Here is a 220451-nt window from a genome sequence, read left to right on the forward strand (position 1 = left end):
TCGCTGGTGGTGTCGGTGCTGTCGCTGGTGGTGTCGGTGGTGTCGGTGCTGTCGCTGGTGGTGTCGGTGGTGTCGGTGGTGTCGGTGCTGTTGCCGGTGGTGTCGGTGCTGTCGCTGGTGGTGTCGGTGGTGTCGGTGCTGTCGCTGGTGGTGTCGGTGGTGGTGTCGGTGCTGTCGCTGGTGGTGTCGGTGGTGGTGGTGTCGCCGTCTTTCCAAACCCAGGAGACGATTGCGAAAGATTTCACGCGTTGAAACATCGCACAGTCCGGAGTGGGGAGCGCTGGGGTAAGGCTGGGATTGTTTCCACGTAACTTTCTGTGGTTGTTGCACATCAACAAACTGAATACCATCTCTTTCTCTCTCTCTCTCTCTCTCTGTCCCTCTCTGTCTCTCTGTGTTTAATAATCTACACAATCTGAACTGCATTATTGCACAGGGACTGGATTGACACTAAATGGCTGGTCTGGACCCCGGGGGCAGGTCAAACAACCAGAGACTGATATAATAATATATAATAATGCTGTTAAATATATATATATTATATATATAGAAAGCCTTGCCTCGCTATTGTGGATTTAGCTGTCTGTGGTTGTGGTGTTTGTGGTATATTGTGGCTCAGTTATGAATGTAAACCATTGGCACAATTTTCAGACAAACCATCAACGCAGTGTAAGTATATATACATATATATTTTAAAAAAACACATAAATCATTTGCAAGATCATTGATTCAATGGTATAAAATATTGTCAAGTGTCTGAGAGCATATGATACACACACACACACACACACACAGTGAGATGTGGTATTAAAGGGCGCTATTGTTCCTGTTTCACAGATTCCTGAGGGGGGAAAAAAAGCCCAACTCCCTGAACTTGTCTGGTCCCAGGGATTAGTTCCTAACGCATTTGACTTGAGGGGGATATGCTTCAGAGTGTCAGCCTTGCACCTGTCTCCTCGGCAAAGGCATGGGCTTCAGGAGGTGATGCTGCACGTTGCCAGGGGTGGAAGGTTTGGGCTGATCAGGGCATGTGGAAGAGGCACTGACTGTGCCATGGCCCCCCAGCTCTGAGAGAGGAGGAGAGAGTGAGAGAGTGAGTGTGTGAGAGAGAGAGAGAGAGTGAGTGTGTGAGAGAGTGAGTGTGTGAGAGAGTGAGTGAGTGTGTGAGAGAGTGGCTGGAGAGTGAGTCAAGCCTGGTCCCCCAGGCTCTCTGCCTGGCCAGTCCCCACGTTTGATGTGATCTGATTGAATCTGGACCTGAGCTGAGCTGAGCTGAGCTGACCTGGCCTCTCCTCTCCTCTCCTCGCCTGGATGCAGTGATGGGTTGCTTCTGCGCTGCACAGGAAGAATTTTATTGCGAAGTTTTGCTTTTGGATGAGACCAAGCTGACACTGACCACCCAGCAGCAAGGGATAAAAGTGAGTCAATACCGTGCTACTCAAACCATCTCAGCACTTGTCGGTATACTCTGACACACTAATGCATCCCAGTTTGCTTATTTATAACATGCTGAGTTCATCTTTGTAATCATTTTGGTTTGCCATATGAATTCGTTTAATTTTATTCATGCCTATATATATATATATATCCAACGTGTATGTTTGAGATGAGTTTGAATGTAATATTAAGGCAGCATTGCTGAAAGGGACAACATTTAAATCCTGTTTGTACTGTAATAGATATCATGAAGTAGGAGTCAGCACTGCTTTCAGTTTTTTTCTTGATGTGATCATTGGAAAATATGGATTTCGATTGAAACGTTTATTTTTTTGTTAAAGACACAAGAGTTTACATCTAAAGTTCACCACTTACAGTCTTTTTTTCTCTCGATTTCGTCAGCAACCAGCATTGCCCAGTGCTCCATGACTATTGGGTTGATTTATTCATTTTATTCATCTCTTTTCACCTACCATCCCCCCCTCCCCCATCTGCTGTTTTATTGGATGGATGTGCAGTGTACATCCTGACAGCACTGAATACATCTCAATCGCTTCATTTTCTGACGATCAATATTTCCACAAGAACATTATTGGATTATAATTATATCACCATAGGTCTGTTTGCAGTGGACTCATGTTGGGGAACACACACACTGTAAGACTTCCCTCCTCTGAACTCCAATGCCATTAATAGTCACACACACACACACACAACTGGTTTCCCTGGCAATGGGCTACATGCAGATATGTCAGGATCAGAACTAGTATGAATGCAGAGTAACTGGGTGCCTGGTCTGATACTGGATTAAGCTTGTTGATTTCTTGTTAGCACAAGATACCAGTGTGGTGACCTGAAGTCACCATGGTGATGGGTCTGCACTCCATTTCTCTGCTATTAGATTTCAAAGATCCGCAGTTGTGTAAAGCGCAAACCCAAACCAAAACCAGAGTGAGCGGATTAGAGTCGTTAAGCATGGTGATGGTAATATGTTACTGGTTAGTACCACTATTGTGGTGTTGCTATTCATGAATGTTAGGAATCATAATATAATAATAATCCTTGCATTTGATATAGTGCCTTATGATATCTTCGAGGCATTTCAAAGTGCTTCACAGAATATACTGTAAAGTGAATCGACTGTATATTTTGTGAATGGAATGTGGCAGCCAATTGCACACAGCAATGTCCCACAAACAGTCGTGGATTGAGTGACCACATTTTTATAATTTTAATTTTTTTTAAAAGGATTATTACCTCCGGAAAAGCGATCTCACAAGCCATCCGGTGAGTGAGTGTGAACAGGCAGTTGTGTACTTGCCAAGTGCCGCACAATTGTAATCTTGGGGTCCTCACACTCAGTGAAAACAATACTGTTGGCACAATGCAGCATTTTAATGCAATGGATAATACAGTTTAATCAGATTCTGGAGGCACAATTTAGATTCTAGATTAAATTGTTTCAGATTTACTCTGTAAATTAGAAAATGCCCATCAGTGTTAGAGATGCAAGAAATTGCAAAAGATTGTTTATTGATTTAAAGCTACAGTGCCCCGCCTGGATAGCTGTGGGCAATATCCATGCATTATATCATTACAGAACATCCCCCCACTTACATGGACAGGGAATTAATGTTCCCTATCTAGATAAATCAGTCACAAGGTTAACGAATAACGACACAAAATCTGGGTGACTTTCCAAATAGTCTTTCTTTCTCTCTCTTAAAGAAGTGACTATCCTTCTTGAAGGGAGGTAAGTGGGCTCTCCCTGTAGCTGAACTGGCTCCAAGGTAACATGCTTGGCAATAGAATGTCCTAATCGAGCCAACCCTCGGTACTAATCTCGGCAGTCCAACTCCTGAACCAGGTGGGTGTGCAGTGTTCCAAATGCTGCTGTTAACAGACCAGTTCAGCCCGGAGGGGAAGACTTGTTAATGGAAGCAGAGATTTTGCCCACTCAGCTGCTATTAACCCTAATAATAATAATAATAATCCTTGCATTTGATATAGCGCTTTTCACGTCGGGAGGACGTCCCAAAGCGCTTCACAGAACACACTGTAAAGTGAATTGACTATATTTGTGGGCGAACGCGGCAGCCAATTGTGCACAGCAATGTCCCACAAACAGTCGTAGATTGAAAATGACCAATTTATTATTGTTTTTTTTTATGGAGGGATTATTATTAGGCTCTGTGTGGAGTAAGGAAACTTGTCCAAGGTTTCGCCCTGCCTGGAATTGAACTCAGTTCTCTCGCTTGCAAAGCGAGTGCTCTAACCACTGAGCTACAGGACTCCACTGCAAGATAATGGCTTACGAGGTAGGGTGGTCCTAGCTGAACAAGCAGCAGGAAAGCTTGCCAGATAATGATATCAATGGCAAACTATGCAGTTTTAGTTGGTTACACTCTAGCAGTGCCCCAACGCCCACTGTGGGATCCTTAAGATGTGACTCTTGCCAAACTAATATCCCAGAGTTAGGTAAGGTAGATGCATCCTTTCAGGGAACGATTGTGCATTCCATTCAAGACATAAGGAAATCTCTATGTCTCGGTGGCATAGATCTGTGTAACTCTCAATGTATCTCGGATACTCTTAAGCATGGTAATGGGTTTCCAGACAACTGGTTGACCAAAACGAAATCCTGAAGAAGGTCCAGTCTGTGTTCACCATCTTCATTTGAATGCATGACTGAGGTTAGGAACTTTTGGGGAGTCAACAAACCAAAATTCTACTGTGCTCCAGCACAATAGTAGGAACAGCATTTTGTACCCTATATACATTAAAGATAAATTTAGTTGATAGCCCACATTATTTTTAACAGTATCAATAAATAGTGACGAGTAAAATTACACTAGCAAATTAAAAAAAACTTAAAACACAAACTTATTTCTGTTTGATTAGATCCATAGTCTCAAATTTATTTTAGTTAAGAAAATAATCCTGCCCTGAGAAACATATTTGATTCCTTATATAAAAAATACATGACTTTGATGTCTTCCTAATACTGAGATGTGAGCTGTTCAAATGGTCTTGATCTGAAACAACCATCCTAGCAGTTATTGTAAAGCTATTACTATTCATGTTAAGGCAATCTCTTTTAGAGATCTACCACTATCTTATGACTTTAGGACAATAAATCTTTTCTAATTTCAATATTTAGTAAGAGTGGTTTCTTTACAGCTTGAACTCATCTTTACAGCACAGTCCTGCTGGACGATTAGAAAACAACAACAACATTACATTTGTGTAGCATCTTTCACGTCGGGAGGAGGACGTCCCAAGGCGCTAGGGAGTCAGTGTTTTGGACAGTAATTAGGATGACAAATGATCTGGAGTGTGTTACATGTATTGAGAAGATACTAATGACTCTTGCATTTGACATAATGCCTTTGACCTAAGGAGGATGTCTCAAAGACCTTCATAAGATTTACTGTAAAGTGATTGTGTATTTGGAGGCCTGAATGTTGAATCCTATCAATCTCTCTTATGCATACCACCTCACAACACAGCAACATGGTATCATCAGCAAATGTCATAATATTGCAATAAGTACTCTTCTCTGTGTTATTTATAAATAGCATGAGCAGTGAGAGAGCCAAAAAGGATCCCTGTTGAACTCGCCACCCCAAACTGGATATGTTCTATTTGTTGGCACCTTCTTCTTTCTATTGTTAATTAGTTAATTGGTTAATTCCTGAGCATTCCTCTTAAGACTCACATTGTGAAAAAATATCAGATGTATTTTGAAAACCTAACTGGATCGCTCTGGTCTACTGTTTAGTTTCCTCTGGATAGAATTCGAGTGGACTAGTGAGGCATGACTTATTGCTTCTCAATCACACTGATTATTGATGCCTCAGAGTTCTTTAGATGGACACCAGTAGTATTCGTAAAAAGCTCTGGAACCTTGTCACCACCTTTTATGTCTTTCATCAATATTTGGTTGCAGTTGCAGTTCCTTTATTTACAAAATTCCTAAAAATAATTGCCACACCCATGGCTAGTTCCGGTCTCATTTCCTTGAGGATTTTATGCTGTCAGCGTACTTCAGATATTCGAGGGTTTCTTGTTTACATGCTGCCCTGATTTGTGCATGTGTTATAGATTCCTAAGTTAAAATAACTGGATTGAGAATTTATCTATAGTCTTCTTTTCCTTGAGTGGTGTAATCTGAAAAATTATTTAACACCTCTGCCATCTGCTGATCATCTATAATGTTTCTACTCCATTTATCCCTTTGAGGATTTTTGTCCATGGTTTACAAATAACTTTGAATCTCTAAAGCTCCTATCTATTGCCATCCCATCTCTTGTAATACTCATTTAGCTATTCTCACTACATTGTGTTTCCTTGTATCTTTTAAAGTATTTCTGTTTGGCCTATAGATTTATTTTGACCTTTTTTATTCAACCGCTGTGTTCTCAAGCTTACTCTATTTTTCTTTATTTCTCACAGAAATTTATATCCTTTCCAGTGCATCGCAAATGCTCTTAAAAGCATTTTTTCCCCCTGTTTTTTATTTTAATTCCACTTCCCACATTATTCTCCCTGGAACTCTCTCGTGACACCAACACATGTTCTTCTGAATCCTTGCACAAGCCCATTGTTACTTTTGATATTACAATACTGTATAAAAATGGACTTTACAATGATAACTAGAACTCAAGAGTTCAATTTCCCTAGGAATTGGATTACTAAATACTAAATCAATGTAACTTCACTAGTTAAATTAATAATCCTGCGTGGTTCTCTGATACGGTCTATCAATAGCTTGTATTTAACCTGTTCCTTTCTTTCCATTCTTTATGTGACCATTTTACCTCTCGACACTGACATTCTCTAGCTTTGTGTTTCTTTTTAAAGTTAATTTTATTGCTACAAATTTGGGAACTCTTCAGTAACTCTTCCCTTCCTGACCCTCTGACTGTTCTCTCACTGGTAAGTGGCTGGTGACATCTTGACAATCCAGTGCTAAATCAAGATGACTATTGGAGCTTTCACTGAGAGGTGCAGAGCCAGTTTGATGCTGTAGTTTGGTGGTGCGATACAAATACACAATTATTTAAAAAAAACTCTTTTTAACCATCATTTTGTGATTTTAGTGCCTTTAGTCCAGGAATGTTGCAGACATGAAGCAACGGCAATCTTTTACACTTTTAGAGACCAAATCAATTGGTTCCAGTAAACCTGTTACTTGATGAACATAGAGCATAGAACAAGTTCCATATTCCCTGAATGTGAAAGCAATTTTATTCACGTGGTTACAGCATTAGGTACTCAAGTGGAATTGTTCTGTTGCTCAGTTGCTCAGTTCATGGAGAATGTTGGCATTGGTGTCTGGAAGGGGAGGGGAGAAAAGGAGAGGAAGTGGAGCTGCTCGTGGAGGATTAAGACCTGAATTATTAGAGAACTGAACGAGTGATGTGAGAACTGTGGAAATGCCACTATATTTTAGTGGCAGTACTGGGACAACTTTCCTGTTCGTTTCTCAGGCATCGCGCCCAAAGTCTGATAACTTTTAATAGTATTGGAGAATGGGATGTCTCCGCCCCATAGCTTGTTCCAGCAATGACTGATGGAGCTAATATAAACTTGTAACTAAGTGGCTTGTAGCTGATATGAAAATACACATACAAAACAAATACTGTGCTGACGGCTGAATTTACTGTAAAAAAGTAATTCCCAGGGCTACAACTTTCCCCTTGTCAAACAAACTCTTAAGTGTGCTACTGCTGTTGTAAATCTATTCTATTCTATGCTTCCTGGCAGTAATAATGCACATTGTGGTACTAAAACTGTAAGAATGGCATTTATTTCAGTATAGTGGCCAATTGTGTATTTCTTTGTTATAGCTAAATATTCCTATCTATTATTCACTGTAAGGCTTACTGGTGAATCATATTGTGGCTGAGATTGAGATATTTATATGAATGTAATATTAGTTGCCATTAGAGAGCTTTCAGGATGCCAGGCAGAGACTTGTCCGGAGAGGCAGCAGAACGGACATGACATGATGTAAAAGTATCCTTCATGTTGGGTGTAAATACTTTATGTCACACGGTTAGTCATTTTTTACTTTGAAATTTTAAAGAATTTAGTTAGAATTTAGTTTGTGTTGTGTTGTTTCCACTTACAATCTGACCATAACCCACTGACCGTAACATATCTTCTGTTCAATTGGAGTCTTGAACAATAATCTCAGGACATGACCTGCAGAAATGTCTCTCCATGAGAGCCTGAGAGACCCATTTTTTGTGGTTATTGACTGTAAATGTGATACAGCGACAAAACTTTAGAAATATTTTATTTAGGCCCATTCTCAGTCCGAATGTTTGGGCTGGATTTTGTAAACAGATTGATTATTCCACATTGGTGCTCGAGCATGAAATAATTCAAGTATGCCCATTTGTTCTTTTCTCTTTCCGCCAAGTTCTTCCCCTTCTGCAAGCCTTTGACTTTGTTTTCGTACAGGAATAATGGTATCATAGATGCCAGTCTGTATGTTTCAGTGCTTTACCCACTGGACCATTAGAGTGAGGCTTTGTCCCACGCATTTTATGATGATAATAATAATCATAATAATAATAATCCTTGCATTTGATGTAGCACCTTATCATGTCTTCAGGGCGTCTCAAAGTATTTCAGAGAATATACTGTAAAGTTAATTGACTATATATAGCCCAATGTCCTAATAAATAATCTTCCATTCTACAATACAGAATGAGCACCAACATCCCCAGTAAATATGAGCTTGTCTCAAGTTCTACATTCTTAAGTTTGAAAATATTGTCAGATGGATTTAAAGAATCGTGACACTATCAAAAAGCAGGGAACGTGGGTTGATACTTTGATCCTGAGTTAAAACTAGGGAGGATTCTCATTTCCCATTTATAATCTCACACCATCACTTGCCTTGATGTTAGTAGCATGTAGTGAAATACAAATGTGTAAATGTTGTAAACCATTCAATGTGGATCTATGTCTTATTGCACAAAGCACAGAATATGATTATATGTTTCTAGGAACATTCTCATCTTTTACATTTAATTAATTTGCTACATTATTGACTGCATTTTGAAATGTTATTAATTTGGTTTCTCGATTCATGGCTGATTGTGGGACATTGCTGTGTGCAAATTGGCAAACACATCAACCTACAAAAATACACTGTCACTACCCATGATGATATACCCTGTGAAGCACTTTGAGACATTGTCCCAATGTAAAAAGACATTATATCCAATGTAAGAATTTTCACTATTACTAAAAAAATCATATTATTCATTCATTGATGTCTTGAAAGAGGCAGGTTAGGTATGGATGAGAATTAATGGAGAAGTGGGCAAGAAATGGAGCTGCAACTGAGACCAATTCTGCAGAGGTAGATTCTGTCTTGTGTTTAGCATTGATTAAAAATAACAACAATTCAAATGTAAAAAGTATGAAGTGTGAATCTAGGATGTTTGACCGTCATAAATTTTGACAGCTGTGCAGAACGCTCATAATTCATTTACATGTACATAAAAGGCAGGCAGGGCGAAACCTTGGGCAAGTTTCCTTACTTGCTTACTCCACACGCCTAATAATAATCCCTACAAAAAACAAAACAATAATAAATTGGTCATTTTTAATCCACGACTGTTTGTGGGACACTGCTGTGTGCAATTGGCTGCCGCGTTCGCCCACAAATATATAGTCAATTCACTTTACAGTATATTCTGTGAAGCGCTTTGGGACATCTAGAAGACATCAAAAGCGCTATATCAAATGCAAGGATTATTATTATTATAAAGACTGAGTACAGCTAGCCCTGAAATGCTTTTGCTCAGTTAGCCCACGATTTTAAGATTGTGGATGTTTTTAATCATATAATAAATGAGTGACCTTAATTATGGGCATGACATTGATTGAATGAGCATTCCACAAGGTTCTAGGTCAGATACCAAAATTTTAACATCTCTATAATGTTAAAGATCAGAACAAGTTTGTCAGAGCATCTTGTAGTGCTTCCAAGCTTAGTCACACATTCCATATGAAACCATCACATTATTTAGCAAAAACGTATCAGAATTTTCCTAACACTCAAATTGATTTCTCATCCTTGCATTTGGTATTTGCATTTTCTTGACTTCTCTAATCTTTTATTTGATTAAAGTCTCCAGGGATCTGTTTTATTTTCAATTTTCCTTTATCTATCATGCTTCCTAGCGTGAATATGTAGAATTCTTAGTCAGATTCAAGTACTCTTAAGCATGGTGATGAGGTTTCCTTATGTGCCAGAAACCTGGCTAACCGCAAACATTTTTTCCCCTGAATGAGCTGCAAAGGTTTGTGTTAGTATAATGCCTTGATGGATCTGGTGTGTGATAGGAGGTTTAATAATAATGTTGTTGCCAAAGTCTTTTGTTAACCAGCGCCTTGGGACATCCTCCTGACGTGAAAGGCGCTCTATAAATGGAATCTTGTTGTTGTTGTGAACCGATATATGTCTCAACAGCCCACATGATATCTGCTCGGCACCAATGTGATCTAACCCTGGAGTGGAGCAATTGGCTACCAAACAGATATAACTTATGACTCAGAGTAAATGACTCCTGTTATAAATTCGCAGAATTTAGATCCCATTTAGACTCCAGTATTTACATGAAAATAGCTCAAAATAAAACTTATTAGGATATGCCACTGGCACGGTGCTAAAGATGGCTTGCTTAATAATGAACACGGAATACAACATTTAAATCTAGTTCATACCTTGTTTCATCCACAAATATACAGTCAATTCACTTTCCAGTATATTCTGTGAAGCACTTTGAGACGTCTAGAAGACATGAAAAGCACTATATCAAATGCAAGGATTATTATTATTATTATTATTATTATTATTATTATACCTGTTGTTGGAGTAATGTGGACAATTAATATGATCATGCTATAGCTTTAATGGAAGTCATCTGGTAATAACATGTCTGTGTTATTCTTGGCTGACCAGAGAAAGTGCTGCAGTTTGAAAGATCTCTGGGATAGTCTTTCATGCTGAGTCAGTTTTGTAAAGAACAAAAGTGTCATTGTAGAATTGTATAGTGCCTCTCTTTAGCTGAGTTAGTCTTCTTGTGAGTCTGTACAATCGGTATATGTAGCTTGAAACAGGGAGCATTGGATTGCTGACGCCTCCTACTCTGACAATAGTGTTAATTCTGTGATGGAAAAGTAACCAGTACTGGGGCTGGAATTCATTAATCTCTGAATGAAACCAATGAGTGTTATAGAACCTCCCTTGTGCATGAATAATTAAGTATGCCTTGGGGATGAGAATATAATGAATTCTGCAAGGACCCAGTAAGTCAGTGTATTCTAGCCTTGACAATCCAAAACACAAAACAAAGCCCCACTGTTACAACATATTGGCATAGTGGTTTCATATTGCAGAAATATTTACTTGTTACATGTTTGTACTACTACACTAGAGGTTCTCTGTTTGCATCACTGCAACTGAGGAGAGAAAGAGGTAGCCACCTCTAACTTGAGGGACCGACAGTGACTGCTGGTAAAACACAATGTACAATGTATGCACTACATAGTGTGGGGGAAGGATATCCCCCCTCTGCATTGTTGTAGGAATAAAAGAGTTTGTAGATGGTATATTGTTGGTTGGCTATTTACCTTTCCTCCTGACGCACACAATGTTCAGGACTTGTTTTTAAAAAATCCTAGAGTATCTTGGTTTTGTGCCAGTCAGAAAACAACCCTTCTCTGTCCTCTGTTTTCCAGCAGTCATTGTGGCCTTTTTTCTCTCCAAACATTTATGATCCCCCCAACCCCCATCTTCTGCGTGCAGTGGTGCTGTTGGATTGAACATGTTCCCTTGTGTCATTAATCTCTGGCAGCGCTGCTCGTAGTACAAAAGACTGTCAGAAGATCAGGTTGCTCATTCTTTTTTTATTTTTAATGATAATGGGAGCAGATGGGTGTTTCTAGTGCCTTCTCGCTACAGGAACACTGCCATATTTTATCAAATTGATGCCATAAAGTGTTGTTCATTGTCTGTTTTTCATGTTTATTTCTTACTGAAGAGAAGGGATGTCTTCCGTTTTCCCCTGCAGTGTGCACGTATGGGACCTTCATTTGATTTTAATTGTTTGCGTGTACTATAGTAAATAGCTTGATCTTTGTTTTGGCTTTAAAGCCTACATGTTCTGCTTTTTGTTCAATTCAACCTTCAGCTACAGATTTAAACTGACACGGCACTAATTGTACCCAGGACACTTGCATCTCCCCCATCTCCCCCACTTCGCCTGACTCCATTGGCTCCCTATCCTTCAGAGGATCCAGTTCAAGATCCTGGTCCTCACGTACAAAGCCCTCCATAGCCTCGCCCCACCCTACCTCTGTGACCTCCTAACCCCCTACCAACCCGCCCGCTCCCTCTGCTCATCCGGCTCCGGCCTGCTCCACATCCCCCGACCCACCCGCCCCACCATTGGCGGGAGAGCCTTCAGCCACTCTGCCCCCAACCTCTGTAATTCCATCCCCCAGTCACTCTGCCTCGCCCCCTCCTTAGCCTCCTTCAAGTCCTGCCTCAAAACCCTCCTCTTCGACTATGCCATCGGCCACCCCCCCTCACCTACCCTCCCTTCTTCCCCCCCTCCCGACCCCAGCTCGGGTCTGAAATGCTGTCACTGTCCAGTGCCTTGGGACGTCCTCCCAAAATGAAAGGTGCTATACAAATGTAATCTTGTTGTTGTTGCAAGATGGTTAAAAAGAAACCAATGGATAAAAGGAAGTCAAGCCTTGAAATGTTGTGAAAATTGTTTTAAGACAGAAAAGTTAATGGCAGAATAAATTACTACTGTATTAATGCGTGTGCTCAGCCCACAAGAGATGCTGCTGTGTTTGCCTGGTTGTTGAAAGGGATTTGACCATTGCTTTCAATAGAGGTGAATGGATTGCATGAAATATTTGTAACATGGAATGAGAATAAAGAGCAAACCCATTCTGGCTATGTATATGTTACAAAATATTAATATAATGCATCCCTGTACGTGCTCCTGTGAACAGAACAATGGAAGCACAGCAGGAAGGATACAGTGTGCATGGTAAAAATGTGTTTGGTTGTGAACTTGCACTCTATTGTTTTTTAATGGGTGGAGAAGTTATCAATGTGAACAGAGAGGCCTCTCTGGCGGCACTTATAGCCAAAGTAGAAAAATAACCGTGCTCTACATATTGCATGCGGGAAGTGTTGATCTGTCCGTAGTCCCAAAACAACACTAATCGTTTTTTTAGAATTATTTGTAACATATATCCTTTCAGATTCTTTCCATACTTTCAGATGTTTTTTGGCTTGATGTGTAGCTCTGCTTTGCTTCTTCAGATTGTCTGTTATGAAAAGCACCGTGAGCACTGTGTCAGTTTTTCCTCTTTTAGGAGAAAGTCCTTTCCTCTGCTTGGCATATCTCAATAGCAGAATTGGAGAAAGAATAGATTTTGAATCTGGTTTCTAATAATTCACTGAAGGTTTCCAATAAATATGAAGCTGTTAACAACAAAGCTAATCACAATAGAATAAAAATAAGGATATAATAATCCTTACACTTGATAAAGCGCATTTCATGTCAAGAAGATGTCTCAAAGCGCTTAACAGGATATACTATAAGTGTAATGACTTTGTATTTTATAGTAGATTTTGTAGGGATTCCCAGATTTCCATTTCTCATGGACTTCACCATAAAACCTTTGTCATAAAATTTACTTTTTTGAAGGAATTTTTGAAAATTCTTAAATTCAGTCATAATTTGGAAGAAGTGCAAGAAACTGGCTTCAGAATGAAGACTCGAATTAAGAATTCTCTGATATTTTGAATCATCTTAAATTTTAAGATAATGATCTTAAGGCTGAGACCATGAGAAATATTACTTCTTTGCATCTTGCATTTACCTGGTTTCTGAAGGCATATACTGCGGCACGGCAGCTTTTATAAATGCAAAACTTTGCTGATTATAACATTTCAACCATGTGTTAAACTCTTCCTCTGCAATGTTGGTTTTTTGACCCTGGCTAAGACCATAAGAATCAATACATATGATCTTTATGGGAGTTTGCACTCTCTTCAGGACTCACTTATCAACTTGCTCATGTGGTCTGTAGGAACCTGTTCTATTTCAATAATTCCTGAAATCCAAATCCATTTGAAAAGTTGTTTGTATTTTGCTAAATTGCTGGTGGTATCTATCACATTTCACCACTGTATTTCTATCAATTTGAATAAGCTGTTTACTTTCTCTTGCTGTAACAGTTCCTGTTTTATATGCAGATGTAAAACGCAAACATCTTTCTAAGCTATGTTTTGACAGCAAAACTAATTTGTTAAAATTACAGGGATAACAGGGAACAGAACTGTATACTTTTCCATAAAGGTAATTATTTCATTGATGCTCTGAAATCATTATTTAAACAATATTTTGAATTTTCGTTTAGCAACAGAACCAAAGTGGTGTCATGATTATTGGCTAATGAATCATTTCTGAATACAGATGTTTATTAGTGGGAATTCCCTTAAGCTGAGAATACTAGGTTAATGTATGTTTGCTGACCATTGTTAGGAAACAGGCCATTTGGCCCAACTAGTCCGTGCCGGTGTTTGTACTCTATATGAGCCCCTAACTACCCTATTCCCTTCTCCTATTCTCCCTTTATTGAGTGTGTAATGTAACTGATCTAAACCTAGATTTGAATGTAATAAATTTAGCCCAATCATTCCATAAACTGATGCATTTATGGTTGCAGCCAACAGAGGAACGAGGTTATACTGTATATAATAATAATCCTTGCATTTAATATATCGCTTTATCACGTCTTCAAGATGTCTCAAAGCGCTTCACAGAATATACTATAAAGTGAATTGATGGTATATTTTGTGGGTGAAACGCGGCAGCCGATTGCGCACAGCAGTGTCTCACAAACAGTCGTGGATTAAGCGACCAATTTATTATTTCAAAAATGTTTTTTTTATTTTTTTGATTCATGGAAGCAGGCACTTCAACAACAATGGTTGTGAATCTTCTTCCTGATCAATGTGTGGCAGCCGAGGACCAAAACCATTGCTGTTGTTTTATCTATTCTGTCCATTCTTATGCCTTCTTGGTTATTCTCTTTGATTTTTTTTGTCAAACAGAAAACTTTTTTCCTGCATTATACTTTCCATTTGCAGTGTTTGCACTGAAATATGGTCACATAGCAGGTGGCATTCAAATGAACACTTTGCAGTTTGCAGGGAAGGCAAAGACATAAGAACCCAATAGAATGAACTCAGTTGGAATGGATAAGGAAAATAATTAGTTTGCATTAAATGTTACAAAAGAATGGTTTTATAAACCAAGCCTGACTCATCAGCAAGACCTGGATGGACAAACAAGTCATGGGGAGCTGGGGATCTTCCCACTCAGCTCCTGCTAACCCTGCAAGTCAAAGCCCTAATGGGTAGGATTCCCAGTTAGTGATCCTCATTGTAAGCTATCCGGTTTTAGTGGTTAAATTCCAACAGTACTCCAACACACAGTCATGGGTTCCCAAACCTTGGCTCTTGTCAAGCTAATACTCTCCGGAATTAGATAAGCAGGATGTGTCCCTCGAGGGGGAGAGTGCATATTCTATTCAAGACACAGAGAAATGTCCATGTGTAGGTGGCACACATGTGGAATTTTCAGCCTGGTTTGGATACTGGTCTGAATATATCAGACACCTGGCCAATCAAACTAACCCCAGATAAAAACACGTCTCTTACGTATGTCTCTTGTGCTTGAGCCAATTGAAGGCCTAACATTTCCATGGTCTTAGCTTTAAGACCACTATCTTAATATATAAGGCCATGGGTTTCGTTTCTATAGCTCCTTCTGTTCTTAAATTCAGCATTAATTTTTATAAAGAACTGATGGAAAATGGCGTCAAAATAAAGATTGAACCTGAACAAAGCATTAATGATGAGAAATAATTTGAGATGTTGCTGCCTGACAGATACACGTTGTTGTTGTGGTTTACAGGGCATATTGAATTGCTGTATTTTCCATATAAAATGTTTGTTTTCTCTTGAGGGTGTAGGTGGGATTTGTGCCTTTTGCACGACACCCTGGTCTTTGTCTGCCGAGCTGCAAAATATTCTATAACAGTCAACAAGTAAAAAGAGAGGATCAATAATTGATTCAGTGCCCTATTACATCTGCTTAGGAATTCACAGATAGCCAGCGAACATATCTCTGTTAAGACTACAGTAAACAACAATTTTCAATTATGTATCACCTTTCACCTCGGGAGGAAGCAAAGATGATACATAGCTGCAATCTTTAACTGTTCAGTGTCTTGGGACTTTCTCCCGATGTGAAAGGTGCTATACAAATGTAATTTGTTGTTCTTGTTGCTGTACTTTTATCCGATTTGTAGGTACTTGATTGTTTATTATTTAAATTAATTGAGCTTTTTAAGATTGTTCTGCTTCATGAGTCCCACCATTGGTACGCAGGGTTTCAACTTTTCTGCCCTCAGTCACTTGGAACTCCCTCCACCTTGACCTCTCCCTCCCCACCTTTAAACCCCACGTTAGCACCTATCTCTTTGACCATGCTTTTGGTCGTCTTCTCCCCCCAAAACCCCCATCTTAAGTGAAGCCTTTTGAGATGTCCTCCCAATGTTAAAGATGATACATGAATGTAAATTGTTGTTTACTCTGGGCTCAACAGAGATATGTTTGCTGGCTATCTATGATTTCCAATGAGAATGTTACATTATTTTACTGAATATTTGTTTGTGATTTTCTTTAATTATTCTGCAGATTCTGTTTTCCAGACAAATTGGATGAATTCATATTGTAGGTATGGATATGTTCAAATTTTAGAAAACACAAAGTAATCTGGTTCTATAATATCATACGTTGAGGCAAATGCTGGTTAGGATAATTTTCCTGTGTTGCCTTAATTAAATGCGGAGAATAACCTGAGGGACAGAGAGACAAGATTCTTCTTTTGAATGTCTTAAGCTGCTGAATTTTGAAGGGCATAGAGTCTACAGTATGCTATTTGTTGGAAACCAAAACAATTTATGGTGTTAACTGGGAATCAATACATCTTAACATTTTGAATGTTTCCTGTGTGCACATGCATAAAGCAAATGAATGAGTGGCAGATTCTGAAGAAATTAACCAGGTGAATATACAGATCAATGCAGAGCTGTCTGAACAGACTATAGTTAGCTAGTAGCTAAAGCAGAATCCTGCCATTCTCTCATTATAGTATTATTTTCTTTAGTGTCTTTAAAAAAACACAGGAGCAATGTTTGGTTGTGAAATTGTACTTTAAATGGCTTTTAAACTGAATAGGTTACATTGGAATTTAGGTCACATGTGTGCAAAGAGAATGAAATCTAGGATCCTCTGGAGACTTAATGGAGAAGTGATATATAGAGGTATATATATATAGGTTTATACACCAAAGGGTGGAGGGGGTGGGCGGGGAGTTGGAGGGTTGAGGGAAGTAGACAATATTCAGGCGACTGAGAATTGTTCTGTATGTGGAGACCAGGGTGAATTTTGAAACTGATTTGGAGCAGTATTTCAAAGCAATGGACATCACAGACAGGAAGAGGAAGGAACTTGCATTTTTATATCAACAACTTGTATTTATATAGTACCTTCACACAGGATAGTGTCTTGGAGGACTTAACAGTGGCGTAGTTTGACGTCAAGCCGGGGAGAAAGGGGAAAATGAATGCATGAAGTCTTCAGGTATGACTTAAAGGGCAAAGAAAGGGCAAGGCGGAGGGTTTGACACAGAGAGTTTCCAGAGGGTCTGGGCATAGTGACTAAAGGCACAGCCACTGATGGTGGAGTCAAGGGACATCCAGAAGGCCTGGCTGAGTGAAGGGAACGGATAGAGGAATGGAATATGAGCAGGTCAGAGAGGTAGGGAGGTGGCAGGGCATAAAGACACTTGATGGGAATCACCTTCTGAAGGGACTTGAGACATTTCGATGTTATAGTCCCTTGTATGTCAGATCATCTTAAAACGCTTTACAGTAAATTATGTATTGACTGTTTTTTATATGCAATGCAAAGAAACAGTAGTGTTCATGGCGGTACTTGGTGCCATAATATATAATGATTGAGTGGAGCTGCTGGCATTAGAGAAAGCAGGTAGGTAAGGTGGATCGGAAGTTCTTGTTAAAACACAAATAAGTTATTATTTGGCCAAACGTTATTTGATTGTTGAGATGGATTATTATATTTATATGATATGTAGATACATATCAAGATCCTGGATAGTCTAAGGTTTGCATCCGAGCTGGGATTGGGGGCCGACGGAGTAAGATGGCCACAAATGCAGTGAAGAAAGGTCTTCAGATGGACCTTGAAGGAGGTGAAGGAAGGCACAAGTGGAAAGGACTCCAGGATGGAGTTCCAGAGATTGGGGATCGAACTCCTGAAACCACTGGTGGTGGGGCGGATGGGTTGGTGGACGAGAAGCAGGCCTGCTGAGTGGAGAGAGGGACTGGGTTGATAGGGTTTAGGATGTCGCAAAGGTAGGGTGGGGCAAGACCATGGAGGGATTTAAAGGTTAGAATGAGGAAACTTGATCTACTGAGGGATGGAGCTGGGTGAGGATGGGATGATAGGCTCGCGGAGCTCAATGAGGGAAATATAGCCAGAACAGCATGGTACAAGTCAGGCTTAAGTATGCACTGATCAGACCACATACAGGCTACAATCTGCATCATTTACTACTTTATACAAATTGACCTCCTTTACTTTTGGCACTGTAAAAAAATAGATTTCTCTAATCTTTTTTCACAGCTCATCCCTTTGATATTTGGATTCAGCGCTGCAGCCCCCTTCTATATGTTTCCTGGTGCTGATGCATATTTTTGTGGTATGGTGACTAAACTGTAGCCTGTGTGTGGGCTGATCAGTGCATCCTAAATCCTGAATATAATGAGACTTGTATTATACTCTTCTGGCTATAATTCCTGGCATGATAATAACAAATTGTTTCACTGCATTATATGGACATTGAAAATGATGCATCTGGTATAACTCCCAGGTCCTCCTCTAAGGGATTCATGCAGTGATTTTAAATGAGATTGCTTAATAAAGATTCCAATCCAATGGTATCCAAATCCAAATTCCAGTAACAGGAATTACAGTGAAATCTGTTTTCAGCAGTCAGTCAGGGGACTGGGCCAAAGTGACCTTTATGTAAGGGTTGGCCTCTGAGAAAGGGTTGGTTGACTCCTTGCCTGGGCATGAATTTTGAAAAAATAAGTTCCGCAGGCCAAACATTTCTGTGGTCCTGTGTATAGATTCCTGCCAGAATAGCGCATTGACCAACGCTCGGTTATCAGTGAGAGGGGAAGCTGTGGGCATCACACGGGTTGCTCATTGGTAACTGCAGCAACAACAAGATTACATTTGTATAGCGCCTTTCGGGAGGACATCCCAAGGCCTGGACAGTGTACAGTGTACAGCATTTCAGATATGGGATATGGGGGGGAGAAGGGAGGGGAAGGCAGGTAGCCGATGGCATGGTCGAAGAGGAAGGTCTTGAGGCGGGACTTGAAGGAAGCTAAGGAGGGGGCGAGGCAGAGTGATTGGGGGATGGAGTTCCAGAGGTTGGGGGCGGAGTGGCTGAAGGCTCTCCCGCCAATGGTGGGGCGGGTGGGTCGGGGGACGTGGAGCAGGCCAGAGCCGGCTGAGAGGAGGGAGTGGGCGGGTGAATAGGGGGTTAGGAGGTCGCAGAGGTAGGGTGGGGGGAGGCTGTGGAGGGCATTGTATGTGAGGACCAGGATCTTGAACTGGATCCTCTGAAGGATAGGGAGTCAATGGAGTCGGGCGAGAGTGGGGGAGATGAGGAGTTTGGTGCGAGAGAGGACACGGGCTGCAGAGTTCTGGATTATCTACAGCCTGTGGAAGGAGGAGTTGGGAAGGCCGACAAGCAGGGGCTTTACATAGTCGAGCCTGGATGTGATGAAGGCCACAAATATACAGTCAATTCACTTTACAGTGTGTTCTGTGAAGCGCTTTGGGACGTCCTCCGGACGTGAAAAGCGCTATATCATATGCAAGGATTATTATTATTATTATTATTATAAGGCAACTGCACTAGGAATCTAGCAGGAATTTACTCATCGGATCACAGAAATTGGTAATTCATGACCAGAAAGTATATTAAATTCACTTAGAATTGGCCACTGAAAAAGGTATCTGTACACCAACAGGGATAGAAATGAGTGGCCACTGGTTTGTTAGACAGGTGGTTGCTGAATAGAGGTAGTTTATTGTGGAAAATCAGTTGGGACTGTTCCAGGGTGGTTGGTGGCAGCAGATAGGTTGCTGAATAGAGGTGATTGCTTTAACAGGTTTGATTGTACATCACGTAGTCTTTTGGGATCTTTAATCCAATGTAATCTATTTATGGTCTTACTGAGAAATCCTCTTTGAAATAGTCATGTTTTAGTATATTCGTATCACATATATTTTCTTTCCAAGGCATTTGCTTTACATTTTTCTGAATTAAATTAAACTGAGTTGAATTTATAGATATATTTAAGTCATTATAAGCACACATCATCTAAACAATTACACTTAGTACCCTGCCTGTGTTAGCCTGGGTCAGTTGGTAACACTCACGTCTCAGAGTTAGAAGGTTGTCCACACACATTGGGACTTTGAACCCACAGTCTAGGCAGTCACTCCAGTGCAGTGGGGGTTTAGTTGGGGGTCCGTTGCATTGATGGAGGTGCTGTCTTTTAGATAATATATTAAACCGAGATCTGTGTTTGTTCGGGTGGATGTTAAAGAACCCATGAACTATTAAGAAAAGGGAATTTCTCCTGGTAACCTGGTCAACATCCTGCAGATAAATTGCTCATTCACTTCCTAGCTGGTTGTGGGACATTGCTGAGTGCAAATTGGCTGTACCATTCATCAATAGTAACATACAAATTATAATTTCATTTGCTTATAATATGCAGCCGCTACACTTCACAGTAATGAATATATTTGGGAACCTGAGCTCACAAGCATGTGTGTGAAAAGTAAATTTCATTCAAATCAAACAGAATGGTAATAATAATAATGCTTGCACTTCATATAGTGACTTATAACATTGTCATGACGTTTCAAAGTGCTTCGCAGGATATACTGTAAAATGGATTGAATGTGCGCAGTTGCGCACAGCAAAGTCCCACAATCAGCCATGGAGTGACTGACCAACATTTAGTGGGGATTGTTGGCCAAATTAAATTAAATTAAAGTACGTTTGTTCCCTTCTCAGGCCCAGCTTCTGGTTCCTCTCAGCTCCAACTGTTGGCTCTTCTCAGGCCTTATTCTTCATTACTCTAAATCTCAGACCTTTAAGTCTTCTTGACTGATTATCTACTGTGTTTCCCAGCTGCTTTGTTTAGCCAGAAAGAGTGGGAATAGGACTATTCCCATTGGGATTAATTTGCACTGAGAGGTTGGACTCGATTCCATTGAGTAAATAACATTAAAGTAATCAGTGGCAGCTTTCAATAAAACATTATACTGTAGGAGCCCGACTAGCTGGGTAGCAAAGTATGAACTGAATACTCGTGTAAAGCAACAGCAATAGCAGACTTGCACCAGGACACCTGAGCCCAAAATCCTCATGGTCATACTGTCCAAAAAATTCAAGATGATGCATGATTTAGAAAATTATTGTTCTTTGAACAATGATTAGACAAGCTATGCCTCTTCAGTCTTGAGAGAAGATATTCAGCAGTGTTTATTACAACATTTTAAATGGGATTGAAAAAATACACCCAGAACAATTCTTTAGCACGCATTNAAAAATAGCAGAAAAAGGACATGGGTTTAGAATTGCAATGGACAATTTCAGGACAAATACCAGGAAGTTTTTCTTTACACAGAGGGTAATTAACGAGTGGAATAGGTTGCTAGGAATGGTGGTTGAGTCCAGGACACATTTAAAAAGCAGTTTGATGCTGTTCTGGGAACATAGTGGAATAGATGTCCTGTAGTGATGAGATCAGATATATCATACACATTTAAAATGCACCCTCTTCTATGTGAATTGCCTAAGAATTGTCCAGTTTCCTTTGGCAGAGAAAAGCTAATCCTGCATAATGCTTGAATCTGTATAGCAGTGGGAATAACTCCCTCAAAGTAAATCATGCTCGGTTTTTAGCTGCACACAGAAACACAGGAATTTCACAATAAATTCGTAATAAGAAGGAGTTGATCAACACAGTATAGTACTGTACATTGTGATAAACCTTTTGAATTCCAAAACATTCAAATTAGTATGGATTGATTTATGGTAAAAGTTCTCATTTTTATTTATTTTCCTCCTCCTTGAAGGTAAGCACCTGTACATTCCTTGGACATGAATTCAGGCAGCTGAATTACTTCCAATCTGCAATTTACAGTTGAATTAAATTACTAATTATAAATCACCCAAGTAAGTCAAACTCACAATCGTTTACCCTTATCACAAAACAGCAGTGGCCAGGGAGGCGGGAAGGATGCAGTAACATTCCAATATATGTGGAATATGTATACACGATATGCACGCTGACGTTAGCCAGCACTACCTCTCTGCTTCCATCCTTGATTCCAGAATTATTGCTACTTTAACCAACTGCCTGTCTGTTCGGAATGAGTCTTAACTTCTTTCAAGGGAATGTCAACAGAACTGAAGCTATTTCTCACACCAGCGCCTTCTTTCCTCTGACTCTGGCTCTAACTCTATCAAGCTCTTTATTCCAGCTAACTGAGATAGTATGCAACTGTGGAATTTTACCACCTATAAAATAATAATATTACATAATAATAATAATTATTGAAAGCTGCATTGAGGAAAACTCCTATGGAGTAAAGTGTATGGAGAAGCACTGCAATACAGTAAGGTTTATGGAGAAACATTCCTTTCTCCTAATTAGGCTCATTGGCTTCAAGTCTAAAAGACTAAAGGTTTCTCCAGTCAACACTTAAACAGTAAAAGGCCTTTTTGACAGTGGACCATTTATTTCCACACAGCACTGATCTACACCAGGATTTGGGAATGTGCAGAATAAATGAACTCTTCCTCACATCAGAGCTGGGTTAGCATACCTTGCATGCTTTTCCTGACCCCTTGTTAATAGTTTACTATGGTGTGGCACTTTTCAAAGTGATGGCATTTCTTATTCTTTCTTGAGCCAGGATCTGTTTTGAATTGAAAAACATCTGTGCTTGTGTGTGTGGGGAGGGGGGGGGGGGGGAGTGGGCGGGTTGAATTTGAAGATCAAAGTGAATTAAATCATACCTCTCATTTTATCAGTCAAAACCAATGCATATTCTTTGTTTATGTCCTTGTGCATCCTTAAAAAACCCTATCCTTAAAAAACCCTCCCTAGAACCATCACTGCTCTCAAACTACCGCCCTATCTCCAACCTCCCTTTCCTCTCCAAGATCCTGGAACGAGTTGTTGCTCCTTCCTCTCCCGCCACTCCCTTCACGAACCCCTCCAATGAGGTTCCTGTGCCGCCCACACAACAGAAATATCCCTGGTCAACGTGACAAATAATATTCTGTCCATCTGCGACCAGGCTCCCTCTGCCTCCTCGTCTTCCTTGACCTCTCTGCTGCTTTCGACACAGTTGACCATTCTATCCTCATCCACCGCCTCTCCTCTCAAATCAACCTTCACGGTTCTGTCCTTGACTGGTTCAGATCGTACCTCTCACACCGCCTCCACTTCATCTCCACAAATGGTTTCTCCTCTAGCCCCCAACCCTCTCGTTCCTCAGGGCTCTGTCCTTGGTCCCCTCCTCTTCAACATCTATATGCTCCCTCTTGGTGACATCATCTGCAGACATGGGGTCAACTTCCAAATGTGTGCGGATGACACCCAACTCTACCTCTCTGCCTCCACCCTTGACTCAGGACTACTGCTGTCCTGACAGAATGTCTGTCAGACATCAAATCCTGGAAGAGAGCTAACTTTTTTCAGTTGAACGTCAACAAGACCGAGGCTCTCCTGATTGGCTACTGTCAGCGCCTCCATACCTCAGGCGCTGACAACATCACCATCCATGGTTGCACACTCCACCTTACTAATCCAGTCCGGAACCTTGGGGTCTTGTTTGACCTTCAACTATCCTTTCTACCCCACATCTGCGCCATGACCCACTCTGTCTTCCCCCGCCTCCCCAACATCGCTCGGCTCCTACACTGTCTCACACCGAAGGTCGCCGAAACCCTCACACACGCATTCAAGGCTTGACTAGCTAACTCCTTGATTGCTGGCCTCCCCAACTGCTCCCTCCAGAGGCTGCAGATCATCCAGAACTCTGCAGCCCATGTCCTCTCCCGCACCAGGCACCATGACCCTATCACCTCCCCATCCTCGCCCGACTCTAAAGGCTTCCCATCACACAGAGGATACAGTTCAAGATCCTGGTCCTCACCTTCAAAGTCCTCTATGTTCTTGGTCCCCCTACTTCTGTGACCTCCTAAGCCCCTACCGTCCTGCCCGCTCCCTCTGCTCAGCAGGCTCCAGCCCGCTTCACGTCTCCCGCCTCGCCTGCCCCACCATTGGCGGGCGGGCCTTCTGCCACTCTTCCCCAAACCTCTGGAACTCCATCTTGCAGTGCCTCCACCTCGCCCCCTCCCTTGCCTTCTTCAAGACCCATCTTAAGACCTTCCTCTTCTACCATGCTTTCGATCACCCTGCTTCCCCTCCTGCCCTCTACCCTCCCCAATCCCAAACCCCAACTCGGGTCTGAAACACTGACTGTCCAGCGCCTTGGGACGTCCTCCCAACATGAAAGGCGCTATACAAATGTCATTTTGTTGTCGCTGTTGTGCATACTCTGTCCTGTCATACTGTTTTGCCTTTCCGTTGCTTTTTCTGTGTTCTGCCTTTATTCTTGTACTTTTCTGACTCAGAAGTGCTTTGAGACATCTCGAAGATGTGATAAGGCACTATATCAAATGCAAGGATTATTATTATGATGGCTTAACAGATTTCTAACTCTCAGTGTGTAGGCTCAAGTACGAAGAATGGGCAAATGGTGTACTGGTGAGCAGTCACTGTCAGAGGTTGTACTTTGAGATGCACGAACCATAGTAGAAAAAGAGGATATCAGTTTAGAGTTATAAAAGGCAATGTCAGGACAGATATCAGATGCTTTTGTTTACTAAGAGACTAATTAATGACTGGTGAAAGTTGCCAGGAAGGGTGTTTGAGGCCAGGTCACTGGACTCATTTAAAAAGTAGCTTGATGCTGTGATAGGGTGGGGTGGGGCAGGGTTCTGGAGGGATGAGATCAGATGAACCGAATGGCCTTCTTCATCCAAACCAATCCTGTGCTCTTGTGAAACCAAACTCTGGATCAGTTAACCATCTCATGAGATGAGGAATAATGTGTAAGTTTGGAAGTAAACACAAAATGGTGTATGATGAACAATGGAAGGGACAAGATAATTAATAGACTGTTATAATGATACTAATCAGAGGCAAATGCAGCAGCTAATTTGCACTCAGCAATGTTCCACGAATGGTCATAAAGTGAAACATAATTATACGCAATTGGCATGATTACAGTAAACCTCACATTAGTTGTATTAGTTGGGGACATACGTTCAATATGACTTATGTAAAGTATGAGTTATGCCAAACTTGCAGAGAATATAAACTCTTGACCGGGCAGATGTATAATTTAGGCGATTATACGATTTAAACAGGTCAGACTTATGGTTTTACTGTTTTTAAAAATATATATTTACAATAACTCTGCAAATTGGTTAACATTGGGTATTCCAATTCCCAAAGAAAACAGAGATAGAATGCTTTTATCAACTGATCCCATTCTTCTGTGCAGTTTGTATAAAGCTCATCGGAAATGTCTCAGTTTCCGAAAAATGGTCATTGACAAGAGGAGATACCACAAGCTGCGTAAATCTCCACTGTAACTAAAACAAGGATCAGTATAACCCTGGGGATATTTTAGTATAAGTGCTTTTTAAACTGATTTTTTTTCAGGTTTATAGAGAACGTATTGTGTGAAAAATGTTGGTAAGCAATTTTGGCCTCTTTTTGTTTTACTTCGAAGTTCTTTGTTTTTGGAAGAACGTGTGTGTTGTTGTACTTAACGGTGATCATCTACATACCGGCTGTGGTGGAAACTGGTTTTATTAGAAAGGAAAAAAAGAGTAAACTCTCTTTCAATAGGAAGAGTTCAGGGCAGGTCACAGCAGTTTTGCAACAAAGAATGTGTTCAAAGTGTGCATACAAAGTCCCCTTTATAAAAGTTTTAGCTGTTCAGCGATTAGCCAGAATTCAATCTGTATTCACTGGGCCTGCAACCAATCAGAGCAGCGTTCAAGATCAGATATGTAACATTTGTTACTTACATGAATGATTTATCCATAAGAGAAGATTACCTGCAAAGTGTGCTGGCTGATCTGTTCTCTTAGTTGATGGGAGGTAGGGTGGGGGAGGGGATAAACCTCCATGGACCAGTGCTAGTCATGTGTAATTTGCTCATTTTCTTTATCTTGTAATAAACATAAAGTAAAAGACCACTTTAGATGTTGGGGTAATCTCTGTTCTGTCAGCCTGGAGATTACACTGGCACAGCTAATAAAATAGCACTTTTAGTGCCAGTGGCTATAGCTGCCAGCATTGTGTGCACTGTCTGTCTATTGCGTACAAGCTAACAGATGAGAAAGGAATGGACAGTGGCAAATGGTAGGTGGCTGGTTTATTTCAGACGCCAGAGACAAGAGGCTGTGGATTTTTTTGAAATATCTTTCCCCCCGCGCGTCACAATTGGTAAAGTAAAAAAAACGGAACCATAGAGGCCCACGCAGGTTTAATCCTTGGTCCATGATGAAATAGTTGATCTTGAAATTACTGAGATTAGAGTTTCATCATTTGGATTTGGGGCGAGGAAGAGGGGAAAATCAGGCAGGATTCTTGCTACTGATTGCTATCTAGCGACTCATGCTGGGATGTACACAGGTGAGAAAAGGGTCGAGTTTGGCCTCTCCAAAGAAGTAGCTTCCCGATATTTGTTACACGGTGCCATAGATCAAGATTTAATTAAAATAATCTTTGAATTTGATGCAGCGCCTTTTCCTATAGTCCTGTGTGTATTGATTAAAGCACTTGCCCTGCATGTGAGAGAACCCAGGTTCGATTCTTGGACAGGGCAATACCTTAGGCAAATTTCCTTACTCCACAAGCCTCTATTTACCCAGCAGTAAGTAAGAACCCAGGTGTTATTCAATTGGCAGATTGCTTTGCGGGGTAATAATCACTCAAAAATGTGGTCACTCAATCCATGACTGTGGGATACTGCTGTAGGCAATTAGCTGCCGCATTTCGCCCACAAAATACACAGTCAATCCACTTTAGAATATATTCTGTGAAGCGCTTTGAGATGTCTTAATGACGTCGTAAGGCCCTATATCACATGCAAGTATTATTATTATCCCGTTGTTGAAGTGTTTCACGAGAATTATTGTGAAGTGTATTGACTGTGTATTTGAGGGCAACTGTGGCAGGCAGTTTGTGCCCAGCAATGTTCCACAAACAATTACCATAAATTTTGGTGAATTACCAATTTTGTTTGGGGATAGTTGGCCAGGAATCTTTCCAAATAGTGCTGTGGGATGTTAAACGTCCATCTACACAGGCAGAGGCAGGATCTTAGTTTAATGTCTTATCTGAAAGGCAACAGCTCTGACAATCCAGCTCCCCCCAACACTGAAATTGCATGTCAGGCTCTACTGTGAGTTTGAAAGTTCCCCACAACCTTCTAACTCAGAGGTGAGAGTGTTAAGCCAGTCTGATACCTACCATGTGAGTGAAGGTACCACAAGGTTGTCAACCTCAGAGTGTATTGGTGTCTTCAGGGGAGGAAATTAAAAAATTTAATGGGTAAAAATGCTATATTGAACACTTGACAATTTTATTTAAATTTGTCTTCCAAAAACAAAATAAATTCAGTGTACGCAAGCTATTTAATTAATTACGACATGTTGAGGAGATAACATTTCTTTAAACAGGTTGGAAAATGTGGCCAAATTTCATACTACAAAAACAGTTAAAGGCGTTACCTTTTCACGTTGTAATGTACCCCCTGCTTTCAAAATTCAAGCAGGGCTGGTGGAAATTACTCACATTAGCTGAAGTAGGGTTTGTTGATCATTTAGGTTAATGTGGATACATTTTCGATTAAGTGTCTGGCTGGGGCTGACTGACTCTGCTTTGCATGACTACTGTCATAATTGATCGGTGAGTGTTTGTCTTTCTGATTAATTAATTGTTCTAACAGCAGCAATCCCAACTTGGTAAAAGATAAGATAACAACATTGTGTTATGTAGGACTCCCTTCTTATTACTTTGGATGACTATCTTACAGGGGTAACAGCTGAGTGGGAAGAATCCCTGCCTTAGGTTGGCTGGTCTGTCATCAGCAGTGCCCTGGAATACTGTAGCTCAGGAATTGGGCTACTGAATGTTAGCCTGTCTCAGCAAATTGGCTGCCTCATTTACTCATAACACAGTCACTGTCCTTTACAGTATATCCTGTGAAGCTATTCTCTTGACACGAAAGGCGTGATACCAAATGTAAGGATTATTATTTTTTACTGAGAGGATTTACTTGATTTTTCTGACATTCTGTAGCCAAATATGTCACTGGAACCAGTTCAGCTCCCAGGAGATCCTCCTTACCTCCCTTCCCCAAGAAGATAGTCCCTAGTTGATTATTTGACATCTGACAAGCACAGGTTTAAGCCCTCACTACGTGGTTAGCGAGGACAGAAACCGGAACACCCTGCAAGCTTCCTAGTGGAAACCACAGCTCAGCATTAAATAACAACAACAAGAAAATTACATTTGTAAAGAGCCTTTCATGTCAGGAGGACGTCGGACAGACGGAGTTATGGACCCGAGCTGCAGTCGGGGTGGGGGACTGTGGAGGTCAAGGGGGGAAGCAAACAGATTGAAAGCATGATCGAAGACTCTTGAGACGGGTCTTGAAAGTGGCAAGGGAGGGGACAAGACGGAGGGATGGAGTTCCAGACGGTGGGGGCAAAGTGGCGGAAGGTCCGCCCGCCAATGGTGGGGCGAGTGAAGCAGGAGATGTGAAGCAGGCCGGAGCCCGCTGAGCGAAGGGAGTGAACAGGATGGTAGGAGGTTAGGAAGTCACAGACGTAGAGGGGGAGCAAGACGGTGGAGGGCTTTGAAGGTGAGGACCAGGATCTTGAACTGTATCCTCTGTGTGATGGGAAGCCAGTGGAGTCGGGCGAGGACGGGGGTGATAGGGCCGCGGAGCTTAGAGCGGGAGAGGGCAGGAGCTGCAGAGTTCTGGATGATCTGCAGCCTATGGAGGGAGGAGTTGGGAAGGCAGACAAGCAAGGAGTTTGCGTAGTCAAGCCTGGATGTAATGAAATTGTGTATGAGGGTTTCAGCAGCCTGCAGTGTGAGACAGAGGCGGAGCCGGACGATATTGCGGAGGTGGGGGAAGGCAGAGCGGGTCATGGCGCAGAAAGGATAGTTGAGGGTCAAACAAGACCCCAAGGTTCTGGACTGGCTTAGCAAGATGGAGTGTGCAACCATGGATGGTAAATAAATGAGAGCATTGCTACTATCATTCTGACCACAGCTCAAACACACATCCCTTCCCATTCAGTGATGGTTCCAATTGAAGGTGTGGGGCTTGAGCAGCATCTTCTTAAATCTGTGTAATGATTAAAGTGGATTCCAAGCTCTGGATATAGGAATGTGTATTCACAAACCCGGACTCCCAGTAACACTTTCTAATAGCTGTGGTCCCAAGCCTGTGGTGGGAGGACCTTTATAGGACAGCTTGCAACATGCCAGCCACCTGAATGTTCTCAAGGTCCAAGTCCACTGCCGTGTACCAGCTTCCTCAGCACCAGGTGCTCAATCCAAGTCCTCGTGTGAGGGATCTTGGCAAATAGACAGGCCTGTTCTGAAGCTGCCTCCGCCTCGATGGTGCTTAGCGACAAGTCAGCGTAGGTCTGAGCCCTCCCTCCCTGCAGCTGCTTCCTGTGTTTCCCACAAATCTACCTCAGTCCTCACCTCCTTGTCTAAACAGTTTTCCATTATGGTTCCGAGCTCCTGAGAATGCATTGGACGGATGTTGACTAGCCAATTTTTAAAGTCCAGGAAAAGGTACTAATATACAAATTCTTTCTTGTTGTTACACTGACTAGGTTTATGCTACGTATTAATATTTTGTTCTGATTTAAATTATTGATCTAGTATTTTTAAGTGACATTTCACACAAAGTATATGTAGCAGGTTTTCACTGGGTTTGTTATTGCATATTGTCTATTGCTGTTTTACGACTCTCTATACTTCAATTGTTGCATGGTGTATTGTACCACTTGCTGGATGTGGGGAGGTATTGAATGGGGTGCCCCAGGGGCTTATATTGGGACCTTTCCTGTTCCCAGTGAACATTAATGACCCAGATTTATCAAATCAGTGCAAAGTAATTACATTTTCATATTACACTGAGCTAGCAGAAATCTGTAGAATAAGAGGAGACAGCCACGATCATACAAATGGCCTGCCAAATGAGATTCACTAGCAAATGAAATTCAATGCAGATAAATGCAGGTCACTGCAAAAAGGAAGTAAAAATAGGAGACACATCCATTTCAAGGATAGGATACAACTTGTCGAGGAGGAAGTTAAAAGAAACCCTGGGGTGTTATCTTGCTTAATGCTCACCACATCCTAAGCAATGTGAAACAGCAATAAACAAGGCAAAACAAATGCTGAGATACATTGCCAATCAATTGAGTTCAGATTCTCAAAATGATTGCTGAAGCTGTACAGTGTTCTGGTTAGGTCATTGTGTCATATCAGGACAGTGTTGCTGCAACAGAAAGGGAATCTGTAGGCAAAGGAGAAGAATGTTGTTGATCTTTATTATCCTGGTCTGAATGAGTCAATTGCACAATGGGCAACAACAACAACTTGCATTTATATAGCGCCCTTCACTCAGGGTAGCATCTTGGATCGCTGGTGAAGGCAGCGATGTTACCACTCAGTCACTGGGGAAGCAGAATACAATGATTATCTCACAGGGTTATTGGATCTGCTTTGCTTGTGGGATAAATTCTGTTGTCAACAATTGGAGCTGTGAATATGAGGTCAAACTTACTGTGATTAATAAAAGTAACAATCATTTTTGCCAAGTCTTTACAACTGGATTTCCTATTATAAAGATTTAATGGAAACTATCACAATTTTTTAGCAATGAGAATACGTTAGATCCTTGTGTATAGTCAAACTGGGCAATAAAACCCATAAGTGACAAACTTGGCCATTAATAGTAGTGGCGGCTGCTGTTCCATCTGCTGCTTTGTTTAGAGCAGAAAGGAAAGTGTTCATGTTTATTAGGGTGATTGATTGGATGCCTGGTACAGTGTTTATCTGTCTGGGACTTTAAAGCCTTGCCCGTGCAAAACTGTGCAGGTCAATAACCAAACAACTAAGAGCATCCACAAAGAAAATCAATATTACACAAGACAGCATTTAAATATGTGAATAAATTAATTCAGAGCATTGAATGGAGGAGTCTTTCAGCACAAAGCTAAGCTCTCTTCACTGTGCGGTTCAAATATTCCAGCTTCCCCTTGATGCTATGAGATCAGGGATTCAAGCTTTCACCTCAGTTTACTGACATATTGTAATAACTGCAGTGTACTGCATATTTAGTACAGTTAATTTGGAGCTTTCTGCTGTTTGTAGTTTGAAAGGGAAATGTGTTGAAAGCAAGAGTTGTATTGGTGCCTCGTTCAACAGATGGGTATCTCCAGCCTTATTGATTTAACTGGCTGTTTCACAGCCGTGGCTTTTAACAATATAATGTGCCAATGACAGAAGCCATTCAATTCTCCTTCCATTACCTTGCTCTTTCTTTCATTGAGTTTCTGCTGGCTGCATGTGTGCAAAAAGCTCCTGAAATTCTAGCTTGCCTCTCAAGTTGAGAGACTTCAGGGACAATGCACTTTACAAGCCATGGCTGCCCGATTAGCATTTCTAGTGCTGATCGAGAATTTTAGTTATTTCTCACATTGTCTTGCCTTTGAGACCTTCCAGTGGTTAACGAAAAGAAACATACAGAGCAAGCCAATAGGACAAATACAACATTTATTGAACTTTAACTGCCTCATACAGGAATGTACATGAATACTGTTGTTGCTAGTTTTTTTTATATAGGATAAAGCCTTCCCCACCCTCTTTCCTTGGCCATGTCACATACAGTCTGCAATACAGTGGATGTGTGGATGACCAGGTCCCAGATTTTGTCAACGCTGATAAAAGACAGGCACTGTAGTTAGGAAATGCTCATCCACCAGAACTCTACTTCTTATCAAAAGAAAAGATTCAGGATTATTAGATTTGAAGATCGATTGTATCGAAGGAATTTGTGAGAAATTGGATGGAAAGGTTAGACTGATGGTCTACTCCTGCCCCAAATTCTTATGAATGGGACAATAACTGCGATATTTCTGAACATATTCAATGTGTTATGCATAGAGTTTGATAAATAACACCAATTTCCAGTTGATAACTGTAGATTGACTGTGGATATGTTTCTCCTCCCTGCACCACCTGAATTCAGCACAGTGGTTGTATTTAAATTCTGGTCCAAACACTCGTCACTGCTGTTGCTGAAGCCACGAGTGGCCTTCACTGTTGTTGCTGCCCACGAAGCTTGGCATTTCAGTGCCAGTTCACAGAACGTCCGCTTAACACAATCAGAAGCTAAGGCTTATGTTACCCAATACTAACATTCACTGTATTTATTGTTGCTCATAACCTGCTCAGCAAAATCGAAGGTGACTGATTATGCTTGATCTTAGGTCCCTCAATGGGCTAGCATTAAAGACACTGAAAAATTGTACCGGAGCATTCATCTTCCTGCACTATGGACAATTTCCAGACAGCTAGCCTGATCCTTGAGTAGAGTTACAAGATTATAGAGGGTAGTGCAGTGGAGTTCATTTGTGCTGTGCTTTGCTGTAGGAGACAATGATAGGACATGGTTTTCAACTCGTGTTTCACCATCTCTGCTAGAGACTGTCAAGAGCCCGGAAACCAGGTTCTTTCCCACAAAGCAGAACGTCAGGTCAGCAGCCGGATCATTCTAATCCATTCTCTCCACATACCAGAGGCCAGTTTAAGGCCGTTGTGTTTATCCTGGGATCAGATTAGCTGTCTGCTGTTTTAGTGGCCCACTGTTCAGGGAGACCAACGCTGGGAAGTGCAAGTGTAATAGGAAATGGTAGAAATCAATAATTATAAAATGTAAGAGCACTATTTATTTTTGCTTGCAGGCTCCTCAGTAACCAATAGATAGCTCGTGTCAGGCTCTCAGCACAGCACCTGTCATCCCCTTGGTTACTGCTGAGCAGTTGCATTGTTGCTGGTCACTGGGTAGCTTCTCTTGAGTAACTATAACAATTACTCAGTCCTGGACCTGCCCCAGTGGGATTGCATTGTCCCTTTGGAAAGGAGAATCCTTTCTGAATATAGATCAGAATAGACAGGAGATTACTGTGTAACAAAACCTGCAGCACATTATCATCACAAGAGAAGGCCTTGATGTTCCTGTTTGTCCTCAACGTCTTTCTGGCCTGCTCTAAACTTGGTAGTTCACAGAGACTTTTTTTAAAACAAATGGTGAAGGGTTGAGGCAGGACAGCACCAAGGTTGAAAACATTAGGAGAGAGGACAAGAGATATGCAAGAGACTACAGCTATGAGACTGAGAAGAAAGGGTGAAAGGAAAGAAAGAGGCTCTAGCGTTCAGTTGTTGGAATCAGCAGTATGTATAAGAGGTAATGGCTGTGCTACTCCAGGCAATCTGAAATCTATCATCTATTGCAGCGAGATACAAAATGTGAGCCATTTTGCGAGAAGGAACTTGGTATCCGTGGAATCATACCCCAGAATTTAGGGGAAAAAGATTCAAACGCCTTCAGGAAAGGAGGAGTGAGGAAAACTTAAGTGAAAACAAATGTGGAAAAAGAAGGTGTAGGTATTCAGAGCTACCACAGAGGCAGTGCTCCTTTTAATACTCAGCAAGTACAAAAGGCAGATGCCCAGGTCCATGGCAACGATACGGTATATTTCAGATCCCAGTGTGTCTCCGAGAATTATCAGAAAGTGTTTTGCAATTTGCTTTCCCGAGAGTGAAAGGGAATGGGAATTCGAGAGGGTGAACTTTCTATTCAATGACCTGTCCTTAGTAATAGAAGAAGAAAAAATATGTTTGGAGTTTATTTTTAGCTGAGGTGAGGAATCCCTGGGCAGCCTGGTTGGCTCGGGTGATCTATGTTCCAGGGAGCAGTCAGGCATATATCTGAGCGAGAGGCATCATTTGGTTCACCGGCTTGGATCAGGGCAGGAGCTGATGTACAGCTGTCCGACTCTGGGAAACCCATCACAAGGAAAATACAGCAATGCTCAGCAGATTTAGCTCTTGCCAGGGTGTGTGCTCATTCGGGGGGGATCAGTTACCAAGCACCAACACTTTCTTTAAGTTAAACAGAGCCACTCTGGGATACATCCAGTTCCTTTTCAGGACACTTTGAGATGCTTGCAGTATCCTGATAGCTGAAGAGGCGGTCCCTGGGTCCTCACTACACGTACAATAATTGTAATACTTTTTTTTACTAATGTCTATGGGAGTTTTTTGAATAGAAACTACTCACCCACCTGCTTGTGAACTCTCTCAAAGATCGAGTAGGCAAATACATATGTCACTGCCCAATCAGTTATAAATAGCAGTAGATTGTTCTGTGCTGAATTCTCTTATCCTAAAGGGCAGAAATTTGGAAGCTACAACTTAATTCCTGTAAACCATTCCTGCTCCTCATAGCTATCCAGTGAAACCTACAGGAAAAGGTTTGGATGTCTGGTGAAAAGAGGAATTTCCCTGATGGTCGAGCAGCCTCTCCATGCAATGGCTAGGCTCACGCATCAACATGATGCCATTTCATCGGCGCCTCCCATCACTCCCAATTCTGCCAGTCATCCTCCCACCCCACTCTGTCAGCCTTTCTACCCCTCTCTGGAACTCCATCTCTTTTCCTTGCCCCTTCCCTCGTCTCCTTCAAAGTCCGTCTCACAGATCTTCCTCTTTGACCCTATCTTCAGTCATCTTCACCCCCTGCATCACAGTCACCCCCCTCTTCTTGTCTCCCCACCCCCCGGTCCCATCCTCTCCCTTCCCGAACCCAACCTCCAGCTCGGGTGTAAACCCTTGGCTGGTTAGTGCTTTGGAGTGTACTCCCGACGTGACAGGTTCCAATATAAATGCAATTTCTTGTTGTCAATTGCCTCCCCTCCACTGTGTCTGTTCCTCCCACTCAATCCATTAGCCCCACTCCTCGCTGTGCCCTAATATCAAGTTGTCTAACAGTAACAGACTATATCCCAGTATCAAAGTGTGAAACACAGAAAAACAACCTGAAGCACTTCATTATCTGATAACAAAATGAATAAAAATCTGCGCTCAAAGCAAGTTCACAACCTCAGAGCTTTTTTAAAAAAACTGCCATTGCCCTTCATCTGTGGGAAACCAGGAACTGCATCTATCTGAGGCTCATTCAATTCACATTTCACACTATGTCCTGTTGTCTCCCCGCCCCCTCCCTCAGCCCAGGAGGCAGACAGGCTTCATTAAGCGAGCATTAGGCGAATGGGACTAGCTGGAGGCGTGGTAAAGTGCTCTGGTGCACCTGCTCTCAGAACACTCCAGAGCGAGAGCAGTCTCTCTCTCTCTCCCTTCGCCTTCCCAGATCCTCAGCAAACACATTCCTCTCTCCCCAGGCTTTGTGCTTAGTCGCTGATGCTGCAGTGTCAAGTGAGGCTGATTGTAAAATCAGATTGGTTCTCACAGGTCGCTTGCGAAGCCTTTTTATTTGCACAATTAGACGAGTCAGCAGGATTCTAACATGTTGTTGGCTGCCAGACCAGAGAGTGATGGGTACCCAGCCACAAGCTGTAGCAGAAGTACTTACTGGGCAAGGGAAATGAGTTTGAGAGATACGAGGCCTGTTTTCATCCATCCTGGGAGAAGGGTGTGTTGTAATTATGTAGAACTCTGCTACAGATAGAGCTCCCTAGTGTGTTTCACATTACTTTTTAAGACTCCTTCTGGCATACCACCAGCTTTCCCCACTCCAACACTTCTGCCTCTTTGCTTCCAGCCAGTCACCAATTTTTGCTAGAAATTGTCAACAAGATATTTTTCCCCCCTCCTTAGTCTGGGGGAAATGAAGCTAATTTTAATGCTCCCACAGTTGCCCTGGTTGAGATCAGTGAATTTATTAAAAAAGGAAGAAGTTAAATTTGTACATCCTGTATACACCAAACTCTCAAAGTGCTCCATTGTAGTGACGGATTGTAATTTAGCATGAAAACACAGCATCCATTCTGCACACAGCGACGTGCCACAAGCAGTCATGAGGTGAATAATAATAATAATCCTTGCATTTGATACAGTGCCTTATTACGTCGTTGAGACGCCTCAAAGCGCTTCACAGAATATACTGTAAAGTGAATTGATGGTATAGATTTTGTGGACGAAATGGGTGAATGGCCCATTAACTGTGGGATCGATCCTTTCAGTTTAGGGATGGTCGATACAAATCAGCCAGTGTACTGAGCCAGTGAGGAATCTTTTTTTAAAACAAATTTTGCTAATATGTTTACTCATGAAGCCAATTTTTTTAAAGTAAAAAGGCGATTTGTTATTGCTTTATATCTTTAAAAGGAATAGAATGGATTTAACTGCAAATGGTGCAATTTTGCTGACAGCTGTAATTTCTAAAGTGCTCTCTGAAAGCAATTTCCTGCACAAACTGTGCAATAACTGCAGAGATACAGTGGCACTAGTCACACATCAGCAGGATTGTAGGGGTATAATGAGAGATTAGTGACATAGGCATTTCAAAGTTTAGAATAATCCCATTTGAATCTAATGATTAAAAGGGTGTTTAGCAGTATACCTACAAGGTAATGTCTGCATGGCAGGCTTTTTGCTGAATTAAAATTCTGGCATTAAATGAAGCATAAAGATACAAAGTATTTCATGACTTCTCAGAAGGGTGCATTAACTACACATTTGCTGTTATCTTTTAGTGGTATTATCTTTTCAGACATCTTGAAGGTTTGAAGCAGGCCAGGATTTTGATTTAGATCACTGCAAATAACAATCAAGGGCTTTTCAAATAGGTGTGCAGATAATAAAAGATGAAAGGGAAGCATTGGTCCATTGGAAAAAGTGAGAGGCTGGAATTAGGTGTCAGTCTGGCTCAGTTGGTAGCATTCTCACCCATAAATTAGAAGATTGTGGGTTCAAGCCCCACATCAGGACTTGGAACCATGACAGGAGAATGCTTTATTGTCGGAGGTGCTGTCCTTCAGAATGAGACATTAAACTGAGATCCCATCTGCCTGTTCAGATGGACGATAAAGATGGTGCTGTTCAAAAAGAGATGGAGGTTTCTCCTGGTGTCCTTGCCAACAATCCCCCAGATAGAATTGGTAATTTGCCTCATGGCTATTTGTGAGACATTGCTTTGCATAAATTGCCTGCCTTGTTTGCCCACAAAATACACACAGTCACACCATTTACATTATATCTTGTGAAGTGCTTTGAGACATCTCAATAATGTGATTAGGTGCTATATCAAGTGCAAGGATTTTATGATTATTTGAAGACACAGAAATTGCAATTAATAAACAGTTACTTCACATTCATGTTTACTGAGGTAAAAGGAGAGAGCTGCCTGAGTCAGAGATCCTATTTTCAGGAATGGAAGAAGAGAAATTTGACTGATGAGGTTCTATAAAAAGACACCAAAATGATCGAAGCTTTACCCTTTTTTTGAAAATTCATTAAATTCAGGAGAGACAGAGGATTAGAAAGATATAACTTTCTAATTTTAAGGGTCAAGAAAAATTCCTGTAACTGCAACAATCTTCTAAATGATTTTAAGATTGAATAGATGAGCACTTGTAAAAGTGTATGTTAAGTGGCAGTCAATGTGGATTGCAGGTTCCTGTGGAGTAGGATCCTCTTGACATAGTTGGTGTTTTTCTTGTACCTCATAGAGTGCCTCAGAGGTCAGAGCCAGGAACATACATATTTGCATTGAACATGCAAAATTTGGAAGTGGAGAAAAAAAGTAAGTTACCTAAGTTTGTCAAAGTGAGGTAATTGCAATAGCAGGGAACAGGCTGACCAAATAGCTTGGCTGACAAATACTGTAGCAAATAGCATCTGTGTGGACGAATGCACAATGATAAGATTGAGGAGGCAGAATAAACAGAGGAAATATAAAGTAAACAATGTTCGTTTGCAGGAGAAGGATTGGGGTACCAGTGGATATGCTGCTGAAACTATCAGCTCATCTTGGGGCAGCAGTTAAGAAAGTGAATGCAATCTTAAGATTTGTAGCTAAACAATGGAGCATAATTTTCAAGAAGTGATATTGTAGTACAAGAAATTGCACAGAGCACTGATCTTACTTCACCTGAGCACTGGGTACAATTTTGGCTGCTGTATTATCTTGTCATTGGATGCATTACAATGAAGGGCAATTAGCTTGAAAGTTGGAAATAAGAACCTGGGTTATGAGGAGAGATTTCATAAACTGGGAATGCACCTTCACACAAAATAAGCAAAGACTCCAAAGAGAACTTAATTGAAATATTCTAGATTCTATAGGATGACAATAAATGGAACTTTAATAGTTTGCTTAACATGGCCAAAAATAATCTAGACAAGGGTATATGGACTCAAAGGAACAACAACGCTGGTTAGAGTCCCGGAGCGCTTGACAGTGGCAGAGTCTGACCCCGAGCCAGGGGGAGAGGGAGTGGGGAGGTAACCATAAGCATGATCAAAAATGAAGGTCTTTAGTTGGGATTTGAAAGTGGGGAGGAAGGGGGCAAAGAAAGATTAGCAGGCAGATCAGAATTATTTTATGTTCCGATTATATGTTAAATAAATGTTATAAAAATAATATCCTCCTCCTAGGGAGCAGTGGAGAAACTCAAAAAAGTACTCGTTGGAAATAACCCTTAAATGTAACTTATCGCATGATCTCTGCAATTGAATTGTATAAAATAGAAGATTTTCCAGAGATTAATTTATTTTGTGGTTAATGGATTTCCTTTGTAAGGTATTGCTGCTTTTGCTGTTTTGTTATCTCACTTTCTTGTCTTTATTATGTGGCTAATTTACTTTTTCGGAAATGTGTTGCGGGATATTCTGCATGAGGTTAGGTTAAACTAACTTTGGAGTAGCAGTCACATATTTGAGTAATAGCCATCAGTTCTCACCCTGAGAAATTCTAGTGTAACCAGTCTTCAAATTGTGTGCAATTAATAATAATAATAATCCTTGCATTTGATAAAGCGACTTACCAAGTCTTCGAGGCATCTCAATGCGCTTCACACAAAATACTGTAAAGTGAACAGACTGTATCTTTTTGTGGATAAAACACAGTGCACAGCAGTATCCCACAAACAGTCATGGATGCCCAAATTATTATTATTATTTTTGGAAGGGACTATCACCCCTAGAAAAATTCAACCTGGTTTAATAAGACCCTTTTGAGATGATCCTTGAGTTGCATGAAGTGAAGGAGAAAGTGTGATCACAACAGTAACTTGTCTCCTTTGTATCCAGGCCCTGCTGTTCCAATTGGATTTCGTAAATGGTATCAAGGACTTTTAAATGGTTATTATTAGGCTGGATAATGAAATAAAAATTACTGTTTCAGAAAAGAGAATGGGTCTTTTGGTTTAAAAAACATTGTCTCGTCTTTCATTCCAAGCTGACTTGATTGAGCAGAAATAAAGGGCTCCCAGAATAAGGGGAATTTTTTTATATTTGAAGATCAGGTATTATTCTAGAGATGATTTTATAAAAGTTAATAAACTTCTAACTGCCTGAATTCACACTGTTTACTGCACACCAATCTTGGTCCTGTTAGAGAATCTTATTTTTGAAAACAAGTCAGAGCCAGACAATTTGCTTTAAAAGGATACATATTTGAAGATGGAGGATTGATTTCTTTTTAGCAAGTTCAAGGAAAATGTTAGGGCTGTAAAGAAGACCTGGAGCTTTAAAAGCTTTGATTGCTGTAGTTCAAAAGGTACAAATGTTAACTTCAAAGCTCTGTTTCAGCCTTTTCTCATTCCCCAGGCCTTGCCCTGACTTCTTCCAACTATATTCTTTTCTCCCCATCTTCCAGCTGTCGTTCCGGTTCCACTAGCCAGCACGTTTATCAGTCAATTAAATCTTCATCCCATTGTGTCCTGTGGAGTATTCAATGCTTTAATGTTAACAGAACAGGACTTTATTTCAGTCCTGAAAACGTAGGCCACCAACTCAGCCATTCTGCCTGGCCAATGTCAGAAGGTTGTAGATTCGAGCCTGACAATGGGACGTTGAACATATAGTGTTGGTTGAAAGTTCTATGCAGTGCTGGGGAGTGATTAGAGGTGCAGTCCCTTGAATGTTAAACCGAGGTCCGGTCCGCTTGTTCAACTGGACGTTAGAGATCCTATGGAACTACTCAAAAAGAGAGGGAGTTTCTCCTGGTGTCCTGGTCAACAATCCTCCAAACACAATTGGCAGTTCTCTTCATGGCTGCTTGTCGACATTAATATGTGCAAATTGGCTGCTGTGTTTGTCAATAAAATAAACAATCACTAAACTTTACAGTAAAATCCTATGAAGAGCCTTTGTGACATCTCAATAAGATGATAAGGTGCTATATAAAATGTAAAGATTATTAATAGACACAGCTCACAAAGTGCAGGCCTGAAAATCATTTGGATCATTGTGTCATCCAAATCATCATTAAGTTACCAGTGGCAGTTAAAGCAGTTAAACCTATTCAGAATTAAAGAGCTTGGGGAGAAAATAAAATTGGCACCAAGTACTTGATGAACTTGGAAGAGTGTGCTTCATTTGTGTTATATGAAGTTGGAACTAAGGTAATTCAAATTAATTTCATACTCTGGTAATACTGGACACAAGCCAAATTACAGGCTATGTGAGACAAAGAGCTTTCTGAGATGCAATGATGCATGTAATTCTTAAATGGATTTGTAAACGCCTAAAAACCAAGCCACCATGAGAGGGAAATCCTTTGCAGGAATTCTATAGTCTCACCTGCAAACTGGAGAACCTTTCACAAGACAGAGGCATAGATTATGTGCTGTATATGTAAGCAGGTGATCTGTATTAGACTATGAGCATTTAACCAGAGAGGTTAAAAACTAAGTAAGAATAGAGATTAGAATTTTTGCCTCTACAACTTAGTAGTGGATATAAAAATAATCCTTGCATTTGATATAGTGCCTTATCACGTCTTTGAGACGTTTCAAAGTGCTTCACAAAATATAATGTAAAATGAATTGACTATATTTTGTGGGCGAAACACAGCAGCCAATTGTGTACAGCAGTGTCCCACAAACAATTGTGGATTGAAGTGACCAAATTATTCTTCTTATTATTTATTTTTTGAAGGATTTATTACCCCTGGATAAGCAATCTGCCAATCGACTGACAACCAGGTAGCTACTTACTGTTAGGTAAAGAGAAATGTGTGGAATAATATACTTGCCCAACATTTCGCCCTGCTGGGAATCAAACCCAGGTTTCTCGCTTACAAGCGAGTGTTCTAACCACTGAGCTACAGGTCTCCACGTGACGAACAATCTTCCAATCAAAAAGTGTTTGCGATGTGTTAAATTAGTTGGATGAGTTTGAGAGCAGGATTGGAGGTTATAGGAAATGAGAAAATACACCTTGGGACCACAATAGTGAAAACTGACACACCATTGCCATACTAGTAGAGACGAGTTCTGCATTGTTAGAGGTACTGTCCTTCGAATGGTACATTAAACCAAAATCCTGTCTGTCTGATCATTAGGTAAATGAAAATTGGCTGCTGTGTTGTCTTACAAAACAGTCACTACACTTGACAGTAATTATTGGGAAGTGTTTTAAGACATTTTGATATAAGACTCAATAAAAATATAAGTTCTTTCTTTCATATTTTCTGTGTGGAGAATTGGTGTCCAGGAATATGCTCATTAATTAAAAGGAACATTTTACACGATTAAAACAGGTGTGGATAAGAGGATCCTTCAGCACGTTTCATCTTGTCCTTCCCCAATACCAAGACCAGTGTTCTGCCCACAATCACCCTTCCTGCTAACCCACTCCATCCTGTTGATTATCCATAACAACAGCAGCAAATTAAATTTCACATTTGTATTTCATGTTGGGAGGACAGTCAGGAATTTAGACCTGAGCTGGGGTTGGGATCAGAAAGGGTGGAGGCTAAGGAGGGTAGGGGTAGGAGGGTGACCGCAGAAAAGGAGGGTCTTGAGATGGGCCTTGAAGGAGACAAGGGAGTGGGTAAGGTGAAGGGATTGTAGGATGAAGTTCCAAAGGATGGGGAGAGAAAGGCTGAAGGCTCAATCGCCAATGGTGGGGCGGGCTGGGTGGGGGATGTGGAGCCCGCTAAGCGGAGGGAGCGGTCAGGTCTATATGGAATTAGCAGGTCATAGATTAGAAAGGAGCAAGGCCGTGCAGGACTTTGACGGCAAGGACGCGGATTTAGAACTGTATCCTCTGGGGGATGGGGAGCCTGTAAAGCCAGGCGAGGATGGGGGATGGTGTGCGAAAAGAATCCACTGTGAAAAGAAATGCTTCCTAGTGTTTTTCCTAAAATTGGCTTTCACAACCATGAAGCTGTGATGTCTTACCCGGCTTGCTGCCTTGGTGTATCGATTGATTTAGGTTCACTTCCTCTATCCTATTTAGAACCTTTTGTAACTCTATAAGATCTCTTCTGAGGTGCCTCTTTTCAAGTCTGAATGGCCTTAGCTTATCTAATCGTTCCTCACAGCAAATCCCTCTAACATTGGAGATCAACCACAAAATAGATCAATCTCAGAGATGTGAGTGTATGACCTGAAACTGAGGTTGACAGATTGATTGACTCATTGAAATGGAGATTGAAACACTGCAAGTTCAGCTACAATAATGACTACAGTTTTAACATTAATTCAGAGAGCTTCTAATTCTGGGAATGTAGCATGTTCTCAGTTTGGTGTCGGCATGATCTGAAGCTGACCGCATACTGTGCAGGAAGCGTTATTATCCTGTGATTGTTCCTTGCAGCTGAACTGGAAGGAAAACTGTTAACAGAGAATTTCAAGATTGAACCTGTGGGCAGAGGTTAAGGAGGAAATGTTCAGGTGGCAGCACATTAATTTGTCTGTTTGCTAGGAGTGGAAGATGCCATTTTGGGGTTGAAATTTGAAATTTAGTTGAATTTCTGACAATCCCATTCATGTATTTATTCATAATATCTGATCAAGAAATGTCGCTGCAAAGTCATGAAATCTACATATTAACAATTATTAGATAGTGGAGCTAACTAGAGAAACAGTGTGTTTGAAGACAGGTTTGTGTTGACTGGATCTACCCCAGAATTTAAACATCCTGGAATTAGGATGGGCAAAATAAGCCCTTGCAAGGTAAAAGGGAAAAGAATACTTGTTCTCAGAAGTAGAACAGTACACTCATAATACAATGTTTTTGTCCATTATAAATGGTTACAGCAGTAAATCAATGACTTTTACATGCATTGCCAAAGACTACAATTAACTGTTAGTACAATTGCATCATTATCTGACCTGGAAAGAGCATCTCTGGGAATTTATTCTTTTTGTGAATAGTGAATGCGTATTTTTGAAATGGTATAATGTAAACCACATGCCTCATTGCTATGTTAATGAATAGAGGACCCACAAGATAAAAGGGAATCACCTGGGGCAGATAATTCCACAAGCTTTTCAACTACCAAACGTCCCATTGCACTGCCAAGTTGTGGCACAGGTGTGTCTCAAAGAAGAAATGGGAAAGAATAAACAACGTGACAATGCACCAACCATGGCTGTAGGGGTTTAGCTTTCTTCTGACAAGTAATAAATCTACCTTTTATAAATTGTGCACGAGTACTTTTGGGTATTAGAGTTGAGAGCTTAATTTCCATCATGTGTCTGCACTGAGGTCAATAGGTCAAGTGGCTCGCTTCCCAGGAGTAGGTATTTGAATTTAGATGAATGTATATCTTATTTTCTTGCTGACAGAAATCTTTTCCACTGGCACATGATTCAATGTTTGTCATGTGCTTAGCAGTGGGTAGAATTCTCCAGAAAATCCAGCCTCATCACTTAATCTTCCATAACTTAGAGAATTTAATTATCTCCACAAAAAGTACAACAACAATTATATATTTATATATTGCTTTTCAGGTTAGGAGAACATCCCAAGGCACTGAAAGTATCATGGTTCATATGAAGAAGATCCTTTGGCCAATTTGATCTCATTCTTCAAAAATACGCGCCCTACCAACTTCCAGTTTCCACTGATCTCTTATATTCCAGTGTTTCCTGATGGATAAATGATTAAAGTACTGAGACTTTCACTATAAGCAGAATGTTAGTCATTCATCTCATTGGCAGTTTGCGGAACAAGGCTATTAAATGAATCACAATGCTGGTATTTTTTCACTATAAATGGAGTTTCACGTACCTAAATATACCAGTTTGTTGTTTTGTACTTAATCTGGAAGTGCTGCATGGTCGCAGTTGATGATAGCTGTTAAGAGGCAACCCCTGGTCTGTAAGTGAATGATGATGACACCTAAACAGTTTTGTCATCACTTTCAGTCTAGCCATTGCACAGTTGATGTGAGAGCATCCTGTGGTCTTCCTCTACTCCCCCTCCCCCCCCCTCCCCTCACCCCCCCCCCCCCCCCCCCACACACACACACACACACACATACCCGGCCAGTTCACTAAATGCTAAAGAGTAATCTGCATGAATTAAAGTAAAAGGAAAAATGTCCCAGGTTGAATCTTCCTGACTTCGGGCACTATCGTTGGCCTCCAGTAACTTTATTTTGCTACAAGTTCATTTTCATGTGGGCTCCAGCAGTGGGCAGATACTTGTGAAACATTCTGATTGTGTGAGAGGAAAACCAGATTGGGAACGATAATTGTAAAAGTAAATTGTGTAACTGTACCTGGAGCAACATGCCATTAACACTTGGGTGCTGCTCTTCATAGCATCACATCCCCATTCTAAACAAGGCTTGAAATAGCTGGAATTCAGATAGCCTACGCACACCTAAATCACACCCAGAGTGAGCAAGTTATGACAATATCAGCCAAGACTGACTGTGATAATTTTCTTTCCACAGTAAATGTTAATTAAATCACTTCCATTTGAAATGAGCAACAAGAACATTGTTGCTCTCATGTGGGCTACAAACCAGATTAGACTCTGTGCTGAAGATAATATTTGAGAATGCTAACTCATAAAGACAAGTTATTGCAGAATTTCAAACAGTGCACATAGAATAGAATCATAGAGTTATACAGCACAGAAGGCCATTCGGCCCATCGTGTCTGTGTCGGCTCTTTGAAACGCACTACCCAAATCAATCCCACTCCCCCGATCTCTTCCTATAGCCCTGCAAACATAGAGAATCATAAAATTATACATCTTTCAGGCTATAAATTTCTAGTGCCTGAAGGAAGATCTTTTGTTGCTGTAGTAGCATACACGATTGATTGAGACATCTAATTTCCCTGTTAATCATTAATGATTCTCTGGATTGACATTAGCATGCAAAGCTTTTGAGTCCTGTTTGTAGGACTGGAGTAAATTGGGTGTGGAGCCAAACTCAGATGTAATTGGAAATGTGAACCAGACCCATCATTCATATTGAAACAGAAGAGAGTGACAGGGTATTGCTCCAGAGGTGGTTTCCTGCTGCCATCATTCAGGTACCATAAGCATTTAAAACTGTGAATCTTAGGCTTTAATATATGCGGATGACACCCAACTCTATCTCTCTGCCTCCATCCTTGACTCCAGGACCACTGCTGTCCTGACAGAATGTCTGTCAGACATTAAGTCCTGGATGAGAGCTAACTTTCTACAGTCGAACGTCAACAAGACCGAGACTCTCCTGATTGGCTCCCGTCAGCGCCTCCACACCTCAGGCGCTGACAGTATCACCATCCATGGTGCACACTCCACCTTACTAATCCAGTCCGGAACCTTGGGGTCTTGTTTGACCCTCAGCTATCCTTTCTACCCCACATCTGCACCATGACACACTCTGTCTTCCCCCACCTCCGCAACATCACCCGGCTCCGACACTGTCTCACACCACAGGCCGCCAAAACCCTCATGCACTCCTTCATTATATCGAGGCTCGACTCTGCAAACTCACTGCTTTTCGGCCTCCCCAGCTCCTCCCTCCACAGGCTGCAGACCATCCAGAACTCTGCAGCCCATGTTCTCTCCCGCACCAGGCTCCACGACCCTATCACCCCCATCTTCGCCCGACTCCACTGGCTTCCCATCACACAGAGGATACAGTTCAAGATCCTGATCCTCACCTTCAAAGCTCTCCACTGTCTTTCTCCCCCCTACTTCTCCGACCTCCTTCGTTCCCTCCGCTCAGCGGGCTCTGGCCTGCTTCACGACCCCCGCCCCGTCTCGCTCGTCCCACTGTCGGCGGGCGAGCCTTCCTCCATTCTGCACCCACCTTCTGGAATTCCATCCCGCAGTACCTCCATCTCGCCCCCTCCCTCGCCATCTTCAAGACCCACCCCAAGACTCTCTTATTCGACTGTGCTTTCGATCTCCCTGCCTCCCCGCTGCTCTCCACTCTCCCCCACCACCCAACCCTCAGCTCGGGCCCGTAACTAAGTCTGGCCAGCGCCTTGGGATGTCCTCCTGATGTGAAGGGCGCTATACAAAAGTAATTTTGTAGTTGTTGTTTAATGACAATTCAGGTAAAATAATAAGAGTGACAATGATAGAGAAATAATTGGACCAATTTCTAAAATTCTCCACAGAGTGAAAATTTAAGCTGTGTGATCAAACGTTGCATAAGATGGAGCACTATTAAATGGGAGGATATTTGATAACCTTCCACTCTGTGTTTCCCTCCTCTTCCTGTGGAACGTGCTTGCTCTGTGGAGTCCTGTAGCTCAGTGGTTAGAGCACTCGCTTTGCAAGTGAGAGACCTGAGTTCAATTCCAGGCAGGGCGAAACCTTGGGCAAGTTTCCTTACTCCACACGCCTAATAATAATCCCTCCAAAAAACCAAAAACAATAATTAAATTGGTCATTTTCAATCTACGACTGTTTGTGGGACATTGCTGTGCGCAATTGGCTGCCGCGTTCGCCCACAAATATACAGTCAATTCACTTTACAGTGTGTTCTGTGAAGCGCTTTGGGACGTCCTCCTGAGGTGAAAAGCGCTATATCAAATGCAAGGATTATTATTATTATTATTATTATTATTGCTTAAAGTAACTGCCCACCCCTTGTGGAGAACTTAATTCAAATAATGTAACGATACCAACATTGGCAAGAATTAATTAGAATTTTAACTAAAACTCATTGCAACAACAACAACTAGATTTCATTTATAGAGCGCCTTTCACGTCGGGAGGACGTCCCAAGGCGCTGGACAGTTGGGTCGGGACCCGCACAGGGGGGAAATGGTCAGGGTGAGGGAAGGGAAGGAGGGAGGAGGGGGTAGAGAGTCGAGAGGGGAGCTGAAGGCACGGTCGAAGAGAAAGGTCTTGAGACCGGCCTTGAAGGAGGAAAGGGAGGAGGCGGCGAAGGTACTGGGGGATAGAGTTCCAGAGCTATGGGGCTGAGAGGCTGAAGGCTCGGCCACCGTTGGTAGGGCGGTTAGAGCGGGGGATGTGGAGCAGACCGGAGCCAGAGGAACGGAGGGTACGGGCAGGTAGAAAGGGGGATAGTAGGTCGGAGAGGTAGGAGGGAGCAAGGCCGTGAATGGCCTTGTAGGTGAGGATGAGGATCTTGAATTCGATCCTCTGGGGGATGGTGAGCCAGTGGAGGCGAGCGAGGGTGGGAGTGATGTGGTCGCGAAGCCTGGTGCGGGACAGTACACGAGCTGCAGAGTTCTGAATGACCTGCAGCTTGTGGAGGGAGGTGCCGGGAAGGCCGGCGAGGAGAGAGTTCCCGTAGTCCAGCCTTGAGGTGATAAAGGCGTAGACCAGTGTTTCAGCAGCGTGAGGGGTGAGGTAGTTCTGTAATCTGGCGATGTTTCGGAGGTGATGGAAGGCGGTGCCAGTTGTGCTGTGGATGTGAGGAAGAAAGCACAGCTCAGGGTCGAACAGAACCCCGAGGTTCCTGACCGGCTTTGAGAGGTGGAGAGTGCAGCCTTGGATGCTGATGCTGTCAGCGCCTGAGGTGCGGAGGCGCTGACGTGAGCCAATCAGGAGGGCCTCAGTTTTGCGCACGTTGAGCTGAAGAAAGTTGTCTCTCGTCCAGGACTCGATGTCGGACAGGCAGCTGTCAGGACATCGGTGGTCGTGGAGTTGAGGGTAGAAGAGAAAAGGTAGAGTTGGGTGTCATCCGCATACATGTGGAAGTTAACCCCATGTCTGCGGATGATGTCCCCAGGGGGAGCATGTAGAGGGTGAAGAGGAGGGGACCGAGGACAGAGCCCTGAGGGACACCACACGAGACAGTGTGGGTTCTGGAGGAAAAAACGTTTGTGGAAACAAAATGAAGACGGTGGGAGAGGTATGACCTAAACCACTCAAGGACAGGGCCTTGAAGGTTGAGGTGGGAGGACAAGTGGTGGAGGAGAATAGCGTGGTCGATCGTATCGAATGCGGCCGATAGGTCGAGGAGGACGAGGAGGCAGATGGAGCCCTGGTCGCAGATGGTCAAGATGTCATTAGTGACCTTGACCAGGGCGGTTACAGTGGAACATCACAAAGCACTTCACAAGTAATTACTGTCATGTAGTGACTGTTCTTTGTAGGTGAGTGCAGTCGTTTGTGTTACCAAAGTCTTCAAACAGGCTTGAGATGTATGATCAGTTTATCTGGAAGATTGTTGGCCAGGTCACTGGAAGAGACTCCTTTCTCTTTTCGAGTCATTGGATCTTTCGCATCTAATGATCCCGGTAGATGGGATCTCATTCACCTCACGGCTGTTTATGGACCTTGGAGTGTACACATTGGCTGCCATATTTGTCTACTAAAACAGTCACTACATCTGACAACAGTTACGATGAAAGTGCTTTAAGTTGTTTGAACGTTATAGGCACTATAAAAATAAAGTTCTTCTTTCAAATATCAAAGATATAAGATAAACTGTGATCTTAAGGAAAGTATTACAAACTTTGCTGTGTGACAAAAATCTAAAAGTATTTGTCTGGAGTGTCGTCTACCCATATTTAAGTGCTTTTAAGTTTAAAAAGGTATTTAGAAAAAAAACTCATCTCTTTTGGTTGTTAGGATTCTGTCTGTAATTTATTTTTGGCAAACATCCAAAAATATATGTTCAGAAATGTCTGGGAATGCAGCTGCCTATCAATGAGTCAGTCTCGGACAGGTTTGATGTCTTCTGAAAAGTATTAATCTGGTAATATTTGAGTATTCCTTTGTGCATGCTTTGAGGTCCACCAGTAAATGAAAAACATATCTCACAAGCAGATAACAAAGTTCTTTTGTAAAGTGGCATAAGAGCGTCAGCTGTCTCAGTTGGCATAAGAAGGGTATGGATTCAAGCCACACTTCCCCACTTGGAATTTGTAGTCCAGGTTGTCACTCCAATGCAGTTGCATCGTCAGAGGTACAGTCCTTCGGAGGAGATGTTAAACTGTGATCTGCCTTTTCAGGTGGAAGTTAAAGATCCTATGGTACTACTCAAAAAGAGAAGGGAGTTTCTCCTGGTGTCCGAGGAAACAATCACCAAGCAAAAATTGGAAATGGCTGTTTCCTGCCACATTCATCTGTGAATGTGATCAAATACCTCCTAACCCCATATCAGCCTGTCCGTTCCCTCCATCCTCCACCCCCAGCCCACCTCACCCTTGCCCTCCAACTCTCCTGATCCCAACTCCTAGCTCGGATCCAAAAATCCTGAGTGGCCAACACCCTGGGACGGCTTTCCAATGTGAAGGACTCTATACAAGTGTAATTTGATGTTGTTGTAAATATAGATAAATACACACTTCGTAGTAAATCCTGTAAAACTCTTTGAAACGTCCTTCTGATGTGAAAGATGTCATACCAAATGGAAGAATTATTATTATCCCTATAAACGAAGAGCAGGCAGCATGTTGGGATTTATAACTAGGTACTGGGATCCTGACTGCAATCACTGCAGCAGTTACTAATAAAATATAATCTAAAGCAAACTGAATCCAATTTTTAACTCTATTCTCTCAAGCCAATCGGGTTGCAGTATTTCATTTGTTTGAAGATGGTGTCGAAATCTAAAGCCTTGATATCTGCTTGCCATTAGAAAGCAGCACTTTTATGTTTAAAGGAAAGTACTAAGGAAAATTTCAAAATAAGGTATTAGGGTTACAAAAAAAGGAAGATTTATATAGCAGTAAGCGATTGGCAATGTAATAACCTTCAATGGTACAAACCTTTCAGTAAGATTCTCTCACTGACATTTTTCACACCATTTGAATGTTTTGCCCCAAATCTATTATAAAGGAGGATTTCTCATGACTATCAATGAACAGTGTGTAATCCTGTCCATATATCAGCCTCTGAGGAGTGCATGTGAAGATTTGCATTTTGTTTTATATTTATTGTTGCAGACAGTTACATTTTCCCCTTTTTATATTGTCTCTTTATCCACCTGGTCGTCAGCAAGGCAGAAGAGAAAAATCTCAACACATTCAAGAGGGAATTCAGTAGCTATTTGGCAAAAAATTCAATTTGATGGGAATACGAGAGAAGTGTAGCTTTTACTTTAGGAACTGAGGTACTATATCGGCGGTGAGATGCAAGAATGCAAGATATGAGACTTGTTATAGCTGCAATCAGAATGGCAATCCCTCAGCAATTAGGTGAGGAGTTTCTGCTTGAATTATATGTTAAATGTAAAAGCTGCCACAGGAAGAGCAGAGCTGTTGAACTGCAGTAAATGGTTGCTTCCTTTATGAAAGGATAACCTTCTCAGAGCCAAAAAGAGAAAACCATTATGTCTCTTCAACAAAATGGCTTTATGTTGAGCGCCACATATTGTATTGCAAATTCCAGAGGTTTGTGTGAAAGTTAAAAATCTTTAATGTGACCGAAGCAACGCTGGTCAGAAAAGAAAGAGAAAACTAAGAGCTCTCTGGAATTAAAGATTTTCATTTTACAGCTAGGGTTGATTTACTTGTTAAGATAAGCATTACCTTTTGCATACTTAGTCTTGTCAAGTTTAAACAGCCACCTTGCATTATGCACCATGGAATGCTTGGATGTACTTTCAACCAGTATTTGCCTTTTAACTCGAGTAGGTGTCTCCTCACTGTCTGTGTCTGCTGTAGAACATCCAGGCACTCACACTGGCTCTCTGCAAGACAGGCTGATATTAATGGCTGATGTTGTCTTGGTGAAAACATGTCTGGTAATTTTTCTTCACTTGTTTACAATAACAAGATCTGGCCAAGATGCATCTTCACTTGTTATATCGTTGTGATATAAATAGGACAATTATTGCAACTGTTCTTGGCACTTTGGGATGTTATCCTGCATGAGGGAGGCTATATCAATGCAAGTTGTTGTTCTTCTTTCCTCTCTCTTTACAAATCTAAAAAAAATTATAAATTCTGCATGGGCCTAGATTTGCTTTAAATCACACAGACTAAGCTGACACACCAATGTAGTGCTGAGGGTGTTGTATTGCCGGAGGTGCCATCCTTCAGATGAGAGTTTAAACTGAGGTCCTGTCTGCTTGTTCGAGTGGACATTAGAGATCCTACGGCACTATTCGAAAAGAGAATGGAGTTTCTCCCGGTGTCCTGGCCAACAACCCCCCAAGTAATATTGGTCATTCATCTCCATGGCTGTGCTGTAACTGGCTACCGTGTTTCGCCCACGAAATACACATACAATCTACTTTACTGCATATCCTGGAAATGCTTTGAGATGTCTCGACGACATGAGGACGTAACATTTCAGAGCATGCAGAATTTTGCAAATTATTCAATTCAGTTTAAACTGTAAGTCTATTTTCAATTAACACAGAAAAACAGCTTCAAAATTAAAAACTATTTTAGCAATTTGACAAATTTTGCACGCTCTAAAATATTATGTTGATAAAGTAAATCTAGACCTAGGTGGAATTTCAACAACAGCAACAACTTGCATTTATATAGCACTCTTCATGCAGAGCAGCTTCTTGGAGTGCTTGTGAATACAAAACATTTTTTGAAGCCAGTGTACCTTTAAATCTATTCTCATGGTAAGACGGGAATTGGAGACTAGTAATAGGGTCAGATCATTGCTCTGGTACTTTTTCCAGAGGTGCTTTAAGGAGATTTTTAAAGAGCTCTTCGGATTTTGCAGGTGGCTGCACAGCTGGTGTGAATGGTTTGCTGTCTCTAGGCTGTGGTTTCAGAAAGCATATCTTCACACAATGAGCTGTGAGACTGTGGAATGCACTGCCTCAAGATCATAGCTTCAGAATGGAACAAGATATTTAAAATGGAGATGGATAGATTGTGGAAAATAAGGGTATTATAAGGAGTATGGAGTAAAAACGGAGAGGCGGGATTAAATGATTTGCTATGATCTTGTAAAACAGTGGAACAGGCTTGACTCAACATGATGACCATCCTCCTTGTGTTCCTTTGATCATATATTTACTGCTAAAATATTCTCTTCCACCCGGTGATGGCAACGCTAACCTTTATGGTGGGCCAACAGAATACATTTTTTTGATTGAATATTTCTTGATTCAGGCCATAAATTCACATCCCCACTCAATCCCAAAAATTTATGCCATAAATCAAGAAATATTCGATCAAGAAGGAGCTGAACACACATTAGTGATTGAACACAGACTGACCTAAATTCGTACGAATGTTCAAGAGGCGGGAGGGAGGTACTTCCTGACAGCCCTACAGGCCACAGATTGGCAACTATTAGTCTGAAACACCAGGGGAGGAGGGAAGGAGAAGAAGGAGTGGTTTAGTTGCAAAACGTACCACCTGGTGTGCAATTGATGAAGGTCCCAGGTTCAAAATTAATTGTGCTGAGAAAGCAAATATTTGCTGGGATGGTGATGGGTGTTTGTAATTGGCATTGGTGCTGTTGGGATAAAACAATGAAAGTTCCTGCTCCTGATGCCTTCTCAGGGGAAATGTGTAAAGATTGAGCGAAGGCACCATTGGATTTGATTGTGATCTATCTCCTGCCCTCTCATGATTGAATAGCCTACTGACCCTCTTTGTCGTTCTCATGTCTGATTAAAAATCACCTGGGTGAAGTGTAGGAAGGACTTCAGCACCTGTAAAACTTTAGATAAAGTATAGGTACAGACAATTTTGGAGTCCATAGGATGGACATGGGTTCAGGGGAGGGGGATGTGAATGTTCTCTGTGGATGTTGACTGGCTTGGGTTGAATAATAGGGGTCTGGAATTGGATAGGTAACAACAGATCCTATCCAATTGTGTGTTCAGCTGAGATCGATAGATTTTTAAAAACTGAAGGGCTATGCGGATAGGGCGGGGCAATGGAATTAGGTTAGTAGATCAGCCATGATCTTATTAAATGGCAGGGCAGGCTTGAAGGGCTGAATGGCCTACTCCTGCTCCTATTTCTTATGTTAACAAGTATATTCTGATGTTCTTCTTTTACATTATGGTGCTGGAGCGAGCTGAAGCACAGGCACTGGGTATTTGAGTATTTGTGCAGCTTTTACAGTTGTGAATCCGAGGGGTGGGGGTTGAATTTTCATTTTGCAAACATGTAGCAATGTTTAGCCCATAAAATATACAATCAATTCACTTTACGGTAAAGCCTGTGAAACGCTTTGCAACAACTCGAAGACATGATAAGGCGCTATGTCAAATACAAGGATTATTATTATGTATGTTGTCATATCCTTTGGGAAGGGAGTATTGATCAATAACAAACTAATGATGACAGAGGCCATAAAACAGGCCTGAATATCAGGTGACTTTGGTTTTCTCGACTGTTCCACTGTTATTCAGCTAGTGGTGATCTGTGAAAAAGAGCTATTGTAAAGGCTCTGGACCTGCCTTCACTGGCAAACTCTCAAGGAAAAGGAGACATCAATAGACAGAGGTGGGGTGCATATTACAGGAGATTGCAAATGTGGAAGGAATGAGTTTGATGAACTGAATGCTCTGCCCTTGTTTGCTACTTTGTGAGGTGTGTATGACTCATGCCTTCAGGAGAGGAAACAATAAAATTGGAGGAGTGAGAGGGGAGCTAAATTACACTTTTCCAGAGTTCAGTATTTCAGTGCTATCTGTTACTTTTCTGTAAACTAGCGTTTAGTGTGTTCCTTCTCTGGACCAAGCATGACATTCCCCCTTTTCTTGTTGACACTGGTGTATTTACAGTCAAAGAGCACTTGAATAAAATGTCCTGAAACCATTAAACCCCCTCCTCAGCCCTGACATTAGGCATTCTCATTTGAACAGATCATTTACCTTTTAATTGCTGCCTCCCTGGGCAGTGAGGCCTGCAACACATGGTGTCTGCTTGCACATTAAAACCCAAGGTGGTTCCATGCAATATCTTCATTTTTAAAACTGCAAAATAAAAGATACATTTTTACTTGTACGGTGTAATTGTACTGTTCAGAGCACTCTTAATTTTTGGCTCTACCTGTAAAACAATTTTTCTTTTACTCTCAGTAATAATCCTTACATTCGATATTACGTTAGAGGACATCTCGCAGTGCTTCAGGGGATTCAGTGTGAGGTTTAGTGACGGTGTATTTTGTAGGCAAACACTGCAGCCAGTTTGCACGCTGCAATGCTCCTCAAAGAACCAAATAGTTCACAGTAAATGAGCTGTAAATTTTATCTGGAGGGTTGTTGGTCAGGACACTGTGATAAACTGCCTTTTCTTTTCAAATAGCCCCTTGGGATCTTAAACGCCTATCTGCATAGGCAGACGGAATCTCGGGTTATAGTCTCCTTTGAAGGTCACCACCTCCAACATTGCTGCGCCCCCCAGCACTGCACTGGAGTGCTAACATATACTAAGAGCTCAAAGTCACAAGGTGTGGTTTTGAACCCCCAATCTTCTGACTCAGAGGCGAGAGTGATACCAACTGATCCAAGCTGCCACCAATCAAAGATTCAGAAATGTGCAGCTATATTTGTTAGTCTGATTCACACAGTCTGCAAATAATAGCAATGGCGAAATGCATTTAACACTGGCACCCATCCTGATATAGCCATGACCCTGCCTTTGGATCCAGCTTTAATGGTAGTTTTCCACCACTGACACTGAACAAGGAATTAGATTTGTAATGTTGCTAATTACTTATTCCAGCCGTTGCTTGGGTGGAAATACCTTCATACCGACCCGGCTGTCTAGCCCATTCATTCATCCATTCATGTAGTCATCTCCTTTCTGTAAACAATACAATAAGTGTTGTCTCTCAGTCCAGCCTGGGGTTCTATCGTTGGCAGAAAGAACTCCAGCCCGTACTCCACTAATAGGAGGTTGCGCAAGTTCAATTGCCACTAATATCGTGCCTATAGTGTCGAAACATCTCAATGCACTTCCAACCTGATAGCTGAAATGTATAGGGACTGGTGTATTTATAAGCAAAGGTGGTGGCCAATTTAAGTACAACATGATCACACAATTAACCATGAAGTTAAAAAAACATTAAAACATACTCCTTTGTTTTGTAGGATCCCAGTTGTTAGTCAATTGGCGGATCACTTTTCCGGAGGTAATAATCCCTTTACAAAAATAATAATAATTTGGTCATTCAATCCACGACTGTTTGTGGAACATTGCTGGGTGCAATCAGGCTGAAGGAGTGTCAACACGTCAATTACTTTTACAGTATATTCCATGAAGTGTTTTGAGACGTCTCAACAAAGTGATAAGGTGCATATCAAATGCAAGGATTATTATTATTAAATGAATGAACAATTTATCTGGAGGATTGTTGGCCAGGACATAGGGAGAGACTTCATTCTCTTTTCAAGCAGCAACATAGGTCCTTTAACAATCATCTAATTAGGCAGATAGGACATTGGTTTATCACCTCATCCATAATCGGGACTTGAACCCACAATCATCTGATCCAGAGGTGAGAGCACTGTAATCTGAGTCAATTTGACAGACAACCCTTTCTTGTAGGTGTGCAGGGTTGCCAGTTACAGGGGGAAGAGCACACTCACTTCATTTCATTATCCTATAGAACCATCAGGAAACATTGCTCCATTACACTTGATATCAGAATTGTGGAAGAGTATTTGCTGGAATCATACAGAACTTCAAACCGAAACTCAGTGATGACATTGACAGTTTCGCAGTAAACAAGGATCCATGGTAATAAGAATCAGACTTAGGTTCACTTTTTTTTGCATGTTTTAAGAAGAAATGGTGTTTTGTTATGAAAGATATATTAAAAAAAATTTATGGTATATATTTCAAAATATTTGCCTCCCATCACCTCTACACTCTTAGACAATAGGAGTGATAATTCGGGAAGGAACGTGCAAGACAGACTGAAGGAGTGTCAACACGTCGTGAGCCCTGAATAGCCATTTCTCATGTCTGGATAGCGCAAGCAGCTGGACCAATTTGTTCCTAGTTAGGAAATCTTGAATAATATCTTATCTGTTTGCTTTATAACTGGCTGTCTTGTCTATAAGGAAGGAACCCTGGTCAATGGGGATCTGTTACCATTTTTTTCCCTCAAAGTAATGTTCAAAATTGGAAACACCAAACACTCACAGAAACAGTGACTGAGAGGTTTCAGGTAGGTCCTCACTAATTACATGAGAGATCTGGTGATTTTTTTGTTCCCGGATGGAAGGTGTTTGCATCCAATGCTGGATTTTTTTTTACATCTGTCCAAAGAACAAAAAAAGGATGCATAATATTAAAAAAAATAATATTTAGAAATTTGAAAGGAGAACTGGCCAAATTGGTACATGCTGTGATTCATGTTGTTTAACCAAGGCTGGAAATAATGGAAAATATTGCACAGCTTTTAAGTTTTAGGTTTAACAATGTGGCTTGTACAGGGGAATCCTTTTTTTAGTGCCCTTTAATGGTTACACTGGTTACTGGTTACTTATAGGATAAACTGTGGACTCAGGTTAACCAGAAACACAGTGGACATGGCTTCTGGTGATGTCTAGCTTCCCATGCTTAAAAATGGTTGGGTTGTCACTGACATCACCTACTGCGTGCTATGCACAGAAAGTGTTGTGCATGATGCATGTAGCAGGAAGTGATATTAGCATTGCTTCCTGCACATAATACATATTTGCCCAAAGATAGCGGTGTTGGTGGTGACCTGATGTTAGCCATTTTTCTGCACTTTGTTTTTAACGTGGCTGCTTAGACATTGGATGCAGCCAACAAGGTTTCCCTGTATATTGGAGGCCTATAAAAAAAAGGATGCTTTTTCTTCAGTCATATAAGATGTCCACTGAATTTCAAATACAGTAAAACTCATGTACGTCTTTATAATTTGTATGATCGCCTTATAATAATAATAATACTTGCATTTGAATTAGAGCTTTTCACGTCTTCTAGACATCTCAAAGCACTTCACAGATAAAGTGAATTGACTGTATTTTTTGTGGGCGAAATGTGGCAGCCAATTGCGCACAGCAGGGTCCCACAAACAGCCATGGTTTGAAGTGACCAATTTATTATTGTGTTTTTTTTTCTTGAGGGATTATTTCAGGCGTGTGGAGTAAGGAAACTTGCCCAAGGTTTCACCCTGCTGGGAACTGAACCCAGGTCTCTCGCATGCAAAGCGAGTGCTCTAACTATTGAGCTACAGGACTCCACCGCCTAAGTTGTACATTCACCTGAGTCCCATTTTGTTTCGTATCAAATCCACTTAGATGTTTTTGCGCTACTTGTATTAATCACCTCCTAACTCGTAATGACACTCTCCTACCCGCCATTACTCCCACAAGTTATATAAAATATTATTATCCTGACTAAATAGGACTTATGTGAGTTTTACTCTATTACTATCAAAATTTGTTTTAAAAAAAACTTGATCATGTTGGCTTAAAAATGCATTGAATATGTTGTCTTAAACCTTGATTTATGAGGCCATGCACTCCTTAATGAGACTTAACAAGACAACAGGACTCTGATCTAACTTTACAAGCCTGTTCCAAGATTTCATCCCATTTTGGTTCAACATTCAGAAAAGCCACTTTGCCAGCAGCTGTGAAACACAAAAGAACATTTAACTTGGGGGTACTCAGTGGAATGAAAATTTTCTGCATTTGTCTGATTTTATCAGTAAAAAATTCCATAGTGCACTTTCCCTACAATCTTTCAAACTATCTTAATGTTGTTCCTGTATCAGAAATGTGCTGCCTCTTTCAAAACTGAACGGAAGCTATGGAGCTGCAGATGGTTTGAAATGTAATACCTATTGTATGTGACAGCAGAGACTTCAGAGAGGCCAAAGAATTTATAACCCTAAGGGAATCGAGGAAGAGCTAGAGACAGAAATTGTTCTGTTAGTTTTTCAAAGGCAACAAATTAAAACAGCAATTTTGAGGATGATGAGAAATGTTTTCTTTACATTTTTTCAGAGCAGACCAGTTTTATGTTCAGAACATAAACAAAATAGTTGCTAACCAGGTAAAAAAAAGATTTTCAGTGTTCGTTTGATCTGATCATGTCCTTACAGTACATCAGCACGATCACATTCATGATCCAATTAGGCAGGTTAAGCTTGAGGTGCATAAGATGTGTGTCCGAATATTTCTCCTTTACGGATCAGCTTGGAGCCCATGGGTATGCAGCAGCAAGGTTTCCTGCAGCCAATGTGCATGATCTAAGACCAAGCTTGTGGAGTCCTGTAGCTCAGTGGTTAGAGCACTCGCTTTGCAAGCGAGAGACCTGAGTTCAATTCCAGGCAGAGGGCGAAACCTTGGGTAAGTTTCCTTACTCCACACAGAGCCTAATAATAATCCCTCCAAAAAATCAAAACAATAACAAATTGGTCATTTTCAATCTACGACTGTTTGTGGGACATTGCTGTGCGCAATTGGCTGCCACGTTCGCCCACAAATACACAGTCAATTCACTTTACAGTGTGTTCTGTGAAGCGCTTTGGGACGTCCTCCCAACGTGAAAGCGCTATATCAAATGCAAGGATTATTATTATTATTATTATTATTAAGCTGTAAGGTGGATTTTAGGTAAAAACAAAAAAAAGCTTCAGTGAGGCTTTACCCCAACCTATTACTGAACTGATACTCCACACCCTGGAGATATAGTCATCCTCAAGGCCACCTCACATCTTTCCCAAAGGCCCTTAGGCAGGCACCTGGATTAATCAGTTAGTTCCAGCAAACCAGGCAGTCAGCATTGACTTTGGTCGTCCATTACTTCAAGGTGCATGTTATAATAATAATAATAATCCTTGCATTTGATATAGTGCTTTTCACGTCGGGAGGACGTCCCAAAGCGCTTCACAGAACACACTGTAAAGTGAATTGACTGTATATTTGTGGGCAAATGCGGCAGCCAATTGCGCACAGCAATGTCCCACAAACAGTGGTAGATTGAAAATGACCAATTTATTATTGTTTTTGCTTTTGGAGGGATTATTATTAGGCTCTGTGTGGAGTAAGGAAACTTGCCCAAGGTTTCGCCCTCTGCCTGGAATTGAACTCAGGTCTCTCACTTGCAAAGCGAGTGCTCTAACCACTGAGCTACAGGACTTCACAAGCTATAAGCTGTCCTGCAAAGTTCTTATCAGCCTGTTGAAGATAAGATAATTTGTCAAAAGACTTAAGGAAACTTTGAGGCTAAGGAAAACAGCTGCTTAAAAACATTATGTGGCTTGCAGGTTTGTGAATACTATATGTGCTCTTATATCCGGGATTTGGTGATTGTTCTGGGACACAGAGTTAAGCAATTATTGGTGAAGCTTTGCACCTTCATTTGTGGCATACTTCAGAATGTGTCCTGGCTGTGCTCTGGAGGATGATGGCAATATATTTGCACTTTATGTAAAGTTATGTGGGACTTCGCAACTCTTCCCTCCACAAGCTTCAGACCATCCAGAATTCTGCAGCTCATGTCCTCCTCTGCACTAAGGTCTGCAAGGCTATTATCCTCCATCCGCGTCCGGTTCCACTGGCTCCCCATTCCCCAGAAGATAGAGTTCAAAATCGTCTTCTCTTTTAAATTCCTTCACGTTACTGTCTTGTCCCGCCCTTCCTCCGTGACCTTCTAAAACCCACAGGCTCCCTCTGGTAGGCACTGTCTGTTTCACTCGCCCTGCCTTGTCTGCTTGCCCCACAATTAGCAGTTGGGCTTTCACCCTTTCTGCCCCATCTCTGTTTCTGGAGTCCCTTCCCTCATCTCCTTTAAAGTCTGTCTCAAGACCTTGCTTTTTGACCATGCCTTCGGTCATCTTCCCCCACTGTCCCAAATCCAACCCCCAGCTTGAATGCAAATCTTCGACTGTTCAGCTCCTTGGGACATCTTCCTGATGTGAAAGACGCTATTTAAATACAATTTGGTGGTGGTGTTGCTGCAACTAAGTTGCTGTCTGTAATGCTCAAGAACAGTTTCAGGTTACCAGTTATTCATCCAGCAAGAGTTCAAACCTTTGATGACTAACCTGTGACTAAACTCTTAAGGGAGCAAAGTTACTGTTTTTAAGAAGAGAGTATTTTCAACCTTATTGTGGGTTTTTGAAAAGTAGGTCAAGCCTAGCAAGGTTATTGGGATTCTTTGAGGATGCGGTGGAGCTAATGAATGAGTGTAAAGTAGTGAACTTTAAACAGCCTGATTTTAAGAAAGCATTTGGTAAATCCCTCAAAAGAGATAGAGTACTACTGTATACAGAGATAAGGTGACAGCTCATGTGTCCAATATGACTTGTACAATGGCTTATGAATTGGGTAGTTAAATGGCTACAACAACAACAACAACAACAACAAGATTCCATTTATAGAGCGCCTTTCACGTCAGGAGGACGTCCCAAGGCGCTGCACAGTTGGGTCATGACCCGAGCAGGGGGGAAATGGTCAGGGTGAGGGGAGGGAAGGGAGGGAGAGAGGAGGGGGAAATGGTCAGGGTGAGGGGAGGGAAGGGAGGGAGCGAGGAGGAGGAAGAGAGTCGAGAGGGGAGCTGAAGGCACGGTCAAAGAGAAAGGTTTTGAGACCGGCCTTGAAGGAGGAAAGGGAGGAAGCAAGGCGAAGGCACTGGGGGATGGAGTTCCAGAGCCTCGGGGCTGAGAGGCTGAAGGCCCGACCACCGATAGTAGGGCGGTTGGGGCGGGGGACGTGGAGCAGACCGGAGCCAGAGGAACGGAGGGTACGGGCAGGTAGGTAGGGGGATAGTAGGTTGGAGAGGTAGGAGGGAGCAAGGCCGTGAATGGCCTTGTAGGTGAGGATGAGGATCTTGAAATCAATCCTCTGGGGGATGGGGAGCCAGTGGAGGCGAGCGAGGGTAGGAGTGATGTGGTCCCGAAGCCTGGTGCGGGACAGTACACGAGCTGCAGAGTTCTGAATGACCTGCAGCTTGTGGAGGGAGGTGGCGGGAAGGCCGGCGAGGAGAGAGTTCCCATAGTCCAGCCTTGAGGTGACAAAGGCGTGAACCAGGGTTTCAGCAGCGTGAGGGGTGAGGTAGTGCCGTAATCTGGCGATATTCCGGAGGTGATGGAAGGCGGTGCCAGTTGTGGTGCGGATGTGAGGGAGAAAGGACAGCTCAGGGTCGAACAAAACGCCGAGGTTCCTGACTGGCTTTGAGAGGTGGAGAGTGCAGCCTTGGATGCTGATGGTGTCAGCGCCTGAGGTGCGGAGGCGCTGACGTGAGCCAATCAGGAGGGCCTCGGTTTTTCGCACGTTGAGCTGAAGAAAGTTGTCTCTCGTCCAGGACTCGATGTCGGACAGGCAGGCTGTCAGGACATCGGTGGTCGTGGAGTTGAGAGTAGAGGAGGAAAGGTAGAGTTGGGTGTCATCCGCATACATGTGGAAGTTAACCCCATGTTTGCGGATGATGTCACCGAGGGGGAGCATATAGAGGGTGAAGAGGAGGGGACCGAGGACAGAGCCCTGAGGGACACCACATGAGACAGTACGGGGGGTGGAGGAGAAGCCATTCGTTGAGACGAAGTGAAGACGGTGGGAAAGGTAAGAGCTAAACCATTCAAGGACAGTGCCTTGAAGGTTGAGGTGGGAGGACAAGCGGTGGAGTAGGATAGCGTGGTCGACCGTATCGAATGCTGCCGATAGGTCGAGGAGGACGAGGAGACAGAGGGAGCCCTGGTCACAGATAGTCAGGATATCATTGGTGACCTTGACCAGGGCAGTTTCTGTGCTATGAGCAGCACGGAAACCTGACTGAAGGGGTTCAAAAAGAGAATGGGTGGAGAGGAAAGAGCGCAGTTGGGAGGCGACAACTCTTTCCAAGACCTTGGAGAGAAAGGGGAGGTTGGAGATGGGCCGGTAGCTTGATAGCTGCGACGCATCAAGGGAGGGTTTTTTCAGGGTGGGCGTGATGATGGCAGTTTTTAATGGAATGGGGACAGAGCCAGAGGAGAGGGACAGGTTTATGATGTCAGTGATGTGTGGGGCAAGAAAATGGAGCTGGGAGATAAGGAGTGGAGTGGGGATGGGGTCAAGGGAGCAGGTGGTTGGTTTTAGGGATAGGATGAGTTCAGTGACAGAGGGTGGGGAAACGGGTACGAAGGTGTGTAGGGGAGGATGGGTAGGAGTCGGAGTGTGGGAGGGAAGGGGTGGGTGGTGGGTGGAAGTTGGAGGGGAAGTGACCGCGGAGCGGATTCCCTTGATCTTGGATTCAAGGAAATCCAGCATCTCCTCGCAGTGAAGGTTGGAGGAGATGACCTGCGCGGGGTGGCGGGGGGGACGGAGGAGTCGGGATGTGGTGGAAAACAGTAGCCTGGGGTTGTTCTTCGCCTCCAGGATTATCCTGGAGTAGAAGGACGACTTGGCCGAGGCTAGAGTGGAGCGGTAAATTTTGAGGAGGTCCAGCCAGATTTGTCGGTGGACCGTTAAGCCGGATTTGACAAAGGTGCGCTCAGCAGCCCGCACCTGGCATTTCAGTGAGCGGAGGTGGGTGGTGTACCAGGGGGAGGAGCGGGAGTAGGAGACAGTGCGGGAAGTGATGGGGGCAAGAGTATCGAGTGTGGAGGAGAGGATATTGTGGAGGAGGGAGAGAGGAGAAGAGGGGTCGGTGAGGGTTGAAGGCCAGAGGGAGAGGAGTTCAGAGGACTCCAAGGCATCGGTTAGGGATTGTGGGGGTAACTTCTTCCAAGGGCGGTAGAAGATGGTGGTGGGTCTGGTGGAGGTGGGGAGGGGGGTGGAGGTGGTGAAGGAGATGAAGTAGTGGTCGGAGATGGCCTTGTCGGTAATAGTGACATCCGAGACACTGAGGCCCCGGGTGATCACCAAATCGAGTGGGTGGCCGTGACTGTGAGTGGGGGAGTTTATGTGTAGGGAAAGGTTGAGTGAGGAGAGCAGGGAAGAGAAGTCTGTGGAGATGGAGCAGGAGGGGGTGAAGTGTAGGTTAAAGTCGCCCAGGATGATGAGGCGATCAGAGGAGAGGCAAAGAGATGTGAGGAGTGTTGAAATGTCAGAGATGAAGGTGGGAGAGGTTTTAGGGGGCCGGTAGAGGAGGAGGATTTTAAGGGAGAGGAATGAGGGGTGGGAGAGGGTGAGGTGCTCGAAGGAGGGGAAAGAGCCAGAGGAGTAGGGGGATAGGGCAAGTGGTGTCCTTGAGATAAGGGCAACACCACCGCCACGGCGGTTGGGGCGGGGGATGTGGTGGGAGGTGTAGCCGGGTGGCGTGGCCTCCGTGAGGGGGAAGGTGTCGCCTGGGGTGAGCCACGTTTCTGTCAAGGCCATGATATCAACGTTCTCATCAAGGATGAGATCGTTGATGACCAGGGCCTTGTTGCAGAGGGAGCGGACATTTTGCAGTCCGATGTGGAGGGAGCGGTTGACAGAAGGGTGTGTGGGAGGGGAGGGGGGTCCAGGTTGTGAGGCAGGGGTGGGGGAATGGGGATGAGGGAGGAGAGGTTGACTCCCCGGGTCTGTGTCCGGGGTGGCTGGCGAGAGTGGTGGGGAATGGGGCAGTCGGTGTGGCTGCTGCTGGACAGCCAACGCCGAGTGCCGCGGTGAGCCCGGCGGAGGATTCCCAGGCTGGAACAGAGGGAGGTTGTGGGAGGGTCAAGTGGGGATAGCATTGTAGGTAATCATAATTGGGTACCAGTGACCACTGAAATCTGGGACAAATAGCTCTGTGGGACTCTGGCTGTTTGTGACATTTATTGATCACCCCAACAGAGGTCTTGTCAGTCTTATATGTAATCTTATAGAGCCGCATGAGTTGTGTGAGAAAACAATGTTCTGAGGAGCATTGAAAGATCCACAGACACCGAGCACCAGGGAGATGGATGGCAAATAACATTTAATATTGAGATAGATAGCGGAGTATGAATTAAGATTAAAACCAACAGCAACAGATCACACAGTGAAACCTATGAGTTTCATTGAACAATGAGATGTGCTGCTACAGCTTACTGTTCTCTAGCAGACAACTCATAAATCTCGTCAGCATGGCTCTCAGTGCACATAAGACTGGTGTTTACCAGTCAGGGCTCTGAACCATTGTGTTCTGTCTGGGAGTTGACTCTTATCTTCAAGGAGGAGCTTTCTCACTTAATTTCCCAACGTCAGATTCTGTCTATTTATCACATTATTATCTGCGGGGAGAGGTGGGGGGGTGGAGTAACCCATTATTTACTGGAATCAATATTCAATCTGCTCAGTCTCTATATTTTTTGATGAGTTTTTTTATTTATGCTTCGGATTTTATTTAAAAGAACATAAGATGAATCGAGAACAAATCTAAGAAAGTATAATAATAATATTTCATCTTTCATTTGGTATTATTGATACTTGATAAATCATAGCACTGGGGACTTCTGTATTAATTGTGTTGAGTCCTGATCACTGTACAATAATATAGAGATTGGAAAAAGCTTGAACTGCAATTTGTTACCACTGCTTAAAACAAAATTAATGAAATGCATGTTTTTAAATAGCAAAGGCATTCAGTGGATATGGTGAACTGGTGCAAGAGAACTCTGACCTGTGCTTATAGCTGAGGAACTAGTAAACCAGAAGAAAATTGAGGTATGATTGCTCTATTCCACAATTAGTGAGTTTCAAAGGCTGCACTGTCTTTGGGGTGAAGTGTTTTTAGAAGGGTTTTGAAAGCAGTATTGGAGGTTGCAAGAGGGAGGGATTAATGGATGGAGCTGGGGCAAAGAGGTGGAAAGGAGCAGGAGCCAGGTGGTGGTGTGGCTGTGTTAAATCTTCCCAGCACTTTTACAGGAAACTAGTGTTTTTTTAATTAACCATAGATTGTTGCCTGAGGCAGCGAATGTGAACTTGATTGAAACATTGAAAAAAGGAATGAACAGATTCACAATTCTATGAGTCACGGAATTATATATGCTTTGTTATATGTGTAAGAGAATACCCCAGGCCCCGGGTCCCAAGACTCCTCATCCTCGGTCCTGTGTGGTTCCACGGATACTGGTTTCATTCCGTAGCTTTTCCAAGTAGCCAGTGAGCCTTGGCAGTGAGTGTCAACAAGCCACTCAACTGTAGAGTCAGCTGAGCCTGACTGTCCTCACCCGGTGGCCACACAATACTGTGTGGTGTTAAAGAGAGCAGAGCAGAAATCCTGGCTGTTTTTACTCTCTTTAACCAGGGAAGACCAAAACCAGCTTAACCTACCATCAACCAGAACCATCTTAACCTTGCCATACAGCCCAGTTGAGACCAGCAAACTCAGCTTGGAATGAGATTCAAACCAGCGATTCCCAGTAGTAAGCTGCACCTTTATCGCTACAATGTCAGCGTTGCCTGGTCAGTGAGTTCAAAGGTTTAACTTGGGTCGTCAAACCACAACCTTCTGACTCAGAGCCAGGCTGAAACCCCAGAATAATAAAGTGTTCCTTCATAATAAAGTACACACACAATACTGCTCACGCCAGGATTCTTAACCTTCAAAGAAATTCACATAGAATGACATGGAATGCTGCAGGACAGGACAGGTGATTTGGTCCAAATAGTCTGCCCCCGAGTCTGTACCACTCCTAATCCCCTCACCTATACCCCTGCATTCTCTTCTCCTTCATGTATACAAGTTTTCCATTTAAATGTGTTGATGAAATCAAGATGGAATTGAAATGAATGAGGTTCAATTGATTTTTCATTTGTTTTGTAAATTTAAGAGAGATTCCTAAAGTGCAGAATATTTTTTGACCAGGGCAAACCCGGGAACTTGCATCTTACACTGCAGAAACTATAAAGACTATCAGGATTCCCAGATTATCGACCTGTTAATATTGTAGGAAAAGTAATTGAAATAATTTTGAGTTAAGTCAGTGGTTGAAAACTCATCAAAATCCAGTGAGGATTGGGAAGTGGAGATCATGCATATCTAACCTGTTAGAGATTTTCAAAGGTATTACTGAAGTGATAAACAGAGGTAATGAGTTTGACAAATAGATAAACAAGTGTTTTGTGCTTGATGTTTCAAAAAGCTTTTGACACATTTCTATATGGACACTAAATAGATAAGATAAGGAATCATAGATGGGTGATGAAGATTGGAGATGGGTAGAAAATTACCCACAAAAAGGAATTTCCAAAGCTGGAACATGCTTATAAGCGTGGCTCTCCATGGGACATTTGGTATTTTAATGGATATCAATGACTTGAAGCAGGAAATTGTGAGAAAGTCTGCAGATAATCTTGGACCAGTGGGTAGATCAAATAATGAAGATCAGTATAACAAACAGCAACTTTGGACCTAAGGTTGCCAAACCTTTCCATCTCTGGCAGGTTTTTCTCCCCTCATGCCTGAGTCTATTATAGACTAATCGATAGAGATTGAATGCCAACGTTTAGTCAACATCTCTATTATTTATTATTAGTATTATTGTAGCATGCGACCAACAGGATGGTAGAAGGTGAACTAGATGGACCTTGATCTTTTTTCATCCAGCAATTCCTTTGAAACCAGATTCAGACTGATTTGGATTCTTTGGACAGCTGGGCCATTGGTCGGCAGTGGCATTTCAGGGTAGCTAGTGTAAAATTACAAATAAAGAATTAAGTAATCAGAAAAAAAGAGTATGTATTAAATGGCACAGCAGTAAGCTAATCTGGAAAAAAAGCAGATTGTTAAAATTGGTCCATTTATTGGCAAGGAGAATTATTGTAGATAAACCATCAGTTCAGGTGTTACATGAGTGTAAGAGAGTGCACATTGACATTAAAGAAACACTAGGTTCCTGTAAAAGTGCTGGGAAGATTAAACACATCCACACCACCACCTGGCTCCTGCTCCTTTCCACCTCTTTGCCCCGGCTCTGTCTATTAATCCCTCCCCCTGCACCCTCCAATACCCGTTTCAAAACCCTTCTAAAAACACTTCACCCCAAAGACAGTGCAGCCTTTGAAACTCTAATTGTGGAATAGAGCAATCAGGCAAGAATCATCAGCTTGGAACACAGGTAACTGCATAGCAGACAAACTGAGAATCATGGTATTTTTTGTAGTTACTGCAGTGCAAGAGGCCACAGATTCTATTAATTTAAATACGCAACTAGATTGAATCAGTTCTCGATGCAATATTGCAGGGATTACTGTGAAGAAAAAATAAAGAACAGAGTACAGAGGTAAAAAATAAGCTAGTGAGTCTGTTGCGAGTATGAGACATTATCACAGTTCACGAGTTCAAATACCATAATGCATTTTGCCCACATGGGATTTAAGGAGCAGGTAAGAGCAAACTGATAGCTCACACATGAGAGGAGAAGCAAATCCTGGGATCCTTCTCATGTCAATGTGTGCTCTCTTACCCTCATGTAACTCCAAAGAATATATGCTAGCAAGAACCCAACATTGTGTTTGGAGTGGATAAGAGAGTCCTGTAGCTCAGTGGTTAGAGCACTCGCTTTGCAAGCAAGAGACCTGAGTTCAATTCCAGGCAGAGGGCGAAACCTTGGGCAAGTTTCTTTACTCCACACAGAGCCTAATAATAATCCCTCCAAAACCAAAAACAATAATAAATTGGTCATTTTCAATCTACGACTGTTTGTGGGACATTGCTGTGCGCAATTGGCTGCCGCGTTCGCCCACAAATATACAGTCAATTCACTTTACAGTGTGTTCTGTGAAGCGCTTTGGGACGTCCTCCCGACATGAAAAGCGCTATATCAAATGCAAGGATTATTATTATTATTATTAAGGGCTAGTAGTGCAGGCTGTACTAGGATATTACCTGTTGAATCCCGGCAGTTAGAGGATGGATAATTTATTTTTGATCTGTTGATGGGGAGAATAAAGATACTGAAGAACGTATCTATGCAGTGCTGTGCTTAGAAAGCCTATTAGGGCTTTGGCTGCCAGGGTTGAAGATGTGTTAGCATCCAAATCTCTTTGATCGGAACTGGCTGAGTAACCATCAACAGTGCATTGGATTACCGTATAGTATGATTCTTGGGGCTGTTTCTGCCCCATGGAGACCCCACTCATTCCCTCCTCTCTCACAAACATGATTATTATTACACATGATACTCATCATATTCACCTCAAATGGTGAACAATTGAATGGACTCTTTTGGATTTCAATCCAGACCCTTGTTGGCTCTAAATCTGGGGAGCTAGAGTGGATATCAGAACAAAAGCTGGAAAGGTCAGAGGAAAAGAAAGAGGATGATCCTCACCGTCGATAATAACTATTGGCATCTCTGTGGATGGTTGCCATTTTAATGAAGTGTTTTCTCATTACCTTGGATAGATGCCTCCAAGGAAAATAATCTTCACACAATGAGTTTCTGCTCTAAGTTACAGCAGCATGGAGAAAGGATAGTGATATCATGTTTGCTGGATCTTTAAAATCTCATTCTTTCATTTTGCTGGTATATTATTTTCTGCCTATTGTGATCTTAACACTTCCATAAAGATCTTCATATTTGTTAAGCCCCATATATATGACGGCTGGTTATTAGGAGAAAACAGTTTGACATTTTCATTGTCATAATTTGAATATTCCTGCTGGGTTAATGGTAACTCAGTAGCATTAACCATCTGCTGTAACTATCAGCAAGAGAGACACTAACAAAATTGACATCCATTTCAGCTGTCTGTTCAGGTGGATGTTAAGGATCCCATGACATTACTTGAAAAGAGAAGGGAGCTTCTCCCAGTGTCCTAGCCAATAAAGCCCCCAAATAAAATTGGTCACTCACTCCATGGCTGTTTGTGGGACATTGCTGTGTGCAACTGGCTGCTGCATTTTGCCCATAATTACACAGTTAACCCACTTTACAGTACATCATGTGAAGCGCTTTCAGACATCTAAACAATGTGATAAGGCACTATATCAGATCGTGGCCTACTATAGTTTAGTGTTTAGAGCACTTGCCTCGCAAGTGAGAGGACCTGGGTTTGATTCCCGGGCAGAACAAAACCTTCAGCAAGTTTCCTTACACTCCTCTGTTCACCTAACAGTAAGTAGGAACCCGGTTGTTAGTCGATTGGTGAATCGCTTTTCCGGGGGTAATAATCCCTTCAAGAAAAAAAAATAATTTGGTCACTCGTTCCACGACTGTTTGTCAGACTCTGCTGTGCGCAATTGGCTGCTGCATTTCGCCAACAAATATACAGTCAATTCGCTTTACAGTATATTCTATGAAGCACTTTGAAAAGTCTCAAAGAAGTAATAAGGGCTATATGAATTGCAAGGATTATTATTATTACAGAAGATTTAAATGTAAAAAGGAGTCTTTGTCCAGATTAAATAAAACATTAATCTCTTTATAAGCAGTGTGAAGTAAACTGCACTGATATGCAACACTTTAATACTTTTGCTAAACCTTTTCCTATGATTCTTTCCTACAGAAGTCTACCAAGGGATCTGTTGTCCTGGAATATGTATTCAGACATGTAAACTTGATGGAGACAGATTACTTTGGCTTGCGTTATTGTGACAGGAGTCATCAAACGGTGAGCAAAACTACAGAAGGGGTGGAGTTGTTCAGTCGAAAGAGAGCTATATGTCTGAACTAAATATAAAAATGTTGATGGATTTGTTCACAAACAGCAAGTATCAAATTCTAGAAATTTTGCAGCAGAGAAAAGACCATTCAGCCAATTATTTATGTGCTCCTCTATCTATTCTAATACCATTGTTATATTTTCTCCACTCTTTAATATTATTTTCCCCTCAATATTTATCCAATTACCTTTTAAATGCTGTTGTTGATTCAGTTTCAATTGCCATTTGTGGTTTGTCATTCCATCTTATATACTCCATGCAAAAATAAATGAATCCTTCCCTTTTTATCATCTGGTGAAAATCCTTGACTTATCTTCAACTGTTGAAAGTTAGATACCATGTTTGAAAAAAATCCGATATTGTATTTTAATATTTTCTTTAATAAGAAGATTGCATTATTTTGTGTGCTGAATTAAGATCTGTTCCAATGAATAATTTTTCATTATTCAGCAAGTAGGATAATGATTGCCCTGCAGTGAAGTGTGAGTGGGATGTGAATCTTACCCTTGTCTAGTAGAGTCCTGCAGCTCAGTGGTTAGAGCACTCACCTCGCAAGCAAGAGACCTGGGTTCTACTGCCGGCAGGGCAAAATGTTGGGCAAGTTTCCTTACTCCATACACCTCTGTTTATCTTAGCAGTAAGTAGGAAACCGGTTGTTAGTCGATTGGTGGATCGCTTTCTGGGGGTAATAATCCCTCAACAAAAAAAAATAATAATTTGGTCACTCAATTCATGACTGTTTGTGGGACTCTGAAGGCCCTATCGCAAATGCAAGGATTATTATTGTTCTCTCCTGTTCATACCTGCAAATTGACTGATCTCAGCAGAGCAGGTCCTGGCATAAAGAGACAGGGATGGGCATCAAAGCAGGAAAATCCTGACACTCCCATCTCCTTTCCATTCTGTTTCCTGTGGCTGATCTTGGAACGGGATGGAGAGGGAGGGGTATGGGGCGGGGGAGACGTATGTCAGACTTTTCTGGCTGCAGGCAATATGTGCTGGCAAGAAACCGACAAAGAAAATGGAAAAACTCAAAACAGGATTGAACATGAATGTGTGTCCTCCAGGAGAGGGAGTGATCAATTACGCAACACCCTGGGGCGATAGAATGGTTGAATGATTATTCACACCCAACTCCACAGGGTGCATTTCTGATGGAAACTGGTGGGGCAATTCTCTAGCACTGGTGGGGGCAGTGCTGGGCTAGTGAGTGCTCTAGCACTGATGCGGACATTGGTGGGCGAAGCTCAGGATGGAATTGCAGGTGCATAGAAGCATTTCCATCAGTCCACCTGTCTGTTTGAGGCAGACTGAATGAGAAAGACATATTTCTTCAAATGCTGAGGCACAAAGTCAAGTTCAAAGACTGAAGCAAAATTCAAATTGTTTCAATGTATTTCCAACACAGTGTGTCCCTACTGTATAGCAACAGTGAAACAATTACATATGCAAACTCTCATACATGCCACAGTGTGAAAGCTTCATACACAACAGAAAGGTTCAGGATTTGCTCTGTGTTGAGTTAGCTAATCTCAGCCGCCACATTAGAAGGGGAACTTCAAGTGGGTTCTGTGTCCTACGTTTTGGTGGGAGGGGGTTGGGGTGGGGAAGGAATCGGCCAGGGGGCACGTTCCTGATTCGTATCCAGTGATACTTGCTGGAAAGAGTGCATTTGGAAACAATAGGAGAGAACAATAGCAGAGGACTGGAGGGTTCAAATGTTACTCCCCTGTACAACAAGAGGCAGAAGGATAAACCCGGGAACTACAGGCCAGTCAGCCTAACATCAGTAATGGGGAAACTTCTTGAGACTATAATCCGGGACAAAATAAATTTTCACTTAGAAAAATATGGATTAATAAAGAACAGCCAACACGGATTTGTTAAAGGCAAATCATGTCTAACAAACCTGATAGAGGTTTTTGATGAAGTAACAGAGAGGGTGGATGAAGGTAGTGCAGTTGATGCAGTTTATATGGATTTTCAAAAGACATTTGATAAAGTGCCACATAAGAGACTTGTCAGCAAAATAGAAGCCCACGGTATTAAATGGATACAGACTGGCTGAGAGACAGAAAGCAGAGAGTGGTCGTGAACGGGTGGAAGAATGAGGAGAGGCAATATAAGCTCAATGGTACAACCTGAAAGAGGGTGAAGGAACAGAGAGACCCGATGTTTCATATAAGCAATCTTTGAAGGTGGCAGGACAGGTAGATAAAGCTGTTAAAAAAGCATACGGGATACTAGGCTTTATAAATAGGGTCATAGCATACAAAAGTCAGGAAGTTATGATGAACCGTCATAAAACACTAGTTAGGCCTCAGCTGGAGTACTGTGTTCAGTTCTGGCACCACACGTTAGGAAGGACGTCAAGGCATTGGAGAGGGTACAGAGGAGATTTACCAGGATGGTACCAGGAATAAGGGACTTCAGTTATCAGGAGAGGCTAGAGAAGCTAGGATTATTCTCTTTGGAGCAGATAAGGTTAAGAGGAGACTTAATAGAAATTTCAAAATTCAATAGGGTGGACAAGGAAAACTATTTCCACTGGTGGGTGGGTTCGGTGACCTGAGGACATAGATTTAAAATAGTTGTTAAAAGAAATAGAGGGGAGGTGAGGAGAAATTCTTTCACACAGCAAGTTGTTTGGATCTGGAATGCATTGCCTGAAAAGTGGTGGAAGCCAATTCGATAACAGCTTTTAAGAGAGAAGTAGATAATAATTTGGGGAGGACAAGTTTACAGGGCTATGGGGAGAGAGCGATGGAATGGGATTGATTTGGATAGCTCTTTTCAAAGAGGTGGCACAGACACGATGGGCTGAATGGCCTCCTTCTGTGCTGTATGATTCTATGAATGGGATTCGGTTGTGATATCATCCGTAGTTGTATGTTATGAAAGCACTTGCTACCAAGGAACACACATGTGTTGGCTGAAGTACTGGAGAACACCGGAAGCCAGTAGAAAGAGAAAGGTGTCAAACAAGGTCAGGAGGAGAAATTTAAGACAGCGGCCTTACATCTGAGTCTGTGAGAGATTTTGGGGCTTCAAGACTAGAAAAAGAGATTAAATTAGCATTTTACCTTNAAAAAAATGNAAAAAGGACCACCAAAAAAAGGAATTTAATTTAATAGGAAAATATAATCTTAATTTAAGATGCAGGTGAATCAAAGGACATGATATACCATTTTTGCAATTGACAAAAATCAGCCCGTGCTCACAAAATATGATTCAGAATTTGTTATTTACACTGCTGTAAAAATCAACCTGAAATGAAAGGACAAAGTTTCTACTATTACTGACTTTGTTTATTTTGAACAGTACTGGCTGGATGGCACCAAAACCCTTGCCGAACACAAGGACCTCATAAACAGTAAGTAAAGTCTCTGCTGGCCCTTTTGCACATCAGCCTGCTGCCTTGTAAGGCTAACTACAGAATGCCTCGGCCCTGATTCGTGACGTCCAGGACAATATAAAGAGGTGTGACCCAGTGATGAGCACAGGGCAGAGGCTATATTGAAAGCTGATATTTTCTAGACTTGGGGAGGGAAAATTGAAAGGCAATCACTCTACTCTTCATCCAGGAGTTGTTGTTTCTAATAGAGATATTAGAAATAAGATATCCTTTGAATGAGGAAGATTGTCAGGGTATCTAGAAGAACGATAAATGGGGTGGAAGAGCTAAACTCTAATATTTGATTGTTTCACACAGTGAGATATGTGTTTGCTGTTAGCCTTTGCATGACTGAGGAGAAAGGAAAAGGATCATACATTACCGAGGGATGTTTTAAGAGAAAAATACATCACAGATGCACGAAACTCACCCTACAGCAGGAGTCTAAAAATGCTCTTGCAGCATTATCCCTGCATGGCCACTAGCAAATGTATCTACAACATGAATAATAATACTTGCATTTAACTATAGATGGTGTAATTTGCAAAATGTTGTGACTTGCATATTGATGGGAACATTTGCACACAGCAGTGCCCCATAAACAGCCATGAGGTGAATGACCAATTATATCTGGAGGAGAAGCTACCTTTTTGAATTATGGAGATATTCGTAGTGTAGTGATCTGCAGATATTAGAAATAATTTCATTTAATGTTTAGGTAATTGTTCATTTAATGCATAGATTTTCAAACTGCTTAACTGTGAAGCAAGTTATTTTAGTCTTTTCATTGCATCTCACATGACAGTCTATTTCCTTGCAGCTGGCCCACCCTACACATTATATTTTGGTGTAAAGTTCTATACAGAAGATCCTTGTAAACTTAAAGAAGAGATAACAAGGTAATGAAACAAAAAAAAATTTTTGGACTGTGCCTATAAGTGAAATATATTGTTGGCTTTATCTTACAAACTGGTTTAAATTTTAGAGATTTCTAACTATCAAATATTCATTGCTCAGATAATAATAAAATATTCTAAACCTTGCTTTTGATTTAATGCCTATTATGTCAAAGTCTCAAGAAAGTACTGTCAAATAACAGCAGATTCCAATGCTTAACCAGTATTATGGCGTTTTCTAGCTTTGACTAGACAAGAGTTTGTGTTGCATTTTCCTTGCAAGCACAATATTTTCAATTGAGTGGGTGTAAGAGAATGAGAACGTTCCTTCTGTATAAATCTGTAGAGCAGCATGTTACAAACTTAAAAGATATAGAGAAAATAACAAATGTGTGTTTCCTTCTGAGTGTGAGGAAGGGAGCTGTCACTTGCAATAAATCTATTTCTGCCCTTTTTTCCTCTTCTTTTTCTTGTGCATGTGACATATGCATTGGCCAGTCTACCAGATGGTTTCTTTTATGAAAGAGAAAGTTATTATGGATTTGAGTGTGTAGCTTCATTTGGGGAGCTAGTGCTAACATAAGCTCAATGGGCTGAATAGCCTCATTCTGTGCTGTCTTTTCTAAAATTCTGAAATATATGAAGCCTTAAATATCCACCTATACAATGTGGCAGCCATTTTGTAGCCACTGAGAGATTTTCATGCAATGATTTTTTTAAAAGCTGCTTCAGGCACTCAGAATCCCAATTTGACTACAGCTTCAGACAATTCCAAAGACTGAGATTCCTTCCTTAACTATTTACATTCCAAAAAAAGTCACACTCAACGTTTTGGCTGTTGAATGACAGTGAAAGGGAAATGAGGCATTTTTGCCTTGACGAGGAAGAGAACAAGTTTGCAGGGCTTTTCTTTGACAGACTGAATGAGTTGGATACAATCCATGGTGTCGATTGTATATTATCTGTGAAAAGAATGGGCTTCATAAGCTCAATAGTCTTTTCTTGTTCCATGTTCTCTATGGTTTCTAATAGTGTAAAACGGCACATTGGGGTATGTTATGCAAGTTGGGTAAACCATGTGTTCAGGGAAAATTACAGGTGCCCGTAATTACATAATTAACAACTAATAAAACATTTATACATAGTTTACATAACTGGTACAATAGACTGCATTGCATTCAATTCACAAACTATCTGATTCTTTTCAGGTGGTTTCAATTTAATTTAAAAAATGTAAAGTGTAAAAATACATACAGGGAATTGTGCTCCACTTCAGTTGTGTTGCAGTCAATAACTGCTCAGTCATTTAGAAATCTCTATTATACATTGGTTCTGCTGCTGCTATTGCATGAGATTTCTACTATTATGGGTTGAATTAGGTTGGTATGATGGAGTCTTTCTTTAATTAACCCCATGAATAGGAGGGAACATACAACACAGCCAGTACGATTCAGTACTGTATATTTATTCCTCCAGTGCCGTTCCTCTGGCTCCGGTCTGCTCCACATCCCCCGCCCCAACCGCCCTACCATCGGTGGCCGGGTCTTCAGCCTCTCAGCCCCCAGGCTCTGGAACTCTATCCCCCAGTGCCTTTGCCTTGCCTCCTCCCTTTCCTCCTTCAAGGCCGGTCTCAAGACCTTTCTCTTTGACCGTGCCTTCAGCTCCCCTCTCGACTCTCTACCCTCTCCTCGCTCCCTCCCTTCCCTCCCCTCACCCTGACCATTTCCCCCTTGCTTGGGTCCTGACCCAACTGTACAGCGCCTTGGGACGTCCTCCCGACGTGAAAGGCGCTCAATAAATGGAATCTTGTTGTTGTTGTTGTTGTTAAAAACATGCCTAGACTTTTGACTGAATGCATTTCTTGTGTTGAAATTGAATAGCTGATTGAAGTATGTAGAAAACAATGCATGTTTTTGTAAACTGAGTCCTTATCGGTGCCTTGGTCTTAACTTGGTACTCTTCAAATCACAGTCTATTGAAAAACCATAGCTAGTGTACTCTGCAAGTCAAATAAAGCAAATGTAATAACTTTGTACAAACTTTTCTCTGTTTAGATACCAGTTTTACCTACAGGTCAAACAGGATGTCCTCCAAGGCCGTCTGCCGTGCCCAATCAACATTGCTGCACAGTTGGGTGCATACGCTATTCAGTGTAAGTACATGTTGTGATATTGCATATGGCTAATGAGCTTTTTCAATTATATGATACATGAACAAAGACTGTAAAATAGCTAATCCAGCAACACATGCATGGATGTAATATGAGAAATTAAATTTATTACAGCTAGGCAGTGTTGGCTTTCTAGCACATGATGGTGAACGGATAAGATGTCAATTAAATTGTTTTATATTAAGTCTGAACTTAAGGCCTGTTGAAATAACTGAGATATGTATGACTTGTCCCTTTTTAATAAAACAGTTGGTCATTTGCATCTTTTCCTCCTTTGTGCTCATATGCAACTCCACATCAAAGGGTTGCAATCCCCATAAGTGCAGTATTCCAGGAACTGCTAGAAAGTGTAGCTGCAGCAAGACGTGACTATGCACAACATCATTGATTTGAGATGATTATGCTTTTAAGAGGCTATGGACCTTCAGCGGCCAAAGAGTGTTAGAGGATGGCTTGTACCCATTCGTTGGTTTGCTGAATAACATTTTTGAGCTTTGTTTCTGGGCAGGACATTTTGAAAATGGGTGACAAAATGAGAATATCTTAACTAAATCAAACCTCACTTGCTGGGGATTGTTATTGTGTTTCAGTGGCCAGGATTCTGTTGTATGTCCTATTGTCAAAGGGACTATTTACTAAGTGATACTCAAACAGCAAATTGCTTTTTTATAAAGGAAATAATTGCACAGGAATGAGTGGATGATCACGGATGATAGTGATAGGCTCACGATGAATTGTCAAATTCTCCAGACAACTCTGGAGAACACAACACATTACAAAGACTGCAGATACTGACATGGTTAACTTAGAGAAGGGAAAGATCTTATTAAGCTTCTAAGAGCATAGATAAACTGTTATAATATGTTTGATATAAGCAAATATTTCCTTGAAGATTAAGCTGATCAACAGTTTAGATTCAATTACTTTACACTGAGAGTGCTGAATGTATGGAACAGATTGCTCAAGGACATAATGGAAGGGAATAGTGGAGGGAGATAGTGTATGTAAATTTAATAAGATTAAATTTTTTTTTGGCAAAAGATGTGATTTGAAGGGTGTGATAGTTAGAGTATCGTATGGTATTCTTTGAACTTTGGATCCTTGTAGGAGTACCAGACATATTTTTCTGGTCCTATTTTTGTATATAACACTGCCCTTCATATAAAAACTGGAAGAATTATGTTCAACATGAAGTACCAATAAATAGCATTAGCCGCCACCATGATTTGTGGAGCTAAATGTTTTCATATTGTTAAAGCAATGTGAACTCCCAAATGCATTGGGCAGTAAAGTGAAAAATTATTGATTGAATTAATTGAACATGTGGAAGCGAAACATTTGCTAATTGATTTTTTTTCTTCCTATTTAGCTGAGATTGGCGACTACGATCCTTATAAGCACATGGCAGGTTATGTATCTGAATATCGCTTTGTTCCTGATCAGAAGGAGGACCTTGAAAAGGCAATTGAACAAAATCATAAAGCATTAACGTAAGAGCTCTTTGCTTCTCTCAGGAAACAATGTAGACTACAGGAAGTATTAGCTAATTTTATAATGCTTACAGGATGTCTCTGTAAATCTGCCTGGAAGTAAATGCTATGTCAATCTTATTAAGTGGGGTTGATTATATTAATTGCCTAAAAACTTACAATATGACAAGCTCGAAGTCTCTTTCTCTGGCTGAAAATCTATGCTGCTATGAATTGCAGCACTCCAATGTTTCAGATTATAAGGGTAAAGCCCACATTCACGAGCAGCTCGTGCTGTGCTGTTGTTCTTACCACCACTACTGCAACAACAGCAACACAAAATTACATTTGTAATGTGCCTTTTACGTCGGGAGCACGTCCCAAGGTACTGGACAGTCGGGTATTTGGAGTTGCAGACAGACAGGCAGCTGATCGCATTTTACACTACAGTATAATTAGTGCTGGAAAGAGATTTTAGTGTGTTAAGTATGTTGCCTGTTGCTTTGTGTGTGGTAGGCATGCAGCGTTGGAATGAGAAAAAAACATTTGATCCATCAAGCCTGTTCCTTCTAGTTCTTCTGAAAGTGCCATTCATCCTGTCATATGCATTTGATCTCCTGAGCAAATATTCTGCAAAGTCTGTCGCTAATCAAAGACCAATGCTGCAGTTCCTTGACTGCTTGTCTTTCCCGACACACCTTTTCCATGATCTTGGGGACAGCTCTGTTGTATAGTAGGGAAATTAATGATGCGCTTTGGTGCTGGTTCAGTAAATAATCATATTCACGCTGTAAATATGTTCACATAATGACATTTCACTGGCTGATTTTTGCTGAATTTATCTAGGTGGGGGGGTTGGGTGTCAATATCTTCTCNCCCCCCCCACCCTGCACTGCCTCCCTAATTTTCCCTTTTCGACAGAAAAAATAGACCCTGGGAAAACAACAAAACCAAGGTTTCATTTTTGCGGATAAAAAACAGCTGAATGATCTGTAGTTAAATGCCATTTAAAATCTTGCAGCTTATTGAATTTCACAGGTCTCTGTCACAGGAAGTAGTTTGACGTAGAAAACTATTCTCTCAGAGTTCCCTGTTGTTTTGTGTGATAGCTTTGTGCTTCCCTCCCGCTGAGGCTGAGTTCTGCTGGTGATAGGAAATTGTTGCTGCTAGATGAACTATAAAGTAAACTACCCTCAGCAATCCAGCTCACTTGCACAGCACACTGCTCCCACACCAAGTCACAAGCATCTCGGCTATTACTTAGCTCTACATACAAGTGCAATGCATTGCCTTCATGTTTATAATAATAATCTTTGCATTTAATATAACGTTTTATCATGTTATATTAATAACGTGATAATTATAAAATAACGGTCAGCACAGCTATATTCTGTGCTTATGTACATATTTTTACCTCGTGAAAAATGTTATTTCTCTTAAATAGAAAATGAACTGCAGCTTGACGTCACCAGCTATTTACCCTGAATGCCAGTGAAATGTCATTATGCGACCATATTTACAGCATGAATATGATTATGTACTGAGACATTTCAAAGCGATTCCCAGAATATACTGTATGTTTTCTGGGCAAAATGAATCCACATTGGAGCTGTGTCATGCACTCAAACATCTGTGTCTCATTCATGTTGCTTTCCAAGCAATTTGCTGTCTAAACATGTCCTAAACTGATGGGGTTGGGTAAAAAAAACCTCCTCCAGAAAGTGATAGTGTAACTGGTGCCTCATCGGCAGAAAGTGTGTCATAAACTGTGTCTGCAGCAGGAGCCCCATTTAGTCATGCTGACTGTTGTGACCTTAGTCCTTCTTAGGTCAGAGCAAAGTATGATGTTAATGGAGTACCTTCCTCGAGATGCAGTTTAGGCTGTGAAATACTCCTTCCCCAGGCAGTGAGTTGCTAGTAATACTGTCCAGTATCCTGGGGGAAGCTTTTTCAACCCTCTTGTCTATTTAAAAGAGCAGCATGACATTTCTGTTTACTAACGTTTTACAAAGAATAGACACAGATTCTTTTCGGCTGCAAGTGGGACCAGCAATTTTTGTGTACAGAAAGCACGTTTCTTGAAGAGATTACCTGTGTCTGGAAACACGTCTAACTCTCACCAACAGGAAATGTATGGTTAAGCAAATATTCCATTGTGGTTTATTATTTGTTATAAGATATTCCTACAATGTTACATAGCTGTACAGACACACCCCATCCTGTGCCTCACCTTTATCTGCAACTGTAAACTGAGATCATAAAATGCGAACATAGGGAAATAAACTGCGTTTCAATGCGATATGTTTTGTTTTGATGGTAGGTAGTCCAGGGTATCTGTAGCCCATGGACTACCCATGGACATGTTTTCTCAGTAACAAAAGCCTTCCAGCAGAAAGAGTTTGAATCAAAATTGATTCAGAGCCCAGGATTTCTCATCAGTGACTCCTTTTAAAAATGGTATTTGTATAGCTGCATCTGTTGTTCATATAAATAAATCTTTACTGGGTTTGCATCAAGCTCAATTTGCAGGCTTGAACTTGTATCAGTATATATTCACCAACCAGCTGCAAAAAACAATAATTCTTCTCAACAAAAAGCACCTTTGCCTTTTCACAGCCATGAGTGTGCATGTTTTGATTGTATCTTTGAATACAAGCATAATATTAATGTGATAGGACGCTGCAGAAAGAAGGTTGTCCTCTCAATGTGCGCTTTCAGAGTACTATTGGCAAAGAGCTGGGAATAGGCATCCACCTGACCTCTAGATTGGAGAAGGAACAAGATGTGCTGAAACCTAATAAAGGGAGGAGAGAAACATTTTTTTTAATAAAGAGGAATCTCTACTCAATAAGGAGAAAATAGCTTTTCTCAATCCATTTTAGTGTACTCCAAAATAGACATAGTGGTTATTGCACTGCTGGGATGGAGGGAGTGGAGGGGAAGGGAGCAAGGATTGAATAGTGGAGATGTGGGGAGTGAATATTCTGGAGACTTTGCTTAATTGATTTTGAGGATTAGAAACAATCCGTGCAGCACATTTCCCAGGAGTTAGAGTAGGTAGCTTGGATTCCACAATAGAGTGTGTTTTGGAAGGGATTGGTTTGATGGCCGAATAGCCTTTTCTCTTTCTACTGCCCAATCTCCAATCCTCTCCAGTGCCAACTGCGAAGTGCTGCTAGACTTCCTTGAAACCAAAGTCAAGGAGATCCGCTCAGCTTCCTTTCCCTTTCCGTCTACTACCCCTCCCCATCTCCCTCTCACACCCTGGCCCCTACCCATCCCTCCCTCCACACCTTCGAACCTGTCTCCCACTCCTCTCTCACCATCACTATAACCCGCATGAAACCAACCACCTCCTACCTCAACCCCATCCCTGCCTCTCCTTACCTCCCAGTTCCACCTCCTTGTCTCTCTATTCACAGACATCATAAACTTCTCCCTGTCCTCTGGCACCATTCCCACCCCTTTACAAATGGCCGTCATCACTCCTATCCTTAAAAAAACATCCCTAGACCCATCCCTGCTCTCAAACTACCGCCCCATCTCTAACCTCCCTTTCCTTTCCAAAGTCCTGGAAGGAATCGTTGCTTCCCAGCTTAGCTTGTTCCTCTCCTGCCACTCCCTTCACAAACCCCTGCCATCAGGTTTCCGTGCCGCCCACAGCACAGAAACAGTTTAGGTCAAAGTGACAAATGACATTCTCGCCATCTGCGAACAGGGCTCCTCATCCTTCTTGACCTCTCTGCTGCCTTTGATACCATTGACCACTCTATCCTCCTCCACCACTACCCTCACCTCAACCTTCATGGTTCTGTCCTTGAATGATTCAAATCCTACCTCTCACACGGTCTCCACTTCATCTCCACAAAACGGTTTCTCTTCTAGCTCCTGCACCACTTCCGTGTGGCATTCCTCAGGGCTCTGTCCTTGATCCCCTCCTCTTCAATATGCTCATTTTTGGTGACATCATCTGCAGACATGGGATCAACTTCCACATGTATGCGGATGACACCCAACTGTATCTCTCTGCCTCCACCCTTGACTCCAGGACCACTTCGGTCCTGACAGAATGTCGGTCAGACATCAAGTCCTGGATGAAAGCCTTCAGTTGCACGTCAACAAGACCGAGGCTCTCCTGATTGGCTCCCATCAGCGCCTCCTCACCTCAGGCGCTGACAGCATCACCATCGATGGTTGCACACTCCACCTTACTAAGCCAGTCCGGAACCTTGGGGTCTTGTTTGACCCTCAACTTTCCTTTCTTCCCCTCCGTCTGCGCCATGACCCGCTCTGCCTTCCCCCACCTCCTCAACATCTTCAGGCTCCGCCACTGTCTCACTCCGCAGGCAGCCGAAACTCTCATACACGCTTTCATTACATCCAGCCCTCACGAAGCAAATTCGCTGCTTGTCGGCCTCCCCAACTACTCCCTCCGTAGGTTGCAGATCATCCAGAGCTCTGCAGCCCATGTCCTCTCCCTCACCAGGCTCAGTGACCCTCTCACCACCAGGTTCACTCGACTCCACTGGCTTGGATACAGTTCAAGATCCTGGTCCTCACCTTCAAAGCCCTCCATGGCCTTGCCCCCCCCTATCTCTATGACCACCTAACCCCCTACCATCCTGCCCGCTCCCAACCTGCTTCACGTCCCCTGCCTCACCCACCCCACCATTGGCAGGCGAGCCTTCAGCCCACTCTGTGCTCACCCTCTGGAACTCCATCCCGCAGTTCCTCCGCCTTGCCCCCTCCCTTCCTTCCTTCAAGACCCATCTCAAGATCCTCCTCTTCGACTGTGCCTTTAATCACCCTCATTCTTCCCTTGCTCTCCACCCTCCACGATTGGGTCCAAAACACTGACTGTCCAGCGCCTTGGGACGTCCTCCCGATGTGAAAGGCACTATGCAAATGTAATTTTGTTGTTGTACTATTTCGTGTCTTCTCAGCTAAACAACATACACATGGTTTTGCCACTCATCTGCGGTCAAAGACAGTCATTAGGTTGCTATCATATCATACTCTGAGATATCTTCTGCAGTATTTATGAAGTCCGATGCTCTGGTGCAGCTTATATTACAAAACAGTTTGAATTGCTTGAAAATACTGCTGGATCAGCATAATGCTTCCTGACCCTAAACTCTGAAATCACCTTGGAATTTTGACTGAACAGGGTTTTGCAACTATAATTACCAGTAACATGATTCCTGTATCACACGTTGTCAGACATGTTCGTTGTGATAGATGAAACATCAATGGCTTTGCTTCAGGGACTGAAGTGTAATACTCGCTGAAAATGTAATGCACTAAATTAATTCTTTCAGATTTGTCCATTTCTTGCAAAAAAAGTTATATACACATTCCACCTGCTCCGTCAGGTTATTTTTGTTGAACAATCTTTTTGCTGTGCTAGGTAATTCTAAGTATGAAAAGTTATAATAAAATGCATGGGACAGTATCTGACTTTACTCACAGTGCTGGTGGTTGAAATCAGTTGTCCTATTAATATTGGTAAACATGGAGTTGGCTGATTAGCATTGATCAGTTCCAAATTAAGCCTCTCAGATGTTGGATTCAGCTATTACAAAGAGTTAGTATCAGTTTTGGTATGAAAGAACCACTGACCTTGGTTTACACTTTGAATTCCTTCTTGCTTTGGTTATTTACCTAGTCTGTCCTAACAGGCAAAAGCCAGCCTCGAACAGTACAATAGTAGAGCACTCTCCTCGCAAGCAAGTGACCTGGGTTCGATTCCTGGCAAGGCGAAATGTTGGGCAAATTTACTCCACACGCCTCTGTTTACCTAGCAGTAAGTAGGAACTCGGTTATTAGTCGATTGGTGTATTGTTTTTCCAGGGGTAATAATTCCTTTAAAAAATAATAAATTGGTCACTTCAATCCATGACTGTTTGGGCGACACTCCTGTGCTGCGTTTCACCCACAAGATATACACTTTATAGTGTATTCTGTGAAGCGCTTTGAGATGTCTCAAAGACGTGATAAGGCACTATATCAAATGTAAGGGTCTTGGTGACCTGCGGAGTGAGACAGTGACGGAGCCAGGCTATGTTGCAATGGTGGGGAAGGTAGAGCAGGTCATGGTATGGACGTGGGGAGGAAAGGATAGTTGAGGGTCAAACAAGATGCCAAGAATCTGGACTGGCCCAGTGAGGTGGAGTATACGTTAACTTGATATTTAACAGGCTGATAGATAGTATTTGTTACAGTTGATTAATTATTTGTGTAATTTATGGTTGTAATTCATTGTTATTTGTCAAAATCACTTGAGAACTATTTCCTAGGAGTTTGGGATTCTGAACAAACCATAATGAAAATATCATTGAGAGTTTTCTTAACCGTGTCCCATTCAAGCTTTCTGTTAATTTTCAATATAAGAGGAAGTAGCACAAACAAGTTCAGCCTAAGTCACAGAGGTATTCGAAAATAAGCCTCTGATTGACTGAAGGTTCCCAGTTTGCATCAATTAAAGATCAATCTGGGAGTACTTATTGCTGTGAAACAAATTCAATTAGCAAGAAATACTTAGAGATAAGCTCTTGCAATACATTAGTGACAATCGATTACAGAGGCCACCCAATAAACTGTGAGGGGGTATTGAGCCATATGGTGGAGATACAAATTAAGAGTGTAGAACCGACTAATATGGATTTTTTGAAACTATGGCTTCTGCCTCAATCACCACTCCTGGCAGGGTATTCCATAACCTAACTACTCTCAGTGAAAAAGTACTCCTCACCTGCCTATTTGCTCATTTGCTAACAATAGATGATTTACTCTTAGCACTCAGGGCGTTGTGAATTTCATTCAGGATTATGGAATTTTTACTTGAAAGAATAGTGAGTGACGCAGTAATGTCAGTCAGTGACACTAATGTCAGTCAGTGACACTGTTATGTCAGTCAGTGATTAGATTGTCCACGTTTACAGTAATATAGGTTGCTTACACCTGGAGTACTTTGGTATTGTAATTCGTAATGCAATTCCATATTCCTTAAGTGAAATTGCAGAACAGAAGGGGGCCATTCTTCCCATCCAGTTTATTCTGTACTACCTCCTCCTCCATTTAATCTAATTTCTCTAATGCCAATTCCCTGCACTTCCTCCATACCATTTTATATTCTGTGTTTCAAATATATACCTAAACCCTTTTGCACTATTGCTGTGGTCTCAGCCTCATTGAAGAGTTAAGGGAAAGCATTCCAAGTTCTGACAGTTTGTGGGTGAAACATATCCTCTTATCTCCCCCTTGACTCCCTCAGTTACAATCCTGATCTTACGGCCCCATGTTACTGATTTATTACCCAACTAGCGGGAATAATTTTTCACTGTCTAACCTTTCAAAACCTCTCAGCACTTTAAATACCTCTGTTAGTTCCTTTCTTATCCTTCTCCATTCCAGTCAAAACAATATTTGTTTTTCAAACCAATCTTAAGAAATATAACTCCTCATCTCTGCTTATATTGCTGTGAACCTATCTTAATAATACAATACATTTTGTGGAGTCCTGTAGCTCAGTGGTTAGAGCACTCGCTTTGCAAGCGAGAGACCTGAGATCAATAACAGGCAGGGTGAAACCTTGGGCAAGTTTCCTTACTCCACACGCCTAATAATAATCCCTCCAAAAACCAAAAACAATAATAAATTGGTCATTTTCAATCTACGACTGTTTGTGGGACATTGCTGTGCGCAATTGGCTGCCGTGTTCGCCCACAAATATACAGTCAATTCCCTTTACAGTGTGTTCTGTGAAGCGCTTTGGGACGTCCTCCCGACGTGAAAAGCGCTATATCAAATGCAAGGATTATTATTATTATTATTTATATAGCGGCTTTCCTGTCAGGAGAATGTCTCAAAGCGCTTTACACTACTGGCTCGGCACCTGTGCTGGGGACAGTAGCCCAGCGAGGTGGGGAGAGGAAAGATGACTGAAAGCACAGTCAAAGAGTAAGTCTTCATGTGGGGAGAGTGGTAGGAGAGAAGAAGCGAGTGAGAGTAATGAAGGATCAGACGGGCATGGTCAGCCCTCTGGCATGGATGGAGCCAGGGGAGACAATAATCCTCGCATTTGACATAGCACCTTTCATGTTTTATTTCAAAGCACTTCACAGAATTAACAATAAAGTCCAGTGACTGTGCATTTTGTAGGCAAAACACAGCATCCAATTTGTGCACAGCAACATCCTAAAACAGCCATGAAGTGAGCATTGTACCTTTTTCAGTAGCTTTGATGTCCCTTTCCTCGTGGGACATCCAGAACTGCATGCAGTACTCCAACTCTAGCCATTTGCGTATGGTAGTCAGTAAGTTGGTTATTCAAACCTGAAGTTATTTAGTAGTGCTAGTCGATGTTTAGATTTGTTGAATGAATTATTCACAAATACAGTAGCTCACTGCAATCTGATATGCATATGCACATCTTCTTTGTGTCTTGTTACTAATAAAGAAATTATATGAATGAATATTTCTGTAACAGTAACCTGTCCTTTTCACTGTGACTATTGATATATGAGTACCCAACAGCATTTCAGCTTGGCTCAGTTGGTAGCACATTCGCTGTTGAGCAAGAAGGTTGTGCATACAGGCCCCACCTCAGGAATTGAAAGTCAATCTAGGATGGCACTTCAGTTAAGTAGTGGGAGAAAACTGCATTGTTGGAGGTGCCATCTTTCAGATGAGATGTTAAAGTGGGCAAGAGAAGTGGGTCTCTCACAGTGTCCAATAATCCCCCAGGTAAAATCATAAAATGACCCATGGTTATGTAGAAATTGTCTGCCATGTTCACCTACAAAATACACTGTGAAAGATTCATAGATACACAGACATAGAAACAGGATAAGGCTATTCAGCCCCTCAAGCCTGTTCCACCATTTTATAAGATTATGGCCAGTTACTCGCCCTTGCCCCATATCCCTTATTGGAGCCACTATTCACTTAATAGTAAAGCTTTGAGAAGTCTTCCTGACTTGAAAGGCATGATATAAAAAATACAAGAATTAAAGGCTCGGTGGGCTGAATGTCCTCCACCAATGAATTTCTATAAGTTTCTCTATTTGTTATTTCTTGAATCAGTCAGTTACTTTGAAATGCGTGTCATTGCAAAAAATACCACCAGCTAACCACCAGGATATATGTTTCAAATTACAACTTGCAGAGACATACTGTACAAAAGTGAAGTGAATTATTAAACACTAACATGTTTAAACTCCTATATTATCCTCAGCTAAAAGTGAATTATGTTGAGAAATCTTCATTGCGCCCTTTGCTTTTGCACATTACTTAATGATCTATAGCCCTTTCTACTGAATATTTAAAATGCTTTATTGTACTTTGAGATGTGTAAAGCACAGCACCAGTATTATTATATGCCACAATTCCTGAAATGTGATCATGTTCTCACATATTTCATGGACTAACTTGGCAGGTAAATGAGATCTTGCCTTAAATCAACATTATGTTGACAGATGGATTCCTTGGAAATAGAATATACAGGGTTAATTGCAGGGCTTTGTTCTACACATCAATAAAAGCTTTCTACCGGCAATATATTTTAAGTTTGCATAACAAGAGTACAGTACTGATATTTAATACATTGAACAGTACTTTGTTCTAGGCAGGATAGATTAGGGACAAAGGAAATAGTTCAGGCTGTACGCAGCTTCACCTGCATTTGCTCAGTTGAATGACCTAACTTGTTTTTCCACATTATTCCCTTTAATATTGTGTTGTTAAAATCTATGTGAATTGTGCGCACTGCCATGTACAGCGCTGAAGTTAATGCTCCATTTTCTTTGTTGCCTATTAAACCTATTCTCGCAGCTCTCTGAGCTTAAAAACGTCAGAGGCCAAAATTGTCATCTAGTCTTAGCCTGTAAAACCAAGTATTTTTGTCCTAAAATTTATCAACGTGCAAAATTGTAGAAAATTCTTAAGTTCAATTTTAGTTTGGAAGCCAGTTTTCTGCAGTTCTGAAACGAAAAAGAACCAGCTTCCACATTAAAACTGAATTGAAGGATGTTTGATCAATTTGCTTATTCTTAAATTTTAAGGCAAAATGGTCCTGCATCTAAAACTAGATGAAATATTGGGTATCAGGAGAATCCAAATCTTACCTCAATTTCTGGGGTATTTAGGGATTTAGGGATCTTTGACTGTGAGATTTAGATTCCTTCACAATTTCCCAATGTACAGCCTTGAGAATTATAAGGCATCAACATCGGTCTATGCACTTATCTCAACAGGAAAAACTTCTCATATACGAATGGGGCAACTTCCGTGACATTTGAATGCTCTTATGATGTCATAGAAACTTGCTGCGTTGACTTGCAGTGCATTACAATACAGTTATTTTTTATACAGTTCTTAAAGAGGTTTAAAACTTTACTTTTATTGTTAGAAACTCTTTCAATGTCTATCGCTGTCTATGGGTTTTTGCCCCGTCTGTGGTTGTCCTATTCCCTTCAACTGGCGGAGACTGGGCTGTGTTGCCATCTGTGATTGAGGAGCCAGGTGGGAGGAGGGGTCAGTCGTGCTCTGCTCCAAAGCTGAAAATGTCGGTTACACAATGCTTTATTTAACAATTGAAAGTATTCCCAGCGAGGGCCGGCAAGTTCAAATGACAGTCGAAGCTTCCCATTATTTCAAAGTGTAAACTACCATTACCGTGCCTTTGGCTGGAGGACATGTGTTGAGGCTGAAGTTGATGTTTACAGCTGAGTGGAACTCCAGCCCTCAATCACTTGTGTTTTGGAAATTCAATATAATGGCAACACATTTACTTCATTATGCTGGTTGTGTTGACACGTTGTGAATTCAAGGTATCAATTCAGCCCCCTTCTTATCATCCACAATATGTTAGTATAATATGGCCAGGTTGATTTCCACGGGTACATAAAGGATATGTTTTTTGAATCCCATTTTAAGGGAAAAGTAGTCCTAATGAGCAGAGTGAGCAGAGTGGTAAAGTCATTAAGGAGATTACCTAGTTGCAATTACTATTAAACATAATTTCCATTCAAAACACTGAAATACAGTGTCCCATTTTCAGTTGATTCCCAGTTTATACAATACTTCAATGCAATTTTTTGAAGCATAAGTTTTAAAAAATATTACAATTGAAGTGGGTGGAAAGGGTTGCTATGAAGGCGTGAAAATTGCAATTTTCGTAGCAGATTGAATGTAATGTTTTCACCCATAATTATTACATCCAATCAGTTTGGTTTAGATACTCTTAAGTATGGTAATGGGTTTCCACACTTGTCAGACACCTGGCTGCCAAAAACAAATTATTTAGAAGCACCTGAATTTGCAATCTATTCCGAAGAGCTGGTATGAATCCATTTCCCCTGACTTCAGCAAAATATTGATTTATCCGCACATCTCCACCATTCAGCCTTGGCCTCCTTGTCTCCACAACATAACCCTCCTCACCCATTGCCCACTGCCACCCATCTCCAGCAGCTCACTGGCCATTGTTTCCAGTGAAGAATTTGCTCATCTCACTCTGGCACCTGGAAGCTTCATTGTACATCTCAAGCAGTTATTTATCCAGCTCTTTTTTTCGTTTGAAGGAGTAAATTAATGCAGCATTAACTGTACTTTCGGCAGTCTGTTCCACACATCTGCAACTCTGGAGAATTTATTTTCATAATCATTTGAATATAACGTGTCTGAAATTGAAGCGAATAATAAGACATTTTTTTTCTCTCTTTTGCCTTCCCAGCTTTGTTTCTTTGATGAATATCTGATCAGACATTAGTCAGGCACCTTATTAATTAAGCAATGTGCGTTTCTGTGGTTACACTCTGACATTAGTATTAGTTCTGATGTGAGTTTGTTCGAGCAGCTTAGACTTGCTAGGGTAACATTTCTCCTTTGCTTTCTCCCAGGGGTCAAGTTCCTGCTGAGGCAGAACTGAATTACTTACAAGTTGCCAAATTATTAGAGATGTATGGAGTTGATCTCCATCCTGTTTTTGTAAGTATGGCATTCACAAATGAGGGTAAAGTAGATGCTATTCCATTAAAAATATATACAATTTTCTCCTCTCCTCAAAGTGCTAACTCACAGTGTATGGTGTGATACCTTGGATGCTGTAAATCCTCTGACTTTTTACCCAAGTTTCCATCTTTATGCGTGAGCCTATAAATGTCAGCAAACTAGTCATCTTCAGGCATGTCATGATAATAATAATCCTTGCATTTGACATAGCGCCTTTCACGCTGGGGGACATCTCAAAGCTCTTCACATGATTTATTGTAAAGAATAGTGACTATTTTTTCAGTGAACACCTACAAAATACAGAGTCCAACTCTGATTTTGTCACACTTACTCTTTGCACTCCAGTTATTTCAAGGCCTACTATAATCCCTACTATAATTTGGTAATTTCATAGAATCATAGAATCATGCAGCACAGGAGGAGGCCATTTGGCACATTGTGCCGGATCTTTGAAAAGAGCTATCCAATTCAATCCCACTCTCCTGCTCTCTCAGCATAGCCCTGCAAACTTGTCCTCCCCAAATAATTATCTACTTCTCTCTAAAAAGCTGTTATCGAATCGACTTCCACCACCCTTTCAGGCAATGCATTCCAATTGCGAACAACTCACTGTGTGAAAACATTTTGCCTCCTCTCCCCTCTGTTTCCTTTTAACAACTATTTTAAATCGATGCTCTCGGGTTACCGACCGATCCACCAGTGGAAATAGTTTCTCCTTGTTCACCCTATCGAATTCCCTCACAATTTTGAAAACTTCTATTAAGTCTCCTCTTAACCTTCTCTGTTCCAAGGAGAATAATCCTAGCTTCTCTAGTCTCTCTTGATAACTGAAGTCCCTCATTCCTGGTACCATCCTGGTAAATCTCCTTTGTACCCTTTCCAATGTCTTGACATCTTTCCTAAAGTGTGGCCAGAACTGAACACAATACTCTAGCTGAGGCCTAACCAGTGTTTTATAAAGATTTATCATAACTTCCTGACTTTTGTATTCTATGCCCCTATTTATAAAGTCTAGTATTCTGTATGTTTTTTTAACAGCTTTACCTACCTGTCCTGCCACCTTCAAAGATTTGCTTATATGAACCCCAGGTATCTCTGTTCCTTCACCCTCTTTAAGATTGTACCATCAGCTTATATTGCCGCTCCTCATTCTTCCACCCCGTTCACCACCACTCTCTGCTTTCTGTCTCTCAGCCAGTCTGTATCCATTTAATACCATGGGCTTCTATTTTGCTGACAAGTCTCTTATGTGGCACTACTGACATTAGGCTGATTGGCCTGTAGCTCTCAGGTTTATCCTTCTGCCCCTTTTTGTATAGTGGAGTAACATTTGCAACCCTCCAGTCCTCTGGCAGCACCCCGGTGTCCAAGGAAGATTGAAAGATCGTGGCCAGAGCCTCCGTTACTTCCACCCTTATTTCCCTCAGTAACCTAGACCAGGTGCCTTATCTACCTTGAGCATCGACAACCTTTTTAGTACCTCCTCTCCGTTTATTCTTATCTTATCCAATTTCTCTACCCTCTCCTACAATACTGTGGCGTTGGCTGCATCCTCTTCTTTTGTGAAGACAGATGCAAAGTACTCATTCAGGATGTCAGCCATGCCCTCTGCCTCCACAAGAAGATTTCCCCTTTGGTCCCTAATTGGACCCACCCTGTGTCTAACTATTTATTCTTTATATGCTTATAAAATACCTTAGGGTTCCTTTTTATGTTACCCATTAATCTTTTCTCATACAATCTCTTTGCCTCCCTTATTTCCTTTTTGTGTTCTCCTCTGTACTTTCTATATTCTATTGGATTATCTTCTATATTTTGGACCTGACATTTATCATAAGCCTCTTTTTTCTGTTTTATTTTAATCCCGTTTAATTTATTTCATGACAAGTGGTCCTAGCCAGTGAAAAGGAAAACCTTGGCTAAAACGAAACACAATACACCCCCAGAATAATGCAGTTCTTCATAGCATGGATTTGATTATAGCACAATTGCAAGAGCCTATGTACTGTGTGTAGTCATTGCCAGCTGCTCACTGCACAGGAAGTGACATCAGCAGAGATCCGATGACCTAGAAGGCAGCCATTTTATCTTCTTGCGAACTAAAAATGGCCATCGTCTGAGTTATTAGGTCACTGCTAATGTCACTTCCTGCTTTGTACATGCACAGTTCATAGGAAAACATCAGCTGCGACCTAATGATCCAGAAGCCTGCTTCATTCCCCATCCCTACCCACTCAACCATCAGCCACCGTGCTTTTAGCCTATCTGCCCCACTTTCCATCCACATCTATTCCATCCTGGATTCCTCCAACTCTCTTCCACCCTCAGTTTATTCAAGATCAATCTCAAGACTTATCTCTTTGATTGCATGTTTGGTCATCTTGCCCCTCCCCAACGCCTTATAATAATAATCCTTGCATTTGATATAGGGCCTTATCACGTCTTTGAGTCGTCTCAAAGCGCTTCATAGAATATACTGTAAAGTGAATTGACTGTATATTTTTGGGTGAAACATGGCAGCCAATTGCCAGTCATGGATTAGTGATCACATGCTTTTAAAAATTCTTACCCTCAGTTTGGATGCAAAGCCAGGATTGTTAAGCGCTTTGGGATGTCCTCCCAACTTGAACGATGCTATATAAATATAACGTTATATTCTTGCGTATTGTAAGTCAGTCTTTCAAGGTGCAGAATCTGGGCGGCACGAAAGGGGTAAGTTGACTGACTAACACCATAACACCACCGGTGATGTATTGCTTTATTATGTGGTTTTAGCTGGTCAGACTCCAGCAGTATCCCAACACACACTCTGGAGTCCCCAAATCTCGGCTCTTGCCAGCCTGCACCCAATACTTTCTGGAATTAGGTAAGCAGGATGCATCCCTCCAGGGAATGAGTGTGCATTCCAGTCCAATAAATATCTCTGGAATTTCCATGTGTAGTTGGGATGCATGGAATTTTCAGTTTGGTTGGGATACTCTTTAGCATGGTGATGGGTTTCGACATGTGTCAGACACCTGGATGACAAAAAAAATCCCTTTACTGCAAAGTGTATTAACTGTGTATTTGTCGGGAATCAGTTCAGAAAACTGTTCTTTCTGTAGAAATAATAGATATTATTGAAGGTTATAAATATGAAACAATTGAGAAGTATTTTAACACCTGAACTCCAAGCCTTATGTGAATAAAGCCTCTCATTAAATTCCAGGGTGAAAACCAGACTGAGTATTTTTTAGGATTAACACCAATTGGAGTTGTTGTCTACAAGAACAAAGTCCAGGTTGGAAAGTATTTCTGGTACGTGAGTCCAGCTGTAATTGTAAATAACTGTACCTTATTTTGGTGTTTTTATTTTTGTTTGTTTTCACTTGATAATGACAGGACACTGACTGCTTCATTGCAGGCCAAGAATCACCAAGGTGAATTTCAGAGAAACACAGTTTGAGCTAAGAGTGCTGGGCAAGGATGTAAGTACAACAACATCTTGCAGTCATATAGCACCTGTAATGTATTGTTAAGTCTCAAAGCACTTTACAGAGATGTGGAGGAAATCCAAACAATATGAGAAGTGGAGGAAGGGGATAGGAGGGAGTGGACCATCATGCAGTCAAAGAGGTAAGATTATAGAATGGATTGAAAGTGGAGCGGAAGGGTGTGAGGCACAGGGATTTTGGTGGAGGGTTTTAGAGAACATGGGCATTGTGGCTAAAAGTATTGTAGTAATGTGGCTTTTTTCCCTTCACCAGCTATTCTTAAGTGGGTTTAATATTTAGGTTGTGCTCACTGTGGGCAATAGTGTGTAAAGAGGAATTCTTTAATTAATACCAAAAATCTATAATCCTTTGCATTTGATGTTACATAATCAAGGATATCTACCTATAATTCCCTCTGTACACATTTGTTTACACAAGCTGCAAATTAGACCCAATTGTCCTTCTATGTTGGGATTGCATGGTTAGTTGCAAATTATGAGCAATTTCTGTGCTGTTGAATGCGAACCGGTGGGTGAAATTTCTAAAAGAAACTTCATTCCAAACCCCAAGAGAAAGAGTAGCGCTTCATCCCAACTGCTCTGACCAGTTTCAAAACCCTCCTCCCTCTCCAATCCCAAGGGTTGAAACAATTATGCCTTAACCCAGTGCACCGCCCAGTCCCAATGCACACACAGCTTTCATGTTAAACCAGAATTATTTATTAAGTCAAAGACGTCCAGGAAACTACACCATGTAATTGGCAGAATGCTAAACATCCAAGACAGATTGAGGATAACATCCCTTGATGAGCTCTCATTGCTGTGAGTAAACAAACCTGGGCCCCAGTGGATCAAACTCTGTGTTGGAACTCTGTGTGTGTGTGAGAGAGAGAGAGAGAGAGAAAGAAGTGCAGATCAGTTCCATGATTTAAGATAAAATTACAAAGGTGAGAATTAATCATTATGGGGCGATATTTCATTAACATTCAGTCCCTCTGCCTATCATTTTTTGAGGGGTCAATTGGGTGCCTGATGCACGTGGAAGCTCGACACCATGCTTAAGAGTACCAGACCAAACCACTGAGAGTCCCAAATGTACAGAAATTTCCATTTATCTGATATGAAGTGCACATTCTTATCTTAGTGGGATACAGATTTATCCTGGGGAGTTCAGGAACAGGTTGGCAAGAGCCAAAGTTTGAGGACTCCAGTTATACATTGGGGTACTGCTTTATTTAACATAACAACATGTAGGAGCAGGAGTAGGCCATTCGGCCCTTCGAGCCTACCCCACCATTCAATCATGGCTGATCTTCTAATCTAACTCCAGCTAATAACCTAACCCTGCCTTATCCCCATATCCCTTAATCCCTTTTGCAATAAGAAATCTATCTATCTCAGTCTTGAATATGTTCAAGGACTGAGCATCAACAGCCCTTTGGGGTAGTGAGTTCCATACATTCACCACCCTTTGAGTGAAGAAGTTCTTCCTCAACTCAGTGCGAAAGGGCTGGCCTCTGATTTTAAGGTTGTTTCTCCAACCAAGGGAAACAATCGCCCACTATCTACTCTATCATGCCTTTTGATGATCTTATAGGTTTCTATATTCTTCTATATTCTAGAGAATATATGCCCAAATTGGTCAGCCTATCCTCGCAACTCATCCCCTTCATCCCTGGTACTAACTTAGTAAATCTACGCTGCACCCCCTCCAAGGCAAGTACGTCCTTCCTTAAATGAGACCAAAACTGGACACAGTATTCCAGGTGTGGTCTCACTAGGGCTCTATAGAGTTGCAGCAAGACTTCCCTACTCTTATACTCTAATCCTTTCATAATGAATGCTAACACACCATTCACCTTCCTAATTGCTGCTGCCCCTGCAGACTAACCTTCTGTGATTGGTGTACAAGGACACCCAAGTCCCTCTGGACGCTAACACATTCTAATCTCTCCCCTTCTTAAAAAAAAACCCGCTCTACTGTTTTTGCTACCGAGGTGGATGACTTCACACTTCCCTACATTATACTTCATCTGCCACCTCCCTACCCAATCACCTAACCTATCTATGTCTCGCTGCATTTTTTTAATGTCGTCCTCTGTGTTGACACTTCCTCCTAGTTTTGTGTCATCCGCAAATTTAGATATATTAACTTCGATGTCCTCATCTAGATCGTTGATGTAGATGGTAAATAGCTGAGGCCCAAGGACTGATCCTTGTGGCACTCCACTAGTCACATCCCGCCAATCTGAAAAGGACCCGTTTATCCCTACTCTTTGTTTCCTACCCGTTAACCATTCCCCAATCCACGTTAATATGCTCCCCCCAATTCCATGGGCCCTTATCTTTTGGACTAACCTTTTATGCGGCACCTTATCGAATGCCTTCTGGAAGTCCAAATAGACCACATCCACTGATTCACCCTTATCTAGTTTACTGGAAATATCCTCAAAAAACTCTATGAGATTTGTCAAACATGACTTCCCTTTTGTAAAGCCATGTTGACTTGGCCTAATTATATTGTGCTCCCCTAAATACTGCACTACCACATCCTTAATCAATGATTCTAAAATGTTTCCTATCACTGATGTGAGACTAACTGGCCTATAGTTCCCCATCTTTTCCTTTCCACCTTTTTTAAATAGTGGTGTGACATTTGCGATCTTCCAATCCATCGGGACTGTTCCAGAATCCAAGGAATTTTGGAAGATCAAACACAAGGCCTCCACTATCTCATAAGCTACATCTTTTAAAACCCTGGGATGCAAGCCATCCAGACCAGGGGATTTGTCACTTTTCAGTGCTAACAGTTTCCCTAGCACCAATTCTCTACTAATGAAAATTTCCGAAGTTGCTCCCTGTCCTTATCCCCTTGGTGCATCTCTATTGTAATTTAACCAGCTAAAACCACAGAGCTTACCATTGCAGAGTGCTGGTAAGCTTCCTGTTGCTTTAAGCACTCTGAGACGCCATCCGGCGTGGAGGGCGCTATATAAATCAAAGTTGTTGTTGTTGCTTGTCAAGCCAGGACCATCTTACCTATTAAAAGATTTGGCTTGTAGGGTTAACAAGAGCCGAACTTGCAAATTGCTATCCCTCAGTACCAATCCTTTGATTATGTGTGTGGTGTGTTGGGGTTGAAAAGGGCAATTTCAAGACAGACCAGGAAGCCATTTTTTTAAATGAGAGGATAATTAACGATTGGAACAGATTGACAAGAATGATGACTGAGGCCAGGTTACTGAACAAACCTTGATGCTGTGATGGAAAGACAATAGTGCAGATATTCTGGAAGGATAAAATCAGATGGGCCAAAAGGCCTTCTTCATCTGAACCTCTCTCTTGTAATCTTGTGATCTTGTGCTGGTATTCTTATCCAAGCTCCCAAATTAGCCAGGCTGGATTTAATTCTTACAACTCTAATTTTATTTAACAATTTAACAAGTCAAGTTTAATTCTTGCACATGTGTCCCCTTGACTTGTAAGTTAATGTCCTGAATGTTTATCACATTGTCCTATCTATTGTACAAGTACCTCCTTTTGTTAGATACATTTGTCCAGTATGTTTTACATGTATGTAGCCTTGAGCTGTATGTTATGTATATATGTCCTGTATGTACTTCATAGTTGTCAAGTTGACAAATGTTCTACATTCATGTCACCCTGATAAGCAGAATCTGGCATCTCTTTCTGTGGTTAGATTCACTGTAATTTGATCTGCATACAGTATATGGATTTCATTCCACATAAGTGAGAGAATTGCATGGTTTAGTCTGACTCTTTCTCTCATTGTTCAGGTTCGTTTCAATATTTGTAACCACATTCTCAAAAAAACTTTTTTTTAAATAAAAATTTGGGAAGAAAGATAGTTCAAAGCAGTAAATGTGATGTTTTTAGACCCATTTTACTTACTGCTGTTCAATATGCTTCCCGTTGCCTGGATCACACCAGCCCGGATAGTATAACAAGGAGTGTTCTCAGTCTCTCAGACAGAAGCAGAAGGAAAGACGATTGTCACAGAATCAATGAATCCCCTTCAGGGAGCTATTAAAGTAGCAGAAGACGTAATTAAAGAGCTTTGTCCAGCAATCTAGACCAGGCCCTATATTGTTCCCAGCTCACTTCAAACAATCAACTCGAATCACATTTAAAAAAAAAGTTTTTAATGTTACTACAGCTTGTTGTAAAGATGGCAGATGATGTGTGCATTGTGAGTAGGTTTTTCTAACTCTTTACTTGGTAAAAGCTCCAATAGGTATTGACTCATTAATTTCATAACCTCAAGGAAAACTGTTCACAAGTCAGTGTATGCCTGTTTTCTTTATTTCCCCCCCAAAATAACCACTTTAATTAACATAATCATTCGCCACAGAAACACTGGCTGCCTTTGGAGCAGGAACCTGCATTCTTCTGATACACAAAGCTCATCTCACCCCTGGGAAGATCTCTTTCTGAGTGATGTGGTGGCACAGCCTTACCAGAGAATAATGCCCAATATAAGCTGTTCAGACAGCAGCAAGAAACACAAGCCCCCAGTTGAAGCACTGACGTTACCCTCACATCACTTGTGTTATTGGATACTTGGTTTCCAACAAGTCTCTATTTTGTGCTGGTTTTGATCTCATCATGTTTCATATGTGATGTCTCCATAGATGTGGGGCTCTCATTGCAGGAGTCCTTGTAGGAGTCCTGTAGCTCAGTGGTTAGAGCACTCGCCTCGTAAGCGAGAGACCTGGGTTCGATTCCCGGCAAGGTTAAACCTTGAGCAAGTTTCTTTACTCCACACACCTGATAATAATCCCTCAAGAGAAAAAACAATAATAAAAATCGGTCGCTTCAATCCACAACTGTTTGTGGGACACTGCTGTTTGCAATTGGCACTGTGTGCGTTTCGCCCACAAATATACAGTCAATTCACTTTAGAGTCTATTTTGTGAAGCGCTTTGAGATGTCTAGAAGACGTGAAAAGCACTATATCAAAATGCAAGGATTATTATTATATCACCTGTGTATAGCAATGTGATTCCTTGGTGCCCGTAAGGAATGAGCCTGAAGTGGAATAAAGGACAAAAGCGGTGTCTGGTTGTCAGCCTCTGTGCTCCCATACCTTCATTGTGTCTCAGGCTCAGTTCTGTACGGGCTGTAGAACTTAGCGAGCAGGAGTATGAGGCATTACATCATCAGTGTAATGCAATGTTCTCACTCCCTGGTGGGCATTGGTCTTAATCCAGGTGACTTGAATGTGTTGAGTCACACTGTGCAGACGAGTCAAAGCAAACAAGGCTGCTCAGTTAAGTTTTTGATCTTGATAGCAGAGCTGTTTTTGACAATTATAAACTCAGGCAGGTGTTAGATTGAAACAAGTCCAATTTTACATACAACAACAACAACAACAACAAGATTCCATTTATAGAGCGCCTTTCACGTCAGGAGGACGTCCCAAGGCGCTGCACAGTTGGGTCATGACCCGAGCAGGGGGGAAATGGTCAGGGTGAGGGGAGGGAAGGGAGGGAGAGAGGAGGGGGGAAATGGTCAGGGTGAGGGGAGGGAAGGGAGGGAGCGAGGAGGAGGAAGAGAGTCGAGAGGGGAGCTGAAGGCACATACAACACCAATGCAAAATATTTGCACTTGTCATAAGAAACCTTTACAATACAACAAAATAGCACAACACTGTCAATGTACAATACTCCTTGGGTGTGTTTTGGTTCGTGACAGTGCACAGGAAAAAGCACAGGAAATATTTCAATGTTGCAAAACAATTCACAGGGAAGGACTTTTTGGCAAACTCCCAGTCTTGTTTAAAGAGCCCTGCCTTTGCAAACCGCTTGGGAATGTCTCAATGCATGCAGGTTTCTTTCTGAACAAAGAGAAACTTGGGTTTTAAAAGTCAATGAGTTATTACTGTTTAATGGGTTATAAATTGAAAGAAAATGCATTGCATTTGAAATTTGCATTATCCATCTCTGTATTTTGGCCTGTGCTTTGATGCTTAAATTTATCTATCAAATGCTTTCAGCACATTTACATTTTATTTTTCTAGGTAGGTTCATGTCATTGTTTCAAGAGCAGTCAGGCTACACATTACTGCATCATTTAGCTGCAAGATACCGGCCATTGAGATGCCTATCCAGATTGTTTCAGACTGCAGCTTGCTCTCTCAGCACGGCTTCTGAAAGAAATGCCTGTAGCAAGACATAACTATCCTTCGGCTTCAATATTCCCATGTCAGCCAAGAGCTCCTTTTTGCCTGTCAGAATTAGTTTTGCTATGTTGCAAGCAAAGTAATACTAAAACTTATCCCCTGTGATGGTGAAATACCCTGTGGGTATTGAAACTTAAAGTTTTACCAGGTTTATTGCTGCACTCTCATACTCCCATCAAGCCATTATTTCAATGACTGAAACAACATGCAGGCTATGGAGTAAATGTTTACAAAATAAATATTGATAGTCGTCACCTTTGCATTTCATGTTGCTCTTTTCATGTCAGAAGAGCATTTCTCAAATCACTTCACAGGATTCTACTGCAAAGTGTAGTGATTATGTATTTTAAAGTCGAACATGGTAGCCAAATTGCACACTGCCACAAACAGCCATGAAGTGAATGACCAATTTTATCTGGAGGATTCATAGAATCATAGATGCCTGAGATGCCTGAGATACAGCAAATAAGGAGCCATTCAGCTCATCGTGTCTGAGTTATCCAAATCAATCCCACTCCCCTGCTCTCTCCCCATAGCCCTGCACATTTGTCCTCCCCAAATAATTATCTGCTTCTCTTAAAAGGTGTCATCGAATCAGCTTCCACCATCCTTTCAGGCAATTCATTCCAGATCTGAACAACTCACTGTGTGAAAAAATTTCTCCTCTCCCCTCTGTTTCTTTTAACAACTATTTTAAATCAGTGTCTTCGGGTTACCGACCCACCCACCAGTGGAAATAGTTGCTCCTTGTTCACCCTTTCGAATCCCCTCAGAATTTTGAAAACATCTATTATGTCTCCTCTTAACCTTCTCTGCTCAAAGGAGAATAATCCTAGCTTCTCTAGCCTCTCTTGATAACTGAAGTCCCTCATTCCTGGGAACATCCTGGTAAATCTCCTTTGCACCCCCTCCAATGCCTTGACATCCTTCCTGAAGTGTGGTGCCCAGAACTGAACACAATAGCTGAGGCCTAACCAGTGTTTTATAACCTTAGATTTACTAATGCGATGTTTCTGCAACTGAGAGTTTTCTAAAAAAAAGTCTGCTGTTTTTGATCCAGGTAAATGACCTGTACTTAGGTATAGTGTTCATCATAACTTCCTGACTTTTATATTCTGTGGCCCTATTTATAAAGCCTAGTATCCCGGATGCTTTTTAACAGCTTTATCTACCTGTCCGGCCACCTTCAAAAATTTGCTTATATGAACCCCAGGTCTCTCTGTTCCTTCACCCCCTTTAAGATTGTACCATCAGCTTATAGTGCCTCTCCTCATTCTTCCTCCCAAAATACATCACTTCGCATTTCTCCACATTAAACTTAATTTGCCACATGTCTACCCATTTTATCAATCTGTCTATGTCCATTTGTAGTCTGCTACTATCCTCCTCACTATTTACTACTTTTCCTAGCTTAATATCATCTGCAAACTTGGAAATTGTACTCCCTATACCCAAGTACAGGTCATTTACCTGGATCAAAAACAGCAGACTTTTTTTTTAGAAAACTCTCAGTTGCAGAAACATTGCATTAGTAAATCTAAGGTTATGGCGTATTAAATGCCGTTGTGCCAGGCTTAGGACCTATTGGAGCTTGGTACTCATTTTCTGGTGCACTACTGTTATTAGGCATTCCCCTGCAGTAGGAATAGATAGAGTCTTTATTCTGGAATGATGAGATCACATTGGCCGAAAGGCCTTCATTGTCCAAACCTTTCATGTCAATCTGTTGAATTGCAGTGAGATGACTGCTCAATGTCAACACTGCGGGAAAGGACAAAAGGAGGTATTTGCACTTTATTTCAGTATCTGGACCATGAATCAAGTCTACAAATGCCCCCAAACCCTCCCCACCAACGCCCCCGCTCACATTGGCCTCCAAAATGTCCGCTCCCCCTCTTACAGTCCACGACCTCAACCTGGACATCCTCAGGCTCACGTAAACCTGGCTCTCCCCAGTCCCACTCATTGACGCCTTCCCGCCTGGTTACTTCTCACCATCCGCCCTCACCAATGCGGCAACAGGTGGCCCTCATCTCCCAAACCTTCCTTGGTCTATCCCCTTACTGCTCTGGCTACTTCTGCTTTTTTAAGCATCTCAATCTCCACCAGCCCTCCTCTCTCTCCTACAAAATCCTCCTAGTTTACTGCCCCCGCAAACCTCATGGCTCCTTCCTCACTGATATCTCCTCTGCCTCTCATCCCTGTCCCTCTGCCCTGAACACCTGTTCATAATGGGCGATTTCAACCTTCATCTCAATTCCCACACTCCATCTCCTCTGACTTTGCTGCCCTCCTCTCCATCCTAAACCTCACCGTCAATGTAGACTCCCCAATCTACAACTGTGGCCACCCCTTCGATCTCGTCATCACCCATGGCCTTGACATCTCTGATCTGACCATCACAACCAAGGGCATCTCAGACCACTTCCTCATCTCCCGCTCCTCTCCCTCCACCATCTTTTACCGCCTATGGAAAAAGCTCCCCCCACCCCAGTCCCTCACAAACGCTCTCTCATCCTCGGACCTTCTCTCCCTCTGACCTTCCACCCACAGTGATCCAGACGCAGCTGTCAAGCTGCTGAACAATCACCTCTCCTCAACTTTCAATTCCCTCGTCCCCCTGAAAAACACGTCTGTCTCCAAGCCTACCTGCTCCCGCTGGAATAACAATCACCTCTGCTCCCTCAAATACTAAACCCAGTTGCTCGAACACAGATGGCATAAAATTGGCCTCAGTGTTCACCGCCAACTGTGACTTGAACATCTCCGTACCTACCGGCGTTCCCTCTCAATCCAAAACCATCTTCTATTTGCAGGTCATTCTCGAGGCCAAAAACAACCTCAAAATCCTGTTCTCCACAACCCACCACCTCTTCCAGTCCCCTCTCAAGCACCCTTGATCCTCACCTCCGTTGCCAAGTACAAAGAGGTCCTGAACTATAGGTACCATCTGCCTGGTTGCCTGCTCCTCCCCCCTCTCCTCCTACCACAGATCCTACCTCAGCCCCCCGTCTACACTAATTTCCGTCCCTTTCCCACACCATCACCCGATGAAGCCCACAACCTGCTAGATGGAACTAGATACAGCCTTTTGATCCATCTAACTTGACCCTTTCAGTCTAACACAACCATTCCTTCATGACCTCTTCACCATTTCCTTTCATTCATTGCTGCTTGAAGCTCCTTGAACCTGAAACTTCTGGTCAACCATGAAAAGCTTCACATTATCCTCCACACCTGCTCCTCTGCCACAGGCTGGCAGCCTTCCAGCATTCTGTCCATCAATTTATGCAGCTTCTTTTTCTATTAATATCCCTATAATCCCTATCATACCCCTGGAGGCATCAGCTTGCTCAGTTAGTACTCTCACTTCAGGGGCAGAACGTCGTGGGATCTTAAGTTCAAGCTGATATTCTAGTACAGTGCTGAGGGAGTGCTGCATTATCACAGGTGCCATCATTCAGATAAGATGTTAAACTTAGGTCCCATCTGCCACACAGGACATTAAAGATCCCTGGTATAATTCAAAATGAGAAGAGAATTTCTCTCTTGTCCTGGCCAACAATCCAGATACATTAGTCACAATTCAGGGCTGGTTGTGGGAATTGTTGGGCTACTAGGGGTTTTAGGAGGAAATTCTTCACCCTGAGTGTGGGGAGAATGTGGAACTCATTGCCGGAATCTGTAGTTGAAGCAAAAAGCATCATTGTATTTAAGAGACAACTTGATGCATACATAAGCAAGAAGGGAATGGGGGAACATAGCAAAGGGGAATAGAAGGGGTGGAGGCTCATAAAAACATGAGTTAACACTTTTTATTTGATACTTATAATCCTTTTTAGTTAATTGTGTGAATTCATTGTTAATTTTGCTCCTAAAGTATGTTTACAAATGCTGCTGTTTAAACCAATTCATGCAAATGCAATTGTAGCTTATTAATTGTTTCCGTAGCAGTGCGCAGAGGAATGCAATATTCTCCTTTTCTTTGATCTCTTTGAAGGGTTCATTCACATTCCTGCATGTAATCTCTCCTAGCTCCGCTCAAGCTAATACACCACCAGTAACATTCCGCTGGGACCATCCCAATGTGGTCACTCTCCACTGTGTACTTTTATCTGTACTTTATGAACTGCAAACAACTTATTTCTCAAAGCCTACAATTCTCTTTCAATCCCTGGATGTAGGCTGCTCACCCCTGTCAGTCAAATGATACAGTTCTCCATTGAGAAGAAAGTCTGCTTGCCTATTTGGTGCACACATACATACCCTGTTTCAAACACTCCTTTTGCTTTAATCCCATCAATAATTCAACAGATGCAAACCACACAACGTTCCTGGTCTTACATTATGCACCTATGAAAAATCACATTTCTTTCAGCTGTTTAGGGTTAGTTCATTCAACTCCTAATTCAGTAGCAATCTTCCTCCTCCTGCCACCCCGTCACTGCACCATTTTTCCTGCATGTGGTCTGTGAGGTGTGAAGAGACACTGTTCCCTGCTGCTTTCTTGGTATTAGTGCTGTTGTGATTTGAAATGTTCCTGTGCTTTTTCTAAAAAAAGAGATGACTGATTTGAGCATCAAACAAACAGTTGTGATCCAGTCGTCAGTAAAGGCTGAACAATTCAAACAAACCAAATAGTCTGTTTGCTTCTTTAGTTAATCAAGAACTCTGGAACTCTTTGGTGCAGTTCCTCTGTAGCTCAGTTTTGTGTACAACAACAACAACAAAATTACATTTGGACAGCGCCTTTCACATTGGGAGGACGCTCCGTGTAACGTATAATGTTATTTGAATTACGTGGAATTAAGGAAGGGAAGGAAATGATTTTCAGGCAACATTTGTAACAGGATCAGAAATCTCAACAATGTGATAAGGCGCGATATTCAAATGCAAGGATTCTTCTCATTATTATAAGTACTTCTTCACAAAAAGTTGTGAGAATGTGGATGTACTGCTCCAGAAAGCCGCAAATGCAAAATCGACTGCTGTGTTTACAAGGAAGATACACAGATGAAATTAATTGTGAAATTAATATAGAATTGATTGATTTGTTTAAAAGGGGGATAGATAGATGCTTCAGAAGAAAAGGGTATTCAAGGATATTGAGGGAAACAGGAAAATTACATAAAATCTACAAATAGCTCCCATAAATTAATGAAATAGCAGAGCAGATTTGACAGGATAACTAGCCAACTATTCAGGATTGGGGCTCTTATTTTATTTTCAACTAATACTTTTGCAGAGTGTAATTTGCGTCTGCTGATTGTTTAGTGTAAGTTGTCTGTAGAGAATGAATTGACATCTTGAAAGAAAGACATGCCTACTTGTAAATAGAGGGGGAATGAGGGGAAGGGGCTGTATGATGATATATAGATGATAATGTCTTTTGCATGATTCACTGCTCATGCAATTTAGCATTACTTTAGACATTTGTTTCAAATGCTAAGCCTAGGGGTGGGGGTGGGGAAGGTCGGACTACAACAACAAAAACAACTGGCATTCTGGAATATGTTGTATTCGAGAGGGCAGACGTCGGGAGACATGTTTTTCCAGTATAGCTGCAAAACACACCACAGCAATGACACAACTTCCTGACTCAGCACCATTTACAAGAATTTCCAAGGTTGCAGACTGTATAAACCATATTACAACACTTCACTCACTTCAATCTGCTCTTGGGCTATCTTTCAAGCTGTACATCACAACAAGTGCTTCACCTGCAGCTGCTGCAGATTAGAAAATCTCTGTTTATGGTACTGTAAATGTGCCAGAAATGCAGAACTAATGTGGAATATTTGCAAACTGGATTCATTGTGTTAATTTCAGCTTTTGGTTTCTGATATATCCAGTGAATCGCAAAATCCAAGTCGACAAAGTCCCAAAACAGATGACAAACAAGACATGATTTGCCAATGGTTCAGGGGAAATGTCTTAAAACTGGAGGTTGCAATTAATATAACAGATATGGTTTGTAAATATTGCAAATGAAGCCTGCATGTTCATTCCTACAGACGAAAGAAACGCGGCAGCCAATTTCACACAGCAGTGGCCCACAAACAGTCATGGATTGAGTGACCAAATTATTATTGTTTTTTTTCTTGAAGGCTTATTATCCAGTGTGTGGAGTAAGTAAACTTGCCCAAAGTTACTCCCCCCCGGGAATCAAACCCTCGTTTCCGAGGTTACTGAGCTACAGGACTCCTTGTATAGCCTGTGAAGCGTTTTGAGAGGTCCTTCCAACATGAAAGTGCTAATCCAAATATAAGGATTATTATTATATTGGATCACCAGCTTTCCTGATCACCCTACCCATATTTTTGGCTATCAATTCCTGTGAATTATAAAATCTGCTGCCATTTATCTATCAATAGTGTGAGTCCTTCATCCTTCTACAGTTCAGGGTGACTGTCTACTTTCTGTAGGTAGTTATATCACTTTGGATGGCCTGTAAAACAATACGTAAACCATTAGATTGATACTCTGGACATTTGTATGATGCAGCAGCTCTTTCGGAACTGAGTCAGACATTTCTTTCCTTTTGCTTCAAAACAGTTGTGCCACCTTTAGTCATTAAGTTCTATTTGCATCAGGGCATTTCTGTTTGAGTTTACGTGCAAAGGGTTGAATGTAATGTAGGAAGTTGTCTTCAAATATCTGATTTGTAGCATAGCTCATTAATCATTACATATATGGCAAACAAACTGCAGACACTGGGATTAAACACCAGCTCAAAATACCTATGGATCCACAATCTCTCAGTCGAATTTCTCGGTCTGATGAGCTTCACGGTGACCTATGTGAATTCCTTTGTGCAGGGGTTTCTATTGGCACAGTCAGTTAGGGGTTCATCTCCTAGACTTTTTGCTATTTACTCGTGATCCCTGCAATGTTTTGAATAAGAAACAAAATATTTCTATGAGCATAGCCCGAATATTTTCCAAGTGTTATTTCATGAGTTATTCGGCCCTGTTATACTTCACCATTATTTATTTTGAAGAGTTCAAACACTGCTACCTAGGAACACATAAACCACAGCATTGTAACAGGGAGACATTGTAACATTTATACCCTGTACATTTGAGTGATGAGGGGAGGGAGGAGAGGAGGGGAATGACCATTATTAACCCCAGAAATAAGGTGGTCAAAAACAGTTAACATTAAGGCTTTTGTAAATACATGAGAAAAAGAAAAGTCGTTTTTGACAACAAGCAGAGATTTGACATGACAGAAGGTTTCGTTGCTGTCAGACAAGAATGCTCATTTTGTACATTGATTTACAGTGCAGAGTCTGGGCTTGTTCTAGGCCTCTGGCTTTCGGCATTGTTCTTCGACTTGCGATAATTAAAGCAACAATTTGATTGGGAAGATAAATACAGCAGTGCAGACTTTAATTCATTTTCCCCTTGAAGTTTACAAAACCTGACCAGGAAGATAAAGTCTCTGAGAGGCCAGTGTGTCTGGGTGATCAGTCACCATGCTGTCAATGGACAAAACCCTACAGAATACTGCATTACTAGGTTACAATTTTGAGGTAAGGTTACAGTGAACTTTGGTGCTTGACTTCTGCACTCGCTAATTTTGGAAAGACCTGAAGCCAAATACTTAAACATCAATTTTACTTAATCATTGGTTTCTTGGGTTTATGATCATTGCATTTTGCGATTCACAAGCATTGGTCCAAAGTATCTAAAGGAAGATTTGGCCTATAAAACATACAGTTACTGTAATTTAAATTGTATAAGGCGCTTTGAGATGTCCTACCAATGTAAACGATTATTATTTTATTATTAAATAGAGGTTATTTCACAGCGTATATGCCTGGGGGAGGTGGATAACGGTAAAATAATTGTGGTACACGAGCGAAAATTTAAAGCTTAAAAAGTACGAGAAGCCTAAAAGTAATATTTTATGTATGTGGGAACTGTATGTCTGATACACCCCACTTACCACATGAAATGTTACACAGTGTGGCTGTGCTTTTTCAGGATACCTTTCAATCCAGCACACTGAACCATTGCATTTTTCAATGAGTGCAAGACATCACCCAGCAACGGCTTTGTTTTGGGAGCAGCCACTGTGGCAAAACCTTGAATACCCCAAACTCCCCTTTATTCAAAATCAGCAAAGTACAACAATCTCCCTCGCACATCAGTGTTGTGCAGTAACACTTCACTGCGTTATCTGGGAGGAGAACTCCCATCCCCAGGCTGGAATTTCCGATATTCCAAACAATTTAGACTTTCTATTGTGCTAATGAATGAAAGGCCTAAGTATTTCCTTTTTAACAAAAAACTATTGTAGGCTTGCTTGCATTGTAAAATCATAATTTTTTTGTCTCATTAGACAAATAGAAATATACAACAACAACTTGGATTTATATAGCTCCCTCCACGCCGGACAGCATCTCAGAGCGCTTCACAGTAACGGATCCCGGGGCCGAGCGGGGGGAGGGGAGGAAGGTGACCAAAGGCGCAAGACAAATAGAAATATAACCTTGACAGTAGCAAAACGTGGCAAATTTAACAAAACTATCCAGACTTTATGCGACACTGCCATGTTGTGTTAATTGTTACAGTAAATATATAATTGAGATTGAGGCATGGTGTAGTGATGGAAGTAATAGTAAGTGAACTAGGGGACCCCAGAGCGTGCTTTGGGCTACTCCTGGAATTTAACCATGCGGTTTTAACTTCCCTCCAAGAAAGGAGTACACATTCCATTCCAGACACAGGGAAATTTCCACGTGTAGGTGGCAATACATATGTGGAACTCTGTCTGGTTTGGATCCTTTGCACTTAAACATGGTGATGGGTTTCCGCATGTGCTAGACGCCCAGTTGACCAAAAAAATAACATTTGAAAATAGCAATACAATGAGCTATGGAAGTGGTGAGGTAGGACGGGGTTGGGGGTGAGCTTGATTCCCTGTATTGTTGAGTTCCCTAGATCATTCAGCTGCTATGGTGATTTATCAATTGAGTACTTTGTAAAAAAGGAGTCCTGTAGCTCAGTGATTATTGCACTTGCCTTCCAGGTGAGAGACCTGGGTTCGATTCCCGGCAGGGCAAAACCTTGGACAAGTTTCCTTACTGCACTGGCCTGATAATAATCCCTTTAAAAACAGAGGCATTAGGGGATATGGGGATCGGGCAGGTAATTAGAGTTAGGTCTGAAGATCAGCCATGATCTTATCGAATGGCAGGGCAGGCTCGAGGGGCCGAATGGCCTACTCCTGCTCCTAATTCTTATGTTCTTATGTTCTAAGAAAAAAAACACAATAATAATTTGGTCACTCAATCCACGACTGTTTGTGGGACACTGCTGTGCGCAATTGGCTGTATGTTGTGGACATTTCGTCCACCAATATGCAGTCAATTCACTTTACAGTATATTCTGTGAAGCGCTTTCAAAGACGTGAAAAGCACAATATCAAATGCAAGAATTATAAGGATTGTAAATGAATATCAAGCTGCTCTCTTGCGCCTTATAGTGGTCAGAAAAAATTGTGGTTTAAAGAGGGGAGCAGACTCGCTTACCTTTGTGAGTGCACCTGGTCCTGGCTGCGAGAGTTGAGACATCGGGGAGAAAACAGAAATTTGATTACAATCCCTCTCCTCTATCTTCTGCTCTTTTTTAAACAGAAAGATAACTAAAATGTTATTTTACAGCTATTGAAAAAAATCTGAAGTCATCACTTCAAATATACCGTATTGTCATAAGTATAGATTGTGTTTCGGAAATGTTAATTACATTTTTGACGTAATATGTTAATGATTTGGTGGACTGTTATCAATATAGTTTCATGTTGCTTAGGTGTCAACCTGGTTCAGTTGGTAACTCCCTCGCCTTTGAGTCAGAGGTACGAGTTCAAAACCCACATCAGGACTTTGAGTTCATAATCTAGGCTGACATTTTGATGCTAGGCTGAGGAGCTCTGCAATGTCAGGGGCGATGTCATTAGCACATTAAACCGAGGTCCCATCCACTTAGTTCAGTTGGACGTTAAAGATTCCATGGCACTATTCGAAAAAAGAAGGTAATTTCTTCCTGTTTCCTGGCCAATTTCCCAGNAAAAAATTGGTTAATCACCTCATGGCATTTTACAGGACATTGCTGTGTGCAAATTAACTGTTGTGCTCATCACCACAGTCACTAAACTTCACAGTAATCAACAACAAATTGCATTTATATAGTGCCTTTCATGTCAGGTAAAATCCTGTGGAGCATTTCAACAATGTGATAAGACGTTCTATCACATTTAAAAAATCTTTATTTATATGATTAGCTCTGCATTCTCAACTCAATAACTACTTTAACATCAGATCACAATGGTGTCCAACAGTGGATCGACATAATATCAATAATTATTGTTTAATTGCTATAATAAGTAAAACATTTTATCTACTCTGCACTCTTTCATATCCAGTTCTCTTCATATCCAGTATTGGGCAACAATTGCTTGTTAATTGGTGCTGAATTTTAGTAGTATTTCCAACCCCTTGACCCAAAAGTTATTCATATTATGAATTTGAATCTCAAGAAGAAGTGATAGTTTAAAGCTTTTCGTGAAAAGTAAGAGTGGAACCGAAGGTTGATATAAAACTTATAGTGTCACGTATTTTAATTTACTGATTGGGTCAACAGTGCTCAGTTTAATGAGTCACTCACCTGTGGCTGTTTGCAGGATGTTGCTGATTTCAATAGCAGTCACAAAAACAGTGACAATACAGTACTTGGCAGTAATTGCTTTTTGAAGCAGTTTGAGATGTTTCAATATGGCAAGGCAAAGCAAATGTAAACTCTTCCTTTCTTTCCCACCCATGTACTCTGAGAGGATTGTGAGCAAGTCAAGGTTTTACTTCAGAGGGAAATAAGGGACAATTTGAACATTCTTTCAGTTATATCTGCCAAAATGCATTGTCAGAAATCCACAACAGGTTACTTTTTAATGGGAAAATGAAGTGTGATAAGGAGAGAACTGAAGGGAGGGGAGAAAAGTATTTGCTGGAAAGGTAAATCTCCTTTGATTCACTAACCGCAAGCCTCCCATTACTTGTGATTGCCAGTACACTACAAAGGTATATTTTGTTCTATTATTAACCCATCCTGTCATCTCTCACTCTATAGTAATTCGACCTTAATCTCTCCCCATCTCATCTCTTTCTTTTCGATAAGAGAAGGGGGCTTCTTCCGGTGTCTTGGCCAACAATCCCTCAGATAAACATGGTCATTCACTTCACGAATCTTTGTGGGACAATGTTGTGCACAAATTAGCTGCCATGTTTGCCTATAAAATACTGAGACACTACAATTTACAGAAGCACTTTGACAAGATGAGGTGCTACATCAGATGCACAAATTATAATTCCTTGAACTCAACCTGCCCATCCCATTGTAGGCAGGTGTCTAGTGACACTGGGTAATTCCCTACTGGGGGGCAGTGAGTTGCTTTCGTATGCCTCTTGGCAATCAATCAAACACAGCTTTGGCTTTGATTTGGGAGCAGGCTGCAGACACTATCCTCCAGACATAAGCACACGTTGTATTGTCTGGGAGGATTAAAGGTATATTTTCCTAGATCAAATAGAAGGAGAACTATACTGCTTAGCAGTATAAGACACTTTAGTTTAAATACTTAACCAAAAATAAACCTGCCAACTCGCAGGAAACAGCACCCAAAATAAAGGCAAGATGCTGGACTTAAATTTGCTGTTTTCTACCAGAAACTTCACAAGCTCACAAGCCTGGTTCTGATTAAAAACGCCATTTGGCTCATCTGATCTTATCCTTCACCTCAAGACTAATGTCAAACATCACGGCCCATGTCACATCACAATCTACGTCAAGCATCATGATCTGCGTCACATCACGACCTCCGTCACATCTCTGTGTCCCATCCCGACCATTATCACCTCACAGCCTGTATCATGTCAACCTGCAGGAATTTTGATCTGAACTAAGATTACATCAAAGGGGAATTTGCATGGATTGCTGATGTATGCAGTAGAACCTGATTATAAGTTGTTTGCTGCTTTGCTTGTACGTTTGCATTATGTACCTACTGTCGGCTTGGCCCTGTGGACTGCTGGCTTCCCACTCGCTAAGCATGCCATTTTTTAGTGCTTGGAAAAGCCGCCAATCATGTGATCAGTGATGTTGTGGGAGCTGACCAGCGATCGTGTCCTGTTATAGCAAGTTATAGCACTGGGTGGGAATTTATGGAGCCCAACTACTGGATTATAACAGCATTCCACTGTATATTTGCTTTCCTTATTGGGGAATCCCATTATAAACCACTGCATATTAGAGGGTTTTTGGGGGGACGGAGAGGCCAATGTTGCATTTGGTGAAAGGAGTTTGCAGAAAAAAAGACTTTGTTCAAGTTCATTACCCAGGTCTTTTGATGGCCTTCAACGTAGTATTGTTTCCAAAAAAAGCTTCCTTCCATTCCAGATATTGCTTCAGTAAAACAAGCAATTACATTTCAGTGAAGCAAGGTCTGCCTTTCCTTTGGTCACATTTCCTACTTTTGCCCAAACAAAGACATTTCCATAGGTCAGTTGACTCTCACGGGTTATCCTGGTCTATTTAATTGTTACAAAGCCACTATGAGAAGAATTTCCAAAGATGAACCCCATAGGAGGAAAACTGAACCTCTCTGATTACACAGCCAACATTAGATGGTGTTGAACAAACAAAGATCAGCTATTTGTTTTAGTTAAGGTGTTTCCTTTTTTATGCGTCAGGAAACAAGAGGAGCCACCAGAAAAATCACAGCTCAATTGTTTCATGGCAGATCCATCATTTTTATGAATGTGTGGCCAAACCTTTAATCCGAATCAGTTTGCAAGTGCTCGTCGAGACAATCTGAATTGTGTCAACGTTTCACTAACAAAATATACAGTCACTTCACTTTACGTCCTGTGAAGTGCTTTGAGATTTCTTGATGACCTAACAAGATGCTGTATCAAATGCAAGGATTATTATTATCATTATAATCAATCATTGCATCATTTATATGTAATGCCACCGGGATTCCATTGTAGTATAAAGGTTGAGGTCAGAGTACACACAGACTTTCCAAGCACTAAAATATGGCAAGTTCGGCAAGTGATGTTGACGATGATCTGGAAGTCAGACATTTTTGGAGAGGGGGAGTCAGACAGCTTTCTGCACGCACACCCTAGCCATGTTGATGACAGTTTGCAACAAGAATATCCCAGGGTTTCATTTTTTTTTAGATTAGACATGATTTATGTTTTTCCATTTCTTTCAAAACTGCCCCCATTTTTATAATTATAACCCTTTGGATTTAATATGAGCCTTATTATTACTATCGAAACATCTCAAAGCACTTTGAAGGATTTACTACAAAGTGTACAGTGACTGTGTATTTATGGGCGAACACGGCAGCCAATTTGAATGCAGCAATATCCCACAAACAGCCCTGAAGTGAATAACCAATTTTATCTGGAAGATTCATTGCCCAGGACACCAGAGAAAATTCCCTTCTCAGGAAAAAACTTCTCACAAGATAATCTCTTTACAGGAAATGGTGGGTGGGTAGGTGGGTGTGAGGATCGCTTTGCCGTCTATGGGGTATTTGTGTGCCGTCTAATGAAAGAAAGGATTTCTTGGTTGTTCCAAATGCCTTTTCTCACTCCATGCGTTAATTGGTTTGAGAAGCCATGTTCTGGAGGAGTATCAGTGTTCTAGTCCTTAGTGCATAGAACCTTGTAAGAAAACATGTGTACCGTAGAAGTCATGAATATCCATGTTAACTGTTTAGAAAATGTGAATATCTGAGATTAACAGCCAGTCAACTGATAATCCAATTGCTACTTTAATTATTTATTAATACAATTTGAATGTGCCTTATTTTCTGAAGATTGCCCCTCCCCATTTCTTCAGGAAATTGTACAGCGAAAATGAAACAGGTGAAATTGAATTCTGCCTTGATATTTATTTTTTCTTTTGCCTTTGAATTTGTAGTGTACTGAAACATCCTACTTCTTTGAGCTGCCCAACAAAGCAGCCTGCAAACATTTATGGAGGTGCTGTGTGGAATACCACACATTTTTCAGGTACGTGCCACAATATTGTGTTACTCTCAGGATTAAAGAACACTAAAGGGGACCTTGTTTCCTGTGGGAATCCTTGAACACCAGATGACAATAGGTAGGTGCTCATTTATACCAAATTGTAGGCTTCAAAAATGGTATAAAAATGGGCAACACAACACAGCCCTGAATTTGAATTGCTGGAAGCGTCTGCATTTGCATAGTGTAAAACTCTCTGATTGTAACATTTTATATACAACATAAAAAAGAAATATAGTCCTGTGGCAGCTGAGCTCCACCCAGAGACCACGTTTTCAGATCCAACCTTCATCATTTTTATTTCAGCAAAGTCATTTACCAATGTAATGAGCGAGGTTATGGGAAGTGTAACATCAATTTATTTGCCTTTCTCACTCTGATTAAATCACTGCTGAATGGACTCCTTGGAGATTACCATTTTTGCAGAGGCTTTAGGGTTGTTTTGCTGCACTGTCTTTTTTCAATAAAAAGAACAGGCTCCTTCAGGACATCACATTAAGTAACATGCTGCCGGGATACAATTTTATAATTGCAATACTGATGCTAATTGTATTCCTGTGCATCATATTCCAGTGTCTGTCTTCTATTCATCATTGTGACACAGTTGCACATCCCATCATTTCATGCATAATAATCAATTTTAATATAGTTTTAACATTCACAAACCTTGGAGCCTGCACTATCTGCTTGAAACACTGCAGACAGGTGTGTCATACCCATTCTTAGCAATCCAGAGCTAAATTAAGCTACAATGCAATGCTAGTCTAGACTTGTGTCTCCTGAAGGATTTTCACAGGGATCTGTTCCTAACCTGGAAAATCAGGAGAGGTGGAATGATTCAGTGGAGGAATTCTAACTCTCTCATACTTGGTTAACTTTTATTTATCTACCACTTTGTTTTAAATCAGCAATTTTTTTAATATAAAGTTTTTTTTGTTGTAAATGATCAAACTGCAGTTGTGTCCACTGGTATAAGTATTGCCTGGAATGGTCATTCGTTTATTCTTCTCTTTCTTTCTCTCCTTTACCCCTCTTCTGAACACAATGACTCATGTTGGAGTGTGATTTCACCTGCAGAATTGCTCCCTGTGAACCTTGTCCAACTTGTCTTTTATCACGTGAAAGGATTGAGCATCACAATGAGTGTCTGTTTGACTATAGATGCATCCACAGCTGAAATTCATCCTTGTCCCCACTTGATCCTTAACTTAAACTGCATATGATGGAATACTGCTGCTCATAGTTTGGGAATACTGCAAAATGTTTCTTTGCTATGTTCTTTAAGTACTTCCCCTTTTTCATTATGTTCAATCAGGCTGCCCGAAGCTGATGAGTATTCCAATCCTATGTCACGGAAACTGAGCAAGCTGGGGTCTCTTGGTTACAAACATCGGTACAGGTAATCGAATCTCACTGAATAAATGCTTTGCTCAGGGTAAAAACATTATGTTGAGGGAAATTCCTCAGCTGAATTAATTGCCTGTCTTGGTACATTAAAAGGGAGAGACTGGCAGAGGCGTTAGTAAATGCACACTCTGAATCTTGCGGTGGTTTTGATTTATAATAATTGCCTACTGCTTGGGTTTTATTGCTCAAGCTTGCGAGACATTAAAAATAGCATATCACTGCTGCTGGAATAATTCTCTCTCATTTATAATGGATCAGTTCAATCCCTTTTAATGTATACTAAATCTAGTAATAATATTCTGTAGCTGCCTTTTAATCACGCACTGTCTAATAAACTTCCTGTTCTTCTGCCTCCGATAATCTTTGATTATTCAGGCTAAATTCAATAATGTATCTCTTAGAGCTGGATGGGTATTGAAAAGATCAATCCCTTAGGGCTGCAGCCGCTGACAAAACTCAAACACATGCCACTGTGGTTTTTGAAAGGACCTCGGAACATTTCCCTTCTGGACCTGGTAGACCTAGTTTTGCAGTGACAAATAAATGAGGAACAAAGTTCGATTTGATTTTAAAGCACATTTGTACATGGGCTGTTTTAGAAGTGGAAAAGCTAGGTATTTTTTGTAAATTATATTGTTTAATGTTGTAAAACAAGGGCTATAGAACTATAGAAATATACAGCACAGAAGAAGGTCAACCCATCGTGTCTGTGCTGGCTCTTTCAAAGAGTAATCTTTTCAGTCCTATTTACCTGCCATACACCTATAAATTATTTATTTTAGCTATGTACCCAGTTCCCTTTCTCTATTATCTTGTCTTGAAGATCTGGCAGGGCATTCCACATCCTAACATTTCTTGATGTAAAACAAATTCCACCTAATCTTCCCCCTTTCCTCCTTCGTTAACTTTCTTAAATTGATGCCCTCTGGGCACTGACTCACTGACCAATTTCTATCTACTCTATCAATTTTAATAATTTTAAAGGCCTGCATTACGTCTCCCCTCAACCTTCTCTGTAGTCTCTGATCATGGGTCAAACCCTCATCCCTGGTATAAACCTAGCAAATCCTTGGCATCTTTTTAATTGGCATGACCAAAACTGAATGCAGTGTTCTAACTGCGGTCTAACTAACTAAAAGCAATCATGTACTTTTCCAGCCCTCTCCCCCAAAATACATACATGGCCCTTTGCAAATCTATTCCATTCAAGACAGTGATATTGCCAGATTACCAGCGTGCCTCACTGTAGGAGCTGAGAAAGTGTGGGTGTGAAGATGCCGGGAAGAATTAGAACGTTATTTTTCTTTCACATTATGAAATGAATACTTCCATATCTCACATCATGTCTGAACAGTGGCAGGACTGCGTTTCAAGTGAACCGAGACCAGTCCGTCGAGCTTCCGCGGCCTGACCAGAATGTACAGAGAACACGTAGTAAGACATACCCCAAGCGGACACATCCGTCTCAGCAATCAGGTAAGATGCACAGTGTGGTGACCTGACCAACAATCCTCTAAATAAAATTGGTCATTCAGTTCAGCTTCGCTGCACTTTCACATTCACATCACTTCATGACAGTTTGTGGGACATTGCTGTGTGTAAATATAATCTTTACAGGAAATCCTGGAAAGAGCTTTGAGTCCTCTCGACAGAGTGATAATGCGCTACATTCATTGCAAGGATTATTTATTATTGTTGATTAGAGAAACAGTCCCATTTCATGTCTAGTTAACAGTAGCCCAGTTATTTTAAAAATATGTTTTGTTTAATTCTACTATTTAATCCAAGTGTGATTTAAGAAATATATTAGTGGTATCCCCAAAATGTGATCACAGAATCAGACTGCTTAAGACAAAATGGGACAAATGTGGTGCCTCTCCTGGTTGAAAAAGAATTGTTGGAATGTTTGAGGAGATATTTGAGGCATTTCCTTTTTCCAATCAAAAAGAATTATCAAAGGAGCAATTGTAAAATATCACAGATGTTATTGAGATAGTTACAGAATCAAGTCTGTAAAGTCTGTAAAGTGCAGTGCTGGATATAAAGTGATATGCAATGATGGTATATAAAGGAATGTGTGGCGGTGTGTAAAGGGATGTGTGGTAGTGTGTAAAGGGATGTGTGGCAGTGTGTAAAGGGTTGTGTGGCGGTGTGTAAAGGGTTGTGTGGTAGTGTATAAAGGGATGTGTGGCAGTGTGTAAAGGGTTGTGTGGCAGTGTGTAAAGGGATGTGTGGCGGTGTGTAAAGGGATGTGTGGCGGTCTGTAAAGGTTATGTGTGGCGGTGTGTAAAGGGATGTGTGGCGGTCTGTAAAGGTTATGTGTGGTAGGTGTGTAAAGGGATGTGGTAGATGTGTAAAGGGATGTGTGGTAGGTGCGTAAAGGGATGTGTGGTAAGTATGTAAAGGGATGTGTAAAGGGATGTGTTCAATTCAAGTTGAATTCAAGATCCTCATCCTCACCTACAAGGCCATTCACGGCCTTGCTCCCTCCTACCTCTCCGACCTACTATCCCTCTACCTACCTGCCCATACCCTCCGTTCCTCTGGCTCCGGTCTGCTCCACATCCCCCGCCCCAACCGCCCTACCATCGGTGGCCGGGCCTTCAGCCTCTCAGCCCCGAGGCTCTGGAACTCCATCCCCCAGTGCCTTCGCCGCCTCCTCCCTTTCCTCCTTCAAGGCCGGTCTCAAGACCTTTCTCTTTGACCGTGCCTTCAGCTCCCCTCTCGACTCTCTACCCCCTCCTCGCTCCCTCCCTTCCCTCCCCTCACCCTAACCATTTCCCCCCTGCTCGGGTCCCGATCCAACTGTCCAGCACCTTGGCACGTCCTCCCGACATGAAAGGCGCTCTATAAATGAAATCTTGTTGTTGTTGATGTTGTGTGGTAGGTGTGTAAAGGGATGTGTGGTAGTGATATGGAAGGGATGTGTGCTGTGAAAGGTATGTGAGAATGTTGGTGTGTGAGGTTGGTATGTATTGGTGTGTATACAGTTCCCAATTGATATGTGTATTTCAAGATGTGATATGTGTTTATCATTATGTTCTCACGTTAAAAACTTCCATTACCAGAATATCAATTTCTTTTTCAAGTTATTAAACCTTTTTGCTGGTGTGAGCATGCCTTCGGGGGCGTTTTTCTTGTGCCTTTTCACTGGTAGAGGTAGAATCTGGCATCTGATTTGAGACTCTTCAATGCATTTGCAAAGCTTTTCTTATTGGTTTATAATTGCTGTGAGTAACTTATACTTCGGATAATACCAACCTGGCAAAATACCCCTACTTGTCACATCTCACGTGGAGTTGTGACTGAATAGAGATGTTTCAAAAACGTTGATTCTCTTGCTTGTGATTCTAAAATGGTTGCAATATATTGTACATTCAATTTTCAGCTGTTCTACAAATATAATGAACAGTAAAAGTTGCCTATCATACTATTTATTAACAGACAAGGTCCTAAATGCTGCTGAGCTCTTGTAGTCTAACCTTGAATAGCCTCTGCACCCCCTGGTGTTTTCTTTCAGTAAATTTAAATTGTAGGTCTCATTGAGTTTCCTCACTGGGATTCTCTCTCTCCCTTTGGTTTTAGTCACTTCAAAAAATACCTTTTAAAAATAGTAAGAATATTGCAAATCTCAAGAAGAGTAGTAGTTTTGCAATGGATTTGTGCCACTCTCCACCTATGAATAAAGACAACCTGTTCTCTGCATCATTTTATATCTGGCCCGCTTCAGATACTTTAGCTCAAAGTAGTTGAAACTGGCATCCATCCCAGTGTGTCAATGTGCATTATATTGCTCTATGGTACAGATCATATACAGTCAATTAACCTTACAGTATATTTTGTGAAGCTCTTTGAGAAGTCTCAACGATGTGATAAGGCGCTATATTAAATGCAAGGATTATTATTAACTTTATTATTATCATCTTGGCCCACTGTCCTGGCCAACAATCACCCCCAAATAAAAATTAGACGTTCATTTTGTGGCTGTTTGTGGAACATTGCTACTGCATTCACCTACAAATTCACAGTCACTACACTTTACAGTCCTGTGAAGCCTTTGACGTGAAAGGCACTGTATACCAAATGCAAGGATTATTATTATCTTGCCTCCATCCTCAAGGTGCTGCATTGCTGTGACATGCCAAAGTAGCACCAGCTCATTGTTCTTTTAAATGTTGTGGATTCATAAATGTAAACCAGCCACAGTTCTCTTTAGCGTGGTCTTAAAGGGAAGAGTGGTCTCGAACAGTTACATTGTGCAGTTACAGTTCAAAATTAGGTATTAATTGGCTCTCTAATAGGAAAGAGAGGTTAGAAATCAGTGGTTTGAATTGAGCAGGTTTAACTGGTGGAGTCTCAAGGGATTCATTCTGGCATCTCTGCTGTTACAAGTTAATGACTTCAACAAAGCATTTCTAAGAATAGCATCCAGCAGGTGTGGGACGAGGCTTGTTTTCAAAGAGATCTGAAGATGCTCAGTGGTTTGGCAGTTGTACCTTATACTGAGAAAATCCATCTTAACCATGTTGATTCCAAAATAACAAATACACATACAGTATATTTAAAGGGGGCTTTGTTAAAGAAAATGTTTGATTAAACGCTAAAATTGTTGTATTGTGCGACAGTAATTGTTATATTTTAGAGTGGACCCGAAGTGAAGTCTTGGAGAGATTGTTTGAAGCAATGGTGAATATTACACTTTGCTTTGGTTACTTTGCTTTGCAGAAAGAGATGGTTTGGAAATGCTTCCAAGAAGGGTAACACTGATGTTAAATCTGCAGAGCTGCTCATTGGGCTAAATCTGTTTTTGTTGCCTGGGGAAAAAGAAAACTAAGGAGAGAAAGAAGCTTTTAAGATGATGGAGGAAATCAGTTAGTAAGGTGCATTTGGACCACTTTATTATGTGGAATCAAGAGAAGAAAACAAGGGGACATAATTATAAGCCTCAAACTGATATACGTATCAGAATTAGTTTCACTGTTGAAGAGAGTGTCAAGCGGAGTGATGATAAATGCCTATTATGAAGCATTGAGCAATTTCTCATGTAGTATTGAGCTGATAACATGTAACATCAGACACTTACTCATTACATTGGTGGGCTCCTGATTAGCTGTATCACACTGGGCACAAATACAATACAATACAAAATTAAAATGGTACAGCACCTTTCATGTCAAGAGGACATCCCAAGGTGCTGGACAGTCAGAGATTTGGAGCCGAGCTAGGGGTCAGGATTGGGGAGGGTGGAGGGCAGGGAGCGTAGGAGGGTAGCCGATGGCTCGGTCGAAGAGGAGGGTTTTGAGACGCACCTTGAAGATGGCAAGGGAGGAGCGAGATGAAGAGAATGTGGGATAGAGTGCCCAAAGAGTGGGGGCAGAAAGGCTAAAGGGTCGGCCACCGATAGTAGGGTGGCCCGGGCTGGGGATGTGGAGCAGGCCAGAGTCTGCTAAGTGGAGGAAGCGGACAGGTTGACATGGGGTTAGCAGGTCACAGAGGTAGGAGGGAGCAAGGCCATGGAGGGCCTTGTAGGGATGGACGAGAATTTTGAATTCTATCCTCTGGCGGATGGGGAGCCAGTGGAGCCGGCTGAGGGTGGGTGCGATGGGGTCACAGAGCCTGGTGCGGGAGAGGACACGAGCTGCAGAGCTCTGGATGATCTGCAACTTGTGGAGGGAGGAGTTGAGAAGGCGACAAGCAGGGAGTTGGCAGAGTCGAGCATAGACTTGATGAATACGTGGTTGAGGGTTTCGACGGCCTGAGGGGTGAGGAAGCGGAGCTGAGCAATGTTGCGGAGGTTGGGGAAGGCAGAGGGGATCATAGCACAGATGGGGGGTAGAAAGGGTAATTGAAAGTCAAACAAGATGCCAAAGTTCTGGACTGGCTTTGTAAGGTGGAGTGTTCATCTCTGGATGGTGATACTGTCAGCGCCTGAGGTGTGGAGGCACTGACTGGAGCCAATCAGGAGAGCCTTGTTGACGTTGAACTGTAGAAAGTTAGCTCTCATCCAGGACTCGATGTCTGACAGACGTTCTGTCAGGACAGCAGTGGTCCTGGAGTCGTGGGTGGAGGCAGAGAGATATAGTTGGGTAAAGGAAATTATTCTGATGGTAGCTAGTTCAGAGTAGCTTTGACACTTGGGATCAGGGTTTTCAGCTACACTTGTTGTGTGGGCAAGAAATTAAATAATGTAGATTGAAAGAAAGAAGGCTCAAACTGTTCTCTGTCCCACCCTTACAACAAAACAAAGAGGATAATTTTTTTTGGGTCAGACAGTGGTCTGACAAGTTAACAAGAATCAAGGCTTAGGGACCCCAGAGTGTGCGTTGGGATACTGCTGGAGGTTAACCAGCTAAAACTGTGTAGCTTGCCATTGAGACCACTGTCTGGAAAGCTTCCCACTGCATCTTCAGCTAGGATCACTCAACCTACTAGGACTTTGAATTGCAGGAGGCTTAACAGGAGCAAAATGGGTAGAAGTTCAGTGTCAAGCAAACAGGGAGATGGAAACCTTCTTGAGTGAGTTCTATACATGGATCCAATGGACAGTGAATCGGATGATCCTAGCTGCATTCTGAGATTGCTATCATTTTCTTAACTTCTTGTCACAAAATAACCAAATGTTCCATAATTTGGAGTTGTTTGGGAAAGTGATAGGGTGGATATTCTGGAATTCTGAGGAGTACAAATGAGCTGAAGGGCCTTCCACATCTGAACCTCTTTGGTGATCCTGAATGTAATGCTTCTACTGGTTGACAGAATGCAGTTATGTCTGTCTCCTGAAACCTGGACATCACTTCCAAGGCAGGAGTCTGGTGTGGTAGTGCCATGTGTGGGTAATTTGACACACTTTGCGATCATTCCATTCTCTACTGTCCCCAAAGAACTGTTGTGCTGAACAGAGGGTTGTTATAGTCTGTAATAATTGGGTGGAATGCCTTATGTGCATAAATTCATGGCTGTTTTACTTAATCAGAATTAAGTAAAACTTCTGGGACCAATTTGCTCCATCAGCCATTCCAAGGTTTGTGCTAAGCATTAATGATGATATTTTTATTCAAATCTACAGTTACAGTTTTAATAATTACAGCTAGTGGGAGTTAAGACACTTTAATAACCAGGCCTTTATTGCAGGTATTGCTGGGTACTGCTCTACTAGCTTTTATGACTTAAACGTATATTTTCATTTTGATGTTTTATGACGAGTCCAAAGCATTTAAGTACAGTGATGCAGTCCTTATGCCATTTCTTTAGCCCTGTTTCAGCGCTTTGGGACGTGAAAGGCGCTCTATAAATGTAATTTTGTTGTTGTTGTGGATGGATGCTAAGATTGTACGGTTAGGAGCAGTGTAACAAGGAGGGTAAGCCTGAGGTTAGTGAGAGTATCTCAAGGAGACAGATACCCTTTCATCTATTTCATTGTAACCTTATAAATTACATTTTTTTAAAAATAAACCTGCTAATTTTTCTCCTTCAATTTTCCTGCTTCCTCCTTTTGAGATAAGTTCCTGAAATTCTTTACAAAAGTTATGTCTACATTCCTAAGCAATTTACAGGTAATATTAAAAGGGTTACGTTTTTATTCGAATCTTCTCCAGGGTGTACTTTCAGGGCAAAGTGAGCTTGCCTCCCTATTAAAGGCCAGCGGTGATGGACACGAGTCTGACAGCAGCTGCCACTGATTCCCTCTGGTCTGGGTCGATGGGTGTGGGTGGGTGTGTAGGCGTGTGGAGCTTGCTTGGTGGTAAATTTCACTTGCTTCTCATTTCCTTTTCCTGTTCATTTATTTAGTGTTGTAAATGTAAATGAGTACTCCGAGTACATTTCACCAATGTTATGAATATCTTAATGTTTTTTTTGGTTGGGAGGAAAGTAAATCAGACGGGAAAATGGACTCTCTCGAAGCAGGCTCTTTGGCTCTTTAGCTGAAAATGAGATTTGACCATCCAGCCTAGGACTGTGCACAAGTCAGTCACTGCTGGCAGATTATATGAGTTTTGGTTTATGATGCCCGATTCTCATTAATGGTGAATTGTTTGGATGTATTTGATGGTTACTGTAGGAGGAGGCACACTATCAGAAGAGGATGCCAAAGAGAGTCGAGGGGCAGGAATCCTGGTTAGCTTTCCCCTCCCTAACCCTTCATCCTCACCTACAAGGCAATTCACGGCCTTGCTCCCTCCTACCTCTCTGACCTACAATCCCCCTCTACCTGCCCGTACCCTCCGTTCCTCTGGCTCCGGTCTGCTCCACATCCCCCGCCCCAACCGCCCTACCATCGGTGGTCGAGCCTTCAGCCTCTCAGCCCCCAGGCTCTGGAACTCCATCCCCCAGTGCCTTTGCCGCCTCCTCCCTTTCCTCCTTTAAGGCCGGTCTCAAGACCTTTCTCTTCGACCGTGTCTTCAGCTCCCCTCTCAACTCTCTACCCCCTCCTCGCTCCCTCCCTTCCCTCCCCTCACCCTGACCATTTCCCCCTTGCTCGGGTCCTGACCCAACTGTACAGCGCCTTGGGACGTCCTCCCGACGTGAAAGGCGCTCAATAAATGGAATCTTGTTGTTGTTGTTGAAAGCCAGAGCAGATATAACCTTCTCAAGCAGCCTGACCTGAGATTGGCAAACTGAGCACAGCACAGCGAGCTCCAGGTCTATAAGCTGCAGTTCTATCCATTTTACCGTTGGGGTTGCCTCCTTAAACTTGCTCTTATTTAGAATCCGGTTTACAAATTAAGATGGAATTGAAGAATTTTCCAAAATTTATACAGTTTCGAATTTTAAGCCTAAATTTCCGGCAGATGGCAATGGGAATTTTGAGTTTTTTTTCACTCCCTGGTCCAGGGTCACTGAGGTCAAATGTAACGTTCCAAGTGCTGCCTCAGAGTTGGAGTCAAACCTGAGGCCTGGTTACTATGGTTTAGTTTGACTCTAAGCAGACATTTTACCAACTAAAACATTGGGGCATTATGTACGTTTCTCAATTAACAGATGTGTAATGTTGATCTATGGATCTGATTCTTACCACAGGTCCAAACAGTGTCGGCCACAGTAACATAAAAGCAGAGCAGGTGGAATGTGATGGTACCACCAAGATTATCGCTCCCTCACCAGTGAAAAGGTAAATATTTATTTTGATCAGTGAATCCACGAGTGTTTGTGGGACACTGCTGTGTGCAACTGGCTGCTGCATTTTGCCTACAAAATAGCCAATCCACTTAACAATATATATTCTGTGAAGCACTTTGCAACATCTCAACAATGTTTTAAGGCGCTGTATCAAATGCAAGGATTATGATTATTATTTTTGGTGGAAAAATCTCTCTTAAATTCCCAAGGTTGCTCATATTTTTTCCTGCAAGTTTCTTTTTTCCTCTCCTTTTGCAGTTTCATGTACGGTCCTCATATAAATAGGCACAGCAATGTTTAGCAACAAACAGGAAGTGAATAGGGGATTTTATCTGAAGGATTATTGATCAGGACACCCTTCTGATTCTGAGTCAAGAATGCTACTAACTGAGCCAGACTGGCACCTGCCTGTTTGCAGGAAGTACTGGTAATACCATTTCCTGCAGGTGCACAACTTGCTGAAAGTAACATCAGCAGCAACATCGTGAATCAGTAGATGGCCATTTTGTAACGCTTCACTTATAATATGTGCTCTGAGCTATTGGACCCAGAGGATCTTATTATAAGGTCCCCCTGTATAATGAATGATATGCTAAGTGTATCTTTGCAAGTGAGAACAATGAATGCAGCCTACAATTTTGGTGATTGTGTTATATATCACTAAGGATGCTCAGAGGGAGGTAGTGCTCTGCACTCTGATGAATGAGAGTCTGATGGCAGGCAGTTCGGCTACTTTTATTGCACACCAGTAATGTTGGCACTTTTAACTGAAGTATTTGCATCCAAATATTGATTGATGTCATGCAGGTGCACTTAGAAACACCATAAATCCACAGCTTGTTTCCACTGAGTGTTTTTTTTCTCTCCACTATCACAACAAATAAAATGGTCCTGGTTTATGCCAGGTCCATGACTCCAAGACACTTCAAACATCCAATTCCATTCTTTGCTTGACTTTGCTCACTGCAGTGTGGTTTAATGCCAGGCTAAAAGTAATTCTAAAACAAAAACAGCTTCTTATCCTTGTGTTTTAAAAAAATTGCTTCTAATCCTTGCATTTAACTCGGGACGTTTTGCTCACAAAATATACAATTAATTCACTTTAAAGTATATCCTGTGAAGCATTTTGAGACGTCTCAAAAACGTCATAAGGCGCTATATCAAATGCAAGGATTATTATTATTATTAACGTGTGCCACAGTTAACCCCAGAATCCCTAGACAGTGTGGTCCAGGGATCCAGCCAGGGTTCTCACGTCTATCCACTAATCACTGATGGAAAATGTGTGGCTGTGTGGACAGGATCATCCTTGAATTAGGGCGTAGCACAGGAACATTTTTAGATAGCTCGTGGTCAAATAATTGTCTCTAGACTCACATCAAGAACAGCCACTTGGGCGAGGGAGTGGAGGTTGCTGGTGCCTCTGACCAGACCGCAACACAAGGCACTGCCTTCAGCAGTGTGATGGATAGGAAAAGAACATAGGAAGAAAAAGCAGGGGTAAGCATATTGATATCCTGAAGAAGTGCAAACTGTTGGCAAAGTCTTCAAAGGTGAAGTATCTTCTCAATGTGACTTGTGGACTGCGTATTTTCTTGGCGCGTGGATTCTAACTGTAACCCAAGCAACTACAGACCTATCAGCAGTCAACCCAGGCTTGAAGTACTTCTCACACAGTGCTCCAGGGCAACTCCCAAAAATGTCAGGCAGCTTTAGCTACTACGTTTTATGTATGTATGAGGCTTCCCATTAAAATGCTGAGATTATTTCTAAATCTAAAATAATTAATAAAATTCAGAATTCATGCAGCACATTTAATGATATGAGTGCGAAGCACTTGAGTAGCTATGGAACAGAAACGAATCTTAACATATTACACAGAAAAATAAAGATTTTGTACAAAAAGTGAAAGATATACTTCTAAACGGTTGTAAAAAAATGATAGTTTATCAAAGCTGCTGCATGATGTAAAGGGCAGACATCAATGTCAGTACAATCACAAGTACTGGGATACTGCAATTAGATGTAAGTTTTAAATTATTGCCAAGCAGAAAACCTCTGCTAACACCATTAACCCCAGCTCATCTCACACAACACAGCATTAGATCACTTGGATTATGCAGTGCTATTCATCACATGATGAGAACTTTCAGCACCAGTTCTCTACCCAGCAGTCTGCTCCTGAGGATGTGAGCACCACTTCCACAGACCATAGACTGAATGAACAACAACAACAACAACTTGCACTTACGTAGCACCCTCTACGCAGTATAGAGTCTAAGAGCACTTAGAGAGCTCGAGCTTAGAATCAGAGCGTCTCTCAGGAACCCTGCCTCCCATTGCTGCAATGGAAATATTGGGAGTCTCCAAGATAGTCATACCCGGTATCTCTTGGAAAACAATTTGCATTTATATAGCGCTCTTCACGCAGGGTTGAGTCTCGGAGCGTTTAAAAGTGGTGGAGCCTGATGATGAACCGGGAGGAGGGAGGACGTGACCATGAGCAGCGGTTGAAAGTCTTCAGGCATGATTGAAAAAGGAGAAGGAGGAAGCAAGGCAGAGGAGGGGAAAAGTTAACCTGGATTCCTTTCAGTCTCAGGAGAGAGGAAAGGAATCCAGGTTAACTTTTCCCCTTCTGCCCTGATCAGGCGACATGGCTCAAACTGAAGGCCAAACCTGGGACCTTTCTTGCTGTTTGTGGATCAATATGACAACACATTGTTCATTGACTTGCTAAAGCTCATTTGTAAATTAATATTGGCAATAGTGCATCAGTATGCAGAATTAATGTCACTGCATCTATTACTAAAATCAATGAAACACTTTGGGGGTAATATTGTTTTGTTTAAAATGCTGATGGTGCAAAGACTCCCTCTAGCAGTGTCTATAAATTATTGCAGCCTCCAGTTCATAATGGCCTTCCCCTGTATTGTTATTTTTTAAAAATCAAAAATGAAACATATTTTAGCACTTGAATGTGATTGTACAATATGTAGGCTTTCCAGGCGGTCCATTTCTAACAATAATTTAATTGTAAATCATATTTCGGGCTTTGAGAGGCATTTATTATTAACATTATTCGCATTCATTATTATTAACCAAGAATTCGATGAACATTAGACTCACTGACCATCTATATTTCTTTCATACATTCATTATTGTGATAAAAACATAAACACTAAATTACCATATTTCTACTGTCACATAGTACATCGCTGTGTCTAGACCTGTTGAATAAGTGATTTTAATAATATGCTGTTGCATACATGAGGGAGAAAGGAATACAATGCAACACAAATTTACATTTACATCGGGAGGATGGTCCAAGGCGCTGAATGGAGTTTATGGCACCAGAATCAACGACAGCAAAACAGAAATGAAGAGCTGCAAGTAAACCACATTACTGTATAACAATTACATAAATTTACAGGACATTCAGCTCAGTTACAATATGCCTGTCTCTGTCCCCCGTACGAGCCTCCATACATCCTAATCCCTCCCTAGCCTCCCGTTAAATCTTTTTGATGGAGTGAATAGACAACTCCCCATTGACAATGCAGCCATTGCATGTCACTCAGGCCACCACTGAGACATTTGCATCTCACCTTCTTACACAAAATAGGTTAACAATGCTGATCAGCTGAAGGATAACCTTAATATTTGCGTTAGTCTTTATATTTGCAAAACACAAATGGTATATAGTACACCATGTTTCAGAACACACTTTACTTACCTCTGCATGAGCCAGTTTGATTGGATGTCGAATTTGTCTAGTCTTCATTTATAAAGAATTAGTTTAACACATCTACGATTTCCAACTCCTCCCAGAACTGGTCATGTCTTCAATACCCCACTTATTTCACACGTAACTGTAAAATAAACATCAACCCACTACAAGTAATTTCCCCCCACTTTGTTTTGCATCATTAACACCTCTTTCACCCATTATCCCCTCTCCTTTACACCATTTTCTCCTTTGTCTTCCTTGTCCTGCCTCCCCCCTCTCTGTTCGTCCTTGAAAGCCTCTCCCTCCCAACATGCCCCATTGCTGACAAAGGGTTGTGGACCCGAAACATTGACTCACTTTCCTCTCTCCATAGATGCTGCTTTACCTGCTGAGTGTTCTCAGCGACTTCTGTTTTTGTTTCAGATTTCCAGCATCTGCAGTATTTTGCATTTTGTTTCTTATTTTGCCCTCTCACCAATTCTATTCGTTTTAGTTATCCTTTTTTTAAGTTTTTAAAATATTAATTTATTTTGCTTTCTTTATTCAGCCACCACCATTTTAGCCACATATTTTCTTATACAGATTTTACTGGTTTCCTTTGTGTATTCCTTGGGAAAATGTTACCCCTTCAAGATTGTTTTATTCACCCAGGCTCTGTTAGCTCACAAGTTGCCAATGAGTTTACTCCTCAGCAGCACTCTCTGGCTTGAGGCAGGTTTTGTGTCAGGGATGAATCTGGATGACCTGGGAGCCTAGACCTCTTACTGGTTACAAAACCAGCGGATTACACCCAGTTTCCAGCGAATAAATGAACGCTCTGAAAACAAAGTTATTCCCAAACAGGGAGACAGAGTCGTTCAGTTAGGCTGCTGTACATGAAATCTTATCTAGTATCTGCCCTAGATCTCTGCTTCACACATTGTGTTGAGAAACAATCACTGATGAATTCTGAAACAGTTTATACTTTACCCCTCCTTTCAGGGCATTGGGTTGCATGGAATTCTCAGTTTGGTTTGGATACTCTTAAGCATGGTGAGTTTCTGCACGTGTCAGACATGTGGAAACTAAAAAAAAATTTCAGCTGACTGAAAAAAACATTTCAGGTCACTCCTGGTGTGCACACCCCATATTTATCATGATTGTTCGTTTAATTGCTGAAGCAGCACTTAGTCTATCCGATTACTGTCAGCAGGTGGTTGATAGCAGTTCCCAGTTGGTGCTTTGTTGCCTTTATCAGCATATAATTTTATTTCTGCTGCAATGTTTTATTTCTGCTGTTTTGCGCACTTTGTTTTACTCTTTACTGGCCTGAGGTTTACTGCTGAAACTCTGGTCCACGCCTTTATCACCTCAAGGCTGGACTATGGGAACTCTCTCCTCGCCGGCCTTCCCGGCACCTCCCTCCACAAGCTGCAGGTCATTCAGAACTCTGCAGCTCGTGTACGTCCCGCACCAGGCTTCGCGACCACATCACTCCCACCCTCGCTCGCCTCCACTGGCTCCCCATCCCTCAGAGGATCGAATTCAAGATCCTCATCCTCACCTACAAGGCCATTCACGGCCTTGCTCCCTTCTACCTCTCCAACCTACTATCCCCCTATCTACCTGCCTGTACCCTCCATTCCTCTGGCTCCGGTCTGCTCCACATCCCCGCCCCAACCGCCCTACCATCGGTGGTCGGGCCTTCAGCCTCTCAGCCCTGGGCTCTGGAACTCCATCCCCCAGTGCCTTCGCCGCCTCCTCCCTTTCCTCCTTCAAGGCCGGTCTCAAGACCTTTCTCTTTGACTGTGCCTTCAGCTCCCCTCTCGACTCTCTACCCCCTCCTCGCCCCCTCCCTTCCCTCCCCTCACCCTGACCATTTCCCCTCTCCTCGCTCCCTCCCATTCTCCCCCCCCAAAGCTCGGGTCCTGACCTAACTCTCCAGCGCTTTGGGACGTCCTCCCGACATGAAAGGCGCTCTATAAATGGAATCTTGTTGTTGTTGAGGTTCACCAATCACTATTCTGCAAATTTTAGAAGTCAATATTTGCAAAAGAGATTCACAATTAAAGCATCAAAACCAGTTTGCAAATACTGTATTGCATTCAAAACCTCAACATCAGTATTTGAATTCAGTATCTGCACTATTATTTCTAGACTTTTCAGATTTGTGCAAAATGACTTAATTTTGTCATGCAGTAGCTACTCATCCCTAATTGACAATTTTATTCTATTTGCATTTCTCTTTTTGCCCTGAACCACAGAATCTCTTCCTGTTGCTTGATTAGCAATAACTGTAATAACTAATTATGAACAACATTTATTTACATTTAAATAGCGCCTTTCATGTCAGGAGGACGTCTCAAAAGGGTTTCACATCACTGACTGGGGGCTGTGAGTGAGGGGGGAGCTGGGGAGGGGCGCAAGGTGGCCAAAAGTTTGGTCAAAAAGATAGGTCTTGAGGCAGGTTTGGAGGGAGAGAGGGATGTAATGATGGATGGATGGATGTCCAGGGAACAGAGGCAGAATGTCTGAAAACTCAACCACCGATGAAGGAGTCGATCGAACAGGGAACGTGAAGCAGGTCAGTGTTTTCTGAAGGGATGGAACAGCTGGGGCAGCTCCATTTGCATATTCTCCCAAATAATAATAAAAATCCTTGCATTTGATATCGCGCCTTATCATGTCTTCGAGACATCAAGTCCTTCTCTAAATTTACTGTAAAATGAATTGACTGTATATTTTGTGGGCGAAACGGCAATTGCCCACAACAGTGTCCCACAAGCAGTCGTGAATTAAGTGACCAAATTATTATTTATTTATTTATTGAAGGGATTATTATCCCCGGAAAAGTGATCCTTCAATCGACTGACCTGTCCCTTTCCTCTCTGCTCCTTGTAAATACACTTTCTCATTGTACTCCACTTGACTCTGAGCCCTTCTCTTGGGCTCTACATAACTGAGCACAGTAGATCTGTTGCCACAGGTCAAGAGGTTAAGCAAGCTGATTTACAAGTTCCTTCCATCTCTACTTAGCTCTAAGGTAACAAAACCGGAATGTAGTCCAGAGGCACGACAACAGAGAAGCAACGCTCCGTGGGAAGAAAACGGTCCCCAAAGGTAGGAAAAGCTTTCATTAACACTTTCCAGTATGTTAACCCTCCGTGGAGCAAACCTTCATCTGCTTAGTCCAGCCATCAATTAAATTACTCGTTGGTTTCTTAACCACTAATTTCAATGAGTCAGCAGAATCGTACTACAAGCTTTAACTATTACAATAATGTTTCTCCCCTTTCCTGGCATCGCTACAGTTTTTTCTTCTATAAGTGCAGCTCCTGGGCACCAAATTTGACCCAGAAAGAGCTGCCCAGCACCCACATTTCAGCCACGTTTGACCAACCAAGATACTTGTTTGCCCACCGCACCTTCAAAAGGGCATGAATGTGTTGAAGAGAGTTGAAAGACAAGTGAGGATGATCCAAGGGTTTAGAGCTCTGATTTATGAGGTGAGGCTTATAGATGTGAATGTGATCTGATTGGAGAAAAGACAAGCGAGGGAGGATGTGGTCCAGCACCTTATAATGTGAGAGGCACAGCTGATACAGACGTAAAGCAGGCTGTTTGACTTAGACTGCTCTAGCACACTAAAGGAAATACATTTAACATTAACAAGTCTCAAACAAGGATGTTTAGAGCAGTGGGATACAGTATGTGGAACAGACTTTCAAGAAACAGCAGTTGGTATTTTGTCAATTAACTCCTCCAAATAAACAGTATTGAAAAATAACAGAGTCATATGAACAAATACTGCACAGGACGCAATGATTTCTGGGCTGTTGGAGGGAGGGGTGAAGAGGTAGGGATGGATCCATATTTGGGAGTTTTAATTGAATTACCTTTGGGGATCAGAGAGTTCTGTGCTAGGGGATGTCAAACTCATTCAGCTGTCAGGGCCAGGTAAGTTGGATTACACCAGGGTTGGATTTGAACCCAGTTCTTTATGATTGATTGACAGGTAGTGATTAAAACTGGAGCATTTGTCAGTGTATTGTATGGACAATGCTTCTTCATTGCTCACCTGACTTGTTACTGCCCTCTCTCCCCTCTTTCAAGTCCCGCCTGAAAACTTTCCTGTTCGACCGTGCTTATGGCCACCTTCCCCCTCCCCCTGGCTTGGAGTCAGGTTCCGCCACTGTTAAGCTCTCTGAGACGCTACCCTGCTTGGAGGACGCTATATAAGTGCAAGTTGTTGTTGTTTTACTGAAATAGTTTAGCTGGTTTAATCCCAAAGCTCTTGAAACACATTAAATTGCACAGTTGTCTGGGCCCGATCCTGGTCAACCACAAAACATTGTTTTGCAATCAACGGGACAAATCAGGTCTGAGATCTGGATTCAGGTCAGATCTTGACACAAAGCCACAGCTCAAAATGTTGTGGTAGCGCTGTGGGATTAACAACAATTGAGGGATATTGACAAAGATATCCTATTGTTTGGCAAGCCTCCTCATCATCCTTTCTTTTCTCTTCATCCTCCATCTGTCTTTTCTTTTCCTCTGCTTTACTTTCTTTACCTTATTTACTTTCTTTATGTTGCATTTGCAAAAGTAACTTCTCGGCAGTCCCCCCAAATTTCTCCAGATGCTGAGAAGCATTCCCTTGCTTACTTTTCTTTAAACTTTCCTCGTGCCTGCATTCACTTTCAGTCACCCAGTCATTAAATGCGGATATGTGAGCCTGCATATCATGCCTACATTCCCACAGCGCCTTGTGCAACTCACTCTGTACCCGAGACATGTTTGGCTTCAAAATTCTAAAAGTTCCTGCCACAGGTTTTACGCAAACCTTTCTTACCTACTTTTCATTCACAACAGTATTATTTTCTTTCAGTGGGATGTACATTTCTCCAAATGAACGTAACAAATCACCAAAATTCCCTCACCCCAGGCGGCGGACTCCTTCTGGCGGAAGTGACAATGAATCAGGACAGCCTGGGAGACGACGGTAAAATGATCAGTCAAACCTGGTTTAGCATTTATTTCAATGATCAATAATTAGAAGCGATTGGTTGTACTCTGATGCTAGAGGTCTGATGCTTCGTGAGTCATTCTAAGTGAACATTATAACTAAGTGAGCAATGCATTATAGAGCCTACTATCTGCACTATTTGGGACCATTGCCACTACGGACAGAAAATAATTGACTATTATTCCATGTTTCCGGCATTACACTATAGTGTAACTGTGACTATAGTGTACACTATTAGAGTTACACAGTTCACAAGGTACCAGAGGTACACTGTGAGTAGAATGGGTAAACAACATATTTGGGTACAGAATTAGCTTCTTACAAATACTTGTTTCAAGCATTGCAGATTAAATCCTACCATCCCCACCGTGGACCAAGTGTCGATCAGAACTGAGAACTGTTGATTAGAGGAAGCAGTGTGGGAGAGTAGGTGTAAGTGAAGAACTCTGGACTGTAATTTCAAAGGGTGGTGTTTGTGACCTCTCTTGCTGAACAAGCTATGCTTAGACATAAACCCATGTAAGCCTTGTATGAAGCAAAGGTTTGTTCTGGGAGGCAGAAGTGCAACTGCCTAGGTCATTAACTACTGCAGTTATTTGATGTCGAAATAATAAAAACAGATGCCATCTGATGTTAACTTTTGTAACCTAAACAGGAAAAGCCAACACAATGGTGAGGATACTGATCCAAAGCAACAGAGGAGAAGGTATGTTATTTAAAGAATGGTCTTCGAGTGCACAAAATGTGCGGAAATGTGTGCAGAGCAAAGCAAAGGCTTAACTAATTTGCTCACAGTTGTTCAAATCTGTTTACATTTTCTAAGGGAAGCTAAATCTATTTAAAACATGATTTACAAATAAAGTCTATTAATTTCAAAAATACATTTGAACTCTTATAAAGTCTTTAGGTCTCTTACAAAGTCTCTTTTTAACACTTTAGCCTCCACCAGTAATAACAACGACAACAAATTACATTTGTACAGCACCTTTCACGTCGGTCGGTAGGACGTCCCAAGGCACTGGACAGTCAGGGATTTGGACCCGAACAGAGGGTTGGATTGGGAGGGGTGGAGACCAGGGAGGGTAGGGTTAGGAATGTGACTGAAGGTGAGGTCGAAGGAGAGGGTCTTGAGGTGTGCCTTGAAAGAGGCAAGGGAGGGAGCAAGACAAAGTGATTGTGGGATGGAGAGAGGGATATAGAGGCTGAAGGCCTGGTAGGGTGGGGGATGTGGAGCAGGCTGTTGAGCGGAGGGAGCAGACTGGTTGATATAATACTATTTAATTGTCAAGAAGCCTGCTGGCCCAATATTTCTCATGAACTTATAGAGTTTACAATAACCCATGAAGTACTTTGAGATATTCTCCTGACATGAAAGGCGCTACATTAAAAGTAAAGATTATTATTTTATTATTATTTAGCCTTAAGGTCATGCAGTTTTTGAAAATGCTGAAATCCACTTTATTTGAAAACCTTTTTAATAATTACACAAAAAACGACTTTTAAAGTAGAATTTAAGATTTTTCTTAACTTTCAAGGCAATGATTTTAAGGCTGAGCCCATAAATATGTTTGGGCCTCTTGATGGATAAGAGAAACTCAGGAAATTAGGGGTTAGCAAAGCTTTTGACACACTGCCACACAGGAGATTAGTTCACAAGGGCGGAAGACACATAATAGGAGGAAAGTTTCCAAAGTGGATTGAAAACTGTCTGAATCAGAGGAAGCCAGGAATATTATTATACATTAAGCTGCGACAGTGTGGAATGAGGTGACTGGTGGATATCTTGGGATCAGCATTAGGATTGTTTACAGTGCTAATAACACACAGAACTGCTTGTCCCAGGGAGACAGGAGGTTCTAAGGTTCAAAGTTCATCCAGACTCACATCCGCCAATGAAAGCAGAATCCATCCCTGTGTACTGGTCTTATCCTTCTCTTAAACCTAGTATTTCACGTCTTATGTGCTTTTTCCTCAGGTCTCGATCCCGTGGGAACACCAGTGGCAGCGGGAGTGAGTCTGAAAATTCCAGTAGAGAGCGTAAAAGAAGAAACAGGTACACAGGCATTAGAAAGAATATACATATACACACATATATATATGGATACAGGGAAAGGGTAGACAAATAATAATAATAATAATCCTTGCATTTGATATAGCGCTTTTCACGGTGGGAGGACGTCCAAAGCGCTTCACAAAACACACTGTAAAGTGAATTGACTGTATATTTGTGGGCGAATGCGGCAGCCAATTGCACACAGCAATATCCCACAAACAGTCGTAGATTGAAAATGACCAATTTATTATTGTTTTTGGTTTTGGAGGGATTATTATTAGGCTCTGTGTGGAGTAAGGAAACTTGCCCAAGGTTTCGCTCTGCCTGGAATTGAACTCAGGTCTCTCACTTGCAAAGCGAGTGCTCTAACCTCAAAGATGTTGTTAGTTCCAGTGAATGATTTTTAATTGGTCAGTTGGGTGTCTGACACATGCAGAAGCCCATCACCGTGCTTAAGAGTATCCAAACCAAGCTGAGATTTCCATACCTCCCACCTACACATGGAAATTCCAGAGACAGCCTGTTGGAATGGAATGCACACTTTCTCCTTGGAGAGACGCATCTTGCTTACCTAATTTCAGAAAGTATTAGGCACAGTTTGGCAAGAACCAAGGTTTAGGGACCTCAGAGTGTGCATTGGGGCACTGCTGGAGGCTAACCAGCTAAAACCAAATAGCTTGCCTTTGTTATTGCAAGCTTTCCCGCTGTTTGTCCAGCTAGGACCACCCTACCAGTTAGGGTTTTGGCTTGCAGGATTATCAGGATCTAAGTGGGATGATTCCATGCCCCCGGTGACTGATCTGCTCTTCCATGTCGTGCCGACAAGCCAGGCTGGCTGTGAGGTCTTCAGATAGTACCAATTCTGAAGACAATGCCTTGGGACGTCCTCCCACATGAAAGACACTATACAAATATAATTTTGCATTTTTTTGGTATTTCCTGAGCCAGGCGGATCCACAGTATTCCTGGGCACTACTGATAATGGCACAGCTGCTCGATAGGAATTGGAAGGGAAGACCAGTCATCAGCAGTGCCCTGAAGTATTGCGGATCCACCTGGCTCAGCACATGGACTACCGAACCACCAGTTCAGCTCCAAGGAGACCCTGCTTACTTCCTNCCCCCGCCCCCAGTTTGCTCTTTCACACTAACATCTTGCAGTTTGACACGGTCAAAATTTGCACCAAAAATAAGTAAATACTTTTGGTGCCAGCAAAGTCTTAATCGCAATTACTTCCTTATCTGTCAAATTGCATTGGTTCATTTCATAGCTGTTTGTGGGACATTGCTGTGCACAAATTGGCTGCCGGACTCGCTTACAAAATACACAATCACTACATTTCAAAATAAACGTTTGAAGCTCATTGAGATGTTTTCCAATGCAAAAAGCACTGTATGAAACACAAGGATTATTATTACTGTATTTTATTGAGATCGACACAGTCTAGTCACGTGTTGAATATCAAAATCTATCCTTTCAGTGGATTAATCAAGCAAGTTACAAGGTTGGAGTAGCGATGGAAATTAGTCCTAGTCCATTAATTTACATACCAAATTTACATGGTAATTTACATACCATGTACCATGCACTCACCATTCATTACATATATTGGATAACAAGGCAATGTGAAAAAACATACTTGTTATTTCTTTATAATGATCCATAATATGTCATTGAGGTTTAACCTCTTATTTTATTTAGTATTGCAAGATTTTGTCAACATTTCGTTTAAAAAGCAGTGTATGGCTGTAGGAAGCAATAAAATATGGATAAAGTATATAGTAAAGGTGCTGTGAAGGATATAAACAAATTGACAGAAAATAGAAAATAGTTAATGCCATAACAATTCGCTAAATTGGTGATTTAGGTTCCTCATATTTTACTACAGTAACAATCCACATCCTTCAGTCAATAGCTATTCTAATTCAAATGCTATTTTTCCAACTGGCACTAAAGTAAGTGCTAAAATTACTAACAGCCTGAAAATGTGCTCCTTTGTTCTTTTTGTTCCCTCTTCCCCACTCTGTTCCCTCTTCTGTGTAATACCTTAAGATGTCCAGAAGGGGGCACACCTCGATCAGATATCATCAGAGCAGCAAGCATTTGGGTAACACATGTCTGAGAGAATGTTTGACATTATCTATGTCCCACAGAGCTGTCCATTTGCTTTTATTGGGAGTGATTTTCACAGTGACATTGCTAATTTTTTAACCATTCATAATTTCGATTTTTCAAAAACAGATAAGAGAAATATTAGAGCACAAGGTTGCACAATTTTTTTTTTTGGTCAGCCGGGTGTCTGACACATGCGGAAAAAGTATGCTTAAGAGTATCGAAACCAAGCTAAGATTTACATGTATCCCACCTACACATAGGAATTCCGGAGCTAGACTGTCTCTCACTGGAGGGACACATCCTGTTTACTTAATTCCGGAAAGTTTTAGGCACAGGTTGGCAAGAGCCAAGTCTTGGGGACCCCAGAGTGTGCGTTGGGGTACTGCTGGAGTCTAACCAGCTAAAACCGCATAGCTTGCCATTGATATTGCTGTCCGCCAGCTTTCCCGTTGCTTATCCAGCCAGGACCACTGTTAGGACCACAGGAGCTGAGTGGGATGATTCCTTGCCTCCAGTGAATGGTCTGCCCTTCCAGGTCGTGCCGATGAGCCAGACTGGCTGTGCTGTCATCAGCAGTATCTTGGAATACTGCAAACCCACCTGGCTCAGGGACTGGACTGTCAAGACCGCCACAGATGGCTGGCTAGATTCCGACATCACGTTGCGAGGCATGTTACCTTGGAGCAAGTTCAACTCCAAGGGCATCCCGCTTTCCCAAACCCCAAGGAGGATCCATCTGCAAAATTAGTGTGTAATCTGTGAAATCTACACAATCTACTGAATAGAAAAGAACCTGATATTTTGAATTTTTTAAAGAAAATACTGAGAACTACTGTGGGCATTTGCCCACAAAACACACAGTCACTACACTTTACAGTCTATCCAGTCTACGGTATAATGCCTTTCATTTCCTCATGAAATGAAAGGCGTGATACTAAATGTAAAAATTGGTATAAAGTGCTGGAGAATTATTTTAACAGTTCCTTGGAGTTTTTAATGATTCAATACTACACATCACTCGTAAAAAAAAAAGGCTCCAGTTTTAGCACCTAGAACCTTACATAAGGAGTCTTGCTCTAACCAGGATATCCCTCAGTGGATTTTGTAAATTTTCAATAGTTTCAGCTGCCTCATGTCTTCAAGGCCTATGCCTGCAGTTTCCTCATATTTTAGTGTTGTTTTAAAATTCTGGTGTAACCAGTGTTTCTTTTTTATTTCATTGCACAGGTCACGCCAGGAGAATGAGATGGTGGACTCTGCCCCTCAGTGGGAACAAGTGCTGAGGAGGCAAAAGGAACGGTCACTGGCTGACCCCAACCACAGACGTTCAAAGCATAGATCACGATCGTACGTGTTTTGTCTCCACTCTCCCTCCCTCCCTCGATTCATTTATTTATTGGGAAATCTAGTGGAGGGTCATTGCAAACACTGTCTGGCAAGCATCCCACTGCTTGTTCAGCTAGGACCATCCTACCCATTGGGTTGGGGTTAACAGATGCCGAGTGGGAGGAATCATTGACCTAGAGACTGATCTACTCTCCCAATGCCTGCTGATTAAATCTGTTAATCCAGGCTGCCTGGTCAGTCTACTGGAGATCATGATACAGTATGTCATCATGGCAGAGAAAAATGGATCAGTCAAAAAGTGGTGAGGTACAACTAAACTTGGGTTTTAAAAGTGTGTAGAATGTATGAGTGAGTGAAGACTGAGGAAAGGAGGACTGTCAACTTCTGCCAAATTGTGTAGTTTTAGCGCTGCGGATTGATGTCCTCGGTTTAAACTCACCCTCACCCAGGAACTGTGTGGTCACCAACTCATATGTTCCATGAACATAATTTCTGTTTTTCTGCAGAAGAAGTCCAGACGTGCAGGCAAAGGAAGAACTATGGAAGCACATTCAGTGAGTAATTAAACCGTTTTGTGCTTTATTTAGATAAAGGGGGATTTTTTTTTCACCCAAACAGGGGGTTTCAATGTCTGGAGGGAGAAACCATCATCCTAATGTTAAACACTGTTCTAAAGCTCTCATTAAGGACAGTTTCTAGTGAGTAAAGTATTCTTTAATTCTCTCCGAGATAATTAGGGATAATAACTAGTTGGGCTGAATGGCCTGTTTCCGCAGTGTCCCATTCTATGTAATGTGTTCAGAAATACCATTATTCTACTCCATTGTGTCTGTTTTTGTGCTGTGGTAGGGGTGGTTTGCACAATTTATTACGCTATAATGCAGAGTTTACTTTTGTACACGGGGGACGGGTACGGGGGTGGGGGGACAGGACTTGTATATGTGACTTATTCATTGCAACAAGTCACATATATTATATAATGTGTATTACTTCTCCTTCTACCTTAACTCCAGAAAAGGGGTTGCCAGTCTTGCAATCCATCAGCGAGCAGGTTGAAAGTACGCCTCAGTAATTTGGAGTTTGCAGGACAATTAATCCTGTTAGTTAATCCTGTGCACTAAGTCAGTGCCAGGCTGCAAACTAGTGTATTTTACTCAGCATGAGAAGCAGACATTTATTTGCTGAAGCAATATTTTCTGGAAGACTGAAGTCTGGAAGTGAGAGAGAGGGAAAGAGTGTGAAAGTTCGGTTGGAGATGAGGTATGTAGTTTTGGACACTGAGACAGGAGAGAGAAAATTATGAGGCGGATTTGACATAAAGCAGAGCATGAATAATAGATGAAGGGTGGGATGAAGAGCAAATCCAAAAGCTGAGGGGAAATTTCCTTTGGTCAGCCAGATGCCAGACACATGTAAACCTTGCTTAAGAGTATCCAGACCAAACTACTGAGAGTTTCATATATGATTGGGGTCATTTGTCTGGAATGCAGTGCTCAGAGAGATGGACACTGTTTACCTAACCACAGAACATGCAGCTTCCCGCACTTCCTCTCCCGCACTAGGCTCCATGACCCTATCACCCCCATCCTCGCCAACTCCACTGGCTTCCCATCACACAGAGGATACACTTCAAGATCCTGGTCCTCACAATCAAAGCCCTCCACGGCCTTGCTCCCCCCTACCTCTGCGACCTCCTAACCCCCTACCATTCTGCCCGCTCCCTCTGCTCAGCGGGCTCCAGCCTGCTTCATGTCCCCCACCTACCCGCCCCACCATTGACAGGCGGGCCTTCTGCTACTCTGCCCCCACCCTCTGGAACTCCATTCCACAGTCCCTCCACCTCGCCCCCTCGCTTGCCTCCTTCAAGACCCATCTCAAGAACCTCCTCTTTGATCGTTCTTTTGATCACCCTCCTTCCCCCCCTGCCCTCCACCCTCCCCAATCCCAACCCCCACCTTGGGTCCGAAACACTGATTGTTCAGCGCCTTGGGATGTCCTCTTGACGTGAAAGGCGATATACAAATGTAATTTTGTTGTTGTAGGCGAACATGGTAGAACATCACAGTCTCTCACAAACAGCCATGGCGTGAATGACCAATTTTATTTGGGGGATTGTTAGTCAGGACACCATTGGATAAACTCCGTCTTAGATCCTTAAATGCCCCTGTTAGGTAAAACAGACTGAGCTGTTAAAAATACCTAGTTGTGGCTCCTCCAGTAGCTCAGTGAGTAAATGCATCGTTCAGTGTAGCACAAGAAAGGTCACAGTTTCACAGTTGGATTCCCTGGCTGCACTGTTAGCTGATCTCAAGCTACAATTGGCCTCAATATGTGTAAAGCTACAGAGGAGAAAGATTAGCCAGGGTTCCTACTTTAATCATCAGCCAGTGACTCAGCTGTAAAGAGTGTAGTTGTGTGTGGGAAGTTAAGACAGCTGTGATCTTCAGCTGTGATGTTCTCAGTGTTCGACTAGTACACTGGCACTCACAGCTTGCGTTACCACTTGAGTTGATGTCAGTAGTGCTCATGAAAAGAAAAGTGAAACAAATTGGCCCAAATAAATCCTGATTTGAGACCTCAATTCCATGAATTATAGTTGCTGATTTATCAGCCAATTGATGCCAGTCATCTTATTACCTTGTCTTTCTTTGACTGATGACTGTATCAAAGTACTAGAATTTAACTTTATATCTTTTGTAACCCAGAAGATATGCCATCCATCTCTTGTCTCAAGTTAACGTTTGGCTTCACAGAAGTTGAATAGCACATCACAAGCACATTGGGACGTCTTCCTGACTATATAAATGTAAATTTGTACTGTGGAGGATATTTGCTTTCAACTTGTCCTTCCTTTGAGCACGGGTCAACTTTAATTGGGCCTCATCTGCTTGTACAGATTCATTGAGAAGCCATACTGGAGAAAACAGACTTTAATTTTTGTTACTTTAATGCTTGCACATAAATTGCTATTTTGTCATTTCTCATTTCTTGTCTTGGCTTTCATTTTCTAGAAAGGAACTGGTGGATCCAACTGGCTTAACAGATGCGCAGCTGAAAGAGATTCCATACACCAAAGTAGCGTGAGTTCCTTCAGTTCAATATATGATCTACATGTTAGCTGTGTGTTGGAGCCACATACACTAAAAGATATCTTATGATTTCTAAAAATACGACTAAAATTTCATGTTTTAAAATTTAAGATTGTGTGGAATTTTGGAAACAGCCTTAAATTTGGTCTTCAGTTAGTTTTACAGTGCAGTGAATTATTAATAGTAAATTGTCTTCTAAAATCAAGACTGGATTTAAGACTATTAGAAATTCTACATGATCTTAATTTAATAATAATAATCCTTGCATTTGATATAGCGCTTTTTCACATCTTCTCGACATCTCAAAGCGCTTCACAGAATAGACTGTAAAGTGAATTGACTGTATATTTGTGGGCGAAACGCGGCAGCCAATTGCGCACAGCAATGTCCCACAAACAGTCATGGATTGAAAAATGACCAATTTATTATTGTCTTGGAGGGATTATTATTAGGCGTGAGGAGTAAGGAAACTTGCCCAAGGTTTTGCCCTGCCTGGAATTGAACCCAGGTGTCTCGCTTGCAAAGCGAGTGCTCTAACCACTGAAAGACAGGACTCTTTTTAAGACAATGAACATGAGAAATGCTGGACTCCAGTGTTTTTTTAAACAACACCACATATTGCTTGGTGTAGAAGTTGAATCGCGGAATTTTACATTTAAATATTATTGAACAAGCTCTTCATTTGAATTGTATTCTTATTTGTATGCAGTGAAACTGAGAGGGAGGGTAGGTGGGAAGTAAATGTTTTCCTGGTTATCGCCAGCAGTTCAGAATTGACCTTTAAACAACAACTAAGTCTCAGACAATAATGCCAAAAGGAAACCTCAGAAAAATGGAGACAGTGGCAACAACAACAAAATTACATTTATAGAGTTCCTTTCACGTCAGGAGGATGTCCCAATGCGCTGGACAGTCAGGGGTCAGGACCCGAGCATGCGGGAGGGGTGGGGTAGGGGTGAGGGAAGGCAGAGAGGTGGGAGGGCGACTGAAGACACGATCGAAGAGAAGAGTCTTGAGACCGGCCTTGAAGGAGGCAAGGGAGGAAGCGAGGACTGTGGGATGGAGTTCCAGAGTGTGGGGGCAGAGAGGCTGAAAGCCCGGCCACCGATGGTAGGGTGGGTCGGGCGGGAGACATGGAACAGGCCCGCTGAACGGAGTGTGCTGTGGAGGAGAGTAAAAGTAGAGGCTGGGTTGGTGCGGGAGGTGGGCCAGAGAGGGAGGAGTTCAGAGGACTCCAGGGCAGAGGAGAGGGTTTGCAAGGAGATCTTCTTCCATGGACAGTAGAAGATGGTGGTAGGTTTGAAGGCAGTGGGGAGAGGGATATAGGAATTGAGGGAGATGAAATGATGGTTAGAGATGGCCTTGTTGGTGATGGGAGAGGCGTGATCACCAGGTCGAGCAGGTGGCCGTGAACTTGGGTAGCAGAGTGGATGTGGAGGGAGAGGTTGAGAGAGAAGTCTGAGGAGGTGGAGCAAGAGGGGATGAAGTGGAGGTAGAAGTCGCCTAGGATGATGAGGCGGTCGGAGCAGAGGCAGAGGGAAGCTAGAAGGGTGGCGATGTCAGCGATGAAGGTAAGGGAGGATTTCGGGGGGGCGATAAATTAGGAGAATTTTTAGTGAGAGATGAGCAATGTGTTCAAAAGAGGGGAATGAGCCAGCAGAGTAGGGGGATAGGACAAGTGACGCCCTAGAGATGAGGGACACAACACCGCCACGGCGGTTGGGGGGTGGGGCATGGTGGTAGGTATAGCCGGGTGGTGTGGCCTCAGTTAGGGGGAAGGTGTCACCTGGGGTGATCCAGGTTTCCGTGAGGGACTGACATCAGCAGAGATAGACCTAACTATAATAATCAGTCACTTACTGAAAGTAAATATCTGTTCATTTATTCAATAAAGATAATGTTAAATATGTGTTCCCACAATGCATCCTTTAATGAAAAGAATGTTCAGCTAACAGCCCTGAAGCTGATGGTTAACACTCTTCATTGGTCCATGAATCAGGTTAAGTGACTTTCCATCAGTGTAATGCCAAATACTTAGGAATTCTTAACAGCATTAGAAAGCTCAAAAGGAAAACGTCCATCAAGGGGATTGTAAACTGTTTAGCCAAGCCTCACCCGATTGAAGTGATTAGCAAAGTCTCAGACAGTTGGGTTACTGTTAGTCACAGCTTTGTTGTCAGTTAAAACATGAATAAATGTGATTTAAAAAGGAATCTCGATAATAACTGGATGTTCGCTTTAGTGTTCCAAAGCCTATCGTTGTGATCCTGGTGGTTCCAATTATACTTTCTCTGTAACACACGCCTCATAATAATCCCTCCAAAAAACCCCAAACAATAATTAAATTGGTCATTTTCAATCTACGACTGTTTGTGGGACATTGCTGTGCGCAATTGGCTGCCGCGTTCGCCCACAAATATACAGTCAATTCACTTTACAGTGTGTTCTGTGAAGCGCTTTGGGACGTCCTCCTGATGTGAAAAGCGCTATATCAAATGCAAGGATTATTATTATTATAACCACTCTGTGTGGAGCAACTCTGCCATGTGCTTGTAAAGATTCATGATCCTAAAAGATATAGGTCAGCTAAACCCAAATAATATGTTTAACATAGTCAGAAACCCCTACAGCAAGGGACCAGGGGCTCAAACTCAACAGAGGTAGAGAACAGAGAGTTTAGATTTAACCATTTTACACAGTGTGGTGAATATGTGGAATGATCTACATATCCACAGGCAGCTTGTGTCGCCAAATTAATGAAGGAACTGGGTAGCTTTACAACCAACAAACCATAGAAATTTAAATCACTGAAGAGGGCCATTTGGCCCATCCTGTCTGTGTTGGCTCTTTAAAGAGCAATCCCTTCGGTTCCATTTACCTGCCCTTTCCCCACACCCCTAAAAGCTTATTCCTTTTTAGATAATTATCTAATACCCTTTTGAAAGTTTTGGTAAAGAAATTGATTTGAGATATAAATTGATCATTACAGTGTGAGTTTGGTTATAATATAACTGTTCCACTGTGGACACCATTCACTGTGCACAAAGTGCTCTGGGACGCTACCCGCGTGAAGAACGCTATATAAATGCAAGTTGTTGTTCCATCTGCGAAGACCCACTGTTTTTCCACAACTGTGTTTAAAATAGCTGACCTCCAGGTCATTAGGTCACCACAGACATCATTTTCTGTTTGTTGTGCCTGCACAAAGCAGGAAGTGACACCAGCGAAAACCTGATGACAATAACAACACTTGCAAGATGGCCATTTTAGCTTCCCATGCTTAAACAATTTCTGGCCAATTTCTGGGTTATCAGATTGCCTCCGACATCAAATACCAGAGATCAAATAATCAAATAATGATATGACACATTGAACTAAACATGGTGTCAACTCCTCACTGGAGCTGAGCTGATTTTCCTAATCAATAATAATAATAAGTCTTGCATTTGATATAGCGCCTTAGAACATTGTTGAAACGTCTCAAAGTGCTTCACAGAATATACTGTAAAGTGAATTGGCCATATATTTGGGGGGCAAAACGAGGCAGCCAATTGAGCACAGCAGTGTCCCACAAACAGTCATGGATTGAGTGACTAAATAATTCCTGTTTTCTTCACAATATCTTTTATATTGTTCCTCTTAAAATATTTGTCAAATTCTCTTTCAAATGTTGAGACAGTCGGATTAACCATACATGGCAAAGGGTTTCATGTTCTCTGTGAGAAAAAAGGGGAGAAATTAGACAAATTAATTACCCTGGCCAAAATCAGATGAAAGTCAATATCTGGTTATTGATTGAGGTGCAATAGGCAAAATAAAACCATCATTTCTTTCTTACCAAAAAAAATTCAATTAGTCTGACTTTTCCCTGCTTAATCTTTTTGTAATATTTTTTGTGCAGGACTCAAGGTGACCCCATCCGCATCAGACATTCACATTCACCTCGAAGCTTTCGTCAGTACAGACGCTCGCAGTGCTCTGATGGAGAGCGATCAGTACTATCTGAAATAAAGTAGGTATATTAGAGGTTCTCCCTTCAATTACATTGATGTGGAAAAAAGTAACTTCAATTATTTCAGGAAAGGATTAACTGTAGTAAATGATTAATTTTCATTGCTACTAATTTGAAACATAGGTTCTGTAAAGATTTCACTTTAAGGCACCTGAGATTAGAAGAAATTAGAAGAAAACATGTTGGTCTTTGACAGTGCTATCTATGGTGTGGCTGAGAGCAGCGAGTTTGGCTGGGAATCTGAATCCTGTCCAAAGGGATCATTGGAGACTTCTCATGCAATCTGTTGTGTTATATAAAGACTCATTGAAATGTCTGAGCAAATTAGAATCAATCCATTTCCCTGTTGTGTAAAATATCTTAGATGTTCAAATTAGCTTAATCGCATATGACAGGTTTTTATAAGATAAAAATGAAAATGCAGCACAAATTAATAGCGAGTCCTTATGGTTTTCCAGGCTGGCTTTTTAGGCTTTTCTGATGTTGGATAATCAGCAGGAATGCCCATCCGCAGGGGAATGTCAGCTTGCCTATGCCTCAGCTAGTAAATAGATTGGCAGGATGTGGCACTAGTATGATCCTGAGCCAAACAGACCAAGCAATATCTGAGGTTCAAACCTCGGTAATCAAAGCACTGCTGACTGAGAGGCCAGTGTGCTTGCTGCACACTGGTTTGGAATTCCCTGGGCTGAACGGGGAGAAAAAAACAAACAGTCCTCCTGTTCCCCAATCTCTTTCCAGTAACTCATACTAGATGTAAAGTGTGAGGATCCTTGTTACATGTACGGTGTGTAGTGTGCTAACTTATATACTGTGAGGATCTTTGGTACCATACACTAGGCAGACTCCTGATGTGACTTCAGATGTGAAGGGACATCCTCTCAATTTGAAAAGGGCTATACAAATGTAATTTGTTGTAGTTGTTGAAAGTGAGGGATGTTCTGGAGGTGGACAAAAGTAATCAAGAATGTTTGTAGGGTTCGAAAGAGAGCTGAGAGTCAAACCAAAGGCTAGGGTGGCACATTGACTGGCTCATGAGCTGGAGTGAGCATTTGGGAGGTTTATGAAGCCAGTCATTTCTGGTTGACATTCAGCTGAAGGAAGTTGAGGGTCACCCATAACTGGAGGAAAAGAGAGAGATAATGGAAGAAAATTTGAGCTTTTAAAAATTTTAAGCATGTCATTTGACTACAGGCTAATGCGAATCACAAAGGTAGTCAGTCAGCAGAATGCCATTCGCTTTATCTGCAGCTTATCAGTCAGCCCATTAAGTAGTACCGATGCTGTGGCACAATACTTTGTCTTTAGATTATTATCCAACTGGAAATACAATTTTCTGCATGAATCTGGTATTTGCAACAGACAGGTTAGCATGTGGCCAAAGCAATCCCATTGCACCACCTTCAACAACAACAACTTGCATTTATATAGCGCCCCTCATGCACGAGACTGCTATATAAATGCAAGTTGTTGTTGTTGAACTCAAGCATCCCAGAGTGTTGACAGTGTCGGAACAGAACGCTGAGCCGGGGGCAGGTTACTGTAAGCATAGTCGAAGAGGAAGGTCTTCATGCGTGACCTGAAAGTGGGGAAAGTGGGGACAAGGTGAAGGATAGACGAAGAGTGTTCCAGAGTTTTGGGATGTAATGACTGTAACTGCGATCACCTTTAGTTACTGTTCAGCGAGTTTAACATTTGGCAGCACCTTTCTCTTTAAATAATTCTGATCTATAAGTTCAGCAATAACGTTCTGCCTGATCTTCACTTTGGAGAGGACTACCACAGAAACCAGTAGCAGAATAGTTTTGTCTTTGTCTGTCCGATGACCAGTAGTAGACAGCCTCAACCTTTATTTGTGTATACTCTTTCAATATTTACAGTGAAATCTCACCAATTAGGTCAGCTAATGGACTGAGGAAGTCTGACAACAACAGGTTGACATCGCTAATGAGCCGTGACTGAAATTATCCAAAACACAAACTACTGAACATACACTACTTGTTTATTGCCAGAATGTGCATATATCCTGTGCATTACTGCTTAAAGAAACTGATGAAAACAACACAATTTACAATTGTATAGTCCTTTGTATGTAGAACGTCTCACACTTTGTTGTCCCCACATTCTTAAAAGAGGCAACTTTTTTTGATTTTTTTTGTGTGATTCTTTGGTACTGGTCGTATTCTGGTATCTCACTCTGTGTGATTTGGGTGGATTTCAGGGTGTGAAAAGCACTGCGAATAACAATCTGGCCTACTTTCTGAGAAACAAACCACAGAGTCAACTGCCAATTGATAACCACATGCTCAACGTACGAGGTGGCCTCATAAATGAGTTGAATTGTTGTATAATGCAGAAACAAAACACTGACCCCATTAGTCAGTTGACCACATTAGTTGGGTGACTTTGAAGTGAGTTTCCACTGTACACAGTTGCAGCTTTTGCCTAGTTTTATCTCGTACTCACTCCGAGATATTTGATTCTTGAAGAGAAAACTTCAAGATTATTATGTGGCTCACTAATTGCATTATTAAAGCTCTTTGCAAATGAGCTGTTAGCTTGCGGGCAACTTCAGAAAACTCCTACATACCCTGAGCCAACTGGTGTCTTGTGAAACTTTTGCTCACCTGCTTTAGACTATGTTACAATAAGATCTGCAACTGAAACTAAGTCAATTGCTACTCAAGGTGGTCTGGCATCCTAACATATAACATTTATAAAAAGAAGCTTGTGGCAGTCGCTGTGCGTGCCTTTTTAAATTAATCTGAAGCTCAAGTGCCTATGGAATTCCAGAGGCCTATACAGAGCCCAGTGCTACCTAATCTTTTTAAATTTCTCGCACTGGTGAAACTGTGGGTACAAACCTGGACAGATATATTGTACTTGGTTCATTTAATTTTTGCCATTACCAGGTGTTATGATGGCTTCAAATTAATGATTGTCAATCGATTGACATTTACATTGAAGGTTTACCAATTAGGAAATAATTACTGCAGGTTTATTGATTTTGCAATCCAGCTAAATACTCTGAAATGTCACTGACTGTATCAATTTTAATCTAATACAAAATGAATATCATACTGATGCCTTTAGTTCTAGGACTGATCTAGTGGCCCCACTGCCCGTGACCCGTGCCTCAGATGTTCAGGGTCCTCACGCCTCACCATCAACACTGCATCAAGTGAGTTTCATCTAAACTATTACAACTCTATGGGAATATGATATGATGTGCTGCAGTTTAGAAAATCATGTAATTGTAGGAGTAATTTATATGTGCATTAATCCACTGTGATTATTTTCCTTTGGATAAATGATCATGTTAGTCTTGTGTGACTTGAATAATCACTTGCTTATTGTGATTGTTTCAAAGTATCTAATAACTGGATGCAGAAATTGTATTTTGATAAATGGGTAAATGAAAAGATTAGCTATTAATACTTTTAATTTTTGTGACCAACAGAAGAAAGACAAATCTGAAGGTAATGCAACAGAAAGAAAGGCACAAGGATCAAGTGATGACTGGAATGCAAAATATAGCATTAAAACGTCTAGAACCATACAAACCCCACGGATAAAAGCAGAGACTTGATTATCTTTACACCGATGACTGGAAAAGATATTGGCGCACTGTGATCTAAAACTGTTGAGGTTTCTGCACACCACAACAACGATGCCTTGAGCGAAAACTGAGTTTGAAATTGTTTCTGTGTCAGTGTAACACAGTATGTTTATGGGCAACTTTATAGACTGGTGTCATACAAACCTAAGCTGTGCTGTATGACAAACCTTTTTTTTAAAATGTTGATTTTCTTTATCAGTGGCTCAATTGCAAATGACCATTAACTAGTAATGAAAATCATATTCATGACACATTATGGGACCAGAAATCTTTTTTTAATATTTTTTAAAACACAGGTATACCTGATTTTCCTGTATTTCGGTATGTACCAAACTGTCCTTAAAACACAGGTTGCCATGATGTGAACAGATATAGAGCTTATGAAATTCAGTTTTATACTGGAATGTTTATCTACTGTATTAAAGGCTTTCTACATTAGTGCATCACCATTTTAAAATGATACTCAATTGGGCGCAATAATTAAAATTTGGTGGGAAAGCTTAACAGTAATCTGGATGTACCTTTTAACAGTGTTACTTGTTTGGTTCCTACCAGAACTCATTCAGATCCTTTACTTTCCATCCCTTGTGTAGCATCAATAAATAAAAATGGCATTGTTTGACCTTTAAATTCACCAAAATAGAAGCACCTGTTGAGGTGCACAGCTTTTTAAGTGTCACCTGTTTGGTGAGGAAAAAAGTGGCTAACTCCAAGAGTGCACTGAGTGTGCATTAAACAGTATCAATCAGGTTGGCCTGACAGTTGTCTAAGGGTTAGCAAGCACTAACTTCGAATTTAGTAACATTTCCATTTTGCTACATTCATGTGTATTGAAATTGCCAGTTAATACATGTTATTGCATCACCTGTGATCAGGATTTGTTTCAATTTTTTGAAAGTGTAGAAAGAACTCTTCTGTAAATCATTTGCGTTGTGAATGCTACTGAAACATTGCATGAAACTGTAAAATACATTTGCTGAAGTTTCTTGGACTGTTGGTAAGTGAATGTAATAATAATGGGGTCTATCTGCCACTCTCAGCAGGAATTACTCAGGTTCTGTTAGTCTTTCTTATGGGTTGTAAGGCTTGAATTTTAATATTGAACTTAATTGCTGTTTGAAAATCAAGCTTTTTAATGTTGATAATAATTTCTGCTAGTAATACAGGTGAGTATGTATTTGGCCCAAAGCATTAAGTTAAATGGTTATTGGGGGAGAAGGTGAATCATCTCAGATTGCAGTTACGTGATAAAACTCATGCTCTGACGATAGTTAATTGTCACACAGGGAGGTGTTATTTTATGTTACCTGCTGAGTTAACTACAGGCTGTCGAATGGCCTTCACAACAATCTGGTTTCTGTAAAATGTGATGTGGAAAAGCAGTAGGTGGTGATGACTGCTGACCTAAATCAGATTTACAAAATTCACAAATGTAGCAAACCCTGTAACCTCACAGAATGAGGTGACACAAGGCAGCAGTCACCAGACCAGGAGGATTGAAAGTTCATCACCCACCCGACTCAGATAGGCCCCATTTAAGACCAAGTACAATGTGTTTATTTTCACCTTGCAAGGTGTTGGGGGAGATGTTATCATCAGTGTTTGTATTTTCTGTGCAAAGCAGGTCTCAGCTGTGATCAGTTTTGTTTGCCAATCCCATTTTTGATTGTGTAGGGTGTATGTTTAATTGTATTTCAGCAACTCAAGAACAGTTTGTAATTTTCTAGAAATGTTAACATCAAAAGGGGAACAACCACATGCACAGTGTGAAATGCTAGGTTAGCAGAACTTTCAGGGAATTAAATTAAAACTATTGCTGTAATATTGTGCATCTTGGTGTACATTGTACCCACAACTTGGTCATAGTAGAATGAGGAAAATAAATCCAGAATTTATATTAAACAAGGTTCTAGATGGGTTTTTCCTAATAATTCAGGTACAATTATGAATTACACACTTAAAGCACCAACACACTGAGTCATTCTCTAATCTGCTTTCTAATCTGATTTTTTGGGGGAAATGCATGCCAACAAATTCTATGGGCACATTATTTAATTACAATGGAAACCTCACTTTCCCAGACACCCTGGAAGATCAAGTGATCGATTTGTAGAAACAATACAAATACAGTTTCTTCATAATCTTTATTGTGAAGTTAAATGCTGGTAATTTTTTTTACCAAATGAAATTGTACAGAAAAGCATGTACAACTGCAAGTACAAACAATTAAATTAGGCAAAATAAAAGTTTTACCCCATGACTTGTAATGAAGACATATGAAACAAGCAGCAAATAAGAAGCAATATGAAAGGAAGCCAAATGGTGGATTAAAATATACATCAAAGTCCCAAGGTTTCACAGGTTCCCATCCCAATTACTAGGTACTCAACTCAAAGACAAACAGCCAACTGGTCCTTATGTCCTGGAAATGTCCACGTCCCCCAGTGCGATTTCAAGATGAATCTTCCTGCATAAGATTAAAAAAAGGTGTTAATTCACATATAGCCATAAGGTACAGCACATATCCACAATATTCAGGACCAGAAGTATTTCAGATGTAATTTTTCTAGATATACGCAAGCTGGATATTACCTTTAGTTTACTAAATTAAGCAGTTTCTCACAGCTAGCCAACAATTGGACATTACAATATCATAAATGTTGTCAGCAGTCAGGCAGGGCGGGTACCATTGTTCCTGCAATGATTTTCAGGTACTCGATTATTTCAGGGTTGATATATCTTTCCTGGAGTGATCCAAAGTGAGGTTGTAGATGGACATACATGGTCCTCTTCAAGGCTGTGAATGTCAAAATAGATCAAGATTAGTTACTGACAGCAGGAGGGCAAGTGGGGAGGATAGCCCAGTAACAGCTTGGTCAGGTAGGATAATTAAGAATTTCAGAAATCAGCAACTGCACAGTCATTGGGATGTGGAATGCCTTGCCAAGTAAGATGATACAGGCAGAGTCCATTGTGGGTTAAAGAGGGAAGTAGACAGTTTATGATAGTTGGTGGGTGAAGGGTATGGAATTAGGGCAGAGGGATTGATTGCTCCAAGAGCTGGTGTAAACTCGATTAGTCGAAAGGCCTCCTTCTGCGCTTTAAGTTTCAATGATTCTAACTAAGCTGAGACAAAAGATGTAAAACTGAGAATACTAGTTTATCACTGAAGATTTGGCTATATGTGTGCACATCCTGTATGACTTTCTGATGCCACATCTTCAAAACTGAACCCAAAGCCCAACATACTCTAAAGGGAAATTTAAGTAAATGAGAAACAAGTTTATAACACCAAGCTAAGCACATCAGGAGAATTATATTGAATAAGATTTCTATTTCTAATTAGTTGCCCGGATGAATGTACAGTATAGCAGTTTTCACATAGGATAACATCTTTATAGAGATGGAGTGAAAACTGGAGGGGGAATGAGACAGAGGGATTCAAGGAGAGGTAATAATAATAATAATAATCCTTGCATTTGATATAGCGCTTTTCACGTCAGGAGGACGTCCCAAAGCGCTTCACAGAATAGACTGTAAAGTGAATTGACTGTATATTTGTGGGCGAACGCGGCAGCCAATTGCGCACAGCAATGTCCCACAAACAGTCGTAGATTGAAAATGACCAATTTATTATTGTTTTTGTTTTTTTGGAGGGATTATTATTAGGAGTGTGGAGTAAGGAAACTTGCCCAAGGTTTCGCCCTCTGCCTGGAATTGAACTCAGGTCTCTCACTTGCAAAGCGAGTGCTCTAACCACTGAGCTCCAGGACTCCACAAAGGTAAGAGTGGAAGGACGTGGAAGCAGGAACAAGGAACACGCAGCAGACCATTTGCATTTACCAGACTGCAGAGTTTTAACTGACCAAGACACATGGAATGTTTAATTTACTCTGGAAATGATTACCAACCAGACTTTTCACATTACTGAATCATAAAGTTACAACAACTGAAGTTGTAATTGGACTTTGGCACTACACCCAATCTGAACATTCCAGTGGTGCGTTTCAAAACCCACTGGGTATCACAAGGTTCATTTAAACAGTTTTTTTTAAATCAATGTCTCTTCTGCATCTGGCAACACTCAAGTACTGGGAACAAGAGTGAAAAATACAATGCAAAAGATTTCCTTTCTGCCTTTTTTGACACTTCAATAATTCAATAAAATGAAGAATGAGCAACACAAAGGCAAGTTAAAAAGTGTCATGAACTTAGTCCCACTCCACAAAGAGGAATCACACTTTCTAACAAGAAGTTAGTACAATTGGGTATTCAAGAAATCAGTAAATGATTACTGTACTGCTGGTGCAACATAAACACAGTGGTCTTTCCCTATTAATACTGCCGTGACTGACATTCAACAGCTCGTCGACAAAAGGCAATGTGGCAAACCGTTCATCACAACCCCAGCCAGATGGACAGATCACATACTTGTATTTTCTCTAATAAGTTTTGAATTTGTAAGGCTTCAAATCTCTAGATAATTTATTAACTGAGACTAACAGCGTTTCAAGGCTGCAGCTGCATGAAACATCTTAAGTAATTCAGTTTCAGAAACTGATAGGATGAGTGACCAGTGCTTTGCCATTTAAAAAGATCAATATCTTTACCTCCTTCTCTCCCAATCTCAATTAACAGTTCAATCATGAAACTTGTACAGAATACAATATTGCAACTCTGATTTATACAATGCCCTTTACACAGGATAGCATCTGTACAGTGGTGGGGTTGGAAGCCGAGCAAGGGAGAAGGTGACCAATAGACACCGCCAAGGAGGCAAGTCTAAGGATGGGAGGAGGGAGAACCTGCAGACAATTTGAGCAGGAAGATTTCCATGTCTAGCCAGCACACATATATGGAACTCAATCTGGTTTGGATATGCTTAAGCATGCTGATGCGTGTCTACAGGTGTCAGTTACCCTGCTGATCATAAAATACTGTAACCATTTGCATCTATATAGCACTCTCCATGTAGGGTAACATCTCAAAGAGTGTTTAGAAGCACTTAGATAGAGCAAGTTTCCTCTGCTCTGCTCTATCTTAAAAGCAGCTGGGTGGGAAAGATGGGGATCAAGGAAGCAGGCGAGGTAGGTTTCATTTTGGTTATGAGTGGCAATGGATAAGAGAAAAATAGGGGCAAAGGTGTGCAGGATTGAGGCAGTGGCAGGCAGGCAGCTGAATACAATTGTGAATAAACATTAAAAGTCAAACAATGACCCCCACCTATCCCAGATATGCATTTTAGTAATAATCCCTCCCAATATCAAAATCCAATTCTGAAAACCTCAACTGATCTTTCGCAAGGTACCTAAAAGTGCAATCAAAGCACAAAAATGGGGGAAATCTGGATCAAGGTTGTAAATCTAGAATACAGGCTAGTTAAGTTGTAACTTAATATAAAATCCATCATTAAAAAACACGTACCTGGAATTCTACAGACGTCAATCGCTGGGAGCTGCATGTATGTACAACATCCGTTACAAAAAAGGTCAACGAATAATCATCTTTGAATAGTTGTTACCCATCACGAGAAAGATGACTTGGAGACCCAACTGCAGATAGATGGAATATTTCCATATTAATTCCTTTTATTACAACTGATCTTCTCCTGCAACATGGTCAAACCCCTACTATTTAGTGATGTGCAGCACACAATATGCTAAGGAGGGAAGGTGCACCTCTCCCAGCAGACAATCACATGCCAGTTACTGTCCGCTCTTTTTGACGCCGCGTCCGCCTGAGAACTGACAAACGGGCAACACAAGAGCGATCAACGCGAGAAATCATGTGCAATACACCGCCTGTACTGAACACCCGTGCTCAGCGATACACCACCTGTACCAGGCCCATGTATTCAGCGATACCTCCCTATCCCTCAGAGAATCGAGTACAAAACCTTGTTCTCACCTTCAAAGCCCTCCACGGTCTTGCTTCCTGCTACCTCTCCGACCTCCTAACCCCATATCAGCCTATCTGCTCCATCCGCTCGGTGGACACCGGTCTGCTTCAGGTCCCCCGCGCTTCCCGCCCCAACATTGGTGGTCGGGCATTCAGCATCTCTGCCCCTGCACTCTGGATTTGTATCCCGAATCCCTCCGCCTCTCTTGCCCCTTCAAGTCCCGTCTAAAGACCTTCCTCTTCAACCACGCCTTTGCCCACCGCTCACCCGTGCCGTCCAGCCCTCCTGACCCCAACTCCCAACCAAAAACCCCCGACTATCCAGCGTCCTGGGCCGCGCCTCCAACGTGAAGGGCGCCGTCTACACGCGTAACGTATTGTTGCTCCCGCACCATCCGTGTGCCGGGCCCAACTGCACAGCAACAACAGAAAATCCACCGGAGAGAGAGAGAGAGAGGGGGGGGGGGGGGGAAATCATACCGTGAATGGCTCCAGAAGTCAATCATTGGGAACTGCACTTATGTGCGTGTAACCATCTTTGGATGAACAGTCACCCACCACCAGAGACGTGGCCTGGGAGACCGACCTGCAGACAGGCGGAACGATTGGGTGCATTAATTCCTTTGATTGCACCTGATCCTCGGCCCCCACACGGCCGAGGCCCGACTGTCGTGTGATGTGCCGCACACACCCCGGGCCGAGGAGGGAAGGTGCAGCCCCTCCCGCCGGGCCATCGCCTGCCGTCCGTCCACACACCGTCCACACTGAGAACTGGCAAACCGCCCCCCACACGAGAGCGCTCCGCGCGAGGAAGCGACGTGCAATACACGTGGCAATAAATGCACCGCGTGGACCGGGCCCACCCCGAGCCGCAGTAACCCTCCTCCCCGCGGGCCGCACTCACACCCCCCCCCCATCCTTCCCCCTCACAGTCACAACTGGTAGTGTGAGAGTCACGGGTGTAAATGACTGTCGTGTTATTGAGAAATGACCGTTTAAAGCGCCTCAAACACCTCATTCGAAGACTCCCATCTCGGCCTCGGGAACCGCGCGCCGAGAACGACCGTTGACGGGACCGGAAGAAGGAGCGGGCGGGGGCGGGGCAGGTCACACGTCAGATGATTGACATCCCGGCGGCCGCTGTCCCGCCTCCCAACCAATCAGCTACAGCGCGGGGTGAGGCGGCGGCGGGGTCGTGCGGGGCTCGGGACACAGCGCTTCCGGGTCAGTAACGGCCGCAGGCGCGGGTCCCCCGCGGGGTGGGTGGCGGTCGGTCGGTCGCGGTGTTTAGTTTGTTCTCGGGGTTTAAGTGCTGACTTCAAACGTGTGTGTTTATTGCTACGAGTGTAGAAATGACGCGAATACAATCGCAAACTCGGAAGTGACGCTGTTGATGTGACGCGAGTGTGACCCGAGCGGCCGGAGATCACAACAGGGCATCGAATACCAGCCTAAAAGTAGCCCAATATGGTGTGTCACCTCCTCTCCTGTGGGCAGCACAGCGGCCGATCTGGGTTGAGTTTGTCAGTGCTTCTGAAACCGTAAGGACTTCAAAGAGAGAGGGGAAAAAAACACAAGTTTTGCTGTTTTAAATTTTTAAAAAAATTAAAAATTAGGTACCCGCCCAAAGCCATGTTTTCCCGCCCAGTAACAGCACCAACACAACAACACATTGCGTAAATGGGTGTCTAATAATTAATCTTTTAATTAATTGCATTCGTGCAATTTGGGAGGACGTCCCGAGGTGCCAGACAGTGAAGCGATTGCACCAACCACGTGTTTATATATAGCACTCTTCACGCCAGACAGGGTCTCGGAGCGCTTCCAAGTTGGGGTTGGGAGTCAAAAGGGGGTGAACCCGCCCAACCCGGCAACGTTGTGGAGTCTCGTTGATTAGGGCACTCGCCTCGCACGCGAAAGTATCTGGGTTCAATTCCCAGGCAGGGTGAAAAGTTAGGCAAGTTTCCTTACTCCACTCACAACAACAACAACAAAATTACATTTGTAAAGCGCCTCTCACGTTGGGAGGACGTCCAAGGCAACGGACAGACAGTTAAGGACCCGAGCTGAGGGTCGGGGAGGGCAGGGGTGGAAGAAGGGAGATCGAAAGCACGGTCGAAAAGGAGGGCCTTGAGGTGGGTCTTGAAGGTGGTGAGGGAGGGGGTGAGACAGAGAGACTGCGGGATGGAGTTCCAAAGGGTGGAGGCAGAGTGGCGGAAGGCTCGCCCACCGATAGTGGGGCGAGCAAGGCGGGGGATGTGAAGCAGGCCGTATCCTGCTGAACGGAGGAAGCGAACAGGATGGTAGGGGGTTAGGAGATCGGAGAGGTAAGGGGAGCAAGACCGTGGAGGGCTTTGAAGGTGAGGACCAGGATCTCGAACTGTATCCTCTGTGTGATGGGAAACCAGTGGAGTTGGGCAAGAATGGGGGTGATAGGGTCGCAAGGCCTAGTGCGGGAGAGGACATGGGCTGCAGAGTACTGGGTGGAGTCCTGTAGCTCAGTGGTTAGAGCACTCGCTTTGCAAGTGAGAGACCTGAGTTCAATTCCAGGCAGAGGGCGAAACCTTGGGCAAGTTTCCTTACTCCACACGCCTCATAATAATCCCTCCAAAAAAACAAAACAATAATAAATTGGTCATTTTCAATCTACGACTGTTTGTGGGACATTGCTGTGCGCAATTGGCTGCCGCGTTTGCCCACAAATATGCAGTCAATTCACTTTACGGTATATTCTGTGAAGCGCTTTGGGACGTCTAGAAGACGTGAAAAGCGCTAAATCAAAGGCAAGGATTATTATTATTATGATCTGCAGCCTGTGGAGGGAGGAGTTGGGGAGGCCGACAAGCAAGGAGTTTGCGTAGTCAAGCCTTGATGATAATGAAGGCGTGTATGAGGGTTTTGGTGGCCTGCGGTGTGAGATAGTGGTGGAGCCGGGTGAAGTTCCAGAGGTGGGGAAAGGCAGAGTGGGTCATGGCGCAGATGTGGGGTAGAAAGGAAAGTTGAGGGTCAAAAAGACCCCAAGGTTCCGGACTGGCTTAGTAAGGTGGAGTGTGCACCATGGATGGTGATGCTGTCAGCGCCTGAGGTGTGGAGGCCCTGATGGGAGCCAATCAGGAGAGCCTCGGTCTTGTTGATGTTGAACTGAAGAAAGTTAGTTCTCATCCAGGACTTGATGTCTGACAGACATTGTGTCAGGACAGCAGTGGTCCTGGAGTCCAGGGTGGAGGCAGAGAGGTACAGTTGGGTGTCATCCGCATACATGTGGAAGTTGATCCCATGTCTGTGGATGATGTCACCAAGAAGGAGCATATAGATGTTGAAGAGGAGGGGACCAAGGACAGAGCCCTGAGGAACGCAGCATGAGATGGTCCGGAGACTAGAGGAGAAGCCGTTTGAGGAGATGGAAGTGCAGGCGGTGTGAGAGGTACGATCTGAACCAATCAAGGACAGCGCCGTGGAGGTTGAGGTGAGAGGAGAGGCGGTGGATGAGGATAGAGTGGTCGACAGTGTTGAAAGCAGCAGAGAGGTCAAGGAAGGCACACCTCTGTTTAACTCGCAGTAAGCAGGAATCCAGTTGTTAGTCACTTTTCTGGGGGTTATAATCCCTTAAAAAAATAATAATGTGGTCACTCAATCCACAACTGTTTGTGGGACACAGCTATGTGCAATTGGCTGCTGCGTTTTGCCCACAAAGTATACACTTTACAGTATATTCTGTGAAGCGCTTTGAGATGTCTCATGCTTTCAGCTTTAATCCAAAAATTTTAACTTTCAGCTAATCCAAAACTCCGCTGCCCCATGCTCACTCGCACGAAACTCACACTGGCATCGGCATCGAATACCAGCCTAAAAGTAGCCCAATATGGTGCGTCACCTCCTCTCCTGTGGGCAGCACAGCGGCCGATCTGGGTTGAGTTTGTCAGTGCTTCTGAAACCGTAAGGACTTCAAAGAGAGAGGGGAAAAAAAACAAGTTTTGCTGTTTTAAATTTTTTTAAAAATTAAAAATTAGGTACCCGCCCAAAGCCATGTTTTCCCGCCCAGTAACAGCACCAACACAACAACACATTGCGTAAATGGGTGTCTAATAATTAATCTTTTAATTAATTGCATTCGTGCAATTTGGGAGGACGTCCCGAGGTGCCAGACAGTGAAGCGATTGCACCAACCACGTGTTTATATATAGCACTCTTCACGCCAGACAGGGTCTCGGAGCGCTTCCAAGTTGGGGTTGGGAGTCAAAAGGGGGTGAACCCGCCCAACCCGGCAACGTTGTGGAGTCTCGTTGATTAGGGCACTCGCCTCGCACGCGAAAGTATCTGGGTTCAATTCCCAGGCAGGGTGAAAAGTTAGGCAAGGTTTCCTTACTCCACTCACAACAACAACAACAAAATTACATTTGTAAAGCGCCTCTCACGTTGGGAGGACGTCCCAAGGCAACGGACAGACAGTTAAGGACCCGAGCTGAGGGTCGGGGAGGGCAGGGGTGGAAGAAGGGAGATCGAAAGCACGGTCGAAAAGGAGGGCCTTGAGGTGGGTCTTGAAGGTGGTGAGGGAGGGGGTGAGACAGAGAGACTGCGGGATGGAGTTCCAAAGGGTGGAGGCAGAGTGGCGGAAGGCTCGCCCACCGATAGTGGGGCGAGCAAGGCGGGGGATGTGAAGCAGGCCGTATCCTGCTGAACGGAGGAAGCGAACAGGATGGTAGGGGGTTAGGAGATCGGAGAGGTAAGGGGAGCAAGACCGTGGAGGGCTTTGAAGGTGAGGACCAGGATCTCGAACTGTATCCTCTGTGTGATGGGAAACCAGTGGAGTTGGGCAAGAATGGGGGTGATAGGGTCGCAAGGCCTAGTGCGGGAGAGGACATGGGCTGCAGAGTACTGGGTGGAGTCCTGTAGCTCAGTGGTTAGAGCACTCGCTTTGCAAGTGAGAGACCTGAGTTCAATTCCAGGCAGAGGGCGAAACCTTGGGCAAGTTTCCTTACTCCACACGCCTCATAATAATCCCTCCAAAAAAACAAAACAATAATAAATTGGTCATTTTCAATCTACGACTGTTTGTGGGACATTGCTGTGCGCAATTGGCTGCCGCGTTTGCCCACAAATATGCAGTCAATTCACTTTACGGTATATTCTGTGAAGCGCTTTGGGACGTCTAGAAGACGTGAAAAGCGCTAAATCAAAGGCAAGGATTATTATTATTATGATCTGCAGCCTGTGGAGGGAGGAGTTGGGGAGGCCGACAAGCAAGGAGTTTGCGTAGTCAAGCCTTGATGATAATGAAGGCGTGTATGAGGGTTTTGGTGGCCTGCGGTGTGAGATAGTGGTGGAGCCGGGTGAAGTTCCAGAGGTGGGGAAAGGCAGAGTGGGTCATGGCGCAGATGTGGGGTAGAAAGGAAAGTTGAGGGTCAAAAAGACCCCAAGGTTCCGGACTGGCTTAGTAAGGTGGAGTGTGCACCATGGATGGTGATGCTGTCAGCGCCTGAGGTGTGGAGGCCCTGATGGGAGCCAATCAGGAGAGCCTCGGTCTTGTTGATGTTGAACTGAAGAAAGTTAGTTCTCATCCAGGACTTGATGTCTGACAGACATTGTGTCAGGACAGCAGTGGTCCTGGAGTCCAGGGTGGAGGCAGAGAGGTACAGTTGGGTGTCATCCGCATACATGTGGAAGTTGATCCCATGTCTGTGGATGATGTCACCAAGAAGGAGCATATAGATGTTGAAGAGGAGGGGACCAAGGACAGAGCCCTGAGGAACGCAGCATGAGATGGTCCGGAGACTAGAGGAGAAGCCGTTTGAGGAGATGGAAGTGCAGGCGGTGTGAGAGGTACGATCTGAACCAATCAAGGACAGCGCCGTGGAGGTTGAGGTGAGAGGAGAGGCGGTGGATGAGGATAGAGTGGTCGACAGTGTTGAAAGCAGCAGAGAGGTCAAGGAAGGCACACCTCTGTTTAACTCGCAGTAAGCAGGAATCCAGTTGTTAGTCACTTTTCTGGGGGTTATAATCCCTTAAAAAAATAATAATGTGGTCACTCAATCCACAACTGTTTGTGGGACACAGCTATGTGCAATTGGCTGCTGCGTTTTGCCCACAAAGTATACACTTTACAGTATATTCTGTGAAGCGCTTTGAGATGTCTCATGCTTTCAGCTTTAATCCAAAATTTTAACTTTCAGCTAATCCAAAACTCCGCTGCCCCATGCTCACTCGCACGAAACTCACACCAGTTCAAGCCAGGCTCCACTGGCTCCCTATCACCGAATGGATCAATTTCAAGATCCTGGCTTGTTTTCAAATCTCATCATGCCCTGGCACTTCCCTCTTTGACCTGCTTATCCTCCTACCCACTCCCTCCGTTCGACTGGCTCCAGCCTTCTGCATTTCCCTCCTGCCTTCTGTTCCACCATCGGTTGCCACGTTTTCAGCCACTACGCCCTGAAACACTGGAACACTCTTCCTCTATCCCTCCTTGCCGACTCCTTCCCCATCTACAGGTTTTGCCTGAAGACCTTCCTCTTCGACCATGCCTACGTTCATCTCCCCCTTCCCTCATGCTCTGCCACTGTCAAACGTTCTAGGATGCTAACCTGCATGAAGGGCGCTATATAATTGCAAGTTGTTGATAAGGCACTATATCAAATGCAAGGTTTATTATATATAATAAAAACAAGTTGCTGGGAACACACAGCAGGTCAGGCAGCACGTATGGAGAGGAAAATGAGTTAACGTTTAAGGTTGATAATAAATAATTCAATATATGCAAATAATTATTTTGCAAGAATTATTGTTATTGGGTATATGGTGGTGTTTATTTGAATATAAACCACTTGTGTGATAAATCATAACATCCAGCCTTGACTATGCAAACTCTGCTTGTAGGCCTCCCCAACTCTTCCCTCCATAATAACAATAATAATACTAATAATCCTTGCATTTAATATAGCGCTTTTCATGTCTTCTAAACGTCTCAAAGCGCTTCACAGGATAGACTGTAAAATGAATTGATGTATATTTGTGAGCGAAATGCAGCAGCCAATTGCGCTCTGCAGTGTCCCACAAACAATCGTGGATTGAAGTGACCAATTTTTTATTATTGTTTTTTTCTTAAGGGATTGTTATCAGGCGTGTGGAGTAACGAAACTTACCCAAGGTTTTGCCCTTCCGGGAATCGAACCCAGGTCTCTCGCTTGCAAGGCGAGTGCTCTAACCATTGAGCTACAGGACTCCACATAGGCTGCAGCCCATGCCTTCTCCCGCACCAGGCTCCGTGACCCTATCAAGCCCATCCTCGCTCGACTCCACTGGCTTCCCATCACGCAGAGAATACAGTTCAAAATCCTGGTTCTCACCTTCAAAGCCCTTCATGGCCTTGCTCCCCCCTACCTTAGAACATAAGAATTAAGAGCAGGAGTAGGTCATCCAGCCCCTCGAGCCTGCTCCACCATTCAATAAGATCATGGATGATCTATTCTAACTCCACCTACCCGCCTTATCCCAATATCCCTTAATCCCTTTATCCACAAGAAATCTATCAAACTTAGTGTTGAATATGTTCAAGGAATGAGCATCTACAGCCCCCTGGGGTAGAGAATTTATAAATTCACTACCCTCTGAGTGAAGAAGTTTTTCCTCAACTCAGTGCGAAAGGGCTTACCCCTAATTTTAAGACTGCGACCCCTGGTTATAGTTTCTCTAACTAGATGGAAAAGTCTCCCACTATCAATTCTGTCGTGCACCTTAATAATCTTATAGGTTTCTATATTCTTCTATATTCTAGAGAATAAAGGCCTAAATTGCTCAACCTATCCTCATAACTCACCCCCTCATCCCTGGTACCAACCTAGTAAATCTACATTGTATCCCCTCCAAGGTGAGTACATCCTTTCTTAAATAAGGAGACCGAAACTGCACACAATACTCTAAGTGCAGTCTCACCAGGGCCCTATACAGTTGCAGCAAGACTTCCCTACTCTTATATTCTAACCCTTTTGTAACAAATGCGAACATACCGTTTCAGACAGTCAGAACAGCAATAGGGATAGAACCAAGGGTTGCTGTGAAGAGGTGGAGACAAATATATAGTTTTTTTCCTCAAGGCTGGACTACGGGACCTCTCTCCTCGTCGGACTTCCCGGCACCTCCCTCCACAAGCTGCAGGTCATTCAGAACTCTGCAGCTCGTGTACTGTCCCGCACCAGGACCACATCACTCCCACCCTCGCTCGCCTCCACTGGCTCCCCATCCCCCAGAGGATCGAATTCAAGATCCTCATCCTTACCTACAAGGCCATTCAAGGCCTTGCTCCCTCCTACCTCTCCGACCTACTAAAACCTATTTACCTGCCCGTACCCTCCGTTCCTCTGGCTCCGATCTGCTGCACATCTCCCATCCTAACCGCCCTACCATCGGTGGCCGAGGTTTCAGCCCCTAGGCTCTGGAACGCCATCCCCCAGTGCCTTCGCTTTGCGTCCTCCCTTTCCTCCTTCAAGGCCGGTCTCAAGACCTTTCTCTTCAGCCGTGCCTTCAGCTCTCCTCTCGACTCTCTACCCCCTCCTCGCTCCCTCCCTTCACCCTGACCATTTCCCCACTGATAAGGTCCCAACCCAACTGTCCAGCGTCTTGGGACATCCTCCCTACGTGAAAGGCGCTCTATAAATGCAATCTTGTTGTTGTTGTAAATTACCCTTAAATGTACACTGCATCGATTTTTGCATGCCAATCTAGCATCGACCACATTAGCCATAAATGTGCTACACCTGGCTTCGAGCGCTGACTGGCTGGTTTCTCCCACTTAAAAGTGGCCATCATCTGGCTTGTCAGGCCAGGTAGCATCGCTTCTTGTGCATTGTGCACGGGTGCAGGAAGTGACAGCAGCAGTGACCTGGAAATTGAACTTATTTTGCACCTCGCTTATAACACGGCTATTGAAATATTGGATGCAGCCGACCATGTTGTAACATGTTTCCCTATATTTTTCTCTCAGGATATTTTGGCTTGAGGTTTTACAATGGGCGATTCATAGCTTGTAGCATGTGACCATTCAGGATGTGTAATTGCTTGAGGGCAATGTTATGGTTATCAAAGTAAGGAATGCCTGTACAACAACAACTTGCATTTATATAGTACCCATAACGTGTGCCGGAGCGCTTGACAGTCTGACCCCAAGCCAAGGGAAGACGGTGGGGTGGGTAGGTACGATCATAAAGGAAGGTCTTTAGGCAGCATTTGGAACTGGGGAGGAAGGGGGCAAGGCAGAGGGATTGAGGGAGAGAGTTCCAGAGTTTCAGGGCGCAGTGGCTGAAGGCATGGCCACCAATAGTGGAGGCGAGGGGACAAGGTACAACAGAAAGCCGGAGCCACCTGAGCGAAGACAGCGTTTGGTAGTGTGGGGTGGGGGAGTAAGCAAATCGGTAAGATAGGGAGGTGTGAGGGCATGAAGGGATTTGAAAATGAGTGAAAAATCGATCCGTTCAATAATTGAGAACCAGTGGAGTCTGGCAAGGACTGGTGTGATGAGGGTATGGAGTTTTGTGCGGGAAAGTATATGGGCGGCAGAGTTTTGAATTAATTGGATTTCGTGTATGGTGGAGCTGGGGAGACCAGTGAGGAGGGCAGTGGAATAGTCTAACCGGGAAGTGACGAAGGCGTGGACAAGAGTTTTGGCTACTTTGTTGTCCTTAAAAGACCCTCCATGGACCCATTCCTGCTGTCAACCTATCGCCCCATCGCCAACCTCCCTTTCCTCTCCAAGGTCCTGGAATGAGTCGTTGCTTCCCAGCTTCGCTCCTTCTGCTCCCACCACCCCTTTCTCGAAACCATCCAATCGGGTTTCTGTGCTGCCTACAGCACAGAAAAAGCCCTGGTCAAAGTGACAAGACATTCTGTCCATCTGCGACCAGGGCTCCCTCTGCCTCTTCGTCCTCCTTGATCTCTTTGTTGCCTTCGACATCGTTTCCCACTCTATCCTCATCCACCACCTCTTCTCTCACCTCAACCTTCACGGTTGTCTCCTTGAATGGTTCAGATCGTATCTCTCACACCGCCTCAATTTCATCTCCACAAACGGTTTCTCCTCACCGGTTGGGTTCAACGAATATTATAAGTGGACATTAAATAGAACATTACTCTGCGAACTCCCCTGTGACTTGATACAAGAGAGCTTAACGACAGTAGCACCAGAGTGATTTTTTTAAACAAGTTGTGAGAAATTACAGACATTTATGACAGGGAAAGTCTACAATAAGTTGGATGATAAAGCCTTTTGCCTAGGCTGAAACTGACCAACAGTAAATCATTTCGCCCAGCTGAAACTGAGCCATACATGAACTGAGGAGAAAGATTAGTCAAGGTTTCCATATTGCTCATTAGTCAATGACCCCTGAAAGTGTATGTGTTTGTCAGATAAGAGAATCAGGATCAATTGTGATATCCTATATAGTCAAATAATGTGTCAACACTTGGGAAAACAAGCATTAATTGTAAAGCCATGTTTTTTGGTCCTGTGAAAAACACTAAAAAATAGAATATCACAGGCGCTGTTGCTGGAATGTGTTTGTTTTCCAAGTGTGGCATTGAAATATGCAAAAGCTTTGTCAATATGAAGTCAATCATTTTGCACTGTTCTGTTTTTTGTTTTCACCTTTACTGATTAGCAGTCTGCTGTTGCTTCCACTGACATTCAAATAGGTATGTATATTGGCCTGTCTCCAATTATACTCTTGTAAAATTTAGCAAGTGTTTCACTTCAAATAGAAACAAGATTTTAAACTCAACCAGTGTTCATGACAGATCACATAAACCCTCATCAACCTTTTCACTTAATGGGCTTACTCTAGCTGTGTAGCTTGTCTCCTGCTGCTAGCCTGATCCTGCGCTTTGCCAATAATAAGATACACATCTGAGAAAGCCTTTAACCTCATCCCACAGGAGCAATGTCATGGAAGACATTTATGTTGCACTGCACTTCCTGTTTTCCTTTAAAAATATGGTGACAGAGCATTAGAGTTTCCCAGGAAAAGTTCACTGTTTTAGAATAATTGAGCATAAATCCTTGGGATGGCCTCCCGACGTGAAAGGTGCTATATAAATGCAATTTTTTGTTGTTGAATTTTTCACTCCACAAAGAATGCTAAATGTATTGGAAAGTGTTCTTTAATTATACTGTGAATTGAGTGAAGTCTGTATTATATTCCAGGAATTGGTTTACCTCAGCACTGAGAAGGTTCACATTAGTAGTTTGCAGTGAAGGACATGGGCAGTGTGGCACTATCAGATATACTGTCGTCTGCAAACCACCCTTCTACTTGTTAATGATGACATAACACGAGAAGAGGTTTGCATGATGTCCAGGCTATCAGTCCTCCAAATAAATTGGTCATTTATCTCATGGCCATTGTCTCAGTGGCCGACGCTCACTGGTATAAATGTCCCACAAAAACAGTAACTATGCGTGATGGTATCCCAGTTACTTGTGGAGCACTTTGAGATATTTTCATTTCATGATTTACTATAATCTATATTCTCGATGTACATACATTTTCTGCTGACAGACATTGCTCACCACATGGCTTGTGAGTAGTTTTGGAACCTTCTATCCTATTGAGGGCTTAAATCTGCACTTGTCAGATGTCTAATGACCAACTAATGACTATTCTCCTTTGGGGCGGGGAGAAGTAAGCAGGGTCTCTTTGGGGCTGAGTTGGCTTCCAGGTGACAATGCCTGGCAGTGGAAAATCTAAATTGAGTCTATCTGCTCTGGTGGTGGTCCAAAGTACTCCATGATGACGGACCAGTTTGGCTCTTTAGTAAGACTTGGAGAAGCAGACTAGTGACCAATCACTGGGGAATGTGATTCTTTCCACTTAACCCCTGATAACCCTACTTGCTGAAGCCTTTTAATGGATACAGAAGTCCTAACCTGACAAGCAATGGAAAGCTTGACAGTGCTTTGCAATGTTAGGCTTTACTATTTTAGCTGAATACTATGAGCAGTACCTCAACTCTCATTCTGAGACCCCCAAACCTTGTTTTTTTGCAAACTGAGCCTAAATTCTTTAGGATTAGCTAAGCATGGTGTAATGCTTTGGGAGGCTAGTGCACATTCCTTGTCAAATAAATGGAAACCATACACATATGAAACTTTCAGTACAGTAGAACCCATTATTAGGTGACCGATCAGGTTTGCAAAATTCCAACACATCTTTTAGCAGGGTGGGATCAAGAGTGGCCACTGATCAGCACTGCGCATCGTAATATGACCGGCGATGTCACTCTACATGCTGAAAGCTGCTGGCTCCATTGGCACACATCATGCTTGAAATTGTGGTATTGAGCTTTAAAACGTGCCTCTGTGCTTCTACTCCCATTATGTACTGTAATTAGTTTTGAAAAGCAACAACTGCAATTCAAGCAACATTTGAAGTACAGTGACATTTTTGGATTTTAGGTAAGCAACTGTCAGGGTTCACAATTGCATACAAAATCTGTGTTATGACATGGTTGTACTGTAGTTTGGTTTTGAGACTCAAATATGGCGATGGGTTTCTGCCTGTATTAGATACCTAGCTGATCAAAATAAAAATGAAGGTTCTTTCCTTTGTCTCCCTTTTCCACGTGACTCATTACTATTATATTTTCAGATTTCTGTGTGACTGTTATAGTGTAGTGTGAAACCAAATCTTAACTAGCTTTACTATAATTGCTTTACTATAATAGCTTTACAAAATATTATTATTTATTTATTATTATTGCAGAATTATTTGAGTCTTAGGAGTGCAGATCCCTTCATAAAACTGTGTTCTTATTGTTCAACTAGTAGCATTTAACAACATTAATTACACATCCTAAAAGTGGCAGGTACACAAGAAAACTATTGGGACTTTTTAGCGTTTTTACCCAGTGAAATTGTTCTATAATGCATCGTCTTTCTAAGCAGAAAGTGTATTGTTTTTGCCCACACCCCGGTAGGTATGAAAAAGTCTTGCAGACTTAGACATTTTATAACTTGTAACATTTAGTAGACAGTTGTTTGGAATTTGTTCTTTCCATGGAAACTGAGTCACTGTAAGGGAGTTATGTGTGCCAATGCAACTTGTGCTACACAATGTCTTCTGTTATTATTAGTAGTCAGCATTCTGAACGCCTACCCTCCCTTACTGCTTCCACAAACCTTTTAATCATGAGGTTTGGCCGTCTTTGCCAATTCTTGATATGGCTAATGTTGAATCCTCATGCTTGCAGACATTCCTCTCCCTCTTCAGCTTCCAACCCAGGCTGTTACCAGTGCACTTTCTCACACAACACCCTTTGACTTGGGGCTCTTGCCAGTAAACATGTCTGCTTGGTGGTTTTCGTGTGGACTAATGCCTGTTAAGGCACATACAGTCTAAAATTATACCTTGTCTAGCCTGTAAGACCTGAAAGTTTAAAATTGTGCAGAATTCTGTAAAATTCTTAAATCAAGTCTTAATTTGGAAGCCATTTTTCAGCAGTTCTTAACAAGAACTAGCTCCAAACTAAGAATGAAGTTAAGAATTTTCCACAATCTTAAATTTTAAGGTTTTGCAGATTAGACTCAGTGGAATTTCAGGTCTAAAGCTTTATCTTGGAGTGCCCATAGCATTATGTTGGTACCTGCTATCTAACCTCCATAGGCAATATTCCACCTTAATGTTATCTTTAACAGCAGCCAATATTAAAGGAACATTAATCACTCTTTGTGACTAACATGATTAATAAGACCTGACTTGAATTTGCTATAGCATTTTATTACAGCAAAAAATAAGTGCACAATGAGTTAGTTTGACATGGACTGACTATTTTCAAGAAGGCACATGTTCAGTCAATCTGCCAGCAGGAACCCACAATGGATAGGGAAGTAAATTACTGATTTTAATTTATGTTTGGTCAATTTGGACGAGAGAGGAAAATTGACTAGGACGAGTAGAAACAATGAACAAGACAATACAGAACAAAAAAAAGTAAATTGTGTCCCTCTGACTCCCTCCCTCCCCTCATTCAAAGCCGGCCTCAAAACTCAAAACTTCGACTGAACTTTTGGTAAACTTTCCCCTCACCACCTCCCTCGGGAACCACCCCCAGCACAGATGCCCAACCAGCAGTGTCAAGTGTTTTGAAAGGCGTTATATAAATGTATATTGTATTGCATTTTACATTAATCACAGAAACTGCTGTTTACATGGCATATTGCCAGAGTACTGGGTACTTTCCAAAAGTCATGATTATTAATTGATTATTGCGAGAATTGCAAGAATGCTGGGTGCTTTCCAAAATCATGATTATTAAGTGATTATTTTTAGATTATTTAAGACTATTTAAGATAGGCTGAAAGAATGAAATACATTGAATGCTTTTTGTTAGTCTTGCAGGTTGGGGATTCATTATTACAAATAAGTTTACTCACCATATGACTTTTAAAAATACAGTAATAAAACTCTTAAGGTCAACCTCTTACTATCAATAGAAAACTTCCCTTATGGAGTGCTACCTGTTTGATAAATAAAAGTAATTTTATTATTGCTTGTCATGCCTTATATTTTTAATACATCGCTGATGGTTAATTTATCATTTTTGTTGATGGAGATAGTTGATTAATTTGGTAAATACACTACACATTGGCCACACTGGACTTGCTTACATTGAAAACCTATTATAACCTCGCTTTGACTTTATCGTCAATAACTCTCCAAATGCATCTCAATACTTCAATGGCCTTGTTGATAAAAGCTTCTTTGTCTATTTTAACATGTTTTTGAGCTGCCCACTAGCGATGGATGTAGGATGCAGTCTTTATCTCTACCTCTCTTGCCTAGAAGCATTTGGATCTATCATGTTTGGATCCCTGAATGTAGTGAACCTTTCATCCTGTGCTTATAATAGGAAAAGCACAGGAGAAAGAAAGAAATAATTCTCTAGTTGTAGTGTGATATGTTTGCATTATCTCTTTCTTTGCACAGCCAGAACTTAGGTATATTGTTTGTAAAATTATGGGTTTGAGCTGACTTCCTAACATTCTCTAATAAGATATGCCATTAAAGCAAATTATAATTAGGACTTCTGTGTTGCTAAGGTAATGATAGTTCCCTAATTTGAATGTTTTTTGGCTTGCACGTGCAACTTGACAACTGAGTAAAATTAGAATCAAACAGCGAAATGTAAAGTTTAATTAAATTGTATTTGAATATTTGAAATGCAAACCTTTGGTACTATTTAACAGCTCAATTTTAGATGTTATTGGCCTCGGTTACACAACGATACACAGACAGAACATTCTACTATAACATCAATAACTTTCATTTCTATAGTGCATTTCAAGGAAGATAGCACCTCAAAGTACATTGCAGGGCTGGTCTGTATCACCAAGTGGAGACGGGTAGATTTAGGCGGGGTGATTTAATAATATAATAATAAATATAATCCTTGCATTTGATATAGCGCTTTTCACGTCTTGTAGATGTCTCAAAACACTTTACAGAACATACTGTAAAGTGAATTGACTGTATATTTGTGGGTGAAACGTGGTAGCCAATTGCGCACAGCAGTATCCCACAAACAGTCATGGATTGAAGTGACTAATTTTTTTTTGTTTTTTTTGAGGGAAAATAAGATGCATCTTAGATGCATAAGATGCCTCGCTCCCTCTCTTCCTACTTTCAGGTCCCTACTGAAGATCTTTCTTTTCGACCGTGCCTTTGGTCACTTTCCTCCCCCTCCCCCTGGCTCGGCCCCGGGATCCGTTACTGTGAAGCGCTCTGAGATGCCGTCCGGCATGGAGGGCGCTATATAAATCCAAGTTGTTGTTGTTCAATTTGTTTAACTCCTGCTAAATTGTTCCTTGAGGTGTGGTATCAAGCCTTAGTGGATTCTGAATATCAAAAAAGTGGTAGCCATCTAGTGTTAGTAGTCTACAATACAAAATTACATTTGTATAGCACCTTTCACGTTGGAAGGACGTTCCAAGGCGCTGGACAGGAGGGATTTGGACCCGATCAGGGAGGGTGGAGCGTGGAATATAGCTGAAGGCACGGTCGAAGAGGAGAATCTTGAGAAATGCCTTGAAAGAGGCAAGGGAAGAGTCGAGGCGAAGGGAATGAAGTTCCAAAGGGGACATGAAGCAGCCTGCTGAGCGGATGGAGCGGACAGATTGTTATGAACAGTCTACCACTGTTAGCTGATATTCTAACCTCCAATAGGAAAAAACACATCCAGGATTCAACAAGACAGGGCTGGTTATATATACAATCGAATCATCAGTGAATCACCAACAGTACACCATTATCTGCAGGTAAACTATATCTCCATTTATATGCTATAAACTAGCAGTTATTAACAGTGTCAAATACATTAGCTACATCAAACCCTTTACAGTGGGACCTCATCGTAACAGATTGTTTTACACTATGTTTGAAATAACAAAACGTTTTTTCGTGTTCTCAGCTCGAGGGTTTATCTGCAATTTGAATGAAAGATTTGACAGCAACAATTTACATTTATATGGTGCCTTTTATGTTAGGAGCATGTCTCAAAGTGTTTCGCACAACTGACTGACTGTCCTGTAAGTCATGTAAGTCTTGTTAATACGCAGTGCTTGCTAGTGTAGGGTTATCAGATACAAGTCATTAATAAAGTGAACCACTGGCTTTTAATTTCATGCTGTTCCTGGTACATTAACTGCAAAATATTATTTGAGCTTAGCAGTTTGTTTTGCTTTTCTCTGTCAAGGTTGACTGACCAGGGCCTTCAGATTTATTACCAGATTTTTCTTTTGACTGGTGCTTAATATCTTGTTTGTGTGGTCTTTTTTAACTGCTGCATCAGCTGAAGTCTACATCCTTTGGAATTTCTCATTTCTCAAACAAGACCCCAATATTGTACAGTATATTATGGGACAAAGAGACTGAATCCCATTTGGAGCAAAAAGGAACATAGAAATCCAGACTCCCCTGAACAAGTACCATGTAATAATAATAATCCTTGCATTTGATACAGTACTTTTCACATCTTCTAGACGTCTCAAAGCGCTTCACAGAATATACTGTAAAGTGAATTGACTGTATATTTGTGGGCAAAACGCAGCAGTCAACTGCACACAGCAGTGTCCCACAAAAAAGTCGTGGATTGAAGTGACCAATTTATTATTGTTATTTTTCTTGAGTGATTATTATTAGGCATGTTGAGTAAGGAAACCTGGCTAAGGTTTTGCCCTACCGGGAATCGATCCCAGATCTCTCACTTGCGAAGCAAGTGCTCTAACCACTGCAGATAGAGACAAAAATGATCTTGAAATTTAACCAAATGGTCATTTAAATGACTGAACAACACAACTTTTGTTACATTATTCTACATGTCCGGTATAATATTTGTTTCCAATATAATATTCATTGCATCCTGGGCTATGTTCCTAAATTAAACTTTTCCAAATGCTATTTGACTGCACTTGTTTAGACTTCCTTAATTGAAAGCCGCTTTGTTGTGTTGTAAATAAGAGTGCATTGTCTGGAAATTATAGTTGATGTAAAGAATAATTACTAACTGGAAAAGCAAGATTAGGTGAAATAATTAAGAATATTATTGTTTCATAATATCATAATGAAATGAAAAATGTGATGCGATAATTAGCCTGGTGAGAATTTTTACATTGACGAAAATTGCAATCAAACCATTTGATGATTATGCATTTGTAGATTTGTAGAACACTTCACCTCCCTCTCCAGATTTTAGCACAGTGGTTTGCCCAAGGCTTTCTGCAGTCTCCATTCTCACTACTGAAGCTGCTAGTTATAATTATAATTGTCATTGCTAAAGTTGTTCATGGATGTCATTGATGTTGCTGTCAACGGATTGTGACATTTCATTGCTCCTTCACGGGATACTGGTTCAGTTCTGAATGATTTTGCTGTTCAAGTTGAACTCCATTATTCTACTCTTGGTTGTATTTGCTAAAGCCTTCCTGGCCCCCTCTGATAAGGATCCATTGATTGTTTTAATAATCTCAACTCACTCTTCTCAATATACTTTATTGTTACATCTCCTGCCAACATATCAAATAATTTAATCTGGACTCGAAAATACATTTACTCTTTTTATCAGTATATCGTTCACATTCAATCTTGGCTGATGTTCTTACTAAGTTCTTTTGGCATATTCACAAATGGGACATTTAATTGAGGGTAGTGCCTGCTAAATATATTCTAGTGTCTATTTATATTGGCATGGTGCAGTTGATTTCTGGACCAAATATGCTGCTTAGGATATCAAATGAATCTGCTGCTAATTATAATGTTAAGCAACATTTTTATGAACCAAAATAGTTATCTCTTTGTTATAAATCATTACATGTCTCCTGATCAATTAGGGAGTCCCACTGCAGCTCACAAAAGACACTTTCAGTTAGTAAAGAAGTGCCTGAAACATTTCTGAAACATTTCTGCTCAGTCAGGAATCATTCTGTCTCTTGGTAATTCACTTTAACATTTCTGCATGTTTGAGAACAGCAAACAGAAATGGAATAATAATGAATTTCTAATCCCCACATATAACTCCAACCATCGATTATAAAACAACCATTTAAATAAACTCCACTACCAAAAACAATGGAAATACTGCCGCATCCGATATTTGAAGATTATAAACATCCTGGATTTCTTCTGGCTTCATTCTATCTTATCAAACTTGAAAAAGAACGTTGATAAATTGTCAAGAGCTCCAGGGATTTCCTACAAATACTGTAGTAGCATATCATAGACACACTAGGCATCATGGAACAGTCTGTGGATGCAAATTTAGCTTTCATTTGAGAAAATTATATAAATGTAGAACTGCAAAATATATTTCTTAGATATACACATCTATACGCAACTGCAAAAAAAAGACAATTTCTAGGTTGTGTTGCAACAAGTACATATTTTGTTCAGCTCTACTGACTTGTTTGTTAATTATGGAATTAAATAACCAGAACAAAAATATCCAGACCAAAAAGGAAATTGGTTCATATAAAACACAATGCAGAGTGAGGAGCAGGTCTGAAAGAAGAGGCTCATACAGGACTGCTATAAGGAGGTTAAAATCAGGCTAACCCAAATAAGGCCATTTCACAGGGTGTACTGGATGCTGGCCAATTTATTCTGAGCTGGTCTCGCAGGAATGAAAAATTGTTGGAGATTCTCCAGCACCAATGGTTCGCTGATCCATAGTCTTTAAAACCATCCCACAGCTCATTTTTCAGGGGAGCAGGGTGAATTTTAAAAGATACTTCACAAACGCTGCGTATAAAATTATTTCTACATCATTGTTAGATCTCTCAAGTGACAATTGTGCATAATTTAAATTGGAACGCTCGCCCACCCTCCACTCCCCTTCTCTTCCTCGATGTCCAACCCCGTCCTTGTAAAACGCTCCGAGACATTGCGCAATGTGAAGCGCGTTATATAAATGCAAGCTGCTGTTGTTGTATTTGGAAACAAATTTCTTACAGAAAATGACCAAAGGTCACCCAAACATCAAATAATAATAATCCTGCATTTGGGATAGCGTCTTTCACATCAGGAGGATGTCCCAAAGCGCTTCACAGGATTTACTGTGAAGTGGAGTAACTGTGTATTTGTGGATGAGCACAGCAGCCAATGTCCCAGAAACACCCATGAAGTGAATGACCGAATTTTATTTGGGAGATTGTTGTCCAGGAGAAAATGCCTTCAAAAAGTGCCATGGGATCTTTAACGTCCACCTGAACAGGCAGATGAGACCTTGTTTTAATGTCTCATCCAAAGGGAGGAACTTCTAACAATACAACACACGCTCAGCACTGCATTGCAGTGTAGCTTAGATTGTGTATTTCCAAGCCCTGACCTGGGTCTTGAACCCACAACCATTTGACTCAGAGGCAATAGTGCAACCACTAAGCCAGGGGGTTAGCTATCAAGAAACAATATGTATCCATGCAATATCAATTTCAAGACAATTAGTATATTTCTTTAAGTTTTCAGATATATTTGTAACTCATGTGTAAAAGAGCTGAAGTACATTTAAAGAGCAGTGGTCTCTAAGGCCTTACAAAAGCAATAATGAAGCTGGAACAATGGTGTTCCAGGTGCAGTGGCTCGAATCCAGGTGCCTTAATGGGCCACAGGAAAAAGTTGCAGAAGAAATCCTATAAAAACAGCTTCCATGTGTGAATTGGAAAGATTTGAGTTTGCCACGCACAGGGTTCACAAAAGGATGAAATTGCCTCAGGAAGTAGATATTGCCTGAGGAAGTGGCTTTGGCACAAGGCCAGGGGATCAGCCTGAGAAGATAGATGAAGAGGTGGATGAATGGAAAAAGAATAAAACTGTATCATGGGGAAAACAAAACGTAGGTTGTAAAGAAAAAGAGGCCAAGAAAGATTAAGAATAAACAAAATTAAACTGAAATGAAAGTCAGAAGGGTTAAAGAAAGGAAATAGTGGTTGAGATAAACCAGATGTACAAAATAATTTTAAAAATCTAGTTCAGTAAATCTATGAATCGGAAACTAAATGGAAAAAACTACAGGTTAAAAAATATAGTGACTTTTCACTGATGTGTTCAAATCCACGATGGAAAAATGAGAATAAAGTCTTATCTTGTGACTATATGTTGAGGTTCATTATAGTTTTGGGCTGTCAGAAACCAGACCTTAGTAAAATCTGCTATCAATTTGGCATTAAATCAGCAATTTTGAGCAGTGAGGACATGGGGCAGGCTACTCTAGGAAAGTAAACACTAGTGCAGTCGTGTCTGCTCTGCAGAAGCGTGGTTAAGAACAAAAACAACAATTTGCACTCATGTAGTGCCTTAAACATAGGGGGAACACACATATCATAGCACTTTACAAAGTCTGAGAACTGCAGGAAGCCAAGCTGGGAGAGAGAAAAAGATGAGTAAGGGAGTGGCCGAAAGCACAAAGAGATATTTTTTAGATGGGTTTTGAAAGCCACGAAAGGGGATAAGTAAAGGGATTTCGGAAGAGAGCCGTAACATATTTCTTACCCATAACAAAGTTCCAACGTTTGTCTTTCTCTCCTCGTTCATTTCTGTCTGTCTTTCTCTCTGTCTCTAGAGAGACAGGTGAAGAGGTGGTTGGTTGGAAAAAGAATAAAACCATACCGGGAGAAAAGAAAACGTAGGCTGGAAAGAATTGCAGTACTGACAAGTATTTTGCAATCTCAGCTGCATTGTTGTTGCCTGAATATCTGGCTATCCAATGCAGATAGATGGCTCTTGGCTACAGTCGGCTTACATCCATATTATCTATAGCTCTCAGTATTTCAATAATGACTATCTTCCTGGGGGAGGTGGGGGGAGGCAAATTTAATGTTACTAATCTCATACGGTCTCATAGAATCTTGTTGGACTCTTAACTGTCCTTTAAACCTCACTGGGTGCTGACCCATTCAACTTTCCAACACCTCTGCAACACTGCCTGCCTCCACCATTACTTCTCTCCTTGGGCTGTCAAGACCCTTATCCAGCTTTTGTCAGGTCCAGGAAAACTAAGCCAATTCTTTTCTTGCTAAGTCTTCCCTCCACAAGCTGCAGACCATCCAGAACTCTGCAGCTCGTATCCTTTCCCACACTAGACTCCTCGAGCTTTTCATCCCTATCCTTGCCCGGTTCCACTGGCTCCCCATACCACAGAGGATTGGGCTCAAGATCCTCATCCTCGCTTTTAAATCCCTGCATAGTCTTACATCACCCTACCTCTGCAACCTTCTTAAACCTGCCTGTTACCTCCACTTGGCAGGCACTGGGCTGCTTTATGTTCATTACCCTATCCACCCCCACGCCCACCCCCAACCACCACTCCTCCCGAATCCAACCCTGAGCTCTGGTGCAAGCCCTCGACTGTCCAGTGCTTTGGGGTGTCCTCCCAAAGTGAAAGATGCTATATAAACACAATTTGTTGCGGTTGTTTCCTTGGAGATGAAGCTTGGCAACGGAATGCCAGAATAAATCAACCCTCTGTACCGGTCTTGATAGCTCAGTTCCTAAGACAGGTGGGTCCGCAGTATTCCAGATGACAGCACAGCATGGTGATGGGTTTCTACATAACAACCAATGCAGAGCTCTTTTCCTTTTTAATTAAGTTGGCCGACACGGCACACAGTATTCAAATATAGCAGCACCGGTGATCTATACAAGGTTAGAGTAACTTATTTCCACTTATAGTCTAATGCTTCTAAAGGTGAATGCTACTATTTGACATTGGATGTTGAATTGAAAAGACATAGGCTATCTGGCCTGCAGCCAAATTTCAAAGAATATTCAATGCTCCACAGTATTTATTATATACTTCAGTTACTTCTTTTGCCAAAAATCTTCCAATCTCATAAATTTGCATTTATCTAAATGAAATGACATTAGCCACTTCTGAGCCAATCTCTCAAATCTCTCAGGATAAATAATAATAATCCTTGTATTTGATATAGCGCCTTATCATGTCTTCGTGATGTCTCAAAGCTTTTCACTGAATATATGGTAAAGTGAATTGACTCTATTTTGTGAGCGAAACACGGCAACCACAAGCAGTCGTGAATTGAGTGACTAAATTGTTTTTTGTTGGTTTAAAGCTAGAAGAAAGGATTTTTGTTCAGGAGAATAAATGACCTTGATCACTTTGTATCCGATCTGGCTATTCCCGATTGCTTTCAATCCCTCTCATTATAGTGACTGACTTTTCACTCCTGGAAATATAGTGGTGAGGCTTCCTCTAGTTCAGTTGTGATGAGTGCAGGATCAAGCAGTGAGGTGGATTTGTGGTAAACAGGGGAAGAGGCTGCATGGAAGGATGGCTCCATTCTACATTGATTTGTAGGGACAAATCGGGAGCAGGGATTCTTCCCACTCAGCTCCTGTTAGCCCTGCAAGCCAAACTTCTAATGGGTAGGGTGGTCCAGGCTCAACAAGCAGCAGTAAAACTTGCTAGCCGATGTTTTCAGTGACAAGCAATGCAGTTTTAGCTGGTTAACCTCCAGCATTACCCCATTGCACACTCTGGGGAGCCCAACGTTTGCTCTCGCCATCCTGCGCCTAATCTCCGGAATTAGGTGTACAGGATGCGTCCCTCAAGGGAGAGAATGCACATTCCATTCCAAACATGGGAATTTCCATATGTAGGTGGGGTGCATGGAACTTTCAGTCTGGTTGGATACCCCCAAGCATTTGATGGGTTTCTGCATGTGTCAGATACAACAACAACAACAACAACAAGATTCCATTTATAAAGCGCCTTTCACGTCAGGAGGAGGTCCCAAGGCGCTGCACAGTTGGGTCATGACCCGAGCAGGGGGGAAATGGTCAGGGTGAGGGGAGGGGGGGGGGGGAGGGGGGGGGGGGGGGGGGGGGGGGGGGGGGGGGGGGGGGGGGTGAGGCACGGTCAAGGAAGGTTTGAGGGCTTGAGGGGAGGAGGAAGCGGTGAGGCACTGGGATGGAGTCGACTCGGGTGAGGCTGAAGCCGACTGATGGGCGGTTGGGGGGGGGGGGAGGGGGAGGAAGGGGGGGGAGGAGGGGGGGGGGGGGGGGGGGGGGGGGGGGGGGGGGGAGGAGGGGGGGGGGGGGGGGGGGGGGGGAGGGGGGGGGGGGGGGGGAGGGGGGGGGGGGGGGGGGGGGGGGGAGAGAAGTCAGCTTGAGTGACAAAAAAAGGAAAAAAAAAAATCACTTTGGTGACATTGGCAAACTCTTATGGCTTTATTTCCGTTTTCCGATTTGAAATCTTTTAGCAAGAATGCAAGCAATACCATCTCTAGCACTGATCTCTGAGGCACTTCATTCCATGCTGATGCTGCTCCATAACTATATCACCAACTCTTTCTCTCTCCCTCCTCCCCCGCTCCCCCCAAATTTTGTACCTTCTGACCTTGTGGACCAATGTGCGTTGTGGCATAGTGTGAAAAGCTCAGCTAAAATCAAAGATACAATGGCTGTTAACTTTTGCTTGTTCATTAGACCAATGTGTCTTTGAAACATTCTGGGATTCGCTAGGTAAAAGCTATTTCCCTTAATATGGTGGGAAAGGTGTTTTACCTAGCAAATGTCACATTTACTGGAAACGTTCAATCATCACATCCCAAACCTTTCCCTTTTTTCTTTGTCAATGTGCACACATTACAACAACAAATTACATTTGTATAGTGCCTTTTACATTGGGAGGACGTCCTAAGACGCTGGACGTCACAATGCACTGAACATTACTGTTTTCGGTTTCAGTCTTTATTTTGTGCTCATCTACATTAAAATCTGTCTGCTATCCTTTAACTCAGTATTGGCCAGTCTGTTTAGTTGGTCAACCAAATCAATTTTAACTTTATTGAATCTTTCGTCATTCATAGCTGTGAACAATCACACCAGTCCAGGCAACTCCACAATAAATCATTACCTTGTGTCCCCACCAGCTATTGACCAAGTTAATCATGGCACTGCCATAAATTAAGAAAAATTCAATAAATAACAATGTAGTTGGTTGGTCAACCCATCAGCAGTTCATAATTCTAAATGTTTACCTTGCTTACAATTGTCATATATATTTGGCATTAGTATTTAATTCAGCTCACTCAATTCACTACAAATTCCTGTGAGCCTTTACCTTCTATAGTCTTACATATGAGAGTTTATCAAATGACTTCTGAAATTAATGAATATTCATGCATGTGATTTAATGCCATTGATGTTAGGACGAATGTGGCAGCCAATTTGCAAACAACAATGCCCACAAAGAGCAAAGAAGTGAATGACCAATTTTATCTGGGGATTGTTGGCCTGAACACCAAGAGAAACTATCTTCTCTTTCTGAATAGAGCCATCAAATTGTTTAAATCTCCCTGAATAGGTAGACAGGACCTTAGTTTAATGTCTCAAATGAAGGACAACACTTCTGACAATGCCGTGATTCCTGGCATTACATTGGAGTGTCAGCCAAAATGATGAGCTCAAAGTCCCAATGTGGGACTTGAACCCAAAACCTTTTGACTCAGAGGCGAGAGTGCTACCAACTAAATCAGGCTGACACGTGGCAGCCATCTAAGTTATATCTATTGAGTAGCCCTCACATGATACCTTCTCAAATAATGCTGACTGATTAGTCTGACATAACTAAATCGATTTTGAGTATACCTTATGGACTTTGCCCTTTTTAGAAAGGCACTGATTAGCAACCTAAATGCTGTATGCTCTTATTTCGCCCAGTAGTAATGCACCCATATGCTCCCTCTGGGCGATGTCATCCACAGACATGGGGTAAACTTCCACATATATGCGGATGACACTCAAATTTACTTTGCCTCCTCCAGTACCAACTCCAAGTCCACTGATGTTCTATCAGTTTGTCTGGCAGACATCAGGGCCTGGATGAGTGCAAACTTCCTGCAGCTGAATGTGGACAAAACGGAGGCCATACTCCTTGGCTCCTGTCAATGTCTTTGCTCTTGTGGATCTGAAGTTCTCAACCTCCCTGGGCTCTCCCTCACACTCACCAAACCAGTAAACAATCTAGGTATCCAGTTCGATCCCCAGCTGTCCTCCCTCCCCCACATCAGTCCCTGACCACCTCCACCACATTGCCTGCCTCCAACCGTACCTTACCCCATATGCAGCCAAAATCCTTGAGCATGTGTTTGTCACCTCCAGCCTGGATTATTCAAACACACTCCTTGCCAGTCTCCCCAGCTTCACTATTCAAAAGATCCAGTTCATTCAGAACTCTGCCGCCCTATACTGACCCGGACCAAACTCCGTAACCACATCTCACCAGTCTCCACTGGTTCCCTATCACCGAACGGATCGACTTCAAGTTCCTCACACCTGTGTTCAAATCGCTTGACTCCTTGGCACCTCCCTACCTCTACGACCTCCTCACTCCCCAATCCACCACCCGGAGCCTCTGCTCAACTGGCACTGGCCTCCTGCTCGTCCCTCGCACCCTCCGCCTCACCATTGGAGGTCGCGCTTTCAGCCACTATGCCCCAAAACTCTGGAACACTTTCCCTCAATCTCTCCGCCTTGACTCCTCTCTCCCCTTTTTCAACTCCTGCCTGAAAACCTTCCTCTTCAACCATACTTACGGGTACCTCCCCTCCCCCAGCTCGGAGTCAAGCTCTGCCACTGTTAAGCACAGTGAGACACTACCCTGTGTGGAGGGCGCTATATAAGTGCAAGTTGTTGTTGTTGAAGTGATGTTAGGTTAATTGGTCGATAATTTTCAGCTTCATAAGTTGCTTACTTTTATTTTTGAAATATTGTACCATTTGCTACCATTAGTCCTTAGGTAGAAGCCTTGTTTCTGAAACTCTTTCTCCCAAGCATAGATTGAGACATCAACAGGGATGAAATTTCCAAAAATGTGAATATGACGGCAGAGCTAAATCATCAAATTTGACCACTCTTTTGCTCCATTATACAATGAAAAATATAATGGAGCAAAAGAGTGGTCAAATTTGATTTAAAAAATCCACTTCCACTGTCCCGACAACGACATCTGCTCAACAAGTTGTGGCTCAGCTAAACACCAATGCTGTACAACAGGAAACCGTTTGAAATTTGTAATGCTTGGTCAAGGAAGTATCACAGGCCCATGAAGGAAGGAGGGGTACGGGAAGCATAATAATAATAATCCTTGCATTTGATATAGTTCCTTATCACGTCATTGAGGTGTCTCAAAGTGCTTCACAGAATATACTGTAAAGTGAATTGATTGTGTAATTTGTGGGCAAACCGTGGCAGCGAATTGCACACAGCAGTATCCCACAAACAGTCGTGGATTGAGTAACATTTTTTTGAGGGATTATTACCCCTGGAAAGCGATCCGCCAATTGACTAACAACTTGGTTCCTCCTTATCGCTAGATAAACAGAAGTGTGAGGAGTAAGGAACTTGCCTAAGGTCTCACCTCGCACAGGATTCGAGCTCAGGTCCTCTCCCTTGTGAGGCAAGTGTGGGACTCCACACAGATAGCGTTGTATAAGTGTAAGAAAACATTTTGCAATTATATGTAGAATGAATGTCTTGAAACGCTTCACAGAGACGACAGGGAGACAGGGAGAGGGCAAGACAATTTAAAAGGTGTTGACTGAACCAGAGTATTTTTTAAAAAAAAATATTTCACTGAGAGGAATAAATTGAATGGATTTTGGAAGAGATTTTGAGAAGCCATTCCCAATAGAGCTTGTATAATCTAAATTAAGTAATGTAAGTGTGTGGTAGTAGTACAACAATGTGTAATTTGGTGCAAGATGCACCATGCTGATCCCAAATCTGTTGTTTTCTTAAAAAAAATGTTTATATGTAAAAACAGGCAAATAGAAAGCAGAAGGTAAATAGCAAATTGAAGGTAAAAGGTTGATGATGCTGAAGACGTGGATCCAACAACATGGAGAAAAGATGACAAGGACAACACATACCTCTTTGAAACTCCTTTAATCGATCGTTTGATGAAGAATATTAATGGTGGAGTCCTGTAGCTCAGTGGTTAGAGCACTCGCTTTGCAAGTGAGAGACCTGAGTTCAATTCCAGGCAGAGGGCGAAACCTTGGGCAAGTTTCCTTACTCCACACAGAGCCTAATAATAATCCCTCCATAAAAAAAACAATAATAAATTGGTCATTTTCAATCTACGACTGTTTGTGGGACATTGCTGTGCGCAATTGGCTGCCGCGTTCGCCCACAAATATACAGTCAATTCACTTTACAGTGTGTTCTGTGAAGCGCTTTGGGACGTCCTCCCGACGTGAAAAGCGCTGTATCAAATGCAAGGATTATTATTATTATTATTATTATTAGTGATCTGGTACCTCAACGCTAAATGGGTTCTGTGAGCAAACGCGAACCTTTAACACGTAACGGTCGCGGATGTGTGAAGGAGGACTGTGGCTGCAATATTTTTTTCTGACGTGCAGTGGTTTTGCAATGAATGTGCACCGGCGGTTTTGTCCAGACAGAGCCCTCCGTCACCGCTGTCTGTACACACAGTAATTGTACACGAAACTGCACCATTCGCTGCACCGCAGGACCTGAGCAAATCCGACGGAGATTCCCCATCAAAAATGGACATCGCAAACCGTCGACTGAAACGGACGAGAACCGAACTGCGAGTCGCCCGGTCTCTGCCCTGAGGTTACGGTCGCGGCTGCAACAGGGAATAGGGATCCTTTGAGATGTAACCAAACGCCTCCCGCGGGGGTCGGGAAGGACTGTCAGACTGAACGCGCATTAAATAATGCAGCGAAGGACAACCCGAACTGACTATTTATTTATGTGGGGGGGGGGGGGGGGGGATGGTGGGGTGTGGGGTGGGGTAGGGGGGTGTGGGTAGGGTGGGGTGTGGGGGGGGGTGTGGGTAGGGTGGGGTGGGGTGTGGGTGGGGGCGTCCTTACACCCCACGATCTTCACCCCCACTGTCGCTCTTTATTCAAACGGGGGTCGGATTATTTGTGAAAGTAACTTTCCAGTGTCCCCTCCTCCCCCCCCCCCTCCCCCCCTCTCCTCCCTCCCCTCCCCCCTCCTCCTCCCCCACCTCCCCCCCCCCCCTCCCCCCCTCCTCCCTCCCCTCCCCCTCCTCCCCCCCCCTCCTCCTCCCCCACCTCCCCCCTCCTCCATCCCCCTCCCCCTTCCTCCCCCTCCCCCCTCCTCCTCCCTCCCCCTCCTCCATCCCCCTCCCCCCTCCTCCTCCCTCCCCCTCCCCCGTCCTCCCTTCCCCCCCTCCATCCCCCCTCCCCCCTCCTCCATCCCCCTCCCTCCCCCCTCCTCCTCCCCACTCCCCCCCCCCCCCTCCCCGGTGGGTAATGTCACAGTAGCTTCCCGTGGCTGTGAAGGGTGACTGAGTGCCTCTGGACGCCCCGATGATGATCTGTTCTGCACAGTCTCTCCAAGGTCAGTTGTCCGTCGGAGACGGTGGGGAACAGAGACCCAGCGACACACACACACACACACACAGGGCGAGGGCACAGCTGGGGGGGGGGGGGGGGGTGTGGGGGCGGGGAGTGTGGGGGGGGGCGGGGAGGGAGTGGGGGGGCGGGGAGTGGGGGGGGGGGAGGGAGTGGGGGGTGGGGGGGTGGGGGGGGGGTGCACTGGGTTCAAATGACACTGGAGCGGCGCAGTCCGCAATCCCCACCAGTTTATTGTGGGAGTCTTTATGGCTGTGTATTTATTGCGTGTGAACGGATTCCGAAGGGTTTCAGTCTGTCTCGGATTTGCCAAACACACATTTACCACAAACGTCTGCAACTTCATCATTCATACCTCCAGCAAATCCCCCCTCACCCCCCACACCGCCACCGATACTATTTCTGTCTTCCGGATGAATCAAGGCGGCTCCTCGGCCCGTTTATAGGCAAAACATATCCGAGAGCTAATAAGATGGTAACCGAGGAAGGCAGTGCTTCCAATTCACGTTAATATTAAAATCACCACTGACTTTTTCCCCCTTTTCTCTCTCTGAACATTTCACTACAAACAAAAAAGGTTGGAACATTCAATGCACCAGAGCAAGGAGAGCGTTGCTGTGCTATGTGCTTATATATATTATATATATTATATATATAGTTGTGTGTGTGCTTCACACTGGGGGAGTTTTGCTCCATTGCCTTATATAAGATGTCAGGCTGAGGCTCCAGCACTGAGTCAGTGCAGCACTGAGTCAACGCTGCACTTTCCAGGCACAACCTACCTTGCTGGCGCCTGGCGCCGGGTGACGGCACAATCCAAAATAGTCCCCTCTGACGTCAGCGGGCCAATGGGAGGCCGGCAGTGGACAGCGGGGGGCGGGGCTCCAGAAGCAGGTTAGGTTGAGCGGCGGGTTCTGGGTTCCTTGTGGCCCTATTGGCCGCCTCCTCAGCCACACGGCCCGCCCAGCCCGGTCCGGCCCGCCCAGCCCAGTCCGGCCCGCCCAGCCCAGCCCGAGCAGGGGCACGGGGAGCGGGTTATTAATGCAGAGTAAGCAGTCTGGCTTTGCTGCACAAGCATCGCCGCCACCACTGAGCAGCTGGACCTGTGCCAGCAGCCCAGAATTAGCTCATTGTTCAGTCCACTCCAACTACGGACAGTGGGGTAGACACCAAGACAGCTTGTGGGTGTGTGTGTGTGTGGAGGGGGCAGAAGGCTGTCCACAGAGCTTTGGCTGCGCTTCATTTTTTTGTGGAGTGCAGTAGTTTTTTTTTTGCAAAACACACTGGTTATTTTTAAAAAAAAAAAAATTTGCTCCCCATTTTGGGAGCCGGTTGCAAAATCTGTATGTAGGTGGAAGGTGGAGCGGAGCAGAGGGCTTTGTCTGTAAGTACTGTGTTGTACCGCCGAGACGTTCATTCTGCAGCTCAGGCTTTTCGATTTGTGAATCAGAAGGTTTTATTTGCAGTCAGTGAGCAGTCGCTGGTGTGGTTGCCGGAGCTGACCGCCAGACAAGCACTCTTTTGTTCTTTCAGCGTTGCAGATTTCCTCGTAACCTTATACGACTTCGTTTTTTGCAGATTTTCCGAGCCTTTTTGCAGGTTTCGGGGTTTTTTTTTAAAAAAAAGTGCCTTTTAATATCCGAGGGTTTGTTCGGTTTGCAAAACCCGTCTGCATTGCATTACACGTCTTAACATCGCGGCAAACGATTCTCGAATTGCCCGGTGATAGCGTTAAATTCAAGAAGTTAACACTGTGCCTGGAATGGTAATTGTCACGTACGCTTCAGATGATTATAAATGAGAATGATGCATCCTCTTTGTCTCTTGTAGTTTGTTCCCCTTTAGGAACTGAGATGACCTGCCTGTAGTCCCACCTCTGCTTGAGAACCATGCATATAAGGGTAAGAATTGATTGTGACTCAATGAATGTTAGTTATGATTCAGTGAGTTCGTGGTTAATAAATCACCGAATTTGCCAGGATGGTTTTTTTAAAAAAATGCACAATTTAGGGCAATGTCATAAATGTTTTGCTCATGTAAAAAAAACATGTATTTCCTTCCACCAAATGCTGTATATATTTTAATAGATTGGTACAGCATTATCTGAAAAATGCAGACTGAATTTACATGAAACAGTTGTTGCTGTAAAATATCCAGTAAAAATGTATTTTTATCCCGAGAAAGCAAAATAGCCACTCATTCTCTTCATTGCTAATGATATAATAATTCTTGCATTTTGAGAATCTACGAGGATGCAGTTTGAATAAATCAAAATATGTCATCGTATCTTTTTAAACAAAAGAACATATTTAATTGATTCCCAGTAACTTGATGTTCCTGTACTTAGTAAAATATTATGCTTTTTGAAACTTTAGAACCCAAGTGTTCTGCGCTTTTCCTGTGCAGTATTCAGTAGAAGTTTTAGGAGCATCAAAATCATTTTTTTTTGGTGAGCCTGGTGTCTGATACATGAGGTACCCATCACTATACTTAGGAGTATCCAAATCAAAGGATACTCTTAGGTAAGTTGATGGGTTTCCACATGTGTCAGACACTCAGCTGACCAAAAAAGCATTAGATTTTGAATTGTAATAATTCATGAAAATCAATAGAAAACAATATTATATGGAAAATGCTATAAATGTATATGGAAAAATATTGTTAATATATATGAAAAACTTGGGTGCTATAAGATAGAAAAGCTCGTACTATCTTTAGATCAATTATTATCTAAGAGTAGTAGTTTTCATTTAAACTTTCTAGTTAATTGTGAATATAAATTCAATCTAGCATTATGATTAATTAAATAAAAGGAAATCCCTTACATATATATTCCATTACAATAAAGACTTTAACTTGTCTGACATCCTCACACCAATTCTGCTGTTGACATATATGCTTTTGTTTGTTGTGCATTACTAACCAAGAAAAAAATATATTTATTACTTTATAATTAGAAAATTTAGTTGTTAACATGTGCAGTTTACATTTTGTGGGTCGAAACACTTTGTTGCCAGGAACGAATTATGCATTACTACTCCATGTGTGAACAGAAGATATGATCTTAAAGGTACATTACCACTTTGGAAATAATCCTTACTGATTGATAAATGAGTCTATGCAATAGACACTCTCATTTTGGCACTTGCTCTGGCCTGCATTTACTGTGCCAAAAACATGTGACTTCTTTGTAGGACTTGAGGTTGCTGTGGGAATTGATGCCAACTTTGCCTCTGGTAGTGATGAGTTGAATTCACTGCAGTCGACTGTATGTACAGAATTTGCTAATGTGCAGCCTGGTGCTCAATATTAGTGACATTGACAAAGCAAGGGTAGTTTTTTTTGGAAAGGGGCACTGCAACTTTAAATACAGCTGAAGTTTGGAAATTATAATCTCATTTATAAAGGAATAGAGCAACAGCAGTGTGCACTTCTATAGTGTCTTTCATGCTGGATGAGAGGCTCAAAGCACTTCACAGTATCAATGGGGAGAACAGTGTAGGCAAGCAGGGGAGTTTGAGGGTGGTGATCAACATCACAATTAAAAGACGCATCGTTAAGATAAGTTTGAAGGCAGGCAGGAAAGGTGCAAGGTGAACGGCTTTTGTGAGAGAATTCCGGAGAACAGGACATAATGGCTGAATACTCGACCACTGCTGTTGGGACAGAGGGAGTGAGATATGAGCAGTAGATCAAGAAACCTTTGAGCAGTTATGTGAAAAAAAAAGCCATTAAAAAAGATTGTTTTAAAATAAATTGTGCAACAAGATATTGGTCTCCCAAACAGGTTCACCATCCCAACCATGAGTCCAACGCTTGGCATTGAAACATGATGAGTTTGCACCAATTGCCCAGACTGTACATTGGGTGCTGTGGTATTGGGAATCAGGCTATTAGAGTACATGTCATGTTTCAGCAGCTAAACTCTAGACATGCAGCAAAGTTAGTCACACAGATTGGAAACTGTCTGACTCCTAGTATCTTTTTCTCTTCAAAATATTTTAACTTGTGAAATGTTTATTTAAGTTCAGATGAATACTTAAAATACTACCATTGTTGGTCCTTATCCTATAGTATTTTAAAAAAACGACCTTAACACTGAACCTTCAGAATTTTGCATACGTAAATGTTGCAAAAAGACTGCATCCGGAATAGCTGACACATATTGATTTTTTAAGTGGTCTTTCTTCCACAGCTAAAAGTATCTCCTCTCACAGGTTATTGAGAAAATGAATGTTGCTATCTGGTTTCTCCAGCAATTTCTGAGAACCTCAGGTTCTGGGTACAAGCCAATATATGGAAGTATGTAGTGTATGCTTTGTCAGAGCATTGCAGAATTTTTGCATCATTCTGATTTGACCTATTAACAACAACATAAAAATTACATTTGTTTAGTATCTTTCACATCGGGAGGACGTCCCAAGGCACTGGAGAGTCAGTGTTTCGGACCCGAGCTGGGGGTCGGGATTGGGGAGGGTGGAAGGCATGGGGGGGAAGCAGGGTGATCGAAAGTACGGTCGAAGAGGAGGGTCTTGAGATAGGTCTTGAAGGAGACAAGGGAGGGGGCGAAGCGGAGGGACTGCGGGATGGAGTTCCAGGGGGTGGGGGCAGAGTGGCAGAAAGCCCGCCGCCAAAGGTGGGGCGGGCGAGGCAGGGTATGTAAACCAGGCCGGGCGGAGCCCGTTGAACGAGCAGGATGGTAGGGGGTGGTGAGTTCGCAGTGGTAGGGGGGAGCAAGGCCATGGAGGGCTTTGAAAATGAGGATCAGGATCTTGAACTGTACCCTCTTTGTGATGGGAAGCCAGTGGAGTCGGGCGAGGATGGGGCTGATAGGGTCACGGAGCCTGGTGTGGGAGCGGGCACGGGCTGCAGAGTTCTGGATGATCTACAGCCTATGGAGGGAGGTGTTGAGGAGGCTGACAAGCAAGGAGTTTGCATAGTGAAGCTTCGATGTTATGAATGCATATAGTAATTTAATATTAATAAGGCAATGTCTTATTCATTTAATATTAATATTTAATATTAAATAACAGTGTAACAGTCCAGTTAGCAGCCTGTAAGTAGAGAAATACAGTAACTTCTATTGCTGCCACTATGTATCATTTATCTAGCCAGTCAATCAAAGAAGAATTAAGAATGCTTGTTTTTGTTTGCTGATCACTTGTGGGTAAAGGCACCAAGGTAGGTTTTACAGTGTCTGTTATCCAGAACAGTTAGTGAATGTTATAACCAACTGGAGCAAGTAACCAAAGCTTATCAGGTGGTATGCATTAGTCTCAGTTACTTACTGTTTGAAGAAGACAAGATCCAAAGGAAACATTGACATCTCCCTTTAATCTCATAAGATTGAAGGAAACAGAACTTCAAAGGACTTGGTGAGGTCTGTTTCAACAACTATCTCCTAAGCATCTGACCTGAACTCAGTCCCTGATGACATTGGGAACTTGGTCTGTGAAGAACTGTGAACCAGTCCAAACCACTCTTTGTCACTGCATTTGTGCTCTAATGACATCAGCCATTGTTGTCCACAGGGCTATTCCACCTTTCTGGGCTTTCGTGTATTCAGTGTCATTTGGTAAAAAGCAGAGACAAAGTCAATACTACAGCATGAACAAAATTGGAAAAAAGATAAAAGTTTATTCTGGGAGTTCTCTGGCTAGTTTGGCTTATGTTGGCTCTTTGCTATTTCTGGTCATAAACCTTTCATAAGAAAATTGCTGTGATAGAGAATCAATACAATAACAACTATCATTTTATAGCCCCCTTCACATTGTATAGAGACTTGGAGCAGTTAAGGCAATGCCTTATTATTTCTGGAGCTGAACTCTGTCATCTGTATATTTCATGCTGATCACTGCCTTGCCATTCAAGTTTTCAATACCTGTATTTGAGTGGTGCTCTTCATGCATGGATAATTACATCAGTCTGCTGTATGCTATGTACATTTAATGGTGCATTCAATATTTATTGCATCAATGTGCAGGAGGTGGATCCTCCTCCTGTGCTGGCAAAATCAGTGAAGCTGGGCTTGGCATTGGACTTTTGAGTTATGCACCAGTGCTTTCAACCACTGGTTAGTGGGATACCGGCTTTTATAGAAAAATTCTCAAATGTTGCTGGTAACCTGTTCTCCAGCAGGCGAATCGCATGATCTGCGACTTCAGTGCCTCGCCTCATGGACATCACTACTGAGATTGGTACTATATAGATAAGGTAGGGGAGGGGGTTGGTGTTCACTTCTAGCACATCCAGGGTATTTTATGTGTTAAGTGTCAATTGTGGAGACTTCAGACATTTCCACTGAATTGGAAGTGAGAGAACTTAAGAAGTGTTTGCCAGTTGTGCAGCTTTGTTTATATTTCATACCAATTCAAGACTTAAGAATCATAAATCATTTTAGCAGAAATTTCAGTACCTAATAACTCAGATATTTGGATGTTGAGACATAAATATTCTGATTTAAAATGGCCTTGAAAAGTTACATTTCCACCACTAAATACTAATCTTGCTGGGTGGAACATAATGTTCTATCAACTATGTACATTTCCAGTGGGCTTGTAACTTGGCACAGTTGCAAGATGTATTATTTTTGAAGTTGCCTCGCAAAGACCCGAACTGAAAGTATAGAAAACCCATGATGACTTAGATGTCGATATCTGCTTTTTTTCCCTGCACGCTGCTCAGTGTTATCTTCCAGGTTAGGCAACCTGGTGGATAACACAATGAGTGCCCTACCTCCTCTCTCCCCTCTGCGCCACCTTCAGCCCCCGCAGTCTTCATGCCTGTGGGGCTGACTATGCCCCACTAACTGCCTGCCTCAAGTCTCGGCATTCGTATCTTGGCTGCCGCTCTCGACCCGAGCTGCTTTTCCCCAGAAATGCTCCCTACCCTGTAACTCTCCCACTCTGTCCTCCTCTCTCTCCATCCTCCTTGCCTCCGATGCCCATTTGAGCATCCTGCAGCCTCCCTCTGCTCCAGCCTGGGAATCCTCCCCTGGGCTCACCGTGGCACTCGGCGTTGGCGGTCCAGCAGCAGCCACACTGACTGCCCCTGACCCCCACTATCATCACAAGCCGCACCCGGGGCTTAACTTCTTCCTTATCCACATTCCCACCCTCCCTGCCAATCCTCCCAACACCCCCTCCCGTTTCACACATTCCTCTGCCAACTGCCCCCTCCTCATCGGCCTACAAAATGTCCTCTCCCTTTATAACAAGGCTCTCGCCATCAACAACATCATCGTTGATGAAAACATTGATATCCTGGCCCTCACGGAAACCTGGATCACCCAGGTGACACCTTCCCCCTGACTCAGGCCACACCACCTGGTTATACCTTCCACCCTACCCCACGTCCTAACTAGCGCCGTGGTGGTGTGGCCCTCACCTCCGTGTCATCACTTGCTCTATCCCTCTACTTCTCCGTCTCATTCCCCTCCTTTGAACACCTTATACTCTACCATCCCTCCAATCTTTCCCCAAAATTCTCCTGTTTTATCGCCCTACCCTCCCCCACCTTCATCTCTGACATCTCCGCCCTTCTAGCTTGCCTCTGTCTCTGTTCTCAACTCCTCCTCATCGTCAGTGACTTCAACCTGCATTTCACCGCTCTTGCTCTATCTCCACCAACTTATCATCTCTCCTTTCCTCTCACAGTCTTTCCCTCCACATCCACTCTGCCACCTATGTTCATGGCCACCCACTTGACCTGATGATTACCTGGGGCCTCAGTATTTCAGGCCTCACAATCACCGATAAAGCCATCTCAGATCATCACTTCATTTCCCTTAACTCCTCAATCCCTCTCCCCACCGCCACCCAACCCAACTCCATCTCAACAACGACAACAACAACTTGGACGGACGGCGTCTCAGAGCACTTCACAGTAACGAATCCCAGGGCCGAGCCAGGGGGAGGAAGGTGACCAAAGGCGCGGTCGAAAAGAAAGGTCTTTTCTCCACTACCAACTGGCTTCTCCATCCACCCTCTCACGCCTCATCCATCAACTCCTCCAACTCCAACTGTGAGGAGATGCTGCATTTCCTCGAGACCAAAATCGATTGGATCCATTCAGCCGCCTCCGCCCTCCCAACCGCCACTCCCTCCGCATCGCTCTCTCACACTCTGGCCCCTACCCATCCCTCCCTCCACACCTTCAAGCCGCCTCTCTCACCACCACTATAACCCGCATGAAGCCCACCATCTGCTCCCTTGACCCCATCCCTACCCCTCTCCTTACCTCCAAGTTTCACCTCCTCGCCCCTTTACTTTCAGACCTTGTCAACCTCTCACTGTCAACTGCCACCGTTCCCATCCCCTTAAAACAGCTGTCATCACCCCATCCTTTTAAAAAAAAAAAAACTGCTACAGCATGGAAATAGCCCCGGTCAAGATAACAAATGACATTCTGTCCATCTGTGACCAGGGCTCCCTCTGTCTCCTCGTCCTCCCCGACTTCTCTGATGCCTTTGATACTGTGGACTACTCTATCCTCCACCGCCTCTTCTCTCACCTTAACCTTCAAGGTTCTGTCCTTGAATGGTTCAGATCCTATCTCACATCGGCTCCACTTTGTCTCCACAAATGGCGTTTCTTCCAACCTCTGCACCGTCTCGTGTAGTGTTTCTCCAGGCTTTGTCCTTGGTCCTCTCCTCTTTAAACTGTATATGCTCCCTCTTGGTGACATCATCCGCAGACATGAGGTCAATTTCCACATGTACGCGAATGATTCTGTCTCTCCACCCACAATTCCAGGACCACTGATGTCCTGTCAGACTGCCTGTCAGACATCAAGTTCTGGATGAGAGCCAACTTTCTACAGTTCAACATTAGCAAGGCCAAGGATTTCCTGACTGGCTCATGCCAGCGCTTCCGCACCTCAGGCACTGGCAGCATCAGCATGTAAGGATGCACACTCCACCTCACCAAGCCAGTCAGAAACCTAGGCATCTTGTTTGACCCTCAACTATCCTTTCTCCATATCCGTGCCATGACCCACTCTGCTTTCCCCCACCTTCTTAACATTGCTTGAATCCCCCACTGCCTCACCCATCAGGCCGCTGAAACACTCATACATGCCTCCATTACATCCAGGCTTGACTCTGCCAATGCCCTGCTTGTTGGCCTTTCCAACATTTCCCTCCACAAGCTGCAAATCATCCAGAACTCTGAAGCTCGTGTCCTCTCCCGCACCAGGCTCTGTGACCCCATCACCCCCACCCTCGCCCGGCTCCACTGGCTCCCCATCCCTCAGAAGATCGAGTTCAAAATTCTTGTCCTCACCTTCAAGGCCCTCCATGGCCTTGCCCCCCCCCCACCACCTCTCCGACCTGCTAACCCTTTATCAACTGTCTGCTCCCTCGGCTCAGCAGGCTTCGGCCTGCTCCAAGTCCCCTGCCCGGCCCGCCCCAATATTGGCGGTTGAACCTTCAGCCTCTCTAGCCCCACCCTCTGGAACTCCATCCCACATTCCCTTTACCTTGTTCCCTCCCTTGCCTCTTTCACGGCACGCCTCAAGATCCTCCTCTTCTACCATACCTTCGGCAAATCTCACCTTCCACCCTCCCTGATTTCCCCCCCCACCGCCCACCTGGGTCCTGATCCCTGACCGTTCCACACCTTGGGACGTCCTCCCGTTGTGGAAGGCGCTATACAAATGTCATTTTGTATTGTATCTGCTGATCTGGAAGTAGGCTGTCTTTAAGGTATCCATCATGTGTTTAGATAACTAAGCCATACTTGTCCATTTTGTTTGCTTAATAGCTGTTTTCAAATCATAGAGAAAACTGTGGCTGCTTTTGTGACTTCAAAAGCCATCAGCATATCATTTTGGACCTGATGTTCAAAAAGATTCAAACAGCCAGAACGATGTTGACCCCACGTTTCTAATGCCAATTCCCATTGCTCCCCAACGTATACCGCTCTCCACCAAAATAATCTGCTACAAGGGGAAGCTAGTAAAACATGTAAATCATTCAGGCAGCATTTAGAAGGAACTGATTAGGTTCTACGGATAAAAGAGATGCAATACTTAAATACAGCTGTTATGGAGAACCACAGAAGTTGTCTCCAGCTCTGGACCCAAGAACAAGATGCTGCTGATTCGACAGCATGAGCCAAGATATCAGCATGCCTGCTCTTGAGAGGAATGCTTATCTACCTGTATCTTAAGAATGGCTGCTAAGAACATACTCGCAGAAAGAAAGATAAACTGTATGTAGTAATATAGTGACTAATTGTATTCTTTGTTTAACACAAAGTTACAAAATATTTCAGAACCCATAAAGGCAGTAAATTCTTCAGGTGGTTATTAAAGATTTCACAAAAGTGGTTGAATAGAGTTTCTCCCAGATTAATTGATCATTTATCCCTGGCTGCTTGTTTAAATTTGAAGAATACCTAAAAAATAAGATGTCTAATACTTTATTAGTTTAAACTGTCAATTTTCTAAACGAGAAAACAGCAGTGTGCTCCTGAATGCCTGCCAAGGTTACCATCATCTTGGAACTAAGCCAGATTGAAGCGTTGTAGCTGAGCGTTTCCTTGTACCTGAAGTTTGAATTCATTACCTGAGGTACATAGACACACATGATAGTAATAATCCCTTCTTGTACTTGTCCTTCTTGTCCTTAAAAGACTTCATATGCTTACACAATAGCCTTTGGAAAGGGTGCATTGCAAGGGAAAATTACATCTTAAACAAGAAAACATTGGCCCATCCACTGATTCATTCCCCAAACATTTTAATGGAAAAAATACCAGAAAAAGTTTAGACAGGAACTGCTTTTGAACCACAGTGTTTTAAAAAGGATTTAATTTGCAAAAAAGAGTAGCTTATTCACTTTACTACTACTGGACAACTAGTATTTAGTGCTGTCTTAATTGCACATGAGCAATAAATGTTCTGATAGCTACAACAACAATGCAGGGCAGCATCCCAGAGTTCTTGACAGTGGCAGAGCTCGATGCCGAGCTGGGAATAGGGGAAAGTGACCGTAGGCACAGTCGAATAGCGAGGTCTTCAGGCACGGCCTAAAGATGGGGGAAGGAAGGGGCAAGGTGGAGGGTTAGAGGAAGAGTGTTCCAGAGTTTCAGGCCATAGCGGCTGAAAGTGCAGCCACCAAATGAAATGGAGGGCACGAGGGACATGCAGAAGAACGGAGCCAATGGAGCGGCGGCAATGTATTTGGGTTGGGAGGTGCCAGGGCATGAAGGGATTTGAAAACGAGTGTGAGGATCTTGAAATCATCTGTTCGGAGATGAGGAGCCAGTGGAGCCTAGCCTGGTGTGATAGCTGATGGCAGAGTGAGCACATGGGCAGATTTTTGTAGTGCTGCTTTTAAATGGAGCATCTACAACCTTTGTCTTCTGGGTGTGATGGCAACTCTGCAACTTGAATTTAATTCTGTGTGTGGGCGGCAGCTACTGAGAGCGCTTCCCAGTAACGGATCCAAATCATCAGCAGCAAATGAATCACCGAAGCTCAAAATGTAACCCAAATCTCTTGAGCAGTCACTCATTCAAGTGATGTGACCCTCCCAAAAAAAATAATAGGAACAAGCAACAATGAAAAGTTTCAGATATAACCTAGTAGTTTTTTTCATTTACAATTGCCATACTACAGTACTCGCTAGCAGTCTCAAGAGATGAACTACTAAGTTCAGTGCAGGCTTTATTTTAGTCGGGGCTCCACATCCTAGAAACAATATACCAGCCCTGGAGGGCTTCCAGTGATGGTTAACGAGATTAATACATGAGCTGAAGGGATTTAGCTTTGTTTAGAGGCTGGGTAGACTGGGTTAATATTCCTGAGGGCAGAAGAGACAAAGGAATGATTCGATTGAGGTATTTAAGATAATGAAAGCAGTTGCCAGGATAGATAATGCACACTCATTCCCTCTGGTAGAAAGGTTTGCCAAGATCTAATAAACTGGTGGAACAGGATCAGTGGGTTGAATGTTTTTCTCCTGTTCCTGTATTTTTATGTTTCTAATTGTACACTTGGAGTAGTGGTTATACCAGTAAATAAACCATTTTCTGATAGATGACAGCATGGGCAGATGAAACATCTAGAACATCTTGCATTTATGCAGTTTCATTCACATTGGATAACATTTTGGAGTGCTTCACAATGGCGAGGTCGGATGGACAACGGGGCATGGGGGGCCTTAGCATGGTTGAAGAGGTGCTAGGGTGTGAAGGGATTTATCCATGAGGGTGAGAACCTTGAAGTCAATCCATTTGAAGACAGGCAGCCAGTGAGCCCCGGTGAACCCCCTCCATTTTATCTCCACAAACGTCTTCTGCTCTAGCCCCTAGATCGTCTCATGCGACATTCCTCAGGGTTCTGTCCTTGGTCCCCTCCTCTCCAATATATATATGCTCCCTCTTGGTGATATCATCTGCAGACAGGGGGTCAACTTCCACATGTATGCGGATGACACCCAACTCTATCTCTCTGCCTCCACCCTTGACTCCAGGACCACTGCTGTCCTGACAGATTGTCTGTCAGACATCAAGTCCTGGATTAGAGCTAATTTTCTTCAGTTGAAATTCAACAAGACCGAGGATTCCTGATTGGCTCCCGTCAGCGTCTCCACACCTCAGGCACTGAAAGCATCACCATCCATGGTTGCACAATCCATCTTACTAAGCCAGTCCGGAACCATGGTGTCTTGTTTGACCCTCAACTATCCTTTCTACTCCACATCTGCGCCATGATCTGCTCTGCCTTCCCCCACCTTCACAACATTGTCTGGCTATGCCACTGTCTCACACCACAGGCCGCCAAAACCCTCATACACCCATTTATAACATCGAGGCTTGACTATGCAAACTCCCTGCTTGTCGGCCTCCCCAACCCCTCCCTCCATAGGCTGCAGATCATCCAGAACTCTTCAGCCTGTGTCCTCTCCTGCATCAGGCTCTGTGATCCTATTACCCCCATCCTCGCCCGACTCCACTGGCTTCCCATCACACAGAGGATACAATTCAAGATCCTGGTCCTTAACTTCGAAGCCCTCCATGGTATTGCTCCCCCCTATCTCTGCCACCTCCTAACACTCTACCATCCTCCCGCTCACTCCGCTAAACGGGCTCCAGCCTGGTTCGTGTCCCCCCACCTCACCCGCCTCACCACTGGTGCGCAGGCCTTCTGCCACTCTGCTCTCCACCCTCCCCAATCCCGACACCCAGCTCGGGTCTGAAACACTGACTGTCTAGCACCTTGGGACGTCCTCCAAGTTACAAATGTAATTTTGTTGTTGTTGAAGATTCGAGTAATGGCTGTGCTGAGTTTGGTGCGAGTAAGGATACAAATGGTGGCATTTGGGATTAGCTGCATCTTGTGGATGGATGGTGGACCTTTGGAGACCAGCAAGAAGGGCATTACGGAAGTCAAGGCGGGAGGTGACGAAAGAGTGGATAAGAGTATGACGGCATGTGGTGTGAGGTAGGGGTGGAGACATGCAATGGTAAAGGAAGTCAGTCTTGGTCATGACCGGATGTGAGGAAGGAAGGAGAGCTGAGAATCGAACCAGTTGGTTTAGTGAGAGAAGCCAGGGAGGTTGTGGCGGTCCTTGGCACAGTATAAATCTGTTCCATGCCAAGGCCTTATCTGGATCAAGCATTCAAGGCACTTTAGTAAATTGGGTGTATTTATACATTTTTCTCAAGCGCCTGAGCTACATTCAGAGAAGGAAACTGGCTTCTTTTCACTTGCTGGTATTCACATGTTGAGGGTTGTCAGCGTATCAAGAACAAACTTGCATTATTTTATAAACTTGATTTCTCTGCACCCGACCGAACAATCCCACAGAAAAGGGTTGAATTCCTCGAATGTAAGGCATTTATGCAACCACTGGACAATTATTCTTCACATCAATGTTTAATACCCAGGATCCAACCAAGATTCTTTCATTTGTCACTTGTTCCTGATGTAATAATAATTCTTACACTTGATACAGGACTTGGCATGTCTGAAGGACATCTTAAGATACTTCACCGGATTTACTGTAAAGTGTGGTGACTGTGTAGGTGGATGCAGCACCTAATTTGCACACAGTGATGTCTCACAAATGGTCATGAAGTGAAATGACCAATTTTATCTAAGTCACTGTTGGCCAGCACACTGGGGTCAATTCCCTTCTTCTTAGGAATATTCCAAAGACACATTTAAGCCTACAAAATTACTTAAAATATATTCATAAAACTAGTATTTGTGCTTAATGGGAATAATTGATTAAAAGTGCATGTAATTATCAGAGTCCTACAGTTCTACTGTTGTAACATGCTTCTCAATATGACTAGTTATAGTGCAAATAAGACTTTTCTCATACATTTGCTGTAGTACATTGAGCCAAATTCCAAAATTCTACACATTGTTGTATTCCTTACTGTTAATCAGGCAGGCTTGACCGAAGTTTACAGTTGAGTCAGTAATGCTTATATCAGATGACTGGGCTGCGGTAGTTATGGGAATGAATCCTTGGTGTTTCAGTCATGTACTTTCTCAAGGATAACAAATGTACTGAATTTTAAATGGGATCAGGAAAATAAACCCAGAAAATATTTTCAGATATAGCAAGCCAGCACAACAAGGGCACTGGGTCACAGTTGCAAAAGGCAGTTTCAGGATAAACACCAGGAATTCTTTTACCGAGAGGGCAATTAACAATTAGAACCAGTTACCAGAAAGGAGATTAGGACACTGGGCTCATTGAAGAAACAGCTTGTTGATGCTATGATGGGAGGACTGTAGGTTGGGTGTTCTGGATTGATGAGGTCAAATGGGGCAAAGTGGCTTCATCATCTGAGCCTCTCTGGTGACCTTGTGAAATGCGTGCTAAAGAGTTCTTTACTCATGTTTACTACAGCAACCAATTACATTTGTATAGCGCATTTTCATCGGGGGGACATAACTATATCCCAATTAATTTGATGTTCAGAAAACAAATCAAATAAATTGCGTTGATGCTTTATTAAAAGAGTAGTTGGGGTGTAAATGCTTTACTGTCTTTGCTTTGGGTTGGTTTGGTACCAGACCAACTGTGCAGGTGGATGTCCTTACCATAGAGTACACAGAGTGCATTTCTAGCTAAATCTTTGTGTAAGTTCTCAGAACCAACCTATTTGGCTCCCACTGTTCTTAGATCACTGAGTATGATGTGGTCATTGAGTGCTTTGAATACCATAATGGAACTTAGTAGAATAATATTGCAATATATTAGATCACCTCTATATATTTGTGTCGATTAAGTTTGCCTGTTTGATGCATACCATATGTTCTGTCTGCAACAGTGGAAAAGGTTGTCCTTTTATATTCTCTTGGGTGGTGCAATGACAGGATGGAGCCAGACATTATGTGGATAGATGTTTCATAACCCTGACTTTTGTTGCTAAGAGTGGAAAAGGTCTTCAAGTTGCACTGGGCGCTAGAGATCATCCAAGAGACTTACATAGCCCAATGTAGTAGTAGCAATAATAATAATAAAATAATAATTCTTACATTTGATGTAATGCCTTATCACGTCATTAAAATGTCTCAAAGTCCTTACAGGATTTTCTGTGTATTTAAGGTGAATGTATGCCACAACTACACAGTGTGAGTCATATTTCTTTGGCTTTTCTTTTGTTGATTCGCTCCATGCTGGTAACTCATTAAGTTCAATATTGGCTACAAGAGCACATTGTGACAATATGCCCAAACCAAGATCACAAGGTGAAGTGGGAAAATACTGATACACCTCCTGGTATTCTTGCCTTCAAATAGCAACGTGGTATTTTTCCTGTTAACAGGACCATAATTGGGTTAGAGACAGTGCTGTAAGAACGATTCCTCTTCTGTGAAATAGATATAATGATCTTAATTGGTTTGTAACTCATCTTAGCTCTGGGTCGCCTAATCCTAATGGTGCTTTTGCATTCCACCACTTCAGTCCTTTTTCTCTGAATGCTTCAATGTCAAACATGTTTAAAGCAAAATAAATGTTACATCTCTATTTGTGTCCTTTAAGAACTAATAAAGTTACCAAATATAAACTTGTTTCACTTTTCTGGTAAAGAAAGGTGGTACTGGATAGCTCATACATCAAGTAGCTCCATAGATAGAAGTTATAATTTCACAGGTCTTAAACTAAATATGGTAGCTTGTGTTATGCATTTGGGGGTAGAGGAGAGACTAAGAATAGTTAAGTTTAAGTAATTTAAAAGGCATTCATTTGGGTGGACAGATTTGGAGTTAATAAGAATTAGCTGCAATGAAGACAAAAAAAGAGGGATACTGCAGTGTTATTGTAAAGATTAAGATATTTGCATTCATTTGCAACAAATGTGTTTTCTGTAAATTTGTAGTACTTTCCTATTGTTTATAAATATCAGTAGCATTGCAAACCTTTTATCATTAAGTTGATATCTGATTCAGAAAACACACTTTGATCAATACATTTTCTTCTTTCTTCAAGGCCTGGCAAAGCTTTGACACGGTGTCATCTCGTGTCATTTAAGGACTGCTGAAGACCAGCTGCAATGATGGAAGTGTTCCTTTGGTAAGAAATGCTTGTGGGAGGTTAATAAACCACTAAACAAACACACAAGGAAATACATGATCCTTGCATTTGATATCGTTCACATCAGGGGGCGTCTCAAAGAATTTCACAGAATTTACTGTGACTGTATTTTTGTTCGCACTTTGGAGGCGTAGTTGATTGGCTCAAAGTATTTTATAAGCATATCAAAAGTAAAAGGTAGGGTGGGTCCAATTAGGGTCCCTAGTGGAAATCTTCTTGTTGAGGCAGAGGGCATGGCTGATGTACTAAATAAGTACTTTGCAACTGTCTTCACAAAAGAAGACGATGCAACCAATGCCATAATATCGCAGGCGTGTGAACAGAAATTTAATATGATAAAAATCAACGGATGGAGGTACTAAAAGGTGCTCAACATAGAAAGAGGATTGTGTCCAAAGAGGATTGAAAGATTGTGGCCAGAGCCTCCGCTATTTCCAACCTTGCTTCCTTCAGTAACCTAGGATGCAGCCCGTCCGGACCAGGTTGACCATAGAATTCAAAAGTCAGGAGGTTATGTTGAATATTTATAAAATGCTGGTTAGGCCTCAGTTGGAGTACTGCGTTCAGTTCTAGGCACTGCACTTTAGGAAAGATGTTAAGGCACTGGAAAGGGTGCAAAGGAGGTTTACCAGAATGGTACCAGGAATGAAGGACCTTAGTTATGAAGAGAGGTTAGCGAAACTAAGAATATTCTCCCCAGAGCAGAGAAGATTAAAAGGGGATTTAATGGAGGTTTTTAAGATCATGAGAGGATTTGATAGGTTGAACCAGGAAAAACTGTTTCCATTGGCATGTGGGTCAGTAACCCAAGGACACCGATTTAAGTTAGTTGTTAAAAGAAACAGAAGGGAGGTTAGGAAAACATTTTTCACCCAGCGAGTTGTTTGGATCTGGAATGCATTACCTGAAAGGGTAGTGGAAGCTGATTCAATAACAACTTTTAAGAGAGAAGTAGATGGGTATTTGGGAAGGACAAGATTACAGGGCTATGGAGAGAAAGTGGGCCAGTGGGATTGAGTTGGATTGCTCTTTTCAGAGCCGGTGCAGACACGATGGGCCGAATGGCCTCTTTCTGTGCTGTATGAGTCTATGAAGTATTTCACTCAGATGTTGCCAAGCATAATGAAACAGCACGATTCAAGGGCAACAATGCCTAGACTGGAATTCCATCCAGCGAGATGCAGTGTTCAAACAAAGGAATCCAAAGCATACATTTGAGGACTTGAATTATATTTATTTATCTCCTATTAACTGTGAATTTGTAGAATTGACATTTAATCTATATCTGTAAATCACACAGGTTATGCATTTCAGTTCCGTTGCCTTTAATTACCCAATCAAACTAAAAATTCAGTATTAGTGGAATGCATAAAAAGCAAACTTTTTTCTCATTTGTTCATATGTATGTTTCCTACATGACTGAAATGCAACAATTCTTTTCATTCACTAACCATGTAATCTTTGAATATTTTTTCTGCGATCTATCCAAACAGTAGTAGTCTCTGTTTCTAAAATACCATATTCTCTGTTTCTCACTGTGCATAAGACTCTCTTAAGTAATTAAGAATCCCTTTACAACAACAACAAGATTACATTTGTATAGCACCTTTCACATCAGGAGGACATCCCAAAGCGCTGGACACGGAACAGCATTTCAGACCCGAGCTGGGATCGGGGGAGTAGGGAGGGGAAGGGGGGTGGTCGATGGCATGGTTGAAGAGGAGGGTCTTGAGGCAGGACTTGAAGAAGGCTAAGGAGGGTCGAGGCGGAGTGACCGGGGGTTGGTAATCCAGAGGTTGGGGGCAGAGTGGCTGAAGGCTCTCCCACCAGTGGTGGGGCGGGTGGGTCGGGGAATGTGGAGCAGGCCAGAACCGGCTGAGCGGAGGGAACAGGCGGGTTGGTAGGTGGTTAGGAGGTCACAGAGATAGAGTGGAGTGAGGCCATGGAGAGCTTTGTATGTGAGGACCAAGATCTTGGACTGGATCCTCTGAAGGATAGGGAGCCAATGGAGTTGGGCGAGAGTGGGAGAGATGGGGTCACGGAGAAGCCATTGAGAAGCTTTCTGTAGCATGTCCAGCTCGGACAACCCTATCTGTTAGGTTTTAGCTTGCAAGATAACTAGAGGCTAGTAGGAAGAATCCTTGCTCCCAGTGACTGGTTTGTCATTCTAAACCCTTCTGATAAACCAGACTGACTGTAATCAGCAGTGCCCTGTACTACGGAGTCTCCTGATTCAGGAACTGGTCTACCGAGTGTTGACTCGATTCCAACATTTGGTTGCCAAGCATGTTACCTTGGAAGCAGCTCAGCTCCAAGGAGATCCCACTTACCTTCTCCCAAAGAGGAGAATCACTAGTTGGTCATTTGACATCCAACAAGCGCAGGTTTGAACCCTCACTAGGTTGATAGCAGGTTCCAGGAACTCTCAGTGAGCTTCTTAATGATCAGTACAGCTTAGTGAGAAATATGTGAGAGCATTGCCACCATTCTCCCGTCAGGTCAAATTCTTTGGAGGGAAGTTGGGAAAGTTTTCTGTTGCATCTCATCTGTGCTGTACCTGGCACGCTTGGTGTTTACAGTAACACAAAACCCACTGACCTCCCTTGATTTTGTGAGTGAAATATGAACCAAATTAAAACCAAAATTATAAAAATTCCACTGTGGAGACTGATATCTAGCACCTGATGTCTTTAGTCTGTTAATTACACTCTTGAAGGATATTTCATGCTGTGGCACAATGAACCATCACAACTTTTTAGTTAAATGCCACAGTTCAGTTAATAACTCTTCCTTACGTGGAGTGTGTACTGTGGGAGACGAGGTTCTTCCAGATTCATCTTACCCCAGACAAGCTGATCTTTGTCCTCCCAGTACTGAAAAGTAGCAGTGTACCAACCGCGGTAACAAGCTGTAATGCTCTCCCAATAAAGGCATCAGTAATCTCTGACCATATGGAATTTCAGACTCTTCTTAAATGGAAAATGTGCAAGGAAAAAAATGTTATTGCAGCTGGATTTCAGCTGCAAAGCAGTGCCTTTTGGATGGTAGCCTGGATTTCGGCAATCTTCTCACAGTATTACACAGGGTCATAAATTAACATCAAACCCGAGACCTTTTACTTTCGAGCGAGATCCCTCTAAAATTAGAAGGATTTAAACTATGCTCTTTGTTTCTTTCCATGAAACCATTGTCATGGGACAGACGGTCTTTGAGAGCAGATGTCATAAGCACATGGAACAGTTGAGAGGGTTTGAGGGGTTTTCAAGTTCATTTTTAAATATGCATAAATATTTGAAAACAAATTCCCATCGTCTCCCTTTTAAAAGGCAGCTCATTCATTTCCCCTCCACCTATTCTTATATTTTGAGCGAAATTCTCTCATCCTTGGCAAATTTAATGATCGTAGTGGACAGAGGCATCTTCTGCTCTATTGGCTGATGAATTTATTCACCAGCGAAAGAAATGGACTTGTCAAGGTTGGTTCATTTGCTGAAGATCTGCTGAAGCACAACATTCCTCAAAGTTTTAGCCTGTAAGATCAGAATTGTGGAACGTAAGTCTTATTGTGGAAATCATTTCAATTCAGTCTTAATTTGGACACAAGTTCATTTTAAGAGCCACAGAAAATCAGGTTCCAAATTAAGACAGAAATTAAAACATTTCTATAATTCTGAACAATCTTCAGACACCTTATCGCTTCGAAGCAATTATTCGGACATTGAAACTGTTCCATACACTTCCACACTTCCTCAGTGTGCAGGTTTTCAGTAGTAACTGAGCGCACATTACATAAACTGACTAAGACTGAATAATAATCCTAGCATTTGATATAGAAGCTTATTGAAACATCTCAAAAGCACTTTACAGGAATTTATTGTAAAGTGACAATATTTGTAGTCAAATCTGGCAGCCAGTTTTCACACATTAATGTCCCACAAATTGCTACAACATGAATGACCAATTTTACCGCTTTAGCTTTTTAAATAGAGCCATGAGATGCTTAACATCGATCTGAACAGGCAGGCGGACCTTGGTGTAATGACTCATCTGAAGAATGGCAGTTATGACAGTGTGATGCTCCCCTAGCACCGTATTCAGCCTGAATTGTGAACTTAAAGCTCTGATGTGATTGTAAAACCCATGTCAGTGTGTCTCAAAGTGGGAAGCACATTGGACTAGGAGCTTATTAGTTCAATTCCCAGTCTCTCCTAATTTTATTGATCTCAGCAGAGGCTTTGTGGAGAGGCTGAAATGGTCCAAGCCTTCCCAGTATCTGGAGAAAGCCATCTGGACTCCTGGTCCTGGTTACTCTTCAACATCCTTCGTAAGTGTGTACGTTTTGTGTGTGTGTGTGTGTGTGTGTTTGCGCGCGCCCATCCGGTTGGGAGAGATCAGGTTTCAATGCCGTGCCTCCGTTAATGAGTGGTCTGCCAACACTGACCACCAAGGCTCAAACATGAGTTTGACCACTTGGGTAGGGTATCCGATGGCAACCTGTGACCCTGGGATTGCCCCCCAGTGTGATGAGGCTGAGAATTAGGAACAAAAGCAATATACCAAAGGGAAGAAAAATCAGCTAAATAATTGGATACACTTTTTTATTTTAAAAATTCTGAAAATTTGTCACAAGTAGTTACGGTTAATATTTTTAGGTAACTACAGCAGGTTTTGTTAGACACACCGTAGTGTACCTACGTAGTGTACTGTATTTGTTGGCCTCTACAGGATTGTGCTGGAGCCTAAACTAGCAAATCGTACAGAGTTTACAGTCATGCCCTACAGGCGAAGAAAACATTCCAACGTTAAGGTTTCAAATCTAACAACTGGCTATTTTATGTGAACCCAGGCAGCAGAAAATTTTGCCTGCAGACTCGGAGCTCGTATCTGCTGCTATCATTGGATCAAAGGGCTCGCACTGGTCATGAAAAATTCATGATCGAGCCAGAGCAGCTGAAAATCCATAGAGGACATTGCTACTTTCAAAGAGGTTGTATTTGAATAAAACTGTTCACAGGGTATCCAAGGCTTGCCAGGAAGCTTAACAGAATCGAATGAACTTATTACAAGATGGGTTTGGGTGAAAATAGTCCCTTGGTCCATTTGATCTCTTGTTGTTGATTTCATCCTTTTGGAATAATCACCCTACTGTCTTCCTATTGAAGCATCAAGCAATTTTTTAAATGAGTCCTGCCCCCTGCCCTCAGCCACACATCCTGGCAATCTGTGACAGTTCTTAATTACCCCTGGGTAAAGAAACACTTCCTGATGTCTGACCTGAAATTACCCTTGCAAATCTGAACCTTTGCTCTCTTGTTCTACTATGCATCTAACAGGCTTGTTATCGGATTACTTTTTCAATACAATTTCAAATTTTATATAACTATAAGGTTGGACATTGCTGTGTAGAAATAAAGTTTAAGTGATATGTTCACTATACAACAACAACGACAAGACTTCATTTATAGAGCGCCTTTCACGTCGGGAGGACGTCCCAAGGCGCTGGACAGTTGGGTCAGGACCCGAGCAGGGGGGAAATGGTCAGGGTGAGGGGAGGGAAGGGAGGGAGCGAGGAGGGGGGAAATGGTCAGGGTGAGGGGAGGGAGCGAGGAGTGGATAGAGAGTTGAGAGGGGAGCTGAAGGCACGGTCAAAGAGAAAGGTCTTGAGACCGGCCTTGAAGGAGGAAAGGGAGGAGGCAAGGCGAAGGCACTGGGGGATGGAGTTCCAGAGCCTAGGGGCTGAGAGGCTGAAGGCCCGGCCACCGATGGTAGGGCGGTTGGGGCGGGGGATGTGGAACAGACCGGAGCCAGAGGAACGGAGGGTACGGGCAGGTAGGTAGGGGGATAGTAGGTAGGAGGGAGCAAGGCCGTGAATGGCCTTGTAGGTGAGGATGAGGATCTTGAATTCGATCTTCTGGGGGGTGGGAAGCCAGTGGAGGCGAGCGAGGGTGGGAGTGATGTGGTCGCAAAGCAAAAATTATGCAGTATAATTAAGATCTCGTGAAGCACTTTGAGACATTTCAACGATGTGATAAAGCGCTGTGACAAATGCAAGGATTATTATTAAGTCATTCTTCTTAGAGCAGCTTGGGCATTGTTGTGTCTGATGACTATGAAAGTAAGAATTAATTTTCACATAATTTGGATTTGCAGTACTTTCTGATGCTGTACAATATTTTGATGGAGAGTTTCAAGTTGTTTCAAATGTTCAATTTGCAGGAGCATTGCTGGTTGAAATTCTCTTGTTTAATTGAATTAATTTAATTCCCCATTGCATTTTCATTAAAGGGAATACTTTAGATCGACCACCCGAAAAAAAGCTGGCTTCAAGAAGGGGAACAACAAGATGCAAGTCCGGGGCCTGACTCCAGCTGATGCAGGTTCACATCTTGCTGCAAGAAGATGGATTCCCTCTGTCTTCTATCATTACACTTCCATATGTATTAACTTGGTGTTTGGGTGTTGATGAGGTGGCACAGTTTCAGAGTTTGTTTGTGTAGTCGTTTTTGTTTTTTTTAGTTTTAGATAAAAGAACTTGAGGGGACTCTGAACTTTGCGGATTATACCATGGGAAAACGTCACCAGAAAACTACAGTTTACATCTTGACAGGAATCACAAAAACTTACACTGTGAACACACAATGTTTACAACCACCACAGGTGGGCCTTCAGGCCTAATAATACCATAGCAAAGTGTTGTCTTCCACTAGTCCATTGCAAGTATACAACCAAAGAATTGCTTCTTTTACAGGGCACTGTCTTGTTTTAAATGGTAGGATAATGCAAAGGCTGAGAGTCCCTTTCATTTTATTTTTAATATAATAAGCTTTCTAGTTCATAACTTTGTATGTTGGAAACCTCCAAATGACCTGTGTAACCCCATATTTTAAGTCATGTAAATTTTATGTATAGAACTACTGTAATGCATTGTTTCCTTGTGGTAAGTGATTGAGATTGCCACGGGATATGAGACACTGATGAATGGTGCTATTTTGGATTTTAAATATGCTCCTTGGCAAGGTAGCTCTGATGGATTTTTATGTTTTAATTTCCCTGTTCTGTGAGAGGGGGGTTAATGCTTTCCTGATTGCTATTTTTTTTGGACTGAAGTGACGTTGTTTCTGAGTCTTTGGTGGCTTTCCTATTGGAGCTAGTAAGATAGGAGCAGTACTTGCTGACTGAAGAGTTGACTTGCAGCAATTAAACACGTGACAATATCCGATAGAGACAAAAAAAGGGACTAGTGCAACATTGCAACCTTACCTTTTAACAATTACTTTTCCCCCTTTTTAAATACAGTACTTTCATAATTTTAATAATGTCTAAAAAAAATTCAGGAGCAGGTTGAGAAAGGTGTTTTGTTATGGTGAATGATGTTCTTCATGGGCAAAATGCACCATAAAAATAAAAAAAAGTAATTTGCATGTACCAGTAAAGTCAAGGCATTGCCCACATTGGTACCATTAAATTGCCTAATTTGAAAAATAGATTATTAGAAGCCAGATGATAATGAGCAAAAACTACAGCCGTACCCACAATGTGAAGCGGTACAAAAACATTTGAAAGCAGTTTTTAAAAAAACTATTTGGAAGTACTTTCTCTGACAGAAGATAGATGGCAAAAAAGTTGCCAAAAATGTGAAGTCATAAACCTAGTGGTATCTCTTCTTGCTGGACGGGAGGATCTGTTCCTACTCGAGTTGGGTGAACTGGAGCTAACGTTTATCAAGTGAAATTTGAATTGGCTCCAAAATGCCAAACAGATGAATGCTGAATTCACACCGAGTCAATAAAGTGGAACTTACAGTGCCAAAGGCCTGTGCCAATCTCTGAGAGCTCCATATCGCTCTCCCTTTCTCTCTCAGACAGTTCAGCAAGTAGTTACAGCTGTTGTGAATGATCACATCAATAAATAAATAAATAGCTGATACCATCAAATTCTTAGCACCAATTATGACAGTGCAAGGTTTGGCCACTTACATGAAAATATTTGGGAGCCGAGGAGCAAATGCAACTGGCTTGTACATCATTGTGCAGTCAAATCAGGTACAAATCAGTGCCTGCATTGCCCCAAGTTTGATTCTGTTTGCTCAAATAAAGCGGCTTTTTTTTTTGCTAAAGGACAAAAACTTCAAAATTCTTAGCACAAACTGAAAGGAAAAAGTGGGGAGAAAAAGGATGTTTGCTATTTTGTGTTTGCTCCCTTTAAACAAGAACCATATAGTAACACCAGTTATGGTATGCTGCTGTGTCCAATATGGCCTGAAAGCCCACCTTAATAAACATTTTAATGTCTTCTTAGCTCTTCCTTCAAATGCAGGCCTCCTGCTTGTTCTGAACTATTCCAGCTTCTGACTGTTAAAGCTGATGCATGTATTCTTCATTATTTACTGTGTTTAAATCTTATGTTAGATTAGGATGCCAATTGTGTAGCTAGCGAAGTACAATAGTACTTTAGTGGCAATTTTGTAGATGTAAAAAGAATATGCTTTAAGACAAAATGATGTGCTTTATTGAAAATGTGATCTTCAACTGTTTTACTGTTGTACTACATATACCCAGTGTAACACTACTTTGTGCTTATTTTAGTAGAATTACCTTAATAAATATTCAAAGTACAAATTGATTATATTTTGGTAAAAATGCATATATTCATTTTTAATTGCAAACCATGTAATTAACGAGACTAACTCTGAGAAGGGGTGGACTTTTAATTTGAAGTCTCTCCCAAAAACCTGGTACCATCATTTACCATCAGTGTTAGTTTTCATTCCAAGTCATTCTGCTCATATGTTACGAGCCCATCACTGAGATCAAGGGACTGAGATGGAGACTTGTGGTTAAGAGTGCTCGTCTCGCAAATAAGAGGATCTGGGTTTGATTCCCAGGCGGGGCGAAACCTTAGTTTCCTTACTCCACACAACTCGGTTTACCTAGGAGTCAGTACGAACTCCAGTTGTTAGTCGATTAATGGATCACTTTCCTGGGGTAATAACCCCTCCAAAAAATAGTAATTTGATCACTCAATCCATAACTGTTTGTGGGACACTGCTGTGCGCAATTGCCTGCTGTGTTTCGCCCACAAAATATAGTCAATCCACTTTTCAATAAATTCTGTGAAGCGCTTTGAGACGTCTCAATGATGTGACAAGGCGTTATATCAAATGCAAAGATCATTAATATCATTTACAAGCCCCATCACTGAGATCAGTTACAAGCCTGAGCCCTGAGATCAGTTACACGCTCCATCGTTGAGAGAGATTCTCTGTAGGGACTAATTAATGCTGCTAAGCACCATTCTGTTACGTAATGACCGTATCACCCCCATCCTCAACAGACTCCACTGGCTTCCCATCACACAGAGAATACAGTTCAAAATCTTGGTCCTCACCTTCAAAGCCTTCCATGGCTTGCTCCCCCCTACTCTGCGACCTCCTAACCCCCTACCGTCCTGCTCGCTCCTGCTCAGCGGGCTCCAGCCTGTTTCGCGTCCCCCACCTCGCTCACCCCACTATTGGCGGGCGGGCCTTCTGCCACTCTGCCCCCACCCTCTGGAACTCCATCACGCAGTCCCTCCGCCTTGCTCCCTCCCTTGCCTCCTTCAAGATCCATCTCAAGACCTTCCTCTTTGACCGGGCTTTCGATCATCCTGCTTCCCCCCTGCCTGCCACCCTCCCCGATCCCGACCCCCAGCTCGGGTCCGAAACTCTGACGGTCCAGTGCCTTGGGATGTCTTCCCGACGTGAAAGATGCTAGATAAATGTCATTTTTTTGTTGTAATGCCAATTAATAGGCATCAGGTGTGGGAATTTTCAGTACTGGCTGGGTTTACAGTAGATCTGATCACTCCGCACAATATTGGTATCTTCCATGATTTACAAGAAAATTGTCCAACAAATTGGCATTCCCATTTATGTGTTAAATATATGGTATTTTACTGTTAAAACGAGAGGATTAAAATGATCAATAATTTGGACAGTATCACAACTATTTTCCTACTTTATCTCTTGAACATTTTGGATGAAAAGGCAACAATGAGGCTTCTACTGTTGGTAATTGAAACAAAACATTGTAAATATGAAGAGGGTGTGTAAATTGATTTAGTGTGGTAGCATAGAACAATTCCACAGATGCATAATGTGCTACGTTTGCTTCTTAAATCTTATTCCAATCGATCCTAAGTACACTCCATTGTTCATTTGAAGCTAAAGCAAGTGAAGCTTGAAACCTGGATATTTTGTCATTCATTTGCTAAAACCTTGAAAGGCTCCAGTTTTTGCTTGAGAATATTTTCATAATAACACACAGTCGTGAATATTGCCATCATTCTAATATAACGTTGGGCAGGGGTCACACATCTGTTTTTTATAATACGTATACTTTTTTTTGTATTGGGAATTTTGCCATCAAAGTTCATATCTTTCCTTGATTGTCACTACCAGTTTTTCTCATATGGTTGCCTGTCTTCTGATTACATCATGTGATTTTACTTTGACAGATTTTGGAACATAAAGTCTCAGTGAGTGATAGAGTTGCAGTGCGATTGGGTTGTAAAAAGAAATATACATTAAGAAAGAACTTGCAGCTTATACAATACAAATTTACATTTATATAGTGTCTTTCACATTGGAAGAACATCCCAAGGCGATGGAAAGTGTAGGATTTGCATCTGAGGCGGGAGTGAGGGCCTGAAAAACATGGTCAACATGGTGGACCTTGAAGGAACGAGGGAACAACAACAACAAAATTGCATTTGTAAAGTACCTTTCATGTTGGGAGGACGTTCCAAGGCGCTGGACAGACAGAGTTATGGACCCAAGCTGGGGATCGGGGTGGGGGAGGGCGGAGGGCAGGGGGGGAAGCAGGGAGATTGAAAGCACGGTCGAATAGGAGGGTCTTGAGATGGGTCTTGAAGGTGGCGAGGGAGGGGGTGAGACGGAGGGACTGCGGGATGGAGTTCCAGAGGGTGGGTGCAGAGTGGCGGAAGGCCTGCCCGTCAATAGTGGGGTGAGCGAGGTGGGGAACGTGAAGCAGGCCAGGCCAGAGCAGGCCAGGGGGAAGGAATGAATCAAAGGGAGAAGGTGGAGGAAAACCTCCAATTACCTCCAATCACCTACCTCCCGCCCCCCAGCTTGGCTTCGTGTTCCGCCACTGTTAAGCGCTCTGGGACGCTACCCTGCATGAGGGGCGCAAGTTCTTGTTACCAAACCAACCTCCAGGAAGCAGTTGTAGGCAAATCATTAATCGCTAGCAAACTCGCACAATCAGCCTGATGTGAATGATTGATTGATCTAGAGCAGTGGTGGCTAAACTTTAGAATTGGCCAACACAATACATTGTCTTAATTTAATATTTCTTGTTGTATGCCATAAGTCAAGAAATATTCAATGAAGAATAAACTGAAAACACTTCACTGATCAAACACAGACTTACCTAGATTCATGTAAATTTTTGAGGGGCACTTCTTGACGGACCAACAAGCTCCTTCCAGCCTGCGGTCCACAGATTGCCACCACTGATCTAGAGGATATTTTGCCCAGGCCAAACTCTTCTTTACAAGATGACAACAGCAACTTGCATTTATATAGTGCCCTTCATGCAGGATAGTATCTCAGAGCTCTGATTAGTTTGGATGAAGAATATGCCTCAGCAGAAAGTGTTACCGACTAAGCTAACACTGCTATTACAGGAGTGAAAACGATGACAATTTTCTTTTGGTCAGCTGGCAACAGTTGTCGTGTTGAGTTGAAATTTGTAATTTCACATATATTATACATAAATGATATTATTTCACGTTTTATTTCACTGATGCATTACTGGAATCCAGCTTCACTCAGAGCCAAGGCTAATCCTTGACATCGCTTAATATAATTCTACACATTATAACTGCTGAAAATAACTTTCGAATGAGGAGTACTTTGTTATGTTTTGCTTTTTTCCTGCTTGTCAGGGAAAGCTAATCCATGCCATTGTTGATCTAGTGTCATAGCCAGCCCTTGATAGCGGTAGCATTTGTCTGGTTGTTCAAGGTTCAAAGGATTACTCTCTTTATTATTAGAAAGTCTAGCCTAAAAAGGCATTTTGTCTAGAGAATGGCATTGAGGAATGTGATGCTAGCCACCTCAGGATGTCTGATTCTACAGAGAAAGGTGAGCATCTTGATGATATCATCCTAGAAATCCCGAACTTTAAGACAGGAAAGAGAGGTGTGACATCTTCGCAGTCACACCTCCATCATTTCTACAGAACATGTAACTTCACTGAGGTGAATCTGTATGCAGAAAAGATAATTCTTTAAAGATTCTGTACAAGGGGAGTCAGAGGTACACATTAGCAGCTAAGTTAGTGTGGTCTGGAAATACATGGTATCAAATTGCAGAGATGGTAAGATTATTGATGATTCTCTTCTAAAGGCTATGGTGTCTTGCTGTGTTGAGTGCTGTTCAGAGAAAGTTTATTTCAAAACTTCATTGACTTAAATAGAGAGAGGCTACAGGTGAGCACTGAATCCTTAAGTAAAGAGGAGATCTATCATTAATATGGAAATGATTTTAACCCACAGGATTGTTGTATTTGAAGAACTGCAGCACATAGAGATCACAATCTTCCTGAAACTTTTTCTATTGCTGTGAGGCGGTTAGAGATCTGGAATGAAATGAAGCAATCTGCAACAAGTCCAAGCTTGCAGTCAAAATCCTCCATGAATCTGGCACCTAATACTGCAACTTCAGTGCCTCGGATAATCAGTTGTACCAATGCCAATGCTGGTACACAATGAGAAACTCCTGTGAACTTACTGAGCAAGACTGGGGCAACCTGACATTGCGATGACTCAGTGCTCAATTTTTAGTAAATGAAGACCTTCCATTCACCTACATTATTCGTCACTTGAATTAACACAAGAAAATAGTACTGGCTGAAGTGGTACTGTGCTATTAATTTTAATGGATATGCTTTCTGTTCTTTGTTTTATACAGATAAGCTTGATTTGTAGCTCTTAAGAATGGCATAATTATGTTTAAATTATCAGTGATGAGAAAAAATCAAAAATCACTTTATCACTTGAGTGAATGCAGGCACCTTGTCAGTCTACCTCAGTTGGTAGCACTCTCTCCTCTAAGTCAGGAGGTTGTGGGTTTGAGTTCCACGTTGGGACTTTGAACTCACAGTCTAGGCTGACATCCCAAGTGGTGCTGGTGGAGTTCATAAGTACTACAAATCAAGCATATGTAAGTAAACTAAGCTGAGGTTCTGTCTATCTGTTCAGGTGATGTTAAAGATCTTATGCCACTCTTTAAAAAGAGAAGGGAGCTTCTCCCAGTATTTTGCCAGCGTTCCATTTATGTATGATTTCTATTTGTCTGGTATGGAGTGCGCACTCTCTCCCCAGTGGGATGAAACTCGTGTGTCTAATCCTGGAAAGTTTAGATGCTGGTTGGCAAGGTTGGGGACTCTAGAGTATGCATTGGAGTGCTATTGGATTCTGACCAGCTGAAATTGTGCAGTTTACCATTTGGAACACTGGGAAACTTTACGTTGTATGAGACTTCAAGTATATAAAAGAGGTGGACTATAGATTAATTTCAGTCAATAAGAAAGAATTTGCTTTGCTTATAGTATCTTATCATTTTGAAATGTCTCAACATTTTTTACAGTGTGTATGTACTTTCAGAAAGCAAATGCAAAGCTATCTTGTGTACAGAGGTCCCACAAACAATTATAAGGTGAATTACCAATTTTATCTGGAGAATTATCAGCCAGGACATCGGGAAAAACTCTTTCCATTTTTTAAATAGTGTCATGGGATCTTTAACATCATCTGAAAAATAGATAGATAGGACTTGGGTTTTTTGTACCCGAGGATGATTCTTCAGGCAATCAGTTTTTCCCCATCACTACATTGGTTTGAGTCTCAACATGTGGTGTGAACCCACAACCTTCTGACTCAGAGGAAAGAGTGCTACCAACTAAACCAAGCTGACAATTTTGCCAGATGTGAGTAAGTAAAAGATATTTAGCACTTCAGTCTTGGATTCAATACTCATGCACTGATGCAATGATCTGAGTCTTCACTGGCTTTTTCCCTCATACTTCAGCTGGAAAGCAAGCAAGCCTTAAACAAATCATCTGCCACAAAGAAAGAAAACTGGCCAAAGATCTTTTCTCACACTTTTTAATTGGATTTCCTGGTAGGCCAACTAACAAGCAGATAGGCCTAAGGGCTTTGAATCGCTTCGTGTTTTTTTTAATATTATGTACTGATTTTGTTTATTGTCTTTTTTGTTTTAATTCCTCTTTTGCAATAAATGTCAACTCCATCCATGGAAGGAATGTATGATCACGTTCACCCTGGGAATTTGAAAGCTGAGGATAATCTGCACTTGATTGTGGCCAGTTTTTAGTTAAATTAAAACAAGTTTGAGAAAGAGCTTGGAAATATTCAATTCTGTTAGTCATCAGTTGAAATGTTTGAACCATGATTCATAATTGAGCTTCACTGGGGCCATTCCCTTGGTTAAACCTTCTAACATGCACAGTTGACTCAGAAAATCTGGACCCTGTAGTTTATTTTAAGCAGTTTGATATAAAATCTAAATGGATCCAGCTGTACTGTAATGAGAGTGAGTTGAAATCACCCCTTAAAGTCACGTAAAGAGGAGAGGTTGTACAAGGTACGAAGAGTTTTAAATGTGGACATTAGATTAAAGTTCATAAACCTGGAATGGGAGGTCAGAATTCTACCATCCATTTACAGTTGAGGTTTTACCATTGTACTGTCCATCCTATCCGATATCACCTGCTTTGAGCTTCATTTACTTACAGGGAGTACTGTATTTTCCTTGTGAACTGGGTGCTTAGGTGCAAAGCAGTTTAGCCTTCAAAGCAGAACTAAGATAGTACTTAGGTTCAGAAGCATTTCTTGACATAGAGGATTATGCAAGATGTGGAATGCTCTGCCCAAGAAAGCTGTAGAGGAAGTGCCAACAGGGATGCTTAAAAGAGATAAATAGATACTTGAGGTATTAAGGGGTATGATTTAAGAAAGGACATGAGGAATAAAAGACCATGCCATCCTCATCCACCACCTCTCCTCCCTCATCCACCTCAGTGGGACCACACTATCTTGATCAAGCCCTACATAACAAACCGCCTTCACTTTATCTCCTCAAACGGTTTCTCCTCTCGCCCCCGCCCAGTCAAATGTGATATACCCCTGGGCTCCATCCTTGGCCTCTTCCTCATCTTCTCCCTCTTGGTTAGAGCTCTCATCTCGCAAGTGAGAGACCCGGGTTTGATTCCCGGCAGGGCGAAACGTTGAACAAGTTTCCTTACTCCATACGCCTCTGTTTACCTAGCAGTAAATAGGAACCCTGTTAGTAGTTGATTGGTGGATCACTTTTCTGGGGGTAATAATTCCTTTTAAAAAAATTGGATATTCAATCCACGACTGTTTGTGGGATACTGCTGTGTTCAATTGCCTGCCCGTTTCGGGCACAAAATATACTGTCAATTCACTTTACAGTATATTCTGTGAAGCACTTTAAGACATGTCAAAGACGTGATAAGGTGCTATATCAGATGCAAGGATTGCTCTTTTGGTGTATTTTGTGTTCGTCAACAATAAGGAATGATAGTGCTGGAAAATTGATGATTTTCCATTTTTGTTTCTTGCATCAAACAAGATCAACCACATAATGGGTTAGATTTAGCATAAAGTTTATTCTGCATTGGCACAAACAATGTGGCTAAGACCGAATCTTGTAAGAGCATCCGCACAGCAGCCACCTCTCAATTTTGAGAAATCCACTCTGATGCCATGTGCTTCCGCAGTGGAATTCCCACAGGTCAGTGTGACATGCTTCCAGTTGCAGGAGGGTGTTCCTGTTTCAAGGAATCCTATTAAGAAATACTGACCTCAAAAACCTCAACTCAAAGTTCAACTCAAAGGCCATTTTACATTCAGTGTTACTGATGAACATCTTTAAAATTGACTGGCTCTTGGCCCAATATCAAACTGTATTGACAAATGAGGAGCAGGTCAGTTATGCTTAACAGCCTAGAATTAAGCACAGTACAGTTAGCACAATCCAAGCAAGTTAAATGAAAATATAAATCAACTTGTGAGTGAGAGTGCCAGGGAGTTCAGATGCCGTGCTCCCACCAGTCCATGAGAAAGTGTGGATTGAGATTGAACATAGATTAGTCACTGGACTGACTAGTTTTCAAACACCAAAGAGTAGCCTTATATCCAACATTGGAGGAACATATATCCACAATTAGCTCTTCAGGAAAAAAAATTGTTTTTGGAAGTACCTATCCGATTTGCTTACTACCCACTCCACTACCTGTTGACTCCACTCAGAGGGTAAAGGTACCATCCTTCCGATATGTCAATAAATCAAGGTTCCATCTGCTTGGACAATAAAGATCCCATGCCATTATTCAAAAAGAGAAGAGAGTTTCTCTCGCTGTCTTGGCCAACAACCCAACCCCCACTCCACACCCACCCCCACCACACACACACATAATTGGTCACTCCATGTGGGAGATTGCTGTGCGCATATTGGTCTGTCATATACTTTCTAATCTACACAAACACAGAGACTGCCTCATTAGCAATACCAAATACATCAGTGCCAAACCATCCATCTGGTCTAAGGAAGATTCAATGCTTTATCTTACCCTCTTACGTCCTCCATTGCTGCTTCACACTAAGGTATTTCCTGCTTAAGAAAGGAACATATGGCTTGTGGACTGAGCAGCTGCTATCAATGCAGCTCCATCACTAATTGGCAGCACATAGGGTACGTTTCCGAGTGCATACCTGTACATACTGTATAAAATCAGCTTAATAATTTTGCCTCTTTTTTGAATTGGTTAGCTGCTATACAGAGTTCTGTCCAGCAGCTAGCTAAGAAGTTCACCACAATGATGACGTTTTTTTTAATCTGTGCTTTAGTTTTTGTTTGTTAAACTAAGGTTAGTATAATGTGTAGGGCCTTACCGCAAAGCTGAGCCAGTTGGGAGGACATCTCAAAGCACTTCACACCATCCAAACTGGGAGCCTGAGATGGGGTGGGAGGGGGGATAGATGGCCAAACGAGTGGTTGAAAAATAGAGCAAAGCAGGTTTTGAAGTTGGGGACAGAGGGTGTAAGGTGGAGGGACTCTGGGATGGAGTTTCTGAGAGCCAGGACGGATGGTGGACAAGCACATGAGCAGGTTACTGCTAGCTGAGTGTAGGGAGTGCCCAGGAGGGTCACAGGAGGTCACAGAGGTTTGATGGCTGTGGTCATTGAAGAAAGTGAAGACAAAAAACAAAATCAATCTTCTGTCAGAAGAGGAGCCAGTGCAGCTGAGCAAGATGGGGTTGAAAAACCTGTAACAAAGGGAGTTGGATAAATACTGGAGGAAAGATAATGTGAAAAATTCTGTGGAAAAAGCAACGAATGGGAATACAATAGACAGCTCCAGATGGGGAGACATAATGGGCTAAAATGGCTTTGGGTTCTGTAAATGTACCAGTGTGAAAAACAACAGGATGCAGAAGCTTGAAATAACTGTAAGAAGAGCAGGAGCTTGATGACTTTGATGTAGATGGTTGCTGAGAGAATTGGGGAATTGTAGAGGGAATATTCTTCAAGGGCAATGACGGGCAAGCCACAATTTGCCAACTCCCAATTCATGTTCCAGCAACCCTAGAGCAGCAAGCTGAGGTTGCTTTTAAGCTGTGTGTGGGAAAGAGCTCCAGGCAATGATGGTAACCAGAAATTTCATAGGAAGTAATGGATGGAACTTAGTGCTGATATTCTGTGAGAAACTTTTGGCATAGAATAGATAGGTACAGCTGAAGCAACTCTTGTGTTGCTGAAATATGAATGGGGAGAGGCTTAAACAAATAATAATAATTCTTGCATTTGTTATAGTGCTTCTCACATTGGGAGGACAACATAAAGCACTTCACTTGGACCTGAATCCTGTAGCAAATTGGTTAGAGCACTCATCTCGCAAGCAAGAGGACCTGGGTTCAATTTCCGGCAGGGTAAAACCTTAAGCAAGTTTCCTTACTCCACATACCTCTGTTTACCTAACAGTGAGTAGGAACCTGGTTATTAGTCGATTGGCGGATCGCTTTTCCGGGGGTACTAACCCTTTTAAAAAAATGATTTGGTCACTCAGTCCATGATTGTTTGTGGGACACTGCTGTGTGCAATTGGCTGCCAGTTTTCACCCACAAAATATACAGTCAATTCACTTTACAGTTTATTCTGTGAAGTGCTTTGAGAGGTGTTGAAGACTTGAAATGGTGCTATATCAAATGCAAGGATTATTATTATTATTCACAGGATTTCCGAGAAAGTGTATTATCCATGTTGTAGGCTAATGAAGCAGCCAAGTTGTAGTACTTCTAAATACAAGTTGCATTTATACAGTGCCCTTCATGTAGAATAGCATCTTGGAGTGATACAACTACTTCCTGTGATACAACTCTTGCCAAAGACATTCGCTTCACGTTTTCAAGAGTGGATTCTGGGTGGAGCAAATTATTCTCAGAAATTAATTAGGTTTGTGCTGTATTGAATCCATCTAGTCTGCCATTTAACAAGAGAGCATTGAAGTGCTGGTTCATAGGATCCAAGCTTTTAACACAACAAATATCCATACTCCTTGGCTCCCTTCAACTTCTTTGTTCCTGTGGTTCTGATCTCCTCAACACCCCCGGCCTATTCCTCAGATTCATCGAACCAACAGCTATCCTTCCTACCCCACATCCAGTCCCTGACCAGGACCGCCTTCCTCTACCTCGCCAAAGCCCACTTCTGACCGTACCTTAACTCAGACACAATCGAAAAGCTTGTCAATGGGTTCATCACCTCCCAACTCGACTTTCCGAATGCCCTCTTTGCCAGTCTCCCCAGCTCCACTGTGCACAAGATCCAAGTGATCCAACACTCCGCTGCCCGCATACTCATCTGCACTAAACTCCATACCCCCATTGCACTAGTTCTAGCCAGGCTCCACTGGCTCCCTATCGCTGAATGGATCGATTTCAAGATCCTCACACTCATTTCAAATCCCTTCGTGCTCTGGTACATCCCTACCTCTCCAACCTGCTTACCCCTCCAACCCACTACCCGCTGACTCCACCTGGTTCTGTCCTCTTGCCTTCCATTTTGCCATCGATGGCCGTGCTTTCAGCCACTACACCCCGAAACACTGGAACACTCTTCCTTTATCCCTCCAACTTCCCCCTTCCTTCCCCATCTGCCGATTGCACCTGAAGACCTTCTTCTTCAATCCCGCCTGCGGTCATCTATCCCCTCCCCCGACTCAACATCGTGCTCCACTGAAAAGTGCTCTGGGATGTTACCCTGCATGAGAGGTGCTATATAAATGCAAGTTGTTCTAGTTATTGTTATCATTACTGTGATAATTATCATCTTCGATAACAAGATTGGTTTGGATGGAGAAGGCTCTTTGACCCATCTGATCTTCTCCTTCCAGGATACCCATCCTACCATTCCCTCTTCAGCATCAAACTGCTTTTCAAATGAACCCAGTGTCCTGGCCTCCACCACTCTTCCTGGAAACTGTTCCAGTCGTTACCCTCTGAGTAAAGAAAAACATCCTGGTGTCTGTCCTGAATTTGCCCTTTAAAACTCTAAACCTATGTCCTATTGTATTGTTTCGTCCTAAAGTATTGATCTGTTTTTATGTTTTCAATCCAATTTAAAATGTTCTACACCTCTACGAGGTCCCCTCTGAGTCGTCTTCACTCAAGACTAGTTGGTCTAATTATTCTCATAGTCTGGGTCAATAGAAAGGTACAGCTGCACTTACTCCACAAAATCCACTATAAACGCCCTTAGATGATTATTTGGGGAGGACAAGTCAGCAGCCCTATGGGGAGAGAGCAGGGGAGTGGGATTGATTTGGATAGCTCTTTTCAAAGAGCCGGCACAGACATGGCTGAATGGTCTCCTTCTGTACTGTATAAATCCATGATTCCACGATTCTCTGCTACAAATCCGCTGAGCAATGTAGTTTCTGGCTCATGGGCCTCTCGCTGTTAAATCGCCGCAACTGTGGGTGGAGCAGTTCCAGACACGAATGCGCTGTGCGGCACAAGTGGGAAATGCACTCCG

At 42.3% G+C, this 220451-nt stretch overlaps 1 protein-coding gene, 2 long non-coding RNA genes and 2 other non-coding genes across 7 annotated transcripts; 3 read left to right on the forward strand and 2 right to left on the reverse strand.

The window, feature by feature from the left end:
* The first annotated feature begins 1149 nt into the window (after positions 1 to 1149).
* Positions 1150 to 149483, forward strand: epb41l4a (erythrocyte membrane protein band 4.1 like 4A). Its single transcript, XM_007897405.2, has 23 exons — positions 1150 to 1418; positions 69581 to 69685; positions 73059 to 73110; positions 73952 to 74030; positions 76082 to 76179; positions 77567 to 77687; positions 89567 to 89654; positions 92887 to 92975; positions 93082 to 93145; positions 113347 to 113438; positions 114769 to 114852; positions 116215 to 116336; positions 123879 to 123969; positions 130720 to 130803; positions 132572 to 132685; positions 133365 to 133415; positions 134685 to 134762; positions 138105 to 138224; positions 138731 to 138778; positions 141236 to 141304; positions 145215 to 145325; positions 148419 to 148506; positions 148786 to 149483. The coding sequence occupies exons 1-23, from the start codon at positions 1320 to 1322 to the stop codon at positions 148912 to 148914; spliced, it is 2076 nt and encodes a 691-aa protein (XP_007895596.2). The 5' UTR covers positions 1150 to 1319; the 3' UTR covers positions 148915 to 149483.
* trnat-cgu lies at positions 97836 to 97907 on the forward strand. The gene has a single exon. It is a non-coding gene; the product is annotated as a tRNA-Thr (tRNA).
* Positions 149484 to 151069: 1586 nt separating the features above from the next.
* On the reverse strand, positions 151070 to 155952 carry LOC103181149. Of its 3 annotated transcripts, none has more exons than XR_006085002.1 (5): positions 155856 to 155952; positions 155323 to 155428; positions 154369 to 154496; positions 151632 to 151741; positions 151070 to 151411 (listed from the first exon to the last, which is right to left on the reverse strand). It is a non-coding gene; the product is annotated as an uncharacterized LOC103181149 (long non-coding RNA). The 3 variants fall into 3 exon arrangements; XR_006085001.1 differs by having other exon boundaries at positions 151537 to 151741; XR_488175.2 differs by lacking the exon at positions 155323 to 155428 and having other exon boundaries at positions 151537 to 151741.
* LOC121850788 lies at positions 153002 to 153135 on the reverse strand. The gene has a single exon (XR_006085761.1). It is a non-coding gene; the product is annotated as a small nucleolar RNA SNORA13 (small nucleolar RNA).
* Positions 155953 to 184751: 28799 nt separating the features above from the next.
* On the forward strand, positions 184752 to 208931 carry LOC103181150. The gene is made up of 4 exons (XR_488176.2): positions 184752 to 185129; positions 185576 to 185646; positions 200205 to 200288; positions 206595 to 208931. It is a non-coding gene; the product is annotated as an uncharacterized LOC103181150 (long non-coding RNA).
* The last annotated feature ends 11520 nt before the right edge of the window (positions 208932 to 220451 follow it).

This window comes from Callorhinchus milii, unplaced genomic scaffold (genome assembly GCF_018977255.1).
Source record: "Callorhinchus milii isolate IMCB2004 unplaced genomic scaffold, IMCB_Cmil_1.0 Scaffold1, whole genome shotgun sequence".
NCBI classification, from domain to species: domain Eukaryota; kingdom Metazoa; phylum Chordata; class Chondrichthyes; order Chimaeriformes; family Callorhinchidae; genus Callorhinchus; species Callorhinchus milii.

Bases quoted from the DNA above. Each gene is read 5' to 3' on its own strand.
- epb41l4a (XM_007897405.2), top strand. From the start codon at position 1,320: ATGGGTTGCTTCTGCGCTGCACAGGAAGAATTTTATTGCGAAGTTTTG. The intron at 116,337-123,878 runs GTAAGATGCACA...TTCTTACCACAG, and splicing joins ACATCCGTCTCAGCAATCAG to GTCCAAACAGTGTCGGCCAC. The intron at 141,305-145,214 runs GTGAGTTCCTTC...TTTTTTGTGCAG, and splicing joins ATTCCATACACCAAAGTAGC to GACTCAAGGTGACCCCATCC.